This window comes from Bombus bifarius, unplaced genomic scaffold (assembly GCF_011952205.1).
Source record: "Bombus bifarius isolate JDL3187 unplaced genomic scaffold, Bbif_JDL3187 scf7180000008058, whole genome shotgun sequence".
Classification (NCBI taxonomy): domain Eukaryota; kingdom Metazoa; phylum Arthropoda; class Insecta; order Hymenoptera; family Apidae; genus Bombus; species Bombus bifarius.
Window position 1 is genome coordinate 1,168,812 of NW_022884422.1, and position 288,358 is coordinate 1,457,169.

The 288,358-nt window shown below is 42.0% G+C and overlaps 1 protein-coding gene across 1 annotated transcript; it reads right to left on the reverse strand.

Annotated features, from left to right (window-relative positions):
• Positions 1–63,321: 63,321 nt before the first annotated feature.
• Positions 63,322–231,075, reverse strand: LOC117208232 (MOXD1 homolog 2). The gene is made up of 9 exons (XM_033449219.1): positions 230,553–231,075; positions 149,962–150,238; positions 107,321–107,470; positions 76,158–76,352; positions 69,197–69,283; positions 67,824–68,006; positions 66,378–66,830; positions 65,952–66,145; positions 63,322–64,870 (listed from the first exon to the last, which is right to left on the reverse strand). The coding sequence occupies exons 2-9, from the start codon at positions 150,208–150,210 to the stop codon at positions 64,396–64,398; spliced, it is 1,986 nt and encodes a 661-aa protein (XP_033305110.1). The 5' UTR covers positions 150,211–150,238; positions 230,553–231,075; the 3' UTR covers positions 63,322–64,395.
• Between the last annotated feature and the right edge of the window lie 57,283 nt (positions 231,076–288,358).

Here is a 288,358-nt window from a genome sequence, read left to right on the forward strand (position 1 = left end):
GCTAGCGGGCCACTACCGCGAGTGTTATGGAAATTTATTATAAAATAATCTCATTAAAGCCGCGAGCAATTTCGTACGGCCGTGGGTATTTTATAGCGATCCGACGAGTGATCGAAAGACCAGATGCGCATGAACGCTGATCTACCATATGTAGTCCGCGATTTACCACACATTATATGAATATACTAAGGGACGTTTAAAAGTCTATAAAAATGCGACAGCTGTAAATATTCGTGCAACCAAATATAAAACATATCGCAATTTTGGGCATGCGTGTTAGCTCGGTATTAAACCTTTTATGCAAATGAATTTGAATAAACATGACATATGTTTTCCATGGAAGTTCAAATATCTCAACGTTTTTTAAAACAAATAAGAGGAAAAATATTTATGGAGGCATTCGCTGTATTCTGGAAAATGTTGATTCATCTATTAAACGAATAATTCGATTTTGTTTATTAACAAGTGAAAAGATACAAAATTTGCACGTATTTCTAATAAATTTTCTATTAAATTTTTATTGAAAAAGGATATTAAAGCGTCCAAAAAACAACTTTGAGAAATGCATGTTAGTTTTTTTCTTGCTCTTCTTTCTTACTTTAAGATTTACATAAATCATAAAAAATTTATTATTAACCCTAGATATTCCGCTAAACGACACTTTCTCGATGTGATAGACGTTCGTAATAATTCATTATCTGTAAATCACATACAAGATTGGCGTGCGAAATTGGCACACAATAAGATGTTATTGAAGAGTAGAATCCCATGGGATGTACGCTGTTAAATAGAATATTCAACGAGACAAGAAAATTGCGATATTAGCCGTATTGATGTTGGTAACGTTATGCCAATGCGTAAGAGAGTCCTCTGCAAGAATCTTCCATTTGCCTGACAATGCGTTTAACTACAATATGTAGGGTGTGAAACAACATCAAACAAGTGCTTTATGTTAAATAACACGATTTTGAAGCGACATTCACAAGAAATTCATTAGCTTTCACAAGCGATTATAGCGATTACAACATGTCTACATATTGTCCGATATCAGTTTCATATAACATGTCTTCCTGTTTCAACAAGAGTATTAATTATCTGGATCTTCTTGCATAATTGAATTAATATTATTAGAGAAATTTGATCAGTTGTCAATCCTAATAAATTTTATTGCATAATAATAAAGTTCTCGAGTCACTTTTACAATTTTGCAACTTAGCTGATTCTTCTATTCGACGTAGAATTATAAAATTATGCAACAGAAGTTTATAACTATACGATTAGTCACTTGTCAACTTATTGTAATTACTCGTTAGTAAATTATTGTCCAACAGAGTCCTGGATAAATAAAATCTTAATTTACAATAACTTCTGGCGAACTATACGTTATACCCAGACGTTTCCTGAACGCGATAGCCGCTATGCTTTGCAGATTCTTCGTCCGGGAAATAAGACGTGATTCGAGGCTCGAAGGAAAAGATAAGTCGCAGGAAACAAGAATAACTCAAATGAATGATAGAGGTATGAGAAGGAGCGGTAAGGTAGCTGCTAATTAATGGGGGCATTCATCTGACGCCATTTTGCGACTCACGGACCGCCTTCCTTCCGGGTGCTCGCTGCGTTTCTGTGCCAAGCGTAAACCTTAACGTTGTCCGTGTCTAGCGAGGACCACCGGCTGCCTGCATCGCCAACCGGAACGATTTGTAATCTAGCAAACCGCACCCAAAGATTGAGAGAGCCCAACGGGTCCTATACACCGTTGTATAAATTAGATTTGGTCGCATCCCTTGCCAACACTGGCCGCAAATTTCACCTGCGTACTTGTCAGTCTTAATAAGATTGCTCTCGAATTAAAACGAATCTCTACGTCGCTGCATATCGTTCGTTTAATGATTTTTCCAAATTTGGATTAAGTTTTCCAACTCTGCAGTTTTGTACAATTTTTGCACTACTAGTGTTTCCTATTTAATAATTCTTTTTCAAATTGTTGTGATCCATTCTAGTGTCCTTATTGTCCTAATTGTTGTGATTTTCTAGTGTCCTTACGCTGCTTTTCTTGGAAAATGCTTTTTGGTACTAGAAGTCCTTCTTATTGCATCATAATATTTGTTGTTTAATGTCCTTTTACTTTAAACGATTGTAATATTTTATTGCTAAAATCTCTTCTCTTTTTGGTCATTCTGAAATCACAGTAACAGCATGAAGTAGATATTTTAATGTTGATTCAGTTCCTAAGGAAAATCATGGTACCAATGGATATATTGATTCTGGCAAATATGTTTGTAAAATCTTACGACTTAAATTATAGATATAACACATCTATTTTTGAATTGTATCCATTTTTTAATTCAACATTACATTATACCGTGTAAGCTACTATATTCAGATAGAACTGGAGAGTAAACATATCATCGAGATGTTTCTTTTCCATCTTCCAATGGCAAGTACTGGACCAATAATGTGTTAATAACTATGTGTTATACTAAATAATGTGTTAAGAGTGGCACTTTGGTATAATGAAAATCCTTGGTACGAACCTGGAACTTGTCATGCATTTAATCTTTGACAGAGAGAAGGTGAGCGAGATATTAAATTTGCTGCGATTATTATGCAACTGGGAAAGAAGTAACCTGCATTAATAAAGCAATTTCTCGATAATCTAACAACTTTACTTTATACCGTAGCGGAACCAGCTGGTAATTGATTTCGCTGGTAATTTTATATAAAATAACTAGAATGATCAATCGCAATTTATTTTCAACAAGAAAACTTGCCAAGGAAATGGTAGAAAAATGGTAAATATTACTTACGGAAATAATCGCAGATGGAGCGATATTTTACGGTTCGTTAGATATGAATTTCGCATCAGAAGGAAATTATTTAAGTCCCCGTTATTTAAATAGCGCCGTGGCCGTTTATAGTCTCATTTATAGAGGTGTATTATTCATCGAACGACGTGTTACGGATTCGTTTTCGGTATTGGATATTCAGATCGAGCGAGCGAAATCGAACGATTTGAAATAGAGTAGCGCATACGCTGACAAAACATTTGTTCCTGTCTTCTGTTAACATCAATACAGGCAATTTAATCACGCTGCAGTTACATCTCAATGTTTTTCATAATTAAGTTTTCTGTATTAATTATTTCCGGATAATGAGTTCCGTAATTAATAAACGTACAGGTAAAATCATTCGTAATACTTGTTATTTCGAGCTTCAGAATGAAGTTGTAGTAACTTTTTTAATTTCAAATAACTCTTTAAAGTGATAAAAATTTATTATGCATAGAATGAAAGAACGATGTACAATTAAAATTCAGTATGTAGATCGAGGAAAATAAATATAGACATATTGACCGACAAAGTTGAATTTGTTAATCGAAATTACATTTAAAAAAGATTATATACGCTGTTAGCTGTATCTTATTAACTTTCCTGCGTTAAACTAAGATAAACAAACAAGTATTCTACGATGTTAAATGTTGAATTAATTGTTAGTTCGTAATAATGCAAAAACGATAAGAACGTAATATTTGAAAGCCGAAAAAAAATTGGAATACTCATTTTAGCATTTACTACCATTCGCGTAATAACGATCCGTATAAATAAAAGTACATATTATTCACTTAAATATTTTACTTGTTTACCGAGTAAAATTCTTTTCCGCCGCTTTTTCTGACCCTTAATATACCTTCAATTATGAAAATTTAATTTCGCCAGATGAATCCACCGGATAATGACCCTTCATTAGCGAGATGAACTCAGCCAAAAGTTTATAACGAAGATTTATCGCAATTTCGTGATCGTCTCGTAATATGTGCTCATTTTCCTTCTACTTAATCTTCATAAAATTCCAACTACTAGCGGATCGATGTCGTATTCAATAAAGTTCCTCGAAAATCATCGCGTGATCGATTGAATTTAGAAAACCAGAAAAATAACCGAGGGAAATAATCGAGGGAACTAGCGAAGTTCTTTATAGCTGCTATAGCTGCGAAAGGAAACGATTAAAATCGTTTATTTTTCAACGAGACAAGCTTAAAAAGCGCTTCATCTGAACTGACATCGGTTTGTCAACGAATAAGCACATTTACGTACACGCTGTTTGAGTTTGAACGTCGTTTTCACACTCGTATAATGACCTACGATTAAATTCACGAAACTTCCGTAGCGTTAAGCAAAATGGGAGGTCAACAGGGAACTAAACGCATAAAAAGTTGTTAATTTGCTCTTAGGCACCGGCTATTTTACTCGATTATGCCACTTGAGCTTCTATAAAGTTGTCCCCGCGGTATCGGGCCCACACCTCCTCGCTTGTCGATTACTTTGAACCAAGACACGCGCTTCCACCTCTCCCATGGCATAGCCACCAACTTTATATTGGCTTAATTGCATTTAGACGTGAAACTTTAGCTGCACCTTTTTTCTTCCAACTTTTCTTTTCGCATTGCCGTGGTGCAAACTGTTAACTATCGATACGTGGATTGATCATTGCGTCAACGTTACTCCATCCATTTTATAGTTGGAGACAAAATCGTTAAAAAAAAATCTTATGAAGTGTTATTATTATTCGTTAGTAAATAAGTTATTTTTATTTTTTAACTTAAATTAGTAAATAAGTGTTATTATAATTTATAATGGAGTTTATTAAGGTTCTAGATTGTTCATTATTTCTTAATTACTGATATCATAAAACATTCAGGGAATATGTTTCATGTTGAACGAGGAAGACAGTAAGATTGATCCTGAGAAATTAATGTTTGGTTATACGCCGCATTTGTTGTACTTTCTCGGGGAATTAATTAATCGTATCACATACTCATATCAAAACCCACAGACTTTACATGTAACTTTTGGGGCAGCAATATGAGAAGTGCTTATTACCATGTGACAATATCTACATATAGTGCAGCATATTGATAAACGAGCTACGTCGAAGAAAAAATATTGTAGTATCGAAGTATTTAGTTATACTTTCGTGTTTTATCTTAATTAGTCAAGAAATATTTTGTAATCATGATATATTCATTTATTATATTTTAAGATCAAAATAAAATGATAAAATGATTTGAAATGAGTAATAAGTACTATCTCACAATTCTATGCATTTTATATAACAATTATTTTGAAATAGAAATATGAGAATTTAGCTATTTAAGAAAATGATGAAGTTAATATGATATTGACACATTCTGTGGATAGTGTTTATCATACAAATATGTTATAATGGATATATTAGACTATAGCGTAAATAATAAATGGGTATTATATATAAAATGATTCTGTAAGAATTAAATTCAGGTTAAACCAACAGAACCACCTTTTAACATCAATTGATGCCAACGGCTAATATGTCGAAATGCCGATAGTTGGTTGCTTCGAAGCACCAAATTTTCAAATACAATATTGCTTTAATGCAGTGATTCGAAACATTTGCAATACTTACGATCAACATAAAGAAATTATTAGGATGTGTCTAAAATTGTCGTGCGTATCTTTGAAAGGAATATTGTATAAAACAACTAAAACGTACGTCCCTTTGCGACAAATACATGAGCATAATTGTTTATTAAGTTTTATACCGCAATATAAATCACGATACAATGGATACGCACAATAACTGAAAATATGTATACGCTAATAAAGGAAAATAAATCAATGTAATCGTGGGGAATGTTTCTTTATTAAAAAGATAGTAATAAACATACGCACGATTAAAATCTCTGTATCGCTTTGTTTCATCGCGATAATAATTCGAAAATAAACACGCAGATTTGTGGTAAAAGCAGACAACTCATTTTTTTCCCTACAAAATTTATATATAAGTGCGTTATACAGAATCGTTCCACCATTGTAAAACTTTCAAACGTTACGCGCTTTACATTATCAAAGAGAAATATAGAACGCGATTCCAGAAATTTATTCACGCGCGAGTCTAACGCCATTAATGAACATTAATATAATACAGTAACGAAGAGAAAGAAAGGAGGTCGTGAAGTTTATTGGGATTTAAATAACAGAATAAAATGCACGGTGTGTAAATTTTGTTTCTAACGGCAAAAACCGGCTTTGTTTGACCGGCTTTTAACGCTCGCTTCTATTTATCGAGGATTTTTGTCAGTCATTGACGATGAACGAACGACACGCTCCGTGTCACGATTGCAAAACCAAGAATTTATTTACCGTCATCTGTTTATTGTTTACACGTCAATTTATGAAACTCTAAATATTTTAAAGCGACCTATTTACCGTGTACTGTATCAAAATAATAATACTTATTGCAATACCATTATTTTACGTACTGTTGTTGCTCCATTTCATTTATTTATACATCGTTCACAAATTAATTAAAGCAGTAACGCAGTAAATTGTTATTACTTTATTCCTTCTTTTTTAAAAACCGAGAACGAGGGTTTAGTTACAAATTTATATTTGCAAAGAAATCTTCTCTATAATAAATCAACATGAATGACAAAAGATCAGGAGGAGAGTTTCTAATATTTCATCGGTGAAATACAGAGTAACGTGAATTTGCATCGTTACCGCTCTCATTCTTTTTTCATGCTTTTCCACGGAAACCGGTGTAATACAGAAATACACGTTCTACATTCTACGCATACATCACACGTTTTTCATGGATATTTTCATGCATGTATTTAATATTTTGCAAATAATTTTATCGGAAACGACTGACGAACTCTGATGGAATCGCCGGTTTAATGTTTGCTTCGGCCATATTTTCGAGATAAGAATATTACAGTTGGAAAAATACAGAACCTTACGAAATAAAAAGATTGATATAGAGTGTATTTATTTTATTTCGTCACGCCTTCAACCATATTTTTTTATTATGTCGTGAATGCCGACGGATTCAGATGAAACAAAAATCTTCAATCAAGCCGAACTCGCCACGGTGTATCGTAATTCCTCGCTTTCCTCATAATAGAAAATATAACTTCATCGTACAGAATATTAAATGTCCATGACGAAGATAGCGCAATGGAAAGTGGTGGGGCACGATGCAGATCGCAGTTGAAATTACTATTCCAATTGCATCTTTCCACTGGTAACGCCCCAGCTAGGAAGAACAGGAAGAAGGGTTAAGGCAGCTGGAAAGCTTAATTTGTTGGAGATAGTAAAATCCGTGGGTTTAATACATATTTATAAAGCGCATTAATGTAACCTAAAGAATATTCATGAAAATCTTTCCGAGCGCTCTCCCGGCGTCTCGCGTTTCCACATCCGCTTCCTATTTTCTAGAAAACAGAAGTAATACGCCAAGAACTAAAGCCAGATGTTAGAACGCGTACCGATGCAACTTATAATCTTCCTTATTCCGTGTTGTGATTTTCTTTAACGGTATGGTAGAATGCCGCGGCGATATCTCCACCTTTGTTCCACTGCAAGCTTCTAGATGACGAAAAGATAACGAACGAGATGAAATGTTGCATGGAAGAAAATCGGGCTGTATTTAAAGATAGAATGCAGAATTCTAAGATGTTTAACGTTTGTTTATTTTGTGACATTTAGAGAATTCTACAGTTCGTAATAGTATGCTAGTGATTAATGCAATTAAGATTTAATAGCTTCTTCAAAAGATCGTCGTTATTTGCTATTTATAAAGTCGGATTTATTTTGCTTTCTGTCTCCTGCACAGATACTAAGGCATACGAAGGAAATTATAATTATTGTGTTAATGTTTATCGTTACATTAATCAGTTATATAGTAATGATATATGTTGCACGTGACTTTTGTGGCGGGAGCATCGCAAAACTTCTCAGATAAATAAGAACATCTCGGTGAATCCTTGAAAGTGATCGAGCGATATTGCGAGGGAATTTTATAAAGAAATAAAAGAATTTCTTATCAGTCCTTTCACAAGTATTACATAATATCCTGGCATGATAATAAGAGGAATATGTATAAGAGGTTGGACAAATATTTCCTTCATATTCTTGTCTCTTGACATGTCTCTCTGCTTTATATGCATATGTAACCGTCACATTATATATACTACGTATGACAATAATAGCATTAAAAGTAACTTTAGTACCTCTTGACAGTTATGTAATACAATTTCAAGACAGTTAAATATATGTAATATTTTATATCTTACTTAGTTCAGTTATGTATTTAATATCGCTAAAATCAAGATCTTCTCTAAATACTGTCGTTATCTTTTCAGCTTCAAATTTATTTACCATTACAGACTCTCTGTGAGAAAAAAGAAGAATAAACTTTATTCCAATACGGTTAAAAGATAAAGGATAATGATGAGATTAGTAAATTCAATCAATAATATAATGTCATTATGATCTTACTGGGCACATAGCTGCTACCTGAGGGAATCTGCATCGTCTACTGTAGAAGGTACCACACTTGGATGGATCCTTCAAAAGACCAAAACCAACAACTAAAGTAAAAAGTTAGAATATCGCTTCACATAAAATTATAAGCAGAAATGGTAAATAAATGAAAGTATCTTCACCGCCTCAGCGAGTGTTATAAAACAACGTGGTATCAAAATGACGGAGAAAAATAAAAGAAATATTTTAATCGTTTGATACATGTTCTTTTGTGTACAATTCTTGGTGTATTCAATATTGACGTGCTCACGCTTCTACTTTTTATACACAATCATCATTCAATGTCGCAGAACATATAGACAAATGGAAAAACCATTACACATGTTTTATGCGGCTATGTCAACATTAAAAACAATTTCTCGTGACTGGTGCGTCACGATTTATTGTTTTACAATTTATTATTCCACGAAGTAATAAACTTCGAATACAGCATTACGAAACATATTTATCATTTATCAAATGCTGATCAATAGCAACAGAAAGATGAAACAACAAATATTTCTGTTACTATCAGAGACAATGGAAGAGATTGACAACTTTTGAATATGCAATGCTGCATTTTAATATTGTTACTGTTAAAAACTTTTCTTTAATTCACTAGTCATATACAAAATATGAAGTAAAATAGTTATAATATTTGTTGCTTATCTAGACAGCTGTTTCTGCTTATCTTTACTTCAGCTATTATTTTAAAGTGACAAACAGACTTAATAACTGTTCCATGTTTCTCCATGTCGAATTTTTGCGTGCGATGTGTATACTGCGCTCATTATATACTTCAACACTATTATTTATAATAAGTTATTACAATAGATTAAATCTATCGTTATGAATTTGTCACGAATAGATAGTATATCCACATAATTTATTTCTCTAGCAAGGCATATATAAAAATGCATCGATATAAAACACAAAGTAATTCTTCTAAAGACTTAAACAAATAGAAAAGCTTGGAACAACTCAGTATTCCGGAATAGTGTGACAATAATATTAGTCCGTGGACATCGTATTATTTAAATCTTTCTATTTATGAGAAGATGTATGAATACTTAAGTCCTTCAGACATCTTCAATGACAAAACGAGTTTTCCATGTTGTTCAGGTTGTAAATGTGTCAATTTCTAAGCTATTAAACATTGAGCACAATATTAAAAACAATAGGAAAGACAATGATGTACTGCAGAACAAATGCTTTATTTTTTAATAATACTATTCACACAAGAAGTGTCAATAATGGACGACAAAAATTCCATCACAGTGTTAATCTGCCATCTAATAATATATGATATAATAGCATAATATGTAATATCATGTACATATATTTATTTTTATTCCTCTACCGCGGAAATTTTGTAGAGAAAAATATGTATTATCTATTAACGAAATATAGCATTGATACACATGTTTAAATATTTACAATGTAGCCTTTTGATTGTCGAAGGGAAGTAACACAGCTCAAAATCATACGTTGAAAATACTAAAAAAATGACAATACTGCAATATAATATTATAGGAGTATGATATGACGTGTTCAGAATAATATTAAAAATCATGAGAAGGTAATATCATATACAATTCATTATTGGTCAATTTTTACTTGCACACGAAGGGTACAGAATTAGCATGAGCGCGTCATAATTCAGTAGTATATGATATGAATCTCTGGCACATATTTCCTATCCACACGTGGAATAAGCCATTGGAGAAAAATGTTACCGATTAATAGAAAATATAAATGCATACATATATCAATATACGTACATATAATATAACACAAAAGTCCAAAATACTTTAAATTGTTAGAAATACTACCACAATTCCTTTATCAAAATTTTGATATATATTTATATTAATATAAGAGTTACCTTAGTATGCAATATTACTTAATTGTCCTTATGTCATCGAAGACATAACTAATTAGCCTGTTAAGACGACAAGCAAAAAGAAAAAAGTATTTAGTGATGTATTCATTTTGAAGCGTATTCAGCTTTTGATGCAAGACGATGCAATATCGATATTTTGCTTCGTATTTATACTATAGAATTGAATTGTTCTTCGTTGTGAAAATATTTACGAACACTTATATTTAATAATAAATTTTTATAAGCGTATAAATGATTGTGTAGATACATGAGATCACGAAGTAATAAAATTTGAGTACACAGTGACGTAAATAGATAAGTGAAAACAATAGTCTTGATTAAAAAGCGGATACTCCAAAATCACACATGAATATTTCTTAAAGAAGATAAGAACTCTTTTATTACAATTGTTGTCACAAATCTATACCTAACGATTCACCACCTTGTGTATAAATGTAGGCATATGCAGTCTCATTTACATATGAAAATTACAAAGGCGAATACTACCTTAATCTATCAAGACCATATAAAACTATTCTTAAATTCTTAATCTTTACCATAAAATCTAATCTTTTTACAATCAGAACAGATAACCTTGTTGATGTGATGTTAAATTGTCGAAGAATAAAATAAAGAAATGGAGACAAGAATTCGAAATTTTTAACGGTAAAATTTTAAAAATTATAGTGGCCGATGAAGATATGATTAAGTAATTGTAACTAATTTTTAGGTACGATTGGATTTTCAATTCGTTTTGATAATTTACCACTTAAGTACTTAAACTATTTTCTGTTTCATTAAGCGAAAAGAAGGTGCCTGAACTTACATTGCTAGGTACCGTAAAAGAAATGCCAGTATAGCAATTCGTAAACTGTGACAAATATTATCTGCTTTGCTTTTATTTTCTTTCACTTTGATCTCAAAACGTAAACGTGTTTCAGAAAACAAAGGATTTACTAAAGGAAGATTAATATCGTCGCGTATAAATACGCATCGCGTTGTGTACCGAAAGCGATTTTGAATAACATAAAAGTGATCGGGAATATTTGAGAGTTAATTTTCCTTTTGTTCATTCTTCGCCATCACTGTTCCTGCATAAAGGGCAATGAAACACGAACGGATCAAATAATCAATTTTCTGAACAAAGATAAATTTAAATTAATTGCCGTCTTAGTCAAACATTGTACTAATTTAAAATAAGCAAGGTGTTACCGTAAAGCTTATTTATATATAAATTCAGAGGTATCCAACTGGCGAATCCTGGTATTTCCGTTCCATTATCCTCCCATAATGATAATTAATCGCACAGAACAATAAAACGTAAAGATCAAAAGACAATAACAACAATGCAATGCCGAACGTTCCACTTGACTTCATTCTATCTGTTAATTTAGCGATATGAAATTGTTTCCTGAAAAACGATATTCGTACTCGGATTGCATGATTGACTGGAAAACATACCTGCCAGATAACATTTCGTTAAACTCGGTCGATAATCATATTGTACCCTTTGGAACACGTGTTTGCGTAGTTGCGAATACGCGACCATATCGTAAAGTACATAAACGAAAAGGAATGCTGTTTCCTCGTTGAAGTAGCAAGAGTCACGTGGAAGTACCGCGCACGGGATCATTTCGCGGATATACGACTTTTGCAACACCCTCGACCGGGGTGGAGGGAGTTCGGCTTGTTGGGAAAGTTTCACGACTTAAGCCCTATGCTTCGTCTTTCTTCTCGTTCAGGGAACAAGCCGGAGACGGCGTATCTAAGGAAATCCTTAGCCAGGTATCACAAAGTTATCACAAGACAATGGAGAGCAGATCAGGTAACTTAGTGAGCAGCGCAAAATCGAACTCGAGGGCCGCTTCTGCTAGCGCAGATAAAGTTACCCCCTTAGTCGTTCTTTTTCCTTTCCTTCTCTTCATTTCCCTCTTACACCATTCCTCTCTTTATCCTGTCGCTCTCTCGCGTTGAAAAGCAGTTTCTTTCTTTATTTTTCCCCTTCCCATTCTTACTTCATGTCCTCCCCTTCTTTTTCCCTTCCTCCTTCGCCATAAGATACAACTTTCCTATTTCCTTTGGCGCTTTCACCCGAACGAATAAGAGAATACGCGTTTCAAAGAAAATCTTGGTTTCTACAGTGATTCTGATGGAATGTGCTGAGGTCTGATATTTTTTCTTCAACGAAGACTCCTCTTCGACAGGGGAATTGTATATTATGGGAAAATGAAAAGTTTGAGAAGTTAGATTCGAAAAGAGAATCGTTCGGACTCGATAGACGAAAGTTTCAATATATTTTAAACTGCTACTGATTTCTTTTATCTGGTCAAGGAGATCATTAAACAAATTCAGCGGAATCTATTGCTATATATGGCATTTTCTTATTGTAGGCTCAGGCAATTGAATATTTGAACGAATTTAGTATGCTTTAAGTATGCTTTATTTTCTAATACTGCCCAATCACATAAGAAAAATTAATAATAATGGTGTGCCATATCGTCATACATATTTATCCTTGTGCTTGTTGTATCAGACAGATTTTCTAAAAGAAAATATTCTCGATTAACAAATTGTATTATCGATTAACATGGTCGAATATTTCTAACGTACTATACATATCAGGCCTAGAGTACCAGGAGCTGGGCGCCCATTTTTACAGATGCACTAAAAAATTGATATATAATATATATATATACAATTACTCTAAGCCTTAATTAATATTTTATCGGTAATATAACATCTTCTACTTACCATAGCGTCAGCCAGCTTAATGAAGTAGTCTGACATGAGAATAACGGCGAAAAGGAAGACAAAAAGTCTCACCGATTGATTCATATTGCTACCTGATTGATTCTGATAGCAATATTGTGCTTTTTATATATACCGCAATGTTCAAGCGTTTTCACACATAAATAGATTTATGAACCGTTGCGTGAAGCAATAAAACGAACCTTGCGTGATAATCGTTGGAAATATGTAATATAAACTTTGTGTTAGAAACATATAAATTTGTGAAGTAGTAAATTTTGCTTATAAAGTCAGGAATAACAACAAAAGTGATAATAATTATTATCCAGGCATGCCGATATCAGTCCATCAATTTTATTTACGAATGCCTAACATTTGTGAGCAAGAGTTTGATCACGCGCGCAGAATCAAATTTTTCTTTTGTTCGCCTCGCAAGTTCTAGTTACAACGTTGAAATTTTCCATAGTAATAAGGAACAGCCGAAAAATATGTACCGCGATCCTCGGATCTGGACCGCCATGAAATCTTCCAGATTTACATAAGGGCCTCATTTGCATGAACTTATTAAATTTTTACCATGAGTAGTAAAACATCGTACGTAGATACGAGTAAAACTACCAGCAGGTGGACTTAATGTGTTTTAATACAGGCTCCTTTTTTACGAGCGAACTCCCAAGCAGCAGAAAGCGTAAAATTTCTCGCGTCTGTTATATTCCAGCCTTAAATTTGCGTAATGACAACTTCCACTACCCCACCGCCGTTTCTCTCTTCAAACCTATTTCTTTTTCCCTACTTCCCACTCTTCTTTTCTTTCCTTTCTTTCTCGTTTCCCAAGTTTTCGTCCACACGTTAGTATACGGTCCATCCAGTGTCGTTCGTTATGTTCCGAGACTTCTAGCTTAAATGCGCATTCACAATGAATTCGACGCAATTCCGATTCGCCACGTCTCGAGCCCATGCAAATACTCGTTCTTAAACGAGGTGGCAGGAAAGCATTGCATCAAGGATCAACTCCTTTGTCCGCCAGTCGGCTTTATAGTCTCTGTAAGAACAATAAAATCGAATGGCATGGGTTTCGTCGTGAGAATTTAAAAGGGTAAATTGAACGCTGGTTAAGCGAAATTTGCATTAAACTGGGGGACGATCTCGTTGACGAAATGCTCGACGATGAAAAAAATTATTACTCTCGGTCCCTTTGATAGTCCAGTGAAACATCTTTACGAGTGTTAAATCATAATTAAACTTCTGCTAAAGTTCTGTTTATTCTCATAAAATTATACAAATTGCAAAAAAGTATAAGGGTAAATGTTTTATTCGGTATTGTTGATATTTATTTAATATGCAGAAAATTAATGCTATTTAAGTATTATTGTACTTTTGACAAGTAAACGGGTTTCAGCTCATGCATGCTGGCCGTTTACTTGCTGTCATAACGGCCAAAATAAAGCAATTTATGGTTACGACTGCAATTTTATGGACATAACTGCGAAGTTATAATTACGCGTTTCTTGCGCTGCTGCTCGCGCCAAAGATCCACTTTACGTACTGTGAACTTTCGACCGTGCGCCACTGTATTGCTTACCCGCGGCAACGTCGTAAGAGGCCGCGATAATTTCCGCCGGAACAATGAAATCGCGCTTCAGAGATACAACACCAATAAACCAACTTCCTTGATAATTTAAATGCTATAACTATCAACGTCAGATCTTTATGGTAACTTCGTGCATTGAAACTTCCGAAACGATAACACGCAACTTTCCGAATTACGCTCGTGATTCTTTGGGGATGAATCTGACTTTGAAATTTCATTGAAATTTAATCTATTATTATTGATTTATTTTAACAAATCAATATCGATAGAATATCATTAGCATGAAGTAAGAGAACCAAAATTCCTTGTTGACCAGAAAATTATTTATGCAAATATTATTCCGTCGCGAAGAAACAAGATCCGAAGGTTACCATGCATAAACTACCCTCTCTTGAACATGCATTACCTAACCGGCGTGTGTATATTAGGCAACGATTTATGGATTAGGAACTTCGGTCGAACGGAGTTGTCGAGACGCGTTTCCAAACTACGTAATTAAGCAGTAGCTAAGGAGACGCCGAACTTGAACGCAATTATATCCTGATTTTGTTGCTCTCAAGTTTCAACTGCGTAATAATCGATCGTAGAAAATTAATCGTTACAACAGATCAAATGAAATAAAACAAAACAAATGAAAATATATAAAGAATAAATATTTAATTATTCAAATATCGGTTTTCTATTTTATACATACATATATACCTACATGTTTATTATCTAAACTCTGAAGTTAAAAGGTCAATATAGTGTTTCGCTTGCGGAGTTTTCAGATTTTCTCGAGGATCGTCTATATCCGACGCTATAAATTCGGATCACCGAAATGGCAGTTCAAAGAGTTCAGAGTATCTGACCCCACGACTACTAAGGTTGTCAATACGAAGCTCCTAAGTCCGAAGGTATCGGTATCATGTAGTCTGGGACCAATTTCCTCTTGATCAAGTCCCACGAGTTCAGTTACGACTCTATCCTCCATGAATTCCGAAGTCACCTGTATCTAGTTTCGCGAGTAAGAGGTCGTCTCTCGTCGGATAGGTCTCCGTTGCACAACGGAAACCTAAACCCTTCGGCAATTACAAGTTCAAGGCAATCTAGGAGTATCTGTCTATCCTGTGAATCGCGGGGACGTCTATCATTGCGATCGATGAAGTGGCGTACAATCCTCTCGAACTCGATCCTCGAATTCGAATTTACCATGATAAAATGAATCTCTGCGACTGATTAAACGGTCTCGGTAGAAGATCGAACAATCCAACGAAGAATACGCAGAGGTTACAAGGGATCGATCTTCAAAGAAACTGGTCACACGGAAGTTCGACAGTAGAAGTTGAGCTGCGTGGTAGCTGGTGCGCGTTCAACGAAGGACAATGTATCCCATGCAATTTACCGTCTCTCCAAACTTGAGGAAACTTGCGCCCGTAAGGAATAACCTGGCCCGCCCTGTCGGTGGCCCCTACGAGTTTCCAACTAGTTAACATTACAGTGCCGCGTATATAATATTCCATCTCCGCTCCGTTTCGACTTAAGCGGAGGGCAAAGCCCTCTCGCCTCCTTTCTCGTCCCCTTCTTCATCATCCGAAACCCGATGTCAAGGAGAGAGCGCGTTCTATGGATCGTCAAGAAAATACGCGACCGAGGGTGCAATAAAACGCGCGAACGCCTCCGGATGGCATAGAAACGGTGCGGTCGCCCTAAAGAGGAAACCAATAAGAGCCCGAACTCTTCATTAAAACTCGACGAAGCTAGGTGGAGTGCGACGTCAGAGCGAGAGGCGACGACTAAAAAGTCGTGGATGGCGAACAGGCTTAGAGGAGGGAGAGAAGTAACCCTTGAGCACCTCTCCCGACCGCCCACTTTTTTCCAACCTTTCACCCTTTCTCTTTTCCTTCCTCTGTTTTTCTCCATCTCCCTCTTCCTGTTCTCCCCTTTCTATCGTTGATATAAACCTAGAAGCGGGATATTAAAAGTTATTCCGGCACCGAATAAAATATCCAAACTTTTCGCGACGAACTTTTCACCAGCGATGGTCTTCCATTATCCCGACTGGCGCGTTCACGAGAGAACGCGCTCGATTCGGTGGAACGACTGCTGGAGCTGCTGCCGGTGTTCGTCGGAAAGAGGGGAGAGGGGACGCTGTGCCGGCTGCTCCGTCTTTCAAGAAAGAGAAGACTTCTTCATAAGCCTTAAATGAATCTTCCGCGGCCGGGCTTTGGTCGCCTTCGCTTACTTTATGCCGTCGTATATTCTTCCGGCCGGTCTTATCGCACGACATACCCTAGGATTACTCCGTGAGAGAATTTGCCGGAACTTTGCTTATGGCTGTACGTGTTTGAATGCTCCGAAGATACGTAGAATTCTTAACACCGTCGCCTGGTACCATCCATTCCGTTTCAACGCACGTAACGCACCGTTCCCGTAACAAGGTGGCAATTAAAACGATGACACTCGGCACAGAGAATTTTCCTTAGATTCTTTTGTGAACTGATGTCTAGCGATGCTACGAGTATAGATAAGTCGTCCAAAATGGAGATACTAGTGATTAAAACATTACGATTTCTACGTGACTTTCGGATCTAATGAATTTATAAAATTTTCTAATTCTTTGTCAGCGTAACACTTTCATTCTTTTGGAAATACAAGTTCATGCGAACCTTCTGACACATTCACTCAAAAATTGATAGAGTATTTTGATGGATATAAAAATCCCGGCGTTTGACCCATCGCTTCGGCGAGAAATGATAGATTTATTAACCGACGATGACAATGTCTTCTTTACAAGTTTTATCGATAGCATAGTATAATAGAAGCGGAAGCAGCAAAGATTTATAACGAAGAAGCGTCTCAAGTGCCTAGGTCGAGAGCCAGTTAAGATTTTAAAGTAAACGTATTGTCACGGTTCAGAAGTCGAAGCATCGATCGCCGAAAATTACTTTGAAAAGCATCTGTTTTCGTGATCCGATAAAAATGACGAAATAAGAGCAAGTATCGAGTACCAGAATTATGCTCGAGAAAGTCACCGGTCTAGTTTGAGAAGAAGACTTAGGTCGATCTGAAGTGAATCGAAAATGACGTCGAAGAAAGGATATTGAAACGGTGTTGACTGAAGATGAAGCACCATCTTCTGGGGAATTTGAACCAGTCCAAGGATCCGCAGAACTCCGTAACAAAGACAGTCTAGAGGCGTCAAGTAACAAACACTCGGTTGCCGAGAAAAGAAAATAAGAAGAACCCGAACGTTTCACGGAACTTTGTATCCGTGCACACCGAGTATCCTCGTACTTGCTTCTTGCACGAACGTTTTCCTCATCGCGTATATAGAATCGTCACTATGTCGGCGAACGAAAAATTGTGCAGCTAACATTGTTAGCCTGTCGAGAGTGATCCACGATGAAAAATGCACACTTGATGTTACTGTTGAGAATTGTGGATCTTGATAGCCGAAATAATGTTATAGGAATACTAAATTTACACTTGGAATTAATATTAGGATAGTTATATATTTACTTTATGGACGATTTCTAAGATATTCATTGATACACACTATACCCGACTTGCCTTGATACCCGACTGTTAACCGACTGAACAGTTTACATTCATTTGTTTTTGAGATGCCTCGCACACACATACTTCCACACATGGACACCCACATACAAGTATCTCTTTTTTTTTATTAACGTGGAGGAAATTTGCACGGACACCAGGCCGCTTCTGGGGAAAAGCGGCGTGGTAGTGCCGGACTCCAACCGACTAAAACCTCCACGATGACCGTCCCGGCTGCGATCGAGAGGGGCCCGGGAACCGATGTGAACGACACACCGGGCCCCTCCCCGCGCACAATATGTCCCCTAATGGAGCGATGTGCGGCCACGTCACACCGCGCCTCGTCGCCGGAGCCGCCGTGCCAGGCAGTCCGGTACATACAAGTATCTCTACTACGCATTTAACCCAGTCCAGCACACAAAATTATACATATCTTAATAGTTGCATCGATATCCAGGAATTGGGTTAAAGGGAAAAAGAGAGAGGGAGGATATTTTATTCGTCGCTAGTTGACGTAACGTGTTTCGGTTAATCGGACCGATACTTTTCATTAAAATTTCATTTCAACCTTAATTAGATCAAATGTAACTGTATTCTACAATCGCGCCTTCGAACAAATTCATCGCTAAAGTCGTATAATATTTCGATATTTCCCGACCGCGTTTCCATGTTATCGTCTGTACATTACGCTGCATGTTACTTACGTGATATATCAAAGGGTCCACCGTTCTAAATACAGAATTCAAATGTAAACCAGCGATATTAAAATTTTGCGTTACCGTGCGTGCACTGGTGCACGTGTATATCCGTGTACGTGTGCATGGTGCAGTGCGTGTATCTACTCTATAAACATTAGTAACGCGGCGTGCATCGCTCAAAATACAGTGCAAAGTCAAATAGAAATCCTGCCTCCGTTCGACTACCGGTTGGAAGTTACAAACCTGCGCATACAAACATTAATTTAAACGACATACTAAGGAAAAGCTAATAGCCAGCTCCCTCTGTCTACGATTATTAACAGTCTGCGCTTTCGGGTAAAACATCGTTTTGTTGTTTAACCTCGATGTTTCTCGCTGTTTATTGGCATTGTATAACTAATACCTTAACACGCTTTATAACATTAATGTCTTTATTGTTCGTAATAACGTAACGACATTGTTTATGCTTCTCAAAGTTTACAAAGACAACTTGAAAGTATTGTAGGTATGTCTGGAAGGAGATCCTCGTCGGCACGATATAGTTTCGACTGCTTTCTTCGAGTAGCTTTAGAATGTTGTTCACAGACGCGAACAAGAGTACTAGAAACTTAAGTTTGACCGGTGTCAGACGGTGATAATTGAACGGTTGACTTTGCAGAAAGTTTTGGTCGTCGAGCGTTCGGCTACGCCGCTAGTTTCGCTGCTATTGATCAATGCCGAAATATTAATCATATCGGTGCGATAGGAAACTCGCAAATAAGAGGCTCGCGGCGTTGCAGGGATGGCCATGTTTGCACGACAAACGTTGTCCTTGCAACGACACATTAATGTTCGAAATTGCTGTTTTGACAGGTACTTTGCGCTTCCAGGGAAATATCGAATATTCATAGTATCGATCGGCCGAGCGTATTCCCTCCGCTGTTGCCCACGCCATAGTCTTCCTAAATTGTACCTCCCGATCGCGACCGTCTGAACGTTGAAATTCCTTTTCTCTTTCGTTCCCTATCCATGAGTTTTCCTACGCTCTCCCGTCGTCGACCTCGCCTCTCGCCTCCTCCATCCCTTTTCACCCCTCTCTGTTCCACTCTTTTTTTCATCGTTCCCGCTTCCAGTCTTTCCCTCCGCCTGGTAAATCCACAGGGACTCCGTGGGATTTGAGCTTTACGGATTTGCGGCGTGCCATGTCGAAGTAGAATACGTCTCGTGAGGTACGCCATAGTAGTCGAACTCCGCGTCGGATCAGACGGATCCGTTACTTCGCCCTTTTCTCTGCAATCTTCGCGCCGCTTTCACAAGGAACCGTTTCGAATTCCCTTTGATCAAGGCAACATTTGTCTCGCTATCGCATAGATTCCCAGACCGTTTCTGTCGTTTCGCTCTTCTCAATTCCTTTCTTTTCTCCATTTTCTTTCTTTTTCGTTTGTCCCTTCGTTCGTCCCACTGGTATGCAGCAAGTGTTTTTATCTGCAATGAGAAAACATTTCGATCGTCGACAACCAATAACTTTGAAACGGTTTTTAATTTCTTCCACAGGTTTCGACGTTTTCGTTCGGTGCCCAGTACCGTACGTTTTATTATTTCTCCATGAGAGAAACTTTCTTGCCAGTCTATAACGGACAAACGATTAATTACACCGTCCGAGCGACGAAAAGTTAAACTTACCGAGATTAATCATCGCCTCCGTGGAATTATTTCTCGGATAAATTGTTTCGATATATTTGCCCATGCGTGTAGTCAACTTTTCCCGTCACATTCGAGACTTCGTCGAATGTTTCGTTTATTATTATCGTCGCGATTGTTATCAGTAGAGACGCTAATGTTTAAGAGCGTAATTTTCACCTAATGAAATCGTAACCGGTTGAAAATTCTGTTTGAAGTTGCTCGGTGCAATTTATTGCACGGGACTACCGTAAGCATAGTCGTTGAAAATAATTATACATATACAAATCGGACTGACGGCACATTTCGGGAAAATCGTTGGGTAATGCCACTGGCACGTCGACTGAAATTTCCGAAATGTATTTTCCGCCACGTGAATTTATCCGAAATGTAATGCAGCCGTATAAAGAATTCGCGATGTTTTCCCCTCTTTTTTATCAGCCTGACAGCTTGTAGTTTATTTCGTTTTGATCGAAATTCCACACGATGTTTCGGACGCAGCGTTGCCGGAATTCAATCGAAAATCGCTACAAAAAATATAGATGTAATTTTTTTGATTTTCGATAACCATTGAACATTTTTCGTACTTATTCACCCCCCCTGGTTTCTTTCCAATTTCTATTTCCCTTCGTTATTAGAACCGATGAGCATAATCTCGGAATGCATTGCACAATTGTGCGCAGCGCGATTCGAATCAACCATAGTACGTAAATCCCACGGAATAAAATTGCGCACGAACGGAATTTCCCAGGAATTTTTAACTAATACCGACGATTAAAATTATTACAGTTGCATATTGACGGTAATGTTAATTAATTCAAAATTAATTATCTTATATATCCCGGTTCATTTCATTTCCAAATACCATGTATTTACTGCTAATATTTTCATTTAATTTATATCGATCGATTTTAAAGGATTTCTATATTCCATTGAATCAACAGTAGTGACTTATTTAAAGTTTTATAAATTTTATCTTATATAAAAAATATCTGCGAGAACTATACAAATCTATTATGGTTATTTGGTTCAATAAGCGTAGTTCATTTTCACACTCGCAACATTTCCCTGACACTATTGTGATTGATTCGAAAATTTCAATAATTCTCTTTCAATGCTTTCCATCAGCATTTCTGTCTCCATCATTTCAAAATTTTACCAAATAATTGGACCAGATTTCTAGACCACAATTATGAGTCATTAAATAAATTCAGAACGCTCAAATTCGCTGATATTCGAAGGCGAAAATATTACCACTTTATCCAAAGTTCGTGCATCGTGACACGTGGCGCATTTCAATCAGTTCGAGATAAATGTTCTAGACTGGGTCGTTGGAATCGGATGAGTATCGACGTCCATCGTCCATGTTTATCGGTCTCACGCGGACCGCATCGATCTGGATTGGAAATACGTCCGTGCAATCAAAGATTTGCTTTTTTTTACTTGACGAATCGGTTTGTAACCACTTTAATGAAATTTTTAAATTAATTCTAAAGGAGGAAAAGAGAATAGATGTTGTCGAACAAGTACTCGACCCTCCTTTTTCTTTCTTTCTATTTCTCTATCTTTTTTTTTTTTTTGTTTTTGTGAGTCGAATGCACACTAAATACAATTAGTCACATTTTTGTCCATGTTGTCAATCTATGTCGTGCGATCAATTCGATGTCTTCTAACTTCATCAACATTAAACAATTTTAAAGAAACTCTAAATGGAGTCATTGCTGTGCCATCGCCGAATGGAATCCCTATTAATTCGATAAATGCCGGAAAATTTTAATTATTTCGTTGCGCGCTGCGGTTAAAATAATGTATGCATGATAATCCCGAATTATAGAAATAATTAGAGAATTGTACTTCTACTACGAGACATTATATCGGTATCATAAAGGAAATTATATTTTAATTAACTGTGCCACATTTATAAATGTATATAATCTCCTATTGTAATGGAATAATATTAGGAACTCTCTATATTTATCGTAATAATATTAAGGGAAATTGCATCACATGGATATGATTAAAAAGAGAGAATCAATAGTGATCCCGTAGCGTTCATCTCTCTCAGATGACGCTGCGGTAATTACCGGAAATGGACAAGACTTTTCTAAGTTGGAGCTCGCACATGGCCCTCCGTGCACGCGTTTCCCTTTAATTAAACGCAGGAACGTTTCGCGGTGGATAATTAAATTGTCTCAGTACGCTGGCCGATCGGTCACAAAGACACGATCTCTGGCATGAATAATGCAAAACGTCGTGCGGAGAACGGTTTTAATGGAGCAGCTTTTAATTCGCTTTTTAATAAGAAGGGACTTTCGCAGCCTTTGCGACCGGGAAATCACGTGCGCGCCCGTTAATGCACCGGTCATTAATGCTACCGGCGTTGTCTTATCCTCTGATCTTGCATACTCCGAGGACATAATTTATATCCGAGTGCCGGGGACGCGTTTAATGACGTGTAATCGAGTTTCGTGGCGGACGCGGCCGATTTTGTTGATTTCTTCTTCGCTTTGATCTCTCGAGGTCGCGTTCTAAGCCACGCTGACGCGCCATGAAAATTTCATCGCGCCTTGAAGTTCTCATAGGTAACGCGAATGATAATATTAAATGTATGAGAAGAGATGATAAGATAAGATTCTCGAGATTTTTTAGTGTTGGCGCTAGCTCATGGGTGACAACTGTGCGTCTATTTACGTCGAACCTCGATGGTATTACAGATCACAGAAGACGCAATTTTTTTCAATGAAACGTTGAACGTGCCGAGTAACGTGAAACCGGTGGGCCTTAATGGAATGACCCTTTAATGTGTATTCTCATAAATACCAAGTATCGAGATGCGTGAAGCATAGAACACCGCATACGCGACCATTAAAGCGTCGGTCGTTAACGCTGCGAACGTCGCCTTATCGTCGATCTCGTGTTCTCGATGATTATAATTTTGCCGAGCTTGCATTTATTCTAAATCCTGCGCGAAACGGATCAGCATTCTGCGAGTCTCGAGTAGAGAGCAGAAAAAAAGAAAGAAACGAACTCTCCCCTGCTTTTTAAACTCGAAAATTATAATATCTTAGAAATTGCACGAGACCGAGCAATTATATCCTAGAATCTGCAGGTACGTAAATTCCCCTAAAAAATTGCATTCGATTTTTTATTCAAACGCTAAAAATTGGAAAATAACACGGAGACATCACACAACCGACACGTGGAGATACTCCAACATCGTCGTTGGCTCTGACGTTCGCGACAACAAGAGCTGCGCGCAAAATTTCAACTTAATCGGAGGCTACCGTGAGAGACGTCTCGTAATTTTTTCAATCCCCACGGTGACTTTCTTTATCCGGTAACGTCGGAATGTTGCATGGGGGCTACACGTCTCTCAAGTCTGTCGGGGAATCGCTGCATATTTTAACGAGATGTCTTCCACGTGAAACGCCATACGACTCGCGTACTTAATTATTTATTAGTCAGGAGTACTTTTACCTTTGAAGTTGCGCCGCGAGCTGAATGCAGCCATGTATGCCAGATGTTCGGAGACTTCCCTGAGTCTTATATTTTGCGGCCGTGTAGGAAGTGCATGAAAATGTACAATAAACATGAGTTTATGTACCAGCGCGACTCTTTCCAGCACATAATAGGTTCTTATGATTACTTATATATTAGAGGCTGAACATATCGTTGTGAAGGTAGATTGAGTTACAAGCAGGTAACTCATGCTCCTAGGGGAATCTTGAAATCGCTGGAAAAATGAAATAATACTCTTTGCCGACTGACAGACAGATATATGTATATAGTATTTAGAATCATCCGATTTCCCACTTCCACGACAGACTGTCTACCTTGTCAGCGCTTATAATCGTGGAACATGACGGTGAGTATTTAGTACGTTTCGTTTAAAATAATTTCGTTGAAATTTGTTGATTTGCGTGAAACAATGTTTGATTGTGAACTGTTCGATAAAGTATTAAATCTGAATGCAACAATGTTTCGCTCGGCACCAATATTTTCGATTTCATAATGCGTTTAGTCATTTCGAGTTGCCTGTTTTTCAAAGCTGTCATTCGGAATAGCTTCCGATTCAATTATAGATATGCGAGAAAAAACAAAGGAGCAAAGAGGGCAACGAACGTGTCTTCCGTATAAAACGTCTGGCGACTGCCCAATTTTCAGTCACTAAGTTCCAACAGCGCGTCGGCAATCCGATTGAGACCAATCAGAGGTCAGAATTCTCCTTCCTCTTTCTCTCCCCAATTTTTTCTCTTTCTCTATCTCTCTTTTTTTATCCTCGGCTGAAGGGTAAATCCACTGAAATTGCGTCGTCGAATAACGCGAAATATAATGCCGGATAATAGACGACGGGGTGTCTCGCTGAGGTCGGATAAAACGTGATCTCTCGCCGGGACATTTTGATTTTACACCCAGGCAGATTTATCTTGCAAAGGTCGGGCGTGTATTCGCGAGCCACGGATCTCGCGAAATCATCGTTCGAATCAATATTTCGCTTCGTGTCGCTTTTATTTCAGCCGAAGCTGTGTCGCTGAATTCAATATCTCTGATCAAGCAGCTGTTTGTAATTGAAAAATGATCGGCGGCTCCCTCTTTTATCCCGTCGTGAAACGGACGTGTAAATCTGATTTTTCACTGTTCGCGAAATCACTATACCACAATGGATCACGCCAATGAATAAACATCGATCGACCGTAATAATCGGTTCGCGCACCACTTCTCGAATCATCGATGTTCTCGCGAGTAGCTTATCTCCAATTTAAGAGATGCTCGTTGATGATTTCGATGCCCAAGTGACCGTGAAAAACTTGATCGCGAAAAGAACTTTATCAATAGTGTAATGGAGATTACGTGAAAGCATGCTAGTCGCAAGGGATCTGTTCTAAATTTTATTGCAGTGTCTAAAATTATGTAAATGTATTTATTAGGTACAAATAAATACAATTTAGACGGACACAAAATTTAAAAAGATACTGTTATTATTGCACAGTTACTTGAAGTTATCGATTACATGTAACAGAAGAACTACTATATCCATTGAAATCAAGGTTTCCAAGTACAACAAACACTCGCTTCATTTTCTTCAATTTTCCACTGTGCTGTTCCCTTACAATTAGTCTAGTAAGTGGAACGCTCCCTAATAGTCACAACAACTGAGGAAGGTTCTGTCAATGACTTTGCGCTTTCAGTTCACGCAGAAACCTCCTCGTACAGTAATTAACTTGCTACAAGGTATCCAGGTTTGTGAGAGTTACTTATCGATGCGTAACGAAAATTATCCTTAAACCTAAAGAAATCGGAGTTCTAAAAAATACGTTATATGTTATAATGACAGTTATAGTATAATATGAGAGGAATGTTTAATTTCATTATAATGGGAGCAATTTGTAATTATCAAACAAGATGACAATAATCGATTGAATAAACTAATTTGATTCCTCTATTGATGGATGTGTAAAATACCAAATATCACAAATATTATTACATTATATTAAGTACCCATTGCTAATAATACGGTCAGCATATAGAAATTTCTCGTATTCACAAATATATTTCAATGCAATTAATTATAATTAATTAATTAATCATAAATTAACTTAATTAGTTAAAATTTAATATACCTTAATAGTTGTAAACGGCTTCACTTTTCTCCTGTTCCTTTTTCTCCTTTTTTCCTCCTTCCACTTTAATATGGACTAATTTTAGGCATTCGTAAATAAAATTGATGAACTGATATCGGTATGCCTGGATAATAATTACTATCACATTTGTTGTTATTCCTGACTTTATAAGCAAAATTTACTGCTTCACAAATTTATATGTTTCTAACACAAAGTTTATATTACATATTCCCAACGATTATCATGAAAGGTTCATTTCATTGCTTCACGCAACGGTTCATAAATCTATTTATATCTGAAAACGCTTCAACATTGCGGTATATATAAGAAGCACAATATTGCTATGAGAATCAATCAGGTAGCAATATGAATCAATCGGTGAGACTTTTTGTCTTCCTTTTCGCCGTTATTCTCATGTCAGACTACTTCATTAAGCTGGCTGACGCTATGGTAAGTAGAAAAAGTTATATTACCGATAAAATATTAATTAAGGCTTAGAGTAATTGTATATATATATATTATATATCAATTTTTTAGTGCATCTGTAAAAATGGGCGCCCAGCTCCTGGTACTCTAGGCCTGATATGTATAGTACGTTAGAAATATTCGACCATGTTAATCGATAATACAATTTGTTAATCGAGAATATTTTCTTTTAGAAAATCTGTCTGATGCAACAAGCACAAGGATAAATATATATGACGATATGGCACATCACTGTTATTAATTTTTCTTGTGTGATTGGGCAGTATCAGAAAATAAAGCATACTTAAAGCATACTAAATTCCAACAAGCACTAGGATAAATATATATGACGATATGGCACACCACTATTATTCATTTTTCTTGTGTGATTTAATAGTATTAAAAAATAGAGCATACTTACAAAAACATATTTATGTCTTTTCCTGTGATCTTCACGTGTATCTGTCAAATCACGTACAATCCCAGTAGGGTTAAATGTCAACCACGTCGCTAAGGAAGCCATGGTAAACCGGTCAGGTTTCTCGCGAACCGTATAATGACGTCCCTGAAATCGGTATCTCAGGAATTCGATAGCGTGTGCTACAGCGATTGTACATCAGAAACCGCAGGGAGCAGTCGTTCGAAGATCAGCTGATTCCCCGGGAGGCTTCCAGCGATGGTTCAGCCGTACCCCTTTCCCTTCAGAATAGTTCCATCCCTAACTTGTATAACCGAGGTTCTTCGACCTCCCCCTATGTTCAGCCAACAGCCATTCCCATTCTGCACTATTCCACACGCCATTCGCTTGAAATTTACCGTCCGGCAGATTGCGAGAAACAAACGGTTCCTCTGCTCACTTCCAAGACTACTTGAATCCCGATTCAACGGCGAACTAACGGCTCCGCGCTTTTGGGAAGAAGCTTCGTCGTTGCCTCGTGATGCGGTTACTGGTAGAGAGAAATACACTTACTACTGGATAAAATGGAAAACCACTGAATGGTGAATAGAATGGTGGACCTCTATAAAATGGAAAACTGTTCTATAGAACGGGGACATCGTTCCACGATTTCCCAGTTTTTGTCAAAATTGTAACGGACTCCCCTTTTCCATCAAACAACATTTTGATTTCCAATTAAAAATATTTTTCCGACTCGAGAGATGAAAGTATATCATATAAAGTTTGGATAAAATACAAGGAAAATAATGTTACATGAAAAATTCTTGCAAAATCATTTTGTCCTAATGTCGGAAAGGTTCGTGTTTATATTCTTTCCCGAACTGTTTATTGAAACAGCGCTGGTTATGTTTCCGCACCTGGGTACATCAAATAATTCAACAATTTCGTGTTGAACAAAGACAAAAGCAGAAGCTACGGAGAAAGAGGAAGACAATATATTATTTATGAAATCGGACCGTATATCGGTGACGATCGAGCATGAGAGCATGAAGAAACAAGTATTGCGCTTGTAAATTCTTATTACTCAATCTGTTCCGGAGATAGATGAAACGGAAGCTTCCTCCGTTGATATCCGGCGGCTATCGTGCATAAGAAAAGTTGGTCGTTGCCTTCGAGACATGAACGCAGAACGTACGGTGAACGAGGTCGTTGAAAAGCGTATAGGAGGTAGCCGTGGTAGGTTTACATATCACGGGGAAAGATAATGGTATTGCCTCTTACAAGAATCATGCGATGAAATATACGAATGTGCATGGTGTTCATCCAAAAATAATACTTTCGGAAATTATATCTCCAAAAATACTACCTTAAAGAATACATACAGAAGCAATCGCATATACTAAAACCGTCTACACGACGAAGAAGAAGAAGACACGAGAAAAATGAAATTTTACTTGAAACTTCAACTTCTTGACGCGTTTTCTATTGACTTTGAAACAGCGTCGCCTGTAAAATGTGTTACAAGCACGCCATAACAAAGTGGATGAAGTGGATGAAGTGGATAGAAGTTTAAATGAAATATCGCGGACAAACTTAATCCAATTTAACGTCAAAACCATACCAATGTTCTTTTTCTTGTCATGCTCTTGTATTGCAAATAACGGAGGAGGATTTCGAAGTTGTATCACCGCGAGTTTGTTCCGGTAGATATTCCTTGGCTCGTGTAAAAGGATCGATGGCACGGACCAACCGGGACAAGTAATAATCGATGTTCGTTCGTCGATTAGGCGTGAAAAGCGTCGGCCAAACGGATAGGAGGTAAGTGAAGGGAGAATGAAAGAAAACTAGGAAGGATTTATCGAATTCGGGAATGGCGGAGTTAAAATAAAGTCTCGGTTTTCCCTTATACCGGCACGCCAGACACGGGACGTGTAAAGTTCATGGAAACTAACTTGAAACGATAGACCGACGCACGCCTCGGCTCGAGGCCTCATGAAGAGAAAAAGAAAACTGGTATCGCTGTGCTTAGTGAAAAATTGCTACCAATGTCAGCGCATCTTAGCGTAGCCACATTTTATTGTCATTGAGTTTCTATAAGTTAAACTTTATTTTCAAAAGATAAACAAATATTTAATATTGTTAGTAAATTGTTCATCGAATATCGAAAATGTTTTAATAATAGTTTATTACGAGCGTCAAGGTTACAAATTAACTTTGTTTAATTACCTTTGAGGTAGACGCATTTATGTAGAAAAAAAGGAAAGAAAGATTGTCCATGGATTACTACTATCCAACGTTGGACTTCATTCTGCCTGCTCTTTAGAATCATTTCATCTTTTTATATTGGATTTCCCTTTATCTCTCCTCTTCTAAAGAGAGCTGCCGAGATATCTTATCCGATAAGAATTTTAACTTTGGTCGGGGGAGTATTAAAGCATTCGCTTATCTGATCCTGCCGTAGAACTTTCGAAAAAGTTTCCTGCCCTTCCGGGGCTCATGGCTCACCTGCAAAATTATCGTTATTTAATATTCTACTCTGAAAAGAATATCTGCTTTAACAACGAGCTGGTCTTTCTTTTAGAATCTATTGTTCTTGAATTACTTTAACTTAAACCACGTAACTTATACATTTTCGATAAACATACCAAACTACATAGTGTACATTGCCAGATAGAAGTATGACGACGTTTATTCATAAAACATTACTTAATAAAAAATTCAATGTACAATAACACCTTAAATTTTATTTCAGTTAATACTTCACATTATATAGCATACATGATTTGTCGAAATATCAGATTTATAGTGAAATAATAAAAAAATAAAGCAGTGAAGAGCACTCAGCTTCTATCGAATATCACATTTTGACCAGACACATCAAGTGTCTTAATACGTATGGCTGACAGGGCACACAATGTCCCGAAGACAGTGGAGCTTCGATATAACTTTTTAATGTTTTCCAACTAAGCAATTATCCACGATAATTACGCATTTAATTGTTCTGGTATATTGTTTTCTCGTAGACAATTCACGTGAATCTGACCATCAATCTGTTGAATCACAGAATAGTTATTCTGACTTGCTTTTTAATCCAACGGGAAGCTTTCGAAAGCTCGAAGATCCAACTCGTAATTGGCGCAAAGCAACGTCAGTATTTTCCATCGAACGAAGCTTAAAGTCACGTGGTGTCCAGCGCGGTGAAACGCGAACGCGGATATATCAGGCTTTTAAGCTGGCTGAGCTTTCGCCCAGGCATCTTGCATGCGCGCCCGTTGGGGATGATAAAAATGAGGCATGCACAAGCAAAGGAGCGAGGTATTATTTCTACACCTGCAATCCATAGATAACTCGAGACCAAGAGGTTTCCCGGTAAATTTAAGAGCTTATTAACCTTATATTATTTTTCCAGTTCACATTGCGCACACCCATCTCCATTCCATCACGGAAATGGAACTTGCATTATGCCACGGTATTTATGACTCACTGCTTCGCTCGACTTTATTCAACTCTCCCGTTTCTTTTTTTCTTTTCTTCGGGGCGATCCCTCTTCCTGTTCCTCTTCTTTGTTTCGCAAACCCTGGAACGGGCAGGTTGCATGCGTAAAATACGTTGGGATAGAACGCGCATTATACGCGATCGAAATAAAACAAGTGGAGCTGTTTTTAATATATTACGTTTTAATTGCCACGGCGGATTTCCTTCTTAATTTTTTATTAATTTTCTTTGATCTTACATTTATAGCTGTTATCATTGACTTAAGAAATGGATTAAGATAGCTTAAGAAATTCGTCGCGTAGAATTAATCCCAAATGCATTTTAACAAAATGAAAACGTATGTACTTAAATTATTCTTTACTTTTACAAAATGTAATCGCAAAAAACAAATCATAATTTTGAAATGCAGAAGTGTCTTCCAATTTAATTTCCTTCGTAACAGATTAAATATTTAAGCATAGTTATTTCGAGCTCGTATTTAGTTGCCACGAATTTCATCATGGTATATAATTAATTTATTTCCCCAAATATTCCCATTGATTAATTGTTTATAAATTGAAGCCAATTTATTTCATTACATTGAATCAGGAGTTCATTAAATCGTAATTAAAAAGAAGACATAGTATGGCACAATAATTGTTTGAACGGCCCGATTGGAGATATTGTTTCTTTAAATATACATAAATCATTGAGGCATTATTGTAAAGATGTATCTAGCTAATATACATGTAGAGACCAAATTATAATAGTAAATTCGTTTCATAGTCGCTGGATTTATGTGACACAAGAATTTATTAAATATCACATCTACCTTCCGTCTTTATTCGCCTTTTATCTCTTATTAACAAAATTTATAACATGTACTTCTAATTTGGATTGCGAGATAATGACACAAGTTTTTTCATTCGAATTTCGAGATAATGAAATATCGATGGCCTTCTATCATTGGTTAACAGATTTAAGTTTAATTACTACTGAGGTTTTATCTGTATTTTGTTACAGTATTGAAAAGCTAAAATGATTTATAATCTGCACAAAGAGATAAATTTTGTAGAAAACTGACAAAAAATCGTTGCAAAATATCAATACAGCTTTTAATAACATTAATAGAGGTGAATTAATGCGATATTTATCTCCTGTTATCGTAAATCACAATTACAACATGATACAGCAATGAATCAACAAATTTTGAATCACGAAAACTTTTATCTTAAATGGATTACAAACACGCGAGTTGATTTAACGATTATCATAAGTGAGAGTCACGACATTACGGTAATATTGTGATAAAAAATAAAATTTGAAAAAATATGTATCTGCAATTTGTTCTCAAGATCGTTCTTCCGTTATTTCCTTTAAAAGACATTGCGATGATTTTATTACGATAGTAAGTGACCACTTGCGAAGTCGAATAAAGTCACTTCTTGAAATGTGTCGCTGACGTTATTTTCCAGAAATATGTTATTGCAAGCAACGTTGGTTGAATATTAAACTGACACGCGAAACCACACGGGATGTATGCTTGTCATGCTGATTCAACGGTGCGCCATAATTTCGCATTAACTTCTATCATAATTCCTCTATCAGCTTAGGGAAACTCCTGTGTTACGGAAGGACAGATAAGAGGAACTGCCACTCTCGAGGAATATGAAGGAAGGAATCTTACGAGCCACAAGCAAGTAACCATATCCTTCTCTATCTCGTCGGTTATTTGTGCAGGCTCTATCGCGTGTAACCATCGTTGCAGTGGAACGATATTATATTCATCGCGTTTAATTTCAAATCAAGCTACGATTTTCTTACTCGATCAACCGAAGTCTTCCCGTATTTTATCTACTCCACGAGAATTAATCAGGAAGATCGTTTAAGAATGGAAATTTATTCGTTTCGATTTTCCAAGTAGTTAGTTAAATTAAGTTTGTTTCAACCGCGACGGCTATCGATAATAGAAATTCTGGGAACACGGCCATATGTAATATTCGGACGAACTATTACAACGCATAGTATTTCATCAAGCTCGTTACCTTTCAATTTACTCTCGTAATTAATGAAATCGTTCTGGCGCCATTCTGTGGCTCCAAACCAATTGACGCAATAGCACATATCCGATCTAAATGTACGCCAGTCACGTCTGCGACTAATTTGCTTTACTACTTGTATAATACGTCCAAACAATTATTGTTCCGACGAAGTAACCGCGTAAACTGAATTTCAGACAGACCGGAAAGTATATTATTGCAATCCCGTGGCGAACGTGTCCGTCGCGGAATGGCGAAAGTCTCCCTAGATTTCCAGAGGAAATCAATTAAACAGCAAACTAATAACTAATAACACGGCAATCAGGCAAGGCAACAGCTTTCCTTTAATACGTTTATCAAACTCTAATTTATCCGGTAACAATCTAGAATCACTTTGAAATTCATTACGATAAAAAATATCTCACTAAAAGCGCAATAACGATAGCTTACATCACGACCTACTTTCGTTTTGGGTAGAATTTATTCGAACGCATTCACAGAGAAGAGAAAAGTGTACGACAGTAATTGCTGACAGGAATTTTAATTAAAAAACGTAATTTTGAGCGATAAGAGATCGTGTATTTGCACGAGGCCGATCTCGCATTTATCGTTATGCGCGTCGAAGTAACAGTGACGCGATATCCGATCCTCGAGCCGCTTTTCGTGGGGAAATACACATAGTCGCGAGCACGGTCAGCGAAAGGATTCAGGGAAAAATTGTCCTTTCCTTGGCAAGCACCAAGCTGTGTCGGATCGATCGTAATTCCGCGGCAGTGCTCGTGCACGGATTAACCGGACAGTTAATGCGCGAAATAAAAGATGTAAGGGGATCTTCAGAAGCGTTAAAAAAACAACGACGCCATGCAGATTGTTAGATTCGCCGGCGGGATCCTCCTCGTAGAATTTTACTGGCACGGTCTTATGGTAATGGGCTAATAAGCGGACAGATTTAAACGCGGCACGCGCGCGTACCTGCAACGAGGGTCTGAAAACTTATTTTGAATCTCGTTCGGAGCTAATAAAATTTCGAGGTTATGACTAAGCGATGCCGAAGCAAAAGAAGAGAAATCTTGTTAAAAAATAAACCAAGTCGATGCTAATTAAAGTTTGACGAATACAGGCGGCAGATGGGTGGGATTTAAGGCTATAAGCCTTTTGTCGATGTAACAGGGAAGGAGAGTTTAATTTCGTGGACAAGCGGAGAGCGGTCGAATGAAACGCGAGCCACATCTTTCCCGGCTTTCGCGTTAGCGAGAACTCCGGGTCGCGGGCCAGACATTTAGTCGACTGTTTCGCCAGGAATTGGACCGTAATTTATTGTGCAGTCTGCGCAATTAAGCGCTTTCGAACGTGCAATTATTTGGCAGATTTACCGCGTGCCCCCTTTCCTCAGCTATTGCGTCTCGAACGATCCTCGTCGAGCTACCGTTCCTCTCTAACGAAGATAAATGTTCTGTCATTCCTACTGAAATTAATTATCTGAGATTATTACGATAGGTGGAAGTGTTCGTTCGCTTTCAACGGCTCTGGGCGAAGAAAAAAAGCTTAATCTTGTTGTCGGAGGATATCTCCTTCTAATACCTCATACAATCCTATACAGTTGTCTTTTATTCCTTCCAGCCAACAAAAAACGAAACAGTGACAAATACACACACAATATATTCTACAAAAAAAAAAGAAAGAAAAACAACATAGCGAGAGGAGCAAAAAGTGGTAGACTAACGAATAAAGTCTCGTTAAAATAAAGATTTTCGTTATCCGAAAGTTGCCGATGGTAGCACTATACTTGCCTAAGTATCGCAATATAAAAGGCGCGATAAGAAGGCGAAACGGTGAAATCGGTGGAAGGCCCGAGGCTGAGAGGAAAACAAGCGAATGAGCAACGAACGCTAGAAATTTACTAATGGAACGGACACGCGGCTGGGTAACGAAAGGTATGAGGGAAAACGAACTGGAGAAAAGCGAAGACCGGAGGGTGGAGGGCGCCACAAAAAAAAAAAAGAAGAAAAGAAAGAAAACTAAAGCAAAGTAAAAGGACCACGGTTCAAGAACGATAAAACAGCAGAGGTTGTTGAACGGGTGTACACCCTTGCCACGAGTTTCTCGTTGGGCCACGATGCAGTGCAATACCACCGAGCAGGTAGGATGATTATGGCGCAACGAGCGGCCCCATGTATAGTGCACCGTTAGTGACGGCACTTACCGCATAGTCTTTCTCTCTTCTCTACATGAATGTGTAGGAATGTGTTTAGCGTATCTCTGAATTTTCGGGATCATGTTTGCCTTTCGTGCGTTTTAGTCTGTACGAGCAATTGTCGTGGGCAAAGAGTACGATCGAAACGAAAACTCGCTTTCAGTCGGATAGGGTAGATACCGCAGTATACTCTACGACCATCTACGTTGACTATCTACGGTTCGTTCGGCATTATACGTTACGTTCGGTGTCATGGTTTTCGCGATTTTCAACCATCTGCACCTATACCAATTAATAATTACGTCGTACTTATTTTCGACGTTTCTTCTTTGCGGTAAGATACCTACGCGATTCTTCTGGTTGGGGAAGATCATTCGTTTTTTCCCTGTTTTCTTCTAGCTTCTTTTGGAAGTTCGACCGTGTAGTTTGACAGTGACGGAGTTTGTTATAAAATTTTGAGGAACGTTGGATATTTGGTGAAAGTATAGCCGAAATAAGAGAGAAGAGTAAATAGATTAAACATAATCGTAAGTACGTTGAGTAATTCCCAAGTATTCCGTTGGAAACAAATTGGGATTACCTTTTACGTATTCTCGAGCTTAGTAAAAAGAAGCATGAATTGTTCGAAACGATACTATAACCGGTTGCATCGTGGGGCCGATATAAATGTTTCCAGAAACGCTTGCGTTACAGCAGGAAATAGGAATTCGTGAAAAGCGGGACAAGGGATGAAGAAAGTGGGTGTACGGGAAATCAGAAGAGTCGAATCGTTTCCTTTTAAATTACGACGGTGGGAAGGCTTTTCGATAAGTGGAAAGGCAATTCCATAAGAAGCAATAAGAACGGCGAATACGAAAAACCGGAACTTAAGAAGTTGCCATAAAACTGCCAATTGTAAACACGCAGTGCATGTATTTGCTAGTACTTGCCGCGGAGGTTTTCTCGTCGTGCAAAAGGAACGAATAAACGGAATTATCGACCAGAAAAAAAGAAGGAAAGAAATACGAGCACTGAGAAATTCTTCGAATGGGCTCGCACACTGAGACGTAACATCATTCCGGTTTATCGTGTACAATGACACGATGGAAAAAATACATCGCGACTCGAATGACGCGATTGAACGAAACTGCGGGCGGAGTGTGCAACCAGCAACCGATTTATTCGCCACTCACCTCTTGACTTGGTACTTGTCGAGGATACAAATACGACTGACGAAGTCGGGAACTCTATTCGGGGTGAAAGTTCACGCAATGCGACCAGGACAAACAAGATACATAGCAAGATACATAACAAGATACATAAATCGAATTCAACGATCCGCCTAAAAATTCAAATAATTCTATCGGAACATTGAAAAATTTCCTCTAAGAGACGGTATAAAAAAAGGAAGAGAAAGAAAAATGAAGAGGGTTGATATTTTTCCACGCTTTGCATGAATATTTCCACTTAATGTCTCGACTAAGCTGTTTACCTGGCATAAACGCTAAGATACGTTGAACACCCTGATACCACATAATTTTTTCCTAGACAAATCCGCCGTTATAGCGCGTCACGATACCAGTGAAAATTGGGTCAGCGTCGTGACGGAGTACGTACCGAGGCTAGATGAAAGGTTTGAACGAACGTGTAGTGAGCGAAATAAAGGGTCTCGAAAGAACGGGGAAGCACGGTCGAGCGATGAAAAATTCACTAAGAGTCGCTTTCGAAAATACATCCTTCCAATTTCTTTCCCGAATGAATTACGGACTAAAAAGTTCGTGTTGCGTTTGACTGTAAAACATGGAAAATTTCTCTGTTATATTACCGCGGGACATATAAATAAATAACTGCATATGAAATAGACCAGTAGCTAAAGTAAATTATGTCGCATCATTCACGGGTATTTCTTCGTTTTTCTACTATTTATTCGTTAAAAATTTGAATAAAATATAATTTTTCTTTTTCATACTCCTTTAAATTTTTTAAAATGTTCTTGTCGTAAACGGAAAAGATAAGGTCGCTTTAAAGATCTGCTCTTTTATAAGATGATAAAATGAAAAGTTGGGAAAGAAAAATTCAGTTGGCAACTTGATTCGTCGTCCTGCCTCTTCGTCCTTTTAATTTTTCTTTACCTTCGTTCTTTTCTTTAAACTTCCATCTTACTTTCCAAAGCATTTAAATATTTCGCAAATCATAGTCGCACGCGATATCATTCTTCAAGAATACATTTCACCGAATCTGTCGATTTGTAAACACGAACACACACCGCCATCGACAATTGGATTCGTTTCACCCCTAGACATATACATTTTTAACGCTGTTTACCATTCTGCCCCTTAGCCGTGCTCAACAGTCGCAGAGGGGAAAAAAACTAGGACGGTTTTCGACGTAAAGCGAAGTGTACAGGTATTTGAATACTTTGAGGGTAAAAGTTCCTCTGAACAGGTAGGGTCGGAAATAAAAGGCTTGAAAGGGCAGATAGATGCAGCAACGAACGACGAAGCTGCCTGGGGGAGAGGTTGCATGTATACACGGCTAGATGACTGCTCGACAGCCGATGCAGTGCAAGTAGACGAATACGCTAAAAAGTCATGGCTTTGTAAAACGCAGAAACGCAGCTACTCTTTGGTTCGTTCGTATGGCAAGACCAATTTTCGTTCTCGTCTCTTATCCGCGTACACGCGCGTACGGAAAACTTTGTTTCAACTTGAAAATCTAACGGGATAGTTTCCCGCGCTGGTTTCCCTGAAACTTTCCACCGTTGACCTGAATAGAATGTGGCGGGCGCGTGCGCGTGTTCGATTTTTCCAGAGATTGGTTTGGAAAAATAGAGTGGATGAACGCCGAAAACACGAAGAGTGTCGTCCGAGTAAAAAGAAGTTATGTATATATAGAATGACTGTGTTATTTACGTTACCGTTAAATTGCTTCATTCTCTCCGTTTCGTAGCTGTTAATAAAATTTCGAATTACCCGTCGAAACTTTCCGCAAACAACCGAATTACCAGTTAAATAATTTTGTTTAATTTATTCGCACGTGGTCCGCGATTTAGTTTAATTTAATTCAACAGCAGTTACTGAAACGTTAACATAATCGTGATTTATGCAAAACAAACTGGGTTACCAAACGTACCGGACGTAAGCGTGGTATAGCGTTATACAGTGTTATGAAACGAACTGCGAGACAAATAGTTATCGCAGTCCTGTGCAAGGTAAACTAGAAAAATGCAGTGGCCTTGTTTGGCGGCAGAGTCGCTCTGAGCGGCGCACAGCTTTTCTTCGATCGTTTTCGTTGTAACCGAGGAATTTTTCAATAGCACACTCGAATTCACGTTCCTTGTCACCAGGTGTCGTGCGGTTTCCGGTCCTGCGCTCTCGAAAATCATCGTAACAATCAGTTTCGCTACGCGTTCTACCATTTATTACATTTATTTCCTGTTCGATGTCTGCGCAGTTATTGGAACTCTCCGAGAAACCGACATAAATGAAAGACGGAAACAAGTATCGCTAAGAAACCAAGCAGCGGGAATACAAAAGAATAAAATAGCTGGCGTTCCTTGGAAATGTCCTCTATGCCCTCGATATACGTGAATAAACTGTTTGTTTCCTTGAATCGAAGTAAAATAAGCTGGTATGAGGTACTGAATTGTTGACTGTGTTAACCACTCAACGGTAACAATCAGTTTTTACACCACAGAAAGTCGATGGAAATTAAATTCGAAAATATTTTTGAGAACTATATTGATTTCAACTTACTATGATTTCATCAAAATGTCAATTATTAATTGGGTTAATTATAAATAGTTAATTACGGATAATCATAAATAGATGATGGAAGAAACACATATTATAGATTCTGCTACAAGAGCTTCGATAAATCGACCATAAACTGTCAGAACCGGATGATCACTATTGAAAAACTACCACCTAGTGTCGTGAAAATTCGTGGAATCATAAAGTTCTTTTACGATATCGTGGCCAATATGAAGAAGAGAGAAAATTGCCGACCATACGGCATTAAAGGCAGATTTAACCGTACGACGTACCACCGGTGTATCCATGTGATGTGTACACACATAAAATAACTTCTTCTTGAGGATCAACTACAGAGGAAAAGCCGCAAATCGTCTTTTTGTCGCGCACAATCACGCCACGTTGGCGACTGAATATACAGGTATATCTCGGTGTCTTCCTGGAAGGTAGGGGACTAATGCGACGAGGGATGATGGAATTTGCAAATCACCCTGCACTTCACTTTTCTCTCCCTTGGTTCTCGATTCCCCCATCTGCGTGCTCATCTAAAACCTCATCCTCGTTTTCGTCTCTATCCACTCGTTCCTTCCCTGTTCGCGTTCACGGTGTTTCCCTGTGCGTATCGCGTCGCCCTCGCTCAAGACTCTCGCTATTCAGTTCCCCTCATTCTATTTATCTCACTTCTTGATATCTCTTTCTTGTCTCTTTGTCTTCCTATCTGACGACATATTTCAAATGTTACGTCTGTCCCACTTCAGCATTGCGCTATTATTCTACCGTTTTCCTCTTTTTACCTTTTCTCTTTTTTTTTGTTTGCTTCATCGTACACCCTCGTCACCTCTTCATCATCAACCCCTCTCACCTTCCATCAGCCACCAACGTGGCTAGGCCAGAGCCACTCTTCCTTTTCCTCTCTCTCTCCCCCGCCCCCCTCCCTCTCTCACTCCCTCTCTCTCTCTCTCTCTCTCTTTCTCTCTCTTATTCTACTTGTATAGTTCGCCCTTACTCGCTCCTTCGAACTCGCTCCACGGGTTACTTCTCGGCAACCACCGACGATATTCTCGACTCGTTCGCGACTTAAGCGAGCTACGCGCGTTTCACACTCCCAGCAGCACGATCGCTCGAGCTAAAGCTCGCGCTCGCGTCCTTGTTAACCCTGGCTGGTTTTAATAAAAAGTTGAAGAGCCAGGCTTACCGCACCCTCGACTGCCATCGATCACCGGCGAATCCCCGCTGCTTCCTCGCCCTGCAACGTGCAACTCGCCGGTTATGAGGAATAAATAACGAGTTCATATTCTGTAACCGGGGGCACGTGATTCCCTATCGAAATAACGCGATAGGGATGCGGTGAAATTTCAACGTGATTCGATAAGCAATTTATGCCCCATTCCGACGAACAATCCGTGAAATTAATGTAATTGCAGGGCGAGCTCTCGCGGTCAGGATTAATTTAATGAAAATTTAGGAATGTGGTTGTTGTTTGAATATTATTACATTAAAGGACATCAGGAAAAGATTATATATTCTAAGCTCCTTTGGCCTAACTCTTAAACGATATTTCAAATGATATAAATAACGTTAAATAATAAAGAAATTTTATAAATAAAGATAGAGACAACGCCCTCTGTAGATCATTACAAATGTAGTTTCTTGTGGATATTTTACACATTTAAATTTGCCATAAGTGCAGGAACGTTTAGAGTCTATTTATAAATATTCACGCGCATCTAAAATAAGAATTGTCACACTGAACGATTTTTCACTCGACATTACACCGCGTATGTGCATGTACCGATAAAGAGTTCACGAGCTCGTAATGTAATGATCCAAGAAACGAGGCACTGGAACCATTATACCTGTCAAAGAACCTATAATCTTATCCGACCCTTTCAAGGGTCCATCTCTTTCTCCCGGCGAGCTTAATCATTTCATACGTAGCCTATTCAAGCCTTCAATACAGGCGCGCAGCCTTCAAGAGAAGATACAGGTCTTCGATTCTGTTCTCCGGCAGCTCGTTGCCTCAACAAATGGCTCGCAAAGGCACAACGGTTACCGGTAAGAAGCATTTATTTGGTCTAATCGCCCTTTGTCCTGGATACTTCAACGAGGACTTGTACAAACGTTCGTCAAGAAGACAACGCGATAACCGATCTTCTTCTTTCTATTGTCAAAGCATAAGAACTCGGCTATTATTTTCCACGGTACAATTTAGCGTTCGTACGTATTACCAAACGATCCCGAAGACATTTGAATCGGCACAAAAGCATTAGAGGTAAGCAATTCCATTTTTTCACGTAATATAAATAATTCATATAGTATAATCGGCGAAAGCTAAAAGCTTGGATTTCTTATTTTATTATTTTACAGTGGGAAATTTTAAATGATTTTAACGATGCTCAATTTGTGTAACTAAATTAAATTCGCGGCAATATGTCATTTTTCTTGGAATAGATTTTGTTTTTCAATCGAGACATTTTATGGCGATTAATCAAATTTAACGTGTACGCTTTATTCCACGATTAATGAAAGTCGATAAGTTCTCGTATATATAAAGCACCGTGTAAATATCACCTTGTAAAAGAACTGAGGATCGATCGAATTATTTTCATTGCGCGCACGTTCATCGAATTCAAACGACGGGCGACATCTCGTTGAAGGTAAAGGTAAAACGATTTTTCGGTTTGTTCCGCTCGTCAAAATTATCCAACGAGCATTTGGAACTGTTTTCAAATTATTTAAAATCCCGCGGTAACGATCAAATTGACGAGACGATATTATCGGGTCTGGAGCGGAGTAAAAACTCGCTCAGTGTAAACTCTGGAATTGTTTTCATTGTTAGGATTCACGGGTTCGAGAGGCAATGGAAGGCAAAGGGTCGGCCCGGGAATCGCTGAATCTGCTATTAATCAGTACGTTCTCTTCGATAGTTGAAGGGAAGGTAACTACTTCTCTAGTTGGCATACGAGTCGATAGTTTGCAGCTGGGTCAGAGCATGCGTTTCAAAGTGACGCCGTGATTGTAAGGCGTCGAGGTAATCTTCGACTAACAACCCATTCACCAGGTCACTTCGTCGACACGCGGTCTCCTCTACGCTACCATTGGGGACAGGGTTCACGGCAGTAGCAATTATCGATCACTGATCACCCAATTGCTGTTTGCTTTATCAACACTATGTCAAGCTTATTTACTATGGAAAACCTATCAATTGTCTTTCAAATCTTAGTTGTATCTGGTTCTTAGGAAATCATAATTTCAATAAGAAGCTTATTAAGACATTATTAGCTAAGATATCATTATAATCATAAAGAAGAAAATTGATGTAGGATAACAAATGAGATTAGTCGAAGAAATTGTGTACTTGTGTAGCTCGTGACTGGTCGCGGTTCACGGGGGATCACGATTACGCCGTTCGGAATCCGTTATGAATCATGGATACACTTGCGCATAGTCCGCAGTGGGCCTGTACAGTATGTAGTCCTCCGTGGGTCGCGGTCGATACCGTTTACGACATCTATGAAACCGTGACATTCATATACACTACACTATCCTCACAGTAGGTCACGACGAAAGTTGTACGAAATCTATGGCGAATTATTTACGATCCATACCGAATAGTGAACGATCACGTAAAATCTCGAATGCTGTTGGCTTTAAATGGGATGTCCTCGGGGTCATCGATACGGAATATTCCTGAGGTCCTTCTATTAGGTCAAAGGACGTGCACGTCTACGTATTGAATTTATCGCCGTCGCAATTTCTATCGACTTTCATACATCTTTCGTTCTTATTTTTTTAATGCAGCATTAGCTATAAATCATCTACGTTGCAGCCATTACTGTCGAAAGTTCTGCCGATGTTCATAAATTTTTCTTCCTTCGTTCCTGGGAAAGCAACGTCTATTAGTTATAAATAGGAGTCAAAGTTATGAAGTCGGAGTTTCGATCTCAAAATTAAGGAACTTGTAGAATTTCAAAAGGATCGAGAAACGCGATTTTTGTCCCTATTTAATAATGTTCGATACACAGTGCATCACTCGTTTGCGTACGGAAATACAACGTATTGTCATAAATTTCCCAACTTCCGAAGCGGTAACTTAGCTCTCTAGTTTTCCATCTTGCTCTGAACCACTCTTTCATCGTCTCTCGGCCTGGTTTCTTGGTTCCTCTGTTTCTTGCTAAACTACCCCATCCACGGGTCGCGGTCGCTTTTCTCGCGAGAAAAAGGTACAGTAAAGCATCGGAAGGAAGCAGTTAGAGTGATGGTTTCGCAAATATACCACGGTCTTTAATTCTCCATTGCCAGAACGCGCATACATCTTTATTCCCTTCCTCGAGCGGCTCGAGTTGACCTGCTGCTGACTGCAGTCATTAAAAACACGATCTTTTCTCCGACGCCAAACTTTCCAACTTTTTAATGCCTTCTATACGTGTATCCCGCTATATAGCGTGGAGTGTATGGCCATGGTAATTAATCCGTAACCGGCGAACTTTCAACAAAAACTCGCATGGCTATATTAAACGACGTGGTTATAAAAAACGGTGAACCATAAAAACAGATCAATTTTTTGCCATTTTTATAACGTAACGCGAAACCGGCTCTAGCGGCCGAAATTATACGAGGTACAATGAATTTAAATTAAGACACCAATGTAGAAATTAACCGTGCAAGCTAGACAAGATCCTCTATAAGCATTGCGTGAAAACTAGAGACAGGAAGACAGAGAGAGAGAGAGAAGGGGAGGAAAGGGGGGACTTAAAAAACTTTTTATCCTACCAAAACTAAAACCCAGTATTCGCACGAGTGGAGTCTCGAGGCCCGAAGTAGGTCTCCCTCTGTTCTGGAAAAAATTCGTCGCGTTGGATTTTTTCTCAGGGCATAGCGTAAACTGGCAAACGTTCCCGTGAAATTCGGTATTTTCCTAACTACGCTTGCGACCCCATTCGCACGTTTCCTCAGAATTCCCTGCTAGGCCACCATTCCCATTCGCTGCTTAAATTGATCCGGTAACAGAAAATTATGAGATAAAACTAAATTACATAACTTTTTCACTTTTGTTCCATGTATACACCTACAAGTCATATATAAACTTTTTAATTAAATTATTTACAATAATTTTTAATTTAAAAAGTATATTTTTACATTAAAACAGATTTATGTTCAAAGCAGATTCGGTACAAAGCACGGTGTTTTTGTTCATCGAGATTGTCAGGCTACCTCGAAACATATGCTATCTCTTAAACGTCGATTGTGACTACGATCTCGCTGGATTTCCATCGGCCTCTACGCGAGGATCTTTCTAAGCGGAATTCGGTACAGTAACGGGAGCCGTGCGCACGTACGCGTGTTTACCGCGGAAAATGTGCACCAGCTTTTACTACGACCGGTAATTACCTTTCGTAATAGCTGTATGTATATGCACGTGCATTCAATAATACGTGGCATGCGGCACGAGTTCGAGAGGAGCCTAGCGTGGCTTTACTTTCGCAGCTGCTCTCTCTCTCTCTCTCTCTCTCTCTCTCTCTAAGATCGTAAAAATATTAAACAGAACGAGTTTCCTCTTCCGTCCAGTTCTTTGATGAAAAAATCTCGCAAAAAAAAAATCAAAAATGAAATTGCTCCGTGAAAAGTTGAATTATTATTGGCAGCCATGTTATCGAATGATGGAGAGAAATAGATATTTGATTGGATTCTAAATTTTAATTCTCTTGTCGATTTTTCAATATCGCGGACCTTTTCGAAAATCATAACGAATTAAAATCTAACAACGGTGACACGGCGTTTTCGATTCATGGATATTTTTCCACTGTTACAAGGGAATCATGTTAAAACGGGACCTATATTGGGTGATTGCGATCATTTATTAATTACATCATATTAGCCGTTTGTTTGTTTTTTTTTTTTAAGAGAGAGAGAGAGAGAGAGAGAAAAGAGGATTGGCAATGAGAGAAGGGATATTACGATAAATTGGATTTCAAAAACGGTGCAACGCTCGCAGTTCGAGGGCGCTTGTACATAATTCCGCCCCCAGCCTACGCATTATCGATTGCTCCATCAATTATTTATACATTAATGATTCGACGTTGAATATTGCCAGTTGAAAATAAACACGATGCTTGAAAGCATACGAAAAACAAATTCGAAAGCCTTTTGGAAAATATGATTTTTTTATTACCGTTATTACACTTGTTCGTTGAAAATATATTTCGCCCGATACAAATAGCTAACACATACCGATATACCGTGTTTCATTTTACTTTACTTTCCGCATGACAATTTCGAATAATTATCCTCGGAATCGAACGTGCAGGGCAATTTCCGTAATTTGTTTTAAAGCGGTATCGACAGTGAAAACGAGGCGATGCATTAATAGCTGTTGACTGCGTTTTAGCTGTCTTGAAGCTCGCGCCGAAAGTAGAATACTTGAACGCGCGGTGTCGAGCGGTGAGAACGTACGAGTCTAGCCGGCTAGAATCATAAATCGACTGCGAAATTGGGACAATTACGGTGACGCCATTTTCATGCGAATCGATGTTAAAACTGGATTTTCTTTCAAATAACGGACGCCTTTAATACATCAATGTTCCATTTTTGTATCACGGCTGTATCGTAATATAAACCAACTAAATAATGGAAATGGAAATGGAAATATTGGGAAATATTTAAGAGTCCTCGTAAAACGACGAGAGAAAAATAAGAATGCAGAAATTCAAAAATGTAAAATATCGAGTAATAAGATTATATTCATATTAAATATATTTTCACGTAAATATACCCTGATAAATATCACATAAACGATAAGTATACCACTATACTACAATTAATTAATTTTACTCTCAGTTTGGTGTGCACCTTGAATTACTTAATTTGGAATTTCCTAGCATTAATTACGTACCATCTTCTACTTCGGTTGAAATCTCAAATTTCTAATCTTAATTACGGTATACGTTCTACTTGAGTTAAATTCTCAAATTCAACTAGTTAAGGAGAGTTCGCGGTTTTTTCTCGTTATTTTGGACATTGTCGTGCGAGAAAACTATTTATTATAATCAAGACTTACGCAAAACCATGCGCTCGACACGAGCTTTTTAATTATGCATAATTGACGGTAATTAAGGACGATTCCGATTTGATCTAGATCGGTTCGGAGCAACGTTAATCTCGACTAGGAACGGGCCAGCTCTTAGTGGATTATTTAAACGCTAAATTGCACGAGAGCCGGAGCTTTAGATATTTTCGAATGGCGTTAGTAGCCGTGTGTTGTCTACGACTTATGCACGATAGTAAATCAGCCGTTTCGCAGTATCTAAACGGATTATTTTCCCGTGGAGCTTATAACGTTCGCGCGCTATAAATATTTTGATGCACGACCGCGAATTACGCGAGCGTTTCGCATTCTAAAGCGCACGCAACCGGAGCTATCCTCTGTACCCAGTCCTCGAAGACGGCGCGATAATTCTAGATAAAAACGGACCATGCTGAAACACGAGGGAAAATTACCCTCGACACGGTTATGAACGCGATTCATATTTTCGCCATGAACCACCGGTGTGTGCTTCTTTTATCTCTCTTTCCTTTTCTTTTCTCCGTTCCTTTCTATGCCATCCCGTCGATTCTCATCGTCAGTCACGAACAAAACGAACCGATAAAGGTTTTGGAAACATTCAAATCGCGATGATATCCGTCGATATAAAACGGTCGGAATTCGAGCGATCACGGAGCGTCGAGGAAAAAAAATGCTAAAGTCAGCGTCGAAGGTGACCGTAATAAATTTCCTTGGGGCCACGCTCGAGCTCACACAGTTTCCTGCTGGCGCGATTTTCTGCGGAACGTTTCTCTGCCAGCTCAATGGGAGAGCAGAAAGGAAAGTAGGAACAAGCACACCCCTCGAATCCCTTCCCGCTAGTTCCCGTTTTACTGTGTATGCCGGTAGCAGGAAGAGGTGGAACAAGGCCAGAGCCGAGAGTGGGACGAGTGAAGTGGAATTAGAGCAATCCTCTCTAATGGTAATTAATGTGCGGCGTAGTCAATGTAACTCACGTCGAAAGAAGAGGGCACGATCAAGTCGGAAGCGCTTGGAAGATTCAGCCTCGACGTTCGACGCGTGTGTATGTGTTCGTATATATTCTGCGCGTTCGTGGAAGGGTGTTGGAGCTTACCGGAAACGGCGGTACTAGCTGACTGGTTGGTGTGTCGTGGCCTGTACCGCACAAGAAACAGAATTGTCCCTTTGGTGGTGTGTGGTGTAAGCAAGGAGTGAGAGAAGGTGGGAGTAGCGTCGTGGTATCGCGGCCAGCACTTTTAAACAATGAAAGCTGATTGAATCGGGCTCCGTGCCGTAACCTGGGCTTCGCTTTTTCGCCAGAGGTGAAACTTGGCCAGGGTTTGGCGCGCGCGTTCCCTTCTTTGCCGCTGTTGGAAGCCATCGTGCACGTTCCAATAGCAGGTCACTTCTCCCTGTCGAACGAGGGTTTGGAATGGTCGTGCACATGGCGCATTCGAGGTCAAAGAACACATAACGGCCACTTTTTCCGATGTCACGACACCTCGTTTCCTCCTTCCCTTAACCGCAACTATTTTTATTATTATCGGTAGGTACACGAGGGTCACTTATCGACGGATGATTTTCACCCGTTTATTGGATCCCAGACGTTGTTACGCTGCTTGGTTAAAATATATTACGCCGTGAACGATGACATAACCCGTCGGCTTTTTGAAATTTATCGGGACACCGAGATAAGCAGGGAAATTATTGCCACGGGATAGTAAGTGTCCCGCTGTATACGATCGCGACACTATAGTTTTCCTTTGTGCGCGCGAAAGGATGGCTAGAGGCTTAACGTACGATTAATTTCGATACGCTTTCTGGCATGAGAAAGTGGCCGAGATTAATACCAGGATGCATTAAGAGAATGCTTCAATGATTCAGACACGACAAAGATTTCGTACGTCCGACGCTTTCAGGTTCGTTCCACTATCGCCCAGCACTCTGATGCACCGTTCCATTAAGTGTTAATTGAATCCCAGAGCTTGAACAGAGTAAAATAGATACGGCTGCAAGTGGAACAGGTACAAACTGCGGCTCCTAAAAGCCCTCTTTAAAACTACCCTCACAGTGCTTAGCCAGATCCCTCGCTGACCCGTGGTATGTTTCTTTCCGAAACGCTTTGAAGTTTCACCGAAAGCATTAGCGGTGCACTTGGTGAGTGCTAGTGAAATTACATACGCAATATCCTCGACTTTCATTATTTAATTGCTGGGATATGCCGTATTGATGAGTTCAAATGAAATACACCAGAAAAATCGAAAATATAACACAAGTAATTTCAAGTAGAATTTTCAAGACATTTCCGAGGAAGCTGTTCTTGTGCAGATTCCTCTTTTAAAAACTGTATTTCATAAAAATATCTTCGTAGAAAGAACTCCCTTTTTCCAGAATTTTTTAAAGAAGAATTTCTATCAAAAGAAAAAGGTAAAAAGATTTACGGAAACTTTCGTCTCCCTGGTGCCTCATACTGAGAGCACGATGAACCATTTCCCTTCCTTACTCTTCAATCATAAAAACGCCCGAGCTGCAATAACCTATGTTACGTTGCTGCATCAATTTCTTACTAGTTTTCTAAACAACTTATCACGGAGATTGAACGTGAAATGCAACAAATAACATTAAAGTCACGAAACGGAGATTTACAAAATAAAATTGTTCCTTCTCTTTATTTAATTTGTAGCGTAGCATACGAAAATTTGAAGGAAATTACAGTGTCGCTTGGCACGCGTGTAATATTCGTAAATTAACTCGCATGGCTACAGCTCGAGTTTTGCGAGACTCGAACGCATCCCTCAGCCTCTGACGATTTGTATTAATACATGGATCGGCGATCAGTATTCGCGACGTGTACATCAATTAGCGTCGACGCGATGGCGGCGGCTTTGACGGCGGAACACAGTTAATAATGGCGTGGTGCGGTACTACTTGCTAATGGTTTTCTATTACCAGCGGCAGAATAATTAGCTTATTACAAGTGATCGTGAGCTACCTGTTGCCGGCTGACTGCTGTTTAAAGTTGCCAACAACTCCGCGGGGTCAGCGCGCACATGCGAAATAATTAACGAACCGGCTGCGGATCGTTGGGACAAACAAGCCGCGTCTACCTGTAATTAAAAGTAATATCGACTCGACAACACGACGCGAGAACTTGGTCCACGGGATCGATAACATCGGTGCTGTTGAATAAATTTACGCTACTGCTGATGTTCTGTTCCGAAGCTAAAGTTGCGGAGTCGAAAGGAATCAGGAGGAAAACAGAGAGAAACTATAAAGAAGAAAATTAAAGGATGAAATAAATGTTTATGGTGAATGGAGGATTTATGTGTTTTTAATCTTTATCGGCCATACTTTACACCCTGTAGTTACCAGTGGTGGTTATTCGAGAGTGTACCATAATGAAATTGTAAATGGACAAATTTGATGAAATAGTGTTTAATGTATGATTTGGAAAAATGTAATTATGAAATTATTCCGCGTTAAGATTACTGTACTTTCAGTGAAGGTTAAGTGACGCAAACATTTCACGTTTATTTCTTCCTAAATTACATTTACGCCTTGTATTAAACTACTTGAACGATTTTACTTTCTAAGTAAATTTAGTTCTTATACAGGGGTAAAAGGGCTTTCGTTATAAAATAAAATATTCGATATTTGTGACGATAATGCAGCCATGACACAACTTTCATTGGACGGCGGTTGGTAGTCGCCTTATGGAATTACTTGAAGCGCTTACTTATACTTGCGTCACTTGGTACAAGTTATTAAACCGTAACCCCTGATAAGAAGAGATGCACTCGAAATTAAAAGGGAGAGCTAGATTTCTAATACGCGAAAGTTGCCTGTACTGTGAAAATTTGATGTAACATTAACCCGTAAAGCTTGGCTTGCAAGATCGGCCACACGATCGTAATATCTTACAACTTTGGACAGGGAACGAATTTAATGATCTGCTTTCTCTCTGCGAAAAAACGAGCCGCGAAGCCGGGGATAACCGTAAGATTTTACTATCCATGGGATCCTAAGAATAACTTTTTTTTCCGCCGTGAGGGACAAAGAGAGCGAACAAGCGAAGAAGAAGCGCCTGCACGCGTCGAAGCGACCTCAAAGCGAATTCTTCGCTAACGGTACTGGAACGCGAAGCGTCGCCAACGAAGACGGCGATATCCATTTAATCGATTCGAGGCTGCTCCTAATCGCTTATTCACCAATGGCTCCCACTTCCTCTCTCGTCCGGTCGCCCTCTCTTTCTCTTTGTCGTTGTGTATATAGCGTCCTCGCCGTGCAATCGACTGATCGCTTTGCAAACGCACAGGACGACGACGTTGGTCGGGAGGCCACGGGGCCACTATAAATGTCCTCGGCCGGTTGATTGAAATTTATGTTTTAATTCATAGTCGAATAGGCGGCGTCGGTGCTCTGCGAGTCGCTATAGAAGAACCGAGAATAGATGGAACAAGGACGGGACGAAGGACGATAGCAAGCGAGAAAAAGAGTTCGAGAAGCCGAGGTCATTTCGTTTCTGTGTTTGCTGTTAATTTACAGTGACATGTCGCGGTTCAGTGCATCCTAAGCTAATAAATTTCTAGAACGGTCGCTGCACCACCACCACCCATCTCGCAGACAAGCGGCTTTCCGCTTTTTCTGCTATCCCCTACTTCTATTGCCTTCTATTGAAAACCTAGTTTCACCTTTATTTCCTCTCGAACGTCTTCTTGGGCATGCTTTTCCATACGATCCCGCCGGCGATTGGTAGTCCCCGATCGCTTTGCACTCGCCATACTGCTTCAAGGATGGGCCGTTGCGACGAACGTTCCTTTGATGAAACTCCATGCGAAGGATTAAAAAGGATAGAACGTTTCTTCTCGCATAGTCCTCTTTTTGACTTGGAATGGAGCTCTTTGAGAAAGTACATTTCTTTTACTATGTTGTCGATAGCAAAGTACTAGTTTTTATTCGACAATCATATAAAAGACAGATTGAAATTTTGTAAAGATCACTTTACGGTTACTCTAAAGTCACTTGAAGACCACTTGGAGATCATTGAAAATCCTTATGTAAAGGCTTGAAGCTTACTCTAGGTAAGACCTACAAATCATTCGATATAACGCGCTATCGATCAGATTTTCTATTTTCGCAATCATTCATTTTTCATTTCGATCTCTTTACAGCTAGACTTTAGCTGACCTCCGTCTAAAGAATAGAAATTACGAAAGGATCACAAAAAGTTCTCACGGTGGCAATACCATTCCATATCATATATTATGAATGTCAGACTTTGCATTAATTAAATTCACGAGAGTAGATAGAATTCGGACTACGGAATAATTATGCGGCTCTGCGAGAGAAAAACTATCAATGAAAAAGTTGCCAGACTATTCCGTGAAAGCGAGAAATATTCAGAGTCGCGAGGAGTATGGTACAAAGCGTCCGAAGCCGAAGTTCGCTTGAAGAGCGTCTTCGAAAACCCGGCGGAATATTCTTACATCGAGGAGCAGCAGGGAAACAGTTCTGGGACTTCCCTATTTGTGCAAATATAAATAATGCCGTTCCATTTACGAGAACGGGGCGCATGAAATCGCGAAATACAAGGCAAACAACGGATACGGTCGATTGAACGTGTACAATTGAAATATTTAGCGAACACGACGATCCGCGTGTTTCTCTATTATGAGGAAAACCAGGAGGGAAAAGATAACGAAACCTGGTAGCGGATACGGAAAAACTTGAAGGGAATTACTAACTTCGAAACATTTGCGGTGAAAGGAATTGTAAAGTAATATTCAGCTTTCCACACAGAAGCTTTCGAACGATTTGTTCGAATTCCACGTTGAAAGAAGAAGAAAAGAAGAGAAGTAGAACGACGTATCGCAGTCTCTCGTTTCGCCTATTGAAAACTTTAATAACGCGCATCTTTTTATTGTCGTTCAGCCATTGTTCGCTTGAACAGTGTAAATATCTACAGGAAACGAATATCGCGAGAAGAAGAGAAGAAGGCTACTGCGAATCCTTATGCAAATATGTGAAATACCACAAGAACCACGTACTCCGACCTTTCACATGCTCGTCCTTAACAAAGTTTTAAAATCATGTCCTTCCGTTACTCGCTGCCACGTGATTTTCTTTGCACCGCAACCTTACCACGGTTTTCCATCGCCCTTTTTTCGTTCCACAAAAATCCAACTCGGTGAATTTAATGCAATTTCTGCTCGTTTCGCGGGAAACGTTCATTTTCGACGTGTCACGTGTCTCTTCTTCGCAATGTTCAATTTTCGAGGCAATTCGAGGCGACGAATTTTTGAAAGGAGAGCAACGATCGAACAAAGGGAGAAGGGGCTAGAATAGGCGAGATACTGTAAATCGGTATCGATGCTTGCAATTCTTCATGAAAAGTGTCACGAACAGATTATTCCAACGTCCAGTATCTTTTGCTGCCAGTGATTTAGCGTAAACGAACGATCGATAAATTTCACAAATTTCTCGGTCCTTCACCCGAACTTTTCGTACTTGCGGTGCGCGTGTGTGTGCGTATATTTTGTTCGTTCCTTGTCCAGTGCCGAAAATAAAAGGTCACGAGGACAAACGTTATCGAAGCGGTAGGACCGCGGTATTCGATTACTGCGCCGGAGAAAAGTGGGATGAAAAGTCGATGGAAAAAATAGTAACGTCCTGCCGCTAAATCGCGACGAGATAAACGAGGCGAAGATTTACTTCGACAGGCGTAAAACGCCTCTGAATCGAGAGCCTTTCTCTATTCCAGAGATTTCTCGCTAGAGGATAAAGCGTCTACAGGTTGAAGTCGTGCGCGCGAATTTTACAAATGTTCCAGCCAACGACGTTCATCGGGTCGCGGGGTGAAACTGACTGAAGGAAGATGGAATGTTTCGAGCACGGTGTATAAGTTTACAAGATGGACGATTTTACGCGAAACTCGAACTTTCGAATATCTCATTAATTTCTAACTGTCTGTCGGTGGCAGTCATAAGTTTCGCCACGCTCGTGGCAGTTTCAAAACTTCAGAAAGATCGCACGATGAACGCGAAATAAAGAAATGCTCCCGGGGAAGTTCGTCGAGCTAGGCTGACGCGTTCGAAATATTCGACTTACTGTAAGAGGCTGGCAGTCCTCGCGATGTAAAAAGGTAACTTGCTAACGGGCTGTTCAGTTCTTAAACAGGCAGTTATATCTGCAGCCACGAGAAAAACAGGAACGTACCGAGAAGCTTCGTAGTTTGCGGAGCAATGTCTCGATTAAATTCGTTATATCTTTCTTCTTTTATTTCATATACATAAGTATGTAACAGTGTAATTTAAAACTTGAGCTGCTTTCGCGAATTCTTAACAGTTTGCGAGTTCTATGAAATTTTATTAAAGCCACAATTACCACTGTATGCTCTTTTCGATTTCCTAGTCCGTTGTACAAACTCGAAATCGACGTACCTGTTATTGAACTAACATAAACACAGCGACAGAGAAATATTAAATCGATACAAAAGGCTGGACTATTTAATCGATAGCCGAGAAGCCGAATCTGAGAGTGCGTTACGTCTGACCACACGCGGACTGATTTTACTGCGCGCGGCACACAGAAAAATATTAACTTTAGAAAGTGTCATCAACTTGGACGAAATCATCGCGAGCTGTTGCTGAAAACAGTCAATGGGAATCGAAATTACAAAAAGTCACGATAGAAAATTCGACGATATAAAGAAATATCTTGCATAAACATCTTGCGTAAAGGGAAATGCAGCCGGTTTGACGTATAATTCGATGTTAATTTATGGACTAATTAAACAATCAAACTTGCAACACAAACAATCGAAGTTTCATTGTTGAAGATGAAAGTAGGTCGGCGAATGGGATACGCGGAACAGGTTAAAAGAGAGAATCAGCGTTGAAAGGAGAAAGATAGAAAGCGGAGTACGATGAGGGAGAATGGTAACGTGTACGATATCACAACGGTGTAGAGTTGGATTTTGTTACGGTAAAGAGGAGGGTAGATTTATACGGAACTGGTGAGCTTAAGTTCGAGTTTCCCAACGTTTCGCAGAAGTGGCGCGCATTATAAATGCGTACAATAAGCTGTGCGCATCTTACGACCAATTTCGGCAAATTGATCATTTATTATCGATAACGAGCAAATGGTTCATTTAATGCATGCATATGTATGCAATCGTAGCTGATCTCGAATAATAGATAAAATTGCGCGTCGGTAATTTTTCTTGCAGCTTTAGCTACTATTAGATAAACGTACGCAGAAATTAGATAAACGTTACGTTACGTAAAAATTGTTTTCAACGGAAAAGAACTTTATGCAAAACGCCACTGAATATATTATTAAGGAAATTTATTTCATTATGGAATGGAAAATGTATTTAATTCAGAGACGTTTAAGTATACATATAGAAGTCGAGTGATTTTAAAAAGCAGACTGACAACGCTACAAATGGTGAATTCTAAATGTATATTTGTATTTATGCATTTCTGGGCTCGATTCGTGTCAACCATTTTTCACCTTCCCACTACACGTATGCACGAGCAGAGCGCACTTCCTGGCTTTGTTCAACACATGCATTAAATATGGCATCCGTTGTTGGCTGGCTTTATAAAATAATATCTGGCAAAACACGGTATTGAAATTTATAGCGGAAACGTGCGGTGCTGTATTTAATATAAAATTAACGTCAACGTTGGCGAATTTAAGGGCTACCCTTTTGGACTGCTAATTGCAAAAATGACGCACTTAAATCTAAACTGCATAATTTTAAATTGATACAATTTCTAGAAGATTTCTAAACGATTGAATAGCTAAACATTTAACAAAAAAGGTAGGAATTGAATAAAATTCCAATTAAATGTTGTACATCAAATGAATATGCACGGTTGTTTCATTTGCATTATAATATAGAATATAATGTTTATAAGTTAAATATTGTTCCAGTAAATTATTAAATAAGGCGCATAAAGATGCAAAATTAAATTCGAGCCGTGAATCAAAGCGCGATTCCAATGGATTCGCACGACACAATTCATACATTGTATAATGTGAGGCCAGGCAAAATGGACCAGCGTATAATTACACGAAAATGGTGCTCAACAGTTGCAAAATCGGTCAAATTTACCGAGCTGTGAAATAACCCAAGCATATAGTTGGGTTAAAAAAGATAATGGAGGGCATCGTGAGTAATAGTTGAATACACGTTGTTCATACGTGCCATACGTAAAAATTTCGTTGGAAAATTCATTTTCATCTTGAATCGTAAACTAATTTTCACCGGAATTCGTTTGACATAGTGTGTAATTTCCTATATCAAAATGTCTCTCGAAAAAACGTAATATTATATAGTATTAACACGTCAAACAGTACAGAAGCAAAACAACTTATATATCCAATTCGCGTTGCTAGCGACAGATTTCAATTTCAATTTTTTAAACTAACGCTTTCAATTCTGGAAATAAAATTTTAGCTCGATACTTTAGCTCGATATTTTAAGAACAATATCTAACACCCCTATGTATCCTCCATTTTGCTATGCATTTACAAACTCCGAATTTAACCGCAACGAAACGAAGCGTTAAGCCAAACCTTCCCAAACGTCCACCTTTTACGCAATCTAGCGCATCCCCCTTTACTTGATCCATTTTGCAATCGACTTGCATAACCTCTTTCACTTTTAGGGCAGAAAATCCCAAACAAAATGTTCCATACCCTTCTGCGACAAATATAGAATAAACCATTCCCGGGATATATCCACTAGGGTGAACGAGGAAGCAGAGCTAGAGCAGAAAAGGGGTGAAAGGGATAGGGATTGGAGGGATACGAAAATCGAAGCGGGCAAAAGCGAATTCAATCTCGAAACACTTGGGTAAACGCGAGAGTGCTCGGACATCGAGACGAAACGAGAAGTTTAGCGAGACTGGATCCTCCTGGGTGTATCGCGGAAACGCCAAAATCTGCCGACAGGCAACGACGCGACGGTATTGCTATGCGAGCCGCTGGAATTGGCGTGGTCCCATCGGACATAAATTTCAATCAACGGCACCGACGACGCTGCTAGTCGATGCTAGTTCGAAGGGAACCCGAAACACAGTCCGCGTTCTCATTGAAGGCGTCGCTCGCATACTTCGGCCCCTAGATATTTATTGCTACCTGATCGAAGGTACGCTGATTGGTTCTCGTCGCTCTCTTGTCTCCATGCGTAACACACAGCACACGAAAACGTAAATTTCATGACGGTGCGAACCGTTGATTGGTTCCTGGAACTAGCCAGAATTTGCATCTAGCGGAACGTCGATCGGCCATCCTTTGCTGTTGCTGCTGACCGATCGTATGTTTATCATCGTTATCTTATCGTATTCCTTTCTAGCCAATTTCTTTGTATTATAAAATGGAAAGTAAAACAGAATGATATTTTTTTATCTCGTAGAACTCGAACAATAAGTAATTCTCGAAGTAACACAGATCTATTTTTCTAAAGTATTTTTTGCTCGGTTACATCCTCATCTCTGTTCATATTTACCTTCTATATCGCTGATAGAAATATATTTTTAACCTACACTGTTTCGACACTGACGAACCCCGACGTCCGAGAGATTCCGTGCGATGAGATTGTTCGACCTATTTCGTATCTCTCACGGTCGACTAAATCAATTTTCCATTTTTATATTTTTAATCAATCTGCGATGATTCCATCGAAGATTCGGCCCTTTTTCATTTGCTCGTCTCACACGACGCACCGTCCAGCCATTTTAATCTTTCCTATCGATACCTTTATCCTCGTAAATCGTCCACAAATAAACCATCCTACGTTGGTCGAACAGACGTTGATATCTAACATAAGTACTTACCAGCACTTTACCTTGATAATTCTTACTTACTCTTCGACTGAAATAATAAGAACAATATTTAAAGAAACCCAACAGAGAACAGTTTTCAAACACAGGTATAAGTACAATTTGTTCGCCGTCAAGACGTGAAACTGTTTCTTTACTACATTTTTCCCCATCCATCGTTCTGAATACGATGTTCTGACCGATACGAGCTTGTCGAGGGCAAAAAACGTCCATCGCAAAACGTCGGGCGAATATTGCTTCATTAAGCTTTCCTTAGAGCTCGTTCTCGAGACGGTTTGTTTATCGATCACAGGTACCAGTGCCGGCTAACTCAACCGGCTAACAATCGTTAGAAAAGATTGACGTCCCTCGACAATTGAGCACGGTTTCCATGAACAGTTTCGTTAGCGCGCTGTCGGTGTGTCTTGGAATATTGCTTTCCGCGTTCATTGGCAGCTTTTAATTAACTTCGCGCACGGAAATGTAATAATACCTGGCGCACTTTAAATAAACTCGATAATCGACTGACATGAGCGAAAGCGGCAAGGCGGCTGGGTTGCGTCATGGCTCAGTTACATTGCACCGAGCTACTTGCTTGAGTGCATTCTAGAACAGCAACGAACTAGCCGCTAATTGCTGGAAATTTTCGGTTCCAGCTGATTACTGGGTAGCCTTGGCTGCGGCGTAATTAATCATTTAAGGATCTTCGTTAATCTATTCTCAGCCAAATAAAGCTAATCTTAAAGAAATAGAATTTAGGTGTCGAAAGTATTAATAAAATATATTGGAGTTGCTCGAAAAATTCGTAACTAAATTTAAAAATATTTGAAGACAATGTATTTGTATGGATTTCATATTTTATTGAATTTCAAACATGTAGCTTTACTTTTTCAGAAAAAAAACTATTCTTTTTTAGCAATAGACTCCTTCAAATAGTTATTGAATGTTTCTAACAATGAAATCTTTCTAATTAATCAGTTACAGCTTCTATTCTTGAACTAGAAACAATATTTACTTCAAGTTTAGCATTCAAATATTTAACACAAATTTATGATGAATAATTCTCTTCTAATCCCATTAAATATACTTATCCATTGTTAAAAATGCTACAAACTTCTCAAACAGCTTAACATTTCTTTTTCCAGTAGAATAGAAAACTGCTTTAGTAAATAGGTTTAATTATTAAAGATAAAATTTGTTAAGGATTAATACGAAATAGCTGACTTCGCGTTTGTATTATAATTGAAAGAAAATATTATGAATTTGTTAGGATTTAAACGTAGTTGCAAAAATTGAACGAATGCGAGTCTTATAACTGGCTGAATAAAGCAAAACGGATTGTTAGCAAACAATTATATGGCAATATCGAAAATACTCATCAATCGAAATTATCAGTCGAATACACATGTTTTATTTTACCTGATCACGGTGCAATGCGCTCTGCTGTGCTTTCAGTGAGAAACTTGGCGAGAAACACAGCAAAAGATCAATAGTTCTTTATCACACTCCTGTAAATTGAAACGAACACCAATGTTACCGAATACTTTTGCAGAGTCAATTATTTTCTATAAATGCGATTATTCTTTGTGGCGTCGCATCAATATCAATTTCATCCATTAAACATTTCATATCTATTCTTATGTAATCGAATCTTGTCATAAAAACTATTTAATTTTACAAGTATGCATACTTCTTAAACTAGAAAAGCTTTTTCAGCTTGTACGCAGCTGGAAAAGTGTTTCTATCGTAAAGCTAAATAGTTACTTAAAAGATAAACCTCAAAGAACACTTTTATGCATAAACATTCTTTATTGTCCCGATATCTAAAATCACATTTTGTAAATATCTTTTTACTTTTTTCTACCATGCACATAATACAACACATAAAAAATTGTCATACTCTCCACGTCCAATTAAATTATCGTAAATAATGTTAACGAGATTTGGCAGGTAGCCTCCGCATCACGATCGCTGTGGATTCGCACAATATCCGCTGCCGAAACTTCTGAGAACGCCTGGAGGACCTTCACAATTAGTGAATTCAGCTTCTCGAATACATCTAGCTCCGAAATAAAAAAAAGAAACCGCTTGTCTCGTTAAGGTAACGCGCAAGGGCCGGAAGTTTGATTAGTCGACAGTCGGTACAGGCAGAATATTAGCGAACTTAGCCGAGGAACTTGTTCATTAGTGGATCATCCAAGTATGTGTGTGTGTGTGTGTGTGTGTGTGTGAGCGCGTGTGTGAGAGAGAGAGAATAATGAACACTAGAGAGGGAGAGTTGGACGCCTTGGTAAATCCACGTTGTAATCTGACGGTTAGATCGGGCCGCCGATTGAAACTGCCAGCAACAGCCGAACAGTTCCAAGCCGCCGTGGTTTCAGAAGGGTCTGGCCTGCAACTAATATACGCGCGTGTAATTAGTTGTGTCGCGCTCGATAGTGTGCTTGGTGGCTGATTTGTTGTTGGTTATGGTAATTTTATTGGCCCACCGCGACCCTTGGGGCTGTGCTTGGATATCACGCGTTCGTTTCTATGGCTAGGTACGTTCCTGTCAGCCGTATTTCCGCCATGTTGCCGCCAAATTGGTGATAGACGGGGGGGGAAATTCTGTAATACGTAAATTAGCGACTCGAAACATACAGAGTCGTCGCTGCTTCGACCTCATTAACGAGTGATTTTTCGATTTGTTGAAACCGAGAGAGCAAAGATTGCTATTTAGGAATTTGTAGATCGCGACGCTTCGGCTGACATCAATTTCCTTTGGTGTTATAGTATTAAGCTCCACGGGTGTTTCATTGCGTATCGCTCGACAACAAAGTCCTTTTACGTTACCATTAAAAAAGTTAGAAGGGTTTACGTAAATTAAGCTTGTTTCTAAGAAAGCTGTTTCCTAAGACTTTGTCTGGTAATGCACTGAAAATTAATGAGAAAACAGAAACTGTACTTACCTAGTATCTTCTTACTTCGTTGACTGGTAATAAATTTCTTCTTTTATTATATAAAGTCCTCTTCCTACTTTCCTAATTACAATTTACAAGTTGTTTAGGTTGATATACCGAGTTGAACATACAAACACATACTTAAAATAATCATGAAAGGAATGAGAAATATGGCAAGGCGAATGAAAAGTGGAGACTAGTTTTAGAAAAACATTTACATATTTATATATATAAAATATAATACAATTTGTTACAGTGTAGATGATAGTGTAGCGTTTAGACGTTAATATCCAGTGTAAATTAGGTATAAATCTAAGAGCGGTCTGGAAGGATAGGGACGCCCGGTAACGCGTACGATCCGTGCGTGAGCGCGCGTGTCATTAGGCGCGGACACACGCGCGCATACACTGCGGGGGAGTACAAGTTCAACATGTTACATGTAAATTATAAAGATACAAGATACTATTTAGCCAGCTATCTGAATTCGAATGTGTAGGTGCCTATGAAGAGTCCGGGACGTAATTTAAATCTAAAAACTATATATACAGGGTACCTATGTACACGCACACGCTATTCGCTCGATTCCTTTTTTCCCGTCCACTCGTTTGCTTTTTTTCGCACGATCACCGTGCCCCAATATCTAGCTAATGGGTCACAGGCATTGGTTGACGATGGTCGCTAATCTTTTCTACATACAGTACATACATTTCCCGATTTCCTGGCTCCGCCGAGTTTTCGTTCAATGTCTAATCTCCTCGCACTCCGAAAAGCCACTTTTCATACGTCTCTTCTATCTCCATTTTCCATTCTCTTGTCAATTTTATCGACTTGGCTCAAATTTGTTTATGTTTCAAGTTTGAATCGGCGAGTAATCGGTGAATGCTTCACCAATCGTACCGATTCTCCATTCAGGTACTGCACGTTACTTCCTCGTTGTTCCATTATATAATCGTTCGCTAGTATATACGTCGTACACGTTTGTAATTTACTGTTAGGAAAAAATTACAATGGAACGGTAACCTTTATAGTAGTTTTTCTTATCGAAATCTCGATGGAAGCCAGGGATCTCGGCGTGATAACGAACCAGCTAACGTACATACGATGCAAGATCATTGAATATAAATGCGTAATATCGTTCCCTATTTATCTAACATAATTATCCCAGCATAAATGACATTTACTTGTGACACTTTGCTTGATTGTTCTGGTCATATCACCGGCAGTTCCTATCAGCCCCTCCCAACACGCAACATCCCCTAAAACATCCTGACGACGGCGACGCCTGCGATAACAGCGTCAGCGAACGGCCACTGAGACTGAAGCCAGCGCGTCGACATCGTAGCACGGAAGAAGTCTCGAAACGACTTCCTCTCCTCGCCTCTCGCGCGGCGCGATTATAACAAGTTCTTTCGGCGGTGATAAATCATCGCTTATCCCGTAAAGGATCGTACATTCCGTACACGCAGCGAAGAAATTCGAGGGAGGGAAAGTAGCAATCGAATGTTTCTCAAATTATTCCATCTCTCAATACGTGTTTACTATCTTGCTTCTATCCTTCAATCGTCGATCAATTGCATCACCGTCGTACTGTTTCGTCGATGTTTTAACATCATCGACAAGTCTCGAACGACTTGTTCTGTTTTCATTTCTGTGTACGTAGGTCTGCGTGTCGTATGGATATTTTTAAATGTGTAAATATTGTACGTGCTGACTCGATGGTTCCATGTTATAAGCGTTTACAAACAGAAAAAGAGGGACAATAATAACAGAAAGACGGAGTATAACTTCGAATTGGAACGCTGACATTAGCGAAGCGACGATTGGCAGTATCACGGCAGTATACTCGTCGGCAGTATACAGCAGTATGATCGGAAAGGAATGGACCTTCAGCGCTTAAAAGTAACGTTTTTTTTCCTCGAGGATGAAGGTAATAATCGCTCGACTTCCCTACGATCTCTACACACACAGATCTCCTATGACATTTACGAATTATCGTAGTATTAAATTGTAAAACGTGACTACGCGCTTATTATTTTTACCGATTAGTCCGACTACGTAGTGAGGTTTTTTTTTTTTAATATTTCTACACTAGGGAAAGAAAGAGAGAGAGAGAGAGAGAGAGATTTATCATCGACAATCGGTCGTCGTAAGTCGTGGGAGATCGGTACTAAAAGACATCGACAGAACAAACGAGAGATTTTAATAGACGACCGAGAGACAGATGTGAGAATGAAAAACAACCGACACACACGGAAAACGAAACCGCGACATTTCGCTCGTGTGATTTTCTGGAAAAAGAGGAACGCGCCTACGAAGCTTTTCGCTTCTCGTGTCTCCGACTGTGAAACTTGCGTTCTCCCCCGATGCAAATAGAATTGAGGAAAAGCGCGCGCATTAAGGGACTCTTGACTACAAAGATATCGATCGCGGTGCTCCGGTGTAAGTCCTCTACTTGCACGCCATCATACATGTTATTCCTTCCTTCCCTCCTTCTCTCTTTCTCCTTTCCCAATAATTAAAGTGGTGCTTCGAAGACTTAATCGACTGAACGAGTGTCAAATGAGGGTACATTGTAACAGGTCAAAAATTGGATCAATTTAAAGTAACTACGCGAAGTAGATTGGATTTAATTCTGTATCGAAAAAAAGAAACAATTCTATTGTCTAACTCTTGTTGGTGATTTCAAAATGTTAATAACAATTGATAATTCCCGACCGATATTCGTACATCTGTATCGATATTTGTAAATTTTTTTCTTGTATGTTCTCTCATTTAAACATGATCATGATAAATTGTTCTTTAAAACAATTCTTTTATTGTCTCAAATGTTACATTGTTCGATAAGTCGAATAAAACATGACATTCCAGTAATAGTTTCGATAATAGATCGTTATTTGAATCATCAATTCGTAAGTCTGAATCAGCTATGAAAGCTGTTAATTAATCACAAACGCTCGACGAGACAATCATTATCGATTGCCTACCAAGGAGTCAAAGCACCGCTTTAAAGCGTGGCGTCGCAAAGAAACGGAAGCACATGTCTTCCGTTGGTGGAATCGATCACGTAGAGATCGATGCAACACCGCGTGTGCCATTCGTAGTGACAAGTGTCCCCCAGCGAGCGGTGGAGAACGCATTAAGAAACTCAACGTACGCTTCCCGACCGTCGCGCTTCGCGAACATGTTGCGCGCGGAATATATAAAAACGCATGTATATCTAACGCGTGGAAACGCGGGCGAAACAGAGTATCAACGCGACAAGTAAACTTCTTCTCTATACAATTAAATAAAAAATAAATAATCTCCGGCACGAACAGCCAGCTGAACAACGAGAGCTACACTTAAGGAACTGTACAGAATATTACAAAGGAAATGGTACAAACGTTGGTCAAGTGACACGTAACGAGGCTAAAATAATTCCACGGTACAGTGAAAAACGTTGGAAACTTGGTTTGTTAGTCCCGAGTGCGAATCGACCAACGTTTATATGGTCTCCGCTAAAAAACGTATCTATTCGTATAAATCTAATAGTAACAGAATATACAGACTCCGGCGGGAACCAAGCGATTCTCCATGAGATTACTCTTTGAAAAATCTAGAAAGCTGCACCTGAAAGCTACTTCTTTAGAAATGTTCTCTTCGTCAAGACCACCCGAATGCGTTCAATTCGCTTGGTTCTCAGCCTGCTAAATAAACAGCCAACAATATAAATTCTTTCGAGTCTAGAAGCTTCAAAATAATTCCGCACAATAGACAGGATTTCAATTTCCTCGTGGATATCTTTCGTTCGAGAACTGCTGAAGGAGAGAATCGGCTAGTACATATTCGCGACTTACACTATGTTGCTTTTTTCTTGAGACGGCGAGTCGAGTTTGAAAACGCAGCCCGTTGTTTGTAAAAATGGACTAGAAAACTTGTATCATATTTTTACTCATTCTCGTTCAATTCTCGTTTTCGTGCGCTGTCACGTATTTATTATTATCAACCAAACAAACGTAGGCTAAGATCGATTAAGGTTATACACGTATATAAGTTCATATTCACGTACGACCGATCCTAAAATTATTGTATTATATTTCACGCAATATAATATAGGTTGGATCTATTGGTGCTATATGGATAGATTGGTGCTATAGTGGAAAGTAACGAAATAGAAGAGCAACGAGTAACTTTGTCGCTCACGATTTCGATTCACGATTCATCCGTATTCACGTTGTTCCTTTTATCTGATCGTGTCAAAGGGCGAGAGATCCATCCGTTTTGACGCAAGCGCCGACTGTGTTAACGTTACGACGGAAACGCAATTCTTTGCAGGATTTCAAGGGACTTCCTTTGATCGTATCAGCCTTTGCCCGTGCCATGTTCAAGCGAAATACTTCGCGACTAACCGAATGAAATCGAATTAAATTCTGAATCGATTACTTGCGAATGAACCTAAAAGCTTGCTTTTATGCCGGCGTCGATACGGATCGATAAATAGTACCTCGTAGATACAGAGGTATTTATACGTTTAGCTTTTTACACACAATATCATTTGTGCAATATTTTGAAAAAAAATTAGATGGTGAAAACTGAGAAACGACGAGTGATCGAAGTCGAAAGATATCCAACGATGGTCCTGCGCGAGTACGCGATTCGTTATAACAATATAGTTGCACGAGCAGAGATCGCGAAAAGGGAGGTTGATCCTTGAATGAGGACACCGTAGATCCTACTCTTCGATGGACGTTCATTAGGGGAAAATATATTTGGCAATCTTCAATAGATCGTCTCGTGTCGACAACATCCATTATTCGTTCCGTGCGCGATCACGACTCAAAACCATCAAAAATATTTCTCTTTCCCACGTCGATCAAGGTAATCCATCCAGCTGATCCATCGATCAACTCTTCCTCGATGTGTTTCGTAAAACGAATCGTCTCCGTAAAAAAAATTGCGATCGTTCGGTAGTAGGACAAACCGGATAGACGTGGAAACGAACGCGAAAGGGAACCTCGGTATCTACCGCCATCCTCATTCAACGACCAATCAACGATGAATATAGTTGTTTAGTTTAAGTGACGCGTCAGAGGATACACACCGGTACGTACTTACATATGCATCTCCTCCCCGATCCAGCGCGATCAACAAGAAGATAAAACGGCCGTCCTAGATAAACGAAATCGATCGATCGGTCGATCAGCGTGCAGACGACCAACCAGTGTTCACCTGAACGTACCGCCAATTACAGCCACCAAAATGGTCAATATTAAGACCATCGGTGGTACCGATCTAGTCGAGGAACTTCCGCCAGTTGGTCCGTCACTGCTGCGGGACACTTTGCTGCGCACCAATTGTCCACGTTCGACGGCGTTTGTCTCGTCACTGTCAGGATCCACGGGAGCACCGATATCCTCGTCTTCGCTGAGCAACATCGACAACTTGTTTCTTAGAGGTTTCTTCGAGCAAGGCAAATTAACCTCCTCGTACGGCCTTAAAATCCTAGGATAGTGAACTTCCAAGTTCTCCGTGCCCGGCAGCACACCCTTGTTCGTCCAGCAGAGGGGTTTGAAGGTGCCTCCTCGAGTAGCTTCTCGGAAACTTTGAAAACTGGTCTCCCAGTCGTAGCTAAGCAAACGTTCCTCCAATGTCATGCCGGACAACTTTTGCGGTTCTTGAATCTTTACCGGGCTAGAACCCCTGTAACGAGAAAGAATGATACGTGAAGGTTTGTCACGGCTTGGCTCGATTTCACGTCCTACAGGGACGAAGTTTCAGGAGTCCCGAAGACGACTTTGCTCCCGTGACCCGCATCGTGAAAGCGCGCTCGTTTGCCGGAACAAAGCTTGTTGCAAGTCTTTGTGTATGGCTTGAAGAAAACAGGAACACGTTTACGTGTACCTCTCTCTTTCTTGACCAGGAAATTTTAGTCAACGTCCTGAGATTGAACTAGATTTCGAACGGATAAGACAGAAAATAGGAGTTCAGATCGTTGGTTATGGTCGTCTACACAATGATAATAAGCTGATCGTTTAGGTATTTAGGCTAATTAGTTTGATGGCCCGGTAATGATTGCATTATTGGTAACAGGTGTATGGTTTTGAAGTAGGAGCGTTGTTTGCCTGCCTCTGGTCGATACAGCAATTTGGTCGCGATGTCACGCAAAGATGACAATGATCTCTGTCGGAGTTAACGATCCAACTAGCGACGACCTGCCGATATTAGTGGTAGTAATAACAGTAATTTAACTACGGTATTCAATGTAGCCGGAGTGTGTTTAGTGAAACAGGACGCTTGTTACATTAAGGTTCGTGACACGTCGCAGGAAGCGTCTTCGTGACACACGTAACATTACGTAATGCAATAAACGATGCGTCTGGCGCAATATAACCGACGCTCGTTGAACTAACGACAGGTCGTGCGGTCGTGACGCACGGGCCATCGCCGTCCCTAATTGCCAATTTAAAGTAATCAGAGTAAAAGGAGCGAACGTCTGGTCATTGCTTTGTGTGTAGAGGCATACGTCGTGATCATTAACGTGGTATCAAACCTCCCGCGTAAATTAATCTCAAACGGTCTTTGAACTTTCGATATAAAAAAAAAGAAAAATGAAACAACCGACGAACCGACAGGCGTGATTATTTCGCGAAATTCAAGTCAACCTAACTGTTTCGTTTGTTTCATAGCGGACAGTTTGGCAAAATGAACGAACAAGAGAGGTCTCATCGAAATTATTGTCGATATTCAAACACGAACAGAAAACGTTACGACAAATACTCACTGCATCAACTTTTGGATTCCCAAACTCTGCAGAACCGTCGGCAATGAAGGCAGAGAGTAGCAAAGCGACAGCTCGATGCGAGGATAATAAAGCGTGGATACCAAACAAGTTTCTTCCCTCGTCGACAATCCACCTAGCGTGATTGCTTGTCTGGATTTAGATGAATATGTACATTCGGCTATTAAATGATCACCCTGTAAGAAAAACACATACACCCACCTATGATTACCCCATATGCTTCGCTAATACCGAATAAATAAGTACACAATTTTTCCATCACTATACGCTTCATTTTCCTATCACCTCTAGAAGAATTTTATCATATCGATTCCTTGGATCGCCATTTAAATCGCTGCGAAAGAAACATCGTGCAGAAACACGACCATCGACTTGGTCGATGATCACGAGAGAGAAACAAACGCTCACCGGATAGACCCTGACGGGCTTCTGCAGCTTCCGATACTCCTGATAGCTAGGATCGTAATTGGTGTCAGACGCAATGGGTGGCAGCTCCTCGCCAGACCTTATCTGACGCAATCGGACCTTCCTGCCCAGCTGATGAGTATGCATAATGACAGCGAATATGTTGATGCCGCTGTTGGGTATGGTGTGTCCGGTACAATCCGAGATGCAATGACCTTCGGAGATAACGTCTGGCTGGCCGGGTGGTATGATATGCCTCCAGTTCGGGTCGATGCCGACGCTTAGAATGCCGGCATCGTGAGTGCGCAGCTTGTCCGTGTAATGCAAACGCAGGCCAGAGCTGTCGCTGATGAATGCATCCATCTGTGGGTTCGTATAGTGTGTTTCTAGCATGTAGTAGCGCGGCCCTGTGTGCGGATCGAGCGCATAACCGGCCTCCGGTGGATAATTGAAGCCCTGCGAGAAAAACCGTGACGAACGTTCGATTATACGCTGGCTAGGTACATGTCTGACAATTCGAGAATCGGGAGCGTCAGATTTATGGACGATGGTCGAAGGTTCATGGGGTGGCTCGTGTTAGGGATAAATGGTTCTTTTCAGTTTTTACTACTGTAATTTACGATAAATATTTGCGTGAAGAATTTTTAAATGCAACGCGAAAGTACCTATGTACGTGCGTTGTCGAGGGAATTTTCATTATCGATTGTGTTATTTATTATGGATTAAGTTTCATGTGTAACATGTTTAGTGTGTGGTGTAGTTTAAAGTAAAGCAAGCACAGGTGCTTAATTATAAATCATATTTGAAATATAATCGAGATTTGAATCAGTGAGGCGGGTAATTGCACCGAGGTAAATCATTGTCCACAAATGTTAATCTGGCGTCATCCTGGGACAAGCGTAAGAGACATACTGGTACAACGCAGAGAGTATCGCGGTAATTCTGGGTTTTGTGTAATGCATACCAATGCGGAGAGCGAGAGAGCGTCGCGAACTCGTTTCTTCGTGGTCGCGCTGGTAACACGAATACCCTGAGAAGATGCGACTGATCGCGAGACAGCCGGTAATCTCACACGCGACATCGTGTCATGATTTAATTGTTCGTACATGCGAAAGCACTGTCATCCATATAAAATAATTTAAAAGGAAAGAAGACTCTTCTCTCTCTCTCTCTCTCTCTCTCTCTCTCTGACTCTTGGACGAATACAATTAAACTTGCCAAGTGTCTTTTTAAACAATATTTCAACGTCAGAGTTGCATTGTTTGATACCATGGCTCGAATCGATTTAGCAATTTGCATTTAATTTCTCTTTTAAGAATCGCTTGAACCGAAACGAATCCAATTGTTCACTTTCTAATTTGAGTGAAATTATATCTCGAACCGATATCCACGTCGGATGGGAAATTTATTTAATTCTTCATTTACATTTAAATGTATCACGTAGCATACCTCAGAACCAAGGCTCCAGATAGCCGCGATTGTGTTACACTCAAGAGACGGCTGATTGGGCTCGTAGCAAACACTGCCGGACGTCTTCGCGGCGGACTCCAATAGCGCCTGATCTCTACGACACTCGTACAAAGTCATGTGATGCAGGTAATCGTGACTTCCGGGTTGTATTACCGGCTCGTACTGAAAAAGGAAGAGTCCATGCACGCTCAGTTCAACACCTGTCAGATAAGAAGAAGGAAGAAAGCGGGAGAGAGGAAAAAAAAAGAATGGCTCGCGTCGCTGACTTGGAAGAACTTAATTCATCGCGTACGTACCAGCGTTTTCGAATGGATGAAAAGTTATCTTCGATAAATCAAAGATCTTTTCAACGAATCGACGTGTGCCTTTGAATCAGTATGAATCGCACGTCAGAAATTTTAAGCATGTGTTGCCTATTGACGAACATACGCTATACCTCGTTAAAGGCTAACTTTCACATAGAACGGTCATTCTCATGACTTCGTTAGACGAGAATCGCAACGTAATAGCATTACGTGACGTAGTCGCCAACGATTCATGAGAAATATTATTCTAATGTTACGTATCACAACTACTAGGAAATATCGTGTTACCCGTCCATTTCTGTTTTATTCTGTTTTTCCCAATCAATAATCGAGTTAGATCCGAGCACCTCATGTCATTCCGCTGCTTCATGCGCAAGATTAACATTAGCGCGGTGATGAAATATATCATAACGATAAATATACATATAGATATGATGTCCGAGCAAATTCGAATAAGACTAGAAAATACTTTTCGCTGGTGCGTTTTACTGATGGAAAACAAGTCGCGGTTACTCGATTTTACAGGTCGACTGTCACACGTCCTCGTCGATCGGTCGTTTAGAAATAGATACATCAAAACCACGAAGCGTTATCGGAATTTTCGAACATCACGATTGGAAATAGAGATCAAACTCGACGAATGATTTCGCGCGAATGACAGACCTCTCGAACCGTGTAAAGATATTTTGCCATATACGCGTGAAAGCAACGCGATGATGTGTTCGTAAAAGAAAAGGATTCGCGTTGTATCTGCCGGAAGCGCGATTTATACGGTTTCATCAGTCGTTCGTTCTAATGGAGGGGCTCTTGACTCTCGACATTAACCGTAAACCGACCGACGAAACGATCGTTCCCGGACCTTGGAAGATACTTGCAAGGATTTCCAGTCGACAAACTGACTGAGATCTCTGGTGCTCGACGGCTTCCACGTCGACGAGAATCTGTTCATACGCTCACGGTTTAATCAAGTTTAGATGGGTTAGATGCGTAAGACGCGGCACGAGCAGGGTTAAGAGTAAGTAGGTTACAGTTACGAGGAGAACTTACCTTCACGACGTGGTGTTTGTGATCAATGTTTGGCATCCTTAGAACGCGACACCAAAGCAGCGTGTCTTGTCCCTTGGGTAAACGAACCTGCAAAGTAATTTAAAGATGCTTGGTTAAACGGGCGTAATTCTTTGCGTTAGCTGTTCAGGTGCATCGAAACGAGGAAACTTTTCCACTCTATAAAAATAAATCGACTTCGCGTTTATTCCAGAGTTCGAAGGATTTCCAGGTTATATAATACAGTCACTTTGAAATTTTAATCAACTTTATTACAGCAGTTTGCGGCTATATATAGGAGAAACGGTCGCAAACATACAACGATCCATACATGGTATGGGTACGAAGAGGGTAGAAACGAATCGAGATTGAATAAGGGTATAGAGGTGGATGCTGTTAGCCATACACGCACGAGTTAATGTTTCCTCAAAACTTTTCAAATGTTAACGCTCTGTACAGGTTGGCCGCCACATAATACGACTGGGAATTCATTCGACGCTGCACGAAACTGGATAGAACTGTATAGATCTGTCTATACCCGTTAATGGAGGAACGTGGTATTTAGCGCGGTACACGCTTGCTATCGCTGGACTGTCAGCCTCCAAATTGTTTTTCTAATTGCAACTGTCTTCGACCGAGTTTCCTCCAACAATTCGCGTGACAAAGATAATCCAGGGAAACGAGTTTCGCTCATTTCGCCGGCGAACACGGCGAAATGAGCGAAACTATTGCTGTTTTAAACGATCGTGTACAGATGAAATAGTTTCTCAAACTACCGTCATCTCGTTTCCCTTTTACTCCAAAAAAAAAAAAAAAAAAACTGAACATTTTCACACCGATGATAATTAAACTGAATATTAAGCCTCCTAATATAACTCAACGAGTTGAATATTTTTGAAAATATTATACAACTATATAAACTACTCCAATAGAGAAAGAAAGTCAAGGTGTCGTTTGAATAGTCAAACTGCAGGTCAAAAGGATTCCTCTGGAGGCACATATATTAACGTCGAGACGTCTGATACCTGGCGGAAATCTTCAGGTGTTGCCGCAGACCGTTTGTCAGCAAAGGAACGCACAAAGGCGTATTGAGTAAATTTAATCTACGATAAGAGATCGAGGGAAAGAATAAGAGAACGAACCAAAGGATTCCTTACCACCGTGATTACGAGACGTTTTAAACGATCGAAGAAAAGTTGTCGATGTGCCGATCGAGATTGCATTTATACCGAAAAAGATCTCGCAATATATAAAGAAAGAACGGGAAGGTTCTGATGGAGTAGGAAACGAAGGTTGAGGCTCGAGTTGCAGCCGCGGGGTATGTGTGCGATTCTGAAGAGAAAATTGCGATTCTTTTTTCGCGGCTGTGCTGTTCGACCGCCTTGAGCTTGGGCCACGCCGCCGTAGGGTTCTCCCACGCGCTTCTGCGAAATTATCGATGTCAAGATTACCGAGAAGGACGACTGCGTTTATTGTTTTGCGGTCGAATATGCTGAACGGCCTTAGGGTTCGGTCAAGATTTCGGTCGAGCGAGCCCCGTTTACGATTCCTCGGGCTTCTGGCTGCATTTCCTACGGAATATCTTCCTTTGGCCAATCAGATCTCTCTCTCTCTCTCTCTCTCTCTCCCTCCCTTCCTTTTCGTAAAAAAGCTGATGTTGCCGGTGCACGCAGTATGAGAGCCGATACGTGCGAGGGATGCTTGCTGAATCACTTTAACACACGAAAACTGAGCATAAACTTTTATGTTCGTCTGGGTGTAATCTGGATAAATAAGAATCGACAGAAATGGATGTTGACCTCATACAAGGAATTCTTCCAAATATGTACGTGGTACGTCGATTCGTTCCGGAATAGATACTCTATATGTGTATTACGGTAGACACGTTAGTCAGAGATAGATAGCGCCGGGATCAGGAGAAATTTTAGATATACCCGAAACTTGGTTTCAACGGCCTAAAAAATAGAGGTATCCATTTCTAACCGTATCTCTATCTTGCATCTATAAATTGTGAAACATCTAGATCTAGAATAGACTGATTTTTGAAACTTTTGAAATACTCATCGCAAACTTTTATACATAGATATGAGTGTATTATTAACGTTTTACAAACATTTTGAAACTTCTCTGGCATTGTATCGAGACACGACTGTCATGATTATATTGCTAAAATTTGAAACCACTGTGATTATATTTGTTAGAAAACTGTGAACTATCGAACTGGAAATAAACTGCGCTCTTTTCATTTATCACTGAATTCTATTTGAATGACACTCATAACACATACACGCGCACGTTTTAGTAACTTCCATAAACGAAACATTAAATTGTCAAAGCAGTACACAAGCTCAGGCTATGAATTCAACGCAAATAGACGTCATCGTGAGAGCAATTCACGACACGCCTCACCCTTGGCCGCTTTTTCCTTCGCTGCGTGGATTCTTGGAAAGAGAAGAGACGATAATTATCCTGCGGGTATGTCGGGTTTCGCGCACTATGCGTTCAAATGGATGACTTCTTTTGAAGGACAGCCCACGTAAAAACGCGTTTTATGTTACTCGGCCGTCGTGCTCGCATAAGCATTTCATATTTCGCCCTTTCCTGTTTCTCATCGCGGCGCCAACTTTTTCTCTTGGTCGGTTGCTCCTATAAATAACTAATAACGCGTCGCGATCCCTTTTCGAAATCAGATCTGATAGGGTCGAGCGAGGCGCGAGAAAAATTAGACGTGTGAAAGAAGCCCGTTGAAAAGCGTATGAAGGAAAAAAAACAGAAGATATACAGGAAACGTGTCTGTTACGAGAGATGTAACAGCGATTCAACGGGGGAGCTTCGTCAGAACTCTCTGAATAACTATATTGAGAATGAAGAATGATGGCGTATCCTTTCATGAGGCACATTTACCAAGACTATGATTGATGACGAACATCGCTAATGAACTTCATAGTTCATGGAAACTTCTGTGTTTCTTGCAAACATCAACTACAATTTCCCAGTTGAGCAATGAAACGAAAGCTTCATTCATGCGGAACTATCAACACAATAGCGGATTAGGCGAAAAGTCGAAATTATCTATGTGTCAGAAAGATGGTATGCAAATGATATTTGGGGGAGAGCGTGTGAAAATAAAAACGAGACTATATAAATTTACGAGGCAACAGGGATGACGATGAGGCGTGAAACGGCATCCGCCTGAGGCGAATTTGGCGCTCTCTCGTTGGTGAAGTTTCCCTTTCGATTCGTCCCGAGAATGGCCGACGAAAAAAGTATCACTGCCGGTCTTGGAAAAGGGAGAATCAATGCAAACCCGTCCTAACAAGTTGGCCCTCGTTCTCTTTGTGTCCACAGACATTCATATTCATCTCGTCGCGATACAAAAGTTATTCAACTGGCGAGGAACTTCCGCGTACGTAGTTAGCGAGGAACAAGTAGCATTTGTATAAGAAAGAAGTAAGAAACGGAGAGAGACGAGGCGCGGTGGTCGTAAGATAAACGACGCTCTGGCAACTTTAATGTCGCCGCTTTCCGGCCGTCTCCAACTGTGAGAGAAACAGAGACGAGCAGACGGCTCTTCTCATCGTGACAATTAAAACCGCGATCGCGTTACGAAAGTTTCGGCGATGCGAGAATGCGTGTCGACTAATCAGACATCGCTAGGATTAAGAAGTTTGTGAACGAGGCGCGTTACCGTAGCAAAGTATTGTAACTCATAAAGAAATTGTAGGTATAAGATGGAATAACAAAAAGGAAGAGCGACGAAGAATATCCCGAAGAACGGTGAATTAGTTCTCGGAGATACTAAACAGAATTAAATAGTTGATGACGTACGGGGTTGACCATGGTAATTTATAGTAGTGCTCTATAATTCTGAGCAATTCAACTAGGTCGAGGAAACTTGGAAATTGTATGAAGCTTTCTCCACTGAATTCGGTGCTGCGTGATACCAAATATGCGTACGAAACTTCGTTGCTGCATGATTTACATTAGCACAATTATTTGTGCTGTTAACTTGTCGCACTTGTAGGCTATTACTATATTGAACAGCCTGCATAACATTTGAAATTTTACTCTTTAGGCCGGTTTCACGAGAAGATACGCGTATCGTGATACACGTGTCATGCGTATCGTGTGAATGTCGCCATTTGGTTTAATGTCTCATCTATCGCCTTCCTATCGTTGACAAGAACACGAAATGAGTATCGCGATACTGCGTCGCCCGAGAATTGTCGTGTTATCGCTTCCATTAGTGTACATATATATTCAGTATGTATCATATGCGCATCGCGATATACGTATATCCGTGTGAGATCGGTCTTACTATTATCACGATCTTTTATTATATCTTTTAGCGAGATGTACGTAATTGTATAATTCGAACTGTGCTCATTGCATCCCTCTGTTACAATTAAAGTAAAAGCAATCAAATCAGTACTACAAACAATTTCATATCAGAGAGATATCGAAGTAAAAACAGAAAGGAGAAAGGGAATCGTTCGATTTGCTGGGCGAACGAGTAATTCCTTTCCAGCTGGGAGACGCGGTAATTTGTTTCAGCTGATGAGCACCGAAACACCCCAGTTTCGCGATCCTGTTGGATACAAATTGTAAACAGAGCTGATGAAATTAGAGTCGTTCGGTTTCAACCAACCACCTACCCCTCCCTCGTAATTCCAATTTATTATTTCGTTCCCGGCTTTTCCTGATAATGCAAGCCGTTTCCGTTCGTTTCCATTACCAGATTCGTTGACACACGTCGTTCGATTGAATCGCGCAAAAATATCGAAAGTGCCATTTATCGGTAAAATCAGATACGATGCATTTCGCGAGGAACCTAGACGGTGGAAATTTCACAAGATACGACGAAAACGGAACGAAAGAGGGAGAGACAAAAAGAGAGAATAGAGAGGACGTTCTCTGAAATTCCCGATTTTTCACCGATCGAGCTGCCAATGCGAAAAGACACTGAAGCGTAAGCTGACTGATAACTTCGACATCTCTCCTTCGCTATATTTGCACATCGTCCATCCGCCAATCACGCCATGTTTACGACTTCATTCACGTTGAAACTCGTCATAGTTCCTCTTAGACTGCCGCCAAGAGTGCTCTCGAATTCTGGCATCGATAATAGAGTACTCGAGTATTTTTCATCTTCATTATTCACGCGAATGATCGATCTCTGCTCGTCGACGACGCAGAATAGGCGCCACGTAAATCCGTACTAAACCATCCCTTCCTTCTCTCTGTCGGTATAAACTATAAGCAAAAGCTCGGCAGCCCGTGGAATTAGCATTGTCCGATCCCAGTGATAGCGTCGACCCGTAATCTATGACCCGGCGACGCTAATGAACGAATAGTTTTTGCCGGATGTGACCCGGTTAAGATTTATGCCATCATAAATTCGGCGCACAATGCTCCGCGGCTTGCATCCGATAAAAATCCACTCGTACCAGGCTGAACGTTAAACGCGTTCGAACATTCATCTCACGCGCAACCCGAGCCACCCACGCTTCGCTTTCTCTTTCCCCCTTTCTTTCTCTCCCTCTCTCTCTCTCTCTCTCTCTCTCTCTACTTTACTCGCTGGTTCGCTGGCTCACTCGCTAACATGAGTCCACGCGTTCGCGAAACAGAAGCGTGACTGAATTGACCGCGAGAATACCACGACTCGAACAACGAAACAAAAGAGACCGACCGCCTTCAAGCAACGAACGAATAATGGCTCCTTGGATACGAACAGATCGCGGATCAAATTAGTGACCATTCCTTAAAATTCTGCTAGAAGTTTATCCACTTTGGCATATAGGAATTTTAGAGTTCATGAAACTTAAGAATTTTTTAATGCACGAATTTCCACGATTAACCTAGACGTGAAATTTGAAAGAAAGTTTTAGCCAAAGATATGGGATACTAGAAATTGAATGATGAACTTTGGTCTTTATTAATATTGCCATCGTCTAGCGTGAAGATTCACACGAACGCTCGTTACCGAGGTATTAGACGAGCAGCCGTCTCCCGTGCAATTTCCTTGAAAAGTTTTCACCGCATTCCCCGTTCAATTACAATCAAATTTTAATAACCGCGGTCACAATGAATGTGTCTAATAACTTCAAAGACATTATCGAAGTTCGATGGAACCGTGTCAGAGGGAGAGTCTGGCGACGAATCGGAACAGAGCCGCGATTCATTTCGTCCGACACACTTCTCCCTGGGAAAGTAAACTCAGCCACGGAAGCTTCCGGAAAAGTAGCTTCCACGGAGATCGAGTTTAATATGATATCGTTGACACTACGTTCCAGCCCGTAATTAAAACTCTTTAATCGCCTTTTCCGGGAAACTCTTCACCGTACCGATGAATATTAAGCTCGTTCTCTCTTGTTACGTGTTACGCGCGAACACGTCGGATGCCGAATCGAGCCAACTGTTCCTTAAATAATTGGATAAACAACAGAGAGAGAGAGAGAGAGGAAGAGAGAGAGAGACGATCGTTCGAATATATCTTCGTAAAACCATCTTGAACGAGTTCACGCGTATAACATACACGTCACGCGAAACTTTTATCGATACACACTGCGCGAAGCATTCGTTTTCATCTTTACCCTACACCTTTAATCTCACTGTTAACAACCAAAATCCGGCGAGCACCTATCCATTACATTATTACCACCTACGCCGGTCTCTCCATCATTATGCATACGTAAGACGCGTTGCATCGCACCGTATCCTCCCTCCACGCGGTATAATCATATTATGGTATATCCACCACGCGATGGCTCGTATTACACCATAATTTTCCGCCCACGTGATTTCGCGCGTCGGTTTCGCACATCATCGGCCCGTCGAACAGCGGTCGTTCATGGAACGCGGTACCACACGTTCTACATTACATAAGGATAAAATACATTCATAGCGTCGGTAATCGATCGTCTGGATGCCACCAGGGGACGTGGATAAATGATTCGATACCAACCTGCTGGTTCAATATGTCCCACGTTTGAAGCTGCGGCTCGGCTTCTTGGTTGCGCGAGGTTGGCTTCGGTTGCGCGTCCCTTTGCACCAGATAAAGCGGCCTCGATCCTCGGATGGCGTCGTGATCCGGCAAAACTCCAGCAGCAGACACCGGTTCCTCCACATGATATTGCCAAACCACTTGCATCGTGTCGTTCTAGAACACAAAGGAAAATGATTGCCGAAGTTCGAGTGGAATCGAGTCTCGGATCGAAAGTTGGATCGAGTCGAGTCGAGTCGAGTTTGGCCGGCAAGGGCCACGGCCGAAGGCTCGGTCCTTCATTTTTGTTATCGAAAAATATCGATAAGGACGGCTTACGGAGGCACAAAGGCCCGTCTTTTATACCTGGCTTGCTATAAAAGTCGAAGACTTCGAGTTACCAGAGGAACGAGAAGGATAAAGCAGAGTAAGAGAGGTGGTTGGATCGGGGTGAGGGTGGAAACTCTCTTCGTGCTTTCACGTTCAAATTCCACAGGCATATTCTCAGAGTCTCTCTTCGGGCGAAGGACGGAGCACTCGACCGAGAATTTTTAATTTAACCCTTTTTATTTCGCAATATCCCCCCCCCCCCTGCTGTCAGGCGAATCGCATATTGCAGTTTCGACAACATCGCCCGAAAGGGGAAAAAGCGTTCCCATGTACGTCGCGTTAACCTGTGTCCTATTATAGAAGACTATCCCCGTTGCTTTTAGGCTAAGCTTCCTCCCCCCGTCTGCGTCCGCATTCCCTCAGCCCCTTGCCGCTCTTCGCCATCGTTCACCAGTTTTACCCATTATTTTTCGTCCGACTAAAATAAAACCGACGTAAGTTGATTAGTGAATGTCGGTAATAGAGTTGCGAGTAACACGGAATCGAATAGATCGAGTTTCGAGAAGGGGTCACGATTCACAACTCACGACCACGCCTGCCGCAAACGATATTTCCCTTCGAATCGCTCGCGTGGAATTTATCGCGATTCGATTATATCGACGGAATTAGATAGGCACGCATAGACCATCGTCGATACTCACCACCTTTTCTTTGCGATCCCTCGAAATCAACACGCCTTCCCCCATCAACGAATAACCAAATTACCAAGTTATCGGAGTGAAATTAATTAATCCGTCGACTATTCGATTGCTCGCTCCCTTCAAATGCTCTTCCGTTGCATGCAAGAGAATCGATCGGTAGAAAAGTCGAATCGTCCATTGTACGGCGCTGTCATTTCCATTGAGCTGCCAGGCTAATCGCGTTTGTAAATAAATATGTTTCGATAATCCGGCTAGTTAGGTTCACAAACAGATTTCGAAATAAGGATGGTCGACCGATTTCGTTTGAAATTCACCTCTCTCTAGAGAGACGGACCGACGCAACGTTATCTTCCTGAAAACCTTGTATTTATCTGGCTGCTGGCACAACTCCAAGCACAAAATAGTGTATGCTTGGTGTTGCACAGCCACCAGCGAAATTAGTAGCCAGCCGCATTCGTTTTGCCCTTTTCGATTAAATTGTGTATGAAATCTGCGCGTGCACTCGCGGCATGTCTTGATCACGAGTAGCGCAAGTTTGAAGCACTCATCGTCAAGTTACAGTTTGATCCATTTGTCGCGCTTACGGTACTCCTTGGTAAAATATATTATACTATACAGTATGTATAGATAATTAAAGAATCTTACGTGCAAAATATATAACTCGTATCAGCGCTTCTGAAAAATTAATAGAGGAATTCGTAGTTCACTCAGATATTTCAGAATACACTCAGATAGCGAAACACAAATATATAAGTTAATTACATATAAGGAAAATTTTATCCGGAATGGAAAGGCGATTTTCTTAATTCGGAAAGCTCATGGATATGTCCCAAAATATATTCACGATAAATTGATTACCGCTATGAATAACATCGCAGCGTCATAGTTGCCATGTGCAATGAGCAAGAGCTACATTTTGTTCAGAGCTTCCTAGAGAACACGTGATTGAAGCTATTTGACAGATTCGTCGTTTAAACGTGGTTGAAGGTTTAAATGTTACATCAAAGGACATATATCCATGCCGACGAGATGATCAGTCAAAGCCTTTTGAGGATCCTCTGTCGAATCATTCGACTCGAATGCAAGAGAACTGGCATGCAGATATTTACGCTTATAGCGACTACGAATTATTGAATATCAATCTGAATCATCATCGATACTGCTCTCGGTGGAACGAAATACAATGTACATTGAACGGAAGGTACTATTAAAACATCGATAGACCATCTAGTTTCGACTATTTTAAATATCGTCCACGCAGTTTTATCACAAAAACCTGGACCGCTTCACTGCGGGATTACTTAATCCAGCCTTTTTTCTGTTCGCGTTTAATAAATATGCCAACGAGCGTATCCGGTTTATTCACGTGACGTGGTCGAAATTTTCCCACGTGAACGCGAACCAAGCGAGCAATCAATCGGCAGCATTTTCATCTCCGAAAGTTTTACGTACGGGCATGCTTCGGGGATCAATTCCATTGCGTCGTGTGCACTGATAATCTGTGCCTGTGTCATGCACCCGCATCGGGTGCACCCTTCGTAAAAGAAGGGTCACACGCGAGCCGAGGGTGTCCCTATGCTACGCGTGTCCCGCTCACGATACCGGCAATGGTATTCCTATCCACAGCCGATGGTAGTCGACCTCGAAACACGTATATCGATCCGCGTTATGAACCAACGTGTGCTGGCCCTCGAACAATTTCGAACAATCACACTTGATTGAAGCATTGGCCAGATGCAGTCTCGTTAATGTTTCATTCGGTCGAGGGACTCCCTTATCAGCTGCTTCTAAACTAATTACAGCGGTGAGATTTGTTGCCTGGATACTCTTCTTTCACCGTTAATCTGTTTCTCGGGACACATTGCACTCCGCTGATTAGTGTTTCATCACGTTACTGGCAATGAAATAATCTATATAAATATTTTCATCCACAAATAGTTTTAGATAAATTATATAAATACTTGAACTATTCTGGGTTCCAAAGTTTCGCGCATTGAGTCTAATTGATTGAAGCGCCTATTATAACGTATTAGGTTGTCCGAAAAGTGTCTTTCTTTCGCAAACGTGTTCTTTACAACAATGCAGCTTCATACAAACGTGAAACCAAGTCGCGGTGTTTATCTGAACAGAACAAAACAGATCGTACGTAATTCGACAAAACAATATAAAACAAAAAACGTTATGCGTCTATTATTTCCTAGTAAAACGAAAGAAACTTTTCAGGTAACCTAATAGATTGGATTCTAGTTGATTACTTAGGATTAATAAATCTCATATTGGATTCCATATTTGTATATTCATATCTGTATATTTATTTATGATACATCGATAGTCTACCTTACAGAATCATTCATAAAATTGCACAAAATTCTCTTGGTCTCAAACGACCCAGGTGCTTAAACTGCTTAAACTACCCTAGATTCAAAAATTTCACGGGTCTAGCGCACGAAGCCCAATTGGCATTCCAGCGCGAACGATCGTCCCAAATGATCTCGTTATCGTTTCATAACGACGGGTAAGATTAAATCGCACAGTCCTTAACGATAAAAGCGAGACGTGCACTGTCAGTGAAAAAAAGGGGAAAAAACTGGTAACACGAACGGTGATTCAGAGACGTACAAGGGAATTACGCAGTCGTCGGAATCGAGTGACGCTGGATTCGTAGGCAGCTCACGCGTCGGCCATTCACGTTCTTCGATAATCGCCGCTTCGACTAGTGGCAGTGATCCAGCCCCGGGAATCATCGGGGCTTACATGTTTCCGCGCCTACGTTCATTCCAGCTCGAGACAATTGGGCGCCGTTTACCTGAATTGGATAGCCACAGTTAGGTGCAGAGCCACCTAGACGACCTACATCCAGCGGAGAAGATCGAAAGATTCCGTTTGAGCGAAGAGATGGAAGGTCGATAGGAGGAAATGGGCATCGCGTGAGAAGCCCGGACGGAATCACGCTATCTGACGCTATCGGTCGAGCCCGGAAAGCCTCTTTGACGACGTCATACGCTTCTCCGCGCTGAATCTCTGTCTTTCTTTGTGCGCCCAGTCGAAGGTTGCCTGATCATTAAGAAAATTAAACGTGTCGCGTGCTCAGAGACGATCTACGGAGGAGTGCTCTGCATTGAATCGACAACTTTCTCCAGGAACCTCCGCTCTTTCTAGCCTTTCTTTGTGAAAATAGAAGGGAACAAAAATGGTGGGTGGATAGTTTCAGTGAACAGAAGTAAAATCGATGCGTAAAACTTTTGAACTTCTCGCGTAAGAAATTACGCGCGTCCTCTCCCGGTTTTCAAGTTCACTGAATTCCGTTCGCAAGATCTCAAATTTTTCCAGGTAATATAGAGGGAGGAGAGATTGAACAGAATATAGAGGGACGCTTGACTATCGGGAAAAGTTAAAATCCGTTATGGTCGAAATTCATTTCGTTCTGGAGCGTTTCATTGGATGCGAGATTGGATCGAAGGGTATAGTACTCTTTCGAACGGCACTGTCAATAGTCAGTGGAGAGCAAGTTGGAGGTGAACGTTTCGGCTGGAACAACGGAAGATTAGGGGAGAAATGGGGAGCAATTCCGGTGGACAGGAGGCAAAGGAGAGGAAAGACTACGAGAATCCCCGGTTAAGTGGAAATATCTTTCCTTCGCTGGGAACGTTATTCTTCATTAAGAAACTTTGTTGTTCTTCGCTCTCGAAACGCGGAAATCTCTTTCTCTTTCCTCTCTTTCCCTCTCGCGACCCTTACTCCTTACCCTTATATCCCTGACCGTGCGTCTATCTTATGAGAACTCGTAGCTCGCGATTATCCTTTCCAATAGTCGTTGAAACCAGGAGACGAGATCCCATTTGGGAAGTTAAAGATGTCGCTTGGCGATGCGAGCAAATGGTGTCGCTCGATCCCTTCGAGAAGAGAATCGTATCATAAAAGATTTAGTCCTACGCTCGCCCCCTAATATCACCGAATAGAGGAGCGCCGAGTCTGAGGATCGAGCAAAAATTGAAAATGACGTGGCCGCAGACAGATCCGGTTTAATTGTGTTTTTTAACGGCACGTCGTGAAACTTTCGATTTAATTGCTTAACGGTGTTACAAGAGAGGCGGGAAGTTCCAATATCTTCGTAACAATGAGCTGAAAGTCACAAAGGGCCTGGAAGTCGAAGCAATACGAGAGGAAAGAGATTAATCAGAAGTCCGAATACCGTAATGGATCGCGAGAACGAGCCTTTTGTCAAAGCGATTCGTCCCGTTCCGCGTAAGTTCGTTTGTTTCCCTTTCTTCGGTCCTCCCTTTCCATTTTCCACCTCCTTTGCACCGCTCCTCTCGAATTTAAAACCTTTCGCGATTAACCATTCGCCACAGCGTTTGGATGCAAGAAGGCGTGCTCCGATTCTAACCTAGCACTGAAAGAGATGTTGGTCGCTTGCTCGAACGAACTACTACCTCTCGCTATTGCGAGGAGAAAGATTTTCCAAGACGGTTGTCGTAGACCGCCCTTAGAACGACTCGAAACTCAGAGAAAATCGAGGGAACAAGATAGGAACAACCTCGTTTTCCCTAACTGCGAACGCGCCTCTTTATGAAATTGCTCCTTCCCCGTATATTCGAATGGACATTTGAACGGAGAAAATATCCTAGCACTCATACAATATGGATCGAAATGTAGATTAAACGCATATCGTTCCCAAAACCAGGATAAAAGGATCGTTCCGCTCAGTGACTTACGTTTCGCGGGCCAAAAAGAGAAACTAGAGGTGTTTTAAAACTAAAGCGCCGGTTTTCATCGATATATCGTCAATAACGGCGAATCGTTTCACGGATCAACGGCTAGCGGTTGTTCACGTGGATAAGAATAGTTTGATCATCACCGCGCCAAAACTTCGTCGGGTACAATAAAAGTATATCGTCGCCTGAGAGCTTGCGTCACACGTGCAAAACGAAAGAACGCAAGAGAGGATGGATGGGGAGAGAAAGGGAGTAGGAAAGTTTTGGAAACGTCCGGCCACTTTACGGTCTCTCCGCGGAGTTTCGCGAAAGAAGAGAGGCGAGATCAACGCCCGAAGGACGGGCAGAACCGATGGAAAAGTAGGGACGAAGCGTAGCGCGGCTCCTTTTTCAGGCGTCGTTAATTGCTTCGAGTGCAAAAACCAAAGGTAGAATGAGAGACAGTAACGGTAAGGGGGGAGGGGGGAAGCTGATTATCGACGAGTAGAACTGTCTTTCTCCCTTTCCTCGTCCGCTGTCGAGTTTTCTTGCGCATCGCCACCCTCTTAGCGGCTCGACTCCGTTCAACGAGCCTTTCTCACCCCCTCCGCCGCCACCGTTGCCGAACGTGTTTGTAACTCCGATAGGGAAAACTAATATTGAACATTCCAAAGTGGAATGCAAAGGGTGGGACTGGGACGAGGTTGCGGGAGACGAGGATGAAGAACGAGGGAGAGGTTCGAGTCGAACTTGAAAGTTTTAAAAAGCAATTAAGGGCTTCAAACTTCCGACGCTTACTTCTCCCGCTACAAACCCATTCTTCTTTCTCAACCCTTATTTCACTCGCGCCCATTTCCCATCACGATCGTCGTTTTCGTCCCTAGCAGCATCTCGCTCGCCTGAACTACCCTCTCCTTCTTTTTGCCACCCTTTATCGGCCGTGTCGTTCCAAAGCTGGTCCATTATCCCGATCGCGAGTAGAAACCGGATTCTTTCGTTATTTGCACGAATTTTCAACCGACGAATATCGCTCGCATTTACCGAGAAACCGTGACAAAGTTGAAGGAAGCCTACCAGAATTTACGTTGCCACTGGCTAATTCAGAAAACAGCGTTAATTGCTGTTAGTTCCTTATTTAGCGGGTTTCGCTGCTCGTAGCCCTAGATCAAATGACCCAGTTCGGAGTTCATTTCAACCAGTCGCGTTACCTCACGAATTTTTTATCACGAACAAACTTTGTCATGCACCGACTTCCGGTATATTGCCAGTAACTCTGACTTCAGATGGTTTTACTTATTCAAATGTTGAAATTCCGGCGATACAATGATAAATTTACAAGTAGAAAAGTAGAGAACAATTCCGTGAATTATGATCAGCATTGGCGAATGTGCATTTATTGGAAATTTAAATTCGGAAACGTCACTATTATACAAAAATATGCAAAATGTCTAGACAACTCACTGTAATATTTACGGGGACGAAACAAATTCCTATTTAGAATTTCTATTATGTTATATTTAATTATATTTATAATTTATATTTCGTGAATAGCTATTGACATTTTCTGTCAAATTCCCCTGTTGGAACATCGGTTTCTCGCAATTTTTCTAGGAATCTAAGTTGCTGCGTGTCGAACTTTGAGACTAAATCTTCTAAAGGTAACTAACCACTTATATAACAATTTGCCCCGGGAATCGATTCACTTTTCAACCGATGGAGATCATCAAAGCGGCGTTACGTAATGTGCGTAAATCTCGCAGGAGCACCAGGCTTCTTCCCTTCTCTGGATGGGCAGATCTCACGGCCGTTTCGACTGGAACGCGATATGCATATCGTTGGCGCAGTCAGTCATCTGTAACACGGTCCCATCGAAAGTGTCGCTGCCACGGTTACAAGCTAGCACGTCTACATCGATTAGATTCGAATTCACATCGGAACGCTGCGCGTATATCCGACACCTGCAGCTCGAATCTCTCGCTGGCGGGGATAATCGAATTTCCCTGTAAATTTTTCCATCGGCCCTCGAATAGACTGCAGTTATTACGGGTATGCACGGCATTTTTCTCTCTTCCTTTCCTCCCATGCAATTTTTTCGCAGAACATAAATAAACGGATTTAGAAGAGTTGCGTTGGTAATAAATTTGTTTCGCTTCGGAGATCTCGAAATTGATTAATGTAACGTTTTTCGTCGTAAATTTCGTTTCCCTTTTATCTATTTTCTACTAATTTCGCATTCTACATTGAATTCGGCAGCGACGAGAATAAATCGTATGGAAATAAAAAATAATAAATATTCTGGCGAAACAAACTTCGAAGTTAAGGGGATGTTTCTTACACGTGTAAATGATCGTGATGGCACGAATCGTGACGAAACGAAGGCACGCCCCCGCATCGGATCATGGACACGGGACGATAGTTTCCCTCTATCTTTTTTCTCTCTTGTTTCTAGCCTTCGCCGGTGTTACGAAATATCCTTCATAGCGCCGGCTGATAATTTTAGAATCGCGTGATTAAAGTTTTCGCGATTAAAGTTGCCCGGCCGCGGCCGTGAATAATGAGTTTAAAGCGTGTACCGAGAGGCGAGGCAAAGACACACGAACCACGAAGCGTTCGGGTTCCTGTATTATTTTCTATGCTATTCGCTGCGTTGTTGGTAAAACAAATTGAATTTTAAATGATGCCCGGTCCCGGTGTGATAAAATTTTATAAACCCGGCGGGGATCGATCGACGCCATTATAAATATTTCGCGTCGTAATTAGGCCGCGAGCGATACTCGCGCGACACGCGATCACGCGCTCGAAATTCCGATGAATTCTCGATGCATAGGATTAGCCCTGCCAGTTCTCGGTGAAACTAACGTAGATGGAAAGAGAAGAACCGAGCTGTGCTCGTTGTTTATCTTCGTCCTATCCACAGTTTGGGAAACAAAGGGACAATTTTCCAGTGTTCGAACGAGGGCGACGAAACTCCGTTTCGCAAACTGATCCAACATAATTCATGAGGAAACATTGATTGGTCCCGCTTGTATACCGTCGGGTCAACGCCGGAAAGGAGACAGTTGCACTAACAAGATTCCATTGCTTCGATCCCAGAATGGCACGGCGCATCATCAGTGTATACCTTTCCTCATCAGCTCGATGTCGGCGAGCTAACATGGATGAATACGTGGCCATTGGGATACCTGAATACGCTTCTACTATGTACTCAGTCATTAACGAGTAAACTCGACCGAAAGTTTCGGTATATTCCGTTAAGATCCACGCGAAATAGATCAAGACGTCACGTTTATATGTTCATCGAGGAAACCGATCGTGATAGCTGTAAGTACCTGCACGTTTGAGACTCGATATCTCGCCGATTAAGCGATCTACTAACCTCGTGATGGTGATACATCGACATTCTGTTATTTCAGCAAATAGCTGAAACATAGATTCAATTTACCGTGGACTAAGGCAGTATCGATGGGATCAATAAGAGTAATTCTCTTTCATCAATATCTACGAGTTCATAGCTCTGCGCAGAGAATTTCTCTACCAATTCGTACCTTCGTGAAAAGAACCAACAATTACGATCAGTCTTGGTATCGATCCGCCGCTGCTGTTCTACCATGGATTAAAAAGTTCCAAGCTATTCTGGCTAAAGGAAACGAACGACGATCGATGAAATCGAAACGACTTAAAACCAGCAATCTCGACTTTCGACGTTGATATCCGGAGCGAGGAATTATGTCAAGTAGTTTTGTTTAGCCGGCGAATAAGAGCAAGTATCCGAAATTGCAGCTCGCCAAGTATAACTAGCCAGCGGCGGGCTAACAGCGAGACAAAGGCAATGAGCATTGGACACCCGGATAGATTGATCGATAGCTGAAATTAAAAGTGAACGGATACAGACTTTATCCTCTGAATCGACGTAACGGTCTTCTATACAAGGATAGCCAGTTGAATATTCGCGTCTGCATGCCGCTAGGCTTGTGCAGCTCTTGTATAATCGATGACTTACAAGACTTTCCGCTTTCCATCGGCATCCTGGATATCCCACGGAATACGCATGTGTTCGTCTGCGACCATGCTATTTACACTGGTCATCGTGAATTATTCGCGATCTTATGCTGACGTTTCTTCCTTGTAATTGCTTCATGTATCGATACGAAGGGTAAATATATGTATGTCGTTTTCGTAATTACGTAAGATAAAAATATCGTTAACGAATGATTCTACGTAAAAATTATTAAATTTAACTATTGTCATGTATATACATGTCTATATATGTCTATATATGCATATACGTTTATACAAATAGGGTTAAACTGGAGTATAGAAAAATTTTCATTCGATCGACCCGTTTACGAGTTAGAGAAGTTAATTTAAGTTGCAATTGCTGTATAGCGATGTTGTTGAGACAACAGCTTTAAAGTTACGACTGAAAAGACGCTGGCGCTTCCATAGTTGATCCGTTTAATTCGTATTTAACAAGGAGGACGAGCTTAATAAGAATACACAAGTTAGTCTTGTCGATTGTCGGAACACGACGAGGCCGAGCATGAGATATCCTAACTTTTGACGCTGGCTGTCTTGTCGACGAACCGAGGAATCCCTAAAGAGCAAGGCGTAGGTGGGGCTTGGCAGACGCTAAAGTTTACCCACTATGTCTCACCAGGAGAGTGTATTACTCGCTTCAACGTACACGTGGGTCAATATTAATCATTGTCATTAGTGCAGGCTGCAAGACAATTTCGGAACAATGGATGTCTGGAACTATAAAATTTCGTGCTCCCTTGTGGTATCTATAGGACTGTCGTCCATCATGACCGTTCGTCGTGCCTCTACATTTTTATAATCAGACGTTATAACTGAAAAAAGACCATATTCCTGTTCGTGGGACATATCTATGCGATTATGTTCTAATTCGGTGAACGAAGTGTTTGATCTGACAGATACACGTGAAATCTTTTTACAAATATTCTTTGAAGGGAGAGGTTTCATCATTTTCAAATCATTTTTTTGATTTCTATGTGATAGAATTTTTAAGAAAGCAGCAGTCGCAGTATTGAAGGTAGAATTTTCTTCGGTATCTTCGAAAGGAAAATATCGATCGAATTAAATAAAGAAATTGAATCATTACCGAGAACGAAACAGACGCGATGTCTCTTTAAGGCACATGGTAAAAATAACTCTGGAATAAAATGGAATCTTCCATTACGGACCCCCGAGGTTCACGCGGGGGTTATCTAAGACCCCCACTGTTATCTTAATGGTACTTATTGTCTTGACGTATAGTACACGTTGCTTCCTCGCTTCGCTCTCTCTCTCTCTGCGTCCCTTCTACTTCTTCATCCCTTCCAATTTTACCCTTTCCACTGGTACGTACATTAAGCTCGTAGGGCTACGAAGGTAGAAGTAGAAGCACGCTGCTGATGCCAGTCGTTATCGTACACTGAAAACCCACCCCCTTTTCTCTTTCTCCATCTTCCTCCTCCCTACTCTATAACCCTCCTGCTCACCCTTTAGCCCTATCGTGCCACGTTTACCCCATTCCTTTCCATCCTCTCTGTTCTTTGCTTCGTAACCTAGTGCTGACGCATGCGTGCCACCCCGATCAGTGCACGTTGATTTCGAGGAAGAATGTAGATGGGAAAGGACAACGAAGAAAGGAGAGAGGAAAAACGAAGAGAAGGAGATGATTGGATGTAGAAAACGAGGGAGGGCGGAAAGGAAAGGAAGCAAGTTCGGCACGTCCGATATCCGTGCACATATTGCCACAGCGCGCGCCTTATCCCGATCAGTAATTAGTCCGATCGTTTGCCAAAGACCGAAAGGGAAGGACCGTTGATTGCTATTAACGGCGTCGCTGATTGGGTGAAACCGATTCAATTGCCCCTAGCGAACTTTCCACGGTTGAGCCTTCGTTTCGCCTCGTTTTTTCGCCACTCCTCCCTCCTGCGTCACACTTTCCGTTCAATTCCTCGGTTTCGCTCGTTCGTTTGTTTCCACGCCTATCAATCCTTCGCTCTGCTTCTCTTCGGGGAGGCTGTTTCATCGTTCGTGATATAAAGGGTAATAAATTGCGGACATGTCCATTGGACGGTTCCGCTCGCGTGTAGCCAATCGTGGTTTATTGTACTAGTGCCATACTCGTCGCTAACGTGCAATGTAAACGAACGTTAAAACTGCATCGCTATGAAACTATATTCCATCAGTCCTCTCTTTCTTTACCTTTTACTGTGTTTTTACATTTCCCGCTACACTTTAACGGCACCGTTGTTCGATCGAAGAAAATGGAAACGGAGGCTCTGCAAAGTTCACGAACTACTGTTAACTTTGATACGCAAAGTGATGTATTTATCCAGCCTATGGTGTCGCAGAAAACTCATTTACCGATAAACATACCTTTTCGTCGCGACATTAGTTAACTCGGTGAATTTTCCACTCCTGGCCGCGGTTCAATTTCCTTTCGAGAAACTCAGTTCCGCCCATAGAGTCGGGTTAATTTAATCGTCCGTTCGGTGGGAAAAGGGTGGAGAATCGCGAGAGATAAAACTGAATAAAAGAGAGACACGAACGAGAAAAGCACGTTCTGTTTGGGCAACAGGATGGAACACAACGCGGGAACTGAACGCAGCTATATCTCTGACGTGCAACGAAATCACGAACGCGGCGCGCAACAGACGCGAAGATTGGATTGAAAACATCGCTCGATTCGATCTATGAAAATTCTTTCCGATCTTTCCCCTTTTCTATCTTCACCGAGCACGATTTTCGTTTGTTCTTCATATTTCCCTCGGTATTCCTGCCGTGGCAGCGAACGTTCACCCTGCGCGCTTGTTTGAACGTTTTCCACGTTACGGATAAATAAATTTCGAAGCCGAGAGTGCGCGAGGATCACGGGTTGTAGCATCCGGGTAAAACAATTGCCAAAAAGCGGAAAACGGATACAGAATCCGTAGATACGCGTATAGGCGAGCAAGAGGATCGAAGAGACGACTGACAGGCTCGTTTCCAGGGTATGGACCGAGCTAGCTCTCTCGACAACAGGGAGTCAGGATTACGCGTGCACACAGACAGAGAAGATGGGAACTCGGGAACGAATACCTTATGGGCTTTGAATCGAACAGCAGCAGCAACGTAGCCGGAGCACTGCGATTGATCCAAAAGTTCCGTATCAAGTCATTCATGCGTGCCGGCCGAACCATCCAATCAACAGAACCAAAAGACCAGCGCGGAGTATTTGCCATTTAGCCGAATAAGCTGGCGGACGAGCAACAAGGCGGGAAAACACTAAAAGACCGGAAGGCAAGCAACGAGGAGAATCGAGAAAAATGGAGCATGGCCAAAGCCAGGGCAAGTAGTCGAAACTCGATGCAGCGCGCACGGTACTGTTCGGGTTCTATTCGAAATCGTTCCACGCGTGGAAGGAGGGGTCGAAGAAAGGCCAGAAGGAAGAAGCCAAGGGACGAGGAGAGCATCGATGGGGGTAGGATTCGACGTTCGTTCGTTGGGCAAAGGGTAGCAATGACGCACGGTCGGGTCTGTGTGCTCGTTGCTAGAAGTTTTGCAGACAGCCTCGAACACACACGTGTGTGGGAAAGGACGGTCGGCAGCCGTGAACACGGCCGGAGAAACGAGTAGTCCTCCTGCAAATACGCGAAATGGTAGAAGAAGGGGTGGCCTGGAGGCTGGATAGCATCAGGCAAGTCGAATAGCGCGAAATAGCGCGGATTTCGTGGGAATGCTGGGATTTCGTGTATAGAGGGACGAAATTGAAGATCGAGTGGCGAATACCGGAAGAGTGGTTGCCACTCTACAGCGCAAACGGGTGTATTCGCCGCGCTATATATTCCGTCTGCAAAAGGGAAAACGGTGATGGTGGCCTTGCCTCGTCTTGCCTCGCTCAGTCGCGCGTGTCGTCTGGCAGCGCGAGGAATACCGGTAGATTGGGCCGAGGAATAAGCCGCGTAATAGGAATGGAATATGTTTTTGCCTCTATCGTGGAGACGCAGCGATACGGACGCCGATTTACCTACCTTCCTGCTATTTTCAACCCTGATTGAATTCTTCGTCGCTCTGACAAATCGGAATACCGTCATCTCAACATGCACGCCCCCGCGCTTTCTGAATTCTTATGCGGTCGATCTAGAATGGTGACTTCGCATTGATTTAAAGCCACGTCGATTTTCCAATGGAAAGTAGACAGCTCTGTAGATTTGTTTGCGGCGGACATAAGATATTGAGAACAACTACCTTATTTTTGTATGTATACCAAGATTTTGCGTTGTTGGAAAGATAAGGATTTGTTGCGACATTATCGCGAAACAATAATTCAATCGGTTAAGTTAATTATCCGATGAAATAAAAGATTAAAGTTCGAATCTCGGTTCGCGACATATCTTTCCCTAATATTTATAGCGAGATAACGCGATATTTCTGGGAAGTTATACGAAATGAATCTAACTCTGTCATCAAGGATTCCTCCCTTTATTACATTTCTTTCTCTTGATAAGCTCTTTTCCAGGAATATTTCTTACAAGAAAAAGATAAGAATACGATATATCAAAAGTTTCGCATATTTCCGGAGCAAAAGCAGTTTAGGTCATCCTCAAGAGTCCAATAAGAAGCAAAAACTAGTACGACTGTACGTAATTATTAATTAGATATTTCCAGTCGACACACTCAGCATACGACATGAACGTTCCCAACCATCGAAACGAGATTTTTCTTGTGTGGCGCCAACGTGACCTAAATACGCCACCATTTTCCGTGGACTTTACGAGATTGTGCGTAGATATCAATGTTTTAAAGCTGCCGCGAATCCGCGCGCATAAATCGACACTGTAAAAAGCTGATGATGGAGCCGGCTCGCGTGTACCTCGAAATAGAGCCACGCTGATGAAAGTGGAATCCGCGTAACTGAAACATATGGATCGCGCCGCGTTATTCCCATTGTCGGTGTTTGTGAACCATGCGTTTCGCTGTTACGTATGCGCGCTTTTGTACAACTATCGCCCAGCTTGCGATATTATTTTCTATTTGCAACAGGATCGACAAAAGCCGCGAACATAGCTTTCCTGTTCTATGTGTGCACACGCGCGACAAGTTAGACGGTGACCAGAGACAGCTATGATAGCGCTCTCAGCCGATAGTTGGTGATTTATCTCCGAGAACGCGCGTTATAATAGACAAACGCTGCCCAGAATGCTGGAAAAACACGCGTGACGTGCCGATAGCCGCGCGTCAAATTCAATTCACATGTGCATCACTCTTCAGAGGTATTAAGGTAATCTATGGTTTCATATAAACTGTGACAATTGTCTTAATCTATAAACGAAACGATTAATGATTTCGCCCATAAATTTGTATTCATGCAAAATAACGATGCAGAAATTTGTAAGTGTAAGTACTTATATAAGTTACAAAAGGGAACGTATTGTACTAAGAATCGCACCTCTTAGTTGTCACAATTTCGAAATCCAAGTTTCATCGAAAAGATTTGTATGAAACAGATGTAAAACTCGGAGATGTTATAAAACATATATACAAAATACGTAATGTACACATAAAAATTAAATTTTTAGTTTCTATTTAACTGTACACATAAGTTACAAATCAAATTATAATTTTTAAACAGTTTTCTTATCATTTCTGACGATAATCTCGCTTTCTGTGCATATTCCAATACTTATGAATAGAGACGTATATACTTCACTATCATACAAAATTATACATGTGGATACGTGTATTCGTATGTATCGTGGCAGGTATTTCGCAACTTGTAACGTTATTAACATAGCCACGATAAAGCCATCTCCGTGGCTTTTAGTACCTTCGTGCGTCATCGCCTTCCGGCGAATTTCCATCGCATGGCAAATCAGCTCCGACACAAACAAGAAGTTTGTAGAGAAATTTAAAATCCGACAGAGAACGAGAGACCACGAGAAGCGTTTGTACGACGATGTTGAACGTTCGCGAAGACGATGAAATGAAGTGCCCGTTAATTAGCTGGACCGTCTGTTCGAAACGCACGCGACCAAAATCGCGCGATATCGCGACCCGTCGAATTATGAAAGTTTCCGGTTAGAACACTTTGCATAAAACAACATCGAAGTTCGCCTGTCCTTGCCGGAGGGTTAACAGCCGACCCTAGTGAGCGCGACACCGCGCCGCCACCAACGATCCACTTACTTGATGAACTTCAATTGAAACTCTAATCGTTTCTGTTCATGGACTCGGCGCTACGGCTCTACTGCCACAAGCCACAACTTTGCTTTTTTTCGCCAACCAGCGAAACACGTAACAATTAAGTCTTTAAAAGTTTCGAAAACATAACGCGATAATTGACCCGAATCTCGAATCGTATCTGGTCCGTTTTATTATTACGTTGAATTTCCACTATCGCCGATTCTAATTTCGTTACACCGTTTCGAATGGAATGGAAACGTCTATGATCATGTGCAAGACATTCGCGATATACGTTTTAATTTCTTTAATATTAAACTATAATTTCGTTGCACTGGTACATGCGATTAATGTTCATTTCTCAAAAAGCGCTTTATGTAAGTCATAAATTCTAAAGTAAACTTAAAACACAGTGTACTATCATCATTTTTCTATATGAAGTTGTCAATGTGGTTTTTCTTAATGCGTTGTTTTTTGTTACTAGCGTATGTAATGACGATGAAAAGTATTGATAAATTTCACAAATATCGAAAAAGCAGGATTATTTATTGATTTTTCTTGTAAAATATAATTTTAGAAGTTGGAGCTCAAGTAAGCAAAAGTCGATTATTGATATATCTATGATATGTCGAACTTTACAATCAGAAGTTATACATTACACAAAATACATTGAATAAAAGATTGTGCTCTCAAAATTTACGTAGGATTTTACTGAAAAATCTAATTTGTACCATTACTTTTTGTTCGCCTATCTTCACATTGTAGGAGAACAAGGCGAATAATACTCAGCAGTGAACGGGCACGTAATGGCGTTCGACTATAGTAAAGGTTAATGTCCACGTCTAACGAGTTAACCGAGATCCAAGAATCAGCGGACTAAATTCGAATCGAAAACTGAGAAATTCTAACCGAAGCGGCAATTACGTTTCCACGGATGATTCACTCTTTTGTTCTCGAATGACGGTTCTTTCCATTCTCTTGGCATACTACCATGCTCTCCAGCCACGTTCTATTACAATGTCTCTACTCGAAGAATTGATAACGGTTGCTTTATTATTCTGGGATCCCTCAGTATTGGTGAATCGGCCGCTTTTGCACCTGCATTGCCGCTACCTGACTTGCTGTGAGGAAGTTAGAATCGTGGAAAACCGATGTTACATTGCAGATTACTCTGATAAACGATGGAAAGCTTGTTTGGACATTATACACGAGTATTGGACACCTGTTACTACTGCGCCGCGTTTTAGCGAAAAAGGACTAATCGAACCGGGAACACGCAACACAGTGTGGAAACGCCAAATGATGGAATTCGTGTCACGCGTATAGCACGCTGTCGACCGCGAGCTTACGGGATTGCAGGGTCTCAACTTATATTAATCCAAGGATTCCGCGGAGAAAGGGGTAGCGCGCCGATAAGCGCGTAATTCACGGGCAAAGAAGATTACAGACGAGCGCGAGCTTTTTCCATGTCCACGGTAATTCCAAACGTTACCTTCGCTTTTGGAAATTCATGCCGCTTTCAGGGAGGACGCGAGGTGCCCGCATGACTTTCTTGAAAGCATTTTTTTAAAGGATACTTTCGTCTGACGGGAATAAATAATTTTTATTCTCTCTTTATATTCTCGGATACTTTAATCGAGTTGTCTGCAGGTCAGTCGAGTTGGAATTCAAAATATTTAATTTATAATTACTTGATTTAAAATATATCTGTAAGTTTGAATAAGTATGAAACTTTAAACTTTAAACTATTTTACTAGATTACATTCAAACTAGAAATACTCGTTCAAGCTTCAAATGAAATTAAAATTTTATCGATTTGGATGGAACAACAGTTGCTAAGTAACATGATTTGATTTCCGAGGTAACATCTCCTCTAATTTCCCATTAGATATCTCCCTTCAGTCAGGTTACTCTGATTCAAACAACATCAACTCTATTATTTTGTCTTTTATAAACACAGGCTTGCGCGAAGCCAAGCTGCTTGAACTCGATTAAGTCGACTAATCCAAACGAACTTTACGAAGATTGTGTTCATGCAATATAAAGAAGTGCTTACTTTTCTACGTAGTTATCGTCTGAAATAACCTATTTTAAAGGCATCAATTATTTTAGAAGCTCATATCGCTACTAATAAGAATATCATAGATACATTGAGAATATTTTCATTACCATTTCATTTCAAATTGTCATATACTAATGCCGACAAATTACCTACTCCTGATAATATAATACGTGCGTAAATAATAAATGCATCCGTTGAAATAGCTGACTTGTTAAATTATATTCATACAGATACGAGCATCCTTCCTGGAAACTTAGTTCTGGATACTAAATATCTCACGCGTTCATGAAAAGTGTATGCTGCTAATTAACGATTAACAACGAACAAGTGGACGATGCAGTAACCCTCATACACAAACCAGTAGAAAAACATGCTATTATCTATTAATTAAAATTTACATAATCACTAGGTTACATAATTTTCACCAATTCATTGCCCTGATTAATTGCTCCCCTCGGGAATACGGTCTCTGGATTCCTATCGCGACCTACCTGTCAGCTCGAAACGCTTTCGTAATTCTACCTCGAAAAACTCTGTAATGATGCGGATATTCAGCGTACCACTACGCATATCGTATCACGAGGTGTCTCGTACATCTGTACTTACATGTACACATTTACGTTTATGTGCATGAAACTCGTCGATACCGAATACAAATCGAACGGGGCAAGGTTACTGCAATATGCGACTCGGCTTCTCAATTTCTTTGGCGCGCTTTCACGCATGGAATGGAATCCAATCGGTGACCCACATTTCCCTTCGATGCTCTCGTCGCCACGAGCGGATTTATAAGAGAGGAATCTTCGTAATATTCCGTCGTCGATTCATACAAACCTCATCGATGTCTATTTCAAAAGAATTCCTACATCAAGCTTGAAATGAAAGCGGAGAAGAAGAAAAGGGGAACCAACAGGATAAAATAACCCAAGGTTTTTTTTATAGGTAGCATTGGCTTAAAAAGTTATCGTTCGATACCCAAACAAGGATTTATATAACTAGCTGAGAATCACAGTATTAGTATAACCCACTGCTAGAGAATAAAATTATAATTTAACTAATTGTGGAACTAAAAAATAGATACTAGAGTTTTCAACTCATCATATATATTATATATCTACGATAAGCGTATCTATATAAAAACGCCGAAAATTGTATCAAAAATAAACGAGAGATCCGAAAACAACTCTTCCGATTTAAGAGGTCGCGTCCTCTGTTGCTCAAGATCAATCAAATATTTCAGACATATCAGTTTGTCAGTAAATCAAGTCTAAAATTAAACGAAAAAGAAGATGCATGCTATATTTGTCTTAACACCTCGCCCCAGTTCGCGATGGCACCGACCCAGCTTGATACGATATTCTCACGGAGAACGATATATTATGTGCGATAACCAGACTGCGGAAACGGGAAAGAGTTGTTCACCCGTAACTTAGTTCAACTATCGCTGATTCCAAGATATTTGCTCGGGATTACCTCTTCGTTTAACTTCCGCGTGCTCGAGGGGGTGGTTCGCCAGCGGTGCATGCGCCACAGTGTGTGCACACATGGATTAACGGAGGAGGAACGATAGCAGAGAGTAGAAAAGAGGACGGCCGAGTGAACGATAGATGGGAAGACGAAGAGAAAAGGAGAGGGAATAGAGGGTAAAATGCCTCCTTCCTTCCGTGTAAGTCGCGTCCTCTCTGGAACCGCTCGAACAAGAGTCATCCAGCAGAGGCCTGAATAGGAGAAAATAGGCAGGGGAAGAAGTTTGCCTGTGTGCAGCTAGAGATGAGAATTGGGAAGTAACACGCGAAACTTCAACTCGAACTCTATCCGGTCTCACAGGCTCGCAGAGGAAACTATAGTTTTACAGCGGAGAAAGATCATACTTCTGTCTGTTCTCCCGTTGGCTGTCTCTCCTGGGACGACGGTACTAGGTTTACAATTTACGTCTAAGTGAGGGTTTCACCTTTCGAGAATTGCTAAAAATTACCAATCACGATCGAACAAGGGTAGGATACGGCAAGATTATTCCGGTCATTTCCTCCTTTCTAATAGAGAATACAATATTTTCTTGTTTTTTCGTTATTATATAAAATACTACTAGTGTCTCATAATAACCAACTTGATTATTTACACAGTTCACAATTTTGAGATATTAAAACTTAGTTCGTTCAAATAGCTTTGTCCTAACCTGAGAAAACTACTTCTTCAGAGAAGCCATAAGAAAAAGTATTTATCACAAATGAAGAACAGAACGAGATACCTTTTTCCTCACAGGAAAAGTTCAACTGCTTTAACTTGTCACGTGGATTACGCGTTCACGTACGTCAACTAGCAGATTTCATTCCATTAAAAAGTATCTCCACCATCTGGTGTCACGATACACTCTGCCAACTCCCTAGAGATGCACCTGATCAGAAATACGAACAATTGCTCTCGTTTTCCTGGACGACGTCTGCTCATTCAAAGAATGAAACTGCCACTTAGATAAGGTTGCACTTACGCATCACGTTATACGGTATACATCGAATTCCGTGCACATACACGCGACACGGAATACTACGTCCGATGGTCGGACGTGCATGCTCATGGTTTAGGGATGCAAAGTAAGCTGCAATTTTTGGTTGCTCGAGGCGAACTGCATCTACTACTACTACTAGTATTAGCAGCAGAGTTTTCTAATGACAAGGAATACTAACAGCGTATATATACTTGTGCGATGACGTTTCTCAGTGTCTCTTTTTCAAGGGTCCCGCGATTACATGTGCGAGATTAAATTAACACGTACACGCGTCCTCTTAAAAAATCGTTACGAAAACCGGTTTCTTATTAACGTGACTGCTTTCCTCTTTTTCCGGCTATCTTTAACTTGGAATTTTAGTGGGATTCGGGATTGAACGGACGTTGTTTTACGGTTAAACTCTATTCTAAATAATGTGGCGTTTAAAATGTCGCGAGTGCTATTATAAGAAATAGCAACGGATGCGTCAGAACATACAAGATTGCGGGCAAACAGGAGAAAGTTTAAATTAACTTGCAATATCTGGCGGCTGTTAGCTACGCCAACTCCGATCTTAGGCACAGCCGCAGACATAATAGTTGCATTATCGCTGCCAACGGGTATTTCCTAGCTGGCATTTGGGGTCGAAATGATCGGACAGTTTAAACGTTCGGGCCAACACTTAATCGATCGGCTCGCGGTGGTTATCAGCCGCGCGATAGAAATGCGACTGAAGAGAAGACCGAAGCGCGAACTTTGTTCGACAGTTCGCGGGTAACTGTGATGCATCGATCGAAAAACGAAAACCAGACACCGATATTCTAGTTTGGTGGTCCTTCTTTTGCAATACTTCGAGGTGTGAAAACTTTTTGCAAGTTCATGGTTAATTGGCGAATGAATTTTATATAATATGAAGTTATTTCTTTAGAACCTCCAGGTTATCGAATCACCCGAACAAATCTTTAGTCCCGATGAATCCTTTCTTTGAAATTTCGTACATATGGGGACCATCAGGACGTTCGTCGTTTTATTCTCTCGTCACGGCTGCTCGATAAAAACTTGGAAATTAACCCTTTGAAAGATCGTCCTTACGTATAACGCGACTTCTCGTTTCCGCGAATTTCGTCTACCTTTTTGCTCCGACCTTTTTTATAGTGGTTTATTAAAAATTGGGAAAAGAATTCAGTAAAAAGTTCAGTTGACGTTTAAAGGGTGGACTGGGGCGGAATTGCTTTCGACCGTTCGATTATTTTCAGATCATAAATCACAATCACATTTTGCTCACGAATCCAGGTAAACCTCGTTACGAACTATAAACTTCCGCGCGTGGCTTTTGATGTAACGCCGCGATGTGTACACGTCAGTATGGCTACAAGTGAAATCATTCGCTGGATCAGTTTTATTAATGGAGGGCCGCGATCGCGATCGGCAAGGCTATGACAACCCCGTCAACTTCCGAAAGATTAATGTCGTCTGTGTATTGCGTGAGACATGTTCTCTCTTCTTCCTCCTCCTCTCTTTCACTCTCTCTCTCTCTCTCTCTCTGTACTCCTCATCCTTTTACCATTTCGTCTTTTACCACTTTTTATGCTTGGAACGAGAAACCAGGTCGGTGCCGCCACATTTTTGCATATAAAACCGCAATTAATGATAATGGAAATTGTTTCCTCGGCAAAGCCATAACGCATAATCGTTATAAGCCTGGCTTAATCTCGCCGTTCGGTGTTTCAATAAAGAACATGCAGAACCAGGGTGTAAGGGATTGTACGCTTGCGTTCCGCTGCATATTCGTATATTCGACTCGATCGCACGAGCGTAACAGAGACAGTTCAACAAGGGATTAAACGATTATTAAAAGATACTTACGGAACTCGGATTTCACTCGTGTTTCCTAATCGGTCCTCGGAATAACAATGGTTAAGCTCTTACTGATAGGGAACTAGAGAACTAGACTGCAGTGTTGTTAATGTTAACACTTTCATCCTTCAGATTTTCCATCTCATTGATTTCAAAGTTACCATCGAGTAAAATATTCCATTTGACGAGATTTAATCACGATTGACCGTGAGTGATAAGAGGATTAATAAAAAAAAAAATGCGCGTAAGCGTAGGTTTAGTAAGAACGCAGCTTAAAATCGCATGACTGGCTCTTTCTCTGTGGGACGTCCCTTTTCCGTTGCACAGCCACCTCCTTTAAATACGATCGCTTCCGTTTTGCATTAGCTTATTTTGTATGCAGCTAATTTACATGTCTAACGGCCACGATAAAATTGGTTAACGCTGTTCCGAGCTTGTGAGCGAACGCCACCTAATTTAAGCTACGGTGTAAGCAGTTAAGCTCCGTGGCCGATTTCGTAATATATATGTTGCTACGATTTAATAGCGTCGAGCTCGGCAAGCTCGCACGCGTATAAACTAGTTCGTGTCTGCGGACCGAGCTAGAAAAGCTTTGACGACGCGCTTTTAATCTAATTTTACGACTGTACTCTGTGATCGTTATCTCGCATCTTTTCGGACGAATTGATTTTGTCTTCATTGAATTCCGCACGGAACGTCTATGAAAACGGATTCATAAAAGAAAGAAACACTACGGTGTAAAATACATAGCAAAAATGATACACAGTAGGAGTAATATTCCCGTTGTATTCTGCACGTGGAATGATTTCGGCTATTTTAATAAATTTGGTGCTATTTAATATTTGATGTCGCATGTCGACGAAAAAATAGAGAGCGGTGATCAGCCAGCTGGAAAAAAGAAAGAAAAAAAGATGATGAAAGAGACATATTTTGGAAAATTCTACGCTGAGTATCCAAACCTAGAGTAGCTATGATTTTTCATTTCCACAAATTACGAATAATCCACTGACACGCTATATTCGCGTATATTTGTTTAGAAATAATCTCGTGGATTTACATGCATTCTTTTTCCAGGTCGTACATCGCATCCTACATTTGGGACGCAATTCTTATAATATGTCCGTCGAATATTGATCTACTGCAGTGCAGCTATATAAAGCTTTTCTCTCGATTCGTTCTTTCCAAGGTAACGAGGTTTTCGCATCGATCCGCACTTTCTTTTGTAAAACGAAATTAGTGTGGTACAGCGAAAAGTACTTTTCCCCTGGATTCTTCTCTTTTTTCCTTGTCATTTCAACTTCGACATGTCATCGTTTTCAAATCATAAGTGTCACTCGTCTATCTGTCAAATGTTCTCGAAACAAACCCATCGTACGCTGAAATTTAAAATGGATATGGCTGAATCATACGACGACAATATCCTTGATAAAAAAAAACTCAGACAACTTCCGAGATTGAATGCAATTGCCTGGTTAAGCTATGTACAAAAAATTGCATTGTAATTTTGAAGGAAGAAATGTTTCGAAATACATCCGCTGCTTCGAGGTTCTTTCGCGCCATTTTCCTTTCATCATTTCGCCAAGACGAAGCTATGGGCCAGCAATGCTTATCCAATTTAGCCTCAAGCGTAGCGTCGATAACTTTTAGCTCGCGAAGGAAAGAAGAGCTTCTAAGGAAACCCTAGAGAAGTTTCGCCTGGTTGCAGCCATGGCCAGTAACGTGTCCAACAGCTTAATCTTCAACTAATCCCCCCTCCCTCTATCCGACGCCTGCGAGGAATTAGAGGTAATCCGAAACACGAGTTTAATGGCCAACTTCTCATACAATCACAAACTGAATGTTTACCCCCCTCCCCGAATCTGCTACATAAACAAATTTACAGCTTTCGTCGATCAATAATTTGCTAATACCAGTTCCTTATACGTTTTAACAAATACTAGAAGAAATATTCATTGCAACAAGATATTGAAATATTTAGAAAACATAATGTTCGCTGTTATGTTTTTACTTAATTTCGTTCGATCAACCAATGAAACCTCGACGTCCAAGTGACACATTGGAATTACGGTTTTCCTCCCATGTAGCAGAGGGCCAATAGCAAATTATCAAAATTCCGTCCGATTGTCACACAATTTCATTTAGAGGATGAAATAGTTTGATGATTTAACTTTGATCCTAATTACTTTGGGTCTCGTTCAGCCAGTTGATGTACCCATGTTAGTCGCCTTCGTCTCCTCTCTATTTGCTGCACGCGATTTTAATGCACCGACGATCGGATGGAACATGATCGGCAGATTGGAAACGTTCGAAGAGAAACAAGAGATAGAACAATTCAAACGTTTTCTTTCTCCGTAATCGCGTCACATTCGAAACTTCCACCCTTCTCTCGGTTGGAACTTTATCGCGTCGTTTCGAGTACGAATCGTGGTCGAGGGTGAACGCAACGCTGATTGGAACGGGATCCAAAAGACTGGGATTGATCGCGGCCATCTCGTGGAAAATCGCGTCTACTTGCCGTGTCGATAACAAAACGAATCTCTGGTCCGTCTGCCGGACTGGATTCTTCTAGGTAAATGTCAGTTCACAAGTTTTTGGTCGATTGGAAAACTTAGAGAACGGGGGAACTTCTTCGAACTGTCATTAGTTACCGAAGTGTGTGTGTGTGTGCGCGTGTTCATAGTAGGCAGTCGGTTTGACTCAATCTCGTCTGGCTCCCTTTAACAAACATGTTGACAACCGGCCGGATTGCCAGTTACGAAAAATGGGGGAGAACAAGCATCGGTGTAATTGGAATTCGCTTCCCCTGTACGATTACTTAAAAATTTCGACTATTTTGCAGGAAACTTCGAAAACGATCACTTTCGTTTTACGCTCGATTAAATCGATGGCTTTTGAATGTTCGTTCAAGAAGATCTTCAATTGGTTAGGAAAGTAAGTCGTAAAGGAAGCGGTTCTGCATAGTGGAAAGCTTGGCTAAGAGGATTACCCTCCGATAAAATTATCCGGTTAATTTATTGGGATCGATAAAAAGTCAAGTCGATTCATTTACCGAAGAGATTGCACGATACGAGGCGAAACATAGACTTCTCGATCGATTGAAATTAAAGGACAATCCATTCTACGCGTAATAGCATCGAAATGACCGATTAACGCAACAATTCAGTCTCGGCTGCGTGACGGAGGAATCGAATTTCTGCCAATAATTGTCTCCAAACGTATGTAATCTGGCGCCGGAGGACCCGCGGAATCTCCTTCCACGTTGATTCGATTTCCCGTCGTACCGGATAGTAGCTTCCGGCAAATCCCCCTGGCGCCCTCTGCTACGACGCTACGGATCCACCCAATAAGATCGTCAGCCCACCTGGCGACTCTCCCGTTACTCCACCCCCTTAGTCCAAACCCCTCTTCCCTGTCGATCCCAAAGGCATCGGTCAAATTCGATTTTCCTTTTACATCGAACCGAACCATTCGGAATAGCGATCAGTTCTAGTGTCGAGGGAGGACCTTATTCAGGAAGTTCGCGTTGGCTACTATAGAGCCGGCCAGTCAACCAGCCAGCCAGAGGGAGTGAAGTGGTAAACTAGATACGGCTACAGATAGGAAGCGAATAGAAGCAGAACGAGGTCAGCTAGCCAATCCCCTCTGCAAGGCACACCAATCTCCCCACCGCACCAGTAACGTTCACGTGCATATCCTCTAGCTAGCGTGAACTCTCTTCATTTCCATCCTCTCTGTTTTTCCGCGGTTTTCCTCCTCGACCTCTTCGTTTTCCATGCGCTTCTCCGAATATGTACGTACGAATCGGCCGATTTCTCCCTCTCTCTCTCTCTCCCTGCTTCTCTTCCTTCCTGCGTTTCTCTCTTTTTTCTGGTTCACCGCAATCCTTCTGTATCCATTCCTTTCTCTCTCTCTTCCTCTTTACAATTCGTGCCGATTTTCCGTCACCACACTAGAGAGGATATCACGTGAAAAAGAGAGTGAAACAGGAACATGGAAAAACCGGACTACGAATCTTGCAAAGTGGAAACTGCCAGTGACGTCGGTTCCATTGCCAGTCAGGTCTGGGTTGCATAATACTACCCGACCGCAAAATCCTTGCCCGACTGCTGCTCCTTCTCAAAGGGGAACCCAGTTGCTACGTGCCGTAGAACTTTTGCGGTTTCTATCGTCGACATCCGACGCAGGAGTTCGCCGCTCGTTGACTCCAGCACGTCCCGCTGCGCTGTGTCGCGCTTGCCGCTCATCGGGAAATTTATCGCATGCAAAGGACCAAGACAGCATTCACTTTGACCGCGCGACCCGCGAGCATACGTAAAACTGGGTCGTAGATCCAATTGTTGGATATTTATTTGTCTCGACTGAAAAGTCAACACAGGCTACCGTTTACACAACTTCTATCGTTTCTGTTCGATTTCTGTTCCGTTTTCTTCCACGACACTTCACGATGCTACATAAGTAAATATACGTTTTACGCGAAACGTCTTCCAGGAATATTTACATTTCTGCGTGAGTCGGAGAATCTCCGCACGCCAGAGAGAACTCTGTATTCTCGCGTTAGAAACTCTGCCTCGGTCGTCAGGGTTCGTTTGCGACAGCACACCATGGCTAACGAAATAATTACTGGTTTGCATAACTCCGCTTCGTGCAACTCGCGCTCGTCCAGGTAAACAAGCTTAATTATGAAAAATACATATTTCAATGCACGCCGCAACGTCACTCCTTTCTCCTTGTCATGACCGTACGGCCCACGTACACATTCGTTAATGAACTAATTACAAGCACACACAAGAGTGATGCGCTAAAATTACCGCCCCGTAAGTAAGAGAGACCTCGTAAGAACCTCTGCTCCCTTGGCTACATCTGTGTCGTCTACGACGTAGTCAAGTTTAATTTCACGTACCGCTGATGAGACCGTCTGCATACTAAAGCAAAGGCGAGGCCAGCTGCGCAATATTAATATGCAATCGAAGCCCTCTTCCATGTAAGCCTGTTACAACGGAACATCGCTTAATTTGATGCTCATTCGATTAATCCGCCATGGCTGTCGGTAGAAATAACAATGGTTCGAAGCCTCGTACCGGCGACAACCCGTCTCGTATGTACCTATTGCCAATTTGCAGCAGCACACGGATACATGAGAAACGCCGCTAGGTAGTTGTGCAGAGTATCGATAATTTGACGCGAAATCGACGTGTACCACGACACAAATTCTTTTCTGTCTTACGTTCGTATAAACTAAGCTCGTATTTTGTCTCGACTACTATGTCAACTACGTCGATCGACTGTCAGATTGCCGTGTAAATACGTCTCCGCGTTAACAATTTTACGTGTACGTATATTCGTTCGATGCATATAATTAAAATTTGTTTATCTTATAGTTTCCCATTCAGCAAATAGTAACTATATGATTCTGTAATAGAAGTCATTGAAACTAAATTTCTTTTCCTTCTCGTTCTTCGTCTATTTTGAAATACTATAATTTAATTTTATGGAATTGAAATTAATACGATGAGAGCATGAGTTTTTCGCGACGATGTCTCATAGGAAAGTACATTGTATTACAGTTCGACCTATTTACTCACAGGTAACCCCGTGGCCGATCGTACCACAATCTCTTCAACCGTAACTTTTGTTCCGAGACAAAGAAGCTTGGTACGTTTCGCTTGGTGATTCAGCGATCACCGATAACCCTGTATAAACGTACGCTGTAACAAACCTCGCTGGTCCGTTTAAAGTATCTCGATCCACCTACGGATTCAGCGGTGCCTTCCGCGAGAGCCACCACGCTACCGGTTAGGGTCGTCCTACGAGGCGAACGTGACACGTAAAAATATCATGTAAGGTACCGATACGTCACGCGATCAGATAAAAGAAAAGGGGAGCTGACTTAGTCGTTTGTCGTCCCGATACAATCTCGACCCGCGGTGGCTCGTTTTATTTTTGCACCCAAGTATTTTGATGACTCAACTGTTACATGGATATTCCTGCGGTCGCTGCATTCGCCACGTTCAGTTTCCTCGCAACGGATTCTCGAGATCGAGATCGCGAAGTAGCCACTGCCTGTTTCTTCTAAATTCTGTTTAGCGACTACGTGGAAAAGATCGGACTGAGCGACAACGAGATTCTGAAATCTTCATCTACATAACGTAGACTTCCTCGAGTTCGCAGGATCGACAAACCGATTTACTTTGTTCGTGTGCAGTTATTCAGTAGAATTTTGAACAGTTGTTCCGACTAATTAATTTGTACACTCGAGTCCTTAGAATCGGTAACCAGCTTAGTTGGTTCGTCTTTTCAATTTTTCTTATCCAAAGTAGAATAAACAGATGTTAAAGTAATTTTGTTCTCTACGAAAACGATGTGTAATTACTCTATTGACAAAGCAATCCTATTTCGCGAGTCTTGAGACTTGCACCGTCCAATCCAGAGGAATTTCTTCGTGTAAACGTGACAGCGTTTCTCACTGACTTCACTTCGTTCCCTGCTAATATTTGCGTTCCACGCGTCAATTATTTACACGAACACAGAAAGCGAATATTCATCGTCCGTCGAGTCGTTGCCAGACTTGGTACATGCATGTTCCCGGTGACATTCGTCGACTATCGACTACCACGGCTGTCGACGACTTATAAACGCTATTACCACGCAAAACATAAACTGTGCAATTATTTCCAAAGTTCGTGATCGGTTTATAGTCGCCTCGAGTTTCACGAGTCTACGTATAGGTACTAGAGTTAACGCGAAACAACCTTGAATGAAGATGTGGACAAAGGAAACGTTCAATTACCGTTTTCATGTTACTGGCCCTTAAACGACAATTAGTAATATGTAATTATACGCGTTCATCGACTAATTCGTTCGACAAACTTGTAACTTCTCTAAGCCTAATTAAGTCCATCTCGTCCTATGTCTTTGCTAATTAGCTTGTCTTTATCCATTAATAGTATTTTCCCTAAGATGCGTCCCTCGTTGAAGCAATAACGAGGAACTTTTCGGCCGTTGTTGCCGCATGTTTCAAACAATTTTGTCCGCGGTTCCAAAGCGACATTTGTTCCTAGCAACGAGTTGTGCTATGAAACAATCAACAAATATACTTGGAAGGAACATTTGTTTCTGTCGCGACGTGCTTCATGTGTTTCTTATTTGTCCTTAATCTCTAGCGCTTTGAGTGGAAACAGGCAACAAGTAGCAACTTTCTCAAGAAGCATGGAAAATCGGCAAAATATTCGTCATCGTTGCTTCGGCAAAGACATAGCTTTAGGCTTATGTTTGAAAATAGACTGAAGACAGAGGAAGACATAACTGCATATCAATAGCGATATTAGCTATGCGACCAGTCCCTCGAAAGCACATCGTGGTTCAACGCAAAACGTCCGCTGTCCTGCTACACTGCCATAAATTTCTAGGGTGTATGTACAAAGTTCGAGCGATTCGCAACACGCGTATAATCTCTTCTATTGAAGTTGAAGCCGCGGTACCAACCGATTAAACGGCTCTATCATGGCTCGATCTATTTCTGAGTTAATTACTGGCGAAATAAAGAACTAGGTCGGCTTGGTCGTCCTATTCCGCCGCGTGGAATTCAGGGAACGAAGGCTGCCTGATGATAACGAGTCTTTGAATTTTCACCGGCCTATGTTAATATCTCCTCCTTCTCTACTCCCCTCTTTGGCTCGCTAATGATTCTGCATACCGCCCACGACTTTCCGTAACGCCGACGCACTACTTCGTTCTCGTTAGCCGACCGTGAACCGTCGTGAAATTCCTGACACTTTTGCTGCCGCTACGCCGCGTATTTGCTACCCGTAATGTCGGTTAATTAACGTTAATTGCGACGTGTAATGAATCGCGCTCGTATTTCCACGATTTCCCATTGTCGGACGCTACTGTGGCGATCCTATGTCGCGCCATCGCCTCGCGTTAATTTCTACTTTGCTATAATTCTAATCACTCGTATTGAGATAAATATTTTTGAATATAGCGTTTAGATCATGTCCGATTCAATCACATCTTCCTATCATTAGGCACTTTCATTTTGCACAGTGAGAAAAACAAATGTGAAACAATCACTATTGATACGTGTGATTTCTCGTTTCAATTTTATGTTGAAGAATAAAAATGGTTTCTAATATGTAACTAAGTTTCGTTATTCATAAAAAGGACGTGCTACCAACCTGTAATTATATCTGGCATATATTAATTGCCATATTAAAAGTAATATTATAAAAGCAGATAGATACATGAAATTACGTTTCTGGCTTAATAAAAACCTCAGTAAATATAGCTAAATGCATAAACTTTGAGTAACTGGAAAAACAACAAATCTGAATCTTACGTAAGATCATATTAGAAATGCTTTAACGATCGCAAGGCAGTTCTAGATTAGTAGTTCTTTAAAAAATGTAATTTATATCATCAAGCAATATATGTATTTGAACGTTGTAAAATACCAGGTTTTCACGATAAATTTACGGCGAAATGACACGGATGGTTAATATCGATTCGTGGTTCTGTTTTTGTACAGTCCGGTGACGGTATGTAAACGCGAGACAGTTACGAAATTGACGGCAATTTTGCAGGATCGCGAAATTAAGTACTTCGATCGTGATGTATACCCATACGCTTGCCATTCCAACAGAAGGGATTAATTATTTAGCGCGCTGTATATAGCTGCGGTGCACAATTTCCTAAAGAACCGCGATAAATAATTCCTCCTCGACCGGCTGGCATCATGCTCGACTGTTCAATTTTTCTCGTAAATCTGTCAAACGATCCTCAGGCGAGCACTTGGCGCGCTACGCGAAATTATCTTTCACGCCGGAAGCCATATAAATCAAACCACCTACCGTGATCTTGAGGTCCCGCGGGTCGCACGTATCGTATCGTCTGCTGAAACGAAGAACTGTGTGCGTCTTGTTCTCGTAACCCAGTAGCAGAGAATAGTCTTGGCTGGAGTCCATCTGCGGATCCTTGCTAGAATTCTTCACGTGTCGATCCTGAAAAGAGTAACAATTTTGAGTTAAACTTCTTATCTATCCAATAGTAAAAACGTTAGAATAATTTATAAAGATGATTGAAATCATTTCCGAGAAGAACTTCTACAGCAGAACAAATTCTATCGAACAAGCTTTTCCAAGCTCTCAAGTAATACTAACTAACTAACTTCATTTAAGGTTCAGTAGTTTAAAATCCCATTTTGAACTTTGCACAAAATAATCAAGCTTGACGTATGTTACAAGAAACCATTAGCTTTTAACGTAATAACGAAAGAATGAGGAAATATTGTGTAGCCATATTAACTGCAATCAGAGAAAATGTTAGAAACGAGAAAATGATTCGAACAAATCAACCATGAGATTGTTTGTATCACTTACTCATTTTTAATAATAATCTATTTTCAAACGTAGATTACAAAGCAAATTGCGCAGCTTGACTCAAATAACTCTACCTTATCCTATACATTCTTGTAAACTATTCGCACGTTCCATACATCAGACATTAACCGAATCTCTCATTAATAACGTTGAATCACTCCTGTTTCTTGCGTGGTTTCTTGTCCCCGTTCTATTCACCAACGCAGAAAGATATCAAAGCTTCCGAACGAGACAAGAGACAACCGTGCTACCAGGCAAAGTCCGCAGGGAACAGGAGGAATGAAACTATTCGCCGCGCCGTCTTTTTCACCGATCACCTTTTTTACACGGGGCCGACGCGTTTCGAAAGCGACACACCTACCACCTGAGCGACGTAGCCGGCGAGTTAGTTAACCGTCCCATGGCGGCACTGCGAGCACCGTAGGGACCGAAGACAAGTTTTTCTGCGAGAATTCCTGGTCACCGTCTCGATATAATTATCCGCGGTTCGTGTCGGCCGAAGACGCGCTGCCTGCGACGCCTTCCAACGCCATTGTTCGCTGGTGGACCACTACTCGACTACTTTTTTCTTTCCCGTTTCGGCGAGCTTTATTAGAATTTAATTTACCAGCCACGTGAACCGGCCGGTACCTGCGTAACCGTGCGCCGTGATCTCGAACGAGTCACGCGTGTTATGCTTCTGGCCTCCTTTTGTCCCGACATTCTTCGACTAGCCATTCGTCTCACCTGCAAGTTTCAGATGGAAGCGTACACGGGAACGAAAATACAGTGTATAAAGAGGTAGAAAGAAAAGGAAAGTAAAACGGAGAGGGGAAAAAAGAAGGGAAGAACTCGAGAATATCCATTTATGTTATCCTCGACGCGTGAAAGATTCGAACTAACGTGGCAACTGTAGCCTGTTCTGATTGGATATAGAATATAAAACGTTTGCAATAAAAAATTTAGCGGGCGGACACATGCGTGAGGGAGTCGGATGGCAAAAACAAGAAATTGTTTTAGCGATAAAAAAAACCGGGCGCAGGTGTAGGAACTCAGGAAAAGAACGATATTGTCAAAGTTACTTAGCGTAGCAGACGGTGCTCGTTTCGACTCTTATAGATTTCTAGCACGCCGAGATTTTTATTAACGATCTGGTCAACCTTCCGGCTTTTCCTCTTCTTTCGTTCTTTACTTTTCTCCTTCGTTGCTCTTTTTCGATCTTCTTACACCTTTCTTTTCTTTCTTGTCTTTCCGCTATCAGCATTTGCAATGGACATGGAACTGCTTTAAAATGTAATGCAGTGAATCTAGGAGAAAATTCGAATTCCTGGAAGAAACAAGAACCATTCTTTCGCTTTGAGAACGCGACGATCGTGCTTTGAAAAGCTCAGTCCGATATTGCCTTCGCGCTTAGCGTGAAGGCTTCCAAGCGAAACAGAGAGAAGAGGAGGACAGGAAGGGTCTTGCTTGTGCACGCTGATAGCTAACAACTACCCTCTTTTGTCTCAGCACGCGGGGAATCCGCGTCGTTCGGAATAAGACACTATGGAATTTAAACTGGCTCGGCTATAACGTTACTCTTTATTGCCAGCTTAGCGTCGTTTTAATCTTCCATTGCAACACCACACCAAAAGAGAACACAATCTGTTATACATATACTGTCAGAAACTTTACCTCTTCGTATATATTGTATGTTATTTAATTTTCAAGAATAATCACGAGACTCGACGCGTATTTTATCTCTTAAAACGCCATGATGTGGTACCACAAACCTGAGTCGAGAAAGACCTGAAAAACCGCAACAGTTCGTAAGTCAAGAAAAGTATCTGCGGCCGAGTAATAAATATTTTCCACTGTCGTCTCGCGCAACTTCTTCAATTTCCGCCGCCACATCGGAAATGGGAAGCATATCTTTTCCTCTCCTCGGTAACCCTTACTGGCAGTCGACGCACGACCGATTGGAAAATCGGACTTTCCTCCTTCATATTACTCTTACACTCTCTCTTTGTTGCATCGTGTGCAGCTTATACTTGCACAATACCTCTTCTCACAGTTCTCGATTCGAAGACTCACAGAGGTTACTGTTGCGTTCGAAGTACGTGCTGAACGACAGAAGCAAATCAGATCGAACCAACCACGATTGTAAACCTGTCAATGTGTACTAGCTTTCCTCTTGCGATGCACACGAAGAACAGAAAGGAAGAGTGAAAAGGGGAACGCGGAGAGTATGCAGAAAACATGGTTCTCACTGGTGAAAATAGTTCGCTAGCGAAACGAGTGTTCCGTTTCCGTGAGTGTCCCTATGCATCGCAATTGTCTTCTTGTCCCACCAGCCATTGTACCGACTGTTTATTGCCATTCACGTATGAGCGCGGTTGATACCGCGGAACGTTGCATATTATCGCGAAAGAATGGCGAACGATGAGTGGCAAGTGTTCCGCAATTATACGAATTATGTCTGCGCCATTCAGAAGTCCGACAATGCCTCCTCCATAGATTTAACTGCACCGATTTAAATGAAAATTTCAACTTCTGTTTCGATTAGTCAGTTTTTCAAACGAACCACCGCTCTTATGGATATGTATCAATGTATTTGATGGTGATTTTTATTATATATATCCAATATGTATCAAGAACAGTATTTTACCTACAGTATTTTTTATTTACACTATTTATTATTTACAGCATTTTAGAACATGATTTTTTAAATCAATATTTCTTTTTATTACTGATTTTACTCTCATTTTATTCTCTTCAAGAGCTCGCGAAAGTTTCTAAGAAACGTTTTATATATCCTCTTGCATGCAACGTTCAACTCTGCTCATGCGTTTACATTTTACACACACTGCCCCATGGAAGTATTGAAAAAATCAGGAAGTGTACGCTGTTATAATACGTTATCGCGATACGAGTGTCGTTTCCACGCTGCACGCGTCCCACGGTGGTATGGCCTTTTCTTCCCATCGACTGTCATTCTCGTGTTTATTGTCACGTGGGTGTCATGCTATAGCAAAAACACGCGGTACTACATAAGTTGTTCGATTCCATACAGCTACTTCATTATGCAACGCGCGTTGCAATTATTTACGCAATGTCCGTTCCGGGTAAATGTCGTGGAGAATAGAGACGAAGTTTAAATGGGCGGAAGGAGGTCGGCTAAGCCCACACGAGCGAAAGAATGTTTTCGAGAAAGACGTACGTAAGCGTGCAATTATACGATATACGAAGCTACGCCGCGCCGCTGCCCTTGTATTGGAACGTTTTAAAGTCACGGTAAAAAACGGACCTTGCATCGAGTAAATTAAAGTCGTTTTCAGCGATATCGTACAAGGCGTATCGCGATCTATGGTCGCAGCCTGGTGAATGGGCTTGGAACACGGAATGAATCAGAAAATTTCCTGTAAGCAACAATGTTCTGTTCAATCATGTTTTCCACTTAGGTGATCGTTTGGCGCGGTTCTCCTGTGAAACTTGGACGTGCAGCTTATGCAGCATTGAAATGGCTGCGTCTGAGGAACAACGCCAAATAGGACGTGTGTTTTATCGCTCTTCTGGCCCTGTTTCATTCTTAAAATAAGATTCAATTGCTACCGGGAAACAGAATTATGTTAAAATATTGTCGTGTGGAATTACTTATCGTTAGGGCAGAAACGCGACTTTCAATATATTCGACGAGTCGGAAAACTCGAAAGAACGAGCTCGATCGAGTTATCAACGGCAGTCAATGAATTAAAGCCTCTCCCCCTACCACTTTCACCAACCACGCTCGTTATCGCGATATCGTTTCACCGATCAAGCAATAAATTGCTTTCGTCGCGACCGTACTTGTTAGTACAATTTCCGATATACCCGGTAATCAAATAGCCCGGCAGTATCGCTTAATCCGCAATCAGATCCGTAATCTGCGATTGAAAATTACGATCACCGCTGAATCTTCGGTAAATTCAATCGTTTCGTCGATTTCGATCGCCACAGTCGAGACACACGCGTGCCATATATTTTACCAATGCCTCGTGTGCACGCATACGTGCACGCGCGTTGCCCGTGGTCCACGACATAATTGTCTTGCTAGTTCTATCGGGGCAGGTATCTCGAGGTTTGGTGGACAGTGTGCTCACGTTGCAACAACAGATTCCACGCGTTGGGAAATTATAGCAATTACGTTGGGCCAATTCGCTCTTGTCGCGTCCCAACGTGGCGCGTCATCGGTGACGCTGAGAGGACAACGCGACTATATACCGCGTTAATGATCTAACGCTCATGTAAATACTCTACGCTCGACCGGCGACAAATCTCCCGATTCCAAACGGAGAAAATCTCTCGCGACATTGCTATGAACGCGTTCGGTTACGCGCGCTTGTATCCGGACCATGTTCACGACGGAAATAATTATCGGACGCCGTGATCGTTAATAAATTGTCGTTGCGTTCTCGTTTGCGCGTTTTCCTCACGAACTTCCTTTCTGAAGAGAGTAACGCACGAGCGAACCAACGAACAAACGTGGTCTAGGAAAACGTTTCCGGAAATACCATGTCGCGACTCGTGGCCAGAAAGTTTCTTTATAATATCGAGTGACACGAAACCAACGAGGTCGGTTGTCTGTTCATGTAATCAAGTCCAGTTGTATGTGTGTGACCGCTGTTTCTCACAGTTACCATCATCGTGCCATGAATCTGCGTTGCGGTTCTACGTAGAGAGAAATTATGCCAATTAGGTAGAATACGCTGCTTCGACGGCAGCTATTGTCTCCTATCGTTTCGAGTGTAATAAGAATTATTCGGTGGACAGCGCGAGCTCTATGGCGGAATAGAAATGACAGTGACAGAGAATGGAAGGTACATATCTAGATAATTGGCAGCAAATCCGTGATGCGGTACGAACAGCTTCGTGCCGAGCATATTACCGTCCCCATTATTTTCACAAAGAAAATGAAATATAACTCGATATAATATATAATTTCATATAACATAATTCGACTTTTTGTTCGGAATAACTACGTGTTTTCATGTTTGATTAATAGTTGGTCGCCTTCTGAGCTACGTATTCGTACGCATATCCTTATATGCCAGATTGAACAAATATTACACGCAGTAAATATATGGACAACAGAAGTTATTTAAATTGTCGAAGAGGGAGCGATTTTTACAAAATTAATGATGTAATTTTATATGAAAGATGTAGAAGGTGGATTTCTTTGAGTATTACAGGTCGTCCGATAAATTCGAACAATCTGATGGTAAGTGCAGACCCTTCTTGGCATTGACGCCTTCTCATCGGCATGCCCGATCGATTTCACGTGCCGGACAATTATGTCAATTACTCTGTCCCGATTCGCCGGTCTCGATAATGCGACGCGACGTCACCAACGCTGACAGCGGCATCCTACCGGAGCTAATGATCGCGCTTAATGGGCTCGCATGGCGACAAGAACGAGATCGATGGCCGAAATTCCCGGAAGAACCGCGACAAATCAGGAATCAAACGTAGTCGCAGATGTTCTTCTATTGCGATTGATCATACATGGTATGTGTATAGGTGTTGCTACATATATATTATATAGGTATTCTGTGGATTTTCACATCGATTTATAGTTTAACTTTACCTTATCCGAAGTTTACTTTATCATTCACAAATCTCTGACATTTATTCCTTAGAACGTTATGACTAGTAATTTTATTTTTTAAACATCTTTCCTTGTATTCTGGATCTATTTATTTATTTATTTTTTATAATAATGCTGCTTGTTATTTTTATTTAATATTCTTTCCCAGATATGCTTGAAATTTTGTTGTTAGGATTTCTTTTTCGATGTGTTTCTACTACGTTTGTATCGTTGAAATTTTTTTATGATAGCCTTGCAATATTTTTTCTTATTGTGGAAATTCTTTCCGTACCCGAATCAAGTCTCCTTTAATACAGAACTATAAATATATCTCAATTGACTTTTGAGACTGAGTATGACTCTAGATGTCACTGTCTTTTTTAGATGCGCCAATGCAGATTATTTGAAAGGTAGAAACTTAGGAGATTAAATTAGAATGTAGTTGAATAAATTAAACCACAATATCTCTAAGGCATTTACAGTACTTCGACCAAAATAACTAACTAAATTTGGAGCATTTAAAAGTCACGGGTAAAACAAATACGTTTTATAGAAGAACAATTTTACGATTTAATGCAGATTTATTAATATTAATTAATGCAGAATATTAGTTAAGATAAATTAAAGTAACAACTAACAACCTATGCTTCACATACGAATCTCATAAAGGTCTGACGTGTCGAAATGAGAAAAAGGCTCAGCACACAGGAGAACCGTCATAAAGTGATTATCGTCGCGCGACGATCTACGCCACGGTGGCAACCTCCGACCTCCGGTTTGTCGCAATGCGTACAGCGAGGCCGACGGATTTTATTCGCCACGCTCGCTTCCACCGGCCGTAGCACGTAATCATTAACACGACGTCCGTGGGACATTCCTCTATCGTGGACGTTGTCGTTATCAGTTGCCGATAAATAAACACGATGCTCGGCCACAGCGTTTCTCAGGCGTGAAACGATTCGAGCGTCCGTGTTCTCTCGAAATCATAAAATTGATAACGACAACTGCACGCACCCATGGGTTCGTGTTTATCCGCTGCCGCGAGAAACGCCGCACCGGCCCTCCAAAATGGCTACAAGGGTTAATGACAAGTGCTCGTGCGATAACAAAACTAAGCACGAGCAATTGCGTGCGCGAAAGTAGCCATCCGTTGCTTCGAAACATGCGATAGGAATTCGCCAGTCGAGAACCGTTTCCTTGCTTGTGTTGTCACGAGCAATTGGTCATGTTGTTACGAGGAAAAATAGCGAGGCTGACGATGTACATAGGTGGTTTACGATTGATTTGAATCACTTCTGCAACGTATCTATAAAGGTATTTCTACGATGCTACCGTGAATGGTAGGGGATTTAGAAATTTATTATAAACTCCTTAATAGGCAGAATGGATAGATCTACCTGGTTTAGATAGGTCTGCCCCTAACAGCTCGTGCAAATCTATCACCTGACCTAATGTATCACCAAATGTACTAAGTTTAGGGATTCACTTCGAGTTCTCATCTATGTACATTTAATTATTTATATCGCTAACTCATAAAATACTTTAAAATAAAACTTTAAAATATCAATAGTTGCGACAACTGCTTTATCAAACATAATAAATAATATATTTATAATTTAATTTTATTAAGTATATATGTAATGCGTAACAAACTCTATGGAACACAAAAAGTTTCGTAAAGTATTACTCCTAACCTGGCGAATCCTATATAAGGAATTAAGAATGCAAGAATTAAAGTGAATTTTCGAAGAAAGGCGAATAAGAGACCAACGACAAATGTACATCTATTTGCAATCGCACTACGTCGGAGAGAAATTTGAAATCGGTGCAATTACGCATACAGTGATTTAACGCAACCATGGGGGATTCATAGCGAATGGATTTTGCTCGAAGAGTAGAGTTATTTTTCAGGCGGATCGAACGCTCTACGAAATTCCTGACAAACCGTACAACTCGAACACGTATGTTTACAATTGACACGATTACTTTGAAAGTAGTGGACGGGGAACGAGAGCCGCAAGATCGGTCGATACAAGCATTGAAAGTAGGATGAGAAGTCGTATGCACGATCCGCTAATTGGAACGAAAGGCAGGAAAAGCTTTTAAGTTATCGAGTTGATATGTGAAACGGAAACGCGAGAGCAAATCATACCACGGATCAACGGTAAGAACGCAACAAAAACGAAATGCATATAACTTTATTCCTATCGATGTTATCCAGCCGATAGCCAAGCGTTCAGCCAACGTGTTCTCGTTCATTCTCCCCGTCCTTCTGCTTTTTCGTCTCTTCCTATCTCTGTCTCTTTCCGTCGCTCGAAAAATCATACATTTGATAAAGTTAGCGGAAAGTAAAACCGGATAAGCACGCATTCTCGACGAAACACGCGAGAACGAAAGAATGTAGCGGCGGAAGTTGCCAGCTCCAAGTCATCAACGGGAAGATAACAGTTGCAGATGCATTTAATCCGATAGCGCCGTGTTTTCCACGGTGCTTCAATCTGTATGTGCGTCCGCCGCAAAATCTTCTAGCGCGACGATATTGCACGCTTTCAACGTGTTTGCTTGATACTTACGACTCTATTGTCCAAAATTAGAGAACGCGCTGGTAATACAACTGGAAAAGGAACTAAATAATTTTTTGATGCGAATTAAACGATAAAATAGAATGAAATTAATTCAACGAATTTCCCAAAGCGCACACATGGGACATTTCGTATACGTATTACAGTAAAATAAACAACAGGTTCCATTTCATCGAAATATTATTCACCATTTGTTAGACTCCACTGTAACTCCTTTCTTCTTTAGCGAGTCTGTTCTTGACCAGGTTACGCTATTTCCCCTCGATACGTAACACGCTTCCAAAGCTTGAATCAGGCGTAAACGGCCGATGTCGTGTCAAAGAATGTCCGCTGTGCGGCTTTTCACCTTAACAGCGCGATTACACGAAGCCGGATTAATAATTTAGCAGACTTGCGTCGAGCGAAACATTGTTCCGTGCAACACGATTCCGCGAGCACGCGGCCAGCCTGCACGACATAATCGATATTTCAGCCAGAACAACGACCTTCGATTCCTCGTATTCCATTTGCCCCCGCGAGGATTACAATCCCGACAAATTCGTGCGTCTCGCCGATCGAAAGTAAAGCTGTGTACGCCGGCTGAATTACAATTACCAGCCCAAGAATCGTACTGAAGTACGATGCCCCTCTTTCGTGTTACCGTTCGTTCCATGAATGACTTTCGACTGTGTCTGCTGTGAAATTTGTTTCCCTATCGGAGGTTGGAAGTTTTGATCGATCAACGACTCGAAAAGAAAGTAAGGCGTGCGAAGGCAGGCGTGAAAATCGTTTCGTTACGAACCATCCTTAGAGGATCGACGGTAGTGCACGTTTTACGGTGATGGGTCTGCATAAATTGGTGTTGGAAGTCAAAGGTCTTGGGCGTCGATGAAAAGCAGCGAGAAGGAACTCGACGCGCAACTCCCGTCGATTTCTTCCATTTGCAAATCAATTCGTTCCTCGACTACCACTTTAAGGTTTCGTCTATGAGCGATTTCCGAGAGGATTACTCCGGCTGCGAAGAAAGCCTCGCCGATGGAGTAGAAGATAGAAGCAGGTGTCGAGTGGCGCATTATCGAGAGCAGTGCCTCGAATCCCGAGAATTTACTGGAAATTATCGAACGGCAGGAAAATGAATGTTGGATGTACCGTGCGGATGTATCGCCTTTGCAGAGATTGAGCGCGACTGACGTCTCAGATAGCGGAAATATTTTATTCAAGACATTACCCCGTATTGCCTTGGAATCGTAAGCGGTAGCTCTGGACTTGTTACAGATGAAGACAATTACGGGTCGGCGAGTTGCAAAAGATTGCACGGGATGGCAAAGAAAAACAAAACAGGGATACGGGTAAAAAGTTTCATGAATATCAAAAAGCTGGTAACTACAAATTTCACGCTAACCTAGATTTCCTGGCTATACTACCTATCCTTCCGTGTGAGTAATATGTCGATATCGGTGCGTGCTACCGCCAATGTGAACAATAAATAGCTCTTACTGTTAGAATCGTTTGTATGGCGTACAGTATACACTTATACTATAATATATCTCAGTTACTTATATAATAGATGTTCTCCGACTTAGCTAATTTAGTACAACATAAATTTTCATTGATTAGCACGTATAGTATGGGTCATGATATAACGAGACTATAATTTAAATCATCTGTCATAGCGTTGTAAGTGGAAATAAAACCGATTTAGGACAAATTGTTTTAGACTTCCATACAATGAAAAGGATATACTTGAAGCAAAAGTACTACAAATGTTAGTCGCGATTACATTTCAACAGATTAAGGACGAGAAAGCAGAAGTTGTAACTTCAATATAAATTTTAATTATGTACTGAAAGTTTCTTCGTACAACATTAACCATAATCCTAGGAAATTTCTATCAATCCCTTAGTCACAACTCCGGAAACATAATTACTTTGACCGATTTTACAATCTCGCAATATCGTGTCTCAATATTAGCGTATTCTATCGCCCACAATACTAGTCTCTCTGTAACATAGCGAACCGAATTCATTTAACGTGCTCTCTGTCTGAACACCTTCACTGCTTCTAAGACGAAATCAAATCTAGACCAGACCTAGTTTGACGAAATTTCAGACTCAAAGTGCCTCGGATTTCGTGGTAATTGTTCAACCAGCATCCACTTATACCACTTGCCGTGCACGGTAAATTTCCTGTCGCCGACGAACTGATACGCGCGGCACCGGTGTTCCGCTCGAAGGAACCAAACTCTGCAGCGAATGCACGCAGATCGTTGTCGCGCGCGGAACGAAGGATCCCGGTATTACACGCTCATGTCTGCCGGCAGTTTAAAGCTTCCCACGAAGGGGGCCACGCGAACAGTCGCCGTTGTCGTCGCGACGCTGAGGTTTGCTTCGAAAGGAGTCATCAGTGCGCGACGCCATTATTCTTTCCGTCCCGTGCAGCTAGTTTTTCTGGATCACGAGTCGATCCTGCTGTAAGACCGCCGTCTTTTCACCGACTGAGCGGCTGCATTAATCACGAGACACCCGAGGATATTATCGTGGAAACGCGAAACGTCCGTTCCTCGTAAATTTTCTTTTTCCACCCCGCGCCATCGTTGTCATCGTTTCTTCTATTTTTTCTCCCCCGCTGCATTTCGCCACTGTCCTGATTAAGTATTAATTTATTCGATTCTTTCTCGGCTCCGTCGCTTGTTTTCCAGAGATATTGCGCGTTACGACGTCGTCGCCTTCGCGGGGGGAATCCATTTCCCTTCGTGTCTCAGTCTACAATCGTATCGTCGACCGTTATCGTTCCTCGTGGACTTGATCGTTCGATTCTATTGACAATTGTTGCCGCATTATTCCGCACGATAATGCGTTTCGATGGTATTATAATCCGACAATGGCAGCACAAAGAAAGATGTCTTTATGTCGCGAAACTTTTTCTTGAAAATAAGCTATTGTTACTTTTATGTTCGTATCGCTGCTATGCTAATAGCTTCTCTCTGTAGATAAGATATTTCGTGATTCAGAAAGGCGACGTTATTTCTTTAAAAAATAAGCTTCTCTGTGTAACGCCTATTTTTCATATTTTAATTGTTCTCTAGTGGATAAAGATTCATGTAAATAACAGAACGTATACATGAAACTTTCACATTCGTCGTATCGTACGAACGACGTTTCAATTTTAAATTCACCGTTCCATATCGGAAATATGTACTCATTGGTAAATTTTGTAGGATTATCGTTACGCGCAACACAGAGGTCCCTCCTGTTGATCATTTTGACATAATTACGAGTGTTCGTAAATTATCTGCTCGAGTATCGTTGGCGACCGCGCGCCTGTAACAATAGAAAATCCCAGAAAGCGTTTCACGCTCATAAATCATTTTCATCGTATTTAATATCTCGCTACTCCGCCTGACTCGCGATACAAGTACACCGTGAAAGAAAAATGGTCGGCCTGTGACATCACCTCGAGGTAGAATAATAATCATCGTCGCTCCATCACCCTGCGAAGCATTTTCGATACATGAAGTTGGCTGCCAGTGAACAATCGTTGCGAAACAAATTTTCATCGAAGAAATATCCAATTCGTCCAAACAACCACATTCATAAAAGATTAGAATAATAAAAATTTTGCTGCTAATTTTAGACAAATAATTTTCGAATCGACAGTGGCTATCACAAGTATTTACACATACCCTTATTTTCCAATGAAGTATCTTTTCCCAAGTTTTACATTTTACTTTCGAAGTATTAATTTTTTGTAGTCATATGAAACTACTACTAAATAATACAAGATTTACACCTAATTAATTACTAAATACTGTTGTGCAAATACTTTTTGGTACTATAGTATAAAAATTTAATGTACAGAAATCTAATATACAGATCTTGCGCACGAAATTGGTTTGAAATTCTAATTTCTATGAATGTTGAATCGATAGTCATTGCCATTCCCTAGAAAGTTGGCGAAACGGCAATAGTGTCATGATATCGATAGCTAGGAAGATTGATATGGAATAGTTCACATAAAGAACACCGTCCGCGAAGCGGGTTGGGTTTAAAAAGTCACCGTTCATCGGCTGAGCGGAGGATCGAACACGAGCCATGAGAGAGTTTGCTCTTTCTCGATCTAATTCATTCGTAACTTCTACCAGTCCGACGAAGTGAAGAAGAGTAGGGGGAGGGAGCAGGGAGGGGGCAGGTAGAAAGAAGAAGTCGTCGTCGAGGCGATGGGATGAGGCGAAAGCTAAAAGACGTAAAAGCAGTCTGCGGTAGGCAGTGAAAAATCTCAAAGCCATTCTTCATCTGCCCTTGGTGGAGGGACAGAGATACGAAAAGAGTAGTTGACGTCGATCCAACGGTAGTAACCGAGCTACTCTGGGCGAATGCCACCCGCATCAGATAATATTTAAATTGATGATAAACATTTATGAAAGCGTTTTGTTATACAGAAAACATATTTGGATCATTGTGCGCCGTAGGAATGAGGATTATGAATTCAGGGGGCCCGGCCCAAAACCCATTGTCCATCGCCCCTCTCATCTCCATAACGGGTCCCATCTTCGTCCACGTACCGTCCCCGTTGTTCGATTCGTGCACGTTCTTTGCTGCGTTGCTTTTCTTTCCACTCTTCTTTCTTTTTCTCTTTCTCGCTACACTACAGTTTGCCCAATGCATTCATCTCGCTTTAACATCAGTCGTCGACCACGAGCGCGGAGGAGTTCCACCTTCTCTCGCCCAGAGGTGGGCCTCCTCGTTCGACATCTCTCGCTACCGCTTCTCCTGTGCGACCGCGTCGTGCCTTTGTGAGCCCAAACTCGACTCGATCCCGAACCCTGATTGTTTTCTCCTTACCCGCTTAAATTGTCCAAATGAATGCAACCGACTGTGCCGCTGCTTTATGTATATACTCGACCCCCGATCGGTACCTACGTACGTTAAACAGCGCCGACATTAATCGTACCGACTGGAATAACGCGATCGTATCCTAACGAGAATCCTTCTTCGAACTCGTATTGTAGAATTGCTGGTCGAGGAATCATTTTGTAACACCGTGAACATCGTACACCAACTTTGAATCGAATTCTTCATGGTCGATGAGATGGCTACGGTTTTAGGAGAACTCGCTTTAACAAATGTTTTTAATTTGAACGCGCAAATTTTTCATAGAGATATAAGCGATATAAACTTAGAATATTATAATATAAAATTTTTAAACAGCGTACCGATGTTCAAGCGATGCGAAACTTTGTTCATCTTGTGCCTATCTTATTTTACTTCAGAGACATAAAAATATCCAAGTCGAATACCTGCCCCCATTATACACCAACTCGAAGAGCCAATAACAATAATTAACTCTGACACGAAACACGCAAAAACGAAGGGCCGAAGAAAATCGTATCACCGAAAATTTAGAATACGGTTGCAGGCTATATAGACAGGCTCGTATTCCATAGCCGTGCCACCCCCTGCGTTTACCTTGTGGTTTCGAGGACGATCAAGACAAGGGATCTTCGAAGGCAGCATCCCGCTTAATTCGAGCGTGCGTCACACCTTCTCAACCACGACGAGTTCCATGAAAGAGAGCTCGGTATCTTTTTCTTCGCTTTATGTCCGCGATAGATCAACGGTTTTCCGAGCGTCAACGCGCATCAACCACATAGGTAACGACGACAGGCAAACAGAGTCAAAAGAGCGCGCGCCACCAAACGAGATAAAAGAGGTCCAAAGAAGGTGAAAAAAGAAGACGAGGAAGGAGAGGAAATTCGAGAGACCGAAAGGATTACGAGCGTCGAAGAGATCGAGCGAAGGTGATAGTGCGTGGAACGTTCTTGACGCTTGACTGCCGGGACCGACGAATAAAATTAAAACATTTTCGCCGGCCCGTCACTAGCGACAGGCAGCAATAACGCGGCCTCGAGCAAATTCCTTCATGGATTATCCCTTGGAAGCCGTTTCCATACTGGAATCGGTAAAATCGCAGACGACGAACGTTTTCGTTCGATGGTGGACCGTGTAAAAACTTCACGGAATCCCATGAATTTAATTACCGGCACCGTTATAATAAATTCACGAGCCGAACAGTGTAACACGTCACGCTTCTCTTGCTTTTCCCATTCCCACCCTCTCTCTCTCTCTCTCTCGCTCTTTATCTATCTATCTACAATCTCTCTTAACATTTCTCTGTTTTTGTTCATCCCTCTTGGTCGACGGCGACCAACCAGACGAACTCTAGGCGAAACCATTCTCTACTCTGCAACTTACATTTGCTTCGGGCGTATGTAACGTGTCACGGCCAATAAAGTCACGCGTGCGTCTCCGCGATTTGCATACTACAGCTATCGTATATCCTATCCGCAAAATAAATTCCGCCCGTAGACCGGACACACCGATTTACAGCTGTAACGAGAGAAGACAGGTCGAGTCTCTCTTCAGTTTGGGCCCACCCCTGCGGTACAAGCGTTCGCTGCCGCGTGAGACCCGCGGAAAAATAAAATGTGCCGTGTCGAATACCGATCTCCGGTGTCACTTCGAGGATAAATATTAGTAACAGGTTTCACGGGATCCGGCTCAGTCAACCGAGAAAATACGGACGATCGACTAAGGCAGGACACGAAGGCATGTCTCTTGGAATTTCTCTCGAGCACGTATAGTTAGGTTTCGCGAAAAAACGAAAGGTTCAACAGAAGGGTGCCAGGGATTGGCTTGTTGACGTCTTCGCACGCTGATTTCGGGAATGCAAGGTATTCTACTTCCAATTCTGACGGCAATTAAAATGTCACGCACCCATCGATGATCGCTATAGACACACGCGCACGTTTACAGAGTCTAAGTATACCTATTAACACCTTCCTTCCGCGCGTATCGCGTGCCAACCTTTTCTTCTCGATAGCAGACGTAAATTAGGAGCTTCGAGGAATTTGTTCTTAGAAAAGAACATGTACAGCATGTTTACGACGTGATACAATTAAGTAAAAGATAGTTCCTTGTGTAGAAAGATAAAGACTTTGTGTTTTTGAGGGTCTGTCAAGTGCACGTGTATTACTTCTCGGTTCGTGTTTCACAATTTAATCATTTGCTTCCTGCTATTACTAGATACTACTTCACTGTCCATCATGCCAACTCCTTATGATAGATAAATTTGTGAAAATCAGATTTTTTATTTGAAATTAATAACTGCAGATAAAGATTTTATGCGAAATTGGTAACTGCAGATAAAGTGCATAGCTTCGTTGTTTCTGTTCAAAGCATCGTCCAAGGGAACATGCGGAAACATTATCCCGCACTTGCAACTTATTTCTACGCGAGAAACCGGCCGCGCTCGCCCAATTATACCACAATAGCTGAAACAACCTATACAAGTACAAGTTGCCATCTAGCACAATATCGCGCGAACGGTCCCGTCTGGTCTATTAGTTTTTTCAGCGGATGTCTCTTTGCCCGTTGTTAGACTTCACCCCGTGACCTGGAGTAATTAGAAATTGTTTCCCGTTGCTTGGGGCGGCGCGTCAGCGGGATCAGCGCGAATCCGCCGCCGATAATTAATGTCTCGGGTGCATTGTAATTTATTAACAACGTGCAAGCTTACTTAACGGTGTTCCGCCGCGGATGCGAGTATCTCCGGCAGCTCGTCGTCCGACCCATTATATGGAGATGCGGGGTGGCGGTGCCGGTCCGTTGCGGTGTATTTTACCGGGTTGGAACGGTTATTAATTCCGCTTTGCAGTCTCCCGCGGTGACGGAGCCTGTAAACTAACAACGCGATCCACCTCGTTGTATTCTGCCCGTTTCGATCCCCCATGAGACTCCGTTCCAATGCAATGCTGTCGATACCGACACGCGTTCGCGTTTCTCGCCTCTGAAAACTTTATTCGACGCCTGCTACACCTTTATAGTTTACCTCTTTCTCTCGAGTGTCGGTTGTGGTTTGGCTTGGTGTAGTTTAGCGCGGCACGACGCGGTGTGGCGTGATATGGTATACGCGCGCGCGTAGAGTAGCGAAGGCAACCGGTCGGAAGTTGGCCAAGGAGGAGGGAAAGTTGGCGCGTCGAAAAGTTTTCGAGAGAAAACGAAAAATGGTCGCGTGCATTTTCCCCGACAAAGACCGACAAGGTTTCTTTTATCCCCGCTGGAATAATTTCGTTTTTTGTCTTTCCCCGTGCGCCGACGAAACCCAGTCGCTTTTAGCGTAATGATTTTGTTCTGCTTTCTTTCCCTCCTTTATTCCTCTCTCTTCCGTATTATACGACGGTCCATTGATACGTATTTTCTCACCAATGTCAGAGCACGCGCGATGCTCGATGGACGTGCAACCATCGAGAAACAAGGTTATGTATTTCTTATAGAAACTGGGGCAGATTCGAGTTGCTCGCGTTAAAAGATACGAATAGGGGAGATGTACGACTAAATATGGTGGAAGAAACTCACACGAAGGCGTTTTCTCTTGTTCTCCGGAGAATTCTCCGTGAAAATGATAGCGTCGGTGTGAAACGACTGGGCAGAAATTCTGGTCGCCCCAGCGAAACAAAGCGACCGGATGAAAAAGGGCAGATAGTCTAGACAAATCACGCGCGACTGCGCTTTTTCCGCCGCGTCCTGGCCTCGACGTCGCTTCTTCGCTTTTTCGACTTATCGCGACGCGCGAGATCAACAAGCCACGACATCGCGTTCTAGACAAATTAATGGTGACGGACGAGCTTTTTCCAAACGGTACACGATTCGAAGCACCGACGATGAAAGATCGCCGCCGTTGAATATGACAAATTCACGGTATCATCCGCTCGTGTTATTTTACAAGAGAGAAGAAGCGGGTACCCACGTTTCGATCGTTTTCGAGAAACCTGATACCCTTAACCGAGCTCGTTCGATTCCCACGAGACGCGTATGGACTATCTTCGTTGCCATGTTGTCCTCGAAACTCCAGGGGTTTCCTTGTAATAAGATGTCATCGACCCCATGAATCTTTTACAATACTTGCCCGCTACAAGTTAAAGAGATTGAATCGTTCAAAGAATCAAAAAACTGATAAGAATTTTTGAAATATCCTACGTATTGCTACATGTTGAAAGAAATTAATTATGTTTACTGATTTCTTTTATGAATCAAAGTACAGACGGCGAACTTCATAATGAAAGCAGTATATATACACGCGTGGGTTCTATTGGTTCCTTAATTGCTTGTGAAGGTATTGACTTTTAGTTTGAATTTAATTATACAGAAAGTCTATCTGAATCGGCTGGTACATCCGGATTTACCAAGTGAATTGACAGAAGATTGATTGCAGCGAGGATCGGTAAAGATTCATACGCAGCAAGTTCCTGCGAGCTGCGGTCGATAGTTCGATGAACAAGTCAGAGACTAAATTAGTCGATCCGTTCGGCGTCAAGCTACCATTACAACAGTCGGACGTCGAACACGTATCAGATTGTCTAACGAAAAACTTTCAGTTCGATAAATCAATCTTTGTATTTCTACGTGATCTTCGACGTGAAAAGTGAAGAATTCGAGTCAATTTAATCGGATGAAAGACGAAGGAGAAGAAAACGACGTAACGTTTCATTAAAATAGACGTTTAATGAACGATCGACTAACCTGGCACGAGTTACGGGCGATCGTGTACGGGCGGCTGGCAACCAGGTTAAAGGAGGTTTTGCCTCGCAATTAGACATTCCACTGTCTGACGGGTGGAGCTCGCAAATTTCGAGAAAGGCGGAGAGCCAGTCAGAGGCGGGAGAACGTCAGACTAGATCCGCGTTTTTCCTTCTATCGCCTTCCTGATGGCCCGTACTTGCGGTACGCGGTGGCGAGCAATTATTGAAAAACGATTTGCCAGACCGCAGAATATTCCGCAATTCCAACTATCGCTGATACACGCCGGGTTTCGTTCACAGTCGTGGCTGATCGTAGCTAACCATCGAACTGGTGGCTGCCGTCCACGCCGCAAACGTTCGAACACCGGTCGTAAAGCGTTTTAACGAGCGATACAACGCGCATCGGAATTGACATCTTTCGCAGCGCTAATTTATTTCCCACCCATACACACCGTCGATGATTCACGACGCTACGAGGACCACCACGGAGATGGCTTTCGTACGCCTTGGACGCAATTGATCTCACCTTTCCCTCTTTTATTTCTTTTTTCTACCCTCTATTTAGATCTACGCCGTAATAACGAAGCTGGCGTTATCCTCGAGCGATAGCTGCGGAATTAATCAGAGAATCGATTGCAGATAAACGTCGACTGGCTGCCTTTGGCTCTCGTTTGTCCGATATCAATTATAACGTATACGGATGGCGCGCATCTATACCTTATCATTAACGTCGGATTTCATTGCGACAAAGAGGAAAAAGGAAACAGCGAATCTGAGACATGTGGAACGTTCCATGAAATTAATTCCTAGTGATAAATTAAACACGTCGTGCACGTTAAATGGTATTCGGATAGTTTTATCAGGTGACTAAAAGGCGATCAAATCAACGCGTGAATTACGTACAATGGTAGGACGAGAACAGCGTACGACACGAGACTAATCCACTTACATAACCTTTGGCGCATGCACGCATATGCACCGGTAAACGCGTGGCATTCATGTAGGAAGCCGAATGGCAGCTCCGCAAGCAGTGATCAACGCTTCGGTGAACGCACAGGGTTCGCCCAATGCGAGGAATGTCAAGCAGCTGAAAATCTTTCGGCTCCTTTGTGAGATTACGGTGATAAAGCCACCGAAATTCTCCCGTAAACCTTCGTCGAGATTCCGCGCTGTGCACGCCTCAATTATTCACCATCGATATACCAGATCGCCGATCGGCTGGTCATAGAGTCTACATCACTACTATAGACGCAATTATGTGTTCATACTTGACGTTTTATCGGATTCTATCAGATTATATTGCATGTACGATTTATGTTGGCTGTTTAGTCTGTTAATAACGTTAAACGTTCATAAGTAGTTTACATCTATATCAAACCTGGTCATATGTAATCAACAATTACAGTTTCGACGTTAAAATTAGATTATTGTCATCATTAAAAAATCCCAGAGAAAGAAACTACTTCTCGTTGCACAAAACCATCGCAATGCGTTCATAAAACACATCGAAAACATGATATTATGGAGATACAAATTTATCAATAATAAAGTACCATCGCGAATAGAAAATATAGCATATCAAAAATAGACTTGTAGATCACCATAAAAATATATAATCTGTACATCACTCCCCTAATTGATTAAAAATTTACTTTTGCCTCTAATATTAATTTACTCGTAAAATTGCAGATGCATCCTAATGAGCATTTTTTTAATGAACTGGCCTATCTAATGAACTAGTGAACTGACCATTATCCTCCGTTGCCATAATTCATTCTGAAGCTCTCACCTGAATTGTTGAAGTGGTTACCACTTCTAAGAAAAGTCGACATTTGGTCCTTTTAGTTTTCTCAAGCACTGAAGCCATCGACAGCGCGTAGACAAAAGACTGCGACGAAGTCAGACCATAAACAGTAGACAGGCGACGTTGGCTTCGGGGTTTTCAGTTATTGGGTAACACAGCTAGCGTGCGGATCTGGACCAGCTCAAATTGTATTCTTACTTATAATTACACTTCTATTTAAATATATTTTCTGCCTTACAATTTATCCACGAGTTTTCTCTGTTTACACATCGAATAACCTCAACATGAATAAAATTAACTTTCCGTTGGACTCGCCTTTAAAATGTCACAGATATTCGGCGTATATTTTCTTTGCCGAGTCTCTGTGGGTTTATCGTATGCTATCGATCGAATGTATCCTTTGCGGTTGCGGATCTCGAAGGTTCGCCCTGGGAAACACCGGCGACAAGAATTCTCTGCGCGTGAGGTTGAAACGCGATACAAAAAGTTGCGGTGAGACGATTCACGGACGCGATGAAGAAAGGACTGACAGGTGGAGAGCAAAAGTAGCGGAATGAGGGTATCGTATTCGCGAGAAACGTGCCGATACTAAAGCTTCACCAGGCTGGAGGAACGGTGCCGTTACGCAGTTTCAATTATGTATCTTTGATGATACCGTGCAATTATCAGGAGATAACCGACGGAAGAAGCTAAATGAATTCCGAGAAAACCGAATACGGGATGTAGCTTCGTAGAAACGATCTCACCGAAACATGTGGTTATTGCGGTTGTTGAATTAATATCATAAGCAAAATTTTACAAGTCATAAGTTGCGAGTTATTAATGCTACTAAATTCTCTTGCATGGCAGTAACAGGTTTGACGATAAAACATAAAATTTTACAAGTTACTAGTTATTCAATTATCCTATTTGGCGTCAAATTGTGGGATTGCGTGAGGGGATTTTCTAACTTGCACGTTATAACTTTTTAATTTACCAATGTTATTAGTTGGCAAATTATAGAGCGGGGATACCCATATAGCTACATCGTCCTTATACATCTCGCAAAGGTAAAATTAAGAATTATGAAATAAGAGAAAAAGACATATAGATCAGCGTTTACTTCATTTCTTGAATATCCAAGAAAATTGAATACACAGAATGTAAACCCATACAAGCAGCTCAATTGAAGTATGTTGTACGAGGTAACTATATTATCCTTGCATCCTGCATACGTCGGAGAGCTATAATTAACAATTACAAAATAGAAGAAAAAGACGTATAGTTTGACATTTATCTAATTCCACTAGGAAAGAAAGACGAACAAAACGTGCTGCATCATAAAAACGACCCAATTGAAGGATATAGTCGTTACACGAGCAGAATGTAGCTATATTTGCATCTATTACTAAGTAAGAGAAAAAGACAACGATACGAATATAGAAGTTTTCTTTGGTAAAAAAAAGGTTAATTCCTGGTTGAATATCCAAAATAGGAGGAACGATGGCAGGTTCCTTAATAAATTATGTGTTCCCCGACCAAGCAGTCGGACGAATGTCGTCCATTTATCCGTCCCACTTTTCGTCTGTACCTATTTTTTCATCCATCTCTAGGGAAATACTTTTCCTCTATCGTGGAGCTTTCCTCGGCTCGTACCAATTGCTTCGCGCTTGCCTACCAGCCGAGAGAGTTCGCGCGAATGTGAATTTCTCGGTTGGAATCTCGTTCGAACGTAACGAGCGTCCTGCAGCGTAGTGCCACGCCGCCTGAATTAATCGATTCGTTCCTGTATCACTTTTGATACGTCGCTTCGAGTTTTGGATAGAATCGCGGGGCTGATAAAATTTCGTTATGGAAACAAACAAGGAAGAAAAAGATCGCTTCCGGTATGATTGTAAATGCAATGATGAGAAAAGCGTAAATTCGTTTCATCGTATAACGATATAAACCTCTAAGGACTGCGGTATTCATCGGTGTTGCTTCTTTTGACCCGATGAGTGCCCTTTTTATGGTACCGTAGTATTTTCAGGAAATCACAAAGGTATTTTTATTTCGCTCTGTCCTAAAATATACTTTATACGGATACCTATTGGTTTTGATTGTATCGTATTTGATAAGACGACCCTTGATTGAAATAGATGTTAATTAATGGATATCCTTCAACAGAATCGTTTCACTCTCTGACAAACAATATTTTCTTCGCTATCAACGCCAAGAATAATACAAAATACTGTGCCTCCATAAAGTAAGCTTGTGACATTCTAATACAATTTGTTTCGAAATGCACCTAGCCAATTGTTCGCTTCACGTCGGTCAGTCGACGACCAACTACAGCGTCAGTGAGCAACAGGAAAATTGTCAGCGGCAAGCGAAAGAAAAACACGACTATTTTGCGGGGACAGAAATAAAGTTGATAGCCAGAAATGAATAGGACAGAGAGGCAAGGTAGGCGAACTGTTAGACGAATAAGGTTATATACGAGCAAGTGGCTAGCTATCACGCTACGTTTCCTCCCACGTCGGAGTTCGACGTCTCTTTTCGTGGTATCTTGCGTTCGTCGGTCCGCCTTGGCTCATTGTCGACAAAGAAGAAAAAGAAACGACGAATCAAGAGGAAGGAACAACAAGAGGAGGCAGAAAAGAAATACAAAGGCCAACCCCGTTTTTCTTCTGACTATCTTATTGCGGCTCATTACTGCACGCAAGATGTCCCTAGCCGGCAAAAGGTTTGTCTCCACGGAGAATCGAACCGAATACCAGGTGCCGGCACCTTCGTCGACTCGTAAACGCAATACATTATCCAGAGAAATCGAACGGCAAAAAGTAACTGAGGACCGTTTGCTTGTCAACTTGGTAATGGCGTAAGCTCTTACCATCATAATCAGATGACAGGGGCAGCGAGTACAGAAAACCTCTAGCATCTTTTCCACGCCGGCACACACAATGAAGCGGATAGAAAACCGCAGTTACGTGAAGCTCGTTACTCGGTGAATTGAATCGAACGCGTCTCGCCAGGGTATAGAGAGAAATAGAACCTTACTGACAAGGTACACTCTCCGCAAGCCCACGACCAACGTCTTACGAACATGCAACGCTTTTAATTTGCCAAGTATCGGCTGCGTTGTGATTCGATTAGATTTCTGCTTGCAACGCAATTGAGAATGCGATAGAGAACGCGATCGAAGACTGTAAATCAAGGAAGTCTTTTACGACACGTAAGTAACTACTCTGTTGGATTTTGTATTTCGCGATTAAGATGTACACTGATTCAAAGTATTAACATAACTCGGTGATATTTTACACGAGGAGAATTTCGTCAGTGACATAAAAGATGATAGTAGAAGGTCGAGGATAAGACATTGCGAATCACGCTACGTTGTTCTCGTTCCCATAATTAACGCCCTTAATTTCTCGAGTAATCTCTCGAGGAGTGCAACGTGGCTTGGAAAAAAAGGAAAAAATGACGCAGCCGCGAATCGCCTGGATGTTCCTTAATTACCTCAAACTCCTTAATTTATGAGAGCCGTCGAGATGTCTCGCAAGAAACAGGGACGCCAATGAATACGTGCCTGCGGAATAATTAATCTATTAACGATTATTGCTTTCCTAACGTGGCCGTGGACTAATTGGTTGTGAGGCGTGACTCTGTAACGCTGGTAGGGCAGAAGCGCGGCCGTTTCAGCTCGAAATGGAAGCATCGTTAAGAGTGAGCCATTAAACGGACGCAGCAGCCGTTCTACCAATTAACTATAATACGAGTTAAGTAGCCGAATAGTTGGAATTTATCTGACGTCCGAGGAAAACCAGCGACCCGTAGCCTTTGCCGTGGTCCGATAATCCTTAACAAGACGTGAGTATCCATCGGCCAGCCGCGTTGCTCTTGAACGCGTGTGAACGATACCACCGATAATTTGTCGAATTTACAGATAATTCGTTCTCAGTGGCGAACACAGTGGAATTCGAAGATTCTCAAGATGTTATCTCGCTGCCTGTTGGGCAGCCAGAGAGAGTCCCTCGGAATGTCCCACCTACTCCGAAAGTTAACACACCGATCGTGACTTCGCCGCGGCAACCAGTTTGTTCCTTTCAACGGAAACTCAATACACCTTTAATTCCTCTCCGGTTGAGATTAATCTTCGCCATCTTCTTCTCTGCTGCCTCGGCCTTTTTTTGACTCAATTATTCACGATGCTACCGCAGCTCAACATTGACACTCGCGGATGTTCTTACGACACTGAGAGAAATGACATTTCTTTCTTTCCAGCTTATAACAAGAATAACAAAGTCTATGTATCCATATGTTAAGAAAGAGTATCCAAAGTGTATTCACAGTAATTTTCATAGTGAGGCAGCCATTACTGCTAGTTCACGGGGCATCGTAAGCAGATCTCTGCGGTGAAAATCATCATACATATACATATACGCATCGCGGTCGGGTTACGACGAAACAAGCAACGCCCCGAAAAAATCTCCATTTCCGTTGCGCATCTCGAAATGACGCTCGGGCCGCGTTCCAGATAATACGGCGCCACTGCGAGTTATTTACCATGTTTAAAGTGAGCAGCCCATCCCATTATACGATGGTGTACTGGCAGAGAGGAGATGCAGGCACGCAGACATTGGCAAACGCGTGCACGTTCACGTACACGCAAAGGACGGCGGTCGCGATGCCACAGATTGCGGCCTCGCACGGATAACGGCCATCTCGGACAATAAGGCATAAAAGGTGTAAGCGGTCTCGAAGATCATTGCCATACGGGCAGAGAGCGAAGAAGGTAAGAGGGAGTCAAGCGAAGCAGAGCAAAGCTGGAGCGGACGCGAAGCTATCACTGCATCTCCTCATTATCATAACTAGTTCCTCCTCTTCCCCTCTACAGACTGTCTTCGTTCATGCCTCTTTAGGCCCCTATCTCCTTCTCATCTGCCACCTCCTTCTTCTCCATCCTCCTTTGCCATCATCTACTCATACTCTTTCTTTTCCCTTCTGTGTTCCACCTTCTTCTGTCCTTCGGCCTCCATGCATCATTCCTTCTGATACACAATCACACACAGATACATACGTTCTGTGTTGCGGTAGAAAAGTGTGTGTTGTCGGCGGACTACGGCTATCCAACAGAGAGTATGATAAAAAAAGAACAGAAAGGACGAGGGCAGAGACGCGCGAGGGATCAGAGAGAAAGCTCGGAAGATGTTCCACGACCAGCAACAGCTGGCTCCGCGAGATGTCGACGTTTGCCTTATAAGATGAAACAGAGCTGGGAAATGAGAGGATCGTGCAGGACCCTGAAATACCTCGATGAATCTTCCCGTGATTTGGGACCGTGTTGTAGGGGCTTTATTTCTGCCGTCTGTTTTCCCCTTGATGTCTGTTGAATCTCGATACTGTATATATTTCTATGACGTTAGTGCTTCGAAATTTAGTGACTATGAGAATAATTGGAATTTGCGCAATTTGACACGATGCAGAACAGAATGAACAGGCGCGAATTGAACCGGTTGAAGCGCAGTCGACTCGACTATGAAGTTGAAGGTTCAAGTGAGTTGGAGCCAATCAAAATGGATAGATACATGTTAAAGCGGATCGAAGTCTACTAGAATCGAAACTATCCAATGATCATCCCATGCCAGCGACTATAAATTTCTAAAATATTACTGCTTGTTATCCGTTCTCCTATTGTGGTCCGGACATCGTCAGCGAAGGGAATAATGGGGCAAACATTCTCGGGCAATTCCTGCCTTTCTACAACGGAACAACGGCATTAAGCTATATCTAGAGATATGACCAGGCGTGTGCTTTATAAGATCAACTGCAGAGTAAGACGACGAAAAAGGCGAAGAAAAGCAAGACAGATAACGAGTCTTCTTTTAAGATGATAAAACACGTACCCCGGCTATTTTCCTTTCTCCACGGTCTAACTGGAGAGCATCCTCAGAAGACAAATATTCCTCTACGTTCTGTCATGCTAGAAACTATCGAATCTCTACACGTTCATCTCTCTTTTTCCCCCTTTTTTCACCGCAAAATTAATATTTCTCGCCAGGGTGTACAAGTAACCGAAGGAAAAAGAAAACGGGTGCTCATTAAGTCCGATCGTGACAATGCTCGCAGCTGCTGCGTTGAAAAATATGATGACACGCTTGGCTGAGCAAAATCTGCTACGATGAAGTGAGCCGAATGAGAGTAACAGAGAGCGAAGGAGTCAAGAACGAGGAAGAAGAGAGAAAGAATAAAACAACAAGCCCGGGAAGGAGATTTCGGTTAACCTGCACACACCTAACCCGACCTCGTCGTTCGTCTTCGTTGATGCGCTGCCAGCGCAGCGCCGTAAACATGTATCTTGCAAAATGAGGAATCTCATCGTCAAACGGATCGCGGCAGCTTGCATAAAAACGTGTCACGCACGCCCCGCGCAGCGTGGTAGCAAGAAAGTAGCCGGTTTGTGAAATCTTGATGGGACCGGTCTCGTTCTCCACGCGTTAACCTCCAAGTTCCGGGCACCGTTCACGAAAAAATGCCCAACCGAGTGATATAATGGCGCGTGCGTGACTTTCATAACAAAACTGTGACATTTCGCTCCACTGGATATCAGCTTCGTAATCCTCAACCGCAATATACATTCTCATCGGGATCTCTGTGTTACCAGGAAAAATTCGTCAATGCAAATTTTTTCAAAACATCTTCCTACCTTCTCTACCTTCAACACGTATAGGTATGCATATAATGAATTCGCTCCCAGTACCTAGCATGCCCTTACGAGTACGTGTCATCTCTGACTAACTATGCTCGCGAACAAACAATAGCGTCTTCCTTCCAAATTTCCTGTTAGTTACTCTCATTTTCCTACCCTCTAAATCTTTTAAATTCTTTACTAGTCATTGTAAACAGTATTCCACAATTCACACTGGTAATGGTCTGTCAACTATACTCGTTGTCAGTTGAAAGTTGTTGGTCCTCTAAATAAAAATCCGATAGAAAAGCAAGCTCCTGTCTCTATTATGTTTCTATTACCTGCTTGTGTAAACAAGTATGTCGATTCAAATCTCTACTCCATTCAATCGCTCGGAATCCCAAATACTAGTGTTCGATGTTCCAAGCACGTATCCTTTCAGCTTAACGTGAAATTGTCGGTATCGCAATTTTCGAGTCCATTCGAGAAGGATTACCAGAAGAAAGGTGTAGATCCGTAATCCGCGAGGAAACAGTCAATATGTGGTATCGGCGGCCTCTCCGTAACGTAAGTTTGTCCTTGGTACAGTGTAAAAGGCGGTAGAGAGGAGGAGCACGCGCGCGACAGTCGCAAGCGCGTCCGATTCAGCCGTTTCTTTCCCGTAGGGGAAAGAAGCTCGAGCGTGCCTAGCCTAGCGGGTCTTTGAAGAGGGCCGACCGTGCAGCAGCATTTTTGTTTCGTCCCGAAGCAGGAAAGGCTCTCGGGAATTTCGATACAATGCTAGGCTCGCACGCGCGGGCCGAGGGGCGACTGACAGAAAAGGGTTGCAGCACGAAGCCGGCAAGGGACGCGAGGAGCGAGCGTAAAACTACACGGTAAAGCTGACTCGGCAAAGTCGACTTTACACTAGTGCTCCAGGAACAGCCGGAGATATGGAAGGACGAACACAACTAGGCAGCGAATAGGAAGGGGCCAAGTTGAGCCGCAATCCTTCTTCATCCACCGACCAAAACTGCGACTGTCCCTCCATCTATCTGTTTCGTTGCTGCGCCGGCATCTTCTGGTCGGTTCTATAACCCGATTCTCTAACCCTGGATGCTCTTCTTGGCTTCAACATCGTCCAAGTGTCGCTTAAGCCAGTTTCACCTTGAGGATTGCGTTTTAAGCTGGGGATTGTTAAGAGCTGGCAGATTTGATCCTTTGTATCGTACCGTCGAGTGGTCTCTGGACTCAGTCTAGAACGTAAGACACCGTCGTAATATACGTCCCTCGTTTCGTTCTACTCGCCTCTGTTCCTACGGATAAGTCCGGAGATGCGACAGAAATAATTATTAAGGATTTCTTCCTCCGGTGTTATTCCATTCTGGTAACCAGAAAAAGTACATTAGCGGATCTTTTTCCAAAGTCAATGCCGTCTCGACATTGCAAAGGATACTTTGATGCTTAGATTAAGTCGAGGTTTTATAGATCTGTCCGATGGACGAGACAGGGCGAATAAGGAAAAAGTATATTAATTACGTTAAATGGTTGACAAGCGTTTTCACTATAGCCCAAGTATTTCGGACAAGCACAAAGGAATGTTTAGCCAACTGACTATCTCTTTTCTCATTAATCCCTTTCGTGGAATCCAGGCTTCTCTCTGGAGTCTAAATAAACTTCGACGGAAGACTGTTTGCTCAGTCGTTGTTTTAAAATAGCCATGTAAATGTATCTCACCCGATCGCGCGTCACTTTCTAAACATTGGCGGCCAGCTACCCCGTCGCATCGTGTCGAGTGAAAATGATGATGTCCCCGGTACCATTCCGCCACTCGAGACTACGTCAACATCCTCGTGCCTTCGGTTCCCGGAGTGAAAGTAGGTTTATTCGTGTGACGGATCATCTGACGGCCGCTGGTATTTAAAGTGCCTTCTCGGCCAAGCGCAACAAGATCGGATCGACCCTCCGCAGACATTTTTTCGATTGAGAAAGAGACCGTCCTCCCACGAGAACCGCTTTCGATCCTTTCTCATGGCCGTAATAATATGAAGACTTTTTTCAAATATTCCACGTTTTCTCCAAAATTACACCACATTAAAAGAAATCGTTACAATATCCACTCCAGCCGATGGAGCAACGATTCAATTCGACGGGAAAATTCACAAACGCGTGTAACACTGAAAAATGCGTTTGTTCGCGTATAGATAATAATAACGGTGTTGAAAGAAATGTCGGGAATTCAATGTAGCGAATGATTGGAAATAAATACGATTGACTGCTAACGATAGATGTCCCTTTCAATTACTAATTCTCGACGGCTGTTAACCGTACGCCGATAGCGAATAGCGATAGCGAACATTGTTCGCTATCGGCGTACTGGGCCAACTATCAAAACCCGCGAAATTCGATTGTAACACGCGACACAGTGGAAGGATTAAAAGCGATAAAGTGTCGCATTTGGATTTGGCGTTGACACGACAAGAGTACAACAGGTCGAGCAACGTGCTTAAAAATGCAATTATTTACTGCAAACGAACGCGAAGGATGACTCGGTAAATCCTCTTACGTGCAGTTCATAATTGCGCGCAGAGAAATCAGGGAATGGGAACCGCAATAAGTCCGTAGTTAGCGTTATATCTGCTCGGCCGTGTTTTATTTCGCGCAAAAGTTGCTGGCTGGTAAACGAGGCTGAATTAAAAATGAACAGTTCCGCGTGCACGCTGGCGGCTTTGCTTAAAGAATCGGCCATTGGGAAGATACATCGGTCGGACAGGACAAAAGACAAAAGCCTGTATCAGTAATTGGCTTAGCCACAATACAATCGATGAATCCTGGTTGGACGGCCGGAGGAACCCAATAGAAGTTAAACCCAATTTAGCAGACCCACACTAACTTTCCCTTGTACAGTAGCCATGTTTCGCCAAATCTCCGTTTCTCCCTGCACTGAAACCTAACGCCTAATTTCTGCTAATTAGGTAACGTTCGACAACAATACGGCGAAATAAAATGGCCCACGTTATCGTATTCCTGCCAGTCTCTTTATGGAAATAGGAATGTCAGGAAATAATATAGCTCGCAAAATGACGTGAACAAAATTAGACTTAAAATCTCCAACCTGGGAAGACACGCTCGTTTCGTGAGTGAAATTTACGTATCAGATTTCCTCGACTGTCCTCCTCAAATTCGTTAGAACGTTTCATGATAAAAAATCGTCAAAAATCTCGGTCGGTCACGTTCTAGTTATAACGTTTTAGCGGTTAAATTTTTCGCGTGTAAGAAACGAGTGCTTATTTTTCGTTTCATAACGTTACTTCGAAGTGTATGATCGATTTGTTTGAAACATCTGTGGACAGATTGTATCTCGAATTTGAAAGGAACTAAAAGGAATGCAATAACTTGTATCGATCGATCATCTTGTTACGTCCAAATGACCTACCGATATTGCAATCGGTTTTACATAACGTTTCAGTGTGTTTTTCATTTTTTGCAATATATTTTACGATATAAAATATACAATACGCACCGCTGAAGGCAGGTGATCAGACTGAAAATCCAAACGCTGCCCGTCAAAATTCGTAGCGATCGTCGAACACGATAAACTTGTCAGCTGGAAAGTCTTATCGCTTGGCCAACAAACATTGAATTTCGGTGCCCTGTAACGCGACAGGGATAATCATTGTTTCACCTTCGCTCGACTGTGACCGTGGCCACGTAATTTCGGCATGATCGGCGGCCCCAAGTTATCGTTATTTATCGACGAATCGTATTTCACGGCTCAATAACTATGCGTTCACGTGTCTACGAATTTGCATATGTATCGAATCAGTTGTCGGATTCATATCAGCCGACGATAACAGAGTGACGTATTTACGAGACGTATGCGATTCGTGACAGCGGCGATCATTCGACTTGCATGCGCTGCATTAATCTCGCCTCTAACGAACGCGATCTACACGGTGTAAATTGCTATTTTATGTAGTGTACGCGGGATCGCCGTGGACTTCCAACGACGCAACAGTTTTATAAAATATGATAATTGTCCAGAATAATATGCGTTTCAACGGTTAAAGCCAATATCGGAGTCGGTAATGGTATTCGTCCATCCAAAAGCTTTCTTGTACGAGTTCGATGATATTTTCGTCTCATTTATCCTAAACGAGCCGTTTAAAAATCATACTGATCACGCACATAAATTGAAAGTATTGAAAAGTGATGATACAAGCAACGTTTTTAAAAACTTACTTTAGAATTTATTATTACTTACGTCATCTTACGATGAATGGACTAATGGAAGTAAGAGACTTGTTTCGTGAGGATTAAAAATTAATCGTGTACTTATGTAATGAAATTAAGAAATTAACAAAAGATAGAAGAATGAGATCGCTACCGATTTCACTGAACCTAAACCGTGATGAATAAAACAACAATTTTCAAAAACGGTTCCTACATTGCGTTGTAGGATTAATTATGGATGTCAAATGAAACGTCAAACGAAACGTCAAACTGGAAATTTGGAAGACAATGATTTCCGAATGCTCGTTTATCGGAATTCGCAAAAGAGCGATAACATTGTTCTACAAACACCTCCTCATCTCCATTGTTACCTACCGTTAGAACGTTTGTCCTGCGGCTATCGCATAATTTAATAATAATTAAACGACGATAATGACAACGGATTTTAGCATCCCAATATTTCACGCCGCGCGACCATCTCGTCAGTGTAATGGGCAACAGAGATGCATCGTATTAACGATAATTTGATTACGCACGTCCCATCGATATTGCAACGATTAAAAACTACAGTGGAACCGATTGTTTGCATAACTTTCTGCTTGAGAAAAACTTCAGAAATATTGTAAAGCTTGTCAACGCAGAATAACTATTATGTGATACATTAAATCGCATATAGCCATACGTGAATATTAAATAATAAATAAATAAATATTTCTCATCTATTTACCTAATTTTTAAATAGAAAAATGGAAGGTTTATAGAATGACGTGACTTATATACACATCTTAGATATTTGAGTTCAGCAATCTATAAATTGTTAACATTTCGACTTCCGCGCGTTAATCGCTCGACGCGTCGCGTTGCGCCATGAAAATCAAAAGATGATCGTCGATGCAGTAATATCAACAGGGTTCACGCCTAACTTACCATACTTTTGACAGTATCAGCCAGCCCATCGAGGCCCCTGTCGAGAAAGCAGCTCGGGACTACCTTTCACGAGGACGCATTACAAGACCGATCTATATTCGCGAAACGAGATGCGATCCATCACCGAGCCGCATGATCTTAGCCCGCAGCGATTCACTCTCGCCCTTTGTCTCTCTCGACGCTTTTTATTGTTTCTCCTCACGAGAAAATTGCCTGGCCCCCGACTCGAACTGGGTGGCACGATCTCAACCATCCACGCGTTTCGTCGCGGTCCTTCTTCTTCCTTTCTCTTGCACCGAATTTTGCGCTCGTCCCTCGTTGCGACGAGTTTTAAAGCGACTTTAAAGCGAAACCCGGGTTTCGACGCGCGATACAAATGACACGGAAAAGGCAGAACGGAAGCTGAAGCAATGGAACACGCGGTTGCACGTGCTGGCCACGTCGCGACGCGATTTCACGGTCGCCACACGACCCTCTCCCGCTCTCTTGCGCTTCGACGGACTTTTAATGAGCCCGCGGGAGAGCGAAACACGCGCGGTTGCGTCCCGTTGCCGCGAAACGATATTTGTTCCGTGGAATTGCGGGGAACGCGAGCCACGGTCTGCATAATGAGCGACCGAGACGTGCTCTAGCGGTATAGGGGAACCTCTCCCAGCCTCAAGATCTTTTCACTAACGTGTACGGAGCTTTTCAGGGGAACTCCGAGAGCGTATCTCGTGCTTTAAATTTTTTTTCTCTTCTTTTTCCTCCTTTTTTTAAAGGGAAGATGCTTCAAAATGTGCTTACCTTGCTATGCGAGCACTCGAAACGCACGGGTTAAGCGGAGTTGCCTCCACTAGCCAATCGACGTGCAGTAGGAGCTAGTGGTTTTAACTTCAATTCTTTCTTGTCATACGGATAGATAATTTTTGAAATGTTACAACAATATGCGTTTAACAATTAAAATCAGGCGTCGCCTGATTTTCAGACAAATCTGAATTGCTTTTGTTTTCTAGCTATTTTACTATCAAACTGTTTCATTTGAATCATGTGTCCTGTATTGTAAGATATTAAATAAAGTAAAATTTATTAGTATCTTAATACTTATAATACTACCTCCATAATTGGAACTGTCGTACTTAGTTATAAAGTTATACTATTATACAGGCTGTTACGAGATAATGACTGAATATTTTAAATTTTATAAGGTGAAAGAATAGCACGAAGAAGATGATGACACTTCAGTTTCCTTGTAAACTGGACACCTTAATTAATTGCATGTGAATCGAAACTAGGAGAAATATATATCTAATAAAAGTTAATTATGCGAATGAGACGGTTAATAAGAGAAATGGACAGGGTTGATTCGATTGCTCTCCCAGGAAAATCGTAAGGACAATCGTATTAGCGCCATTAGAAACATTTGAGATGATTCGTTTGAATTTTAAGGTTTAAATGGTCCTTCTCGGAAGGATTTGGGTCTGAGTAATCTCGTCTCGAGAGTCTAGACGCAGCCCGGGGCGCCGAACAGCTCGAAAGACGACCAAGAGAGAGACGAATCAGCATGCGAGGCATGGCTTCGGGCCGACAAATCTTTTGAAGCCATTCGTACAGAGGAGAGTCTTCCACCCGGGGTCCTTTCAGGCATACATTTCGTAACAGACTACAAAACCCACTCCGAATGCAATTATGTGGTACCTTGGCGGACACCTAAAGTGCCAGCAACGTAATTACCGCAGTCGTTATAATACAATTTGCAGCGAAATTAATTTCTTTGCAAACGTTTCCCCTTTCGACTTTTGGCTAATACAATATTAGCGTCTTTTGTTGCGTTGTAACGGTTCAATTATAAAATCTACGGTCGCGATTGTTCAACGATATTGCGGTTGTGAAAATCAAAGGCTCGCTCTACAACCCTCTCTGTACTACTGCACGAATATCTGGTTGACAGTTTCGCAATTTTGAGTTAATCGCACGTTTCACCGATACAAACTTTAGTTCGACTTTACACTAGTTTACGATAGTATTCAAACGCTTGTAGAAATGTTTTACGAATGTATTATGCATGTATGAACTATCATGACCATATTGATAGTTTGGATATATATGAATATTGATATATTTGAATATAGAAGCTACAAGATATTTAATTAAAAGTATTTAAACATTCGATAATCTATTATATTAATAAGCCGTGATATTCAATGGGACTATCTTTATCAGTAACTGTGTGTTCAAACCGAATATTAATTTTTTGCTAAATATAGATATATTTGCAGTAAATGTTTCGTAAATGTATCAGTTGTCAATGAAATTCCAAAATGTACTACTATACACACACAATATACATAAAGTTTTCTCCGGTAAGTGTCCAAATGCTTTAGTGAGCTATTACGTAATAAAGTAGTTGCGTTTTAACGTCGATGCAAATAGAACGTATGTTACTTTCTGTGCAAACGGAAATCGTAAAATCGATACACACCTCTGACGAATGGTTGAGCCGATACCAAGCGAACCGCAAAGCCGATGTATCCGAAAGTGGGTTCCCTCGCCGTGGAATTTCAAAACGATCTTTCTCCATTCCCCTTGCACCAGTACCACACTTTATCTTAAAATATTTCTCAGACGTCCACGGGTATAATATAATTTACACGAGCGGAGCTATCAAAGCCGTCACGTGGTCCCTATGATTTGTGGTATTCAATTTTATTTTATCCGAAACGCTCGGTCTGGGACGAGACTCTCAAACGGGATATCCTCTTTCCTACTTCCTACAGATGGAATTCTAAATAGTTCACCGCAGGAGGAATTTTGATTTCGTGGTATGGTTCACGGCATGAAACGTCGACAACGAAGGAGGACAGCTGGAGGAACGAATCGGCATGCGAGGTTTCCTAGGGAAAACCTCTTATACGCTACCGCCCCTTTTCGTTCAGCCTACCGAACAGGCGAGTTCATTTCGGATGGTATAACACGGTTTCTATTCTGATCCTACAAGTACCACCAACGGAATCAATAATGGAATAGACTAAGTGAAACATTCATCGCCAAAAAGTTGGTCGGTCGCGGAAATAGCATATGTTCGCTTCATTCCAACTGATAAAAAATATGAAAGGCACGAAAGGAAGGGATAATGTCGGTTGACTTTGTCGGTCGACGAGTTCGAGTTTCAGTTCGACGAAATTAAACTAATACCCTACTATGATCTTATCAATCATTTCCATCCTTGAACATAAACCGAACGCCCATCTTTGTTTCATATAAAAATCGAACGCGAGCCCATTGAAACACGATGGAAGACGGTTCGATCTTTCGCAGGAACGCTTTAGTTTCCAGCAGGAACGAGCAATCGAAGTAACGATATTAAATGCTGTACACTCCGGCGGATTGTATTGATTGTTTCGTTATAGTTCGTGTCTGCGTCAATCCCGGCGACCTGAATAAAAAGCTCCGAAAAAGAGAGAAATCCCGCGTCAAAGTTTATTTAGACCAGAGTAAATATCGCTCCCGTAGCTTCGAATTACAGCTAAAATTTTCACGCAGTCACCTCTGAACACCAACCTCTAACTTCCTGGAAGATCCAAACGACGTCGATTCGTGTCTGAAAGATTTTCATCCGACAAAATTACATCACCAAACTCCGAATAAACCGACGAGCAAAGTATCTCCTAAAGACCGGGCCTAAGTGAAATGCGGTAACATTTAACTTCGTAGCTTCCCCAACCCTTTCGCTAACTAAGCTCCGGAAACGCGACCGCCATTCTGACCCACTAACGAGCCGTAGTTAGAAATAAAGCGTTTATTCACCGCGCTCGGAATCAAAAAGGCGATTCTCCATTTACCGCGATCGCGTCCCCGTTCTTGCAAATTTTCGTAGCGTACTTTGCGTTCCTGAAACCCTCTATTCTATTGGCTAAGTTTTGACGCCGTCGGGAGACATAGGGACTTTTAAACAGTGCCGCGACATCATTTACGGGAAGCTGCGTACACGTGTGTGTACATAGATGTAACTGCATTTACGTTGAATCCTATTTACAACGGGTAAAATCGCATTGGGGGATCCCGTAGTGGAAGTACCTTGGGAATAGTCTGTGCGCAAGCTATACCAGCCTCCCGCCTCTCTGCCGCATACCAACCTCTTCGCCACTTTTCTCCAACGTAGCTGCTGCCGCGTACGAATCTACGCGCCCCGTATGCAAAAGCATCGCTAGCATTTTTACGCGAGAACGTTGTACACCGTTCCGTTAAGCACTCTTGCGAGTTTCGACATTTTTATCATCTCTTTCCTGTGCTCCTCCCTTTCGACCTTCTTTCCGTTTCCGCTTCTCTGACGTACCACGCGTTCGCTTTCATTCCCTAATCCCAAACACACACGTGATGCAGAGTTTCGCCGAGGCACCACGGTAGTTTTATAGTAGTGCGCGTCGGTAATTTCACATGTTTTTGAAAAACGACCGCGTGGACCCGTTCTGGGACTTCGGAATTAGGTCAGAAGCAGTGTTGTTGTTAACACGTTGTGTCGCCGTTGTGAAAGAAGGAGAAAATTATCTGTATGAACTCGGCGAGAACAGCAAAAGTGATGAAGGAAGATGAAGGATATTCAAGTCAGCCTATCGTTATTTTATCTATTATTTTTCGTACATATAGGGACGAAGTATGGATGGTTATGTATTGAGAATAACTGAACTTCAAGTACTAGCGATACATAAATGAAGAAATTAAGGTAGATAGTCTGATACTTTTCAGGTAGAAATCAGATGATAAAAAACGTTTGGCTTAAAATTAAGGTGTAAAAGAAGAACGCGTAACTACTCAAGGTTTAAGACGAATATAATTACATAGTTGACTGCATAGATTGCTTCAGATAAAAGAAATTGTAAAATAAAAAAAGAAAAAGCATCACTTTTCGACAAACTAAAATAAAACTTCTCACATACGTTATATCTAGTAATTTAGAGAATGGCGATGTCGTATCGGTTTTGCACATTTCATCGTCGTTCCGCGATTTATTCAGCTTGATCGACCGTTTGTTCCATTCCCACCTAGTTCGTTGCTGCGTGTGCCGCGAATAGCGAGTCGCGATGTGATATTACTAAACATATCATTTATTCACCAAACAGTCAGAATGCACGTACGAGACCTGGCTAGCGACCCCAACGTTCTACACCGCGCACAATAAAGCCGTCGCGGGCTCGGCCCGTGTTTGCGAATAGAATTCAATGTGGACACGTGTTCGCAAATATCCGCAAATTCTTTCAAGCCTCTCCTTCCACGGTGCCACCGAAAAAACGTTTTCTCTGTCCATGGTGGATTGCAACGTTTGCAGTCGGTCGCGACTCCGACCGCTCTTCATCCTCTTTCATCGAATCGCAATTCTCTTGATTTCATCAGTGTTGTTCGTTCGCGTTGATCGCGTGTCTACGATTAACGAAGCTCCTGTCAATTTCTAGGTGCGGCTCGATCTACGATTGAGTTATACGATCGAGAGCGAATCTACAAGCGACTGTGCGATTCCTTTCGCAACGTGTTTGTCAAAGACCTTGATTACGTGAGATGTAGAGGCATTTGGAGCCTGCGAGTAAATTAGAGATTGAAATATAACGAGGCTTAGGAATATCGAATCGTGATTAATGGTTATCGGGGAGTAGAAGCTTCTTGAAATTAATCGAGTTAGAGGAATTCAGGTTACTCGAGCTTATGTTCATGTAAATCAGGCGAATGCTGGACTAGCAATAAGTGAAATTCACTTCAGAAGAACTTGTGTCTAGTTCACATTGTATGTAAGTAATTCACGTCGTTGAACATGTATTTCAAGCTTCAAGGAATAGCTGAAAGGACTTCGATTTCGTTTGAAAATTAAAAGAATATATCAAATCAAGTATAACTAACAAGTTAGAAAAGTCAGCTCAAGTTACTTGAATTCAAGCGACTCGACGTAAATACCTAGATATTGCTTTTCAACTATTTAGAATTGTAGATCAATGTTATAAAACCACAACCGTATAGACAATATGCGTATAACAAAAACCTACATATATATGTATGACTTATTATTCCCAACTATTTTCCGTAACGAAAATTTATCGGAACGACGAGGGTCTCGTTTATATTCTAATAGAAAGACCCGTTATCAAAGATCTTAAACGAAAGTTATTCCGCATATTCTGGGAAAAACAGCGCAGCGTTCCGTTTCATACATACCACTGGCTTACGTCTACTATGGCTAGGCTAAACTCCAATCTAAATTCCGATGCTTCTAGATCGGAATAGATTTTGCATGTAAGAACGCGAGTCCGTGCGCTGACCGGCCTCCACTCGCTTTCGTCTCCGTTTCCAACGTTGGTTAGCGTCCAAAACGCCATCCTCTTTGCTTCCACCTCTTTCTTCCATCTCTCTGAGTCCTCTCAACCGTCCCCCATTCGCCATTGACGTAGATTAAAAAATTTCTGCGTCGAATTATGAAAAGCTATTTGTCCAGCAATCGTCAGAACCGCTCGTTAATGGATTTCTCGAGCAAGCGTTTCCCAAGCGTCGAACGACGCGTCCGAGACAAGGACAACGACGACGAAATATGCATCAACCTGTACAGCCTCCTCTCCTTGCGGCAGCATTTTCATCCCATTCCATCGACCTTTTTCAGCCACTTTAGCCAACTGCAGTAGCAAACCGCCGACAATGCGGAATAGGAATTTCATTCTGCGCGAAATGCCGCGGTCGTTGCTCGTTTTTTCCGCGGCCAAGTACCCGCCCCTGGCCTGCATCCGGTCCCACGCCGTGATTACATTCGACTCGGCATGTGTGCAACGAGAGTAAAAGAGAGAAAATAAAATATAGTAGAGGGGAGAGAGAGAATGACGTGAGAGATAGAGGAACAAGGAGAAGGAAGTAAGGCCGAAGCAGATACCGAAATTAACTGCACCAAGCAAGATCTCATTACCATTTCGCTGGCGGCTCGTTTCACGACGACCCACCGCCAGCAACTAGCTGAAATAATCGCGCATTAGCCGAGTTTTCGCCGCGAGGAAACTGCTTCCGCGCGATGCTTTTCTTCGAATCGAGCGGCGACCGACAAGAGGCTCTGAATTGGCTGGCGATTTATCGCACTGCATTATTTAACCCGCCATTGCCAGCTGCGCTCGCGTTTCTCCAAACGTTCCTTTTCTGTGGTTCGCGTACCTATGACCGCGATATATGAGTTGTAAATATTAATTAGTCTACTCGACGTCACTATGGAGTATATTCGTGATTCTTTTCTTCAAAGTTTGTCAGCTTTCCTCCTTGCTGTACCATTCTCGTTGGAAACGTGATATTAAATTTCAGGCAATTTTAATTCAATGGCGAAACGCCGTTGGAAAGATACGCTAAAAGTTATATCATTTTTATAATAACGAACCGAGGGCATGGAACAACGTGAATGAACGTCGTAGCTCGTCGCGATCGCTCGTTCGAAAAGTATTTCAGGTAGAAAAGACCTCAAATAGACACCGAGCTACGGATTCGCCTTGAAACGACGTGCCGAACGGAACAGGGAAGTTAAACGAAGCGAATAAAAGAATTAGACCAGGAAAATTGAATTCAGCCGGCTGGAGAGACGGGGATCGAAGTGGTTGAACACACAAAAGCCGGATCCTGAAACGGTAAATGTATCAAGAAGCGTACATCTTTAATCAACTTCGATTCGTTTCGTCGAGCGTTACTTTTATCGTACCTATTCTCCTTTATCAACTACGATAACAAAGCAACGAGTGTCGAATGTACTCTCTACAAATAGGTTCGATACCACTGATATCGGCGTTACATCGACGAGATCGATCGCTCATGAAGACGTTAGACCAACTCCGATTCCTTCTACCTTATTATCATACAGCGCGAAGGAAGCTCGGTTCGTTTGTGCTGTTACCAACGACCCTACAAGATGGAAGGGAAAAGTTAAACCATGCGAATAAAAGAATTGAACTGTTAGATTAGGAGAGAGGGAGCAAACCAGGAAGAGGGTAAGAAGCTGTACGAAAGGGGTATAAGGAAAAGAAATCGAGCGCTAAGAATCCGGTGTTCGCTTGGTCGCCTAGCTGGTCTGGATGATCGTGGTTGTTCTGCTTCTAAGATTACGATCATAACGAAAATCTTCTCGTTCCCATTGGCCGTCAAGTTTCTCCTCCGTCTTCCTCTTTTTCGCTCTACATGAGTTCTGTCGTCCATTCGATCCTTTCTTCTCGCTCTATGTCCCTTCCCTGTTCCCCTCTTTTTTCTTCCCATGACGTCGCTCTGTGTGTATGAGAGCGTCCGGCGACGGCTGCATCGCATAGAGCATTGCGAGCGGCACGGCATGCATTATGGAACGAGCAGGCAACGATTCTACCGGAAAAATTGCGGACACGCGAGACGAACGCGATCTGCAGCCTGACTACCTACCTACGTAGATATGTACCTAAGCACCAACCCACCACTACTCTCGGTTATCCCGCTCTGTAGTCGCCGGAGAAGATTGCTTTCCTATATTGCATCCACCACCCCATCCCTATACGCAGATATGCGCACGTTACGGCAGCTTTCCATTTCAGAAGAAACGCGGTTCCTTCGTTGTTAATGTCGAACGATGTGTGACACGACAATAAGGAGCTACCAAGTTAAATGATTTGCCGACAAAGAGCGATAATTTAGATAGAATTTTGCATTGTGCCGTTTTGATTGGTACAATTTTTGCTTGTCTGGTTCGTTTCGTTTCGATTAGATCACAACTCGTTCGATCAGAGTTCGATTAGACTTTAATAATAAGCAGGAAGCGATGGTATTTTTCATTTCAATTTCGTCGCACCAATTGAATGTTAATAAGTATCGATCACAAAGCAACCGATTTAAACCGCAATGTGTCGTGTATGCAATGAACATTAAACGATCGGCGGTCCAACAACATACATTAATCATAACGAACGGCACGGTCAGTCGACTGTAATCAAACGGTCGAGCGAACAGACATCGTACAGAACTTCTATCGTAGTTATTGCTTTTAAGGTGAATTTAATTAACCTCGCTTAACCGCTTACTTATTTTCCACACCGAGTTCGCCTCGCTCTTGTTGCGGCGAGTTCCACCGTGCCTCGGAGATAAGATAAAATCTTTCGTGGACCAGTTAAGAATCTATTATTTCGATCCTAGCGAATCTTGTTCCTCCAAACCTTCGCACGAGGCCGAGATTATAATCAATTTTCATTGGTGAGCAGAGTGCACAAGAAAGGTGAAACTGCTGTCATTAATCGCAAAGGTTAATCATAAAAAGAAACGCATCTGTCTACGAGAGGGGCTGACAGTGACGCAGCGCGAATCCGAGTGAATTTGTCGTCGACGGGAAATTCCGCGCGAAGTAGCCTGCAAGCGATGATGGAAACGCGAACGAGGACGATGTGGGAGCGGAAAGCCGTTATAAAAGAAATATTCGACGACAAATGTACAAATGAGGATGAGGCAGGAAGAGGACAGAGTTGAAGCGTTCGCGTGGTTGCTCGTGCAACGTTGGCTGTCCCGTTCGCGTCGTGGAAAAGCCACGCGAGAAAAGCGTACAAAGAAAGAAAAAAAGAAACGAACGAACGAGTGTCCATCTCCCTCTGCGTTAGATTATGGCCCTGATGTTATGAAGAACCGAGTAAAGTGACAGCCGCGTAATGCTGATGAAAGGGAGGATAACAGCGTAATCCCCTTGAGTCCGGTTTTCGAAGAGAGTTTTCGTCAACAGATGCGGCAGGATAACGACGTTTTAAATTTAACAGTACTTGAAAATAAACTGTGCGCCCGACCCCATCCTCCGAAAATTCTATGCACGTTCTCTTTGTGGCTCTTGTAGAAAAATTAAACCGGTTCACAACGTTTACCGGTGAAAATTCTCTTCGTCGTATCTACAGTCGCGCGATGTTTGCCTTGTTAGTTTATCGAGCTTTAGACTTTCAGGGGCAGGATGATGTTTTCTAACCCGTGTACCGTTTCGACGAAGCGTAGCTGGATATGTCAGCTGAATCTGCGTCTTCTACGTTTTACTTGGAAATCGAGGAAGAACTTTCGACCGCCGTTTTCTCTAGCTGTATACGTATGTATGTACGTACATAGGTTCTTTCTATTCATTTTATCAAACGTCGCTCGTATCCATCGTGATTCCCGTTAAGTCTCGTTTGCTTGGATTTGAAAAAGTTATCCGTCCCATCGGACGGTACAGGATACGAGCTCGAAAAATACCGTTTCGATAAACACAATACATCATGGGCCAGTGACTGAAAATCGTGCAAGATAATCGGTCCTCGGAAAAATAAAACGACAGAGTGTCGTACAAAATGACGAGCACGCGTAATGACAGGCCGCTGGCCTCAGTTGGTAAGATTGATAACTATGCAATGCACCGATCGAAACGAGAAACCCATTACTTATCTTCGGAAGAACTATCATTATGCGAGTTCTCTTGCACACACGGTCCTGGTATTCCAAGTGATCTGTGGAACGCTTGACGCACCGGGATCGGTAGCATAGGAGTAATTAGTCGAAATTATTCCAAGTCAACGTTCGTGGAATGAATGTAATTTTGTTAGAACGCACTCGGTGAAAATGATCGTCTCGCGAAACCATCGTTTCCAATTCAAGATGCGCTATGCATACCTAAGAAATAATGATAATTGCGTTTCTCCGTTATTTTGCTGGCGCGTTATACACAAAGTTGTCTGTTGGAACGTCGATAATTTCGAGTATTTAGAGTTTAAGAACGAAAGCTCGCGCACGAAGAAACTCGAGCTACCGTCTGACAACGATCGCGAAGGAAATAACGTGACGCTCTTAAGGACACTTACCTGAAGATGGAGCTGTCCGTTGTTGTCTACCCATCCAATGACCATGTCAGCTCCAACGCTGCCGTCATCCCTCGTGAAACCCAGACCCACGTAGCCGAGAGTCTTCACTTGAATCTCGAACATCACATCTCTCTCGCCAGGCGTCCAAAGAACTAAGAAGTTATTGTCCAGGACGGCACTGTGTTTCCACTCGACGGAGAGGACGCCGTTGACGAAGAGGAGGAGACACGTAGCGATTACGGCCTTCATCTTTTACAACCGATGCGCCTCAGAACATCTGTAATCAAAGAAAAATGCTCTATCGTTAACCATGCGTTCTTCTTCAATTTCATTAAATTCTATAAAATCCGAAACTTTTTTAATCATAAAATTAAAAATTAATGAAGATAAATCAATTTCGGTTTGGTTAATTTAAATTCTTGTAAATGTAAATACGACATAATTTGTTGTTATTGCGAGACAGGAAGTCTTCAGGCAAAGAGATTATTACATTCAAGAGATACGTTCCCCGGGTTAAAAGGTTAAATACAAAACGAAATATTCAGATTTTCACATATTTACGTACAGCATCTCTCACATTCCATCGTTATAACCTGCCAATGTGCGAGGTAACAAACCCCATTCTTCAGCTTCCGCTACGTCTCGCAACCCCGTAATTACAAGTGCTTCGAGTCCTTACGCGGAAAAGCGCTCGCCGCTAAAACGACGTAGTCGCGTTTCTTTCTCGCCGCTCGTTAATCATCGCCATTTCTGTACGACCTAACAAAGTAGCGGAAGAGCGTTGCGCGTATCGATGCCTCTCGTCCCATCGACATCGAGCGAAGACCCGGTAACTCGTGTTTCCACGTCAGCGTTCGATCGTTAGCCTGCTATTTAGGCGTTTTATGCGGTCGTAGACGGCTCGGTTATATTTTCCTTCAATATTTTAAGAGCAGTGGCTCGCCATTAACCGCGTAACCGACACACGGACCAAGCCGCTTGGTCCTAAAGCGTAAACGACTCGAAGCCACATATAACAGTTGGCCACCGGTGCCGCTCGATTCCTCCTATTTCGCATGCGACCCACTCTATCGCGCTTAAGTGCGCCCCCCGTGTGTACTTTCGTCCCGGTATTTTCACTCGTTTCCCACGTAAAATCGTATTAGCCTCTTTATCCCTCGACTTCCCTCGAACCGCGCTCCGCCACTTGGCCTCGATGAAGATGCGCTCCCGTTACGAAAGACGACGAAAACAACGCGAGCTACGGTGGGAAAATTTCTGGCTGGTGTAGTTAAAAGGACTCCACGTAGCCAGAGTGAGAGACAACCAGATTGATTTATTTCGTCAATGGTCCTAATAGGATCCTAACTCCTAATACGTGCTCACGTTAAACTGCAAGATTAATCGTCGACTCGATTCGCGAACGATGATTGATGTCGACCTTAATTCGCGATAAAGGCGACTTGACTTATCAAGAATCAAAACCGATATCACCGGTGTTATTCTTGCGTCGATTTGCGAACTCTCGGGCATTGATCTAGCTGGCTATCAATTTCACTTTATTGCCGGCACAAAGAGTACTCGTATAGATGGAGATAGGTATATAACGTAATTAACGTCGCGGAATGGATGAATGGTAAACGCGCGGACAAAGAAAGAGTTTCTCGCGTACGATCGAACGAGGGAAAGCAGAACGAGGTAGAACGAGGCCACGAGAGCTCGTCGATGTGCCATTTGCGCACCGCGTTCGCGGCAATCAAGCAAGACGAGCGCGGCAGTGAATTCGCCCGACGAAAGAAAAAGTCTATTCGTGACCGCATGGATTAAGCGAACGACGTACACGTTCACCCGTGCACGGAACTGCGCATCGCGAGCACGAACGAGCAAAAACGAAAACGACAGTGAAGGAAGCAGCAAAAGCAGAGCCGGCAGCAAAGATAGTGCCGGTATGGAAAATAAAAAAAATTCCTAACCATCGTCCATAATGGTGATGATGAAAAAACACGAGCAAAACCGAGCGTAAAGGAAATCGAATTGATTCCATTGTCGATTAAAAATTCAATGGGTACGCGTGTATGCAGGTGAATGGTCGACGATGGTTTTTGGCGAATCGTCGCTAGAAACGGCTGGCCGATTCGGAAAGGGGTGGAAAAACAGATGGCCGGCCGGCGAAATCTCTTTTGTTCGAGCTTGGTGTGCAAACATCCGCTGGTAAATCAGCAGGACACTGTCAAGAGAACTGTCAATTCGAAAGCAATCGAATCGATTAATAGTAACAATCGCGTGACGCTTGAACGGACCGATGGAAATCCGGGGGACGCGAACGACGCAGTTACCAAGTGTCAGACGAGTGGGCTCCGCTCCATTGAACTATTCGTTTCTGTGCATGCGGTTGGGAAAAGCGGAGAATTAAGCGTTTCACAGAGATCACCGCATCGGTAGAACACACGAATGATTTTGCGCGCGTCTCTCGCTGTCCTGTTTGTCTGGAAAACACGCGTGATGCGAGCCACTGGTCGCTCGCACCGCTTCGACCACGTGTTCCGCGCAATTTCAGGCACCGCGGTCGTCCCGCGAATCTGCGACCGATCGTTTTAATTAACGACGAAACAGTGGCTGTAACGCATGCCCGTTCAAGCAACGTAGACACGCACGATGTCGAACCGGTAATTTTCCGCGTCGTAATCAGAATCGATAGTCGTTCTCTCCTCTCTTACGTGTCTGATTCACGACAATGGCTTTTTTTACCGTCCGTTAAAATCTAACGGACGTAATCCCGACAGTACTATCTCCGAATCGTTAGGGTGAATTCAAAATAATTCGACCCCCTATCTGTTCACGGTAATTTGGAAGTTCGAACGAGGTAGAGAAATCATACGATTTTTCACACGATAATCGTAATTCGAATCGCGCCGTTTGCATTTTCATATTTTTCCAAACATTCTATTACGCGATAGGTAAATCTTTAATTGAATAACATTAAACGGTTGAAACACGTATTTCTCCGATACGTTTTGTAACGAAATCGAATCGATCGTTTCACGCCGATTATGTAACGAGGCTTGATTGTTCGGGATTAAAGTGAAATTTGACTTTTATAATTTACAAAATCTGGATTTAAACGCTTTATGCGTCGTTTTATTTTCGCGAACACGTAAAATATACGCAGAATGCGCGTGTTATTTTAACGAAATGGGAACGCAATATTTATTATGGAACTATGTGATCGATAATATCGTTTCTGCTTGTTCTTGATGAGTGGAACGCGAAACAAAATATCTGAAAATGTGAATTCTCGATTTGAAAACAACGGTATCGTCGACTTGAAACTGGGTCGAGCAACGAAGTAATTTGCGAGGATTGTACACGGTCTCCTAAAACATAATCGTTTCAGGCGCTACACACGGCCTCGAGAAACTTCGATCTCAAGGCCCGAGACCTCTAATAAGGTCATACAAATAGTCAAAGTTCGTCCCATAATGAAACTACGCCGCGGAAACTGTGCGGAATTTCGGGCGCTCGTCAACCGGTTTGTTTCGTGACCGTCCAATTCTTCATAATTGCTTCTTTAACAACTGAACACATTTCAAGCGCAAAGCTTGCCGCGAACAACACAAATCCATTAACCAAATTGGCAAGCAAATACATGTAATTTACTTTTATTCGTGTCCTCTATCTTCGATGGGAAAAGAACATAGAGAGTTTTCATTCGCAGAAAAACATCGATCCATCGAATCGTTGGGTTCGCGATATGGACAAATCATTGTAATTTATCAAAAACGAGATCAACCGTGACGGGACAGGTTGATCTGCGATCTCGAACGTCACAACCTGTTTTCGTAGAGAAGCTAACGCAAATAGGAAAGCAGATAACGCGCGTTAGGTCGAACCGTTATCCGATTCCTCGAACCGATGCGACGTCCAATAGATACACCGAATTTGCGGATCGCTCCACTATACGGTTCCGTGTACGACGCGACGCGACGATTGGTCCCGGTGATCGGTTCGCGCCCATCGCACCATCAGGAATTCTCGCTGATGCATGCAGCATGCGCAACGTGAGTTCGTCGATTTTACGGTGATAGTAGAGCAACCGCCAATCTGAAAACGATCGATTCAATTAACAGTAACAGCGGTGTAATGTGCGCCGGATGTGAGGTGATGCATCGGCAGGAGCAGCTGTCGCGCGGCAACTCGAATCGCTCGACCATACGGAGAAGCGTCAACTCAAATTGAGAGGACAGTCGAGGTCCGCGAAACGAAAAGGATGACAGGAGGGGATGAGGTTGGCATATAGAGGAGGGTAGTTGAAGAGGAGTAAAGCGAGAGAGACAGAGACAGAGAGAAAGAGAGAGAGACAGAGAGACAGAGAGACAGACAGACAGAGAGACAGAGAGACAGAGAGAGGAAGATGACAAAGAGAACGCGTGTGGTATGCAAGCAAGAGTGTGAGGGTGAATGATAGGGGAGGAGAGGGAAGGGTGGTGTGAAGGGAATGGAGCCAGGTCGGAGGTGAGCCTAGCTAACACACGACTACCACGGACGGGTTTGATTTGCGGCGTGTCGTTCAGTCGATTGCTCTCAAATTGCGTCCAGCGCTAGTGGCATCAACCTGGAACGTAGCCCCAATACATTGACGCCTCCGAACGAGGCCTGAGAGGGGCCCTGGCTGCCGGCTTTTCCATCGATGTACGCGCTCGCGCAACCGCCTATTCTCATCCCTTTTCGCGCCTTACAAAACTATCTATCTCCCTGCCCCTTTCCACCTTGAAACTCTTCACTTTCTCCCACCAATTTCCGCTGTTTCGTGTCCTGTACGAATCTGGTCACCCACCACTTCGCCGTTCAACTACTTTTAAAGTTAAATAAATTGTGAAGTAGCGATGCTAAAGCGGCGAAATCGAAATACCAGGAGAGTTGTGCGTATTGCAGAGTGTGAATGCGATCGCAGAATCAACAAAAGCGACACGCTGCGTCGCGGCGAAGTTGTTTGAGAAAGAAATAGTCGGTGGCATGTGAAACGAAATTATCGCGCGATAGTTCTCTTTTTTTTATTTTCATTTTTCTAGCTTGTTCTCTATGCGCGCGATGCATGTTATGTAGGTAATATTAAATTGAAATAAACACAGCAGAAAGTATTCAAAATACAGATGTTAGCAGGCATTTGATAGTTTCGAATAAAATCCAGTTGACTGGCGGAATTACATCTTTTCCATCGATTGACAGTTATAAATAGGGGAAATGGTTAACTCAAAGTTTGCGTTCAACCGATTTTTATAGTCAGTTATTAAAGCTCTGCGAAGCTCGGCGAAAAGAGGGACAAGAGGGCAGAAAAAGGAGATATCTTGTATCGGTACGCTCGGGTTTGCTTGAAAAATCTGACGTGTACGCTAAAGAGCAAGCTGAAATGTAATTTCTGTGGATGACACCGGAGATAAACGTGACGTGGAATATTATAAAGCTGCTCCTGTTCACTTTTAATTCCTATCCGAATTCCGGTGTTATCGGAAGTAATGGCTAAAAACAGCATAGAACCAGCCGTATATCGGTCGATAACGAAACAGAAAGTCCTGTTACGAACTTCTCCAGTTTAAAGACTTTTTAAACGAACGACGAACCAATATGCTGTCGTCGGAACGGAAACAACCGACCAATTCATCCATCAACTTCTTTCCACGGAAAAAAGAATGAAGTCTGGGACAGAGAGGAAAAAAGAGAAATCATATACCTGCTGGCGGTGTAGGGTCGGGGCACACCAATTAACGTCCGTAAAATCATTAGATGTCGCCTAAAGACGCCCATACACGTTCCTCAGCTACCTCTCTTCTATCATAGGATCGGGTACCAGGTCTAAACGTTTCAACGTTTAAAGGTTGCTGACGCGAGGGACTCTCGACCACGCATATACAAGAATAGATTAATGGAACTTGAGCTCGTGGTATGTTTCTCCTCGTCGTTCCAAATTTACTAATAGATGTTCAGAGTTCTTAGTAAATGAGTAACGTTGGAGTTTATCGAAAGTCAACTTAATCAATTCAACTTCATTAATGATTAATTGAAAATTAATATTTAATCCTCAAGAATTCAATATTCTATTTCCACATAAATTCGTTTATAATAGTACATTCCCAGGTGTATTTTTACAAAATCACGTAAAATTTAAAATATCGTAATGTTCCTTCACATTTGAATTATTTGAATTATTAATTGAATTAATTCGAATTAGTATGAATTAAAGGATGACGAGCACCGAATCGTATACGTTAATGAACAAAGCTATCATTTTGTGTCGCGTAACGATACGCGAAGATTACCTCCCTTTCTTTTTTCATTGTCCAGAGCAGTTTTTTTTTTATCGCAGAACGGAGATCTGCACGCGTGCGCGGCACGTTTCATCGTGAAACCGAGACCGCACGGTTTGTAATCTGCACAGGTTTGCCGCAGCAAGTCAAGCCGGCGTTAACGGTGAAACGTTGTATCAGGCTTCGTTAAAAAGTAAGAGTTATTTGCATAGCCGCGAACTGGTGCGTGGTAGGACGCTCGGCGTCGCGTCTATTCATTCACCGGTCGCTGATCGCAGGTCACGTGACCGTGTCGAAAAACACGCGAGATCGATGCAAAGTAACGGGAACGATACATTGCATCACGATGAAGAATGGGATCGAGTAAATCGCGGCGTGCAATCGTTCTCGTTTCTGTACCCGCGTGATTATCGACGGAATTTAATTCAAAACTTTTAACTTCGCTACGCCACTAACTATTTAGCCTGAAAACTACATATAACGTTACACGCGGACCACGCGAAATATTGTAAGCACATCGGCCAACGAAATTGCACACCAGGTGCAACGACGATGATTTATTGCCGATGCGATCTACTAATATCTGTAATTAAATACAAACGAATAGAGCTATACAGATAAATTAATGGCGAACCGAATGGAATTTGGATGTACACAAGCTAAAAAATGATCACGTGTCCAGACTAACGTGAAAAGACTAAACGATCCGTGTCACGAGTCATGTCAAAACGTTTAAAAAAACGAAAGAACATAACGGTTCGAAACTTATACGGTGATTAATTAATACGTCGTTGGAAAACGATAGGAACCACATAAAATATGTTACAGTTGCGAATGCTGGCCAAGAGGTACTCGAGAGCTAGAAAGCCGATAAGAGGATTCCAGGGTTGGTGAGTCTAGCAGCAGAAGCGTTACTTTAAACCCGCGACCCACTTTTCTCGCAGTTTTCCATTTTAAAAATGACCGAACCGTATAACTTCTTCGTGAAATCGCGATATTCATAATGTACTGAGTGTAAAGTTCGCTCGTCGGTGAGGCGAAGGCAAACGGACCAAGAATCGCGACGCTGCTACCTTTCCGACACGCCTTCGAAAAAGAGATGGAGAGTGCTTCGACGCGCGAAAAGATAAACTTTCCAGTTGAGAGTAACTCGAGGAAAGAAGAAGAGGGGCGGAAAGAAAAAGAGAGAGAGAGAGATTTCCAAGGACCGGATAAGAAGATGCACGGGACAACGTGGTCGTGAAAAGAGAAAAAGAAAGAAAGAGTAAGAGAGATAAGAACGGCGGAAGAACCGACTTTCCAAGTAGTGGAACGGGGAAAACGCAATTGCATCGATGCAACTGTAGTCCCCATAGATCATTCGCTTCCCGTGTTCGAGGGCTGGTGTTGTTTCTCACTGAAGCTCGTTCATCTTTGCGGAGAAAAGCTATACGCGTGACGGACGAACGGAAGGAGAACGCTTTAGCGACTCGAGTTGCGTTGTTTTACGCGTTAACAATGGGGAGGAAAACTACAACTGGAACACGCTAGATGAGTAAAGGAGAAAGCAATTAATTTTAAACGCGAAACCGTACGCAGACGTCGCGAGTCACGTACGCCAATGCTGTGATATTTTTATTTTCGCGAGTTCGCCCTGGCAACTTGCTTTCCGTGCAGTAGCGTTAAACGTTGCAGCCACAGCCGCGTCTTGCATTAATTCTGACGCGAAGTTTGCAGTCGTCTTGCAAACGCGAAATTAATTGTTCTCTGTACGAGAGCCGCGCGCGCGTGTGTCAACCACGACAGGCCGCGAAACCGGCGAGAAATGAAGGAAAAAGGAGGAAAGAGTTGCAAAAATGGAAACACGACGACGTTCTTTCGCAGATGTCCTTTGTCCTGCAAAACGGAAGATCGTCCTGTAGATGCGTTTTTTTCACCCGCGAGCGACCTCTAGCTCCCTTTAGCTCGTCTAATTGCGGAGCTTGCCCAATTAACTTTAAAAAAATGACGTGGTCGTCGATCCTGGTGGCGCTAATTAACGCTTGCTTGTCAAAAGTGCCCCTCTACCGGCCAACCTCGTCCCAGCAAACTCAACGACTTTCCCACGAGCCGGTTTACCGCGCCACGCCGCGTCGTTTCGCGTCCGCTCAGGGGATTTAATTACATTTCTATGGACCCAGGGCAAATGAGGGAGTAATAGGCGGAGGATTCCGGCTGCCACTGAGAACGAGAGAGTCTTCGAGCCTCGAGAACTCGACCACAGCATGTTTTAACCTCGACTCAACCTGACTCGAGTCGAGTCGGGTCGACTCTTTGCCTCTGCCTCGCAGAAGTGCCGGCGTATGCATAATAGGTGATTTAGCTCGCGGAGCACCATAAGGGTAATCCAACTCTTAACCACGTAGGATCAGCAGGAGAAGAGGACAAAGAGAGAAGGGCAAGAGGAGCGAAGATGAGAACCGGAGAGAAGATAAAATAGAGGAACGAACGCAAGAGAAGGAAGGTAGTAAAGTGGATCGAAGTAAGCGGAAAAGAAAGGTCGACGCCACCGTTGGATCCGCCAACGTGCATCGTTGTACCGGATGCCAGGCTACGAAGGAGATTTCATACGCGTTGTTCCACGGTAAGACGCGCCACTTGCGTGTCTCAGCCCGTACGTAATCGTTACCAGTCACACGCGACCACGAGGTATCGTGGCGCGAAGAAACCAACCCGATAGATCTAGATCGAAAATGTACGAGTTGTATAAAACGCGCATATAAAATACACCGAGTTCAGAATACATAATATATTGGTGAAAACCAAGGGGAGGGGTTAAAGAAGTCGAAAGGGGACAGGATGGAGGGGTCAGGATAATATATAACCGTCGCTTCGTAACGCAATCGTAAATATATTATGAGATAAGTCTCCGAACGCGTTATCCTTTTAAAGCGAGGTTGCGCTGGCACTGGCGGGATACCCATGGCGGAAGCGATGATGGCAGCCACGAACGTTCGTACGGCACGACTTACGGCAAATATTTCTTACGTTCGCATGCTAAAACATGCTTCACCGACTGGAATTTATCTCGACGATAACGTCACTCGAAACTCGACTAACCGGGAAAACTCGATCGTCACACCCACCTCGATCTTCTCAACGTTTGATCGGCGCCAATTTTTTCCTGTCGATCGATTGCATCGTATTTCGATCAACTTCTAATCCAAGAGTAACCTTCATGGGATACCCGAAGGAAGAATCTACTTATATTCAAAGGGTATCGGCAGGAATCACGGGAAACGCTCGTGGGAAGCTTTAACAGCATGATTGATGACGGACCAACTTCGATTATCGTGCAATATCGACCGGACGTATATACTACAGGTGTTTCGTGTAGAAGATTTCTTAAGAAAATGTTAACAACAATCTTTCCTGTTCCTTAAAAGTCTCTACTTCAAACTCTGATACTTCGAAACTTTCCAAGTCGATGGTAATCTGCTTGATGCTCCGTATCTTGAAAAATACAACTCCCTTTTTTTTTTACAGGCTTCGAACGAGATACATTACCTGTTAATGTAATTGCTGAAAGAGAATCTATATGGACAGCCATGAAATCGACTGAAAATAGAAACGCGAACGAGAGTCAGCTTGTAAGTCCACTGTAATAATCCTATTATAAATAACAGTATACGATGTGATCGAACAATGTTTCCTGCCTATGCTTACTGTGCAATCATCCACGCCGTTTTCTTATCGTTATCCTTATCACATCCGCGAAAGTAACTTCGTGTAATAACTATGGCGTGCAGTTTCCACGGTAGTCAGCGCTTCTGCGATTCTCGGAACCTTTTTATTCGTATGACGATAATCAGGGTCCTCTGTCTCTCTTGGAAATTGTCGTGGACGAAATAATCGCATCGAACCACGCCCTTAGTGGGCCCGTCTATCGTATTCATACACGTTCAACAAGCATTCCACAGGCATGGCGTCTACCTGCAGGGCTCGCGATTGGCCAAGGGAGTCCTGCTTCCGGACAACATTTCTTGCAAGCATTTCAGCTGCGCGTCTTTTGTCCGCGCGACGCAATGGCTGCTCGCTTCCTCGCTCACTCGCGCGTGGTGCACGCACCTGCAGCTACCGGAAGTCTATACGCGCCAACTTGCACGCATGTTGACAGCGCCGATGCTGAATCGCGAGAGGAAGTCGAAGAATCGAGTACCATCTATCGCCCGCGATGTTATGCGGCTGCTTCCTCAATTAGACCGTGCAAAAGTATATTTATTGCGTGATCGCGGTGCTATGGACGTTGGTTGAATACAGAAAAATATTTTGAAAAGCAATCCTGAGTAGAGCAAATTGAAAATTAAAGTTCAAATAGAACTTTATGTCCACTGGGTAGATTGGAGAAATATTTTAAAACTGCCATATCGCAGAATCGAGATTTTGGTAAAATTGATTCAAATCTATAATGGATATTTGAATTAGACTTGATTTTATGTTGCGAAAACATCCCAATTTTAATATATGCGATTGGTGTCACAGTTTTCATTGATAGGTCGCAAGCTGTTTACGTATTTATGGAATATGCAAAGTGCACAAATATACAGAATGGATATAATAAGCAAAAGTATATAAAAGTATACATATTTAGAAAAATCCATTATATTGACCGGTGTAACTTTCTTTATCTTCTTTTGCAATTAAACGTACCTATCCCTTAACTGTATTGCATTTTGAAGCACTGGAAAATTTGTATGACACAGTCGAACTACTAAAAGCTTAGCAGACGCGGACGAAATTACATGGAAACGTTGAACAGGTCCATGCGCCATGGTCACGTCGTGCCGAAAGAAACGCGGTTAAATATTCTACGGATGTTGGAAACATTAACCGTGTAATTTATGGGATCGTTGGCGGAGGTCTTATTAGTCGCATCGGTAGATGTGAGCGCAATTGGATCGTTGCTCGGGGAAAAGTTTCCTGCGTCGTATATTCCGGTCGGGGCAGCGATAAAATGCATTTAAAAACGGATTCTCAATACCTCATTGCCGTGGATTCCAATCTCGTCGATCGTTTTTCTTCTGGCAACGTCTCCCGTGAGGCAAATTAAATTAACGGGAAGCGGGGTAACGTCTTCGACGGGAATAATTGCGAGCTTAATTGTGGCGATTCGTTTCGAGGCGCCTTACTCGTCCCCGTTCAATAGGATCCTCGTCATCGACTCCCAATCGCGCAATGCCAGGATCGTTAAACGCATAGTTAGATCGTTGTTTCGCGAACAAAGACTGACTTTCGACACAATAGTAACTCCCTAAAAATACCAGGCTCGTTTAACTGCATCAATATCAGCCGAAAAAACATATTATCTGAGATATTGCGCAAATGATCCGTTTCGTTATCTATTTTCTTTTCGAACATTGTTCCGTCGAGTTGTTCGTAGCAATACGCCAATCATGTTTGTTTCAATTATCCTCTGTATTTCTATCAAATATCGTATACGTCAAGCGGCGAATCCCACGATCGAGTATCAAGCTTCGTACTCGCTCGGAATGAACATCAAAGTTGGTGGTTTATTATCGAAAAACCGTATGAAACAGAAAGTAGAAGAAGAGAGCTGTGAACAGGAGCACGGGTCACAAAAACTTGATGAGAAAGCGATTCGAAACTTTGTTTCCTTTTCAATTAAACAAACTGTAATTGTCACTGATAAATTCATTAGTACAGAGGGATATTAAATACGTTACGAACTTTCAAACTTTCGCAGGATAAATAGCACGAAATTCTTCCACGTGGAATCTCTATTCCCTTTAACAAGCAGTAGAAAGCAAATTACCGTAATCGCAATTCGAATCTTTGGCTTGTACGAGTGGTAAACTATTCCGAGGTGTACGAACAGTCGACGAATCCTTTCTCTCTAAATCCAATATTCCAAGTAACTCTGCAACATTCCGTACCGTCAAAAACGACCGAGGTATTTCGGCTCCCAACACCAGACAACCCAGCCAGCGTGTACTTTCGCGTGTACACGTACTCGCACACACATAGCCATGCTTCATGGCAATCGGCACTAGCTGGAGGGCGCAGGCACCCTCTTACCAGGAGCCTTGTTATCACGTGCTTTGAGGCGAGTTGCAAATCGATAAATAACTGCGGCAGCGGTCCGCGGAAGAAGATGGTGCGGCGGGCAGCGCGGCCTCTGAATCGAACGAAACGAACAAGAGAAAATCGCGCGATGCGAGTGTCCATACCGCAAACGAATCGCACGTAATGAGGGATAAACCACAGACCACCTCGCTGCGGATAGACGAACGAACGAGCGGAACGAATCAACGCATCGATACTCGAACTTGCTCCTTTCTCCGCGCGTTACTTACGACAATGAAATTCGAAATCCATTTCGTTCGTGAGATTCTAGGCAGCCGTTCTGATGCCGCTAGATCTTAAATTGCGGCGGCTTCTCAGTCAGAGCGAATACTCCATTCGATATCTCGCGCGTTGTATCGATTCAAGCAAGCATAACGCATAATTTATTGATATTATCGCGTCGTCGTTTTGTTAAAAGTGTGACGTATTTTGAGGTATTTATGAAAATTGGCATTAAAAGTAAGCTATTTACGAAGGTAATCGCTTTAATTATTTTAAAAAATCATATTACCGAGAAAAAAGCACGTCACAATTCACAAAGATTGTCTTCCCTTTTAAAATACATAAACGATATTTCGTGTGAAATTCTCAAAATTCAAAACCTATTAGCTGAGTTTCAAAAAGTGACAATTTTTTGTTGTTAAACGGTTATATAATTGATAACTTTTTAAGTTCTTTTTGCTTGTATCACTGCTGTAGCAAACCGACGACGTGCATGAATTGGAAAGTATTGGTAGCTATTGAACATCGACGTGCTTCGATATCAAAAGAAGATTTATTGCATATGTATCGCGAAGAAATTCGCATGCCTCAAGAGGAACACCTGTGAAAGTATTCTTTGAGAAACGTTCTCCCCTCCTATAAGGGATATAAACCGGAGACTTTTCTTAATTGCCGGTTGCCAAGATACCTCGATGTAATCCCACCAATCTTATAGTTCGTCGAATGTTCGACTCGCAAGGAAAGATTTAAAGGCTGTTGGTTCGCAGTATCAAAGGAAATAGTATGTATCCAAGGAAACGAAAGTGGAACGCATCTCACCGTGACTTGAATAGCTGTTTCCTTTCATGAATCGTATGTTAATTGAACCATTTAGCTCAAACTAATCCTAAAAGTTCCTTAATTTTAGTATCAAACTACAGGACTGGTGTTAATTTTTCAAAAAGTAAATCTATTAATCTAGATGGAATTCAGTTTCTTTATTAGTCTTCCGAGTAAGTTTATCTTCTGACAATGTGTTTCTCAGGACAAGTAAAAAGTAGCAAGTATATTTTAAACAATAACTACGACTGTCAAGCTAATATGACTCTTATCACGTACAACATCTCCTAATAAGCTGGCTCGTGAAACCTTAATTGAACCCAGGATGCACGTGATCCGATATACACGCGTTGCGTGGCATATCCTCTTATACGTTGCAGTGGAGTACAATCTTTGAACACTTGGCTGAACATCGCAAAGCCTAACGTCCTCCACGGGTTAGGTTAATGTATTCGAAAAGTTGCCGCGATGATCACACGGGATTCTCGGGACGATCCGAGTGTACAAAGGAAGCGGACTGTATAGGTGACTAATAACGAACGATTAATTGTCCGCACAGTATTCACAATCGTCGATTATAACTGCTCATCGATCGACGATGAGTCACGAGTTTAACAACCAAATTATCATTTTCGAACGATTACTCCTTCGTGACTGGTAGAGCCATAGTTGGAAAACCGCGGCTGGCAAGAGCGAACGAATTAAACGGAGTGCAAAATGTCGCGCGATAATCGGAATTCCGATTATAAATTTTGTAATAATTATCGTGTTGGGAGATCTATCAAGGACTTGCATAAAAGCGGAAGGGAGAAAGAATTGTTGATCATCAAGGAGGGAAGAATCAAGGAGGAAGCTACGCGATTGAAAAATCAACACATACAGTACGCGCTGTAAGTTTCGATGTTTTCAAAAAAGCTATCGAGATGGAAAAAGGCCGTTCAGGACGAAGCAACAAAACAAGAGATAGAAGTGGGAAAATATGATTTAAACGAGTGGCACGAGGATTATTTGTCACTTCGTCGATCGCCACCGGCGAGTCGGAAAATTTAGGACGATGTGGAACGATTCGGTATTTATCGTGCAGTGGAACAGCTTTCGCAATTACTTCAATTAATATTAAAATCGAACCGCGAGATGGTTGGATAGCGTGGCTGGTTTTTAGATAAATAGACGCGGCGCTTTCGCAACCGAACAAAGAGAAAGACAAATCGTTCGTTAGTCGCTGGACCGCCGAAGGCGACATTACCTTAATTGCTACGTAGGTAACGTGCCTTCCCTTCTCTCTCATTTGCTACTTTGCTCTGTCTCCGTTCCTCTGGACACGCTCAATGCTTGACACTCGAAATGCCTAGTAATACAAATTCGGACGGCTTGAATAAAACGCATGGACGTTGTGCGATGCTCTTTCAGCAGAGTGTCTGGACGCTTCGTCAGTCCACGTCCTCGCGGTCGAGTCGCCACGTTCTACACGCTGTTAGCAAACAGTACTCCGCGTAATTGTGTAAATCACTAAGAGCGTGACAAACGACTCGGCATACGTGGCCCTGCAGCCGGCTGACACGATAAAATATTCCGGCGGGAAAAATCTTCCCTCTGAGTGTTTCGGTCGATCGTTTGTGTCTAAAACGACGAAATTCACACACAGCCGTTTAGCTTTCTTCGAAAACGCGACGACAGTTCTGCGTTTCACCCGCGAAACGTCATCGAATAAGGGTATTATCGAATCGTTGTCTTCGTGCTGCAGGAATCACGCCACTTTGGCCTAAACAGACTCGCGTGCTGTATTATGTAAAGATTTATGTAAAGGTTTAGCAAATAGCGCGCGGCATAATAATATAAACCTTTGGCGAACGCGACAAACAACCTTGCATCTGCGATCCGTAGCTGCTACGTAGAAGTGAGAAAACGACTGGAACGCGGTTCGAATGTTTGTTTCGAGATGTAAATGGTATTATGCGTGGCGTTCCGCTCTGATTGATGGAGTAACTGATCTTTTGATATCAATGTTTTATCACGACGTTGATAAATTGTACGTGAGGATAAAAGCATAGAATGCAATTGCATTGAAATATTTCGCGATCGGTTTTAAGAGCGTTCTACGTTTGGATCAGCTAGTAGATCAACCTGCAAAATTTATGCGCGATGGAACTAACGATGGAACTTTGATGTAGACTGCCCTCGAATATGAGGTCACGAACCGTAAAAGCACTGTCCAATATTTGGAGTTCGACTGTAAGCTTCATTTTCGGAGCTGATCCTTTTGAATCCCAGATTTTTGATGTCTCTATGGTTTTTAGAAGTAGGATTCGCCAGTTTATATTATATTCTCGCATCGTTTGAAATTCTGATGCACTTACTGATGAGAATTACTTACACACGATAGACGGAAATAGATGGAAATCGCGCAACATTATTTCCGAATGGTTAACAATTCTAATTACGCGAACACGAAAAAAATCCGCCTCATCCTCTTCTCGCTGAAATCTTAATTAATATCCTGTCCCCTGTTTTCCATGCTCGTCAACCTTAAACACGAGACACGCGTTATTAACCGGCTAAATAGAGTGTTTTCGTGAGAATCTACAAGTACCACGCATAATTTCATAAATCACGGTGACCGTGATGAACGATTCCCTCTGTATGTTCTCGTTCCCAAGCGACGGGAATGAAATACGCCCGCATGGACAATTTTCTTCGCGTCGTTCACGACCAAACTCAAAATATTCCTATCGTACAAGTCGACAGTGTACACTGTCGGTCATAAATATGAGGACCCATAGATTTATTGGAAAATTTATAAACGATGTAACAAATATATGATAAATTACTAGTAAATAAAAGCAGCGTAACAAATGGATAACACGATAAATCACATTTCCTATCTTTCATAGAAGAACAATTTGAAATTCAATATATATTTAAATAATTCCAAAACAAACATATCTCTCTATTAGATTTTGTGATTAATTACATCTTGAATCACTATTTGAACATTTCAGAAATATATCAATAACATTTGTTATTAGTATATTTCTAGTCTAGGTTTGCAGTCTAGGTATTGAGGAATATTTCTTTTTACCCACCAAGTGATTAAAGCCAATTATAGCACAACAAATATCAGCAGCAAGTCTAAATATCTTAGACTTTTGGTCGATAGTGTACATCCGATTCTTTTCTCCATGCCGCGTCGTGTTACTTTTTCATCTTTCTTTCGAACAGGAAAACTCGGGTAAACGAAAACTAAAAAATAAAGAAAGAAAAGAGAAGAAGAGCGACGGGTAGATCGATAGAAAATTTGAACTGAATTCAACCAATTTGTCTCCTGTCCGCCGCGATCGAAGCCATGTTCCGAAAATCAATCGCAACGTGTTACTGGAACGATCCAATCCATCCTGGAGGATTCTTTATCCCGAAGCCATCAGCTTCCGCGGAGGCATGCACAGCGGTACACGCCACGAAAATCCAATATCCGACACCGGGCAAAAACGTCTTAGGATGCCACGCGTTGCGAAAATTTATCAATTGATCGATGTCTCCGGACATCGTACGGTTTAGAAGCATGATACTCAATTTTATGCGCCATGATTACCTAGCGCTAACTCGCTACATATTCTTTCTTTTCTTGTGCGTCTGATCTTTTCATCCATCAGGAGTCACCTTGTCGTGTTTCGTGTTGCAATGCTACACGTGCATATAAAAGCGATATTACTTTGTACATGTAAAGTTCATAAATATTGGGACATCTATAAAAAGTGAGATTACCTTCGGCAATGATTAGAATACTGTTTAGAATTTATTGCGTGGATTGAAAATTATGTAAATATGAAGACTATAGCATCTTAAGATACATGAAGAATTCATACGTTCAACGTTGTGTGTATCAACAACGTCCTTTGTCTGTTACTTTAACCAATTCTGGCTATCCAATTCTGAAAGTGGTATAAAAACTTTCATCCTTCACATTCACTACGGATGAATTCGCTATACACATTCAAAGTATTTACAAGCCTTAAACAATTCCCTATGAATGAAAAGGAGAACAGAAGAAACATAATATAGGGAAAAAATTCAGAGAACGTTGCGGGAGCATATCGTTGTTGCAGGTTGCGTGTAGCGTTGTGTACATCCTTTTGTCGTGTAGCATGACTGTAACGTTGCGGTTTCAGGGTCTGGCGATTATTCGGAAGGGACCCTGGATTCGATAGAAGTAGCGCGAGTTTCCATCAGTATAAAACGAACGTGCAGCATTCGTTTGTTTCTTAATTGTGTTGGGAAGTTACGAGGAGAAATTTCGTCTTGAGGGGAGCATGGGAAAAAAACGTGCCTTGTCGAGGGAACGTGTTATTTTGTACTCGAGCGTCGTTTATAATACTGGTTTTTATGACAATTTGTTCCGCGTATGGGAACATACGGGTGCAAATTGTGAGAGATGTAGTACAGGTGGATAATGGAAAATTCGCACGCAAACTTCGTAATAGATTCCAGTTCTTGATCTATCGCTGATTGCGTTTAAGTACTTTCCGATACTTGGACTCGGCTTTCACTTTCTTCGCGTTGAAGTCAAGTTTCCACGAAGAAGAATAATTAATGATCGATACTCCTTCATTTTTCAACAACTTCTTCCGCTAATGAAAATTGGATGGCTGCTAGGTTAAACCTGACAATGTATCATAATCGATGAATCCCCGGTATTATTATATAAATTGGGAAATAATCGTATATTCCATTTCGCTCTGAGAATAATCCGAATGAGATGCCCAAACGAAAATTAGTTGAAACAAAAGTTGCCGCGCAATTATCATCCTGCCCCCGTACAGAAAATTACTAAAATTCGCGTTATCAACTACGGCATTGTGTTTCTCATTAACACCGACGGAGGGAGATCGGTGAAAAGCAACGTCGAGGAAGCCGTGTAATTATAAAATTCATTAAATATGGAGATTGTATTTATACGCGAGCTTCCAAGAATAATTTGCCGCTCATTAACGGAAGCTCCCGATGAAAAATTCATCGACCCGAACGGTAGTAGCCGAAGAAGAGATAGTCAGAGAAGAGAGGATGGAATCCACGAGCTAACCAAAGCTTTCCTACTAACCAAATCTTTTCATGATTCTGACCAGCTATTCCGCGAATCGTTTTTCTTTCTCTCAGACGTGTGTACGTACGGCGAGTCGGGATCGGTCGGTTCAGATGGCGTCAAATCGACGCGTTCTCTGCTCTGTAACGAGCGATTTACATCCGAAATCAGGATGGCACGTCGAAAGAATATCTCTGGCGTGTCGATGATTGTATTGCTAATCCCTCGGGCGACGTTGTCGGCCGACGAAAATTGCAAGCTACCGGTTACGATATTTCGCGTACGGTATGTTTGTCGGCAGACGTGCGTATACACGCGTACACACACAGAGAAAAAGCTAGGGGTGGCATAGGTGGAGAGGGATGAAAAAAAGAATCGAAATCATAACCCGAGGCGCCAATCGCAATTTCGTGCTTTCTGTCCTGTCGCAATCGATGCGTTCGGCGTTATCCTATAGCCGAAAAATACGAGCGCTTGGAGGAAAACGTTCGATAACCCGGAGAGACCGATACCAGCACCAGAGCCAGGCTTCCTGGGAACGTGTATAGCGCTAAGTAGACACGTGCGCGATATTAATCGCAAAATCGTTCTAATTAACAATACGAAGCAGCGCGAGGGCAGGTGACACGCGTAACAAGCGCTATTATGCACCAATATGAAATATACCTATCGATCGTTACATCACAGCCTCTTAAAGCTATACAACGTTTAATTAATGTTAATAATTGTTGGCGAACGTAAAGGCGAAAATTCCGTGCTCAGTCTAATGCGATCGGAAAAGTTTTCATAGCAACATTTCGTATTGATTGGATTATCGCATCGCATGAATGGGCTATGATCGATATCGCGTTAAATAAAAATAATTCTCATTTCCCAATGCGAAAAATGAGCTAATTATGGTAAAAAAAGCAGACTAGTATAATGAACGGCTTTGTAACTCGGTCCATCAACGACTCTTCTCAGGCTATTCTTCTACTTAAAAGCCTGTTCCAAATGTTGTGAATATGGCACTTTTGCACTTATTAAAGAGGGGATCTTCCGTCGGTTCTGTATACATAAATTCTGTTTCTGCTTACATAAATATAGTATAATCGAACCATTGTGCTAGAAACAAGGCGGTTGAATGAATGACTAGCATAGAAAATCTCCTGTGTGCGTGTCCTCCAAATCGAACAAGTCTTTCAACGTGATTTCCGAGATATAATAAACAGCGGTAAATTTCAGAAATGTGAAAACCATGTGTGTGATATGATTAGCTACAAATACGAATAGCCGATAATCTCGTAATAACGATAAACTTCTGACACACGATTTTGTTTTTCTCTTCCTTTTCTTTCTTTCCTTTTTTTTTTTTTTTTGTTTTACTTGGAAAAGAAGTGGTTTTTGCGCGAGCGTGGAACCCCTCAGCCCTGTTAGAATGGTGTTTGCGTTTCTGTATGATCGTCACCGTTTCCGGCAATTATCCTCTAGACGGTGGATCGGAATTGGGACAAAACGGGAGGGAGCAAACGGCGCGCGTCCCTGTTCCGCTAATTCGTTTTAACCTGGCCAATTCCTGGCCCTCCGGCCTCGTAGGAAACTCAATTACAACGGCTCGCGGGATGAACGAGAGCGCGTGGCGCGGTCACAACGAGTAAGGAGAAGGAATTCTCTGGACGAAGGTCGATGCTGAAATTGCGGTCGAGATTATCCAGTTAGATCGATCAAAGCGCGTTCATTAATTGCATTCTGCAGATTTGAATGTACAGCAATGCCGGAAATCCGTTTAAATCGATCATTAAACTGTCCAGCATCGGCTGGCAACGAGCATTCATCGCGCGGACCTCCGTTTCCGGCTGTTTTCGTCATAGCAAGCCAGACGTTTCGGCTGGCCTAATGGAGGATCAAAGATTCATCGAATAACTGGAATAAAGTCTCGTGCCATTAACCGTACAAAAATGAGGCCAAAGTAGATACGAAATTTTCTCTTTGAACTTGCCGACGCTGCTGCCAAGTAGAATCTGGCTTCTAAAAGCTGCCACTGCTAATTGTATCTAATTAGCTTAGACATTAGCGAGGCAAAGGACCGACATCGGCCTCCCCCAGTGGTGTCTGATAAACTATTTAAACGGAAGCTTTGGTAATTTCGTGGCGAATATCTCAAAGCGAAAGTTTCGCCAATCTTTTGGACGTTTCGAGCGGAGGTCGCGTGAACGAACGAGAGCGTTCGAGGGCGAGCATAATGGGATAGGACCAAGGTGGAAATCCATTTAAAGCGATCCTCGACGTTCGCATCGTCCAGCTAGAGACTGCGTTAAATGGAAGGCCAGGGTGTAATAAGCAACTGCTTGGAATCTCACCTTCGGGCTGTTTAACGGCGCGCAAGTGTTCCTCTTCCCTGCTGAGCCACTACTACTCCGCACACGCAGCTCCTCTGTCTCTTTTCCATCCCCCTTCTCCCGTACTCTCTCCCTCTACATCTCACTCCCCTTTCTCTTTTGTGTAGTCACATCTAATTAACCAAGGTATTGCAAGGGAGCGACGTTGATCCCTACTTCCCTAGGCAGCCCAGAAATTTCAACCCTAAGAGGATGCGGTCGAAGTTAAATGAATTAGCGATAAAGTCATTTCAGACACCGGCAGTGTCTGATTGAACGTTCACGAGAGCGAGGCTAGGGAGAGACTCGAATAAGGTGACGGCGCACAGGCAAGCAACAGTAGCACAGGAAGGGAAAGAATTTCTGTATCTGCTTTCTTCGCGTAAATGGACCTTCGATTTCAATAGGTCGCGTGAAAAGTCACGAACTGTTCGAACGAGTACAAGGGTTGCGATATTTTTCAAGATACCTTGGCCAATATGCAATAAAGCTTCTGAAGATCGTCGCTCGAAAAAAGAAGCTGTAAGATTTTCCTAAGACCTCGATCCGCCGGATAAAGGAAAATATGTTCCCATTGATTTCCTCGGAAGAAGTTGCGCGATATAAAGCAGCTCGACAATATATCCACCGAGCTACCTCATAAAACGAAACAAAATCTGGACGAAGTTGAACGAGAGATTTACTAAGGTTTTACCTGATGGAAGAAGTTCGTTATGGCGCCTCGGTCAATCCAAAGACCCTATTCCTTCCCATCTCCATTTACCCTTGCATTCAACGATATTTCTTTACAAAATACTCCCCGAGACGATCCCTGGACCTTTTTACTTTCACAAACAAGAACCGTACACGAGACGCTCGTTTCGAATTCGTCGGGAGTCTGTGGCGCTACCCCCTCGAGTCATCATTTCCTTGCGCTCGACCATGAAACACGCATTTCTATTTACACGGGACGAGCCCTGTGAACTTTTGTACGTACCACAGCCCTGGACTTCTACGGTGCCAAATCATTGTCATATCCGCAAAGGAAAATCAATATTTGACGGCGGTCGATGTACGCGCGCATACGTACGATCCCCGTTCCACGTAATTCGTGCGGTCGCTCAGACGATTGTGTGTACGCGACCAATTTTCAAAAGCTTGTAAATCCCCATGAACGGAAAAAAACCAGAAAAATACTTTGAAAAACGTGTACCGCGATTTTGGTAGAAATGGAAGTCGAGTTCTACGAAAAAAAAATCGTACGTTTCTCGGATAAAATTTCTCGTTCGAGGAAAATCGAGTGAAACTGGTCGAATCGCGCGAAACGTAATAATACCATGCTTCATGCGATCACTGTGGATCGATGATAAAACTTAAAGGTCGTTGTTCGAGCTACGATCAACTACGAAAGTCTTTGAATACTTATAAGAGGACCATTTTTATTCATCGTGATTTATGTTTTAATATGCTTTTGACCTAGAACGCATTACAATTTTAGAGTGGCATTTTACAACATTTCATTTTATATAAAAATGGTCCTTTTATAATATAAAGACTTTTGTGAATGTACTTGTAACCTGTGCGTAAAGCCGCTAGATTCGTCCAAATAAATGTATCCACTTATAGTTTGATTAATACGGAAGAGTGAAAGCGGTCGGATCCACTTAAGCTCTAAGAGATGGCTTTTCCATCCGCGACGAGGAATATCCGTCGAGTGAAGCTCTCGCGGGAGAGTCTCGATCTTCTTTCGTCGATGGGAAGTAACTTCTCAGACGAGCGGACACGCGAGTCGAGATGGGGCGAGACAAAGCTTCGAGTGTATCCAGGGAAAATAGAAGGGCGAAAGGAAGTGTTCAATGTGGTACGTTCTCTGGACGAAGTTCGTCAATCGGTGGAATTTTCGCGAGGTTGCGAGACCAGCTAAGAGAAATCGAAGGCAATCGCAGCCCCTCGCTTAACTCGATCTCGTTACATCGTTTTCTTTTCCTAGAAAGAAACGCGCTTTTCGCTCGCCTCTCTCGTAACTAACTTCTCACTGTGGCTGTGTGTGACTTCTGCTATTTTATCTGCATCGTCAAAGGCGGGCTTTTACGAACGAGCATCAGCAAAACCACGGTGCCGACATCAAAGTAACGACTCGTCGCGCATGTAACAAGAAGGTCAGACTCGTTTCCGTGTCAGCTGGAAAAGAGAGGACGGAAACATGAAGGAACAGAAAGAGAGGAAACGCGGAACCGTAAGAGTGACAAAGTAAGATAGAAAGAGAAAAAGAGAGAGACAGAAAGGGAATCAATAAACTCGAAAATTCGGTACGACGGGTCTGAAGATATTCGGACGCATAACCTAGTTTCAGTCGTGGCAACACCTGCGACGGTGTTCGACGATGGATCGTCACCAGTGCGATGAATACACGGACCCGCGACGTCCGAAATACGCTCGCACAGGTGCAACGACGTGTACACGTACAATGCACAGGTAAGAACGTATGTATATCAGACAAGTAACACGTCGAATCATAACATGGAGAGCACCTGTCCCTGGCACATCGGTAGAAAGCCATCCCCGTTACTACGACGACAGCAGTTCGTTCTGGGTGAACGCTGGATGATTGTTAGCTTCTTTTCTAACGAGGAAACCCGTCACGTCGGCGGCGATAGCAAGAGCGAACCAGGCGAAAGATTTAGCGGGTGTGGAAGGACTTAGCAAGAGAACGGGACGACGCTCGAAAGATAGAAATCGCAAGGGTGAAAATGTCAGCAATGTTGGGAACTTTGGAGGCAAGACGCCTGGGGATCCTCTCGTTTTCATCCCTGTTCGCTCGTGAAATGCCATAATGGATATTCTCGATTTTTTTTTTCATTCATCGGAACGACTATAGCCGATATACCCTTCGAGCTTCAATTTATTTTCCTCGACTCGATTCTCTCTTCCACGGCCATCGACTCGATTAGAAATCGTCGAGATAGAATCTGAAAAGATATCGGTCGGCTGGAAAAAGACAGGAGAGGTGATGGGATGGGGCAGATGCGAGATATTTTTTATCCTCATCTCCAGACACGCTGCTACTTAATTGTGCGCGCGTTAATTACAAGAGTGAACGCGACGCGGGCGAAGGACAATAAGGCAGAGCAGACGCATTCGATTCGTTCCCTTCGAATACGGATTCAGAAACAACGAGACTCAGCACCTGAAATACCTCGGTCGAAGGATATCTTTTTTCCCTAATGAGAAGCCCCGGCGAAAGGGATAAAGGGTGTGCGTGTGATGATGCGAGGAGTAAGGGTGCTCGGTAAGACTAGAACGACAACGTGAGCGCGATTGCGTCGGTGATTCAACGGACGGAGCAGGGAAAACGAACACCGGAGATGGAATACGAGGGGTGAACTTGGTTTGCATAATGCTTCTGCCCGCTCAACTGCGAAGCGTAAGCTGTTTTACCATTTCCATCGACAATAATCCTGATAAAATATTATTTTAAAGGCGCAAGCGCTGGGTGAGTGGCGTCTCCTGAATTCTCCTGCTCTTGCACACTTGCGCGTGTGTGTATGTATATGTGCGTATGTGTGCACGAGTATATACATACTCCTTCATACATATATGCGCGCATATCTGCATACATAGGGGAGGGGTGTTGTGTTCGTGCGTGGTTATGCACCATGTGTTTGGCATTGGTGCGTTTTATAAGACGCTCGGTAAGTAACGAAGCATGTACGACATATTGAATTTCGCTTCACGTATATAGAGAAAATGTTCAGCTGCATATTTTTCGATAAGTTTACGTGTCGAATTAGGTGTACGTTTTAAACAACCGCCTCATATAACGAGAGCATTCGGTACATCTTTGTTAACGAGGTCTGGAAACGTTAAAGTTAATTCTGTTCGCCTCCGCGGATTTCGGTGTTCCTCTTCGATCTTCCCGACACCAAATTTCAATTAGTTGCGGCAAGCAGCGCCTCGTAGTCGGATTCATCTAATTAACGATTAATTGCACTTTCGATCCGGGAGCGACGACGAATTTCGCGCCGTGTGAAATAATGCACGATTCATTGGGTGTATCACACGCGTGTTTGCGCACCTCCTTGCGATGAGTGGCGCGCGAATGTGGAGATACGCGCGTTTACATGCGCGTTCGATAAACACGAGACGGTGAGATTGGGTGAGCAGGTGTGCTAACATCACTTGCGTTAATCTTCAGCCATAACTCTAGGAACGTTGCGCGAGATATCATGCGTCGACTGACAATCGAGCCGGATGACTACGCTGCGGCTAGATCGATTCGATGCCTCTACCGAGGAGTCCGTGTCTCTGTTTCGACGGAAGCAGTTGACCTATAAAACGCTTTGGATTCGACGAAAGAAGAAAATTGCCGAGAGAAATATCGCGGTCGAAGGAGCAAGAAAGCATCGTGGATTGTCTTCAAAGGAGGATCTTATGCGATAAACGAAAGAGAGCGAAACGAGAAGCGGGGAAGATAACTAACTAGCTAAAACAAGTTGAAATCATCGCTGTTACTACAGTCAACAATCGATTCTTTCTCTTGTCCCCGCGCTGAGAAAGTCGTCGTATGCCTTGCAAATTCCTCTGTGCGCTTGTACAGCTGATAACTTCTATATGAATAGATACATAGCGGACGTACCGAAATGTCTCTTTTCAGGCTGAAGTCTAACTTGTCGATAGTCATGAATTTCTAACGAGCTACCGAGGGAACCATCTTCTCGGTACGTACCGCACAGCATGAGCACCGGCTCTAAGAATACACGGCGAAACGACATTAAAGTTTCATGTGTGCAGAGCGTGATGGACTTTTCTGTAAATTTAAACGGACCATGGTGAATCACTTATCGGTCCTAACGGAAAATTGTTTAACCTGCTGAGTAAATTAGATTAAGAAGAGGGAGAATCGTCATATGCATGCAACAATGTCCAGCAACAGACGAGAGATAAAAAAGATCGGCGAGATTTGAGTCGCCGAAGGATGTTGCGAAGGAAGAAGCCAAAAACGCGCGGTTCAACCATGGAAACTCTGATTGGAAACGCCGGTGAATTCCACGAGGCACAACGTCCCACGAAATTACTAATGGCAATGGAAAGATCGAGAATACCGGCAACATAATAAATCATTGTAGTGCTCTGCAACAATCAATTAATCCGGCTAGCGTGTAATTTGTACTAGAGGGTTTGTGCGCTCGCTCGTCAGAAATTCAGCATTCTGCCGGCAATAAATAAACGTCGAAATCAATTCTGCGAGCGTGCTGGCGCGCTTCGAATAACTTAAGCTGCAAAACGCACGAGAAACGAGGAAGCTTCCAACTCTTTTTTCATTTTTTTGTTCTGTGTTCCCGACGAAACGACCTTTAACGCGAGTCAAACTTTTTAACTCTCTACCAAGAGCCCAACGAACTTTTCGTTCAAAAACGCTTTCCTGCTTCCGCCTGGAAAATTCTCTATATTTTTCGTGGCGGCGCGGCGCGGAAATTTTGTTTGCATATAAGCGAGTAGTTGCAGGCAAGAATGGGAAGAATAGGGTCATCTGCGATCTCGCCCGGGGCTAACGGGAGGCACGAACCCTCGGCTATATCGAAAGCACCAAACTCCCGGGTGTTTTCCTATAAAACGCATGGTATGAAAGAGTCGATCCTATCGTGCCAATCTTTTCCTAAAGTTATATGTCAAAGATGCGCACGTTCTATGAGGTCAAAGATTTCGCACGTAACCGAGATACTTTGTTGCATCGATGAAAAGTTTCACAAAAATACGTCGTTCCGACGATAGTAAAGGAAAAAGTAATTTTAAAGACGCGCGATAGCTTTTGCTATATATATGTGTATGTATGTGTTTGTGTGCGACACGTAACGTAACGTATCTGGATAGTTCCAATGAATGCGATCTGGCTACTTGGTGAAGCGTATCGTATCCCACTTATGCTTGTCGATTAAGTAAAAAATATCGGTTATATTCATAAAACATTTTGAATATATATACATCCACATGAATTCGTCTAGTGTAGATTTCCTTTCGAAATTACAATCCAAGCGGAATGCAGAATGTCTTGTAATCATGATTCATCATCGAAAGGCCATAGATAGAGATATTAAAACGTTGTGGTTAGGTAATCGACTCATCGGTCCGAAGTTCCGAAGAGACATTAGCGGAAGAAGATAGAAGGAGCTGGAGCGCGAAGGCTTCCTTTCCATCAATGATCGCCGAAGAGGTGAATGCGCGACTAGAGGATCAAGGGATCAGAGGATCGGCTGCATCGCGCATACAAATAACCGATCGAAGATTCCATGGTCGGCGGAAGTGCATTAAACGTGGCTTAGCTATCGAGCGTAATAGGTGAACCTGTTCGACTAGGCGTTTATTGTGCTTGGCACGTCTATGCTTTTTCCTCCTCCGACCTAGCCAGCCCTTCCTTCCTCTCTCCTACCAATATATGCCAGGTCAACCCTTTCTTCAATGCGAAAGCATCCAAGTACCCAAGCGAGATAACCGTGGGGCGTTTAACTACGACAGTACCCGAGGGCTGTTGATGTTGTTGTTGCTATTGCCGTTATCCCAAACCCTTGGCAAATACCGGCAACCGAGCAGGTAGTGAATAAAGCGGTGTCAGACCTGTCACTTGGATGCAGAGGATCGTTTAAACAGCCAACTAGTATAGGTATACGTATGTATTCTGGTACTCGCACGGACGGTTACCATGAATGGGAAGAAGGATCGTTTTAAGGAGGTTTTAATGGAAATATTTATATGTTCGCTTACGACGTGGCCTAGGTAGACGAAGACGGATAGCCTGCTGCGAGAGTGGAAATCCTCAGGGGACACATTATTATTTATTCATGCGGTTTGACGGGGGAACAATTCGTCGTATTTACCTTGATCTTTCATGCTCGGCGTTAGCAAAATTGTGCCCCTTTTGTACGCTCGACGCGTATTTACCCGGTTTTCGGGGACTTGGTTTTCACGCTCTTTATTCGAAAATCGTTCGGCCGTACACCTAAACATCTGCCATGTCCGAGTCGTTCCTTTTCTGTTAAAAGCATCTCGGCATATGCCTCTAAATTATTCGTGTACCACCTGCGAGTAAATAAAGGGAATGGATCGAAATGGACGACAACTACGACCCGGAGAAGCGAGAAATAGTACACCGGATTGCCGTGTACATTCGTGAGACGTGTTCCAGTAACCAACGGGAACTTCGCGACTAAGATGAGACAATGAAAAAAATTATAAGCAGGAGAATGTCGAATAATAACAATGATCCGGTGAGAAAAGTAATTTACACTGGTACGTTCCCCTCTTGAGACGAATCGAATCGGCTGAATCGCGAGAAGATAAAAATTTAATTCTCGCTAAAGTCGCGAATTTATAGCTGGGGAATTTACTCGACGACACGGTGGAACGTCTTCTCAGCATGCCGGATGATACAAAGGAGATCCAACCGGCGGAAAAACTTTCTTTTCTTCGCTACTTCGCCAAGTTTTTGTTAGTAAAACGAAGCACTCCAGTTTTCCCCTCTTTCAACGGAGCTCGGGATTATTTGTATATCGTCCCTCCGCTTTTCCTTCTTTTCTTTTCCCTTTCCTTCTCTCCTTTTTCTCTCTGCCCGTCTCCGTTTTCTTCTCGTTTTTTTTTATCGGCGGTCCTTGCAGTCTGTACGGAAGTGTCTCACGAGCTCGAATTTCGCGCCAGTCGCGATTCTTAACTGGAGCACCAGGAGAAAGGTCGACACTCTCAGGTCAACAGAAGAGCAGCGTTAATATTCTGCAGAAGATGTCTTCCGTCTTTCGTGAGTTCAAAGGAACGATGATCAAAGAGAGAAAGAGAAGGAGAGATGTGAGTAGGAAAATTCGTGAGACAGTCTAAATCCTGCAGAGGGCCTTTTGCAATTTTAATAGCCACATCGCGCTCCACGAAGCATTATCGTTATTCATTCCGAAAGACACCTTTTGCAACACGCTCTCCGCTTCTCTTCCCACTTATTTCGAGCACCCTTCCTACCCCCGTTTAATCTCCTGTCCGATAGAAAAGAACTCGTTTGCTGATCAAATATTATACCTACTTTTCAACCCCCGTCTACACTTATTATCGAATGTCGTACAAACGAAGATTTCCGAACATCGGGTTCCTTCTCGGCTCTTTGAGTTCTCCGATCCCGTTTAAACAAAACACAAATAGGATTCCTGTCAATGTGACGACGAAACGCAAATGCGCATGCGAGAAATCAGAGAATCGGTTAAACTGATGCGGCAGAAGCGTCGAACAAAGATAGAAATCATGAAAGGACGACACGTTCCTCACCTTGCTGCATATATTTAAGATACTCAACGAAGCAAGGGTACAGGCGACGATCGAAGATACGACGTTGTTTCCCAACAATCTACCAAGAGTGCCGCGCCACTCCATCGCCCACGTTTTCGGCATCGCAAGAACGCTCACGGCGTATCCAACGATCTCGAAACGCCTCGCATGCGGGCAAATATATCATTACTCATTCCCTGGCGACACCTTTTGCTCGGTCGCCCGGTTATAAATCTGCAAATACGCCGCATGTTCCGCTTGCAATGTCCACTACAACCCCACCAACCCGCTCACACCAGCTTGTCACTCTCCCATCTCTTTTACCTCACCGTCTTTTCGACTTATCCTTCCTGTACCGCCCCCCTTTCCCCCGTACCACCGTAATTTCCAACACGTTCGCGAGGTGGTGTCGTGTAGGAATTTCAAGCACATCGTGTGTATTCTCGGCAATATTAATAATTACCTTCGAACCTGATGACGAGTGGCGAGGTAACGAAGTGACGAGAAAATCTGTACCAAAAATTCTGTACCTGAACCGCAATAAGAGCAAACATCGAATAGGACTGAAGGAGGAGAGAAGAAGATGGATCTGTGTACGTGTGTTCTACGAACATTCGTAGAAGCGAACCCATTTAACGCTATCATTAACGTGTTTTGTAACGTGCTACGCGCAATAAATAAAGCAATTGTTCGCCACGATCGTTTCTTGCTCGCAACACGTTCATTTCAGCTAATTCGATTTCGCAATTTCCTCGGGTCTTGACATATTGTTCGAACCAATTCCGTGCAACATCACCCGCGATTGTTTAAGCATTTCATATACAATATACTTACGAAAGCGGAAAGCTCTGTTTGGTGGCGTGCAAGGAATCGATGTTGTGATTGAATATTAATTTATCATTCAAATACGAAAGTTATAATTATTAAATTGCGGATATTTACGCATTTATGAGAAATTTAAAGGTGCTAAAATGCACAGAATGCAAATAATATCTACAAATATATAAAATATCCAAAATATAATATTAAGTTTTGGAAACAAATCTCCATTTAGGTTCCATTCGGTTTATAAAAATGTGAATTTCCATAAGCATCCACTATCTAATCATTACATATCTATAATGGAAATATGATTGGGGGATTAACAATAAAGTTATTGTGTGAACCGATTTTCAAACGTTAAACGCGAATATCCTTTTTAATGGATGCTGTTTAATTTTTTTTTAATCTGCTACGAAACGATCGAGCGCAAGTATCGGAGTTGTGCGCCGCGTAAATTCCGAAGCTGATTAAAATCGTGTCTGTAATTGGAACGGAGGAGTGGGTACAACATGTTTTGCGTAAAACAGGAAGAAAAAAATAGCACGCCATTTCGTTGACTACGATATATTCCCCGGAATCTCGTAATAAAGCTGCTCGACTGAAATCCGGACTAACATCACGGATTCATTCGATTAAATCCGCTAGCAAGAATAAAAAGAAGCGAAGCTAGTAACACGAAAAAAGGGAAAGCGAGGGAGATAATAGACAGAATGGCGGGAAGATGGAGCGACTACTAACGTTGGAAAATCGTTCGTGAAATATGTCAAAAATCATAAAGATACGTCGACTCGTTGTTAGAATTGCACGGCTTGAACGTTGACCTACGAGGAATTTGCTATAATCGTAATTAAGAGATTTGCGATCTTTAAATTATAAATTTGTCTAGATAAGAAAAAAGAAAAATTGTAGTATTTACAACAATAGGGAAGCAGTTATAGCGTATTTATGAAGGTGATTTCATTTTGATTAATTTTGAGTTGGTTTTTATTAGTTTACTCAAAGCACAGGAACGTCGAGCTGCTTCCGTATTTCTACAGTTCCTTCGCTTCATACTAATGTTGAATTTTAATAAACGAATCGTTTGCTCCAGATCTACGCGTGAATCGAATTTAATGTGTTCACTGTCCCTTTTGTTAAAACCGCACCATGGATCACACGAAATCCTCCTACAGTCGTTGTTTTTGTACAAGGCCCGTGTATCCGTGGGTAGCGCAGATACACGCCATTTTATCGCGAATCTTAATAAAATTCATGAACACGAGCCAACCAGCCGACCGAGCGACTACGACCAGCGACGAAAACTTTTCTCGATGGCAGACTCGCGATAAAAAGCAAATTACCGGTCGCGACACGAACTTGAATAGTTAAGGACGAAAACTGGCGGCGAGAAAATGAGAAGAAACGTAACTGCGTAAAACGACGAAGGGTGAAACGATTTGGAGCGCCGCGTACTCGGGCGATAGGTAAAATTGTTATTTCGAATTAACTTCCATTAATGAGAGTAGAAAGAGTAATTAAAATAACGCTAGCGCAAGTGTGTCGGCCAGCCGCGCAGTTCGAATGCGTACCACCAGCGTACTAGCACTGTATGGACCGATAAAATCCTCACGTTATTAATGTCACGCGTTCGAAACGATTTCATGGCCGGAAATGCTCACGGCAGGACAATCGTGCGTGCTTCCACTCCGCGTTTTTATCGCGCCGTTACGTCGAGCTATTATATTTTATTACCGCGTTATCCGGTTACTCCTCCTCTGCGAGTATTTTTCGCGGACCTGTTGCTGGCCAAGATGGTGGACCAATCCTCTCCTTTGACGATGCAACGTTGCAAAATTACGTTAATCTAATTCTACGAGGCGCGAGACGAAAATATTCCCGCACCGGCGTCTGCAAGTTCTTCGGCCGTAAACGCAATTAATTAATCTAAAATTCGCCGTGTCTATTTCTTACCATCGCCCCTGCTCTTTTTCCGCTTCCGTTCATATAACAGAACCTCGTTCGTTCGAGATTTAAGAGGATCGACATCAGCGAGGATTGTAGTATCGTGGGCAAATGCAAGGACGCAATGCGAAATTTTTCTCGGTTGATCGATCGAACCAAGTAGGATACAGGGAAGCAACGGGAATAACCAGGGTTAACTTGGTTTTAATCGAGTTTCAACGATTACCCAGCAGCAAGATGAATCGAAGACGCGAGCTCGTGTTTCGCTGGCGAACGTGTTGCCTCGCGCGCGTCCTTCTATATCGAATTAAAAAGTTCGGTAAATGAATTCTCCGATAGCGGGTCCCGGTTACTCTTCCAGTCGTTGCAATAGGGGTAAGTTTCCTTTTTGCACACTGACAGGCGGACTTGATTAAAATCTGAATAGCCTGGCCGGAAATATTATTCCGAGTTTCCTCGAGGAACGTTGTCGACCTGGTCCCCTCGTCTGATTTTCCAACCTTTGAAAAACGTAAGAAGAGGAAACGAAAGAACGAGAAGGAACAAAGGACGCCGCTACAATTTGAAAGAGAGTACTTAAGTTTTTATGCGTTTAGGGCGGGACGAATCGCGGAAATTCGTTCAGATTTCTTCCGCGCTTCGTTTCTGCTCGTTTTTCCTTTCTTCCTCCCGTTTCATTCTCTCCTTTCTTTTTTGTACAGGAAAGAGGGAGGAGAGGATATACGTTCGTTTCTGATCGAGCCAAGTACGGCTCCGCAGACTATGCGGTCCATTTAAACGGGTACTCACGAGTAAATAGTTAAATTCGTCGACGACGCTAAACGAGGAGAACGCGTAAAGTTTTACGACTTGAAAAAACTTTTACCAGGGATTAACATAAATTTGCTTCGGTCTGGGGGGAAAGCGCTTGCTTCAATAATTTCAAAATTTTACGAACACCGACTAGTTTTAAGTGACTCTTGGAAATGCAAACACTACGCCCGCTAGTTAACGAATCTCTATGGCTGGCCTAATTGCGGTCATTTTACCCAACTCTCGCAAAAATATTATCTTTCTTCGGTTCTTTCACTTCTTTCGCTATCAGCACTAGGATATCATAAACGAACAACGACCTGATCCATTAACTTTCTATCTTTCATTCTTCAGATTTAATGCAAAATCTTTCTATGATCTCACAAAGCATTAAGCATCGCCAAAACACTCGTCGACAATCCCGTCGCTAACCCCAACCGAAGAACAATTACGGAATTGTTGCGTAGACGACACCTTTTTTGTGTATACTGACGTTTTACCGTATGAATTCTTTCACTTGTTCTCGAACACGTTAATTTAGCACTTTGAATTTGAAATTAAGTATTTTGAATAAATACATACGCAACAACAAACACCAATTACTTGTTATATAATTCTCTATCAGACAGTATACCCTTAAATCCACGATCAGTTACAATTTCCCGAAAATTCCTGATTTCGCAAGAAAACCGATATAAATATGTTTAAATAAAAATACTTTGCACGCCACTGTATATACGATAGATTTATCCCATCTATATCTGACTCGCATTAAGCCACAAATAAACAACGTTGCTAACCAGGTACATAACATCGGTGTACCCTCTCCGTTTAAAAGTAGCTCAGAGATAACCGGCTGTCCCTGACTATCTGTCAAGAACTGGATCGCATCAACGGAATGCTGAGAACCTTTGCACGCGCCTGAAGTTTCTTGCCAGGCAGTGTTGTTGGTACCGCGCCACGTCGTTCAATGGCAGCTGGGACTTACCAGCCGGTTTAAGCGCCACTGGAGAATGGACCCTGACACGACGTATTGGTGGAGGTCTCGCATTACATAAGTACATATAAGCCGGCAGCGGCAGAGCACAATACCAACGCTGTCTGGAAGACGCCCGCCTCACTACGCTACTCCTTTTGTAAACATGTATCTGGGGTTCGAATGCCTGTATATATCCATGCACAGAGGGATGAGACCGAGAGGAAGGCCGGTGGCTCCGATGCGTCTACACAATGCAATGTTGATATTGAACACACGCGACTCGCTGCAGAACTGCGAAATGCGCACCGGAAAACTAGACTCCACAATGCGAGGGTCTCCTCTTTGATCGGGTTTCCGCTCCCCTTGACCCTCACGCTCTCACCGACAGATATGATAATGCCCGAAGGGGATTGCTTCTTTTTATGAGATCGATACGAGTCTCTGACTGGACGAAGTTGAGTCCAGTACTGGTTATGATTTTTCGAGTGATCACTGCACAGGATTAAAAAAAAAAACAGATCCAATTGGACGTAATAAATTAAGCTATGGCTACAATGGATGCATTTATGGATTGACGGACTATCGTTCTAACGGAGGAAACATCTGAATACTAAAATGTAGTTTGTAACAACATGCATCTACCGTAATCGTAGCCGTATGCTCGCATCAATCTCACGCACATTTTCGGCTGTAGTGCGTTATTGACCAAAATAGGTATCTGTTAATCGTATTGTTTAATGAGTAGAAGTTTACTCCGCTGATCTTCTTTTCGGTTCTCTATTTGTAATGCCTCGAAAAAAACATCAGTGAAGCTTCTGATAAATTTTAGGATTCTTGACTGATCGAAGGGTATTTGAATGCAGTGAATCTTCTACTTAGGTTAATAGTTTCACGGACGCGATGATAATTATAGAATTCTATCTTATATAAGAGATACTAGCGACGAATACATAATCGATGACTGGATATCCAGACACAAAGGAAAAGCCATAGAAATGGTGTCGATTTAAATGGTTGTCAAATAGATCCTCCTATAAGTCTTAGTTTCGTGTATTTAACAGAGAGATCCTATTAAAAGCGTATCAACATTACATACCGTAGACGACATTGATTTTTTCCAATAGCCGTGCCAACGTATCGCTTTCCTACGAATACCGAAATTTCATAGAGCGGGTCGCGTTCATCCTTGGGGAGCTACCGTGACCAACAAGATCGACAGGCTTTACGCCGGGTATCCACGTATTAACCGAGAATCTATATTTCCACGACGAAAGGCCATGAACGCGTCGGTAGGGAAAACGGGCAGGGGGATACATAAAGCAGAAACGTGACGTAGATCTGTGAACACAGAACGGTTGAAATGGATACGTTCTGCCGGTGGTTCGTCGCGCGATATTTCAACCGTGTATATAATCCCATATCAGGACCGGGGGCTTAGTTTCGACACCGTGGACGATGAACTGTAATCCTCTGCTCTCTTCTCCTGTGGCAGGACCAAAAGTGGGTACGCCGCGACGCGATGTAAAGAAAAAGATTCTACCACCGGCTTATAGGAGTCTGTGTTTCGGAGGCGACGGTGAAAAGGATCGCTGGTTCCTGGTGCTCGTTGAACAGACGAAAGAGAAGAAGGAAGAAAGATGAGAAAGTACGAAACAGCCAGCCCCGTGAGGATTACGTGGGTATAATAGGCGATCCCGAAGGCAACCTCGCGTCGATGGCTCGGCTTTTTGTGCGAGTGGTACCGAGGGACAGGGCCAAGAAGCACACCGCAAACCTACGACCGGCAGCCGATTTATTCGCTCCAAGGATTACCGCCACCTGCATTAGTTTTGCGGAGATGCGCTGAATTATTGCGCGGAAAGTCTATCGATCTTGCGTTCCGCTCCGCTTTTCAAAGGGACAAGTTCTCCTAGCCTGAGCAATTGCGCTCCAACTTCTCTCGCTCGGCCGTCCAGTAAGAATTCTTCGTCGATCCGTGTCTCTTGGAAAATCGGATTCACCGGCCGGGCGAATTCTATGAAGGAATTTCGAAATGCTGAGGATCGCGCTGAACAGGGAACATCGACAAGGCTTAACGGGTTTTCAGCGATCAAACGAACGACGTGGCTTTTCTACAAACGCATACAAATTAAAAAGAATCCGTCGAATCGGTTGGAAGAAACTTAGGGTCTTAAAACACGACCATCAACGTCGGAACTGATTGCAACAGATGAAGACGTTCTTCCGGAGAATCTCGCCAAAATTCATCATGACAAAAAAAGAGCTTATCAAGATGTAGCCGTTCTTACGAAACTCGTGGATCCTGCATAAAATTATCGGACGATTTGGAGTATTCCGAAAAACTCGGTGACTCGTCCGGAGTCAAGCTCGGGCGAGCACGAAAGCTAAAAGAGCTGAAAAAAGCGGACACGAAAGGACCGCTTGACCGCGACCATAGCACGAGCTAATGAAATCCTAATTAAGACGTTGTTGAAACGAGTGGAACGATTCGCGTCTGAGAAAGCCGTGGAAAAAGAAATAGCTGGATGCACCGATGGTTAGACCGAGCAATCGACCGACCGCAAAAGAGCACTTGCCAGCCGGCTACAGTGCCAGGTTTGCGCACTGCCTTGGCGTTCTAACTACGTTCGGAGAGCCGGAAAAGGAGGAGAAAAAGTAGAAGAGAACGACGACGAAGGATGGAGTGGTGGAGCACGGGGAAGGAAAAAGCTTGAAGAAAGGAAAGAGAGAAACCAAGGCAAGAAAAAAAGAAGAAAGATTCGCAGAGAATAGCGCACGCGGGATGTCCGTACGAAAGCGGAGTCATTAAAACAATTAGAGAAGAGCGTAGTTTTCCTCGCAGCGAGAAACGAACAACTAAGGTTGTCAAGGCGCCTTTGCGCCGACCACGATGGCGATACACCAAGTTCCAAGCGGTTCTTAGAGGAGCGAAAGTGTTTGCCGTGCAGAATAAGGTCTACACGAACGCAAAAGCTGGTCTCTACCCGCGTATTAACGGCTCATTAACGCCAAGGCGTCGTCAGAGAGGCGTAAAGCAACATGGAATTCGCGTAATTGGAGCAGCCATTATGACGCGGGATGCAGGTAAGTGTTACATTGAATTTAAGGAGACCGGCAGGAATTTATCTTATTCCAACGTGGCTCGATTTGACGCACACTCGTTATTGTCCGTGGTTCGGCCAGGGTAAGCTCTTTGTTGAAGGAGGTTCACGTGGCAATCTGGAACGCGATCTCTTTTTTTCTACGTGAATTCGATATTTCAGAGTGGATTTAACCATTTCCAGTTTCCATGACCTAGGACAACGACGTATAATTAACGAAAATGCGCACTTTAAGTCTTGTGCACTCTATAAATGCAAATTCGTAACGTACATGTACTGAACTTTTCCAACAACGAAATAACGCGAAATATATAGCAGCTAGCTTAACGTGGACGAAAAGAGAAACACGAGCGAATGCTTTTGAAGAAAAAGACGCAACTTCACTTTGGAACACGCTAGATGCACAGCATCGTTTTAACCTCGGCCGTTTCTTAAACGTTCAACGAGATATGCGAAATCATGACCCAATTCTCTTCAACCACGCAGCGCTCCCGTATCTGCTATGTGCGCGCACGACCGTGTACTAACGATATACCACGGAAAGCATCAGAACGACGTCGAATTGACACGAAGCAACGCGGGATTCGCGTAAGTGGAACGGCCATTACGTCGAGTAGGGTAGGTAAGTAGTAAGTTAAATTCAAACCTTACAAAGTGGAGTCCGCCGAGTCAGGCGTTTGTATGCTCCAATTAATCCTATATAGGTATTTTAACGCGAGTTTTAACGCGAGCTTCAGCTAGATCAGCGTTTCTCGCTTTATGCCATCGCATAATATCTCCTTGATTTTAAATCGTGAGACCCTGAACAGGCACATAGTCGAAGGATCAGAGATTTAACTCGATTTTATATTCGTCCCCTTGACAAAGGAGGAAAGACGACATACGGGAGTTATATACTACTTGGAACGTTCGGCGTGTACACGTGTCAGTTCGTTTATAATCTGTCCACCCCCTTCAGGGAATATGGGACATATGAGAGAAGATTCGAATTCCGACGAAGTCCAACGTCATTAGCAAATGAGAAGAAAGTGGCACGCGTATTATCGCGAGTATAGGGCGTGGCGAATAACTTTCGCGTCGTCTCTGACAGGATCGATGTCGCTGTATAAAATGTACACGAGCAGAATTTAATCAAGTGTCATGGGCTGAAGCTGAAATTATAACCGAGACATGTTAGTTTGTGCTCCATTTAAATATTCAATTTCGTTCACGTTTATTTTTACTCTTATTTGGGAAGAAGAGAGGGACGTAAGAGGAAGACCTCTCTCAAGTTGCGACCACGCCTCGCACTCCGATTTGCTCTCCGATCGCTCGGAGCGGCAAAACATGTTCGCATTCGGATCCAGAGAACGCGAGGATAATCTTTGTGGGAGACGCGCATACTAATCACGAGCTGGTAAGCGCGAATTTACGCCGGTCGACGATTATTCTCGATGCCTTTGCTCGGTTGAATGCCTTCGGGACTTCTCAAAGGAACGATGCCGATTATCATTAATGAGCCGTAATGGCATGTTAATGGCAGTATGCTCTGCAGTGATGTTATGGCTGAATCGTCGCATTAGTCGCAGAATCTCTCCGATCTATCCTAAATCATGAGCTTCATTAATATTTGAAAATTCCTCCATCTAGTTGCGCCTTCAATGAATCCCAATTTATAATCTTCTTGTAATTTCATTTGTCAAAGTGTGTATCCGCTTGCAAGGTTAATAGATCCCTGTCACGTGATCATAAATAGCGATTATATATGGGGATGCTTAAAGTCATGCCAGAGATATATAGTTATTAAAGTTTATTTGAAAGCAAATGAACATCACCTAGAATTACAAATTCACGTAAAGATCAAGTGATATCGTTCAAAGAACATCGAAGTTCGTATTAAGGTCAGGACAATGTCAGATTATATCGAGAGCAATTAAAAATTATTCCACAGGAATTGATTATTTCAAGAATAGAAAATCATCGAAGGATATCTAGGATATTTAAAGTCATGTCGATAGCATTTAAGGTCAAGTTACGGACGTTCGATGCCACGGTAAAAGCATTTGAGGTCGCGAAAATAATATTCGTGTCAGTTCGAAGTCGTGGAAGCTCGTGTCAAGGTTATTTGATGCCTATCGAAAATACTGACAGGATTATTGGAACATTATCACGAGTCATCTAGAATTATACGAGTGTTACTTATGATCATATTAGATAGCGTTAAGATCGACGAAATCTATCTGCTTTTATTACTTATGCCGAAAGATAACTTCATCTATATGCGTTCTCCCTATATAAATTTTAAGTTACCTGTTCTCACAGTGGCAGAGATCGAACAAGAGCCAGGTGCGAACAGCAGGTATCGCACCGAGTCATTGAGGAATCTGCCAGTTGTCACGCGAAGCTCGTTTATCCTGATCGAGCTCGGTTCGTTGCGTCACGGATTAAAATATTCAGGTGCACAGTTTCTCTGGAGATGGAACTCGGTCGGGTAATCGCGCTTTAAATTGCTCGGGTGCACCATGGCGCGATGTGTACGCGTGGCGTAGCGTAGCAAGAGCGAGGTCGAGCCGGTGCAAGAATGCAACGAGATTTACAACGAGGACGCAATTCCGGCTGACGCGTTTACAACGGGGAAACGAGCCGTATTATAAAGAGGAACACGGATGTCCCGGCGTAACGCATCTTGACGGCAGGAAATTAGATCTCCGAGGATGAAATTGGTTAACCCGGACGTCGCATCGTTTTTCAGGGCATAAACGGTATTTCTGTCGCGGTCTCTGGATTATAAACGTTTTAAGGGATACTCGTTTTTTCTCCTTTATTTTTTTCCTTTCTGTTTTACTTTTCTGACACCAGGAAGGAAATGTCAGTTATACGGGCTACGTAACACGGTTTTACAGAGCACAATAGCATTCTCGAATTTTTATCAACAAATAGATAAACGTGTATTTTTTGGCAGTCCTACCTGCAAATGCGATGTTTCTGTAGTTTCATTAGTTCTGCAGAAAACGTTACACAGAGGAATGAAAATATTCGAGTCTCGTTCGAAGCACGAAATATCCCAACTACGCGATAGGTCCGCAGCTTTCGCAATGAATTTGCAGACATTTAAGACCTCCGAGATATTCGAAACACGTTTCCATAGGAATTCCGGCTTGAAATTAAAATGTTAAAACATAAAAAGTATTGCGGGGCTAAGAAGTGTCGCGAGATTGACGATGACATTCTTCATCGTGAAAGGTATTTTCTAACGAGATTGGACAGATTCAACTCACCGACAAGTCCTTCGTTAAGTAACGTATCAAATAATACCAAGAGTTGCTTACCTGGAACAAAACGATAAAAGTGAGTATTAACATCAAAATATTTCTGAATACTATCTCTTCTACATATTTATGAAATCTATTAATCAATTCTGGAATAATCTGATGTCGAACGATAAAGGCCAATTAGTTCTGTTACGGGCAATATTCTCCCAATTAAAATAAGTCACGCTAATTATCAGTTCGCCATGTACGTTATAATACAAGAACCGAATAAATGTATATATGTATGTATATATACATACATCAGAAAAGTTGGTCGAGCGAAAATGAACCGGAAACAATTTTCGACGTTATACGCGGTGGCTAATTAATGCATCATTTCCTGCGATACATGCTTACACTGTGCCCGGCAAACTGACAAAATTGTTCGACTGTGCGGCTAAATGAAGTTAATATCAAACATGTTTGAGCTCGCTTCTATTCTCCATGTGCCAACCCTTCTAACCAACTCCCACCTTCCACCCTACATCATACCCTTTCCAAACAATTCTCATTCTGCACGTTACTCCTCTATTCACGTTTCTAATAACGCATACCCTTTACCACGCGAACGCGAACTAAATTAGCGTCGGCGTCACCAGTACACACTAATCGACGCGTTCCTCGCGAAAGATAATCGCGGGAAACGCTTATTAAGTCACCTTTTTGCAGAAACCGAACATTGTTAGGCAAACTTTTCATTCCCGTGACAACGGTGAACCTGCCAATTCCCGCGACCAATTAGTCCAACAAGTGATTCCGTTAAAGAATATTCTACGGGAATCGTGTATTGTGCAGAGTTGAAAAGGAAATGAACGCAAGGAATCTAGGTCAGATTGGTCGTAATGGATTATATTCACTTCGATATCGTACGCATTTTCCACTGTAGCGTATTATTGGAAAAATGGTCACATTTATTAATTGTACCGCTCCATGAGCGTAATATTACTGAGATACGCCCATATATCGTGAAAGTCCAAGTGACCCCTTTAAGGATAGAGGCGTATTTTCTGACTTACGAATCCAATGAATAGATATGGCAGAAATGAAAGTCACTTAGTGAGAGTGCACTATGGAAAGTGCATTAATTTATCCAGGTTACGGTTAAATCGTTTTTGCATTCACTTCGTTAAAGTAACATTACATATTAAGTGCTTTTTAAATTGCTCCTGCGATCGCTACTTTATAAACAATTCAAACCCAATAGATATCACACCTGTAATTTTCTTTCCACTTCTGTATAATACGAGATTTACACACAATCGATGTCTACGTTTTTATTCATAACGCGTACGAACGAGAGAATGCAATCGAAAGTGGTACGTCACGCTATTATTTCCAATCATTATCGCAAACAGCTACGCTCAAGGTCTTTGACCATCGCGAGCTTGATGCATTCCTTCGACGCTTTTTTCTCGCCGATATTCTTCGTTCCAAGAAAACGTGTTCGCGGCTGAATTCCACGGACGAGCGCGTGGTCGATTACCTTCGACCACGGTGGTGGTGGTGCTGCTAGTGGAGCGCAGTTCGACGTTTGCGCCACGTGTGGGAACATTCAGATGGAAACGTTCATCGAAAACGGGACCCCAGTTAACGATCTCGCCATGGGATCGTGCGTCGGCGAAACGACCGCGGATCAAATTAGGGTTCCCTATAAACGAGAAAACTTTTCAACCGGAAAATAACTCAAGGATTGATACTCGAAGCTATCCCGTGCACCGACGATCCTATTTCCTATCGAAAAAAAAATCAAGCCAGCCTCTCTCGCGTCACACTCCTCGTCCATCGTTTCCTCTCTCCCTTTATCGTTCGGTAATAGTAAACCGGGTCACAAGAGGCACTCCTAGAATCGGCAAAATGCGTCGCCACTGCATCGTAAGAGTGGTCATGGAATAAAATAAATACCGGTACGATTCAAGTGTAACGAGATCCGTCCGCTTGTATTTTCACGCTGGACAACAGAGATCATGGATTTTCTGGCAACAACGAAGATGCGGAAACACGATGGTTGGGAAAAAGCGGAACGGAGACAGCAGGGTGAAATACACACCGGAGGGACGAACAGAGACGGAGCATGATGAAAGGAGAACGAACAAGAAGAAAAAAGAGCAGGGTAGTTGGGGAAAGGGGTGGAAGAATGCTTGGCGAAATTATTCTCGGGTTCGCACGAGCCATCTGCTCCTGTGCAAACGCCAACAGTGAGCATAATAGGATAATACAGAACGGACTACAAAACAACCTGCTGAGACATTTCGTAATTGGCCGCGGCTACACAGAAACTCAACGACCGCGTCCCTCCGATGTTTTCCGGAAGGAAAGTGCGAAAACCACCTCGCATACCTGAAGGGTGCCGGGACAACCATACTAATGTCACTCGCGGATTGTACGCTTCTTCGAGCCGGATGTTCGCACAGAAATACCAAGATATAATTCCACGATATAATTTGCACGATAAAAGAACGTCGCGTGATTTCCTTGAAGGTTATGTAGGAACGAAGATTCGTATGTATTATATTTATATACCATGAGAATTTGTCTTTCACGGGCGACAGAGTCAAAGCTTCCGAGGCTATCGAGGCAAGCTATCGAGGGAAACAACAAAAGATAAACTGCAACGATTCCGCGTAATGAATGGGAGAACGTGTAAATGTCGTCGAGAGCGTTAGTCTAGTTTCCTTTGGAGCCAGAGACAGCCTTAATTAATACGGCATTGGAAGACAAAGTGTAGTAAGATGAGAATATCTTGAGTACAACCGCCTAAAGTGAGAACGTATTCACGATGCGGGTATAATATCCCTAATGTCATTTGATAGCGCACAATAGGCCGGTGTCATACACTCGTTTCTCATCTCTCTGTTCTCCGCTGGTATCGATCCCTTTCCCGAGTCGTTCCGGTTGCCTCTGGCTGCATCCTCTTCCGTGCTCTCTACCCGGTGCCGGCGTTAAGACTTAATTCCGTGACCAGACCAGAAGCCGAGCTACGGTCACCATTATTAGGGGGGGGGGCGGTAACTGTCATAAAACTCGGCACTAGCCAAGCGTAAACATGGAACCGAGAGCAGTATCCATCGTAATGGTAATTTCTGGCGAGGACATATGCGCACTGGAAGACGGATGAGACGTCAAGCTGCTCCATCTCTCTCTTTCTCTCATCGCTCGCCCCTTCGTTCTGCCGCTGTCGTACTATCTCCGCGCGAGTAACGCAAACGCTCGCTGAAAAATAGATGCATACGCGCCATAAGTTCGCTCCTAATTTCCTAAGCACCGCCACTCACGCGAGCGGATGACGTATCTTGAATATATGCACATCTTCTCAACTTTCGTCCAATTGCTCTCGGGCCGTTGTAAGTACAAGTGTCTCGCCAGTGTATTACCCACTGTCCGCCCAAAGTTTTCGATCACTTACGCGTTTCTTCGTGAACTCCACCAACCAACCTCTTGTCCGAGAAAGAAGTTGTTTCAGCCAGATACGTCGCGTCGTCGCTTATCGTCACGATTCCCGTGTGTGTCCTGTGGTCGAAAATAAAAAGGAGGAGAGAGAGTGAACGGAAAACCGATAGAACGAGAGAAAGTCGGAGTTAAATCGACGACAATGGGATCACGCGATGAAAAAGGAAAGTTCGGTAAAATTAATGTCGGTCAGTGTACAGTAGAGCGAGGCGTGCAAACGTTTCGGTCTTCAAACGGTGATTACGAGGGCTTCAAAGATTCGATTAGCCGGATGTTGAACCGGGGCTGGGGGATAGCGAGCGTGAAATTAGAAGCACGCGATCGCAACGGCCGATTAAGTCTTAAGCCTACTGTCAGTAGCACGATAATAACGTCCCTGTTTGCGTATCGCTGACCGTTGTCTGTTCCTGCGAACCATTCTCCGTTTACTCAACGCTCTAGGTTATTGCGATAGCAAATGTCGAAGCGTTCGATCACGTTAACGTTTCACTTTTCATAGCCGATACTTTGTTCTGCATTGTAATTTTCCCACCGTTCCCGTTTGCATAATACGAAAGAAAGAGTATCGCGTCTTGGTGTTTACGAAGAGAGACGTTTAAGCGAACCGGTAATTGCTTTTATCCAGGAAGAGATACAAATTGACAGAATTATTATTATTAATCGTACGAGACGAATACTTGCTTCCTAGTGGCGTTACTGAGTCTGATAAGTTAGTTTAGACGAAACACCGATATCGTCTGGAAGTAACGTTGCATTTATTTCGAGCCTCCGCTTTGGTTCAATCGATTTTCGGCTCTGATCCTTCTGCTATTGACACTCTCGATCCTTTCTTCTGTCATCGCGCGGGGATAACGTGAGCGCAATAAGTCCCTTGCATCCAACTAGCTTTATCGACGATCTCTGTCCAGAACATAGGATACGAATTAAACGTTTTCATGAAAGAGGAGACATCGAGGACGGTGGTCTAGTCGCGAAATCTCATTATAAAGTTACTTGGAAGACGACGGATGGTCTATACACAGAGTGCCGTTTCCACTCCGGCGAAGTCGATATAAATTGCGCCAAAAGAGATCACCGTCGGAGATTCAATTTCGAGACGAGACAACAGGAACTCGATATTCCTGTATCCGAGAAAGAAACGGTCGCGTATACCTGACAGGTTGCGTGACTACATGAAACGCAATATAGCGTTAGAACGATGTATAACTAGAAACAATAAATAAAAAAGAAAAGGAAAAATGGATGGGAAAAAACAAGAAGTGAGGCAGGCAGACGGTGAGAGAAACATACAGAAAGAGAGGGTTTGAGTCTGGACTTTATGTTTTGTTTCAGCCCTTTTATCTACCATTCCACGTATAACAATATTACTATTCTGTCCCTCTACGCCTCAACGTGTACAACAGGCGTACCACGATGGCATTATCATCGTTTCGCGTTATAGTCAAAATATCGTTTCTCCATGGTCGCAGAATCAGAGTCACGCAATATTTATATTTTAACCAAACAGACCTGATGCAAATTCGAAAATGGTTGTCGATAAATAACATCGGCTAGAACGACGAGATTATATACCTTCTCCTAGTAATCGATAAACAACATCGCGTCCATAGAATAATATTCCTCTTCTACGCGCGCGTAAACGTGCCTTCCGCGAGATCGTACAATCTCATCCATAAACAATGGTCACGCGGATCTTACCAAGAGACAGAACGCGGCGGCATGCAGACGGAAGCATCGCGGTACCTACGTAACGCGACCAACTGAGTTAGTTACGGAAGGAGCGAGAGGACGATAGCTCCGCGTCCGAAAAACTGTTGTCTCGTGGCACGATTTCTGACTTATGCATGCCAAGGCTGAGTCGGTGGACACACGAGGAAACCCAACGTACGTGACCAACGTTACCGGTCCCGGCTCTGTACGAGTTTGTATGCACGCTTACACCATGATGCAGAAAAATATGCGAGCGTCCAGAGGAAAACAGGCGAACCAAGCGTACACCCGGGATAACTGCTCTGAGAATATGTATGCTTCGTACGGTGTAACGGTACCATAGAGACTATGGATGACCCCGCCTGTGTAAATGCACGACCTCGGCGAAGACGAGACCCAGGATCGGCAGGCAGCCTCTTCCTCCTCTGTCCTTACCTTTCTCGCCCATCTCTCTTTGCCTCGTTGTGTGCAGCTCCTACCGGTTGGCCGTCGTCGCGCGAAACACGTAACCTTCCACGTACATATAGGTATGTACCGGTGTGATGTAGAAAGGAAACACGCGAGCAACGTCGGCAATCGCCGCCGAGTTACCTGAGGCCTTATGCATTACGTGCTTTCGCTGTATCGGCGTGGCTCACGTGTACACCGCACCCCGAGAATGTATCATTTTGATAATCTTGCCTCGCGCAGAGACGCGGATATTAACGCCAGGGATCGGTAGCTTTGGAATTGTCTCGTGTTTGTTCGCTATCGAGAGCGTTTCCTAGCGAAGCAAGGAGCCCAGATTGCAGACTGTTGTTCGAAGGGGTGTCTGAACCAGGCATTCAGAGACGATAGACAGCTGTGTTTGAACATTACATGTGCACGAAGTATCTATACATGTGGTAGATGATAGATACTTTTAATCGTCTTGTTTACTATACTTTCTTTTTGGTATAATACACATAGAAATATTGTAATCAGACAGGAAAGTTATAGAGGTGGAGATACGATGCTGAGCGACACAGCGATAAAATTTCAAGCTTTACAGTGTTATCGATATTTCTCAAATACTATCATATTTTCCAAACGAATATTAACCCAATGCGTGTAGCAGCATGTCGTACGTAATGCGCCGAGTTTTTACTCGACGAATCTCCAACGTCTATGCTATTAACACGCAAAATACCAACGAGAGATGAAACGTTATCGTGTTATACCGATGAAGTACGGAGTCGTTATTTCTGGCAATGATCGTATTGGAAAACACGCTAAGAGCTTTAAAATCGATGCAATTTTCGATGCGGAAACTCTGCGGCTGTAGCGCACTCCTATCGCTTTTGCGTCTAATTAATCCCAAATTCAATATTTGTCCAGGAATTTCAACGAGAGCACTTTTTTTAGCATGCAGATGGTATCGGCGATTTATAAAATTTCCATGGCGTCGTGATCGGATACGAGGCAGAGATAAACTAAATCGAAAACGTGCCGCGACGTAGGTGCTCTTGAGACGCAAAAAAAAAGAAAGGTGAATACGAGTCACAACACATTCGCAAATGCAGCAACACTCGGAGATGGGGACGGGAACCAGGACCGGAGTATTCCTGACCTCTCTGCCGGCTCACGCGACCTCCGTACTTACTATACGTGGTGAAACACGCAACGGACCAATCCGCTATACACATATGGCTCCGCCGGGCATCAATTTACGCTGGAATGTCCGCTTACGGTTTTATCAATATGCAACCTTCGACCGAGCGAATGGGAACTATTTACCGTACCGATTCGTTACCCACGCTCTACGTTTCCATCGAACATGTGCACAGACTCTACGTATTCACATCCATGTAGCACCTTTCTCTTTCCCCTTCGTTGCTTTCATTTCTTTATTTCTTTTATCATTTCATCCCCCACTCTTCTCCCTATTTCTGCGTCTTTACTTGGCGTTTTCGCGTTTTCCGCGAATGCCTGTCTATGAACTCGGCTATTCCGTATTTTATCGGATATTAACGAGTTCCGTGTTCGCGAGTAACCATACGCGTGTTTAATTATCTAATGAATCAAAAAATTCGTTGCAATGATATACCGGCCGTTTTAATCACCGAAAACGACCGCGATCCGATGTGTCACGGCCCGAGAAACGAGCGTACAATTTAATCACTTAAATGAGATTCCGTGAGGTCGTGCGGAACACGCGTGCGCCTCACTCGTTTTAATTTCGACCCTATCCCTGGCTGCGACGCGGAAGCGCAAGAGAGAAGGACAGGAAAAAAAAAGGGTGAAAAAGATACGCGCCGGTAATTACACGCCTTTCGTATAAATTTGCCTCGGTATCGGGAATATTTAGCAAAAATGAGCAACGATAAAAGACGACAGAGAAAAGGGGAGTGAGAGAGATGGAGAGAGTAAAAAACGAAGTAATAGAAGAGATGGCCGTAAAAAGGCAGCGCGCGAGTCCATGGGAGCGGTATGAGCGTGGCAGTTCTGCTGGAAAAATGTTAGTGGAGAGGAAGCGGAACAGAAAGGAAGCGCGAAAGAGCAGGTTTGCCAAGGTGAATTACTGGTACGAGAGGATTCCAAAAGGTTCTGCGGGTGCTGAGTGGAACCAGTGCCCGACCAAAGCTACGCTCGTAAATGGCAAGCTGTCATTAAAACGAGGGAATGTGAGCTGGCCCGTGTTCCCTGTCGCCTCGAGTACCGTCCGGTTCACGCTCGAATTCGCTCGCCTTTGACACCCACGGCACCGCTGATGACTTCGAGCGTTGACTCCTTTCGTGACGTATTTAACGCGTAGACACGAATTAATCATCGACGTACAATTAGTTAGTTTCACGGGGTGCTGTTTCTTCGAGCGATTAGCAAAGCCAGGGCAGATTTCGAACATCGAAAAACGAGTTCCGACGGCAAAAGGAAAAATATTCCGTTGTAACGCGTCAACTACGTCGAGTCAACACATTTTGGGTGTCGTCGATTTATTTAACGATTCCAGACAGCAGGGGAAATTATATTGTCACGCGGTACCCGGAGAATATTCCGTGACAATCATAGGAATCATCGGCTGGCTGGAGCTGAACGTGCTCACGAGTCGCGATATCTTGAACTGTCAATTGGATATTTCATCAGCCGTGTTATCATCGAGTACGTATAATACTTCATTTCGAGCACCGAAACTACCTTGAGACTTGTCGATAGGAATTAACAAGAAGTAATCTGGGGATTAACGTTTTCCGAGAGGGAGCAATTCAGAAAAACGGCTGATAGCTCGGATTAACCGGGTAACCGTCGATGCTGCTGCGGCTCCTGAATGGGAACGACGTTACAATTTCCGATGCAACGCAGCAGGTAGAAAAAACTGGCACGAAACGGAGAGGAAGGAAATCAATAGACCTTTGAATCCCATAGGAACGTGTACGACCGGAACTCGCGTTTCAAAGCGGCTACGTCGCCCCAGTGCGGCCAAATCGCGGGAACAAACAAAAACACATTTTCACGGATTAATCCACAACGATTCGTTCCACGAGACGCGGACCGACAGTGATAGTCGGAGGCTGAGTAAGCTGAGAGAGGGACTGGTTTGCGACGACAACGTAGACGAGTCGACAACGGCGGTAATGCGCCGGGCCCGCGTCTGCATTTATCTCTTGACGACGAAAGAATCCAGCAGGAGAGAGGATATCAGGGGGTGACACGTGGCTAATTACGGCGTCAAGGGGCTTAATTAGTCAACGAATTCAACTGTCGCCGACTCGGATTCTTTGTGCGGCCGAACATAGACGCTGTGATGAGCGCCGCGACGTTCAGTCGTGTCGCATACGACCAACGAAATCAGGACGGACCGATCTCCGAGCAAATATTCGGCGGTAACGAATGTCGCGTGACGCGCTACTGCAACTGCTTTGGGCAAGCTCTCGACGACTCTTAATTAAACGACCAATTAAGGCGAACGTGTAATTAATCGCCCACTCATCGGTCTACACGGGCAGCGGGATACAGGAACACCACGTTCTATCACCTACGCAATACTAATACCTATGTACGTTTCGTTGACGCGTGTTGGAGGATGCGATAGCAAGCTAACTACCAGCTCAATTTTTCCGACCTGCTTGATCGATGAATGAACAAACCGAGGCTGACTAGCGCGCGCGGAGTCACTTCGATAGCTTGAATTATGATCCGCGATATATAACAACGGGGTAAAGGTGCCTTATCAGTTCTATCGTTTCCTAGAGGGACGTAAATACATGGCACATCCGGGATAGATTCATTGGTTTCGTTTTCTCCGCGAATTTGTTGAAATTACTGTACACGTTTTCGAATATCAACGAAAAAAGAAGAGTATCGCTTAGACTTTTGTCGCGTCAAGGTGGCCTGGCTTTCAGAAAATAACGTGAACAAAGGCTTCGTAAAACGATCGGGTATTAGCGAGCATGGTATTAACTGGCAAAGAGCTTTCATTTCCAGGCATAATAAAATACCAACACACTCGTGGCGCACGTTTAAAGTAACAAAAGTCGTCCCGTTCTTTGTGTAATGAAATAAATTTCTCATTTCCTACGTAATGGAACGGTTGTGCCTTCATTAAAGAAAAGGAGATTTTACGAAGTACTGTTCTTTCATTCCCTTTTCGTTACTCAACCTTTCTCGTGAGTCTTTCACGTAAATTGACCATCATCAATCCGTTGTACGTTATACTTCGATAGGGTTCGGAACCAAACGACGTGCTGCTCGTTGTCCACTCGTTACCGTGACCCTCGACGCCGTTTTCTTCCTTTGAGCTTTCTCAGGAAAAAAACCCGGCAAAAAAACAACGTCTGTTCGCGTTCAATAGGATTACGACTATCGGTTGGCAGAGTCCAGCCACGATCACAATCAATCCGCGCGTAATGAGGTCGCGCGAGTGATGCGCTCCTGCGGACGTGCCTGCTCCTTGCGGAATCTATTGATCTTTCTAACAGAACTACCCTGTGTATTTAAAGTAAATATTAGTCGTATTTCTTTTTCCTCTTCTTCTCCTAAAGCAGCCTCTTCGTTGCTTTACTAATTAGACTATGTAATCTATCGTAGTCTTTCTGCTTCTCAACATTTTCACAATATTAATGATATTCACCAAACGAAGAATTTTGATATCAATAATATCGATATCAATGAATGAGTTGCTTTAGAACTAAATCCAACAAGAATTAGCAAGAATTTCTTGCTAAATCCAACATTAATAATCGAACCATAGCAAAATATGATTGTTTTGATTAGAAATGAAACGGTTAGTGATACTAGGAAGGGAAAAGACGGTTTTCGACGACCGATGGAATGTCCCCCGGTATATAATCGCGATCTCTCGAACCATGACGAACATCGATGATAGGAAACACAAAGCGGAGAGCCTCGTCGTGAGTCTGCAGAAAAGAACGTCATGTTCTCAAGTCAAACTTCGTTATGACGGCAGTAGGCGTACCTAATTATGTGATACGGTGTGTTCATTTGCTCGTTTGTGGACCGCCTCGTTGGTTACGCCGGGAGTCCGCACGGGCACCGGAACTCGACTTGACTCCACACCGTCCCCGAACAGACCGCCGTCGACCCCCCTTTCGTTCTTTCTCTTTGCTCCAGGACATAGGGAACCTCCGGGGACTTCCGTAAACTGTGTTCCGCTCTCTCCTCTCGCACCCGTACCGCGTTCACTATTACCGTGAAGATTAAATTGTTGTGCGACGCGAGCTTTTCATCTTCAAAGGGCACTCGTCTGTTTGATGTGGCGAACCGTACGTAGCCGGCCCGATTGCGGCTGTTCCGTTGTGGAGCGTTGTGAAGTTAAACAGAGAGAAAAAGAAAAAATGTGTAGCCGAGGGAGATGAAGGCGGACGCTGATGCGCTTCAGCTCCCTAAATAACCGCTCGGGATGCGAGTGACGCGTTTTTCTTCGTGCACGCGTCAACGAGCTCTGCGTTTGTTGGCTTTTACGAGACCACAGAATTAGAACCGAAATACTTACAATCTTTTACGAACTTCTCCCGGCCCCGGATGAATAGATTGTCCGTAGATTAACTCCGAGAGTTTTTTCTCCTATGACTCATAAACGGAACAGATATAGAAACGTTTTCGTGCACCAGATGAAAAAGAAGTTGATTATCGTTAGGTAGAAGGTTCTTTTCTTTTGATTCAAAGGAACCGGAATACCATCGGAACTGAATACTGGGCTCCGGAAATGAAGCAATCCCAGATTTTGCGCGGGAAGCCACGGGAACTCGATAGGTCCCGAATCTCGGTGGATAACGAAGGCATTGTGCTAGGTCGCCGCAGGCGGTCGAATTCCGTAGAAATGACATAATTGTCGTTATTAGAGTTTGCCTATAATCGCGGCAACGGAACCTTGAAATAATGGCCTCTGGCAAATTACTTAGCTGTCTCAGGGATGGAGTCATGTACGGGGGATCAAAGACTTGCGGACAATGGCACCTCTCCAAGTGATATATCGTGACAATCTACACGTATAATAAAGCAGTTCTATCTCACATTACGTTAGAATTATTAAGTTAAACAAAAATAACATATGTTTCTATCTATATATCTGCGTTTCGAGACTCAAAGAGAAGTTCAATTCATATCGTAAAGTTACGTCTTACTTACTTATATCTTTAACAATGGACGAAACAATGTGTAACAGCAACTTCTATGTACAGAACTCGAGAGCACGATTGCTGGCGTATTTGCAAACAGCTTCGGTAATTAACATGGATCGGTTCGATGTTATTAGACGGTGTAAGGCGATCAAGAGTATTCCGGTCTCTCGCGACGAAACAATCGCTCCCCGCTGATTTCGTAATACGGACAAAGTCTGATTCGTACGGCAAACAAATTGAAACGTGGCGGCACCGCGGAGTTCCCACAATGTAATCCGGGAAAATGGAGAAATATGCTCGTTGCAAGGAACGTGACGATGTCGCGACTCATGGGAACATGGTTCACGACATTTAATTTCCCCGATACAATTGATTTTTATATTGGGATTACGGTAAACATTCATTGCTCACGTTGATTGCAAGTAAACGCGATCCGCGTTCTTTAACGTGTGATGGCTGTTCGTTTGTCGCCTGGAGATTGGTTTCGAAACAATGTTTGCCTGGCGACAATGGACCGGTAAATATGCGGAAGCACGTGCACACGCCACGTCTCTCATTATCGAGTATCGAAAATAGCGAACTCACCGCTCCGGCTCTCGATATTCCCCTCAACGACAAAAAATAATCGATGTTATTACGCTACTTTGTTCGCATCGATGCAACGAAGGTCGAAAATCAGCCGACTACCCCTCAAAACGCTTCGTTTGCTTATCTTTAATCGCTCATTGACCTAAAACTGTCGAACTTTCTTCGCCAAGTTTTAATGCATGTTTCAACGCAAAGGAAAAAAAAACGCATGTCGTGCGCGACAGCTTCCACAGTTGCATCCTGGAAAAATAATTGAATATACCAGTAATTACGAGGACGTCAATTGGAAACGAGTCTGTAGTTAAAAATCCCACGCTATTCAACGGGATATTTATTATTCAAGAACGACGATGATAATAATTAATCGAATGAAAAGTAACTCGATTAAACGGCGAATAGATTTTCCCGGCACACAGTCTGCACGCAAAGATCAGATGAAATATAGAACGTGATTTCCGACCGCCTTATTAATTCCTTCATCCGCAGTATCGACCGTAGTTACAGCCGTCTAGCTTAATCGGTCAAGCGCGCCTCGACTCGTATACGAGGGCCTTACACAATTTACACCCTTCGTTTTCCACCAGGTGGCCTATACATATTGCCCCGCGTACGTATAAATGCCACACATTAGCATATATTGACCGCGAACGGAGCTCGTTGAGCGTGTCTGCCGTGGTACTTGTAATTATGAGTTACGCTCGGCTGTAGTTAACGAACGAAAGCGGCTTTCGCGAACGTGTGCAAACGCGAGCCGCACGAGACCGTAAACGTGAACTTGTAGCGAAAAAAAGAGATTCGCATCGCTTTGCCAATTTAATCTTTTGCGTCGCGACGCTCGTAACATCACGATTTCTTTATCCAAACATGATCGAAAGAATTCCATTCAAAGGAATGTATATGTTTAACGATTAAAATCGTTCGCTTGATATCGAATATTCGCGAAAATCGAGTATGTTGTAGGTTTAAGAAGTAACGAATGACTCATTCAGCGGCGATAATAAAGCGAATCCGATAGATTTCGTTATCGATCGTCCCGATGATGCAAGAGTAATCGTTCGATGAAATTTGCTCTCAATTTTCACGTTCCATTAATTATCATAATATATTTGCGAAATGGGAACGTCGTTTAATTAAAAAAGAACAGATCATTATACGAGGGTCAACTGTCGTAAAGTACCCAGGGTGCGTAGCTATATAATGAGGATGGAGACGTTGGGACTACTTCATTTCTACCCCCCTAATATAAAAGGAACCCTGCCAACTTTCAGAGTGGTTTGCCAAGTGGTCTCTACGACTATCGTTGAACTCCAACGATCGTCTCACCTGCTCGTTCAATATCTGAACAGTATTCGTGAATGTAATCCTTCCATCCGGGTAACAACCGCGGCGCGATCAAACGTGTTATACAGAACGATCAATTTTACCCCGGGTCTGAAAGCCTAGTTCGTGCTGACTTTATTAGCAACGATACGTCGAAGAAAGATAAAATTTCTCGGTGAAGCATCCAATATAGCAAGCGTATCTCGAATTCTCGGATGATATTCTCAGAACGTCTGTCGTTTGTCAAAATAACGAAAAAGGTGATAAATTTTTAGGATCTCACCCAACTATTAATTATCGCTCATCGTTATAAAGCTGGAATTTGCTACGTGCGTCAGACGCATTTATACCGTTACAATGAACAAGCATGCTTTTGTTTTCGCGGCGGTGTCGTGCGATTCGGGTTTAAGAATGTGCCAGACACAGACGCGCGTGTTGATGCACGTAAGAAATCCCACTTTAATGTTCCCCTTCCCACGATTTTTCCTGGCCAGGGCTGTAAAGAAAGTCTTGAACTCACCAGAAATATTCTCCGAAAAGGAGGAAGAAGTATTATGGTGTCCCGATGAAAAAGTATCACGAAAGTCCGGATAGGTCAGCGCGTGAACGAAAAAAACTACCACGTTCATCCCGCTAAAGTGACCTAATTACGATCTGAAAATTGTGGGCAGTTTAAACTTTCCGCTTTTCTTTTCTCCTGCCTCCTGCTTTTCTCTCTTTTCTTTTACTTTTTTTCTTATAAACCGCAAAGTAGGAAAGTAGACCGCGCGACGTGACGGATTCACGCTCACGCACACAGCCATTTCCTGATCCTTGCTACATGCAAATGCACCTCGCGTCTCTTTCTCCGCCTTCGTCATTATAAATTCCACCTATGCTTCTTTCCCTCCCACCCTGCCCTCCGGTAATTCTACGCCCTACCCCGATAGAGTCTTCTACGACTTCGAGAGTAATTACCAGCGACGCACCTAAACGCCACCCACGATCGCCCACACTCTACACCAGGGGTGTTTGACGAGCCAGGGATCGGCGCTATAAAAGCGAGATGCTGGCACAAAACGAAAGTGTCGTAAAAGTAAGCACTGAATATATTATGGAATATTATGGGGGCACGTGAAAATTAATTTCTATCCACGGTGGCATTTTATTGGTTTACGTAAGATCTCGTTGCTGTTAATATAGGTATAGCAATTTGGTACAGTGTATCACCAAGAAGGAATATATACACTGACTACAAACACTATTTGCACATGTTCTTATTTTCCAATGAAGTGTATTTTTATTAGGTTGTATACATTTCATAGTATCAAACTTATTTAATCATGCCAAAGTACGTATTACTAAATGGTACGAAACTTATTTTACACATGTAACGTACTTTGCAACCACTGTGTATCTTGCATTATAGAATGCATACAAAAACAAGAGCTCGATATTGCATTTGCCGAAAAGTATCGAAAATTGTGTCAAGTTTATTTAACGTCTTCTATGAATACGATTGCAATTTTTCATCCTTTCTCGTTATACGTATCGTATACGTTATACTTTATACATAAAAGAGAGCGGTACACGATTTCTACCATATTTTCTCGTTAAACTCAGTAGTTTTGCTCTCCAAGCCATTCTAGTTATTTGAGATAAAACATAGTGTCTAGTATAACGTTAACAGTGTTCCAGTGATCGTTTATACATATCGATTGCTACAATTCAAGCACAATCGTACAATATCTGGTATCGTTGAATTTCGCTGGATATACGAAGGAGACGTTATCGTTCGCTCGACAGAAGGCATAGAGAAGCTGACCGGTATTTTATCGATAGATTAATTTCCCTAGAATTTTCGTGTCACGGTGCTTCATTGAGCTGGATGGTTCGAGCGTATCGAATGATTCGTCCCATGGGAATCGGTTTCTGGCAAGCGGACGAGCACGCCGTGTATATTCCCGGTAGACGTGCACGCCTGTACAAGAGAACGTACGACCGCCCACGCTCGGCATACTTAAACCGATGCGCGTGTATTTTACGCGGACGCACGGGACCGAGTCGCGGGGGGTGGAAATTTTATGTCTGTCGGTGAAACACTAGCTTCACGTCGAGTATTATCGTATACTGGACGATTTATCGCTTATTATAAATACGCCTACGCGCAGTGCTCGGCAACTGCAAAGACACAGGAGGGCTTTTAAGCGGAATCGAGATCGAGCCACCGAAAGTAAATTCTTCCATGAAATCCACTTTCCACCGCGTGCGGATAGTCCACGTTCGTGGAATCTCGTCGTTTACGATCGACGGGAGGAAGGATGTGGGGTTGAATACGGGTAAAGACGATCAATGGTAAAGCTCTGGAAAACAACTCCACGGAATTACGAAAGATGACGAAGGACAAGGGGAATGAGCCTGGAATACATAGCCAGGGATTAGGGGAGCTTGAGATCGGAGAATTTAGATTAGCTCTATCTAAATTCGGGCCACGGAACGTTTCCGTAGAATCGTAGAAAGCCGAGATTAAACGAGATTTAACTTAATTTAACGCCCCGGAGGAAACCCGGCCTGGAAACCGGTCCGAAAATATCGGTGGTGAAATTCGAAACTGGTCTGCCAGCTCGGGAAGCCAGGTCGACCAATCGAGGAGAACCTACGCGGATATTTTCCTCCGATCTTGGTAATAACGATTTCTCACGATCGTATAAACCGACTACTATGATCCATCATACACGAGATTATCATAAACACGCCTACGCACCAGTCTTGAAATCGAATGCTTCACGCTCCGCTTGAGAGATACAAAACCATCAGGCTCGTTAATAATATCGTGTTATATAACGTTCGAATGGCTTAACGCGTCGCGTATTTTGACGACGCGACGCTCTCAAATCGAGAAACTTAATCCTTAGGCTGGTTCTACGCGACATAATCCTATCGAAATTAATAGTGACTCGTGAACGTCGTAAGTTTTATACAACAACCAATTTACGTCCACAGAGATACAATATACAAGAGGACGAACAAGGGTTCTGGTGACTTTCAAGATTTCACCTAGGTTTCACCCTGGGTTCTTCGACCCTGACTTTACGATTTTGTTTTACGAGCCAGCACGGCGTAGTGGAGGATTCAAACACGCCGCGTAAAACCATCGCATGATCTTCCTAGCCTACGGCGTGCGTGCGTGCGAGAATGGCGTTATTTACGACACAATATAATGAGATGTCGGTTACTAATGAGACCTCCGACGCAATGGCCAAATTATAGCCATCGTTCCCACAAAAATATCGTGATACATGGCACCTTGGTTGCAGAACGGTATAACAGACTTGGCGTCTGCTATTGCAATGATGTAACAGTCGCCCTAGAAGGAAAAATACTCGTGACTGGAGCAAGTGCACCCGGGTACGTGCGTTGACCTATGAATTAAAGCGATGACCTAACTGTCTAACGGGACAGAACAAAGCTATTGTATCTTTTTCTACTAAATCTGAGTGGACCGGTGTTTTCTTCACAGGCTGGTACTCCTGACGCGATCGCAATGGATTGGAAGTACGCTTCATGCCGCGTGTGAGAGTGTTCTCGTTCAATTACAAAGTGGACTATAATTTGATAAATGGCAATTGGACGAACAACCGGTACCCAGTATTTAATTTGTCGCCTCGGTATCGACGTCTCTGTGCACGATGACTGGAATCGACACGGACGTTGCCGGAAATAAAAGTTTCAAACATCCATTTTCTCGGATTAGACCATGGTTCGATCTCTCTTTCTGTTTGAATACGAGCACCGCGTCGGGCCGGAGGAAAACAAAATAAATTTGTCTTCCACCTGCGGGGTTTCGTTTTCGTCCCCGACTCTCTAGGTATGTTAAGAAGAGATACGTATGTACGCCATAAATTAACGAGCTAAATAGTGAAACGGTGGACCGAATCGCGTAACAAAAATAACGAGGTTTCAATGCGTGTGCAATGACAAGCGAAACATACGATGAGCACGGTAAATCACGCGTGGGAGTGGTGTTCCGCAGCAACCTTCTAACGAGCTACGGCCGAGCGGCTAAGCGTAATAAATAGTCGGCATTTTTCGAGTTGGTAATTAGTTTCGGGCGTGAAGTATCGACGATACGTCGAGGCCAATGGGGAACAATACCTACCGCGTATGCGCAAGAATGATAAAACACGATCGTCGAACGCGGCAGTGCGCATGAGATACAATACCATCAACGTCGAGCTTGGCTGAAGCAGATCAGTCCAACAACCGAACTAACGTTACCACGAGGGAGTTAAAAATGTTCCATAAATCACATTACGATGAGAAATGCTCGGCGCCATCCACATATAACGTCTCGCCGCCATTCGGATAGACGAACGACTGTGTTTCGCGTCGATTTTGATGAAACGCTTTTTTCCCTGGAATTTTGTTCCGCGCGTCATAGGACAAGTTACTGAACAAACCACAAACCACGCAAGTCATCGATGTACGAGCCTAAAGGTGGATGAGTTTCTTCAATAGTACGGAGGGTTTGCTGTTACTTATGGCATGAAAGTCAACCGTTTTAATAAGATACCTGAGCTCTCTGAGAGGAGGACAATAAATCGTAGCGTCCACGTACGCGTGTACGTTGCATTTACCGCGAGTAATAAATCGTCGAGACATCGTCTGTATCTTCTGAAGAGGGATAGTGTATGTTCGTCGTCGAAACGACCGAGGAGAAGTTACACCTTACAAGCGTATACTATTTGCCACCTGCGGCGGTATCCGCAGAAATAACGTTGCTTTTAACACGAACAGAGTAAACAAAAACCCCACCTTTGGCTCAAAGTGCCTCCAACGACGAAACCGAGGTTCAATGAGAACGATTTTCTACGTTACGACAAAATCGTTAAACGAGAACAGAATACACATAATAGCAGCAACGAATGCTAGTCGGATTCGTCGTGTTTACGGGAATAAAATCCCTCGTTTCGTCAGGACGATAGGATTTCGCAGAAATTACCGCATAACATAAATCTTGGACCTGGGTAGGTAACTGGCAACCGGGATCCTTGCCACTCTTAATTACGTTTTTTTTCTTGTGGCCGTGCCCATTACGGTCGGCCATTAAGTCTGTCAAGTTAAGTAGCGACGTGATATCCTGGCTCGCTTTTACCGTAATATACGCATAATGTACATATATAGAGTAGCCAGCGCTCGTCGTCGTTGTGGTCTCATCCCTTTCTCACAGACTGTGCACTTGTCTTTTCATTCTAACCGCATGGTCTCTCTTCTTTGCTTCTCGCCATTTCCTCCTCCTACTTCTTCTACTTCTTCTTCTTCTTCTTCTGTTCTACTCTCTCGTGGTTGCTCCCACGGCCTCCGTGTCCCTCGCGCCACTTCAGCACCACGTCCGACGTGCCGTGGCCAACTTAATTATATTTTATCGCAGCTTCGTCGCGCTTATTTAAATTTAAATCGTGCGCTTCGCGCTTAAATCCGACGTCCTACAACGGAGAAGGATGCTTTAACGACGCGCCACGGACCCACCGACCGCCGACCGCCACCACCACCACCATCGCCACCAACATCGCCACATCACCAACCTGACGGTGGCTGTGGCGGTTCTGGCGGTAGTTAACCGTCGCTTTCTCGTCTACACCGTTGGGGAGGAACTCGGTGAAAGGAACGCGCCAGCCGAGAAAAGGAAGAACCCGGGAAATGATAAGTTCCCGTGCTGGGATGAGAAGGGGAACCAGACCGTACATGTAAACGATACCGTTGAACGGCGCGGCGGAACGAAGCAGATGTTGGAAACGATTTCGAGGGCACGACTGTGTTTTACGAGTGACAACACTCGATGATAGCCTCATTGATTCCTACGTACGGTCCATTTCCGTGTAGAAATACCGATGTACATTGCCTAAGTTTGGGATCAGCTTGCACCGAGTTCGATATCGACTTGTTCTATGAAGATTTAATGGTTTATAACGTACGCTGACCCCATGGTGGTTTAACGTGGTACGCGATGTACTCGAACGTTGCAGGAAACTAAACGAAGATTTGAAAAGCGTAGAGGTAAGGTAGTTTTTCCAACAACTTTTAAATTCCTTTTTAATATTGCATAGCAGGATTAATTAGAGATTAGTATCGAGGGAAAAATATTGCGTTATACGGCTTATGCAAATCTGGAGAAAGCAAACATCGCGAAACGAAAGAGCAAAAATGTTGAGAGAAAACGAGGAGAAGCAGAGAAGGAAAAACAGATGCGGCGAATATCAAGTTGTTCGTGCTTTAGTACAGTACCTTTAGCGCGCTCAACAAATGGAAGTTTAACAACGTTAGCAACTAGAGCAAGAAATGGGAACGAGAAAATGCATACATTACAAAGGAAACTATGCAGTCTGAGCAAACAGGCATCGCGAAATATTATATAGCTGTACTGCGTTTACGTCCTCTGTCCTATCCCTTGGGTATACGCGATAGATATTAAAATCGTGACATTGTTTCAGGAGATCTAATTTCCAAAGCAGCGAATTCGTTAACGTTCAAAGTTAGCAGAATGATGGAAAATATTTGGGACGGCTAAGCTAAGAGAGAGGAAACAGATTAACGTGTTAATTATAGAGATATCGCGATGATTCGAATTTAAAGCAGCAAGGAACAACGAGAGTATAAGATGAGGCCGTCTTCTAGAACTCGCGATAAATGGTAAAAATATTCGTTGCTGCAAACAACGAGATAGACTTACAAATTAAGCTACTTGCAAAAGAGAGACGGACGGGCACAAAGACGCGCAGCAAACCAAAGAGAAAAGCAGGAAAATAAGTCTTCTTCCGGCTTTGCAGCCGGTATTTCAATGAGCGTTGTCCGAAGTAATATCATCGGCCTCATTGTACGGCTGGTGGGTCTCATCTTTATCTTTCCGTCAGTTCTTCATCTCGAAGCGATTTCTGCGGTCTATCGTCACAAAATTATTTCTTCTACCCGAAACCGGACTACCGATTCCATAATGTGGTTTGAATATTTATAATTACTCCTTTGTGATATCAGTAATTACTGTGGTTCCTTTAAATCGCTAAAGCTCTAATTCTTCCTGCGTTACGGGATGACTGCACCACAAAGAAAGACAGAGAAAGTATAAAGAAAGAAACAAGTAGGGAAACAGAGGTCCTCTCAAAGAGAATTAAACATTTCGACGTCGAGAAAGAGAACTAGTTAAAATTCGACGATATTAAGTAATAAAGCGGCAAAGTGGAACTTTTCGCATCAGCCAGACCCGTTTCCAAGAACCGTGACCAAACGCCATCAACGCTCGCTCTCGTTTATGCACGTCGTTATGTTCGTCTTTGTCTCTAAGCGGAATGAATCGTTCCGTCTACACGGTAATTTCCTAACCGCGTCCCTTCGCGAAATAATCATTATTCTCCTCCACTGGGTTAGGCAGTCAGTGGGTTGAAAGAGGTCGGAGTCGAGCGGTTATTAAAGGACAATACTCGGTCGCGGAAAAGAGTAGGCTCCACGCAAGAATTAGCATAAAATCTTTCGTCTTTCACGTTCAACTGCTAGGTAGGTATATGATCAGCGCAGGACGAGGTCACCTGACCTTTGGCCACCACGAGAAACTACACGCATCGTGTATGCTATTCAGCTGCATTAAGTATGGGATACAACCATCAATTTGCCGCGCAACTCCTACTTCTATATCTCGGTCAAAGACTACGACAGCTTTCGATCCGTGTTAATGCCTGTCCTCGGTTTGCGCCGCATAACTCGATACTTGATGCTATTGATGGCCAACGGAGAATTTACGACGCGAACTAGTTCACACGATAAATTAATTGTTAAAATAGCATCGTGTTTGGATATCAATATGTTTGGATTGTCCAACAAGTTCGTGCTTTTTCCGTTTATGTAGAAGCTTTCAGTTTTAGTACAATTTGTATCTTTCTTAAATATCAATATACGATTGATTTTGGAATATCGAAGGCTCTAAACTATTCTTCTTGAACCGAGGATCTCTTTGTTTCAGCCAATTGATTAGGAATTTTGTCTTTGATGTGAAAACGTAACTAACCTTCAAGGTGAACATTTTTTAAAAGCGATTAAATTACGTGCATGTCCGTTTACGCAATTATTGTCTGTATTCATAAAACATTAGGTAGGAAGAATGCACTCACGTGCACTGCAGCACGAACACATAGAAAATCTAATATTAAGGCTCCTCATTAACAGGGCTTTGCGAGTGTATATCTACGTGCACATACAGTGGCGCGAATAGTAATAAATTCAACCGCATTTTTATATTTTTCATAATATTAAAACAAAAATTAACAGAAATTTTTACATAATTTCATACTATAATATAATACGCAACTGAAAATACAACAAACGAGAGTTTTCTTCTTCTCAAGTCTGCAAACAATTAAATTTTTACTCAAAATTGAGTTTTTATCTATGAAAAAATATACTCAATGTTCATTTTTTTGCGTTTTCATTTAATGTTTTGTGGATTTCTCTTTATTTTTGATCACTTCTATTAACCCATTAGGAACACTGTTCACTAACTTATTTGAAGTTTCGTTTTGAAAAAAAATTCACACAAATTTTATTCGTTTTTTAAGTTCAGTAATATCTTCTATAGGTGGATTCGTGATCGTAAACTTTTCTTGCTAGAATTCCTCACAGGTTCTCGATCGAGTTCGGATCAGGACTCGATGCTGGCCATAATAATAATCCTATTCCGATATCTTGAGAGCACTTTTTTTGTAATGGCGGCTGTATGAATAGAAGCATTGTCTCGCTGAGAAATTGTTTTTTTGTCTTTTATCTCGGTCATAAGAGACAACAGTTTGCCATGTAACATCTCCTGATATCCTATAGCTTTTTATCTACCCTTTACAAAAGCAATTTCACTTAACATATCCAGGGATGATCAGTGATTTCTTGGAGATATTGAGGAAAAATGATTTGAGTTTATAATTATTAAAGAACAGGAGGTGAATCACATAATGATACAAATTACGTACGATAAATTTGTACAGCCAAGAAACAGAATAAGAAGAGCGAAACATACAGTTCCTCTGTACGTTTCACTATATAGATAGCGAAGTAGCAACTAATCGTAATGGAAGGAAACGGAGTGGAGAATAGGGGCGAGGATGAAATAAAAGTAACACAATTAGCAAGGAAACCGTGTAGCAGTTCCGTGCGATCAATTGTAAAGTTCGCCCTCCGTCGTGACGGAATTCTTGGCACAAGCGGAAACGCCGATAGAGTGATGTTAATTAACGCTTCGGCACATCGAAGCGAGGAATATTTCTTCCGAGTAACGTTTCATTTATTAAAGCCCTCCGAGATAATTGTGCAAGCGCGCTGTAGCGATAACGAATACTTTCGCGCAATTAAATGCCGTTGGAAGTGCATGAAAATTATTTAAGTGCACGTGCATCATGCACTAGCTGATTGCGTCTAACGCTACCGTGGGGATAATAACGTTCGAGGAAAAAACACTCCTAAAGTGGTTGTAGTCATACAAGTTCCAAGCGAAAAATGATTAAAATTAATATCGCAAGCCCGGTAGGCAGTGTAACGCCAGAGAGATTATTAAACCTATAAATCTCGCAATTACGCTTAAATTGCAAACAAGCCCGTGACCACGGCTCGTAATAAACACTTGCGACACGGCAACGATTCTACTTCAAAAAGGCGAAGGAAAAATCCAATTGATCAACAAAGAAACATAAAACAAACAATCGATCGAAAATTCTCTGATTTAAAGTTCGTTCCGATTAATATTTATCAACCGGTTTAGATCCGGCAGCAAAGCAAAAATCTCGCTTCTCTCGTTAAAATAACAAATCTGTTTCTTGCTACCGGCCATTCGATGATTTATTGCTTTATCTCGAACAACCGCGCAGTCCGTCTGACTTAGCTATGTGTAACTGCTACGTGTATATAATCATCGATACCACTATTCCGTTTAATCTTCTCGTTCGTTTCCGTCTTTCCGTCAAAAAGAATTCTGAACATATAACTCAGTCAACTTTCCGAAAATTTTCGATGTTCAGTTGATCGAATCCGATTAATCACCGGGGAAGACCCATGATATGATCTGAATGCCGGTCAGAAACGAGTAACGAGCAGGTAATACAGGGTCACGAGGAATTCCCACGTCACCGGAAGTCAATAAGCCGGACGCGTATCGAGCCGTACGGATTCCCCTTCGCGTAAGCTCGAATTTCCGCGTTCCGCGGTACCAGCGCATTGCGAAGGGCTACAAGCGGACAGCTGTATTCCTCGTGCCCGCAATGAATTCCTAAGCGAAGCTCAACGTGACACGAATTCCCGACCACGAATTCGGATTTGGGATCGTTCATGGGACCAAAAACAGGGCCCAGCTTTATGGTCGCAGGTTCCCTAACGTGACCCAGTTTCTTGTCGCGATACTAGAAGGGGAAATTCTTGCTGATCGTGTTTAGCGCTGGAACTATTGAACATGTTAAAATGATGAGTTGCGGGTCACATGTTTTTGCAAGTATTAAACTTTACAAGTAGGTATTTGGTAAAATTAATCTTGACTTTCATTAAAACAGAAGCCTTGCTGTAGTTATTCACGGTCCATGTACAATACATATGTTCAGATACTCTGTATTAATCTGTATTTTTAGTGTTGTCTTTTAACTGGTATAGCGGGGGTCGAGTCACTGACAGCCATAATGTATTTTCTTTCATACATTTAGCATTTTTTTACCAGTGTCGTACTTTATACTAGCTATCTTTGATACTCTTTCGATGAATAGCCAGTTATTAGTCGAGCTCTCGACTCATTAATTCTCCATCCATTACTGATTTATCATGGATCTAACCCTCACGACACAAATTGAAAATTAATAACGTTTCCAAGCAACTGTTTCTTACGACTTTCTTACGAAAGTGTTGATTCCAACGGTTTAAGAATAGACGATACTCTACAAATTTTTCATCAGAAATTCGACAGATTTGTCGAAAAAAAGACACGTGTCGCGCGTCAGAAAATTACATCTGTTGGGGTGCCAGTATATTTTCGAATGGCTCGGCTTTCCAAATGGCAGCGTGCGGCATGACGAAGAAGGATTGTCAAGCAGCTGTAACCCTAGCTGATTCGTCGCGCGAGACTAACGGGCCGCACGTATTTCTCGAGAAACACGTCTCTCGAAAGTGAATCGTGTGTGACAGGCGCGGCCACGATTCGCGGCACGAACGTGCAAGGGAATGGGAATGCAAATACGAAGAAACGCGAAAAAGAAACAATCGCTCCTCCCACGTAAACAGCTTTTTGTTTTCCTTTTCGCGGCTAAACGCTGACAGCCCAGCGATGAGATACAATCAAAGGATCATATCTTTTTCGTTATGCTTGAATCCTGCTGGGAACACGGCCGTATTTCACGCAACACATTTGCCATCGTAAAGAGCGTTAAATTTCTATTTCTGAACTCGTTTCACGTCTCGAACATCCTCCTCAGAACGATGACAAATAAGTATAAGGAACATGTTCGTTCGATGGTCGGCTATAATTTATATTCCCAACAATCTGATCGAGATGCATATTATTGCCTTCTATCGTAAACTTATCGTTCACTCATTAACTGTTCTGGTTTCCGCATTTCAAAGTCCCTTGTACGAGTGCACTCTTTGAAAGTAAAGAAGAAAGAAAAATGTTCCAAACAGCTCCCTAACCTCGATCGTTCGTTGCATTCGACGTATTCGGACAGCTGCACGGGTGGATTCGAATTCCAGGCGCGGACGGTGGCGGGCCACACGCATCCCGGTCCAGAGAGACACGCCGTCGCTGGGGCCGCGTAACAGACGCTAGTACGTACACTCGAATGCCGGCGAGAAAATCGGGGACACGTATACGGAGGCGCAAAGGAAGGAAAGGCAACGTTTACGTAGACAAGCTCGTCCAGCAAACTCGCCGACTCCATCTTGCATCAATGTCCTCTTCCATCCGTTCTCCTTCGGCCGTTACCTCCCTCTTCTTCTTATTCTTCCTGTTTCCCGTCTTCTCGCCTTCCTTTTCTTCTTCTCATCTTGATCCCTGCTTCTACATCGTCGTAACCGTTGTCCTGCAACCTGGCATCTGCCCACGTTAGTCGAAGATCGCAGCCGAGCACAGCAGCACGTAGGAATGTATCTTGTTCCCCGGCCACGTCCACATATTTATGGTATCCGAGAGTAGCGCGAACGGAGGCACTATTCCTCGCGGCAGTATGCGTCTCGATTAGATTTCACAGGATGAGGCAGCGGTAGGAATACGTAAAGCCACTCGCGTAACCGACTATTTACGATATCCTTTTGCCGCATTAGAAGCCGGAACCAGATAACTTGGTTCAAATCACTGAAAATTCTTATTCCCCGTTGTCACGAGCCCCGTTTCGTATTTCCTATAGAAGACCGTTTTCATCGGGGAACCGTAAAAGATCTCGTCGTGTTCGATAAATATTTACAACCACCCGACACTCGGGCTACATGACGCTTTTATATAAATATTTGTGTAGGTGGCGGTCGATCGATCGCCGGTACCCGTGAGAAACTTATACCTTCCCACTGATCGTTTTTCTAACCTGAGAAATACATACCTGCCCAGGGGGCAATGTTCGCCATCTCGAAACGTTTCCAAGAATCGGTCATGTAGAAAGACTGAATGAACGTTTTCCATGATCGACTCTCGCGCGCGCGATCGGATCGATCGATTGTCAGCAGGACACTCCCTTTCACCTGCAATCGTTCTTGATCTCGACGGGCGTCAACGACGAGCGCCTGGCAATCGTGCAGAGAGCGGAAATTGCGCATGAAAAAGCACGCTCGCTGACCGGACACACGTACCATATGTATGTTAACCTACGTACTGAGAGAGTATTTATGGGACGTTGGAACCGGTGCGAATGGAATTCGGCCTCGCGGCGTCGACAGCGCGCGAAACGACGAGAAAATCGTGTTACAGCAAGCGGCCGAAACGAATCATCCGATTCCGTGACGAGCGCAAGCACGAACAGCGTGAGCCTGCTTTAACCGTAATCGTCGATTCTCGATCGTCCAGCCACCGGGTATCTCGGAACACGCACGGAACATGAACACGGTGCGCGCAAATCCAGACAGGGAAACACGAGAAAATAAACAGTGATTTATTATGGAAAACAAATAGCGTGTAAAAGGGGCGAGAACAGCTGAAGAAAACATCAAGAGTAATGCGTTGCCAGAACGAAGGAACATCGTGGAGCGAGCAAGAAGCAAATCGATGATGTCCGGTGATAGAAGTATGTAGCGGAAGAAATAAAGTTCGAAGGTAAGAGCGGAACGCACGAAGAGAACGTTGCACGCGAGTAGAAAGCGAAAGGGGCGATGAAAAGCAATCTGTACGGTTGGTTTCCTTGCGAGTCAATGGCATAGTTGCTGAGGAGAGAAAGCAAACGGAGATTATCGCATAGTCGAGGTGGCCTCGTTAGGAAGGAAGGCAGTAAGATACTATAATCGAAACAGTATATCGGCTGCTACCGTAATAGCGCGAAGAACAGACGTACATTGCAACTACACCACGCGCGCACCGTATACCACGTCCATGTGGGGCTATCTCGTTACATTGTTTCGCGTATACACGTGTTCTGCGTGAAGCTGTCCCTGTTCGTATTCAAATAGATGGAACTGAAACGCGTTCGGCATAAGAGGCGGGAACCGAGTCGCGGTCATGCGTTTATTCGCGCTTACTCCGTCATAAGATTTACCGCGAGGAATCCGAATAAAACGCGATCTTGAGGAACGTACAGAGAATGAGAGAAACGCAAAGCTAAATTCGCGGTGGAATTCTCCATCAAGAGCACCCACGCTGCTTCTATCTTCACCCTTGCCTTCCTTTTCCCTTTCTCCTTTTTATTCTCCGTACGACGTTTCAGTATATTGTTTTTCTATTTTCCTCGAGGTCACTAGTCGTGTGTCTCAGTTCTACTTCCAGAATGAATTAAACTGGCACGGTCGGAAGTGGAAAACGAGAAAACAAAGCGGCTAAAAAACAGGTCATATTTTAGCTTGAGCTCTAAACGACCAGTTTAAAAGCGAGCCGTCGCCGTCGTCTTTAGAGAGTGTGCGCACGTTTTGAACGCGGATATAACTCGGATTTATTTTGCGAAAGTTTCCTTGAACCCTAGACGCGAGATAGGCGTACGAGATCGTACGCAGAGCGTACAGGGTGCGAGGTGAACAGACTTTGTACAACAGAGTAGAGAAAGCGAAGCCGAAGAAAATGAATGACGCCCGAAGCGGGTAACCCTTATCTAATTAGTTCCTTCGAGGTGCATGAAATCCAAGCCCGACTCTGAACTCGACTCGTAAACGGTATGGTCTCGTTAAAACGGGGCTCGACTATTCTAAGGGTGTTCCAAGCTAATTGTCATACGCCTAGCTAGACGAGCGATAAATTCCCACCGGCTGTACCACCATCGACCGCTCGCGACTTCTACCCATCGACCAGAAAACGCGTCGAACCGTTCAAGCCGTTCTTGATGGTGCGCCGAGTTTGGATCCCGCTCTGATCCAGTTAAATTCACGTTAACCCGACATCCGCGGCGAACGACTGTCGGCGAAACAGTTCGGCTAACAAGCGGAGATTTCACACGCGCCTGCACAGACAAACGTGTGAATCCCTAGGATCCTTGTAGCGTGTATTCAACGTCGTGGATTGGCCTCGGCGATCGTTCAATACCTATACGATACGATACCAGTTGTACGTTATTCGAACGTTAGTCGTTAGTTTGTTTCTTTAAAACAAGCGGTAAATTATTAACATCAGTACGAAGTAATCGCACCAGGAAGGATCGTTTAAATTAAAATTTTCAGCGGAAGTCTTTCACAAAAGTGTCTAAATATACAAGTATTAAATTAGTACATAGAAGATTAAGCAAATAGAATATTATATTTACGCCTTTGTAGAATTAAAACGCTTTTAATGTTAATATCCTGCAATGTAATTATTAAAATATCGCATCATTAAAATGTTAAAAATGAAATATATTTTTTAAAGTGCAGTGAAGCCGGTAATCCTCTAGATTTAACAAGTTCCATGGAATAAAATTCGCAAAAATAATTATTGGCGAAAGGGTTTTGTATGTATGATATATTCAGCAGCGTATACACAAATCCCTGTGCGCAGGAAAAGGACCTGAATCCTTTTCTACGTAACCAGGGTTAACCGTTGGCCACATGATCTACTCATTAGAAGACGGTTCTTCTCTGTTCGTCTGTAATATTCATCAACCGCTGAGAGGAAACGAAGGAAAGCGGCAGAGCGCCGGTTCGAGATTAAAATGGAGATTCATCTCGAAGAAACGGTCGAAGGGAATATCGCTCTCAGCTGGATCTTAATTGTCCATGTAAACTGAGAAGTCAATGTCGTCGGCGAAATTGAAATTATTTCAATCGCGACGAATTAAAGTGACTTCGAGTGACGCGCATCCGCGCGGTATAAATTGCTAAATTTCTCATAACAGGTGGCATTATTAGAACTGAGATATTTCCTCGCAGAAATATAGTACACATATACAGAGCCAGTGATCTTTAAATTAATCTTCTCGTAATTCAAAGAAAAAAGAAAAACAAGAATACCCTGTTTAATACTTCATTCTCATTCAACAAAAACTAGCTCGATTTCCAGACACCATATCAGCAATTATGTATTACCCCGCACGTGAAATAATTAATCCAAGTTTTCGATTAACAGAATGTAACGCGAAGTGTACTCATTAAATAGCAACGCGCCACACATGCAAACATTCCGCAGCGTCGAGAACGGTACCGCGCGCGTATCGTTAAACAGAAAACGCAAAGGCTTCGTTAAAATCGCGCGATTTAAGAGCAGATAATTTGTGTCCGACATGAAACGAGATACTAAGGTAAAAGGAGAAAGGGGGCAAAGGATGGTGAAAAAGAGAAACAGGTGGAATAGAGAAAAAACACGTCGCACTCATTCCTGTCGCGATTATAAGCACGTTCACACGCGGATACAGATCGTTGCGAAGCGTTATACGTTTATCCGCTCACGGCTCACCCCTTTGCTTCATTGAACTGCATACTTCGAATGCTTTCCATAACGAGCACCGTGCGACGAGAGTTCGACAAATTTATTTACTCGACTTGCGCGCCATTCCTTTCCCCTCCTACTTGCCCCTTGATCATTCTCTCTCTGTTCTTCCTGTTCGTGTCCAATTGGCGCGCGCGTACACGTTCCCTCTCAATTTGTATAGCGACGTTATTTATACGCGGGAACGCGATAAAGATAATTAAAAAGTAATGACTCAAATACCGAAACGAACGAGTGTATTAGTGGGCCGGTTTTCGAGGACGCGGCTTTCATCCGTATCTGGATCAGCCTCGTTCCGCTGCCCGCTCCGTCGCTAATTGTGATTTAATTATTAATTCGTTTATAACAATACTAATAACAAAGTAATTGCGTCGTTAAACCGGACCGACACGCTAATTGCAATTAAAAATCAATTCGTGACGCACGGATTGCCAGTTCGCACCGACTCTTAATCATGTTAAGAAATCGAGCCGCGGTTAACTGGTCACTGCCCCTCGATGTCTAGGTTATCTAGCATTCGACATATACTGTAACTTATGTGTATCTAGAGTCATGAAATGTAAATATAATTAAATCATACTGAAGCCCACATGTATTCGAGCCGAACTCTACGAGATTAATTGTTTAGTTTTTAGAAAAGTTAAACGATTGTAGCGGCACTCGGCAACAAAACTTTCCAACGGTTTTGTCGGTACAAAGTATATCACCGAAGCGTAGGTGCCGACAGGCCTAATGAACCATCGATATCCCTACGGTCCTTCCGCCGAATATTTCGAAGAAGGCATACGTGGCAACGGACGCCTAACGAACATGTTCGTAGTGGGAATATTGAGAGACGACAAAAAGAAACGAATCGGATCAAGAAAACAGTGGAGTTGTAACCGAGAAGTGAGAATCGTCAGTTGGAATCGAGAGTTGTACGAAAAGAGTCGAAAGCGAGAATTGTTAATAAATATACTGTTAAACACCGTTGAGTATTTCTTTGGCACCCTATCTCTCCTCACGATAATTATGAAATTGAAAATTTTTATAAAATTCAATTGATTTCGCTCCTAAGAGTTGAATTATGTTCGTATTCTAATGTATATATTAGCTCTTAAAACAATAATTTTACGGTGAACATCGCAAACCTGTATATGCACATTAAAAGAAATTTTTTTGTCCTACTTACAAAAATCAAGTCAGTTAACGACTAAGAAATATGCTTCATGTTTTTTCACGTGAGACGTGTTTTCTTTCCGAATACACTCGATTAATAGCGGTACGGTACCTTTATAAGATAATCCGCCTCCTTACGTAGTACGCCAAAAGAAGCCAAAGAAGCAGTACCTTCGCGACTTTATTTTAAAGTTTCCTCGTTAAGCTGGTCCGAACGAGCCACGATAGGGTTGGATGCGAAAGTTTTTCGCGAGGAGTGTAAGAAAATGCAGGGGTGATCGATGTTTGCCTGCGCAGCCTGACAATTCGGAGTTACGAAAGCAGGGAAGCACTCGAGTCCCTAAAGAAAATGCCCGTTGCACTCGAGAATCCATCGAGAGAACTCGAAGTCACGTCGAGAAGTGTGCAACAACTTGTTCTTGATGGCTTTAAGGGCTTCTCTCTTGACTCTCTCACTCTCACTCTCTCTCTCTCTCTCTCTCTCTCTCTCTCTCTCTTTCGGACGGACCAGAAGATTTCCGAATTAGTATGCACTCATGAGAATGGCGCATGATTGCAACCACGTAAATGCATTCTCGAGAATGAACGAGCTCGTACAGTGGCTGCCTTCATTCAAAGAACAACAAACTGCACGGCTTTATTCTCTTCGTATAGAACGACCTTCCAACGAGAATTGGTCGATCAAGCTCGGATGACATTAAAAGGATGAATTGCTATTGTTCATACATCGTTAAAATAATAATAATGGTAATCGGCCTTTGTCGCATAAAGTAAAATTAGGTATAAACGATAATGAGATGAAAGAGAAAAGCAGAAATAGCGCAAATTGGGTATGTAATTGATAAATAAACTTTGCACTTATACTATAAGAAACGAAATATATGTACGCTTAAAATATGGCGCGAAGAAGTATCGTATTCTAGTTGTAAAAAGAGACTTGATTTTCAAATTATTCCATGTGTCAGAAGTGAAAAATCGACAAAGTTAAACAGCAATCACGGCGGAATAAATGCGGTTAATTGTTCAAAAGCTCATAGCGATAGACGAGCACGATAAAAGTGGAACGCTGTTCGACTAAAAGAAAAAGTACTATCTTCACAAAAGCATCTGCGTTTCCTGAGGATGGTCGAGCGAATGAAGGGTATAAATGACGGACAATTTAATATTTTACCCCTTGGTGGCCCAGCCCACCGCCTGTTATCTCCCTGCATACTACTTCGGAGCCGGATGAGAGCAGATAGGGTGACACAGCGTTCGGTGTTGTTCCGTGTGCAAAGCAACCAGCGAGATGACTATAAATACACACCAGAAGCGGTATAATATAATTATATACGTGATATATGATGCCACTCGTCCATTTCTTAGCTGTAGCATTTGTCATCTAACGCAGATGACACGACCGATCTGTTAGCTTTACGGTTTACACGTGCCAGAACACTTAGCTTTGTGTTTCCTTTAATAAAAAATAAAATCGTTATTAGAATATTCCGAAACTTAAAACGAAACATATTACGCGCAGAGTGAGAATGCCAATAGTTGCAGGTTAACTTGAAGCTGTGGTTTTTTCGGGCTTTTCGTGAATAAACATTTCACGCGCAAACACGCGGCAGCCAACACGGGGAAAATGAATGAAATTTGAAAAGCCGGTTTGTTGACCCCAATACGTGCATATCGACTTTTTAATTTCATGACATTGCAACGGTCGCACGGTCTATTTTGCGAGAATACGGATCGATCTTTATTCAAGAAGCAAAACCACGAATGGCTCCGTGAATGAAAACTCGGCTCGACACAACGACCGTGTCTTTTTTTTCTTCTTCTCTCTTTTTTTGTTTTCTCCCCATCTCTTCTGTTTCGTCCACTTGTCCGACCGAAAAATGGAGGGTGTTACATCGACATCGGGATCGATTGCTCCCTCGCGCCACGATATACCGATATTCAATTAATCATTTTAGTTCATACCGTGAGGTTTCGGCATGCGACAAAAGCGTGAATCGATGGACATCGGCGAAGCGTAACGGAACGGGCCAGACAATACGTTTTCCATCGATGAAATTTCTCCGAACAAAAGCTAACACGCTCTTTTTTCAGCCAGAGCCGCGCAATTTCAATTTCAAATTAGCAAGTCAAAGGGGTCCGTCTAGTTTTCATATGTCCCTGTCATCGGCCAACACGATGGCACAATTAATTATCGCGCAGCGAAATCGCCCGATTTCGAACGCGTTCACACGATTTTTCCTTTATCGATACGCGCAGGGCGAAACAATGCGAATTTACAATCCTGCGCAAACACGATGTCTCGATAGTACGAACCGTTGTTCTACGGAAAAATGAACAGCCAACTCTCATAGCTTTACCAGTGTTTTTGACTTAGCGAAAAGGGGAGGGCACACTGCCGATATTTGTTGAAAGAAATTGGAACAAAACCAAGGAATGGTGCACAAGGTTGCTTTTCTATCGGAAATATGAAATGAATGGTATCGGAGGTATACGTTCGTGAATAAATCGTGCGCCATAATTACGTGTGAAAATCGAAAACATCGAATGACTCATACGACCAACACGAAATTAGCAAGTCAAAGCGATGCTTTTCGTCGTCTTTCAACTCTTTGCCCTTCCTCCTTCCTAATTCTCGCGGATAATGTATACCTCTGTTGCGACAAAATCATGGTTTTCAGGGCGCAGCTTAATCTCGTCGCCCTTCCCAAATTACCGGGTTCTGTCCATCGCAACCGCTCGCGACTCTCCATCGTCGTAATTTGTAAGTGCGCCTTTGGTCCCACTACTCCCTTCCCTCGGACCCTGTTCCCTTTCTCTCGATGTTAGCTCTCTCTCTCTCTCTCTCTCTCTCTCTCTCTCTCTCTCTCGATGTACTCTCCGCTGCCATCCGTATCTTTGACATTTCCATGACGAAATTACAGATCAGCCTCCTGCGCTGGGAATTTCGTTTTCTCTCCATTAGTATTCTTTTCGACTATCATTAGGGCGGTGCCTATTACGACCCTGGATGGAATTTAAAGGCAATTAACACGCGTCACAGGGAATGCGATAAGGCGACGTAGGCGTATGTCTGCCTCTCCAGAACGTTTCTTCTGTTCGACTACCATCTACCGTCGTACAATAAACTGTACATGCCTCGATATTCCTATTTGAAGTTCGTTGCAATGTTTCGTGTGATGATCAAGCATATATTTCATGTTTCATATCAATTTCTTGCATGTCTTAAATTCGTTTTTAAAGATCATCATAAAATCATAGTTATCATAAACGTAATTTAAGAAAATAAGTTGAGGAGTCGAGTCGTAATCATTAATATATTAGAAGATTCTATGAATTGGTATAGTTAGCAAAAAAAAAAAAATGTTATGTAGCATCAAATGCTTTTGAATCGTACGGCAGAGAGTCTGAAATTTCCTTCATTTTTCGAACTCGAGATCCTCTAACTATTTTGGCCACTTTTCGAGTTGGCAGAACACATCAGTTGGAATGGAAGTTTTAATAAACGTATATCTGCGTGTTGCCTCGTTTGCAACTGTTTCACTGATACTTTTTCGGTGAAACCCGTAAAATGGGAATTTTTCTGAATTTTATTTGCTAATTTCACATTCGTGTATCGCATGACATAGACAGAAACATCAAACCAAGTCAACATTGAAGAATTTATACATTAACAGAATATTGTAATATCACACACAATAAATAAAGGATTACAAGTCGGATTCCAAACGAAGAAACAGACTCGAGACGATCTATGTAATTCGGTTGCGTACTTTAACGAGACAGTGCAACAAAGTTTACTTTGCATTAAGATAATTACCAGAGTGCAACGAACTGTCAATGTTACGCCTACAGATCAAATTAATTGGAATTAGCCGAGACGTTAATCACACCGCTGACGAGTTGCTTTGCACTTCCATTGCAAACCTAACGAGCATGAAAATTCACATTAACGTAGAAAAAGAAACTTAAATATATATATCGAATAAAGGAAAATATAGGGTATGGGTATGCATGCAGTTATACATTCAATTATACTCTGACACGCCAATGCTTGGAATAACAATAGTGCCAAGTATGGTAATACGAGGGCACACGCTGTAAACGCGTACCAACGACGATACGAACGGAAACACGGATAAAATGCGTGATTTGCTCGCTCTCTTGAGGGAAAAGGAGACGTTCGTGCCGCTTGAAAAAGGGAAGAGCTCACGCTATAGAATTAGCATATGTTACACTCACGGCAGGACACCTCCGTCTCCGAATTCGATGCTGCATGCTTTCTGTTTGAATTTTCGTACTTCTGTACAAGTATCATTTTTTACTATGATAACTTATTTATTTTTTTCTTTTGTTTTTCTCTCCTTCCTTTTTTTCTCTTTTTCAGTGTGAGTTTTGTACTAATGAAAAATTGTTTGAATTAATTCTACAAATACATACATGCCTATGATGACTAAAGTAAACAAATTCTCAAAATGTTGATACAGGAGTAGTCGTCGTAAAAATAAAGTTAAGCTTGATTCTAAAATTAAAGTATGCGGACGTTAAAGCGTCAAAGTACACGCTATTCCAGAATCTTATTAATCCTTAAATTTATGTCGCCCTTGAGAGAGCACAAGTCGAGGGCAGTTCTGCATTTTGTCACACACTTGTGAGACCTACCGCATTGAAACGCAATAAACTAGGACTTGAGCTCTTGGCTCTGCCGAGTGACAGAAGCATTATTTGGGAAGGTTTAATATTTAAAAAGGATCTCGTAGATCAAGCTTGGCCAAAGAAAACTATATCAACTCATACGAGATCTTCTCTCGCAATTTTAATTCGACATGGACACTTATAAATAAATGAAATTGTTACAAAATGTAAGTGAAATTTCAAAGTGAAGGGGAGTGAACGGTTAATATTTAACAGAAAGGAAAGTTATCCATACAGGAACTTGTAATTCAGTGCTAGAAAAGGAGAGAAACGCAACGCCCGTTTCGTGCATTAATACCGGACTCTTAATTTATTAGCCGCATAAAATAAGTCAGATCAATACGAGGCGCGAAATCTACGCGGGAAATATACGAGATCGTATCGCGCGGCTCGCAAAACGAGAATTCGCGTGAGCCAACCGTTCGTAGGGTGATAGAGGGGGAGAAAGAGAGAGAGTGAGAGAGTGCGAGGGAGAGGAGCGGTTCTGCACAACCGATATCGACCTTTAACGTCGCCTTATCTGTTTCTACGATTTAGACGGCGACCTAACGATTCAACTCCTTCGAGGCCCACATGGTACGTGTTTAACGTCATTATCGAGTCGCTGTTGAATACGCAGGATCGCGATAACTACCGAAGGAAATGAAGATCGCGATATAGTCCGACTATAGCGAAGGAGGTAATCGTTGCAAACGATGAAAAGACAAATGACAAATAATCGGTGCGAAGTAAGTAGAAATTAAATCAGTTCTCCATTTGAATTCTTCCAAACAACGTGAAGTTCAACGTGACCGCGATACCATGCAGAAAATATCAGCATTCATTCAAGTTATATTCTGCGAAAGCAAAATTCTGAACTAAACTGCCAAGCTTGCGATGCTACCGAATTACACAAAGACGAAAAGATAGAGAAGAAAAGGGAAGAGAAAATTACATTTGACAGTAGCTGGAGTCAAGAAATAACACGCAACACGCAGGGAGCCGTTCTCGCGTGATTTCTATGCAGATGCGACGAGCAGAAAGCACGCGCTGCTGTGTTGGCCGCAGGAAAGAAAGGATGGTTGGATGCGAGAAAGGAAACGAGTATAAGAGATGGAAACGCAAACGGTCTCGCACTTCAGACAAACGAAGACCTTCGGTAGAGGGGCTTAAAGGAGATAGCCGGTAAAGATCGTGACACAGGACAAGCGAATAATGTATAGCAGTGGTGGCGCTATCCGCCTGCACCATCTCCGGTCTTCGTGGCGCTTTCGCCTCTCGTGCGACAATCTTTTCTCACTTTGCGAAGAAGCCATCCCTCAACTTATGGAAATTTTCTTTACGCCTTGGCCCGAAACTTTCGAACTGCTGCCGCTGTTGCTGATGTTGCGACGGCTAACGACGATGTTGCTCGACCTGCTACACACGACTAACCGACCAAACCGTATACGTATTCTATATCAAAACACGGAGATAGACGAAGTCGACGCACAGGCGAAGACGAGGCCGATGTGGTAGTTCTTTTCCTTCGCGATCTCTCATTTCTTGTGCTGCTAGGGGGCTTAGGCGTGACGTAACAGGATGTAAGACGCAAATGATACGGAAGACATTTGAAACTATACAACTATCTGGCTCCGCGAAGGATCGAGCACAAAGTGATTTGTCAAAAATATTCGGAGAAGTCGTTTAGAACAACGGTCCAAAAACGCCGAGTCATTTGTAATAGAACCGGCTATTTAGAGAACGTGGCTAATTGTAGGGTACCCGTAGAGTAGTTCATGTGAATTTCATCAGCCAATCGTACAAGTAATGTCACACTACCATCGTTAGCAATTAATTACGAGAGTTTAATTATCGATACATTAATGGCCATCGTTAGAATAGCACGTTGCAGAACTTGCCAAAGTCGTAATGCATTTTAATTATGTACAACCTTTGTCAAATATGTAACTAGTTATTTACATATTTGTTTAAAAAACTATCAATAATCCAAATACAATTCGATCGAATATTCTGCTATGCTAAATTAAGACTTATCTTTAGCTTCGAAAAATAACAAAAGCTCGTGAACAATTTCTTACTCGTTAAAATAGAAATGGTTCCTCGATCTGCTAAGCGAGCGAAGTCAGATTTCTCGTTCTTTAAAATCATCGTACTCCTCTGATTTCCTGTAATTTTGGCCAACACGTTTGCATTCGTAGCATTTTCGATGCAAAACGTTGGGAGGAGAGAAAAAGCGGAGCGGGGATAAAGGTGTGAGTGGAAACATATTGCACGAAGAAAAAAGAATTGATATCAACGGGGACCCGGTGTTGCGCGCAACACACTTTGAACAAAGAATAAAAAAACTTCCTCTCCTTTGAATCGTTTGGCTCGAAATTAATGGGACGTTGTGGAAAAAAAGACGAAAGCCTAGAGGGCACTAGCGTTATACACTATCCGGAGAACCGTCGGCGATAAGCGTAATTCCTCAAACTCGAAATTAATGTTTTCGGACGCATTAGAATTCAACCCGATCTCTCTCTTTTTCCGCGGACGTGGCGAATAAAAATCTCATTTCCTTCGTAAAGTAATATATCTCTCTTTTATACGCGTTGCCACATGTATCACGTAACCATCAAGATTACAGCATAAAAACGTACTGCCGGTGTGCTTTTATTTCTCATCATTTCCGTGTCGTATTTTTTATCGTCACCATCGCCATCGTCCTCCATCGGTACAGATACGGCCGAAGATGGTCCCCCGAAGATTTAGAGACATTCAGGATATGGCGGGCGAACGGGAGAAGGACTTTTCCTAACCTAACGGTGGACCTTGAGCAAAGAGTTTCATTCAAACTTTTCTTATTTCCGACTCAGCTCCGCTACACGACAATGCTCTTAAATTCTCTGTCTTGCACGATGGATACAGCCATTATACTTCGGGCTCTTCATAAGAACTATTTAACTGGTCCTGTAGAAATTAGGTCATTCATCATCATCGTCTTTGAACAAACCAAGCGATGTATAAATCGTGTCCACGATGCTCTATTATGAATTTTAGAAAATCTCTTTCAGTTATGGAATATCATTAGGATTTTCTAACGTACTTCAAAATTGTTAAGTATCATACATGATTATATATTACCGAGTAGTTTCCGAAACACTTGTAATTTTACGTTTGAATCGATACCTGTATTTTATCATATTATTGTAGTTTCAAATTCAAAGTATAATTTATTTGATGAACTGGCATAGTCAACAGCATCGCCTGAAAGATACTATTTTAGTCTCGCAACTGTTTATTTGACCTTGGTGTCCGTTTCAAATTTCAAAGCCGAACTGAGGAAACATAGGCGTTTGACGATCCACGCACATAAGGAAGACACATCGCGAGCGGTATAATGTTAAATGCAAAATATTCTGTTTTCTTTTATATTTTATATTCTCTTCTACTAAGTATATTTACATTTATGTTGCTGGATAACGATCGCTCTTTTCCTATGGATCCTATCTTATTCTACAGTATTATATTATCATCTTTGTAATTATGATATGCATCATTTCTATACCTTTATTCTATATAACTTCCAAATGTAATTCGCCACATTCGTTAGAATAAAATTATAGGTCGATGCATTATCAGTTTTCAAGAATTTAAAACGAATTGATAAGAGAAACGGAAAAGTTTGTAATTCATCATATCTATTCCGAGTTCTCAAAAATTCTGTCGAAAAGCCGAACCATAGTTGTGTTTTTAAAAGTTTTCTAACCTCGATTACTCCGAAATTTCGTCCTACCTCTGCTCCGCTGCACAAAGTGAAACTCGAGCATTTTCCACGGTATCAAGATAAACATTCGTGGACACAGTCGTTGCTTAGGAGCAGCTTGATTGTGAAAATTCGAATTGCAAAAAGCCAGGGAATATTGCAGTCGAACTGGGTTCTGACGATATATTGCGTACGCAACCAAAAGCGACATACACGCAAATTAAGCATTCAGCCTAGTGAATAGTAAATTCCCCGGTAACGAACGCTCAAACTCTTGGCGACCAAAGAAAAGTGGATAGTATTTCAATTGAAAATTTTGAAGCGGAAAAAGTAAGGATTAAGCATAAAACTAATTTGTAACGAATTCTTTCTGTATCTTTTTCTTTCTTTCACCATCTCGTTCGAATAAACGCAATCTCTCTGATCTTAAACAACGTCTGATATTTATACAGTATTAATTTTGTAAAAGAATAAGAATAACTATGCTAGCGAAAAGGAGTATACGAATCATTGAAGGACGTCAACGGACATAAATATTGAACGAGTAGGCCGATAAAACATTGTGTGACAAGTTGACGAAAGGAGACAAGATCGATCTCTTCCGGCTTTCTATTATCGGATAAAACGGAACAAATTGTAATTCGTACTCACGTTACGTTCGTCATAAGCGATAACGAGCCCCATCCATGAACAAGCACGTTTCCATCCGTCAAGACTGGCGACATCGCCAGCCATCAGGGAAAATTCGATCGAGACTACTCGATCTGCGATCCTGTTGCGATAACTCGAAGTTGGCGATCACCGCGGGGTAGCCATCTTTTTTTTGGCGCGTAAACATCAATCGCGCAGCATGCGATCCTATCTACGATGTGGCACGGTCAAAGAACGAGAAGGAGACGATCAGGTAAAGTGCACAAGATAAAAGGAAATACGAAAAAGTAGGATGGGGCCTATCTCGACGAGTCGCGCGTCTTCTATTCCGGAGCAGATCGAGGGGTCATCGTATTCGTAAGTGGACGACCGATCAACGTCGATGTCGTCAAAGAGATTTCTTTGTGAGAATCTCTCAAACTCCTTCTATGGCGTACAAATCTTATCAATCGGAAAGTCGAGTAAAGTTAGACGCAAGTATGCCTAATTCACGATCGTACGTAGAAAAAACAAGGGAAGACAGATAGAGAAGAAATAGATAGAGAATAAAAGATAATAACAGATAAAACTTACCACTCGGCGAATGAAGTGCCTTGAAGTTGCTGCCAGTTTTAATAGTCGGTGAGCTCCTCGGCTGAAGAAGTACAAGTGGCAAAAAAAATCTTAGCGAGCTATCTTGGCCGTTAAAAAAAAGGTAGGGTAAAAAGATAACTTCTTCCTTTTTCCACTTTTCGCCCTGTTTACACACTTCCGTCACTCTCACTCACTGAATCACGGTTTAGAGTCCTTCGAGTGTGGTCCAAGTTTTTCACCGTTTATACCCGATGCGACGATCAACGACAACTGCGGCAGCTACGATAACTAACAAGAACACCGCGAACGTTCGTCCCGCAGTTTACACTATGAAATCGTCGACTGGTTCTCTGCTACTGTTTCAAGGAGACCTCCGGTCTTTGTTTGTTTATGCCGCGTATGCGTGTACGTTTCGAAGCAAAACCTCCCTTGGTAAGTACATCCAGACACGATAGTTTTGTATATGTTGTCACGGTTATATTATTTTACTGGTTTACTGGTTAGGAATATTTGGAAAGTACGATGTGGTCACACGCGATTAACGAAATGTAAGCCATTTATACAGTATGATTCGACAGTTTTATTCACTACAAGGAATATCGTTATTATCGTTCGATACTTTCCTTCGAAATTAACACGTTGTCGTTCACCGTATGGAACTATGGAGGTTGCAAAGTTTTCACCGCCTCCAATAACTATCATAGGAATATACAACCCGAAACAGCATGCAGGCCAACCGTACGGTACGGCGCTCGCCTGTAAACTGAACACCCGTCGCGACCTGAGGCCGGGACTCGACTGGTTTCTGCTAGGGAATCTCCCCACTCCCCGGCTCTCTTCTCGCGCGACCCTAGGCACACCAACCCCTTGTCCAGCTTTCTCTCTTTCTCTCTGTCCCTCCCTTACTCCTCTCTCACCCTCATACCCCTCGTCGTCCTTTTGCCCTTACTCTCACCCTACCACGCTTCATTTCTTTTTCTCTCTCCATCTATCCTTTTCCTCGCTATTCCACGTTCCAACTGCCTAACGCCGACCCTTCACGTACGACCGAACGACCACCCGTTTCTTCGGTGTATACCCTCACCCTCGTACCTCTTTCTCGATACTTCTTTTTCTCTCTTTTCGCTTTCTTTTTTTCTCCTTCTCTACTGCATCTTTCTTTTCTCGTCCGTCTTGCGTTCTCACTTTTTCCCGACACCGCGTCTTAGGTGCACTCTTTCCAAGGACTTTCCGGATCTCGTTCCCGTCAGCCGCCGCTCTTTCAGAAATATTTCGGCGCTAGTACACGCGCGCATGTACACCCTCGCACCCGATTCGACTCGACCCGACTCGCTTCGACTCCGCTTTTCGAACGAACAGCAAGAAAGTACCCCGGCCAATCCCGTGGCACATGCTCGCCACTTCGAGTCCTTCCATTCTTCTAGAATAAGAAAAAGAAAGGGGGAGTAAGAGAGGGAAAGGGGTTACAGGAAGCGAAGGGTGAGGGAAAGGAAACGATGGGTGGGGAGATCTTTTTATCATACTCGCGAAGGATGGATTTCTCGCTGGCAAGTGCACCGAAGTGTTTTGACCCTTCGTGTTTGGGGCCAGAACGATGGCCCTTTGAAGGATACGATGGCTTACATAGCACGATGCTCGAGATCCAAATACCGAGTGGCTCCTCGAAGACCGTTTCGTTTCATTTAAAACTCGAGCGTGAGAGGGCCGAAATAGTAAACGACGAAAGCTGTCGACGAACTCCGATTAAAAACGTAAAATTTCATGAATCACGAAGACACTTTTTGCTTCCATCGAAACAGTGTTCGCTTTTCGTATGAGTGATACATTTAGAAAGTATAATTAGCGTTTGACAAAACTGTGTTTCAATTTGCGTGACGCGGCTTTAAATCGACGAAATAAAATTCGCCCGATGTGTTATACATTAGCGCCCGTACGTTTTTTTCTTTTTGGTAATATCCTTATATTTTTTTAGTAAAGCGTTAATTAAAGTTTGACACTACGACTAGCAAAATAATTTCATTTGCGATATTTATAATATTTGTGCTTCAAATTTTTACGCGTCCTTAAATTTGGTACGAATATAAAATATTAAACTTCGCATTTTACCGAGTTTCGTATGGTATGGTCAAAGATAAAACGATCTCTACATGTACAAACGGAAAAATACGCGCAGGGAAAGGGGGGAAAAAGGAATACGAATACTGAAAAGTATCTTTTTAACCGTACTATCTGAATATTAAATTTTAATAGTACAAGTTTGCATAAAAGTACAAATTTGACGAAAAAGCTTTATGAATTCTCTCAAATCCCCGAATAAAATCATACAAAATCGGCATTTAAACATCACGAGATTTTTAAACATAATTTTGCGCAACAGCTATACGTATAAGAGAAATTAACGTTTCCTACATCCTTTCTACAAAAATTTGCTTAACTCGTACAATATACATACATATCGATGCAAATTAATTGGAACATTTATTATTCTTATTCGAAAATAAGAATCGGCGCGAAGTAATTCAAGGAAGATTCATCGTCAACCGGCAATGAGCTCAATTATTTTGTACGCTGGCGACTCTACGTTTTTCATTAGGAATATATTCTTTTAATACTGCCGAGGACGAATATAATTACATCCCTGGGAGCCACTTCGCTATGGATTGCTACTTCCGCCGTGCAAATGAGCTTTTATCCCCCGCGAAACGTAATTCCACCTTAATCCGTATCTCACTCACGTTTGAATATCATAAACGCGAACGTAATAAGTTCTTTTGTCGATGTCTTGTATTAGATTCGCATCAGAAAGTAGTTTTGAATTTAAACCGACATCCTAAACGTTTTGCTGATCTTCTCATTTCGAATGTAGCACACGGCAAACGCATAAACTTAATGCGCGCATCGGTTGGTTTAGTTCTCATGCTCTACGAGGTTTCGCTAATCTTCACCATGATACCCGCATCACACGAACCAAGCAATTAACTGGCTGAATATGTAGATCCGTTTACTTTGAGATGAGACCGTGTTGTAAGAATAAATCCCAGTTGCATATTTAGGGCAAACGCATACACATTCTTAAACAAAAGAAAATCATTTTACTTTCATCTTCATTCTGTATATGTTGGAAGAACCGTGCAAAATTTTTAAGAGAATATAAAAAATAACATCATTCTTGTTTAGCCGACTAATCTACGAATACTCGTACGTTCACCGACAAAATGGCATTTGTCGTCTGCTTCAGGCATCTCTTAAGCGAACCAAGTTTCATGCTTCCGCGAGCGGAAAAGGAAGCGCATAAAATTTAATTCTATCCCCTAGGTTAAACGTAGTCCCTCTCGAAAATTAGATTTTTTAATGAAAGTTCATTCGCTCTTGAACCCTTAATCCTTAGTAGCCAAGGATTAAATTCCTGTCTGGCACGAGCTAGAGCTACTCGCCTTTCGAGACCTTCGAAACAATTTACGATATGAAAGGCAATAACGTCGGCGAGGGTATATGTTTTATGTACCGATATCACAAATTGTCGCCAAATCGAATAACAATTACATTTATACCAGGTGAAGTAATTAACGTTCAATTCGCCGTGTAATATAACGATAATTGCGTGCAATTCATTGAAAGAGCTGCACATTAAAAATTGATATCAGGCCACAATTCTGAATTCCATTTCATGTGCCCGCCACTAATGCACCGAAATTCGTAATACACCAGGACAAGAGATCATCGTTCAAATGAACACATTTCGTTCTATTAAATTTTTAATCAGAGGATAATAAATTAAATTCAGTGTGTCATAGTGATATAATATAATTATGGTTCGGATACTTCATCATTTATGTTTTGGATAGCGTATCAGTATACAAGTATTTGCATTTGAAAATTCATCATATATATTTCGATCGTTTCGCAATGAAGAACCACTATTGGAAAGGAAATAATTTCACTAACGACTGCTTGGTGTCAAATACTAAATCATCCTATTGCCGGAAAAGCAATTTAGATGAGGTACAATATTTTGAAGTCCTCGAGGAAACACGAAAATCCCATTTCGACGGCAATGAGCTTGCTCAATGGGTCGACCATTAACGAATAAATTGCGAATGACGTATTGCCAGTAAACTAATTCCAGCGTTCATCTGTTTATGACTCCCAATACAATGACTCGTGCCGGGCTCAACTAAATGGCGCTTTTTCCGTATTTCTCTCTTTTTTGTTTCTTTCTTTACATTTTGACGTCTGCCCTTGAAACCTATGCACACGTAACCTTGACGGCGTGACAGTCGGATTACGGAGGTGCTGTCGAGTGTCGTAAAACCAACAATAATCGTAATTTACGTCTGTTCCATAACTCGTGATTTACGGGACTTAAGGATTTTCATACACATTCTACAAATAGGTATCAGTACAACCGGTTAGGATCACGCGCGTGCCCGGTCTTGAATATAATAATGGTAGAACCCCATTTTATGGCGACGAGGAATATCCACGTATAAAACATGAAATCTTCTTATAACTTAACTTATAATCTTATTATAACTTAATCAACGTACTTTCACAGACATTGCTATATACCAGGGGTAATGGCAAATACCGGCACATATTTCATCCTCGAAGCAAGATTAAATTATATACGACATTTTTTTCGAGTTATTCGGAGGATGAAGGATGTTGCGTCTTGTCTTGTTCTCGTATGGTCGCACGCATCGTTTCGAGACACTCTATCAATTCATTACTCTGTAGCGACTTGCGTACACGGAATTTCGGTGAATCCCAGGAGCACCTTCGCGTGCTCATCGATCATGTTTGCGACTGAACTCAGACCGCGGAACACTGAAAAACGAAGCACCTTAACGACTCCGTACGTTTCATGCCGTGGCAGCCATACAGAAACACAATTACGGAGTTTTCACTGCGGAAGCTTCCGCGAGACAGCCCGGCAAGACGTTGAATTTCTTGCCGGGTACGCTCGTCTTTTGCAGCCTTCCGGTTTTTCTCTCAACTGTGGCTTGACGATCTGTAGCTGAAACAACGCGGCTGAGAAACGGGATGTATGTGGTTTGTCCGGCAGGTAAAACTAACGAGTGCGTCTTCGAAACTTTTAAAAGCTATTTTACGTCAGGACCGTTTTCAGACAATTCCATCGTGTTGTTCGGTTCGTAGTTGAACCAGTTTTTACCCGGTCGTTTAGCTCTCACCAATCGTAATACTCGACCTGCAGAAAACGCGAGTGGCTTCGTTCTTCCACGTTATAATGCAAAACACTGGCAGGAAATAAGTATAAGGATTCGGTGTAGTTATTTGGCTGCCTCCATGGTTGTGCCACGACGTTGAGGCGCGGAACATACACACAGAGGCTCGGTTGGTACAATGTGAAAGCGTAATTACTACGATAGCCAGCTCAACGAAGATGAACACGTTCACCTCCACCTGTATGGCGGTAATGCCTTCTCTTCCCTGCCCAGTCGGCCTCGCGTCGTGTCCTACTCGATGTCTCTTTCTCTATTCTTCTCCGAGCTGTCCTTTCATCAACATTTCGCCGTTCGACCTGTACGACTCGTCAAGGGTGAGAAACACTGCGAGTTTCATGCATGTACGCCGCTATACCAAAGGGTAGTGGTGAACGCGAACATCTTTGTCTTCGCCTTCTGCTGACCCTTCTTCGTCACGACTCTTGTCTCTGTCCATTAGAACCCACCAACACCCTCACCGTTTTTTCCCTCACCGTTCTATCGTTGTTTTAACGCCGTATAACGCTGGACACAGCCCGCTTCCTGGAGATAACGTCCTTTCTTAAGTGGCGATCGATGTTCATTAGGGAAGTGTGATTTCTCGAGCATTGGTTTAATGAACCGGCGCCATCGCCGTGGTCTTAAAACATCGGTATTTATCAAGTTTTCATGGGTTCTTTTTCAAAACTGTGTTTGGAGCTTGAATTATCATTGAAGATAATAGTTGTCTATGTGATTTGGAATTTTTTTAGTAAAGTGATATATTGAAATAGCGTGTATATATATACATACATACATACATACATATATACATATACACGGTGATACATAGCTATTATTAAGAGCCATAGCGCGGTTGAATTTTCCAGAATCCTACATTAACTCGATTTATCAATACGCAATTTAGGTATTATTGGATTCATTAGAGGAATCAGGAAAGTTATGTTGCTCTAATGAAATCGCATGGCATTTAACAATTCCTATTCGATACTTGTCATTCTAATCACCGATACTTGAAATTTCTCGACAAACATCACAAATATGTATCATCATTGTGTAATCATTAGTGCAATTTTGCAATTCAGTAGAAGAATAAAAATTCCACGTACGAAAGAAATAATTCATTACAAATGAATTTAAAAAATCCTAAGTATTAAAAAGTTTCAACGGAGCTTATCCGCAGCGTTACGAAAACACGTTCAATCGATGCATTACAAGATGCAAGACCGTTCGAGCTGCACTAACAAGGAATCGACATTTCCATGAAATCCATCAAAAACTTTTGCCAATAGGATTTGACAAACGCGGCGTGGCTGGTTCCCTAAGTCTACCGGAGCCACTCCATCGTCAGGACTGTCGTATAATTCCATTAGTTGCGCGAACGTGGATGTTCCCACGTTTGTCGTCTCGGCGTAGCAGGGAAGGGCCGGGTATCGTTCAAAAAGTTTGTCGATTACAACCACTTCGTGCGATTAGTGCCACGAAGTATTCGGGTGCAGGTTTCCTCACGGTATATCCTCCGTCCACTGTACACTCAACGACGAGCATCGTCCTACGGAACTACTTCCAACTTGAAAATATTTGCGTATATCCTTATTACGAAGTTTCGTGATCGAGGAGAGTGGCGAGAAGAGGGAAGCCAGAAGAAAGTTCGTGAAAGTGTTACCAGCCAGGAAAATGTTACAGCCGAAGGAGATAAAAAATATTAAGAGTTTATTCGCTTACTTAAAGTGCCATACGCTGCTACCGAGCAACGATATCAGCCAACGATACACTTGATCTTTCCATAGAATATGTTTTTTCTGCCATTTTTTCTTTCGCTTTTTCGTTTTACCAATTGTACCTCCAACTCTCATAACTCAAGTGGTGTTGCATTCTGGAGAATTCTAATAATTTCTACTGATACACAAAGGTGGTATACAAAGTAAAATATTTCAAGTGTCTATCTTTCTCTCTTATGTTTATATTGAAACACATAAACTGATCACTAGAGTGCATTAAATCCTGTAAGTTATCAATTTGCCTATGTTATACCTATCATATACGAAAGCATCTGCATGTGCTTATAGAAATTCAAGAATTGCCTGAGGCAATTGTGAAGCAAGTGCCATACATTGAACATGCCTATTTTTTGGAATAACTTACAATGTATTACTTTAGCGACCTACTTCGAGTGTAAGTGAATCAAAGATTTTCCTTTAATAGCATCGAATGTAGGGTACAGCGACAATAACAACGTTGGCTAATCCTCACTGCGGTAATAAGGTGCACGCAAACTTCATACGAGCCATACGATCCTTGCCAGGTATCCATAACCGGTGAAAGCGGTTGTCCTGGCGGAAATGTTTATCCCACGAAGTGGCGAGATTTGGAATGCTGCCACTTGCTCTACATACGTGAACTGCAGCGTCAAACAGCTATTCGCATTTCGGCGCACACTTCTGCGATTTACACCCAGATTGCATTACATGATCTTGAACAAGCTCTACCATCTCTTCTATCCAACCTTTCCTTCCTCGTTGAATATTATATTTTTTATATACGTGTTCTCGGCCTTTCTTTATCCAAGGCGTTCGTAAGCGTTCCGTAACTTCGAGTTATACTAAGCCACGAAGAAACGAGTCAATAGGATTCATCTTCAATTTTATTAGCCGATTTGGGTATAATTTCAAAGAAATGCGACGAAAATGTTTGTGCCGCGATCGTTGCCAAGATCTTTGGATGAAAAGATACGGGCAGGACGACATTACAGAATTGGAAACATCATTCTATGCTATTCTTCCACGTGTTAGTTCTTTATCGCTTGAATGTTCTTTTTTAGGGCATGATACTGGTTAGTTGTTTGATCGTATCAGTCGTTATCAAGGAATATTCTGCAAAAGAGGCTTATAAGTAAATATATAGGTATCAAATATATCTCGTAATTAAAGTTTCTTTAAAAGCTGTTATAATTATCGATTCAAACGTAACTGATACTAAAAAATTGGCTTTAAATCTTTCAACATAAATTACTCAATTCCGTATTTTATCAGTCAATCCCCAATGTTCCTTTTATTACACGATCTGGAAATCTTCTTAAAAAGGGATTGCGTTATCTATTGTGTTCCATAAAATACATGTAGTATACTATATAAGCAGGAAGATTATACTGTAACTTCGCGAAGCAACGCTAATACAGACACAAAGTCAATAAATTTCGTAATTTTCTGTTATCTATGTCTACCCCTCCCGTTCTAAGCCTCCGAACGAGTATTAATGTAAAAATGGGAGCTCTCCTGTTAGGAATATTTCTGGATATTATCTGTGAAATGTGTCACGGCTGCAATATGCACACATATTACGATACATCGGCCGCAAACACCGTTTCCCGATACGATGCAAGCAAATTGCACGCGTTTCTCGTTTATACCGGACATCATGGCTTGAAACGTAATTCGCATGACCATTCTCAGCAAAAAGTGCACGGACCATATCGACGGAGATATCGAAATAAAAAGGAAGGGCACTTCGTATAATCGGAAACGTCAAATGATTCATTTCTATGAAACCCATTTTGTAAAAAGAAGATATATCAATAATCAATATGGGACATTACGATTCATCATTTTTTAATCGGAAATATGATTACTTGAATTTTATTCTTTTCAGCGAAGTAACATCTAAGTATAGTTGTTAGTTGCGTGTATCATAAGTCGATACATTTTATACGTTAACACTTATTGTACAAGTATGTTAATGAAGCTAAAGAATTTTTTATAAAATACTTTCCCGTTGTAATCCGTGCTCCGGGTCTTTGTCGGCGCTTCATCCGAAAAAAAATCGATGCGAACCCTAGCGTCCGTCAGAACTAGATGTTTGTTCGATATGCTTTACCAAATATCGAAATACAAGCATGATGTGAATTCTTGATTAAATAGCCGACGGCGTATTAGAAATATAACGGAAGTTTCATACGTGTAGCTGTAGAATCTTTTGACTCTTTCACAAATCGGTGAATATACATTATACACGTGTATCTATAAAATCTCAACCGCGCGTTAAAATTTTGATATCATTAATCGTTTGAAAAACATAGTTTCAGCTATAGATAATATAAAATAGGATAACTCGACAACACTTAAATGTTTCGTCTCAAAACCCTCGGTTTTCGTATAATAGTAAATCGGTTGACACTCGATCAATGTTTGTCATTCTATCCTGCGGATGATGTATGAAGAGTCTTCACTCGCGAAGAAATATTTTTTTATTGCAAAATTGAAGATCGAAAATAGAAAGGGTTGTAAAAACGATCGTTCCGCAGGAATTCCTTTTGATATTGTGTTGAAACGTGTGGATACGGTAACATGATGTATCGCGTTAAAGTTTAAAACGTTTCTGGCTGCTCGAACTGTTTACTTTCGACCATCTTCTAGAATGGACCGCATGCGGTCATGCTTGCTATATAAACGACAAGGTTCATGTTGTAATTCGCTGACGTGAAACTCTCACGCATAGGAAGAAAAAGGTTGCCAAAAAAAAAAAATCATTTCCGCCCGTAATTAGTAGCATCGTTTACGACGAAACAGTGAGTTCTGGCATCAGCGAAATGAAAGAGGGGTAGAAAAGAGATAAAAGGTAGAGGAACGATTCCTGTGTTAATTAACGAGACTCTTTCGTAATATAATCGTTATGTTTTTCCAAGCGAAAAATCGTAAATATTATTACTGCAAATGCGCTGCAAGCTCGGTTTGTTTGCGAAAAAGGCTCGTCAAACGACCATATAGATATTTTACGACATTATCCAGTTATTCTGATCGTTGATATTTTACGTAACTTTTTTGAAATATTGTATAATATATACGTATGAATCGTAAATGAAAGTTAACTGGTAGCTAGAGAGAGGTTTGAAGAAACGAATGATAATAGGTAGATGTGGCGGTTCGCTTCGAGGGAAATTAACAATAAATTCATGCAACATATACGGGAATTGCCTGCTACGGAGCTTCTGCTTGCCTTACGTTCTTCATCGATATTCCTACCTTCGACGTCCCGGATAAAAAGGAGCTACATGGTTCTCTGGAGAGAATGCGTATACATATCGTGCACGTGTTCGCGGATGAATTTCACCAAAGGAGATGTAGGATCCGTATTGGTTGAAAATCCGGACGATCGAGCGAATGCATGGATTTGTCGATCGGTTCGTGTCGCAAGAACACTTGTTGGTAATCGAACGGAATGATTTTGCGCAGAAGAAATCACTGGCTGACTCAGCGAGGCAAATCGGAGCCAAATCGAAAGACTAGACCTCTTTGCCGTTAGGAAAATTTCAATTACTCGCTAGGAGACGTAATATCGGGTAACATAAATATTGCATTGACAGGCCGGTAAATAGGGATTCATTGTAAAAACATCTAATGGTCGAGAGAGGGGTGCCCATTTCGGGGTTGCTTTCCATTTGGTTCCATGGTGGGCTGCGAAGTAACCCCAGCAGAACTCCCGGCTGTGACCGAACTAGATGCTATGGGGGGAAAGGTAAAGTAAAAAAAGTAATAGAACGAATTTTGCACGTGTTAAAAATATGGGAAGGACTTAATACATTCTTTGAGGCGAGTGACTAATATAGTTTCTCACTTGGAATAGTCATTTGAACGTGACTGATGTGACGTTGTTGTTTTATCTTGATGAAAAAAATTTTGTTTCCCTGTTCTATTTCTTTCTTCCTGCTTTTTACTGTTTCTTTTATTTGTTTAGCTTCCTTTCCCTCAACTTATCACTTCTCATTCTTTTCCTCTTTCCCTTTCATCTTTAATCCCAGCTCCTTCCTCTTCTCTCTTTCTCGTCCTTTTCCCTTACTATCTGCATTCTTCTTGCTTTCTTTCACTTCTATAGTTTTTCCACGCTCCCTTACTTTCTCTCTCTCTCTATCTCCCTCTCCCTCTATCCTTTTGTCTTCCTTCTCTTCACACCTTTCGTTTCTTATTTAGTCCCATTCCGTATAAAGTATACTTCAGAAGAAGACAGTGTTGAATTTCGCGCGATTTTAAAGCTGGGCTAGCGCATCTGTTTGTTCCACATTATGAAAAACGTTTAGCCTGTAATGGCAAAACTTTCCCCCAAGAGCCACTGTAAAAACGAAGTTTCTGACGACAAAGAGTCGTTCTCATTGTAAATTCATAGTAGGCGAAGAATCCCAAAAGTGTTTCAGGGTGGTTCGAATGAGAAATGCGGGACTATCTTGGGGAACCGCCTCGGACCAATCAGGTCGTCTTTTCGTCGTGTTAAAACTACTGGAATGGCTTAAATGGTCCTGCGAATCGCAAAGGGCAAAACTATATAGGGTCGCTCCCCGTGAACTGCACCCGTGAACCGTCGTTATTCAAGTGTTACACGAACACGTTATACTACTTACCCTGCAACTTGCCTCTTGTATTGCTCCGCTAGGAACCATATTGCCTTTACTCACGAATACTGCTAGACATTGCTCCATGAATATATCTTTTCTAAGAATTTGTACTATTTTTTAAGTTAACGAAAGATCATTTCCGTATCAATAAATTCATAGAAATTTAACTTCAAGTTGGAAGGTTGTACCATTCTTGATTTTTAAATAATTTTATCGCGGAACATTACGAAAATTTACTGGAAAACTCCATTAAAGTCTGGCTTATGTACTACGTTTGTTATAAAAATAAATCATAATTTATATCTTCACACAACACTACGCTGTACACCATATCTCGAGGCTTTGGAACTAAAATCTAAATTGCATAGCTCACGGCAAGCTCTAATATCTTTCAAGATTGAATTTCAGTTCGTATAACACGAAGTCCTATAAAATTCAGTTGTACGTTACACCCCGTAGCACAACCGAGAGAGCTTAGGGCGTAAAACTGTAAAGGATTAATCTCGTTAACCGCATCCATGTGCACCGAGAAGAGAAGAAAACCAGTCTAATCACGGATCACAGATATCCTCCATACGGATTAAAATAACCACAAACCGAATCACTGATAGCTTTCTCGTTTCCATCCAACTTTTTTTTTCTCTTTTTTGGTTGAAACGAACGTATAGATTTGTTTCTTGCGAAGAGGAACGATGCGAGCGACGCCGGCGTCGCCGATGTATGCCATTTATCGGTTGACCCACTCATCCTCGCGATAGAATCCGACACACGAGTCCGATTTCCCCTAACTCCCCGGTTTATTAGTGGGGAGCCGATCATCCCTTTGTGAGACCCTATTGTGAGCCATTGGTCCACGTAAACGAAATTGCCGAGGGGCAACGGAGGGATTGAATACAAAAGCGAGTATAGTATCTGGGCGTGACTGGCGACGATTCGCCGTGGCTTCGCCCGTTTTCACGCTACAGTTCCCGAAAAACTGACCCCCTTCGGTCGTTGTCGTCTCCTTACTTATGACGTTCTTCCTCTTCTCAACTTCACAATAAATTACTCAACTTGATACTGTTTAATTTATGATAACAGCACACTCAAGCTGTCAGGCATTATCCCGTCCTTCTATGTATTTTCAGGTACTTATTCGACTGTTCGATAAGAATAGTTTAAATTTTTTAATATCTCGGCATCGTGAAGTTAAAATTAAACGAGAAAGTGAAAGATAGTATAAATATATTTTCGTCTGCATACGTATTTATTTGAAAGATTTCGTTATGAATATTCAAGCATTTATGAACACAGGTAGTAATGTATTTGAATGTGTTGGGAATTGTGGATCTTAAAAGTAAAGGAACACTAAGATTACACTTAGAATTTATATTAAAATAGTTTTAGATTTATTTAATAAACGATTTGCAGGATCTTCATCGATATACATTTACACGCGTCTCAGCACTCCCTTTGTCTTACCATCTTCTATGCCACACTGCCAACGGAACAGTTGCATTCATCTGTTTTTCGAGACGCTGTGCACACACATACTTCCATACACTCATATTCACATACGTGTATCATTACTACGCGGCTAATCTACACTAACACACAAAATTATACATATCTCAATAGAATGTTCAAATACATAAGTATATATTTTTCTATTGAAGTTTGTCTCTACAGCTTTCTCAAATCAGGTTTTTATCATTTGCACAACTTTTCCATCGAGCCATTCAAATATAGTCGGCGGTTATTCTTCCTCCTTTCATCCACTGTACATAATTATGTCAGTTACGAATTGACGAGCAGCGAAGAAATCGAATTTTATCGTTCAATTAATTAGTCGACACGGCCGACGAATAAATCGGCGATATATCGACCACGTTTACCTATGGCCACGTTGCTTCTCGTCCACAGCACGAAATTCCATTTATGCGCAGTGAAAAATTGGGCAAATCGGTTTTTATTGGATTCGATGTGTACGCGCCGATACTGCGTGTGTACCTTCCGTTCAATGTTTTCTGTTATTGAATCGAGAATCAGAACACGAGGCTCGGTTTTGCTACCGAAATTGTCTTGCCTCCGATTGGACACGGGATATTTTCGAAAAAATTACAACATTTCTCTCCGCCGACTTTCATATCTTCCGTTCTGCCCAGCAATTTCGTTGCTTTAATCTTGCGATCGCGAGTTTCTAGTTAAACTCGAACGTGCCATGAGGAAAAAGAACCAGGCTTCATTTCGTATCTTTTCACTGAAAAAACTCGTACATCGTTTTAATTTCGTTGTTCAGATTGTGATATTAATAAATTGCTAGGATTCTTACTGTATCCCTTTAGCACAATAATTAATGATATCGAGATACAATCCTTTTTCCTTGTCGACGGAAATTCATGGAATCCGCTTGATAATCCGCTTCCTTTTCCATTCGGAAAACTCTTCCGGATTTAGAGATAAACAAGGCGTTCACCGTATCGAGCGTATCGATGACGAAATGGAATTAAAATCTAAATTCAATTATTCTTTTCGTTTTTTCAATCGAACCTTGACAGCGGACCATCGGTCATTGTCTTCTGTTATCGAGAATTTCAAGCACCGGAATCCCCATAGTTGATTTCAGAAAAATTAATCTCCAGTGCAAAGCGATTCGAAACACGCGAGCGATACGGCGCGGTATTTAATTCATCGCCGTCATTCACGATTTAATCCGTTAATTAAATTTCGTGCACTGCGGTAGTGCCGAATAAAGTTTGTTCTGTTGACAGTGCGCTTAGTTCTCTCCTACGCTTGTCAAAACGGTCCAAATAACCGCTCGTTTTCTATTAGCAACTCAATTTTCTTTGAAATTTAACCATACTTGAAAGCAAGCGAAAAAAAGAGAACAAAAAAAATATTAAGCGGACTTTTCTGTAAAACGAACCGGGTTAAGAGTAGGTCAAATACTCCACTCGCACTTGATGCGTCCGAGCATTCGAAACTTTTCAATGTTACATCGGTTCGTTCAAAATATTCGTACGTTACGAATTCTGCAAACACTCCAACATTCTACAGAGAACAACCGGTGATACTTACTGCGTTAGTCGAATCGCTCTGAAATATCCGTATACTTCAAGGAATGTAGGAGAATCAGTTACGAAACGTAGGGAAGTACGCTCGTTCCCAATATGGAACATTTGAAACGAACAATATGTATCTTGAATGTAGCCTTGTTCGGAAAATTCTCTTTGTCGATAAAGATTAATATTCGTAGGAAAATCCACTTACAAAATTTCTCCTTTTGTTCTATCGTGAACATTTTATAGGACCTTTGTTTATATATAAATAACAAATTTTCGACGGATATATAAAAAAATAAGCTTAAATCCCTTTTTCTGTCGAATAAAAAGAATATCACTGTCCAAATGCACGATGGAAGAATTATTTCCAACATTCAACGAATAACCAGCGTGACGAACTTTGAAAGCCTTTGAGCTTCTGAGGGGTTTTCTCCACGATTTGCCATCGGTAGGCACAATCTTGATACGCTATAAAGATAGATTAAGTATACGACTACAGTTTCGATCCTGATGAATCGAATTATCCTTGGGATTAATGCGAGGGGCGTGCTGTGTGTACGTAATCCCAGAATTTTATGAACACGATTTGTTACGGACCGTCGATATCCCAAGTCGGATATTTTTTTCTAAAGGGCAGCTGCCTAAAAGTTCTAAAAATGGCTAATTAAAAGTCTTCCGGATAAGAGAAAGAAAAAGTAACATTTTTCTCGAGTGAACTAGGTATTACGGAAATTCCCAATTATGAAGATAAATAAACTAATCAAATAAAGAATAAGAAGCATAGAGAAGTATATAAACTTGGATCATTATCCTTTCTATCTAGCAACTTAATCAATCCACTTTGTTTCTTCCAACAGCGTAAACGAATAATCCATAAAGTTGCCACTACGTTATATTCATCTTATTTTCTGCAGACGCACACTCCAATATTCGTTATAAACAATGCAGAACAAGTAACACATTATGTTTCTGACGTATCCTGGGCTGTCTCTAGAAGTTAAACGAAGTTTTCTCGGGATTGTGCCTACAAACGAGTACGGAAGAAACTTTCTATACAGCAGCTCAGCCTACGAATCTTCGAAGAAGCCGTCTGATGAGCACGAATTCGTCGTAGGTTTCGCGCGCGAAACTTGTTGTTAGTTAATAAAAAGTTGCGTGGAAGTTTGGAGCATAAAGAAAAGCCGATCAAAGCGGTATGGATGGGCTTTGAAAAAGAAATCACGAATGGATAATGAGACCATATTGATCCTTTGCGAAGCGAAATCGTAGGAAAAAAGTCGTCTACGAAAAGGTAAACTCATTATCCGTTACCGATCACAGGGTAAACATTCGTTAAAGAGTATAAATTATGAAACAGCAACACATATATACGTGTATAATGCATGTACAATTTAGCGGGGACTATTTAAATGATAATTGACGCCAGCACAAATGACGCTCGCGGTGTGTTTAGCCGGGTGAACGCAAGTCTCTAATTAAAACGTCGTTTACAGGATTTTCGACATTTATGTAGCGACAGGAAATTGCGGTTTTAGTACGGACAGTTCACCAACTGGAGATTTGCTAAACGCGCTGAAATATTTACGTTCGCGGAAATTTATTGCATATTTGATGGCGCACCGCATAAAACGCCCGCACCCCTTGTTCGTGTTAGTTGCGCTTAATAAAAAATGTATTATGCAACTTCTCGCATTATCGATCGAAAAGATAGCATAAAGGATTGAATTATGCAAACGAGCTAACTTCAATTTGCATTTTTGTCTTTCTCTCTCTCTCTCTCTCTCTTTTTGTCTCTCGACTTCTTCGTTTCTTCCTCTCTTCCCTCTTCTTCCTTCCTCTCTCTATCTTTATTTTTTCTTTCTTCACGTATAACGAGAAAAGTAGGAAGGAACTCTTGATGAAGAACAAGAAAAGAAGTAAACAAAAGTACGCATATTATCCGTGCAACGAGAGCAGCACGCTCGTGCTTTTAAAAAGAAATATCGTAACCGGTTTAAGGTTGTTATAGATCGACCTATACTCCACCTATTATTTTTCATTATTCGTTCGTTCGACAGCGTAGCGTCGTACCATCGAACCCTTCTGCGAGCCGCCACGGAACAACGCTTGTAGTTTCAATTTGATTATACCACCCGCCAGCATCCCATCTCTTCGAGTCTCGATGTAATTTAAATAAGATAATCGCGCTCGGATCGACCCGGTACAGCCATTGGGGTACGTGCAAACGGGTGCGTGTCACACGAAGCTGCTGCGACCACTGGCATGCTCGGAACGAGAGGCTCGCGTCAGGTGAATTGAGCTTTGTTTAAGCCGCGCGCACACGCTTCTTTTATATATGAGTAATACGAAACTGCGGGAGGCATGAATCAGAATCAAGGGAAGCCGGTGGAAATGAATGACAACCCATTTGTATGACGTATCTCTCCTCACCCCCTTCTCCCTCCACTCACTTCACCTCCCACGGCTGTGATTTTACGTTCATGGTGGCGAGACCGCTTCTTCTTATGTCTCGTGTCGTAGGCAGGTAAAATATCACGGTCGTGCAAAACACGATTCCGTTTACCACCCGGCGTTACAATGGCAGGCGCGTGGAATAAGAAACCGGAAATCTACCGTACCGTAGCTCATTCGACTGGCAATGCCCGTTACAATTGCTACGAATTCCAATTTAATGTCTCGCCGGTGTCTCGTGGAACCGAGCGCAGTGTCCGCTATTTCGGTTCGGAGAAATCCCATGTTCAGGCGCCAGCAAGTCGCGGCGTAGGTGTATCGTTATCGTAGCACAGGTCATACGGCTCCAGTTCTGTTCGGCAAGTGGCACAAGCCGATACAGCCACTCGAGGAAACAATTACCTTAATAAAGGGTGATCCTTAAAATTTCAAAAGATTATTATTCGCGCTACCAGTATAAAGGCAATCGATATCTTTTCAATTCCCTGTAAGCGGCTTATCAAAACTTCTTACTTTGTCGAGTAGGAAATCTATTATGAGAAATGATAATGTCTCTTTGTGCTACTGTACGATTCTTTTTGCGCATCTGCGAGGATGGTTGTCAATTTTCCAACTCTGTTTCACGTGTGCTATTTATTAAAAAGAAAATAATAATATAAAAATTACTAATCATTATAATAAAATAATAAATCCAATGCATTGTTGAGTATAGTTCTTTGACCATTATCATGAAACGGTACGGTGCTTCGGTCGAGACAATAATATAAATGCCGTGGAGGATCCTGCGGCGATATAGTTATAATTTTTATCCGAGAAAATTGAATCGAGATGAATGTCACCATATAGTGCAGCTGGATGTCGGCTCGTGGAACACGACTAGAGAGACTAAAGGTACCCCGGACGGAACTCGCTAGCCTGAAAATCCCCTCGGGAGGGTTGAAATCTACTTCTCCCCCGTAGTTCCTCCTCTTCTAATTCTGAGTTCCATCACATTGATTCTGCTCTCCCTTCTCTCTAGACCTCTATCAGCATATACAAGGAGGGTCCAATTTATAAACTGCCCGCAGATTCACTCGGCTGTGGTGTCTGATTAGATGTCCCTACGATTGAATATATCTTGATGGTAATTGGGACAGAAGATTTCGGTTGGAACGGGAACGCGTCTATTTTCAATTTACGTCCATTGTGACCGAACCAGAAAACGCAGCGTTTTCTTTTTTCCATTTTTTCTCCTTTTCCCTTTTCCAGCCTTTAGATTCGATTAAACGAAACGAAATTTCACTTAATAGAGTACGCGTCTTTCGGTACGTTCTGTCCGTGTTCGTTCTCCTGTGACTCGTTTCGTGCGAGACAAATGTTAATACTACGCAAGATCTTGGCGCACCGATTATGTGTAACGTAGCCCGACATTAAATGTAATACGTCGTGTATTTAAGGAAAAAGAAGGGAAGGAAGAAAAATCGTGTATCACGCGAACGCGTTATTGAGAATTTGCACGTTACTTCGAATCGTGTTTTCGTTGTTGGTCGCGCCAACGGTTACTTTCGCTCTAAAAACGCGTGCAAATGAAGAATGCGTTGGAACCGAGATACATGTGACGCGTGAAAACGGCCAAAAGAAATTTGATAAAGAAACAAACAAAAATGTATTAAATGGCTTGTGAATAGATTCGCGGTGGAAATCTGAGTTTACTATAGAAAGTGTTGCGCTAAAGAATTTCTTGCGAGCATTCTTTCAACGCTCGCCATCGTTCCAAATGAAACGTCTCGAATAATTTTTTCCTTCGCGAAAATAGCATTTTACTGATTCTACCGTGTGAGAGCATGAGTACGCATTTTCCTTCAAACGGAATTCGAATGCGTTTTACTTGCCCCGATAATTCTGTTTCGCTGTTCGTAATTCGTTTTCGTTAAATCCTTCTCGATTCGGAACTGATTCGATATTGAATCACTTGAATAGAGGGGTTACGGTGTAACGCAAAATAGATATGTATGTATATGTACCTATATGCGAATCTATTCACCAACTGAGATCCCCTATTCTGATAACACTGTGTCACTCTTCCATAGGGTAGTTAGAGATATGATTTATACGTGTACTCGCCAACATTGCTATGCTAAAACGATAACATTCGAATAAGTAATTGCACATTAGCAAAGAAGGTATAACGAATGTCTTATTTCTAAATCTGTATACCAGACGACAACACTCTACGATTAAATTAACTGGGAACCATCATTCTATAATTATATCAATAAAATAGACTATTTTGATCTAGAAAATACGTGTCATACAGCTATTTTCGATTAAAGCATGACTTTGTTCAGAATATTATTTTAATTTAGGTAGCTATGACACGATTTCGTTAAAAATTTAACTTTAATTCAGTTATAATCGTTTGTAAAAAATGATGAAATGAGTGACAGATATCCAATTTGGATCACTATTTGGGCCATCAGCCAGATATGCGACCATGATAGTAGCTCATCATAGTTGAGTCAGATTTTAAATTAGAATTCATCACGTGCTACCCTATTGTTGTAAGACCTGCTTCAGACTGTTTCAAGTTGAGGAGCACAAATCTAACGTTCGATCAGAATTTCAGGACACAGACGTAAAACACACCACAGACTACACAGAGCACTCTAGTGTGGTTCAGGATGTTCCATGAACTCCAGGGTGGAGTCTTTTCACTATACGATGTGTCGTGTCTCCTGTATCCTGCAGCCTCAGGGTGATCATGATTGCTCCTTTAATCAACGGTATCCTGCATTGTCAAGGGCGCATTCTTCGCCATTGTCTTTTATACATAGCAGAAAGCATCTTTTTATTCTTCCAAAATATTTCTTTTCAATAGAACATAAATATTAAATGTTGAATGTAAATATTAAAATTTATTTATATGATTTAATAAGCTCGAACTTGCCATATTTTGGAAACATCGAAGAGAATTGTTAAGTACAACCTATTTACGTCTAAAGTTGAATTATGGTGACTTATGGAGCAAAAGCAAGGTAGCGTCTTTGAAAGTTCGATATCGAGGACATTCCGATGCTTTGACGGAGAAAGTTTGGAATCTTTTAATACCATCTTAAAGTCCTGGACCTATCTGTTCTCTCTGAACTTTCTTCTTTGTACGCGGCTCGCTATCATCATTCAGTACCTTCAAGTCACTTGGACTGGCACTTCGGAAGCTTCCACGTTAACTTACAATTAGATAACGTTCGGTTCTGGGATCGAACCTGCCAAAGTATGTAATATTTGAATCGCTGGAATTCCCTCCGTACTTTTCAACTGTTAGTCTAATATTATCGGAAAATTGGATTATTTGACTACAAGATAACATCGTATGTTTTATAAAGAACGATACAAAATTCGAACTTCGAATAAATAATAAATTTCATAATAATAATAATAAACCTTTAGATATACTTTCTGTTCATTGCACGATGGATGTTTGCTCTGAGAGAATGTAAATCGAAAGCAAAACATTTTAGTAAGTTCAAACATTCAGGAAAATTTGATATTAAACGTAGACTTTCAAAACCAATTTCCTCGGCTCTCTCGAAAACGTTTGAAGAATAGCGAGGTGTATTTCGGAAATACTAGCATTAGGAGCAACCTCAGCATATTTCTTGAAAAACCTTCTTTATGTCTGTCGTGCGCCATTCAACTACCTCGGTGAAGCTGCTGCGGAGTGAAGCACTCACCCCTTGGGACGAACTAAGAACAACGTTTCAATAAATTGCTCCATCAAGCAAATGCCAGATTTCTGTCGGAAAAGCAATTCCAGAAGTACCATTTGGTAAATCGAAAGTGGGGACCTACAAAATCTGAGTTGTCAAATTCGTTAAATGCAAGACGTTGTCCCGTGTGATGTCTTCACGATTTTCTCTTTTTCTTCGCTCGAATTTATTCTACATTCTTAAAACTTTCAACAAAAATCGAAGTCTGCCGAACGTAACTACACGGTCGGTGACTCCTCTAAGTTAGAACACGTCGCGAACGGTACCCTCCAAGGATCTTTCTTCCACTAGGTATTAAAATGATCAGACCGAACCCTCTGTCATTTTCTTCATACCGTAGTTCCCGCACGATGCTCCTCGCTGCTCGATGTGGACTCATCGTTCTCGTCGTTATCCGGTACATTTAAATAATTGCGAATGCCGGGTGTCGTTTTAGCAAGGATAATTTATAGGAGCGATTCGCGACGCTCGCTGAACCGACTCGTTCCGTGGCGAATTCCACCGGAGCCTCCTGGCTCGATGTAATCGTCACCGTTGCGTATCCAGGCGGATTCATCCCCCCGTTCCATGGTCTTCTTTCATTGGCGCTAGGAGGGTGAACTTAAGCCCGCCGGTGTTTCATCTACCCCGGTAACGCTAGCGCTGCCGTTGCTGCCTTTCGCTCCGACAAGCCGCTTGTTATGATTGTCTCGGCTAGGTATGTACGCGGATCTGTGTTCTACTCCCTGCCCAATGCTGTCGGTGAATTCAGGGGGTGAAATCGAGTCGCACCCTCTACACTCGATATGAACTTCCAGTCCTTCTGACCGGGGACCGTAGAGTGAAACAGGAGACCGTAACGGAGTCAGTCACTAGTTTTTCTTTCATACGTCCTTTTTTTTACAAGGGAAATTGTTGTAACCGGGGAAAAATATTTTTAGGGTGAATATCGTTTAAGTGTGAAATTCAGAGGGTGTTTATCTCGGCTAACGTGTTTGCAATTCTGCAGATTTTGATGTTATGCGAACCGTAGTATGATTTTATTTCAGCGTGACGAAGGGATTTTAGAATCGTAGAGACAGAGCATGCACGGTACGTTACGGTTTCGTAGACAGGTTGCGATTTAGATTTTTAGGTTTTACAAGTAAAATGTCCGCTGATAACGTCTCTCATTTGGAAGTCCATTTATTTTAATAATGTGCGAAAAGAAAAATATACGTGAGTACCTCGGACCAGAGTCTTTGATGCAAATGTACAGCCCTGCCTCGGCGTAACCTTTAACCACCCCTCTAGTCCTTCGTATCTACCACCCCGTGCAATTCGACTCTGTCTGGTAAAGCAGCGTGCAGCGCGGAATTTATTCCCAAGGGAGAGGAGCAACGCGCATTTCGATAAATCTCTTCGCCACCAATAACGTATTAAATTTTTCGCTCTCTTTTTTCTCTACGGCCCTCTCTCCCTTCTTTGGCGCAGACCGACGCTGGAAAGGAACAAACGGACTATCGATTTCACGTAAAAGTTAATGCCGCGGGTTATAAATAAAAATAGCGAAACACTCGCGTGACGTAATTCCGCGATTTATGTCTGAAAATATGCGAAGCATATTTTTACATTTTTTCGCGTGAGTGGAGAAATATCGCCGCTGCAACGAAACTTGTCTGGAACCTCGTTACGCGGAGGGAAGTTCGTCTTTTACGAATAGTATAACAAGCGTAAGACAGGTAGAGAACGGTACGACAAGTTCTCGAATATAGTTCCGAATGGTTCAGTTCGGAAACGGATTTGAATAATCTCATGACCCTTCCTGTTCGACTATTACGAACAATCCAGCTGTGTCATGTAAACCGTGTATTAGAGAAATTACAGAGAACAACGGGAGATTAATTTGCTTCCATAAAGCTGATTTTCACGCGACCATGCCGCTAAACAAAATCCTATTCCTTTGCCTTCTACGATTCTCGTAATGGCAAACTGGACGGAAATTTCGCATTTCATGGTTATCGTCAGCGATACCATTCGACGCGATTTAAATTTGCACGCGCAGTAGTTCCAGGTTTCGAGACGATTGATAAGAAAACGTTAAACGAGTCGTGTGGACATGGTCTGATTCAGCACCCCTTTTCAACGACCCTTATTCCTTCGTAGCTCACGCAAAACTTGACTCAGCATTTAGGTCAAACGCAAATAATAGCCCTGTTTCGACAACTGATACGACCGAAACACCCTTATCCCTCTATTCGGTATCCGTATCGATGACCATTTGCAAACTAGAGACCAATAAAATGTAATAGAAACGTTATATGCCGAGCCTCTCAAATATTTGCGGTTAATACTCGTTAAGATATCGTTTAAGATATTTAAACGTTTTTGTATCTGCCGCTGAGTAAAAGAGAGAAAAAGAAAGATAACAGAGTTGGAAAAGAAGGCAAGAATGTACAATTTCCAAATTCAACGATAGTCAACGAGTGAGAATAAGGCGGACAGCAAGGACAAACAATAAAGCTCTCTAGGTTCTATTTTAGTTTGATACTCCAAGTTCTCTCTGACATATTTTATAGCAATTTAGCCTATTCCTCTGGAGGCACGTATCTAACATACCGCACAATTCAACTCTATCAGACAAGCTGTTTTCAAGCACAACCCGACGTCTCCCGGGACAGGTTGGGATAACGTCCCGATAAATTGAAGTACTATACGAGCGGCGAAAATTTTCATTTCGAAGTCAATTAGGTAAATGTAGATGGCCCTGACCGGCTGCATTTTCTTCTTCATGTAATTTAATTCTTTCCCTGCTGAATATCAACTTCGTAATGAAATTGTAATGAAACCATCTTACTAATCGAATTACTTCTGTACGACGAATTCACAAAAGCTCTTGTATCGTATTCGTATCTAATATAGAAATGTTTGTTGCAAAATTGTAAAGATATAATTGAGACAGGAATTTCATGGAGCTCCGCTTCAATGAAACATTTCCAGCCACAGACTCGGTCCACCGTACGTATAGTCGAACTATATTAGAAACCATGTGGTATACAAGCAGCAAAGGAAACGTTACTATACAGGCGAACCCGAATAAACCGCTGTACTGCTTTCTTCGAGCACTAACCGGCGACGCGTAGTACAAATTAATTTAACGGCTTAAGTTCTCTCGACCGACGGGCCCGCGGAATTTAAATTGATTCACCGGGAAGCGTGTTCCATCTTGTCCGGTGGCAATTAAATTACAAAATATACAGAGCGGCGGTCAGGCAGGGAGTGAGGTGGAGCGACTGGCCACGGAATATCCCTTAACAAACCCCCCTCAGTCCTTCGAGTGTACCGTTGCTGTAGAATTCGACTCTATCGGGCAAACCGTTGCGCAATACCAGAATTCGGTCTCCAGGGACGGGAGGAGAATAGCGTGCGTTTCAATAAATTTGACTAGCAGCCCGTCCGCCGCCGCACCCGCCCACTCGTCCCACACATCCACCCGCCAATGTTCGCCACCCACACCGCATATCCGGCTGTACTACAAATTAAACCCGCGTGTACTTCGCTCATCGAACAAAATTTCAACACCGGCTTGACTCGAAACTCGGCGCCGAGGGTGACGAAGCATCGAGTTAACATGATCGTACTTCTGCCCCCTGATGATATTGCACCAGCGAGAGAGGGACTTTATTGACTCTCTGTATTTTAGAAGTCATAGTTTTGTACGGACGGTCCCTTTCGTTTTCGTTTATCTGTTGCGATTATTCGTCTAGCTTTACATCGTGTCGCTCGATTCAATATTTATTTAATTTTGAGATATCCACAGACATTAAGTCCAAACATACGCTATTTACTGTAACAAGGGCGTAATGATTCAGCTGTTCAAAAGTCACATTGATGGATGTTGATACTAAGAAATTAATTAAGAATCGATTCTGGAAGTTTCACTTGTTCAATAAAATTATACTGTACGTTTAGAAAGAAAAATATCACAATTTAAAACGATATTAATTCAGTTTTTAATAGCGGATATTATACACGATATTCGTTAAATAATATTTTTTTGAAGACCCTTAAAATCCAAAGACTTCTTTTTAGATTGAACAGGAATTAGTTTGTTGCAAAATATTCGATTAAGTTAAGTAACTAATAACCTTGCACTTAGTGTATAGTCCAAACCGAGCTAGAACATATCGATCATCTTTGATTAAAATATCAGACAGGTATTAGTTTACCATATCTCCGTTTGAACGTTGAGCTGAAAATTTACCGTTTCAGTATTCGTTGATAATGCGTCTATAATGTCTCGAATGTGTGAATTTGTCAGCGGTTTACACGCGGCTAGGATCATCGAGCTGTACAGGGATGCAAATACGCTACATATTTCATGACGCCCCGAATATTCGCTAAATATGGGTAAAGCTGTTGAGAATATTCATTTCAGCCCGAGTGTTTCATATCATTATGCATGAGTTTATGGCACCCAATAACGCTCGATGGCCGAGCGATGTGGCTACGATACGCGAAGGTTCGCTAAATCTATCCTACATAGAAGAACTTGTTCGAAATATTCCGTTTAAAAGATACGATCCATCGAGAAAGACATTCAATGTTTAATTCAATATTTATCTAACGGGCTTAAAACAGTATTGTTATATCGTTATATGCTTGAAAATATTTTCTATCGTATTCTCCCCTTACGAATCGTAACGAGTCAACGTCCGTTAACAGATCGAAAATCCGTGGTACGCTTCACGGTATTCGCCACTCGAGCGACTTATCAATTTTCCCTCTCTCATCCGATGCTTCGTATCGTGTAATCGGCCTCGCGCCAGGTACCTCAATTTATACCCTCTGATGTCAGGGTGAAACCACTCGTATTTCTATTCCCGGATTACCAAAACGACGGCAAAATATGAAGGGTATGAACGAAGGGGGAACACTGAGAGAGAGAGAGAGAGAGAGAGAGAGAGAGAAGATGAGAGAGAATGAGAGAATGAGAGAGAAAGACTAAAGGAAGGAGAGGGGCTGGCAATCTCGAGGTAAATATTCTGCAGCGCGGTTTTGAAGCCCTGGCCGACGCGATGGAGGGAAAGCCCAAAGTGTTGTTTTCATAACGCAAGCACCGACTGCTGTACGTAAGCGCCGACCTCGAAAATATTTCCTGCAACACCAACAAATAAACGCACCTCCGTTATTTGCTAAACGTGCTCGTTGTTATTTTTCGTGCCCGTTCGTCCAGTGTTTTTAGGCTCCTAATCCTAATGGATGAGATCTCACCGAATTTCCCTCAAGATCCTCTGCAAAGTGATTTATTATCGCACACGTTCGTCCGCCCGATCCTCCTGTTCATTCTTCTCTTTGTTCGTTACCTTTCTTTTTTTCTCCCGATTTCGAAAGCAGTTTGGTTTGCCTTGGACCTTTTGTCCAGACGTCCCAGGAGGTAGTCCATCGTCCAGCCAGTTTCCTTAAAACTAAACTATCTCCTTGTGCAGAAGGTGAACGAGCCTGTCCGCCCTCCGCAGAATACTTAATTTATTCCATGACCGCCCCTCCTTCCCCTGTCTAACCGTAACGGAACCGGGCCAGTTCCAGTGGAGAGGGAAATGGATCATTTATTACATTCAGGACTTTGCAGTTCCGCAAGGGTAACCGAGGATTTGACACGGTTGACCTTTGTACAAGGAATACTCTTGCCGAGTCAGCGTGATAACACAGAAACGCGAGATACGAGCATTGATAGCTTGAAAGAGGGTGATTACAAGCTATCGTGTTTTATGATTGACTTGAATAACAATGCAGGCGTGTGCATAATCTCCACTACGTATCAATTAAGTTACTATAATTTTACACGCAATAACGATCCGTTCTCCTTACAACAATCAAGATCAAGTTTATGTTTAAACAGATACAAATTCCTACAGGCTGAATTTCTAACCGTTTGATCTACGATAGTAGGTATACGCTCGACGATATTGCACGAAAGGGGACTCGTTTTCCTGTAATCCCGTACTTAGAAGCGAATTCGTCCCACGCGGCCCTTGTCACAGAATTCGACTCTAAACAGGCGAAACACGACTCGCCGCTGTGCTTTTATTTACAGGATAGTAATAAAGTGGTAATAGTTCGTAAAGTAGTTTTATTGAATATAAATTTCTAAGGACGAGAAAGTTTACCGTGTTTCTCGATGGCGGGGCTTGCGACGAGAGAATTATTTAGGGAAGAAGGGAGACTCAGAGGGGACGATACTCTTCTCTTGAATCCCCATAGGAAAACCGTCTGGGAAATGTAAAATAATACACGTTGTACTGCTTTTATGCATTGCCTCGCGGCCGCTGCGTTGCTATTTCTCCAACTGCCGGGTTTTACATAGCTACACCGCCGCCGTCGTAATTTCATTTTCGACGAGACAAGTGAATTATCCGACTATCTGTGTGTATTATCCAAACACAAGATAGCGGAGCGCCGCGACGCTACGACGGCTGCTTCCTATTCGTGGCGTCCCCTTGCCTCCGACCAGGCAAGATTATTTCGACGAGTGCCGAATCTGCGTTCTGCAGTGTTTGTCTGCGGTATTACGCTTTTCCGAGAAGGATGAGATGCCGGTTGCGATAGCCGTAACACCGTTTTTCGATGACGCAGTACCAGAACCCCATGCGTCGCGACTACGTAACACGGCTGATATATTAATGACTCAGTATTTCACTCGTACTCCGCTGGCATCCTAGTACTTTAATCGTTGCCACGTTCAGCGCGAAATGCTGAGTGTGTAACACTTTCAAATAATTGTGTAACTAAACGTTAACTTTAGCTATTGGGTTGTAATATATCAAGTGTCCATCTTCAATTTACTTCTCTTCGGAATAAGTCTATTAATCCAAGTATTGTGTCAGAATTGATGCAGCATTGAAAGAAATATTGTCTGTGATATTATTTTTGAAGAAGATTGTTTTGTATTTTATAACTTTCTCCTATGAAAATGATTCGTATTTCGTGCGTATTCGTTGTGCCGTTACAAATAAAATATCAAAGAACTTGCAATATTATTTCGAGCAAAAGATATCTATAATAAAAATACATAAATCAACGTTTAAATTGAGATAAAGAATCTAAAATGTTCAAATGTACGTATTACAACGTAATGTATTCGTTTCTTACGTGTGAGAATAGACAACAAAATTTACAATTAGAAAGCTTTATCATTCTAAATTGTGATCCTCTTATTGTTAGATAGATTTTTTTATTGTTAGGAAGTGTTTCTAACACTGTTTTAGAAAATTCCATATAGCAGCTTAGTTACGTATGTTCCTGGTAGTGGCACAACCGAGTTTTCGTCACGTATCTGGCATCGCAAACGGGTTAAGGGTCGAATTTCGTTTACGTTGTCTCCGGGAAATTGTATACCCTACCTCCATTTCCCTCTTTCCCTGCCTCTCTCTCTTTCTCTCTCTTTATAGATCTAATCGCAGTTCAAAAATTCTCCTAGCTTTATCTCGAAAATGAAATTGTTAAGTTGCACGACACGGCCCGATAGTTCTCCTCGCGCGGAAGTTTGGCGGTCCGCTGATCTGTTTGCCGATCGATCGCAGATTTCTACCCCTGGCGGATTTCGCTTACCTTATCTGATGATGTGGATCGAAAACACCGTGACATTAAAAAGCAACCTGAGCCGAAACTAAAATCTATTTGTTCAAGTCGTAAAACAGAAATCCATAAAGATAGACATCTCTGTGCCATGGAATTTATAGCGACCGGTAAAAACTGACCGTATACACCGATCGTGCTAGGATCAGAGCATAGAATGAGAGACACGTTCTCCAATGTGGCGTCACGGAAATAAGATATCTCCTGTTTAGACGCGATTCGACACCAGACTACGTCGGCAAACACAATCGTCGCACCCACAAAGCGAGCGTGTGTACGAGGAGGAAAGCATACACAAGGGAGTCCTTCGATCCTCTAGCCGAGCACCAGGGTCAATTGAGCGTTTATACGGTTTTCTACCTGCTGCCACGAAGCACGAAGGAATCCAGGAAAGGCGGTAATACCTACGACAACCAGATCCAGACCTGCCCAAAATATTGACTGTACCCAGGACTCGGGGCAAACTGCCAACGTATACGGCCAGGATCCTACATTACTGCAGGAAGCAACAGTTATGAACTGGCAAAGACTCACAAACCGATATGTTTCTCCGTGCACATATCGTCGTTGTCGTGTCAGCTCAGTCTAACTGGCACTGCGTTCGATTAATTCTATTACTTCACCTGATCGAGTTCGATCGCACGTTAGTTCCTCGAGCACGCAGCATCACGTAATACGCTGACACCATATGGCCCGGAATCGAGAAATTCTAACTCGTGCACGTCGTAATACACTGAGACGGTTTTAACTCCTTAACGCGTGGCGCTACAGTTGGAATATCGATCGCAGTAGGAAAAAGGACACTACTATCGATATGTCGGTGTCGGAAGACAGCGACAGACCGGTATGTCTGTTGATTCTCCACAGTGGAAATGAGAAAAATCTATTTTTGGTAATCGAGAAGGTGAAGCTCTAACGAAGTAATCTTCTCAAAATGATCCGGCATCTCGTGTAATCCCGCAAATTTTCGCTCTTTATGAGGTCTTGAACTGATAGAAAATATTAAGGTATAATAGAAGTATCGAGAAAAGAGAGCGTGGCCAGGACGGAAGAAAATACAACGGGAATTACATATCCGTGAGTCCGATATCCCGTGAAATTTGTAATTTAACAGTATTGTTTCGCGTTAAACGTTTCCACGAGCGAGGAAAACGGATCAACAGAGAATCTAAACTTTACCTAACGATAAGGAGACTGCCAGGCAGGTTGCCAACTGTTCGAGTAACTATCGAACTCTTCGGCCACGGAAAATAACAGTCATGCTCGTTTACCGGTCCCATCTGTTGGCTATACCATAAACACGCAAACCAATTTTCCACGAGTAGAAATCATATTGTTCCGGAACCGACGACTTATTACGGCTGTCAGTAGGAAATCACCGGTGCCACAGATTTAATCGCCCGACCCTTATTTTTCCCGAACAGAAGGAGAAATACGCCCTAGAAGGTGGACTAGGTAAAAATTTCGCTACCAGGAATCGGCTCTGCTATGCCGGCCTAAATGCTATTCCGCCTGGCTGTGGTTTAAAGCATAACTGCAACAATCACGATGACCACAGGTTGAAAACGACACTGAGTGTCGTGGATGCACGAGTTTCCATAGCCACCAGCAACGTTACGGTTCACCGTTTTCGAAGTATAATAGAGCGATACCATTGGAAATCAGAGGGTGGATAACGTTTAAGAGCGCTGGAGGGTGTATGAATTATGGATCCGAAGGGCTGTTTTTGCTGATTCCGTATAGAAAGAGACGCGCAACCCGGGAAAAACATCTGACTCGATAAACTATGACGTTTTCTGAAAAACGTGTTAAGGAAGCAGCCTTTTGGTAGGCAGTGTAATGCGTTGCTTCGCAAAAACTCTCCAGTCGTACATGCGCCGCTCTGCACTGGGAAAAGGTTTCTCGCAAGAAAAATGACACCATCTTTTTTTTCCCTTTTTTCCTCGTGTAGCGTAAACTCTCACGAAGGATAGATCTGTGGCGGATGAAAAGAGAGAGAGAGAGTTGTGCGTTTCGTCCCGGGACTACCGGTGGACTCGTCAGTAAGGCTATGCCCGGTAGTCCCTGCCTTAGACGTAGAGGGAGTCTCGCTAGGTGCGGTATTTGTATCAATCGCTCGTATATTCGACCGCTAGCGAGTTAGACAGACAGACTCGTTGTCGTCGTAGCCCTCTACTGTTGGCGGTTGGTACCCGCGGCTCGACCTGTCGGCGTCCTATTGATACCGATCCACCACAGATCGAACGGAGAAGAAATGATCGAGTCTGCGCTTGGCCATTTCGCCACGGCAACCGTAGTAAATCACCAATTTCATTGCTGGAAGGTGGCAGTCGACAGAAGGTGCAACCGGTTGCTTCTAAATCGAATTCGCTAATTTCTTCCGGATCGCGTGAAGGCAGAGGCGATATCTTGTACCCATACGGTCGTATCGTGCGTCGTTTGATCGGGAAACCGTCTATGGATTCGGGAGGCGAGCCCGGAAGTCGAGGAGCTTTCTTAATCAGGATTACGTGTGCACGGACGGCGTCGTTGTTTGGAAACTCACGATGAATCATACTTACACGCTTTCAGCTTAATCACGCGGCCCGCTTAATCAACGAAGAGCCGTACCTCGGGTGAACGATAGCGGATAATAAATTAACACAATTATCATCGGCTACCAGAAAACGCGCATGAAACGGCAAACACACTCTTCATAATATCGGGAATGGCTCGGCTCGTTTGGAGACAACGGCTCCACGATCTAATCTCTTTAAGTGACATTATCGAAGAAGCCAAGTTGTCGGTGAGAAAAGCAGAACATTTTAAGCTTCGTTAGAAATTTAATATCGGCAACGAGCAGTGTATTATTTTTCTTAATAACGCGATTCCTCCAAATGTTCCGTGTTTATCAGCGGCATAATAAAATTATTCGTTACTACTCCCCTCCCGTTCACTTCCTCTCCAAAATAATCTCTAGCAATTTCTCTAGGTGGGAATAAATCAAGATAAAACACTTTTTAATAGAGACGTTCGCGGTTCACGCGCTCAAGATACCATTAAAATGGCGGCTTGCGATGTACGCGGCGTACTAGCTTCCCCATTAAATTTATGTACACGCAGTAAATAATAACCAACGCACGGTTCCCCCAAGTGTACATTAAATCGGCGATACGTGTATGAATCGACATTATACCAAGCAGGGGCTGGAGGTGCAAAGTTCTCATTACTTTCTTGGCTCACACGTTCCTTCTCTCTCTCTCTCTCTCTCTCTTTCTTTCTTCCTGTCTTTCGTGGTCTATGGGACGAAAGGGGCGGATTCGCCATTATTTATTGCCGCAATGGTTCGCCAAACTTCTTGCGAACGAGGGGCCGACTCTTGGGGTTGACGGTGAATTTAAGCAATCCCATTTTTTATCCAGCTCGCATAGAGAGGATTCTCTTGGTCTAGTAAGCCCAGACTCGGTGACGGCCCTCTCGCTAGAATGAACAACGTCCTGCAGCCTTTTTTCCCCCTTTCTCTTCTCACCCTACGCGCGACCATAATCGCGTCTGGCTGTTGAATAAGCACGAAAACCGCATTCCTTGTATCGCGATAACTTCTGCAGCTCACGCTGCTGAAGAGATGGATCGAAGGTTGCGAGATCAAGGAGTAAGGTGGGTATGATAAGGTTATGGTGGTTTATGAAGTAGGTTTAAGCCATATCGTTCGTGAATACTACGCCTAAAACGCAATATTATTTTTGTTTCTTTCCCTTTTTTTTTCTAATACTGATACCGATTTTGAATATCATACGTAATCGCGAATGAAACAGGTTCTACGGTTACCTGTTATTTCATAAAAAGGAAAAGGAACTCTTTTTTTATGGATGGAGTGGGTAGAAGATTTATCGGTGATAATCTTATTTTTTGTCAGGCTCGCATTGGAGGGATTCTTTTGCCTCACTAAACGCAGACTCCCTGACGACTCTTTCACAACATAAAGCAAATTCATCCTCCCTATTGTTGCAATCCTACCGGCGTAAAACGACGCATCTGTAATAGATGGGCTTTCATTTTTCTATGTTCGCGTAGCATATATCGTGGTCACCACCTGAAAAAGAAACTTCGATATCTCAGTTGTCCTAGCGAGTACATAAATTCTCTAAAATTTATAATTCTCTACTTATGTGCGGTAGTAAATGTATCATATAGACCAATGTAGACTGCTTAACAATCTCACGCGTGAAATCTAACACGTCAAACGTAACCGCCATTGGACGTAATTGAAAAGCCAAACAGTCTCTCTGCTATTATCGTATTATACGCTAGGGGCTATGGTGTGATTTCTCAAGATTCGGCTGCTACGAAAGAAATCACAAAGGACGTTAAAAGATTCACGGAACAACTAGCTGATTTACGGATCGCCGTGATAGCCACGCGAGCGTAGTTCCCGAAGGGACATGCATTTTAAATCATCCGGGCGACGTTTTACATGCACTACCCGATATTTCACCGGGCAGCCTGTAAGGTGCAAAGTTCTCATTACTTTTCCGCACGAAGTACGGCCTCTGCACGGCAATTGCGATATTATTTATCGTCCTGCCAACCGGCTAAATCGCTTAAGGAAGGGTGCACGCGTCCAAGGGATCGCCGCTTCTCCTCGGTTGACGGTGAATTTAAGCAAACCCATTTTTTATCGGCCACGCGCACCACGCGGATTGTCATGGTCCAGCGAGCACCGAGTCGAGAACGACGTCCGTATCCTCACCGAGGAAATCTCGATAAAGCGCTTGGAAACTTCTTCGACAAGTGCACTACTCGACCGGCTTCTCGGCTGACATGTTTACCGATCTCATAGAAAGTCTATGCCATGGACGATCACGTTCGAACCTCGTGTGTCACATATTTATCGTGATGTCAAGGATTCGGACGCTCTGTTCCGATTAAAGAGGAAGTTTTTCATGAAGAGCGAATTTTTCATGCTCTTTGTATATCATTCGTTCTCTCTTTTATGCGATAATCGTGAGTATTTAGATTTCGTTGTGTTTCATTTTTAGCTCGGCCAAGCCACGAACTCGCTGTATATTCATTAATTTCCTTGATAGAGAAAGTTCGTAATTACGGAAATGCTGACTACTTCTATTAACGAATCGAGTATTGCTTGAGATATTTGTGTAACGGTCGGTTTATTAATTTCGATCGGAACGAAAATAATTGGAACTTCGTATCTAGGTAAAGAGCCATTAGCGAATGCTCGCAAACCCACTCGACATCAGAGTGAATTCGAAAAGCGATTTATTATCAAATCATCGTTCTCGTATACATACTGGGACTTAAAATGTTATAATTTCAGCAGAAAAAAGGAAGGAGGAAGAAAAGTAAAAAGTAAAGAAATGAGAGAAATAGCACTCCGACAAGTGAACGATATAGAAAGGTACGTGTCACGCAGCGAATAACGATTCGCGGTTTTCCGAATTCCATTTCGATCAGGCCACTGCTGCACTGTTTACCTTTCCGTCTCGCAAACGCAAGCTAGCGTACTGGTCGTTATTTTCCTAGGTTGACCCAAATCGCTGGAACATAATGAACATTTCGATTCCCACTGTAAATTTGCTTATGTTCTTCTGGTGTTGCGAACCGTCGAATGCTGGCTCGAACGGAAACATTCAGGGAAAGACATGTGTTTGTGAAACCTGCCACAAGTAGATTACCAATAGTTTTGACGAGTGGCGTTCAGAATACTTTCACAAATTTTAATTCATTTTACTACGATTCTTAGGGAAATTAGACAAATTTAATTTCCTCCTGTACTTTATGTATATATTATATATTACATATATATATATGCATGTATATTTATATATATATATAAGAAAATTGAATTTGTTTAATTATATTGTATACATATTCACTTGAGAAACTAAAGGACGATAGTAAAACTAAATATTTAAATTATTAACTCGTCAGTTTAATTGCTAATCTCTTGGGTATAATAACTCCTCCATTTAGAGATCTATTTCTTTTTTTTACGCATCGCCTAAAGGAATATTCAATTGTGAACGTTGTATAATTTAACAATTTTTATGAATTTCAAAAGAAAAGTATGATGGACTCAACGTAAAAATATAATTTCGGTATCGATGAGAGCTAGTATGTAGTATACGGTATAACCGGTAAAAATTTCACAGAAATCGACCATGTAGTTTTTAAGATTTTATCTACGCCAAACGGCAAAACTATGTTTCGAGAAAAACGCGTTTAAAGTTTTATTGCGGAAAAAGTAATAAATTTGTGAAAACATTACTTGTAACACCGATCGTCGATCTCAACTTCATATAAAATATCTTTGGCTTCCTCGTATTTATCATTTAATTCTAGTCACGGAGCTGCGTTCCTAAGATTTACATAGCATCTGAGATAAATTTAGGTATCCTAATCCTTAAATTACGTATCCTAATGGAAGATCCTGGTGTAGAGACGACCTGATTAGTATATTAACATATTCTATATACTCGTAATATACCATAATACTTTTATCGATTTGTCCATCTGACCTGATATCGCTGCCAACTAATAACACTTTCGATGCATTGAAAGCAAATTTTATGGTACGATCGTAAATATATCGCTCGAAAAATGTAGGGAAATACAATTATTGCGCGTGAACCGCAATTTTGTCTTCGTCGATCATCATACCTTCCACGTGTTGGGCGTGGCCACTGATCGAAGATATATCGTTAACGCGGAGTTTTACAATTCCTGGCGTCGCCGGTGAAGAATTTCGCTCTTTTGTGACGCAAACATTAGTACCCTTCGTCCCCTTCTCGTTCGCGAAAATACAGACGAACTAAAATTGCCGTGGGGCGCGCTCGCTATTGCGAAAAAAAGTCGTCTGCACGTACGAAGAGCGAACTGGGAGGGTTAAATGCAGTGGCAAATTATAAATCATTTTAACGAGCTTTTGATTACCTGGGTTTTTTATGCGACGGACATAAAAGTGTCACCACCGATCGAAATACCTAGCACGTTTGCCCCCATCGTTCACGAACCTTATCCACGTGACACGTATTATTCCTCCGTGCGATCTACTTATGCAACGCATCGCGTGATAATCGAACAATACTATTACGACACGAACACAAAAATCTACATCAGCCAGATATGCGCTGTTATCTATTGCTCCAACTGACAAAAGTATCGGTTACATTTCGTGGAATATGATATTAGGGATAGTCCATTAACAAAGAAAGGTTTTAAGGTAGAAAGGAAACATCGAGAACGTCTATGTTTTTTATGGAGTGAGTGAAAAAGGCGATGCCTGCCACGGGTGATCCCTAACAACATGTAAATGAGTCATAGCACGAATCCTAGCCTGTCGGAGTTAGTAACAAACGATGACTCATTAAGGAAGTCTATAAGTTTCCATTTTTGGACTTTGCAGACTCTTGCTAGCGAAAACCTATTTCGATAGGATTGCGAGACAAAGTAAAATATGCGAAATAAAAAGGGGAGAAAGAGCTCTGAACGAACAAGCTTTCATATTGCATAGCTAGGACGTTACATATAATTTCAAGGAATTTTCAGCGGCGAATTTTAATAAAGTCGCTCGCGCAAGCCAAATATTTCCGTAGTTTCTAGTAGCGAGCTCGTTCAGCCAGGAAACAAGCAGCGGATAAAATCTTCGTAACGTGGCGTGTCTCCTTCTAATTAAGTTGCCAAAAATGCAAAGAGACGAAAAACGTGTAGGACCGTTTGCTTCGTTTCGAGGAAAATTCGCGATTCGTATGTATACATTTTCTATTAAACGTGGCCGTTCGTCATTACGAACGTCTCGTTAATAACATATCCGCCACTTTGTCAAAAGCGTCTGTAGAAACATCCATGAACCAACGCCCGTTCGCCATTGATGTTATCTTTGCAGGAGAGCTCGCCAGTTCTTTGAAGAACCGCTTTGAAAAGCGAAGCAACCTGCGGCCATATAGACGTCGAAACGAGTAAAATTGGAACCCGAATCGACATACATGTTACAGACGATCCATTAAGTCTGACCGATTGCGGACACCAAAGAAAAGTAGATATCGCTAAAAGAGCTTTGAGCATCGACGGTATTTGCATTAACGTCTTAGATTAGAAATACGAACATCTTTTTACATCCATTTGCCTGTATATTAATCATTTAATATCACGATTATATGTTCATTCAATAAATATTGCGAAATTATCTTTTAAATTTTGAACAGAAAAAAATAATCTTGATGCCATTGTCTAGATATCTTTGCTGATAGATGTTAGGAGACTACCTCGCTATCTGTGTTTAGCAAACACACCCAAGAAGACAAAAATAGTTTACAGTTCTAATAATTCATCGTCTGCATATTCGCGAAGTTTCGTGGTGGAACTAAATAAGGTCGCTACGGTGGGCTTTCCGTGCGTTTCATTTTTTAGCAGGAACATTGAACGATCGCCGGAGAAATAAGACACGAAAATTGCCGTTTTATCAAGTTTTTCGTGGGAATTCTTTGGAAGGCTCATACATCACTTAGGAAAGAGCCGGCCGGCGTTATCCGCGAAAAAATAATAGCCAATCCTTTATGTTTTTAGGCGGCACTTTTTCTTGACAGAAAGTAAAGAGAGAAAGCGACAATCCTCGGGCGACTAAGTAGATTTTGATCGCGCTGCGAATACCTGTCGATGCAACGACCCGGAATATCGACGACCGTGTACTTTTAACAACGTCGTAAACCAAAAATCGACTACGACGACAACCGGCTGCAGCGTAGTGGATGGAACGGAAGCTGCTTCGCCGCTATAAATTCAAATTAATATGGAGAAGTTTCACGCGTGCCTCCTTGCAAATTACTCCGGCCTCTCCCTAACCCGTGGCGATCAAATTATAAAGTTGCGCATTCCTCAACTTACTACTTTACGGCGGCTAACTTTGCGGCAAGGAGGAATTACTCAGATTTAAAAGCTGATGGAAGTCAATCCGTCGGCATCCACGCCAGTTCACCATTGGCCCTTTAATGGCCCCGCATATTCTATTTCGTAAAGTATCTCATGCGTAGGGACGATCGTGAACTTTCTTCCTCTAACGACCGTACTTCGAATATTTTCAATCTGACGCTTGAAAAATATTCCGAGGATATGTATAAGCGTACAAGAGGTGAAAATTGAATGTTATTTTAAGTGACCGCGAATTTTCAAATTTTTTATAGTAGCTTTCGTTGAAGATTATAGCGAAACATCGTTACAAATAATCTGCTTAGAAATTATTCGATATAATTCCATTGAGACAATGACGAAGGCATGTTCTTTGCAATTACCGATTAGTACAAACTGAAATGGATCATTTACTGTTCTAGCATGGACTTGTTAAAGAAAATACGTCCTCTATATTATATATTTCAAGCGTTACTTAATTAGAAAGACAGTCGGTTACGAGTTTTCAGATTTTTAGAATTTCCAGGAAGAAATCACTACATTTCTGTGATTCACCACGGTTATAAATTCGTTTAAATAATTCAGAGAACCCGATATAGCCACGCAATAATGGATTCTGTGTAAATGTTACGTAACCGGTGACTGTCTTCGAAAGTTAGCGGCACCGGAAAGGATCTGAAAAGTAACACCGTGGAAAAGAGCAGAGATGAATCGTTTTCCTCCAGCTAGATCGTTGAGCTAAAGTTTTCGAGGAAGAACTTGAGTTCGTGCCATTCTACTGGGTAATTAAATTGAATGTTCCTCGCGTAGAAAGTGGCAAGCAGACGGTCTTCCCTCGCACACGCCTAACCGTTCCGAGGATAGCTGAATCGAATGGAGGGAATTCGTCGTGAAAGGGCCTGATTGCTCGCTAATCTTCGCGAAATTGCGCCGCGCGTTGAGTCGCAGTTCAGTTAGTCGAAGACCTCGAACTTCGAGGCATTGTTTCGCAATTCGAGGTTTCGAAGTCGCGAGGGAACGATTAACGTACGACAACCTGCGCTCCTTCCTGTCTTCGTGAAATCAACGATCACGCTTGCGCGTTTTCTCTCTCTGCGGTTTTCTATCCTTAAATTCGTTCTATATTAAAATAAATTGAAATATGGATTGGAGAAATGAATGATATTTGAAAGTTTTTTTTGAAATACGTAATGTAAAGTAAAATTAGATTATCGCAAGTAACCTACAATTTAGTAAATATTCATAGTTCCGAGCATAAAACGCAGTTTGTTCTTTCCGGAAAATACGGATTTTTCGGAATGCGACGAAGTACGTGCTAACGCACCAAGCTGTACTGATATCGGAAGTTTTATTGCACACAAACATGCGGGCCAGTTGATTTATTAACTTAAAACAAAGAAACGGTTGCGCGCACACCAGTCGAAAACCGAGTTGAGCAAGTCGAAAGTAGCTTTGAACATTAAGGACGATATATTTATGCGACGGTCGCGCCATTGCGGTCCCAATAACACCGATACGCAAGCACAAGACACGAAATTGTGTTATCTGTTCGACTATAGGGAAACTAACCGGAATTCCACTGCGGCTATAAACATGACACTCCAGCGTGTGTATGGGAACACGAGCTCGTTGCCGTGGGCATTAGATACCGTCCTCTTCTACGCTCGAACATTTAGACAAGCTTTCTTCCATCCTAAATCGTATGTTTTTCTTCGCTTCTATTGTTACAAGCTTGTCCAGTAATTGTCACGCGTTTCCAACCGATGCTCTTCTAAAACTCGTCTATGTTCCGTTGGTTTACCATGGAACGTTCCTCCGTGACGCACTATTTGTGCAACACACGGCTGTTCGTATAACACGCGTTCGTTCGATATCTATGAAACATTTGTCTAAAAGCAGAAATCATCGTCCATCGATTGGAAGCGATGCACAAAGCATTTTATTCCGCGAAATTTCGTGCGAACGCGTTTATTTTCTCTCGTGACAATAGCGGAACGTTAGTCACGGGGAAACACGAACTTCACGCTGCGCAAACACGCACGCGACAGTTTTTCGTTTTATCCGGATGGACACGCGATACGCTCCACGATTTTATCGTCGAATTTCTCCGAATATCGCGGAAACGACGTTACATTTTTTCGTTCGTCATTCAGAGCCATCCGTTAGCCATCCATAGCGGTGTGTAAACGAAACGATATGCGTTTGAAAATGTAGGGATAGAAAACGATGATGACCTCGAACGCGTCGTTTATGAGTCAGAGGAGACATCGTCTCGAAGAAGAGGCCCTCGTCGTTCCACCGACAGTACCCACCAGACCTGGCCCAGCGGACAGGCCGTCGTTATTAAACCTAAATCATTTGCGTCGACTGCGACTGCCATAATTCACAGCCGCCTTAGTGAAATATGATCGGCGTTCAAATTATTATTGTGTGCCTCGAAAACTCTTCTGGCTTCGCGCGAGACCGCGTCTACGGATCTCTTTTTCTTCTTCGTACAGGCGCGGTCCTCTTCGAGACTCCGCTCGGTCTGATCTCTTTCCACGCGTCATCCCAAGACGTTTCGCAGTCGGAACGATTCCGTAACGCGTCCATGATTTACTGCACGTGTCAGGATTTAACTTAGGAGTTTTAAGGGACCGCAAACTCGCACGGCCATTCTTCTCCCTACTCTTCTCTTTCTGATCCTTGACAGGCCTGTGTTCGGGTTCCACCGAACACTGAAACTCGTTGTCGAATCCACCCGTCTTCCGAGAAATTTGTATCCACCTCAGTACGATCCGACTCGTTCTATTTCCGAGGGTTTAGCGAGTTTGTGGTTTCCTCCGAGATTCCTTCCATCTCCGTATTACACACATACTTAGATTATGGTTACAGTGGATGCGTGTCCTGGCGTACTATCGTTTTAACGAATACGTTGGAAGAATCAAATACTTGGATGACGATAAGAATATGCGTTTCGGTGTTCGGATGCTTCATTTTTCAGAACGGCAATTCGACAGAACTTATAGGTACAGTTATGCGTAGAGATATCGATGCCAGTTTTCAGATCGGTAACGAAATTGACGATAATCACTAGGGAAAACGTTGATTCGATTGAAATGGAAATGGTCGGTGACACGTGGATAGAGATACGTTATTATTATTTCACCGCAGAACACCGGGCTTTCCTGGCTGGATTTAAAATATTCAAAACAAATCAGGCAGAAACGACCGGCTGAAAGAACATAGCCGTCGCCGCATCCCGCGCTTTCGTTTTGTAAGGCCGTAGACTCCCACCGATAATGCACAGGTAATTAAATATCGTTATGTGATTATCTTGTTCAATTGTTGATTACAATATTCGATGAACCGTTAAACGATATTATCATCGTCTGCGAATCATTTCCACCATTTCGCAGTTTGACCTTTCTATAATGCACGCTACGTTTCACTGCGTACATCCTGGCGCGCTCTCGTTATTCAATTAGGCGTTATTACCGTCGTTTCATACGTCGTATCGGTGGGAATTGTTCCTCCGTAAAATGCCCGTTTATGAGGATTCTTTTCATCCCGGGTGGTTTGGTGGTCATGTCGTTACGCTTTGTTCGTTTCGTGATTATAAATAGCTGCACGAAGCTATTTATTTCAAACTCGAACGAGAAACTATTAATAATTATTCATGTTATGTAAATGAGCAGGCTGGACGTGTCGTGGACACGGCGCATATATACGCGTTTCCCTTTCTATAAAATTAATTCGCTGTTATAAATTATGATGATAGGTCGTTTACACCGGTGTCGCGTGTATCTCTGCCCGATACAAATACCCGTCCGGCCATTCGGTACAGTGTAATATCGAAATCTCGCAACATACGCCGCATGATGTTGTACCGCGCGAGCAAATGGCTGATCGGAATCGTTAAGGCCGCGTACATCTTATTTATTAGTCGTGTAACCGTGTCGAGCGTGGCCAACAAGGCCGGGTCCCGGTAAGGAACGATGCCGAGCCGAGCTTTGATGAATAGTCCCTGCTTACGTATTCACTTAAGCCTCAATAATGACTTTATAAAACACGGTCCAACGTTCGATGACTCGTTATCGTTCGTCTTTCACCGATCCTAATAGCTAATTGGAATGAGAAAAAGAATACCAAGGTTGAAACGTGATGGGAAACGATCCGCTGCTGTTTAATTACCCCCGAGCATTAATCGAGCTTCGATCGAATGATGAAACGTCATCGGTTGTAAACTGGTCGTACCGAACAAAGAATCATTATCGTCAATCGATCTAACATGCATTTCGAGGAATGAAATCGACATATTTAACGAATCAATATTTGATTTATATTCAGCCGTTTCATCGTTCTGCTCGTACTATTACATTTTAATTACTTTTCGATCAATAACGTGCGTATACGTTCAAAAGAGTAAATTCACCGGAATTATTCTTTTGTCGGCAATTCGACTGAGTGTCCCAACAGGCAACGATAACCGTGGATCCCGATACGCGATGTATTCGTAGTTGTAACGTATACACGATGAATACGAAATTACCGAATGAACTCGAATTGTCCTGACCTCTTATGGAGAAAAGGACACGCCTCCGGGACGTACTCGACAATTCCTTTATATCATTTGCGTTGTTAAGTAATTATACGCACATTCGTTTCCACAGAAAAGACGGAGTCATTGTGTTTGTATGTAAGTATGTACGTGCTATGTGTGTGCGTGCGCGCGCGCGTGTGTGTACATCTGCAAAAGGAAACAAGTCAGAACATTACAAAGTATAGGTGAAACCTGGAGAAGGCTTGATTACTTGAAATTAGATTCCCAATGAGCTTAATTTCTAGAAAGGGTTTCTCACAATTGGTGTCCTCGCGCACCAGTTGGCGTTGCTCGACGAAAACCCCGTACACTTTTAACCAGCAAAGTACATACATGACGCGGGAAACGCGGTCATCTCGTCAACAGTATATTTAAAAGTAATTGGTACAAAGCAGCGTGTTTGCGGGTCTCGCTTTTGCCCGAATAACTTGGCCTCGTTGTTACGACGCAGCTTCCCTAGCCCGTTGTGAATGTAGCATTAATCACAGAATTAACGAGAACACGTAGAACACACGTTTTGAATAATGTCATGACCGAGCGTCAAGCGCTTACGTTTCTCTATGCAAGAAAACAAACGTTCCTTGTCTTTGTATGTACACGTCTCTCTACTGTAATTACTGCGTAACGATAATCTACTTTTTACTCAAGCACGATAGCGTATCTTCTAAAAAAACAGACGTAAAAAGATTAATTTGTGGCAATATAGCGTTGTTAATAAAGTTGATGGAAACAATAACCATAAGGGCTTGCGTTTTGTATCTTTGAAATATATTTGAAAAAATTGCCTGCCTATAAAAGAGAACGATTATGATTCGTCTCTAACGTCTAGAAACTGATATTTTGAAACCTGCGACATATCGTTGAACCATTAAGGATGATAGGAATTAATTTTAAAAATCTGACGCAAAAGTACATGTTGCTTACTTTATTTTACAACCAGGTATACAATTTTAGACTCTAAATATATTCAGTAATTTCTCCGTAATTGCCTGTAGTGGTATTTTCATCAATAAAACTAGCTTTCAGGTTCGAATTACAGTAGTCAACTGGAAGCTCGAACGAAATTTCATTCCGATTCTACTACCATTTATTTTTCCTGCTTCCAGTTGGCCGTATTTAAATGTATATAGTTAGAACGATAATGGTACAACGATCGGTCTAGGTATAATTCCAGAATATATATTTCAAAGAACGTAGTCGGAGCTATTTACGTTTCCGAACATCGTGGCCTAGCCACAAGGGTAGAAGGATTAGTCAACCACTCGTTATATATCACGGGTTTAAACCACAGACTGCCCGGCCAGGTAAAGTATCTACAGGGTATAAACATTCCGACCTGTCGGCCGTACCGAATTATGGCGGAGGCGAGCGTGACGAGAAAGGCGTTTTCGAAGATGTCCCCTAGAGATCCGACACACAACTCATACAATCGGAATTCCTCGTTTTCACGTCGAATCAGCGTCCACTGTCCCTAATTTTGTCAACTGGAAGATGGTACCATCTTGGTCAGCCTGACATCATACGAATGGTGTGAAATCCTGATTTATACGTTTCTGTGAGTAATTATGGGACCGCGTGTTTAGATTTTAGAAGAAGCTATATTAAGGACGAAGAGAATGTCAGCTTTTTAATGAAGTAATATTTCATTAAGAAATATGGTTGATTATTATGAGTCGTTTAATCGTCTTATACATGTCCATAATCTCACAAATGATTTCAAACTGAGGTATTCTAATCTCCTTTGCGCCACCAACGACTCAACGATGCAGAAACTATACCTCTAGATGGTACAGAAGAAAGGTAGAGGAAGGAGCTAGGAAAAGCAGGCAGTAACTCGTGCAAAGATCCAACTGCAAATTGCTTCACGCCGGCTAACACCTCCAAACTATCCTGGCTCGAATTATTTCCTTATTAGCATTCAGGATCGATACAATCTGACCCGATACACGGCAAATTTCCAACTTACTTTCGGCTACCGAGCCAAGGAAAGTACAAAAGATCGTTAAAAAGATAAACCGCAGGGTGTTCCAATCACCGAAGAAATTTCTCGTTCCTCTATCCAACTTCGTTTCTCCTCTTTGGTACTCGTATTTTCGACCGCGAAATGGGCTCTCCTCTCCGCTTGTCCAAACCGTGAAAATGTAATTGTACCATGGTGGAAGAAGCTCGAGGACACCCAGGAATCAGGAGTCGGTGGTAAGGGGTAACTACATGTCCCGGACGACTGTTTCCTCGGGAACACAATGGACGTAATGGGCGGTTGCTGCGGGCAGACGTTCCTGGCTGTGTCTCCAGACGAACGTAAGAAGCTGTTCCGGGGACCGGAGACGTTGGGAGGTCCTTGGGACACAGGGGCTGGTTCGACGTCACGCCGTTTACAAGCTCAATACATCATTCTTTTCACAATTTGTCCGAAAGCCGTGAAAGCTGTTGGTTTGTCGGCGTACCACGGCTGCCGGATACATCCACGGATCCGGCAAATGTAGCCTCTGACGCAACGGAAGTGACAGCTACTTATCCCCGGCGGTTAAGTCCTACCGCACCGTACATTTTCCTCGCTTGACCCGTCCAATCGAACTTCCAACCAGTGCTTTATCCGCCGACTCCTGCAACCCTCGATCTCGACAAGAAATCAAAAGAAACCACACGAAGAATCCGTGAGAAACAGGATGTTACGCGTACGACGGATTTACACGGAATATAAGTAACACGATCAACGGTGTTTATTTTTGCTGGGATTCTTCCTTTGATAAATGCGTGGAAACACCCTGAATAAATCCGTATGAAAGGGATGTTCCCGTAGTTCGTTTACGATCAATAATAGAACATTATCAGGGCGACGATGGAACAATTAACGTCACGTAAATTATACATCAACCCCTTAAATGAGTAATTTATGATCTTCGACGAGACAAACCAAAAATCTGGTGTACGTTAACGACGAGCGAATTCACGTTCACCCCAGCTCGTTAAACAGTCGCGCGTCCTGCGTGAATACCTGAGTAAACAAATAAAAGCAGCACATCCCGTGGGAACCGAAATTGGCCCTCGACCCTCCTCGACACTACACCTTCATCAGCTGAAATGTCGGCGAAACTTATTACCTCGACCCCTGTCGTCTCATCAGTTACCCGGCAAATATTTCATGGAAAAGGTTGCTTTCGTGGCAATCGCCACGCATGACCGAAGATTAAATCAAAATAGACGCATAAACAGGCACATATGGGTCGATCAACTAGACGTGTACGTATAATAACAAAATATGAATTAACCTCGAAAGGACGAGAATTAATTTACAATTCAGCATTACCGTCAAACATCAATCCCTTTAGTACTTTCCACCCCTATCTCTCGTTGTCTATCCTTCAACGCCCTTCGTACTCTGTTTTTCTCTACGTACGAAGGGCTAGGTGCGTCCTGGATGGGTGTACCATAACAAGAAGTGGAGGTTCAAGGGTGGATCGTGGATGATAGAGAACCAGAGGGGGTTGAATATCGCGTGTCGGATCGAGGCTCATTGTCTTGCTGTCAGGACCGTGCAAATATTGCCACCATCTCCAGCAAACGCGGATATTTCGTCTATATATCTGTGCGGAGCGTAAGTGTGCACGTGCATGTGCGCGTATTAAGGCTGGTATGCGCTTGGTGCCACGGATGATGGTGAATACGTGAGATGCTCCGTACGTAGGTAGTAAGTGGAGGGTTGGTTATTTCTGACAAAGCTTTCTACGATCGTCACTTCTTTGACACGAGTGGCAGGGTCGACGCTAGGGAGGACGACAAATCCTACGCGAGGGATTTCCACGATAACGGAACCATGTTCTGATGGAAACTCGATTATTCCGTCTGGATGTCGTAGGTTGCGATACAGAAAGCTAAAAAAATTCTTGCGGGGTTCTTACATCTTTTATAAGAAACCTTTGTCTGATGCGATGTCCAGATGTACGAGAATGTTAAAAAATTACCGCAAAACGTTTAATCGAAGTATTCATGAAGAAATCGATGAACTCGCGTAAGAGTTCGTCGAACCGTAAAATTTCAAAGGAACCCTAAATCGCTACAAAGTTCACGAACGCTCTCTTTCTCTCTCTCTTCCTCGTAAGCTTTCAGGTAGACTCGATGGTATACGGTCCCTTCTATTTTCATTTCGTTTTCTCTCTTGCTTTCGTTTCTCCTGACGTGAAATCTTTTTCCGATTGCACGGCGCTAATTATTTTCAAGCGCACCACGAAACCACGACATCCCGTCCTAATGCATAATGTATGTCCGGCTTCCCCGAGATACCCTTCGGAGCACGAATGCACGGACCGCCGTATTAACAAAGGCGTCGTAGACGGTTTAACGATGTTCTTCTCATGGAGCTTTCTATTAACCTTATGCCACAATCCGACGCTGTTACTGCGAAAACATCGGAATACCACAAAGCGTCGTATCGTTGCCATCTGGTCTATCCTAGAGGGCATGAATTAACTCCAACGAACCCGTACCATCCATTCGCCTCAGGTAAAGAACCGAAAGCATAGATTTTTACCACATACAGGGTGGTCGTCTTCACGAGTGTCTTGTTCGCTCGTTAAAATAGTTGAAACGATGAAAACGTTTGACCGTAAGCAAATAAATCTTCTTTTTCGAGGCTGGCTTCTGAAGAAATCACACTTTCAAAATGCAAATCTTGTTGCACGATTATTGGTAACTTTAAACGTGGGGTTTCCTTCAACGTCCGTTTTATCTTACATGTAAATAAGCTTAGAACGGATCTTTTTGTTCGATGCAGATATTATACGTGTCTAACGAGAAAAATATAACGGGACAGTAATTGTTTCGAAAGACTGAAGATCGATGAGAAGAAATTGTATTTCCAATGCTCGAGGAAGGGGCGCCAACTAATTTTCCCTCTTTTCCCGTTCAGAAACAACGATTACAGTTTAATAGAAATCTTACGACGGTGCCGCAAAAAAGTTGAAGGAAAGGAAGAGGGACGACGCGTAACGAGATTCTTTTTCAATCTCCTTCGAGTTGCAGCAAGTACGAAAGGACGCGATATTAATTCACGTCGCTATTAAACGGGAAAACCGTCACGAAGACGACGAACTACGCGTTTCCGTAACTAAGCCGTGAACGTTAGTTCGATATTTAACTGTCTTTCTTTTACAGTAGGCATGACACTCGAGGCAAAAATTTTCTTTGGCTACAAGCAGGATTTTTATAGTCTGTTTCGATCTTAATATTCGACCAATGGAACACGGTTCTCGAGTGTATCTCCTTCTTTTCCATTTCATTTTGGCGCTGATAGTCGGACGTAAATGAGTCGGACGCTAGTGCCGAAATGAGAAGATCAAACAATTATCATTGCTAACTTATTTCTACAGTAAGCCAATATAATTAACCCATATAATCCGTACGCCTCTCCATATTGGGAAGACGATGAAGTCAGCTTCGTTGATTTATCACGACTGTATACGCTTAACAAGCTCAGTATCGATTTAGTTCTACGATCGATAAGCAATTCGATATTTGACATTCGCAATGCGCTTAGCAGAGGATAATACGAAAAGCGATAATCTATGAAAGGAGAGTAACGCGGCAAGGAACAGTAGGTTAAGCAACTGCTGGTATCTTTATCATCGGAAACACAATTTCATTACAATGTGGCCGCGGCGCTTACGAGTCCCAGGGGGGAACGCGCCGTGTGCGGTTTAATTAATCGTCTGTAAGTACAGTTTGTATCCTCCGCGTTAATTATAGCCGGTACACTGTAGCGCGAACTACGGCGCGCCAACTTCTGTCCGACGTAAATCGACGACGCGACGAGTTCGGAGCTTTTTCGTTCGTCCAAGCGTAAAGACGTTCTCACGTGCCGAGTTACGGGTACCCACCAAACTGGATCTACGGAAATTAGTCTGGAAATATGTAACATTAAAAGTTAGTGTACCGACGATGCTCCAACGTGACTAAATGATAATAAACCTCGTCACGTTTTTTCCATCTTATAACCGCAAGAGGCTTCTCGTTTATTCGATGGGATAGGAGATTTTATTCAGAAATTCTGAGGTGACAAAAGCAGAGAATTTCGGGGAAATTGTCATTAATAGGAATATCGAAGTACTCGGTAAAGGAGAATGACTGCTTTTTTCAATATTTATTTAATAGAAGAATGATACGTATTTTTCATGACAGTAATGGTATTTAATTTTTTTGATGTTTGGAAAGATATAGATTTTCTAATACTTCTTTCGTTTTAAAGATTTTATCGCCTATATCCGTGCAATGAAATATAGCGATGTAGCTTTAACCGCGTACGAACGATTTTGCAAGCATTTTTAAACGCGCAACAAACGTTCATTACTCTCGTTACGCTCTTCCGCTCGCAAAATGAATCATCGGCTACAGTAACATACTTTCATCGACACTGAAACCGCGCTACGATATCGATTATGAAAATAACGCGAGTTAATTGCTCGACAAGCGAGCTCGATGAAAGCCAGCTCCGTATCGTCCCGGTAATATAATGCTCGTTACCTATCGGTTACTAAATAGCGTGTACGCGCGCGCACCAGCTCGTTATCTGGCTGGATCTTCATTACCGTCATGCCAACGCTTGTTTCGCGCCGACTACTCGCGCGACGACCATTGTGCGCGACGATTTGAAAGCCGTTTCGCGACGCTCGAAGAAAAATGCATGAACAGGTGCGAAATACGGGCCTGATAACATATGCCGCGTCATAACTCACTGCGGCAAGAGTAATGTTCGTGTCGCTCATAAAGAACGCGGGGCTTTGTCAGTATCGAGCTACTCGTCGTTTCATCGAGTCCAACGCGTTTCTCTCTCTCTCTCTCTCTCTCTCTCTTCCTCTTCCTCTCTCTTTCGTCTCTACCTGGCGCGCCCCCTGAACGATGAAAAAGGAAGAATTCGCCCTGGGAGGACCTGGCGCGGTGCAATCAATATTTTATCGCCTCCCCTGTCATCGAGGACCATTGTAGACCGCCTTGCGCGGACTTCGACCATAGTTCAGCCGATGACATTTCAATAAACCCTTTAGGGAATAAGGTCAGCCTAAAACCCCGGCCGTCACGACCCATCGAGGCCCATTCGTAGCCAATTCGTGACCAAGTCTTTCGTATAAGGTCGCGCTACACTGGTATTATAATATATAAGACTAAAAGAGACAACCTTCCTCTACTTTAATTTAATTCATCGTCCAGTTTACTACCAATGGAAGCTCGTATTTATAAGAATTTACTACTGTTTGTTCGTTAAGCTGATCGTATTACGGATTTTAGTAGTTAAGAAATTTGTAATAGGCCAGATTTATATCTATATTTACCGTCTCTTTGCCTTCCAATTTAATTCATCTGCAAACTCTAGCATTTTGCAGAAACGTTTGTATGCATAAATATAATATTGCCGCAGTCATAAAGTGCCGAGGTACTAAACAAATTGGACGAGCGCTGGCGATGTAAGCGAGTCCAACAATTAAGCATAGCTCTGCCGAAATTGTAACCTTGCTAAAAATTACACGACATTTTGTTGCACGAAGATACGAAGCACCGAGAGATTGGGACTCCTTTCTATTTTCGCTTTTCTTTTTTTAATCCGCTTGTTTCATCTCTGAATCAGCTTTCTTGAACAAAGAAAGGAACGACCTTAAGCCGGACCGAGCTCGACGAAAGCGGCGACATTTCAACAAACTTGTTAGGGAATAAGGTCACTCGAGTCCAACGGTACAGCTAGCACTCTCGAGGACCTCGAATTGAAATGCCAGCTCGTAATCGCGCGCCGCGAAACACCCTGCCTCGTCGAGATGGTAATTTCAGGAAAACTCGACGAAATTTTCAGTTCTTGGTGACGCGTGACGCGATAATAACCGGTGTTAAATTGCTCGCGAGTATTGTTAACGTTCTGACCCATTACTTTCTGACCCTTCGCGTCTCGCGGATTGTAAACGAAATACGTCACGATGCGTGAGACGATGCGCCTTGGAACGTTTGCATTTTTCAAGGGTTTGTAGAGTAACGCGTTGCGGAAGTAATTAAACACAACAACGAATTAAGAAAGAGGAAATTGAATTAAAAGGAAAGTGCGCGATGGCGTGCTGCAGGATGATTTAAAATTTAACTGTTAATTTCCATCGACGAAGCTAAACTTCACTCGTTAATACCACTCGTAAATGGCTTATTAAAGTCTTACCGGGGATCGCTGTAATTAGTAATACACGCTATTCCAAGCGCACAAGTCGCATTTTAATGTACATCTTCATTTATTCATATATCTCGTTATCTGCTTTTACCTTCCCTAAGATTTCTGTAAAATTACCTACGCTATTTGGCATTCGTACAATCGATACAAGAAATTCTAAGATTTGTGTAAAATTATCTACGCTATTTGACATTCGAACAATCGACACAAGAAATTTCCACCAGATTCAATTTTCAGAAAAATTCAGATCGCAGCTGTGAATTGGAATTTTTAAAGAAGATCAGTTTTCATCCTAGAAAGAACGCGAACAATAGAAATGGAAGTTAGGAAATTAAAAGTTGTTATACGGTGTTTTTCTGAAAAGAAACATATGGTCGGCAGGTCTCTGGAATTAGTCAAGGTCGCGGAAAAAAGAAAGCGGAAAAGAGGAAGCGCACGTTCTCCTGCGCGGTGCGGAAAAGTCACGAAAATAGCTTTCATGTGTCACGATGCAGAGAAACGAGTGGATTCGGGGAGCGAAGGTTCTGGCGTGAAAAAGTTTTCACAGACCTCCTACGGCGGTCTCCGCGACGGGTGGGGTCCGTGGAAGGCAAGTCCTGGGTCATTGTGCGTAAATACTGAATCATTGACGGCCATAAAGGCGATTTCAGCGTGGTATTTAACGGCTTTTAAGGTGGCTCAAAGCAGCGCTAGCTTCGAGCATCGGTACACCAAGGCTTCCTTCTTCTCGATATCGTTTTTCATTTTTCACCTTTTCACATCGATTCCCGTGGCACAATGAAGTTTTAACGGCACCCATCGTGCAGCCCACGCCGATCAACAGAAAAAAAAAGAAAGAAAGAGATAGGGAAAGAGAGATGACATGGAATCAAACACAAGGGGGAAGCAGAAAGGTATAAAAGGTAAGCTAGAAAGAACAGCATGATTTCTTGGAAAAATTTATATGTTCCGCTCCAAGTGTACTCTCGTCAGAGTAAAAATTCATAAAGTACCGGGCGATAAAATGGAAACTAGTTTACAACGTTTAATGTCTGAATTAATTATCATTTTACGGGAAAGGGAGGGGTGGATCCAGTGTGGAGTACACGGTACCCCTCAATTATTTACCGGCCTCGATAGTGCGTTAAAACTTGTTACGTCCTACCTGGAAGCTACCGTAACGATGCTTGGGGTTGTCCGAGCTTGGCCGAGTAAGCGAACTAAAAAAGAGAGAGAGAGAAAGGAAATTGCCAGCTATCTCGTGAAGGATCTATGCTGGCTGCGCGCTTCTTTTCTATTTAGTCTACTCGAAATTCCACTTGCGATATCAACGTCAACCACATGACCTACAACTTGCACACGTAAGATTGTCTTGTACGGGTCTTTGCAAATCTGGTTTAAAAAATTGTTTTCTTTTAAGAGAAATATATATATGTAGATCGAAATAACGTTTTACGTCACTCTAACGACGCTTGTGTCTTGTAACGATAACATATGTAACGTACAAATCAAAGGTTTCAAACTATTTACTGATATTGCGGTGTATATTGACAATGGCAAACGCAAACGTTAATAATGGTAATCATTATAGGCCAACTTTTGTCCCGAAACAATATGCTTCGGTGACAAATAGAAACCTCGATTGAACCAATTGGAAGGGTGTGAACGTTCACTGCACCACCTTGCCAATTACGCCATAGTTTAGTTTGATTTGCTTTATGCGATATCAAATATATTAGTGGTAAACAGAGGATGTAATACACAGTGGGACAGTCATTCTAGCAACGTTGCCACATTGATATCATCAATATGTTTATATCATCCGCGATTCCCGTGGATTGCCCGTGCTGCAAATCTTGTTGCAATTTCCTATCGATCTGGCCGCGACAATTTCGAAACTCCGCAAGTTGGACGCGGCTTTCCACGGCGACGAAGATCGACACATAATTCCCGCTAGCTACATAACTCGGTCCCGTCTTCACAGCAAAATTCACGGCGGATTCAGTGGTGGCGCGAAACGACAGCAGAATTTCCGTGGAATTTGGCGAACGATCGACGGCGCATCGACGTAACGTCGAACGTGACGTTTGCCACCAACGATTCGCCTTCCCCACGTACTTTCTCGTGTTCCTGATGACGTATGCATGAAATTGCAGGCTAGTTTGTCGGCTATCCCGTCAATGCAAATTGTGACAGAGCCAGCCTGTTATCGGGCTTGGTGCGTTTACGTTCGCGTATTCGCGTCAGTAACTCGGCCACTTTCGCTTAGACGCCAGATTCCAACAGATGCGAACTAAATTTACGAACACTGACAACCATCAAGCAACTCTCTCTGCAGACTGTTTAGGTACCTGAAATTTCATTAGTTAAATGGACTGTCGTTAACTTCGTCGAAGATCCCGTCGAATGCTGAATACATTTCTCACTGCTAGAAGACTGTTCCTATCGCTCGACCATCGATCTATCTATGTAATGTAAAAACATATCCCGTCCTTTTGACGACGTTGAGATAAATAATTGCGATTTTTTTATCTTAGGAAATATTTTTTTCTTTTATCAAACATTTAGAACTTGGATGAAAATTTGTGAAATATCCATTTATAAAACCTTTCAAAAAGCAGGAAATGCAAAAGCACGTCACGATTTTGTAGATTTTTAAATCTTCGAAACGGGAATGAAACTTTCATAAGCGTAAATTTCGTGTGAACCAGAGTTAGCTTGAAAAGGTGTCATTTTGCGTATGTAGCGAAGAATTTCATGGGATCCCAACATTTTTTAAGGTTGACACCTACCTTACGATTTCCTGGCGTCCGCCAGATCAGAGTTGTGTCACCACGGGTGATCACGTAACGCCGCAGGTGTGCCAAACATTTTTCAGGGAACGTGAGCCGCCCGTGAGCCAAAATTATACGAAATCTCCAGCGGTGAAACGTCTCTTCTGTAAATTCCGACCTCCTCTTTCGCTTCACCCTCTTAAACTCTCGTGGAAGTCCTGCAGACACGTCGTTGTTACGCGACTACCGAAACTTACGTCTTTATGCTCGAGGACGAGCCTCGAATACGTTACACGAGATACATTTCTAATTAAGGAATATACATCACGAGGAAACTTGGCTTGATACGTATCCTTAACAATGTTGAGAATCTATTCCTTCCATCATAAAAGCAAATTGACGCGAAACGATAACATTTCTATCGATTATGAAAGTCGATTATTGAAAGAACCTTTTTCCCATGATTGTTCTAGCATAAGTTCGCGTACAGAATTAAATTTCACGCGATGTCGCACCGCGCGAAATCAATGAAACGTTCGACGTGATCCTGCAACTGCACTAACGCCGCTCCCGATTTATTTATTTACAGAAACATAATCCAGAGGGAAAAAAGCCGCAAGTCGGGCGGGAACGTTTTCGATAACAGGATGAAAAAACGAAAATGAAAAATGATATTGACGAGAGAAGAAGACAGAATGAACGATTACCCGCAATTTCAGCATCTATTCGATTTCCATGAATTCTAGTTCAAATTTTATTTTTAATCTTCTCATTTGCAATCAGTCGTAAATACAATTACCGTCGCCGGTGAAACAGCGAACGTTTGTCGACAATTATTGACTGGCGGTTATCGATACTCATCGAAATGAAATTTTCAAAGGCAGCCTGCCGATAAATCCGGATTAATCGCTGTACATACATATATGTACGCATATCCTCGAGATATACCCGTCTCGATTAGACATAATTCATCGATGACGATTCGTGCAGGCGTTTCAAATATTTTTCTCCTCCGAGATACCTAGAAACCACATGAATTAAAATTACATGAAATCTCCAACAGAGAGTGAGGTCTTTCGAAGATTCTTCCACGCTGGATCTCGTTTCTTTCTCTTCTTTGCTCCTTTTCTCGTTACCATCCGTTTCGTTTCCTCCCGTCGATCCTCAGGTTGAAAAGCATCGTTTGGTGCTGAACGTGTTGCGCGAATCGACAATGCACGACAATACAGGATATATCTTTCAGAGGTAGCGTGAGTAGTTTCAAATATTTTCGTAATAATGCGCGATCAAGGGGAGGGGAAATGGTGACAGCGGCAACAACGGGATATGTCTCAATGTTTTGGTCCGCTCGTTCAGCTGTCTCCATTGTTAAAGAAAATCGACAATGGCACGTCTCGAATGACGTTTTCTTCTCCAACGTGGTCACGGTGTATACCTGCAAACGAGAGGATCCCACATCGTGGAGGTCCCATTTCGAAACGATTTCCACCGCTTTTAGTGACACTTAAGATGGTTGGTTGCTTCAGTTTGCTCTTTTGTGGCCTTCGTTTTGGAAATACGCACGACCACGCTTCTGCCAACCATGGATATCGTGGAAGATGAATACCTTCCTGGCGACGCGGCGCGGCGCGAACAATGGCGGCTAGTCGTTCTGCTCGACGAACTTTTAATAGATTTGTTACTGCTCGTTCGTGAGTACCGGAAAACGAAGGTCTTTAGGGAAAAACTGAGACGTATCTTCCTTTTCTTACTCTTCTTTCGATATCGTGTTTATATAATAAATAGTTGTTAGTAGTGTAAGAACTATATTTTTCACGGGAGAATGAAACATTTTTCTTCCATTACGCTACAAACTTATATACACTCTCGTATACGTTGTTAATATAAAAATCTATTAGAAAATTCACTATAAATCTTTGGTTACGTCATTTCTGGGTTCTCGTGGGAAACGAGCAAATTCCACTTAAAACGATCACGATTTTTTACTCTTTACAACATCCTAGACGAGCACTTGGTTTTTGGAGAATAATAGCCACGCGAGGAAGTTCTTTCAATTTTCTAATATTCGAATCGCGTGTAGCGTTAACGCAGAGGTAAAAAGCGAGCAAGTAAATTTCCACCCGAAAAAGTTGGCAAAAAGCAGAAACCCGTAATCATGAAGCGACAAGGTACGTTTTCAGCGTATTTCGTAGTGGGCAGTTATTCGTATAGTTATGATTAGACTGGACGAAATATAGTATTCCGTCTAATTGCGTAATTGTACCGTTTAAGGGGACCCATTTAATTTCTTCACTTTGTTGCGCAAATTGTGGTCCGTTAATAGGCCGGGTCGATTCGAAATGAAAGGGTTCGACACCCGTCCACATATATCAATCCCGAGAAATCCGAACCACGTCTCTACAGCCTCTTGAGCTGCCTAGATGAAATTATATAGCGAGGCAGCACTGCCTAAACGGCGGAATGTAAGTCGGTCGTTCGTCAAACCAGCTATAGACCAGTAATTACTCGACAATCTCTAAAGCTCGGCTAGCTAAATGCTGCAGAAGATCGTAGACGGAAGTACTCGAGCAGAATAATTCGAATTAAGTCGTAGAAGCGTCATGGAGTGTCGACGAAACCGACGAAAGAAAGAGGATCGTTGTTTCTCTTAATCGTACGTACGTATGGAGCACGAGTATCCGAGCTGAGAGGAAACGATAAGTTTCGTCTGGAAAGTCAAGCCGGAAAAGGTGGCAAGAAAGTAGAATCATCTTACTTGTTTCTTACAGCCAGTCTCCATAAATCTTTTCTCGGTCGGCTCAAAGAGAAAACCAGCTCCCGCACAGAATCGAATTTCTTTGCCACGTGACAGATCGTATTTTATTGTAGGTTCCTGAACAATCTTTACAAAAACAAGAACAGCTGCCTATCCTCGGATTATTCTGTTTGTTGTAAAGACGTCGAAGGGATAGCAAGGATCGTAGTTTGTGTTTGCGTTTAACCGCCCTCCCTCGAACATCTTATAACGGAACAGCTTTCGCAAAGATTAACTTCGAATTAGATCATCGCCGCTTGAAATTGAGGGATTTGCTAGATTGTCGTGTATCACAATATTGTTGTAGTAATTTGTTACAAATGAAAAGCAAACGCCTTTAATGCTTCTCTTGTCACTATTTTATTATCAGGAATACTTTACATCAAGAATAGCAAAGGATATCTAAAAGTCACTTATAGCGACGTTTAAAGACTGTTCAAAGATCCTCGAAGGTTACTTATATTTGTTTGATGGTTATTCGAAGTTCATTCGAGGTCAATTGAAGAACACTTGAAAGTAGACTAAGGTTGTTTGATGTTCGCTCGAGGATCGTTCAAGATCGTCTAAAATTATAATAAAATTCCTCAGAGTGATTTAGCAACCATCATTTTAGTGTCGTGTCTACAAATATTATCGATAATGGTGTATTTACAAAGCAGAAATATTAAATTCCTATAACATTATTTTCCTTGGCAGGACTGATTTTAAAACTACGGCAAGTTTCAGGATGACCCAATATTTATCATCTACGAGAAGACGTAGCTTGTCCCGCAAGCTGTTCGAAACTTTTCCTCCGTTACATTTTTCAAGCGAACTTACGTCACCTTCCGTACTTTCGAGACTACTTGACATACAATTATATATCAACATGAACAAATAGCAGCAGCCGTGGACCGACGCGAACGCAACATCTTTACAACATCATTAAATTGCAAGAGATTCGAGTAGTAACCGAGCTGACGGCGCAAACGGCAAGCTTCTCTCGCGAATTGAAAAATAAAGAATAGTGACCGGTGTTTTTGCGAGAGTCGGACGTCTTGTCGACCCTCCATCTTGCTGCCACGCGCAACGTTTGCTTAACTCTTTGCAGAAGGGACTGCTCGGCTCATCGCCTTACAAAATGAGATAAGCAAATGCTCTCTTTCTCTTTCTTCCTCCTTCGTTTCCTGGAAAACGAGGTTGCTTATGGAAACATGATCAAATTTACGTATACTAAAATTATGCTTATTCTTCAAATTATTTAAAATATTTACTGCTTTCATGTTTCGGTGGACTGATGAATTTCAGTGATTCGAGAGGTTGTTAAACTTTTAAGAGATGTTCGAATTTCTGATAGATATTTGTAGAAGTTTGTACCCACAAGTAAATTTCTTATATTCACTAGTAAGACGAACGAACCTTTCGATAGGTTTTTCTTAATGGTTGTTATCAACGGCCATTAGTATTCCACATTGGATTAGTGCGCTTTCTATCTTCTCCGTATGTTCAACTATTAAATCAATCATCTTAAAGATTGGGTCGATTGGATCGAGCGTGGATAACGCCCATAATTACGACGCTACGTGACATGTTTGACGATATAGTCTGTAAATTTGCTCTCGTTTCTATCGATTTTCGTGGACGATAATTTCATATTTTTCGTGGTTGTTTCAAGAAGCCCGCAATTTATTACTTCGTAAGTTTTAATTCCTCACACAATTTTCTTTCATCCCTTTTTGGATATATCCTACAAAGTTCCTTACTCTTTGCTCTCATTTTGTTCTGGCTTCACTACTACACACCAGATGGTCGTTCAACAATTCAAAATTTTTCGTCCTTGAATTTCGTCTATAAATATTAGGACATTTATCGATATCTAGCATAAAGAGAATGCTCCGCACCGTTTTTCCAAATCCATTATTCCATTTGCATTGTATGCATTTCATACTACAACATTAAATAAAGTGAAATTTGTTAAAGTTTGCTAATAAATATAATAAGTGGGTGTTCCAATATTTACAACCGGTAGTGTATATAATAATACCAACCCTCTTTTTCCAACTCGATAGACAAAGCACCTAAAACAGCGCGATCCCCGTTGTTTTTCGAAACCTGTCCGTTAAACGATTTACGTAACTGGTGCATCGGGGATAAAAAAA

What these genes read in the sequence shown, in the direction of transcription:
- LOC117208232 (XM_033449219.1), bottom strand. Translation starts at nt 150,210, where the DNA reads ATGAAGGCCGTAATCGCTACGTGTCTCCTCCTCTTCGTCAACGGCGTC. An exon ending in ACGGACAGCTCCATCTTCAG is followed by an intron (nt 107,471 to 149,961) that starts GTAAGTGTCCTT and finishes TACTCTTTTCAG; the next exon opens with GATCGACACGTGAAGAATTC. An exon ending in AGCCCGTCAGGGTCTATCCG is followed by an intron (nt 66,146 to 66,377) that starts GTGAGCGTTTGT and finishes TTTTTCTTACAG; the next exon opens with GGTGATCATTTAATAGCCGA.